Genomic DNA, 277,865 nt, shown 5'->3' on the forward strand with positions numbered 1-277,865 from the left:
ATCTGATACGCAAAACAGTATTTTGTAAGATATAAAGCTTCTTTTAAATGTTTTATTTACATTCCCAAATAAACTCACCCTGAACAGCAGTAATAAATGTGGTGTAAGCAGCAGTTTCAGAGGAACAGATATCAAGGATTACAATTAAATAGTCTTGCATAGGAAGCAAGTTGGTGTGAAGTATTTTTATCACTTGTGCACTGGGATGGGTTTTTTTTTCACAAAGCCCTGGGGCTGCTTAGTCTTGAGAAGAGAAGGCTGAGAAGGGATCTGATCAATGTCTATAAATATCTGAGGGGTGGGGGTCAGATAGAGGGGGCCAATCTCTTTTTGGTGGTGTGCAGTAACAGGACAAAGAGCAATGGATACTAACTGCAACACAGAAGGTTTCACCTCAACATAAGGAGAAACTCCTTTATGGTGTGGGTGACAGAGCACTGGAACAGGCTGGCCAGAGAGACTGTGGAGTCTCCTTCTCTGGAGACTTTCAAAACCCCCTCTGGATGCATTCCTGTGGGGACTACCCTAGAGGGTCCTGCTTTTGGCAGGGAGGTTGGACTTAATGGTGTCTGGAGGTACCTTCCAACCTGTGATTTTTCATCATAGGATAACAGAGATATTAACAGCTGAAGGTTCAAATCAGATAATGCAAATAATGGGGATAGGGGAGAAAAAAAATCTGTCTTATCATATGTAAAAGTTAAAACACTCAAAACTATTATCTACTACTGGATTTGAAAGTGGAGAATGAAACCAATTAGTTTCAAAAGTGCAGGGATCTTACAGACGCAGGTGCTGCTGAGGGGACTACCTCCCATTCCTCTCAGCTGACCAGCTTGGCTTAATTGCTTGCTGTGAAATAAAGCTCAGAACTAGCAAGAGTAAACAATTCACTGACTCTAAGAGCAGCAGCATTTCATTCTTATCTTTAACTCTCTGTTCTAACCATTCTAACTATGTGCCTCCTAAGATCTTTTGCACGTCAAATACACCAACAAATTTAGAGTGTATGCTTCCATACATCAGAGCAATTGGGTTGTTTTTGATCAGCTCTGTTGCTATGTACATTCACAGTCTGAGTACACAGCAATGTGATGCAGAAGGCATTTCTGAAATGCATAAACATTTACTAACACTCTCCTGCCTGCTTGTTTCTTAGACAAGCATTAAACACATTAAGATCACGCAAGCCACCTCTGCCATTGTCTTTGCTATCTCAGCTGAATAAATTGATACAGTAACATTAATTTTGTTAAATGCATATTTATGCTTTAATTCCTACTTTAATACTGCCAGTTTCTGGTGTAGGTATGTGACAGCAGTATTGCAGAGAACCAGGAATTCCTTACACATTTTGAGCTGCTTGTGGATCTAGAATAACCTTTTGTTGTTGTTTCCTCAGGCTGCATTGCCAGGGCAGGATAAATCAGAATGTTCTGCATTTCAGCACTGTAAACTTTGAATATCATTTCCATGTGGACCTGGCTCTAGATTTGGCCTCTGTGGCTTCCTGACACTTGATTGCATCTGCTTCACATATGAATATGGCAAATGCCTTGCTCATATGGATATATGCACTTGAGTATATGTTTTGCACAGAGGGAGGATCAGAAAAGGTATCAGCAATATGAACATTAGAAAATAAATAGTCTCAGCACTAAGTGTCATCATACAGGGAAAAGCTGCTGCTAGCCAGCAACTTACCTACATCTACCTGGGATGGACTTGGCTGCTCAGTCTATCACTGCATTTGTCACTACAGTGTATCTGCATTAAACATTGCCTTAGTACATTGATTTAGGAAACTCATTTGTTCCTTACAACACGAAAGACAGCCCTTCCAGTGTGCTTTTTTTATTCCTTATTAAATCACTCTTAAAGCTAGCATTGCCCAGTGCTATGTCTGCATCCATAAAATGCAGAACAACAAAACAGAGCCAAACTCTTGCTCCAGGCCCTGCCTTCTCTGAGAGATTGCCAGTCAACAGCATGAGAAGAACTCAGTCGGGTGTTTATTTATATGGCTACTTTCATTTCAGAGCTGGTATTCAGAGAGCTGCACCAGTCTGACCTCTGTTAATGAGGAAAGCTTCTTTATGTTAGAACCAGCCTGCCCTAAGCACTGCTGAGATCTGCTCATTTAATGCACCTGTGGAAGCAGCATCCCTGGAGAGTGGCAAAGCCACAAAATAATTATCTACCTCACCTGTTTTCCTTAGCAACTATTTATTGCTTTAATTTCTCTAACTGATTTCTCTGGGCATGTAATACTCAGAAAGAAATGATTGTGGCTCCAGATAAGTAGGGCTGGAAAAGTAAATAAATTGTTATAAATTGTTCAAAAACCAGAGGTATAAATAGAAAGCAGCTGAGCTTTTAATGACATCTGGGAGTGTTACAAAAGCCACTGAATTTGTAGGCAATAATTTTTAAGAGATGTCAGCTATTTATCACTAAAACTGGGGGGGAGGGGGAGAGAATGAGGTGCAATGATCTTATAGTGCCATATATATATATGCACAAACACGCTTTACATTAAACCTTCCCAAATTAAATTGCTTTGTTATAAAGAAGCTGGTTCATTATTTCACAACAGAATCCTGATCTGTTCAGAAAGCATTCCCCAGTGAAGCCAGTACAAATCTTGCTTAATGAAAGAGGGCAAGAAAAGAAATGATCTGAGGACAGTGGCTCTGTACACTTGTCAGGTATCACACTGTGTCTTAACGCGACCACTCCTGTCAGCAATGGCTCTAGCCACAGAAACTTGTGGATACAAGTCTAAGCATTCCTCTTCTCCATGTGGCTGAGGTGTCCCCAGTGAAAGAATGATGATCCACTGGGGAAACACATCACTTTAAAACATCAAAACACTTCTGAAAATCACTAGCTGCAAGCTGCTACTTGCAGAACTTTGAGCCTACAAGAAAGCTGGGGAAGGACTTTTTCAAAGGGCTTTTGCACCCCTTGCAATTAGCTACTGACTAAAGGGGATATCATGCAGAGCAAAACAATGCAGATTAAACTGTCATTTCTTAGTGCAGCCCTTGTGGCTGCTGCTTCCCAAAATGTTGAATGCTGACTGTTCCAAATACCAGAGCATGAGATTTATTTGGATTATAAATAGATGTTGCCCTGTGCTTCAGTCTATCAGAAGCACTAAGTTGTGTAAACAGAAAACCAGTGAGGTTTGTTCCTATGCTTAAAGGTTGCTTGAAAGCTCCTACCCTCTCTCTGCTGACAGCCTCTTTCACCTGTTGGAGTTCAGTGCATCATCAACACTTTCACAGCCTGCAGAGAGGCTTCAGAGGAAGCTGTTAAAATGTCTCCTCTCACATGCCCTCTCTTCTGCTCTCTGGGATGCTTTCCAGATGGCCTTGCTACTCTGTTAGTTTTTAGCCACCCCAGTTTATTGAACATGTCTTGGGTTTTGGCATGGTCCTGACTTCTATTATAATGGATTTCTCTCTGGAGAAATCTGTTTGCTACTGGCTCCACTGACTTTTATTTGTTCTAAAAACCCACCAAAAAAACACAACAAACCAACAAACAAAATATAATCTTCTTGAGTTTTTAAAATAAGCAAGGGGGTTATGCAAACTACACTCTACAACACCACACTGGTCTCTTCCATCTCTTGCTATTATGTTTCCTAGAGTACAAACATTAAGCTGGTAAATCTGACCTGTTTCTCCTTTACCCCCTTCCCAGTGTCCTTTGAAATGCTTCTACTTGATGTGCTGCTTAAGGCACATCCCAATATGGGGGCTATGCTACTGCATGATCTTCTTCCCCAGTTAAGAACAGCAGCAGGTGCAGCATTTGGTCCCTTTCATTATGCTGGAAATAGCTGCTGGGACCTTACTTCTAGTAAAAACTACAGAATCACAGAATCAACCAGGTTGGAGGAGACCTCCAAGATCATCCAGTCCAACCTAGCACCCAGCCCTGGCCAATCAACCAGACCACGGCACTAAGTGCATCATCCAGGCTTTGCTTCAACACCTCCCTGAACAGCAACTCCACCACCTCCCTGGGCAGCCCATTCCAATGTCAATCACTCTCTCTGGCAACAACTTCCTCCTAACATCCAGCCTAGACCTCCCCTGGCACAACTTGAGACTGTGTCCCCTTCTTCTGTTGCTGGTTGCCTGGGAGAAGAGAACTGACCTTTCAGGAACTGCATTTACACCCCATAAATAAACTGGGGTAACCAAAAGTTCAGATTCTCCACCCCTTTTCCCAGAAATCTGATTATATTGAGTACTGTATCCAAAAATAATACAATCATTTTTTTTCTTGCTATTGTATGTTGGTTTTTTTTCTATTTTGATTTTAATAGAATTTCTTGGTATTGCTCCTCCAAAAAAAAAAAAAAAAAATCAGGCTATTTATGTAAATGCCTGAGTATGGATTGAGGATTTTAAGTTTAGGCTCAGGCAAAGGGAGAGGCCCAATGATCCCAGTGCAATGCTCCCCACACAGCACATATTAGCACACAGCACTATATTTAGCAAAATGTGCCCTACTGCTCCTAAGAGATGACCGAATCAACCTTGATAACAAAATTGGCCTGGCTCCTTTGGGACTGGTAACTTCCCACTGAGCAACAGAGAGCATGAAAATGTTTTCAGTATATGATTCCCTTTTGCATAGTGCTATGATAGATAAGATTGCATCTGTGTGTGTGTGTCAGCCTTTCCATTATGCATTTCAGGTCCCAGGGCATTAGTCATCCAGAGTAAGTGCTCATGTTAAGATGAAACAATGGTGGAATCACTGTGATAGTAAATATATATATAACTCAATCAGTTAAAGAACACATGGGTAGCTTAAAGGTGCTGATGGAATCACAAGCTCCTCCTCACATCCCTGCAGGAACAGAAGCTGCTCACTCGGAACAAACAGTCTCTACAGGTAAGAGAAGCTCTATCAGCACTGAATCTCCCTCTGGCCCTTTAATTCCCCAAAGCATCTCTGAATAAAGCTGCAGTCACATGGATGAAAATAACACCAGGAAATTTGCATAGGAACTCTTGGAAAAAATCTTAACTTGGGAGTAAGAACACTTGGGGCAGATCAGATACTTCAGCAGCACTAAATCTCCCTCTGTCCTTTCAATCCCCCAAAGCCATTTCTCAATTATCTATTTAGAAAGCTGCAGTTACATGGATGAAAATGACACCAGGAGATTTGCATAGAAACTGTTAGAGGAATCTTAACTGGGAAGAAAGAACACTTGGAGCAGATCAGATACTTCAGGACCTGACACGTTCCAGTGTTCTTAGTTAGAAAGGAAAACTGGAGAGTGAAAGGCAGCCAGCTACAAGTGTTCCATTATTTTGCTGCTCTTTCACAACTGGGCAAACAAACTGATGCCTCTTTTGGCCCTAAGAAGTCCTCTACAAGGTTTGTAACCCAAAGAAACTGGCAGTTGTTTCTGGATGCTTGGGGCAACTGAAAGGCTTTTGGATTAGCACATCTAAAACATCTCAGTTGAACATCTTCCTGTCCTATCCAAGGAAAACGTTCTGCTGCTGGCTCCTGATGGAACCACAGTGAAAATGCATCTCCAGGTGAACTTCACAGCCAGCCTCAAAGGAGAGAGTTACTCCTCAACACACCTCTAATGCTAAGGACACCATTTTATTAGCCTGACATACCACAAGACACTCTACTATGTCACACCTCCATCAGCAGCCAAATGCATGTTGCTCGCAGAAGAGGGCTCCTGTGCTGCAAGACACCTCTAAAGCAATACTGTGACCTGGTGCTTTTCATACTTAGTTTGTACCAATTCTGTTTAGAAAGCCACCATTTAGGTAACTCCAAGCCTCCTGTGGTCTTTTCTTTTGCAGCTCCTTCTGTGCGCTGATAACATGTAAAGCTTAAATACTACTGGATATTCCCTGATCAATCCCTTCCAGTTTATTTCCATGCCTGCCAAACAGCATTTGGCCTTTCCAGCAGCCAGTAAAGACCCAACCAGATAAGGCAGAGTCAACTTCACCATCAAAAACACCAATGCTGGTAACATAACAATAAAATACTGGGAAGGGAAAGGAAAGATAATTGCATGCACCACATAAATCAGACAGGGGAAAGAAAAGGTCCTTACCTTTCAGAAAGTTCAGACTGGTGGATTGGGAACTCAAAGAAAGAAACACATTAGCAAAGGACAAATTTATCCCTCCTTGGCAGTTTTGTCTGGGACACAGCAGGCTATATGCAGTGGGAGTGACTGTTCTGTCAGCAGAGTGAACTTTGTACGGAGACTGGTGTTCCCTGAGGAGCTAAACCCAGCACTGCCTGTCTGGGGTTCTCACCCTTCTCCTAAGTGCTTCCCTAGCCTCTGTGAGTCAGTTTGGCTTGTCACAACATTTGCAAACAGGAGTCCTGGCCAGTTAGGTTTTGAGAAAATAGATGAGAGTGTGCTTTAGCTTTGCATGTGCTATGGGGAAGCTGAGAGTCAGTTACTCTATTGGAAGCCTGTGGATACTGAGAGTAAATCTGGAGAAATATTGATACATGGCCAAAATACCTATCACAGGCTGTATGTGCTGCCCACCCAGCTGGAAGAACTGAACACAAAAAAGTACAGCATCATGGAATCATAGAACAGATTGGGTTGGAAGGGACCTTACAGATCATTTAGTTCCAACCCCCCTGCCATGAGCAGGGTCACCTTCCACTAGCCCAGGTTGCTCAAAGCCTCATCCAGCCTTGCTTTGAACACCTCCAAGGAGGGGACATCCACAGCCTCCCTGGGCAACCTATAAAGAATTTCTTTCTAACATCTTGTCTACATCTACCCTCCTCAAGCTTCAATCCATTCCTTCTCATCCCATCACTATGAGCCCTTGCAAATAGTCCCTTCCTGGCTCTCTTGTAGCCCCCTTTCAGGTACTAGGAGGCATTCTCTTCAGGTTGTTTCTGGAGGAGCCATTATTTTCACAATGGAATTGACAGAGCACTGAAAAAAAAAAAGAAGTGGCAAGGCTCAGGCAAGTTAGACTAGAGAAGGTGGTGTTATTATTAAAAGGAATTTCTTAAAAAACAGTCACACAAGCATGCACATGAAAAGATAGGTTGGTTCTGACTTACTCATCACCTAAATACCTTGTTTAGGGTCATGTCAGGTTGATCAGATTGGGTTTTGCCTTTGAAAGTCTGATTCACTCTAGCAACTATGAAGGTCAGCCTCCAAACTCTTTGATATCTAACAGAATTGGGAAAGAATGGGAGAGTAAGGCAGGACAGGTTAACGTGAAAGCTGCCAAAGAAAATTCATCCTGCTTTCTCACAGCTCAGAGCAGTGATAGCAGAGGTGAGCAGCAACAGAACAGTGCTAGGTTTCAGCCTGGCTGTGGGGGAGCAAAGTACAAATAAGATCATACACTTAGAGATCTCTCTGGTGGTTTATTTCCACTCCTGAAAGTGTCTGACCTTTTTTTCACGATGTCTCTTAAGAAGCCACTGCTGTCATGGTGTGAATTATTGGTCCCCAGGCTTTTACTGAGGAAATTTGTGTGTGTGTCTGTGTCAGGCTAATAGGATTTGTATATTCAAGCAGCCAAGAAAACGTAGCCCAGGGCACAATTCTAAAAGCAGGTAGTTCTGAGCTACCCAGCAATGGAGAAAGCAAAACATGGTTTGTACAGCTGAAGTCTCAGAAAGGATCCTGTAACCTCCAACTGCAGTTTAGTGATGATTTAGTGTTCATGTTTCATCTGATTATCATTTGTTAATCATTTCTCTTACAGCAGCTTGCACAGATCATTTTCACAGAATCACAGAAGGTCAGGAGCTGGAAGGGGCCTCAAAAGCTCATCCAGTCCAACCTCCCTGCCAGAGCAGCATCACCTAGACCACATCACACAGGAACACATTCAGGCAGATTTGAATATCAAGAGAGAGGGAAACTGCACAACTCCCCTGGGCAGCCTGTTCCAGTGTTCTGTCACCCTCACAGGGCAAACCTCTCTTGAACTGAGGGGTCCAGAACTGGACACAATATTCCAGATGCAGCCTCACCAGGGCAGAGTAGAGGGGAAGGAGAACCTCTCTCAACCTACTAAGAAAAGCCATTTTAATAGACCCCAGGATGCCATTGGCCGCCTTGGCCCCCAAAGCGCATTGCTCTTTTCAGCCTGCCACAGCTGACACACTGCTAAGCTGTCTTTGCCAACCCTAACAACTGGATAAATAGAAAAGATTAAGGTAATAAAAATCAGGAAGTGGAGTACTTACTGCCTATCTTGCAGAAAACATCCACCAGATTTTAAGGGTGGCATTTAGAGGAATCCAGCTTAGTGGAAGCCAGGGCAGCAATCCCATGTCCTCAGCTCCAAGAGGCCTTCTCAGCCTCTACAGCAAAATACAAACCTAAAAACCATAGCTATTTTTTTACTAACAGTAACTGAGGAAAAAAATAACATGAACCTGAAACAGAAAATAAACTTTTACATGAAATATATTTTGGGGAAAGGTACCACATGTGGAGGTGGTGGAGTCACCGTCCCTGGAGGTGGTCAAGAAAAGCCTGGATGAGACACTTAGTGCCATGGTCTAGTTGACTGGACAGGGCTGGGTGATAGGTTGGACTGGATGAGCTTGGAGGTCTCTTCCAACCTGTTTGATGGGGGTTGGTCTTTTCTCCCAGGCAACCAGCAACAGAACAAGGGGACACAGTCTCAAGTTGTGCCAGAGGAGATCTAGGCTGGATGCTAGGAGGAAGTTGTTGGCAGAGAGAGTGATTGACATTGGAATGGGCTGCCCAGGGAGGCGGTGGAGTCACCATCCCTCTAAGTGTTGAAGCAAAGCCTGGATGAGGCACTTAGTGCCATGGTCTGGTTGACTGGACAGAGCTGAGTGATAGGTTGGGCTAGTCTCCCCCAAGCTGGTTGATTCTATTCTATGCTGTTCTATGATTCTATGTATTGTCTCAACATTGCTCTGTGCAACCTGATCCAGACGAGGATGTCCCTGCTGACTGCAGAGGGGGTTGGACTAAATGACCTTTAGAGGTCCCTTCCAACCTAGACCTAGATTGTATGAACACAAATCAAAACTAAGCATAGTAATTAAGCACTGCAGTAATATAAGACGACCAAAAGAAAACTCAAACTCACACAGTTTGACTGTGTTGGCTTCACTTCATTCTATTTTTTAAGGATTCATCATTTTTCACATTAGGAAGGAGTAATAAATCATAGAATAAATTGTTTAGGTTAGAAAAGTCCTAAGATGATGTTTATTTTTTTTTCCACTCATAAAATACCTATAGGGTGGTTTAAGGTAGGAACCTCAGATACTTCACCTCTTGCTGTTAATTTTAGGCCTAGAGAAGATTCACAGCTCTTTCTTTCTGTATTTTCCTAGAGAAGGAGAGTGCAGGCAGCACAGGCACCCAGCTTGGACCTTCAGTCAGCTTATGATGTGGAGACGGGCTGTGGCAAACCACACACCTAGAATGAAGAACAGATGGGGCTTTCTCTGTTAGCTTTGTTGTGGGGCCCCAATAAATGGTGCTGAGCAGCTGATCACAGCTTTGGTTTCATCCTTCCACTGCTCCTATAGCAGAAAAATAATCCAGCCATGCTGGGCAGTGCCAAGCTGCTCTCCCATCTGCCTCTGATGCAGACTTCAGGGACATTTCTGGGGATCACTAGACCTGCCTGTACCACAATGATATTTGTCATTTGCTAGCCATTTAAATAACATTTCAGGGCTCTGGCTGTAAACTCAGATCACTTTGTAATACAAAGATTTTTTTCTTGGCTTGCACTTACCCCCTGTGCGCTCCCACCAGGGCTGCTGCTCTTCCTGAATCATAGAATCTTAGAACAGTTTACATTGGAAGGGATCTCAAAGATCATCCAGTTCCAATCCCCCAACATAGGCAGACACTTCCCACTAGAACAGGCTGCTCAAGGCTTCATCCAACCTGGCCTTGAACACCTCCAGGGAGGGAGCAGCCACAACTTCCCTGGGCAACCTGTGCCAGTGTCTCACCACCATCACAGGAAAGAATTTCTTCCTAACATCTAGTTTGAAACTCCCCTCTGCCAGTTTAAACCCATTACTCCTCATCCTGTCATTACAAAACCTTGTAAATAGTCACTCCCCAGCTCTCCTGTAGTCCCCTTCAGATACTGGAAGGCCACTGCAAGGTCTCCTCAAAGCCTTCTCATCTCCAGGCTGATTCCTGAGGTAGCCAACTCTAAGATGTGGTTGACTGCAAGAACAAGAGCAGCTCCAGGTTGCTTGCACACAGAAATGCACATTCACTGTCTAGCTCAGCACAGGACTTTTATAGTCTAGACTATATAAAGCAATTTTGCATCTTTAAGTGCTCTTCATAATTCCTGCAGGTGGAAAAGGTGTGGGATTTTGAAAGATTTTGATCTTCCCTCATACTGCCTTCCAGATGTCCACTACTTGGTCCACATCTTGGTAGCAGTAACCGTGGGTACACAGCAGCAGCCGAAGCCTTACAAGTGTCAGAGAGAGCAGACCAATTCCTTCACACACTCTGAAATATCATTCACCATCCTGTGAGTTTTCTCTTCTTTGCAGGCAACAATTTTCATCTCCAGGTAAGTCAGACCTTGCTTCCCAGACGTTCTTCAGGCCCTTGGCCAAACCTATCATGCAGAGAGACTACCACCCAAGGGTATTCTTTCCCACTCTCCTTTTTTAAGAGTTCTGAGCACAATGGCTCTTCCCCTCAGGCTTGCCTCAGGTTTAACAAGTGTAGTCTGCTTCTCCAGGGTAGCAGTGAAAAGCTTTAACCAAGCTTAATCCACAAGAGGCTTAAAATAGGCCTGTAGAGGGAAGCTACATTTTGGTGCCCATTTCTGTGGCTTAGAAAACCAAGAAGAGAAACAAAAGGATTGTGATGGAATTTATTTTGGTTAGAATCTGCTCTAGAATCAACATCAGACCTTCAGTGTCATAACCCCAAAGCAGCATCTTAACAGTGGGGCTACAAAGGCAGGAATTGTTGGGAAGATGAACCAAGAAATGTGTAGCTAGCACTAATTCCCCAGATGTGTTCTGCCCCAGTAACTGCAACAGCTACTAAGAGGCACTGGAGTAGAGGTGTTGGAAAACACCTTTAAGATCAAGTCCAATTGTTATCTAACTCTACCAAGGCTGGTGCTAAACCATGACCCTCAGCATCACATCCTTTAAGCACCTCCAGGGATAGAGATTGAACCACCTCCTTGGGAAGCCTCTTTCCAGCGTTTAAGAACCCATTCAGCGAAGTTTCTTCTAATATCCAACCTAAATCTCTCCATGTGCAACCTGAGGCCATTTCCTCTTGCACTATCACTTGCTGGTGTAGAGAAGAAACTGACACCCACCTTACTACAACCTGCTTTCAGATTATCATACCAGGTTGAAGACACTTCCAAAGGCAGTTCCATAAAGCAGGCATTTTCACTGGAAGTATTTCATATAGAAGCCTTTCTGCTGAATATATGATAGCAGCTAACAACTACTTGGTATCTCTGCCTAATCCTAAACTACAACCAAATCTTTCTTCTCCCAAGAAAACAATGCATCTCCAGTTGCATTTGTAGTTGTCAGTGCTCTAGCAAGCTGATAACCACCACCTCAGCCCCTGAAAGAGGACTTCAGAGTGGATCATGATCAAACCATTACCTCTACCAGCCATTTGTTGAGTGCCTTCATAGGCAGGGAGCTGTCACACAGTTCTGATGGTGAAAAAGAGCAGGTGAGCCCTTCTCAAACATGTTATTGCTGAGGGCACATAACATAGCTTAAGTTATGATAAAAATGGTTACCTGAGGCCATCCAAACGCAGTGGAAATGTCAGCTCTGCTCCTCCAATGTCCAGTCTCCCAGAAAGCAGGGCAACAAGATAAACACACCATCACTTGCTAACCACCTTTGCATGCTTTTAAATCATTTCAGGAAATATCATGCCTCGTTAAGCTGCAGCACAGAATAAAACACTGGGAAAAAAAATCTGTTACATGGAAGTGTTGAGTTCTAAGTTCCTGAAGCTACAGAGGACAGTACCAGCACCTCTGCATAGTAAAAGATACACAGGTGATGCAGCAGATTGAGAGAGGGGATTCTGCTACTTTCCCCGGTGAGACTTCACCTGTAGTACTCAGTCCAGCTCTGGAGCCCTCAACACAGGAAGGACATGGACCTGATGGGAGTGGGTCCAGAGGGCCACGAAAATGATCAGGGGGCTGGAACACTTTTCCTATGAGGACAGGCTGAGGAAGCTGGGGCTGTTCAGCCTGGAGAAAAAAGAAGGCTCTAGGCAGACCTTGGGGAGGCCTTGCAGCACCTGAAGAGGGCCCTACAAGAAGGCTGGAAAGGGACTGCTTGCAAAGGCCTGCAATGATAGGATGAATGGTCTGAAATTAGGGAAGAGCATATCCAGATTCTATGAACAGTAAAACTGTCACCTTTGGATAGTGATCACGAACAGAATTCCTGTATTTCCAGATGTATTACAGTCAACTTCCAGGACCTGAGAACAAAGATACAGCAAAAAGTCCTCAACATTCATTTCCACATTCCTAATCATATATTGTAAGATTAATTCACTCCACTAAAACCAAAGGTGAAATTCCTAAAATAAGGACAAGACATCACCTTTTCACAGGCATTCAGGGCATTTAACTCACCTTTGAAGTACTAACACAAAAGAAGTTCACCACTCAGAGATCTGTGTGCTGATCAACTCAGTGTACAAGCACCTTAATGCAGAACATCTGATACAGTCCAGGCCACCACAATTCAACGTTAAGAACTGCTTTATTGATGGCAGTTAACACATGACAATTAAATTATGATTCCAAGCATGATGCCAGCTGCTTATACCAAGTAAGCACCATAACCGCCACTTGGAACTGGATGAAGAGGTGAAAGTCACAGAGGCATCTTGGAATCAGTTCTGCTTCTTGGGCATTGAGATGTCAACCAGCTTGTAAAGAACATAGGCTACTCCTGAAGGAAGAGACAGAAAAGAGATGTTCAGAATGGTAAACAGCATTCCTTTCAAATCAGCTTTCCTTTCCCACTTTGGCCCAGAAGAAATACTAACGAGCAGCTGCAATGCAGACAAGATACATTTCCACAGTCAGGTCTCAGGTATTATTTTTTTGGCAATTCACAATTTAGAAGGAAAAAAGGCCTTAAAATATCTCTCAATAGACTGCATTAAAAAAAAACACCAACAAACAAATAGGAGAAAATAAAAAGGAGAGATGTTTGTGGAACCTACACAGATGATCATGAAGTAATGGCTACTCGTTCTTAAAGTAACCAAACAGTAAATTCCTTGTATCAGCATATTTAAGCTAGAGGCCATTACAAAACCATGTGATAAGCAATGCACAGGTTAAATACAGGCAGCATCATAAAGCCTAGATTTATTCTTGCAGGGTTTCCTCTGTGAAACCTCAGCACAAAAAGTATCACCTAGCATTAAACAGAGCCAGGCTAGTGAAGAAAGTGATGTATGTCTGGATGTGTTCCTGTGTGATCTGTGTTAGATTGTGTGGTCCTGCTCTGGCAGGGGGTTGGACTCAATCTCTTTGGGTCCCTTCCAACACCTGACATCCTGTCAGCCTGTGATCCTACATCCATGTGCTGTAACTACACTTCGCTCCTGTGCAGAATAAGGTTTCGTCCTGGTTTGAGTTAGCAGAGAATTGTTTCTGTTCAGGGATTTCACTTTTCAGCTCAGCCTCTTCTGAGGAACTGCACTTTCTGTAGTTAACAACATATTTTCACAGGGTCTGCTCCCAGTAGTGGTTAATTACAGTTAGCACCAAGGGCTGTATGCAAACTAAGGTCACTGCAAAAACTTGTGTTACATTGGAGGTACAGAGTGAAAGGCTGCACCTGCAGGGAGGAGCAAACAGTTCAGGAAGCCCTAAACTGATCAACTGAATCAGTACAAAGCTGAGGGATCATGAGGCTCAAGCTCTTCAACAGCTGCTGTCTGAGGAGAACTCTCTTCTTCAGGAGTTCCTGAATCAAGTTCCAGAACACAGCTCCTGAATCCAGTTCCCACCTGCCACTGTGGCAGCCTGGGACTTCTGCATGGCATGAGTGGTGATGATGACCAATTGCCATGAGGGGGTTTGGGTTCAATCCTGGGTTTGTACATATTTGTGTATATGTAATGAAAATAATACCAGAAAATAAAAGTAGTTTTCGTTTTCCAAACCTTAAGTCTCTCTCCTTTATTCCCTTCCTCTTCCCCTTTGGGAAAGAAGAGAAGTTTATAATAGAGAGTGAATTCAAGATCAGGTTGGATCAGACTCTGAGCAACCTGATGCAGTTAATGTCCCTGCTTACTGCAGGGGGATTGGACTAGATGACCTCTAAAGGTCCCTTCTAAACCAAACTGTTCTATGATTTATGCATGTGTTTGTTTTTTCAACATAAAGATCTGATTAAATGATCTCACTGGCTGACCATGGTGGGGTGTCGGGTTGGTAATCAGACTTGACGGTCTTAAAGGTCTCTTCCAGCCAAAATGATTCTATGAATTTTGTTGGGTTGATAGTTGGACTTGACCATTTTAAAGGTCACTTCCAGCCAAAATAATTCTATGAGTCTATGAGAGTCTGTCATTTGTTTAGTGGCTGGCCCAGCCCTAACCTTTGACAGCTTCTAAGCAGTTGAAGCTTTCTCTAACACCAGAGATAAATTCTGAATAACTCTTTAGCCCACAGCACTGTTAATCAGAGAGGGGGGGGGAAAGCCATTTGCAAGCCTGAACTTCAGAAGGCACAAATAAATAACATACATGTCCAAAAGTAATTTTCCACTCTCTAACACACACTTTGCACGTTCTAAACAACCACCTGAAGGAAACACAGAACTAATTTCCAGAAGAAACATCTGTTACATTGGAGACTGTACCCAAAATAAAGTCTTTTAGTATTAGCACAGTGGAATTTGTACCAAGGCATAAATGTTCCAGCATCAGCCTTACCAAACACCGACATGCCCATGGTCAGTCTGTACAGGAGAGCATCCTTCACGCCACCTTTAAGATGCACAGGGATGCCATTGTCCTCCTAATGGAAATGAGTGACAAAAAGAACCCTTTCAAACACAGTTACTGCAATATTGTGTTAGTATAACTACAATTTACTCAGAACAGAAATTGCTTCCCCAAATTATCTTCCTGACTCCCAATAGACACTGAACCTTATCTAGATTCCACTTTCTCTCATGCATTCACTCTGGTACCACTCATTAGGGGATTGCAGTAATTGATGTCCACATTCATTTCTAAAGCAGTGACTGGCAGATGCCTAAACACTTTTAACACCAATTTCCAGCTCCCTTGGACGCAGAGAGGATTATATTCCCTAGAAATTCCCAGCCATCTCCAGAATAATTAATCCCTGCTACAGAGAACAACAGTGTGGGGAGTCTCTACCATCACCTGGTGTCATAGACAAATTTGTTCTGCTCCACCTTGAAGTAAAACTCCTGGACACCAGTGAGTTCACACTGCTCTGGAATTCAAGCCAGCTTCAGTGCTGGCAACCCTCAGTCCAGCCCAGCTTAACTTGCTGCTCCACAAGGAATGAAAGGTGAAGAGATACACCCTCTGACCTCACCCATTCTGCTCCCCTTAGCCCATACTGAATGTAGTAGTCCACAGGCAGTATCCCAACAAGATTGTTTTTCATTTTCAGAAGAAAGGAAAGCAATGAGAAACAAAAACTATTAAGTTGAGGATTCCAACATATTTTTGCCCTTTCACATCACTGAAGCCCAGCCTAGTCTATCCTCAGTATGCACCTACTGCTCCAAGTTATGTTCACAACTAGGAGTATCCAGTGCTCTGGCACCTGGAGGACCACCAGTTTTCACTAGGTGGCCCTATCAGTCATGGAGAGAGTTATTCCAGGGATTATTTTTACAGACAGAATAATTTTCTAAGAGTGAATCCAACCCCTGAAGACTGTTTTCATAACTGAGAAGTACAGTAACACCATACCCTCATAGCTCATCTCTGAACTATGGCTACAGCTGTAAGACTGCAGGTTCAACTTCTCACTGTACTTCTCTCCTCTCACTTGCTGTCTGTCTCTGTTCTCAGGACATGCTCTCCCATCTCAGAGTACTCATAAGAAAATCAGACACAAATCATCTCACAGGGTAAAAAACCCAAAAAAAAACCTAGGGAGTCAGCAAGTCAAGTATGCATGTATGAATAGTCTTAATCTCTGTAGAACTAACATTATTGTACTAACAGTGCTCATTCAATACCTGGAAAAGCTTCTGCATCTCAGGAACTTTATTTTCAACCTGTCTGCGTGAAGCAGTGCTTATGGTCCTCTGGGAAAGCTGGTGAAGACTCTGAAACAAAAAAGATAAACAGTGCTGTAGAAACAGTGACACTTTCCAGCATATCCACACTGGGTAGAAACAGTTTCTTTTGAAAGTGAGATCCAAGGGGAAGAGAGAGGAAGAACAAACCAACAAAACTTCACCCACCCCACTGGTTTTGAATTCAGACAATCTTTCAACAGACTACACAAAGAGACTTCTTGACTGGTTGCCTAAAGGAAAAACTCAGTCATTTTCTAGTTACTTTCAGTAAGATGCAAGAGATTTAAAGAACTCTTATAATCCAGCATCCTTTTGGTGGAAATCTCAACCTTTGCCCCTTGCATCTAAGTTTTATGCACAATTTATTATAGAATAACTTGGGTTGGAAGGGACCTTAAAGTTTATTTAGTTCCAACCCCTCTGCTATGTGTAGGGACACCTTCCACAGGCATGGACACCTTTCACTTGACCACAACTTGTGTCTGTAGTGCTGGGGACAATAACATGTAAGACAAACACATCTGTGCAGGCAAGGATCTAATGTAATAGCTCCCAGCTAGCCACCAGCACAGGAGGTAACATTCACAAAGCTTAAGAAGAGACTTCACACACACACAGTATAAAGACACCTTACTGTGTTCTAAGCTAAAATCTGTTTCTGTAGTCAGATCATATAACCTGGTGCTTGTTAGCACATGCAAAAACACCAAAACCATTGACGTATAGTTCTTCTGATAGCTCAACGTCTACCTTGGTTAACGTGTCACCTCTCAAGAACCAGCTGCAGCTCCATGCTATCAGCAATCTCCGACAACATTGGTAACATTGCTCCTTCCACGCAAAATCACTCTCGCTAAAAACGCGGCCCCAGGGCAAACATCCGGATGCTGCTGACTGCAGGCAACGGCATACAAAACACACACACCGCCCACATAAACACCCTAGAAAGCGGTGATGAGCTAAACGTAGCTTAGAGCCACTGAACACCGATCCCTTCACTGAAGAGGCTGGAAGAGACCTCTGGGGAACACCGATTCCAACCCCCTGCTAAAGCAGATTCACCTAGAGCAGCTCATACAGGAATGTGTCAAGGAGGGTTTGAAAGTATCCAGAGAGGGAGACTCCACAACCTCTCTGGGCAGCCTGCTCCAGTGCACCAGCACCCTCACAGGGAAGAAGTTCCGAGTCCTCACGTTTGAAGTGAAACCTCCTGTGTTCTATCCTGCACCCGCTGCCCCTTGTCCGACCACTGGGCACCACTGACAAGAGAAGCTAAAGCTCAGCTTAAGGTGGAGAGAGCGGCCCAGGACTGCAATGCAACGCTTCCCTCCTTCCCAGCAGCTCCCTGCTTTAACGCTGCCGGCAGCGAGGTCACCGAGCGGCCGAGCCCCGCAGCCCGGGTGAGCACTCGGGAAGGCGCCACAGCCCCCGGCCAGGCTGCCACAACCCCAGGTGCCCGAGCCACTCCTGCAGCCCCGCAGCGGGCTGACACAGTAGCAGCCACGGCAGCGGCAAGCTGCTCTCCCCAGCTCAACCCGTTCCGGCCTGAGCGACCTCACCAGCAGGTTCCGCCACATCGCGGCTCTTGGTCCTGTCACCTCCGGCCGGCAGCAAGGGCAGGGGAAGCGGAAACGGAAGCAGCTCTCCCCGCCAACCGGAAGTAGCACTGAGGCAGCCAGGGTTGCGCCCAGAGCGCCGCCCCGCCAGCGGCTTGGGGCCTCCAAGCCTGCAGCTCCGCCCCGCCAGCGGCTTGGGGCCTCCAAGCCTGCAGCGCCGCCTAGCGAGGGGCTTGGGGCCTCCGAGCCTGCAGCGCCTCCGAGCCAGCGGCCTCGGGCCGCCTGACGGGGCCGAGGGCAGGGCCGGGAGATGGGCGTGGCGGGGCTGGGGGAGGCGCGGAGCGGTGCGGAGCGGTGCGGGAGCGCGTCCCAGGGGTCTGCGGGCTGACCCGGAGCAGGCTGCTCCCCTCCTGGCGCTCCCGCCCCAGTCTTTCCGCAGCACGACGGGCGGCGCCGACGGGTCCCGGCCCTGAGGCGGGGGAGGCAGCGGGAGGGCGCAGGTGAGCCGGCGCAGCGCAGCCTCTCCCCCCACGCTAGGCTCGGATCTTGCCGGAGCGTTTGCCCGATGGGATGTTTAGAGTGGTTTCTGGGACAGTGAACCGCAGATTACAGAGTGGTGGGGGTTGGAAGGGAGCCCTGAAGGTCACCCAGAGTAAAGCACAAAGGAACAGAGGCTGCTAGGTTTTGAAAGTCTCCGGCGACAGGAGCCCGCAACCTGTGCTCTGCCGCCCTCAGAGTGAACAATGTTTTCCTTACGTTTACGCGGAACCTCCTCTGTTGCAGTTCATGTCCATTGCCCCTTGTCACTGGACAGCACTGAGGACTCTGGCTCTGTCCTGCCACTCTTCAGCTGTTGAATAAGCATCACTGAGATGTGGCCTCAGTCTCCTGCAGGCTGAACAACCCCAGCTCTCTCAGTCTTGCCTAGTCAAGTCCATGTTCCAGTCCCCTCGTGGCTCTCTGCTGGACTCTCCAGCAGTTCCTTGTCCTTGAACTGGGGTGGCTAGAACCAGATGCAGTATCCCAAACCAGAACAGAAGGAGAACCTATTTCAACCTGGTGGCCACACTGTTCTTAATAATTAATCCCACAACACTGAGAGCGAGACAGCAAGTTAAGGGAAGAGGAATAATATCTCCAGCAAAAAGAAGTGTGGGGCAGCAGACCAAGGCACAGAGGAGAAGGTCCAAACCAGGAGGTATTTGTCTACACCACGTAGCACAAAGTGGGGGATTTTCTTAGTAGCTGCCTGCCACTTCCTTGCCTTCAAAGCACACTTCTGCAAATCTAGGAAACATCTCTCAGAGCTGCTGCATGCAGGCTTCTAAATTGCCTTTCATTAAAATGTTTCAAAACCTCCAAAGGGCTGGAAGCATAACCCGAAAGAGTACCCCAGGGGCTACTTCTGTTCACGTGGACTTTCCTGGACACCCTTTTTAGCCACCACTGGAGGCAGGATGCTGAGTGGCTCTTAGCTCCATGAGATAAATCTGGCATCCCTTGTCAAGCAACAGTTCAGAAAAGCAAACCTAGAACCTGCCCTCTGCCCGAAACCCTATTAGCAGCAGCAGAGATACCAAGTATTTTGCATGTGAAAAAAAGAAACCTAAACATCAGCTTCACATTCATAGAATGGTTTGGGTTGGAAGGGACCTTAAAGATCATCTAGTTCCAGGGACACCTTCCACTAGACCAGGATGCTCAATGCCTCATCCAACATAGCCTTGAACATCTCCAGGGAGGGGACCTCTATGACCTTCCTAGATACAACATATAATTACACATTCTATATGCCACAGTATACCATGACAGACTGAAACACTGCCAATTTGTATGAAATGCAAACCTATTTGATTTGAAAGATTTCCATTTACCCTTTGAAGAAGGGTAAACAGAATCCTTGTGTTTGTTCTGCAATGCAGATCTAGCCCCATAATTGCATCTTCTGCTGCTTCAACCTTACACTGAAATACAATACCACCAGGAACACTATTTTCTGGCTTTGCTGCAGTTGCAGTGCACTCAGGTTTTGGCACTGCACTGCTCTTGCAGCGGTGCCAGACCTCATGGTGGATAATGCGTGTCAAACACAGCAAATTGGTGCTCCATCTAGTATGGAAATAACAAAGGATTGCATTTCAAAAGCACAGCACTTCATCTGATGAGCTGCCCCAGCAGGAAACTGAAAACACAAAGGTGAAGAAGCATTTATAGGGATATGGCCATGGAAAAACATGTGTTTTAATAAAGGAGGAAGCTGGATGTATTATTTAACATAGTTTTCAAACACTCAAGCAGTGCTGTTACAGAGTAACACTTAAAATATATCACTGCTGCTGCAAGATAGATTTCATAGAATGGTTTGGGTTAAGAACCTTTAAGGTTTCATGTGAAGGGTAAGTGTCAGGAGGACAGAACCAGGCTCTTCTCAGTCATGTCCAGTGACAGGACAAAATGCAATGGGTGTAAGCAGAAGAGGTTCCAAGTGAACATAAGGAAAAAACGTTTCCACTGTGAGGGTGCTGGAGCCCTGAAGCAGGCTGCACAGAGAGGTTGTGAAGTCTCCTTTGAAGACATTCAAGCCCCACCTGGATGTGTTCCTATGTGACCTACTCTGGCAGGAAGTGATCCTGCTCTGGCAGGAAGGTTTGACTGGATGATCTCTAGAGGTCCCTTCCAAGTCCTAACAGTCTGTGATTCTGTGATCAAGTCCAACCATTCTCTACCAAGCCTGGTGCTAAGCCATGTCCCTCAGTACCACATCTCTACACCTTTGAAACACCTCCAGGGACAGGGATTCAATCACTTGCCTGGACAGCCTGTTGCAGTGTTTTGAGGACCCTTTCAGTGAAGAAGTTGCTTCTAATATCCCATCTAAATGGATAAATTTTAGCATCTGTTTATCACAGTAAAATTCTGCAAGGAACATGGCTTTGTGGAAGTTTAACACACTAACAAAATAACCCTTGCATGAAAGACCCTAACTGATAAAGTTTAAACCATTCATTCCTCTTGTAGTCTTTCATCCCATGAGCACATACAACAGTTCTATTCTGATTTTTAAACATTCAGTTATATTTACTGATAAAAAGGATCATAACCCCCTGAGAAATTATTACAGTGGGCTTTCTGCTGTGTGGACCATTTCCTGATAGGTCTAAATCTAAGCTTCCCTGCTCCTGTCTTTCCAAATACACCTTACAATAGAAAGATCACACTCAAAACTTGGCATACAAGTCACAACTTGCTGGCTCAGGGTGAGGGCATTTCATCAGAAGCAAACTCAGGCTGCTTTTTTTCCTAACTGGACAGAGTAACTTTTGCATGTGCTGCACTGAAGAACGATAAAACAGTTAAATAAAACTTACTGCTAAACAGCTTTGAGCCAGAACGTTGACTGCTGATCTCTATATAAATATTCATCACCAAAAGTGTTTTACCTCTCAAACCTCAAAGAGTTTGTAAGCCCTGCTAAAGAGATCACACAAACAGCACAGTTATCACTTGACTTAGCTGTGGAGGTGCAGACCCCTGGGTACAGGACAGCTGAAAATGACAATTTTCAGTTTTGCCAGTCCAGTGGTTTCATGGTTTTTTTTTTCCCTTACAAACAAAATAGTTCAGTTAAAAGCTGCATCATGCATGCAGGCAGCAGACACACTTAATTCTCTCTAATCATAACTCTTTTGTAAGTTACTCTGAGCTGCATAATGCACTAAAACAGCACAAAAAGAACTTGCTGACAGAAAGAACATGGATTTGTTCTGTGGTTTACAAGCACGTTGTGAAGCACACACTAACCTCAACCAGGAACTCCAGGCCTCAGTGGGACAGCCTGAAGACAACCACATCTTCATTTCTTCAAGGTTATCTCAGTGCAATCTTTCCTGTATTCCTAGCAGAATTAATGAGGTCACCAATTACATCCCCAGCTCTTCAACACCACTTTCAGCATCTCATCATTTTACTTGGCAAAACCTTCAGGCACAGACTCAAACTCATACATAACTGGTATTTAGTTTGTTTCAATTCCTTCTTTTATGTCATCTTGCATCCATAGATTTACAGAATGGTTTGCATTGAAGTGACCTCAAAAATCATCTAATTCCAACTCCCTGCCATGGACAGGGATACCTTCCTCTAGACCAGGTTGCTCAAGGCTTCATCCAACCTGGCCTTGTACACCTCCAGGGCAGGGACATCCACAGCCTCCCTGGGCAACCTGTGCCAGTGTCTCACCACCCTCTCAGGTAAGAATTTGTTCCCAAGGTCCAGTCTACATCTGCCCTCCTCAAGCTTCAATCCATTCCCTCTCACCCTACAAGATCTTACAAACAGTCCCTTCCCAGTTTTCTTGTAGGTCCCCTTCAGGTACTGGAAGGCTGCTAAAAGGTCTCCCTAGAGCCTCCTTTTTTCTCCAGGCTGAAAAGCCACAACTCCCTCAGTCTGTCCCCACAGCAGAGATGCTCCAGTCCCCTGATTATCTCCACAGCCCTCCTCTGGACCCACTCCAGCAGTTAAATGCCCTTAAGGTCTGGTGAGAAAAAAAAAATTAAATTACAGTAGGTGAAATTCTAACTTCATTAATTATTAACTTAAGCTTTCATTCCCCTTTATTTCTTTCCCAAAAGGAAATGAGCAAGATAATTTTCCAGCATCAGCCCTTCCTGCAGCAGTTGGTCTCACTCAGCTGATGGACAATGACATTTTATTTGCAAACGCAGGCAGAGTGTGTTTGGAACAGGAAGCTTACAAGAAGGTAGCTTCTCATTTGAAACTCAGGTCATACAAGGACCTGCTAATTCTTATCAGGTTGTTTTGTAATGGACTTTAGTCTTAACTGGAACTGTCAAGTAAGATTAGACTTTACATTTAGGCACAGAAGGAGAGATCAGAAAGCATTCAGTGAACTAGTGTATAGGGCACATGAAAATGCTTCTGCTGGTCTGAGGAAAATTTACCACTACTACAAAAAAAAAAGAACCTTTTTTGCAACTACTTTCTACCTCCATTTTCACACTGCTAAAAGCAGCCTCTTCAATAAAAAAAAAATCCCTGCTTAACCTCCTCTTCTTCAGGCTAAGTCCCAGCTCCCTCAGCCTCACCTGGTCCCCTCACCAGCTTTATGGCCCTTCCCTGTACCTGCTCTAGCAGCCCAATGTTCTTCTTACACTGCAGTACCCAACACTGAACTTTCCTAAGTATTTTAAGCTCCTCAGATAGACTGTCCAGAAGGCATACTGCCCAATGAATACTTACTGCTATAGGCTCTCAGAGAAGAAGCTGCTTTGTAGCAAAAGCCAGACAGAAATTCTCATCCTGAATGAAACACTGACAGCTGTGCTAAGTAGAAAAAAAGTAAGGTATTTTTAAGGCAAAAATCAAGCAATACTTTGAATTTTAAACACAGCCCCCCAAAAGCAGCATTTCTTACCTGAAAAAAGAACACCCAGGGCTCATGAATGGAGCAGAACATACTTGCATTTTAAGTCACAAACTTTAAACATCAAAATATTTTAATAACAAGCACTTGAGACATTCCCTTACTCACTGCCTTTTGGACTAGCAGATAGAAGGTAGATCAACCCTTTGTGTGAATTGGCTGCCTTGACTCCATACAAAGGTACATACCCTCACGGCCTATAGTTCCAGCAATGTGGATATAAGGCTGTAAATAAAATCTTCAAGTCTTTTTACTGTATAAAGCCCTGTGCTGCCACACTACACTATGTAAAGAAATTCTGTGGAGTTACAGAAAGCTGACACACTGCAAACATTGCCTCATTCTACAGTTCATAGAGACTAACACAGTTAAAGTGCTACCCTAAAAAGATTACTTCGATAATTCAGTGAAAACTGAACTTGATGTGCCAAACTGTTGTTTAAAAAGCTGGTTATAGGTTAAGCTATTGGCCCAGAAATAAATAACTCTTTGTAACAGATATGCAATCCTAGAAACAGAACTCACCTCACCTGTATTCATACTTAATGAGACTAAGCCTTTTCACCTAGATGAAAACACACGTTATGCCTCACAAACAAAATTCATTCTCTTATTAAATGGTTTGCAGAATTTATTAGGTGTTTTTCTTTTTTAGATAGTCAATACTTTATCAAGCTAGTTGCATATAAAGTGATCTCCACCATATACATTACAATTTCTGTGCATCATCTACAAAAAAAAAAAAGAAAAGAAAAGAAAAAGTCACCAAAAAGTAGTAATTTTTTTTACAGGTTACAGTTAGCTTTTAATTAACCTACAAATGAACCCTTCTGGAATTGAAGACTAACCTGCACATGGCCTCTAACTGCAGTCTTTCAATCAGGTTTCACAGCAAGCTCAACCTGCATTTCAGTGAAAAGAGGCTCCTGCCATCTCAGCTTAGGAATTTCTAGAGTTTACTATAACATCCCAAAAAACTGGATGTGGTGTTCACTCCAAAGCCTGTGACACCTCCTTTACAACAAAGCCTGTTCAGAACACATATGTCTCAAGAAAATTAAGAAACTCCTTCAATAAAAAGGAATTCACCCAAATCTATGAATGGAACAAAAAAAAAAACCCAACACCTTCTTGGGTTCTTCACAATGCTTGGAGCTGGTCATAAACAGCAAACCCAGCAAGCAGAATGTGTAAATTAGTATTGGATGTGACTTAAAGACAAAACCAGAACAATAAAAAAGCAGATTCTACCTGCAACAAACATTTCCCAAATTAGAACAATCCTTAAAAGGGACTCAGGCAGATAATTAACAAAACAGTTTTCTGGTGTCTCCATAGGATGCTCGTTTACTGGCCAGGCACATACAATGGAAATATACAAAGAATCCAGAGCGCTGAAATCCACACAGCACTTAAAGGATTTAACATCACAGAGGTGGGTAAGACACAGGGGAAAAAAAATATTTAACAACTTCTATAAATATATTAAACTTTCAGCAAGAAATGTAAGAGCCCATGCACACGAGACAGTGACCTGAAAACAAAACATTTAAGACTTGACTCTTCCTTCCGCCAGGTGCCTGAAAGCTAACCATTTACAGCATCTTCTAACAGTCTGTCTCCACAAAACCTCTACGTACTGAATCACACCGAGGTTACACAACACATGAACAAGCAGCAGATGCATCAAGGGAACGGGAGCTATATGCATCATGTGGCCTGCCCAGTTAAGAGGCAAAAATCAGAAGGAGCCTGTTTCTGAGTTGGGCAGAGATACAATCAGCGTAGCTAATTGTACACCCTTCATTGGCAGGAGTTAACCCACAGCATGAGAAAGGTGAGCTTTAGAGAAGAATTAGGTACCCAGTCTCAGAAGTGACAGGAGCAGAGATTTGTCTTTCAAAAGCTGGGTCCATTCTGGACTGGCCTTGATGCACATGCAGTACATTTATTTGCTTGCAGAGTGCAGGAGGGTTAATTGGGAATGTCTGCACTAGTGTTTCGGTTTCCGTATTTGTGATGGATGATCAGCAATACAACTCCTAAGAAGAAGCAGATGGACCCAACAGTGATGTAAGCAATTCCCAGAAAGGGATTTTTGCCTCCCATCCACGAGATGGTGCTTAGGATCATTCTCTTTCGTCCATCAAAACTGTGTACAGGATAATCTGGGAAAAAAAACATTAAGGAAAACAAGAAGGACAAGGGGCGATGGGTATAAAATACAGCACAGAAGTTCCACATCAACACAAGGAAGAAATTCTTTACTGGAAGGGTCACAGAGCACTGGAACAGGTTCCCCAGGGAGGTTTTGGAGTCTCCTTCTCTGGAGACTTTCAAGCTCAGTCTGGATGTGTTCCTGTGTGACCTGCACTAGATTATGGCCCTGCTCTGGCAGGGGGTTGGACTCAGTGATCTCCAGAGGTCCTTTCCAACCCCTAGCATCTTGTGAAATCTTGCTTTATGTGGTTCCATTAAAATTTTGGGGCATTTCACTCAGAATCCAAATATAAGCTGCTGCCTTTAAACACTGGAAGAACAAATATGAAACATTGAGCTTTCTTTTAGGCTAATTAGGCACTGTCAGCTAGTCCACGAGAAATGTCACATTAGATGTTAACCCCTTTTTAGAGAAGAGGAAATACATCATTTTGTGGGTTTTAGAAAGCAGCTTCAATAAGCTGAGAGAAACCTCAATTCTTGAATAGACTCTTAATGCAACTTTTTCTGCCTGATCATGCAGTTTTGTATCACAATCCTCAGTTTTGCAACAACAAAAAAACCCAGCAACAGCTACTTCATTAAATGCTTTCAAAGTGTAAAATTTGGTAATCATGCCAACCCTCCTCTTCTGGTCCCCTGCCCTCCTACCAATCCTTAGTCCAAAACACAATGATAGACCTCCCCTTGATGTGTAGCTGTCATTTTTCTGACCTCCAATTCACTCTGCCCTTGACTACAGACTGCCATTACACCTTGAAGTTATGAAATTCTAGGCTACCAACCACCTCTGTTCTTTCCTTTTCCCCTGTGATTCTCTCAGTTCCTTTACAGTACCCAAGCAATCTGATTTTCCTCTCTGTGTGAAGCCACCAATTCCATAAAGCCTTGCACAGAAGTTAAAGGTGGCAATATTGGTTTGTATTGGGCATTAGGAAGAAGTTTTTCATGGAGAGAGTGGTCAGGCACTGGAATGAACTGCCCAGGAATGTGGAGTCACCAAGCCTGGATGTGTTTAAGGGTCGTTTGGATGTGGTGCTTAGGGATATGGTTTAAGGTGAATCTTGTAGAGCAGAGTTAAAGGTTGGACTTGGTGATCCTGAGGTCTTTTCCAACCTCAGTTTCTGTGACTCTGTGATTCCACCTAATTCTCACTATCAGATTTCAACCACAGCTCAACACCATCTGAGAGGCTGCAGGAAAAAAAGGCTAGCTTTGAATTCGAGCTTGCACAAATCTCTCTCCATGTAATCCAGCTAAGGCCCCTAGCCCCTTGCAAAGGTTTTTCCAAGGATACTGTAGTCAATAACCAAAGAATAGTTTCCAGCCTGTAGAGTAGGCTCCAGGTTGTCCTTCCTTTCGATGAGGCGATAGAGCTTACGGAAGGTGGGCAGAGCAGCTGTGCGCATCCACACAATGAAGTCCTCGTTGATAAAGCCGTTGTTGTCAGGCTCCGAGTCCAGCATGTACACTGGCTTGGGCCAGTTCACAGGCTTTGTTGTACCTAGGATTGAACAGAAATAGTCACAGGCAAGTACTTCTAATGCAGAACTGAAGTTATAAACTGGCTCTTCAGAATTCATTCTAACGTTACAAAAAAGCCTATTAACTTCTCACCAGTATGAAGAGACAGGTTGGCTCAGTAGGATTCATAGAGTCCTGGAATGCACTGGGTTGGAAGAGACCTTTAAAGGTCATCTAGTCAAACCTTCTCTGCAGCAAGCAAGAACACCCCCAACTAGATTAGGTTGTTGAGAGCCCCATAAAGGCTGACCTGACCTGGAATGTCTCCAGGGATGGAGCCTCCACCATCTCTCTGGGCAACCTGTTCCAGTGTTCCACCATAGTAAAGAACTTCCTAATGTCCAATCTCAATTTACTTCAACTTAAAACCATTGCCCCTGGTCCACAGTTTCTCCTCAGATTTCCTGTAGGGCCCCTTCACATACTGGAAGGCTGATATAAGGTCTCTTCCCAGCTTTCAGTCTGGAGAAGAGAATTACTCCAACTCTCTCAGCCTGTCTTTGCAGGTGAGGTGTTCCAGCCCTCTGATTGTTTTGGTGGTCCTTCTCTGCAGCCTCTTCATCAGACCCACATCCCTCTTGCACTGGGGCCTCAGAGCTGGACACAGTACTCCAGGTGAGATCTCACCAGAGCAGAGTAGCAGATTCACCTCTCTCAGCCTGCTGGACATGCTTCTTTTGATGCAGCCCAAAACGCCTCTGGCCTTCCGGGCCACAAGTGCACATTGCTGGCTCACATCCAGCTTCTCATCCACCAGCATCCCCAAGTCCCTTCCCGTAGGGCTGCTCTCTACCACATCCTCCCCCAGCCTATATTGATAATGGGGATTGTGCAGGCCCAAGTGCAGAACTACTGCAAAACACCATTTAAGAACCTTTTGTTTTGCAGCTTTTAAATAGCAATGCACATCCCTTTACTCTCATGACAGCACTGTTCATTTCCTTAAACTAATTTTCCTCCCTTACACAGTTTTACAGCCAAAGTCTTGTCTCAAAACAATACCTAGTGTGATAGCTCCCCATCATCATGAAAGCAACTCTGCTCACTTGCTAGAGCTTGACTACCACTTCCTGGAGCAGGAGCAAATATAATTATGTACAATTGCAGAATCACAGATTTCAGATTATTCCACAGTAATGCTTTTGCTGGTTGTATTAGAAGCACAAGTCTACACTGTATTAGTGTAAGGTATCTGCTTTCCCACAGCTAGCCTCACTTTGGTAATGTGTAATTTGGCTGTGACTAAGCAAGAAACCCACATCAGGTTAAACCTGAAATTATTATATACCTTGCATAAACACACACACACCCCTTTGAGCCCTGAGGAAGATGATATTCAGACATTAGTAGTCAAAGAAAACTGTGGTTTACCAAACTGCATTTAAGCTAACAAAAGGGAGATATGAGTCACTTCTAGTCACAAAAAGGAATCAGTTTTTGGTGTTTATGGAGTGTGCATGCTCTAGCAGTAGGAACATTTAAATGGAAATTCCCTACAAAAGCTGCAGGATTTCAGGCTAAATCTAAGCATTGTAGCACTTGCATTGGGCTTGGCTAGGACAGAGTTAAGTTTCCTCACAGTAGCTTATGCCCTGCTATGTTTGGATCCTGTGATGAAAGCCATGCTGGTAACACACCCATGCTTACACTGCACCAAGGCCTTTCCTGCTTCTCTCATCACTCCACCAGTGCGTTGGCTGAGGGTGCACAACAGACTGGGAGGGGACACAGCCTGGACAGCTGACTCCAACTGACCAAAGAAAGGGACATTCCATTCTGTATCATTTCATGTTCAGCAACACAGCTGGGCAGGTAGGCAGGGGCCTGGGGACTTGGTTGGTGATGAGCAATTCAGCCTGGAGAAAAGAAGGCCATGGGGAGACCTTATAGCAGCCTTCCAGTACCTGAAGGGGGCCTACAAGGACTTTTTACAAGGGTTTGTAGCAATAGGACAAGAGAGAAGGGATTAAAACTGGAAGAAGGCAGATTTAGACCACATATTAGGAAGATATTCTCTACAGTGAGAGTGGTGAGACACTGGAACAGGCTGCCCAGGGAGACCATGGATGCCCCCTCCCTGGAGGTGTTCAAGGCCAGGTTGGATGAGACCTTCAGCAACCCAGACTAGTGGAAGATGTCCCTGCCCATGGCAGGGGGCGTTAGAATGAGATGACCTTCAAGGTACCTTCCAATCCAAACCACTCTATGAATCAATTAATTGTTTTCTTTTGCATCACTCATTTTACTTTGGTTTTATTTTCCTCTTTTTATTGTTTGGTTTGGGTTTTTTACTCATTTATAATTATTATTAAACTGTCTACCCTAATCCCTACATTTTCTCACTTTTACCCTTCCGATTCTCCCTCTCCCATCTCACTGTAAGTGGCTGTGTGGTACTTGTTTGCCATCTGGGATTAAACTATGATAGCAGTGCAAATATTGGGCTTTTCTCAGTATTCAAGGTGAAAAAAAAAGTCAGAAATCAAACACTGTAATGTGAAACTTTCAGCTTTCACTATTTAAAGACAACCTTTCTAGACAGCAGTAGTCCTTAGCTTGGATTTCTCCAGGGAACTACAATATTTCATTAGCATGTTCAGTAAAACATTGCCAGTGAGGTAAAAATCAATAGCAATTAAAACGTCTTTGAAGTGTTTTCTTATTCCTACAATTTCCCTTTCTTTTTTTTTTACCTTGGAAAAGTGCAGTTAAGTTATTTCCATCTCCTGTAGGATTCCTGAACTTCACATTTTTATCTGTCCACCAGGCAATGCCTTTTTTAATCAGGTTAATACGCACCCGCGTCTCATTCTCAATGCGGAATAACTGCAGGGTATCTAAAGGGAAAAACCATCAAATTAGGAAAGCAGCTGCAGAAGCTTTCATTAGGCAGATGATCCTGATAAGCAATAAAACAATCACCTCCAGGAGAAATAAAACAGATAAAATGGACAAGACATTTAATATCTGCTGCCACAATCACAAGCTGTTCTGTAAGAAGTGATCTATATTAGACAGGAGTGTATCACTCATCTATGATACTGAGGTTTCTACCCAACAGCAGTAACAGCTCCTCACAACATGTACTTCTCACAAGTACTTCTACCCTTTATATGCCACCAGATTAATTCCTACAGCAGTTCTGAATGAAAGCAACAGTAGTACAAGGTAATTATTTTATCCTTAATGAAAATGTGTTCATTCAAAACAAAAAAGGCCCATGATGCTTTTACTTAGTACAAGCTACAATACAACACAAACCAGACTAGATCCAAACACATCCAAGTGACAACTTCAAAGTGTTACCATACCATTAAACATGCTGTTGGCAATAGCTCCACAAGGAGCAATGGGTTTGTCCTCATTGGTGCGGTAAGGCTCACACTCCTTACTCGGATTCTAGTGGTCAGAAAGAGAAAAGGCAGATGAGTCTGTGCTAGTTTACACAACTCACCTGGTTTTAGCTACAGTGGCTCAATATCCACACCTTAAACATAACATAAAATAATCTTTTCACAAGTCAGGTTACTTAAAACACTTCCAACATTCAATACTAGGTAGCATGATTGATTTTTCTGTAACAAGCAGGAATAAAATCTAAACAGGACATAAATAAAGACAGAATCCACTGTGGTCATATTAAAAATAAGGCTGTTCTTGGAAGCTGTTAGAACTTTTATCGCTTCATGGAAAGTTTTCTATCATAAAGTGCTCAAATATTCTTTCATTAAAGGGTCTTTTTGAATCTGTGTTATGAAAATAAGACTAGAATAAAAAAAAAATCAAATGTAAGATAAAATGCAAAGAGATGCAAGCTCCAACAGCATGCAAAAAAAATCAAGCAGAAAAAGCCATCCTTTACCCAAACCCTGTGCCAGTGATCTGATGGAGCCTCCTGAAGCTCTCCCCTTTTTTTAAGTTTATAGCTAAAAAGAAATAATCATTCTTGTTGGAGCAAGAACGCAACCACATTTCCACTCTTCAAAAATAAGGCAAGAGGAGAGGTCTGGCCCTGAACTTCAGACACTGAACAGAACGCACAGTACTGATACCTTCCAATAGGGCTGATGTCCAATATTGAACCAGAGCCTACAGGAGTGGATGCATTTAGCTGCAATCACCAAACCATGCACTAGGGAACCAAATACTATCTTATAGTGAAAACAACAGCTCCAGACAGATCCTGCTGACTGAAGACAAACCAGTTTAAAGCCATTCAGATTTGAGAAGTGACAAAAGCACTCAACCACTGACCACTTAAGGCAATGACAGACATGACATTTTACAGCCCTGTGTAAACAAAATACTAATTCCTTAGGGTTGTCCTCCATTGTGCAAAAGTTCTAGCACCTCCTTACTGTTAACCAAAACACTCTGCTAGGGGGTGATTTATGCAGCAGCTGCTTTCTCACATCCAAGCATAAATACCTACAAGCAGTGAGCTGTTATCTCCGTTGAGCTGGCTGTCGTCTCGAGATTTCACGTAGCGCCGATGGTTTTGATAGAAGTTGGAAAGTCCATAATACATGAATACATTGCTCTGCAAAAAGCAGGATGGGGCAAGAGGGGTTTTCATTCACAAAAGGCTTAAATTTGAACCTGTTCATGTCTATGTTTACACCCCTAAAGTAGAAATTTTAACCCTTTCTTCACACCGAGCATATGAGAATACTATCCTAACTGAAGCTGGCATCCTGAAATCAAACAGCATGAACGTGCCACATACTACCAGAATGATATTCACCAGCACTAACCTCAAAACCTGAGCACAGAGCTTCATTATTTGCCTCCAGTTTGTGAGAACACACCTATCCTATCGCTATTTCCACTTTGTGTTGAATTAACTGTTGGGCCCCTCACTACAAGAAAGATGCTGAATTGCTGGAGTGTATACAGAGAATTGCAATGAAAGGTCTGGAGAACAGGTCTGGTGAGGAGCAGCTGAGGGATCTGGGATTGTTTAGTGTGGAAGAAGTAAGACTGAAGAAAGAATTCATTGCTTCTACAACTCCCTGACACAAGGCTGTAGTAAGGTGGGGGTCAATCTCTTCTGATAGGCAGTAGGATGGGAGGAAATAGCCTGAAACTGTGCCAGAGGAGGTTTAGATTGGATATTAGAAAGAGAGTGGTCAGGCATTGGAATAGGCTACCCAGGAAGGTGTTGGTGTCACTGTTCCTGGAGGTGTTCAAGAAACATATGGACACGGCTCTTTAGTACATGGTTTAATGGCCACAGTGGTGTTGGGTCAATGGTTAGATTTGATGACCTTTGAGGTCTTCTCCAACCAAAACAATTCCAAGAATCCCTAAGTCTGTGTAAACCATGCAGCAAGAGCTCACCTACTTGCCAGCTGTATGGCACACAGGGTTAATCTATATGTGTAAAACACAAGCACTTCATTTAATGCTGTGCATCTCCAGATGCAAGAAAAGCCATCTCATCCCTGCTCCTGGGAAGGCACACAAAAGGCAGATCCAAGTTGACAAAAAAACTAGAAATAATCCTTTAAAATATGAAGACAAATGCTTTAGTGACAGAGCTATTCCTATGGATTATGAAATGAAACATACAAACTGTTCTATTTCACTTTGCATAAGGAGCAGCATACCTCAAATGAATGTTCCAGTGTGAAATTGATGGTGCAAGTACAAGGTGAGGAGCTGTCCCAGGACACATTTAAACATTTGTTGCAGGGACTGGAAGGCTCTGTTCCTGTATAGTCAATCTAGAACAGGAGAGGAAAAAAAAAGACATTTACAATGAGTTAAAACTGATTTAATAAGCTACAGAGCTGACAAGGCACTGTTTGGCAAACTTATGCCTCAACTCCAAATGCCCATTCAAGCCTCTTTGATCATCTCAAGAAGTCTCTTCCAATTTAAATGATTTTGTGATTCTGAGGCTGAAATCAAGCATAGAGACAATCAAATACCACTGTCACGGGTCATTACTGCTAGGGGAAACCAAACCAAACCACAAACCAAACAAAACCCACACACCCCAAAATACAAACAGCAGATACTCCAGACAATAGGATGTTTCCAAACACACACATAGAGCATGACAAGCAGATCTGAGCTTCTGCAGACTTTCCAGAGAGTTTCAATTTTTACACCTAAATGATTCTAGATTAGGAAAAAACCTCCATCGGGAGGGTGGTGAGACACTGGCACAGGTTGCCCAGGAAGGATGATGCCCCCTCCCTAGAGGTGTTCATGGCCAGATTGGATAAGGCCTTGAACAACCTGGTCTAGTGGAAGGCATCCCTGCCCATGGTAGGGAGACTGGAACTAAGTGAACTTTAAGGTCCTTTCCAACCCAAACCATCCTATGAATCCATGTTTAATTAAGAAAAAAAAAGGTGTTTGCATTACCAAACTTGCTTTGCTGACCAATTCTATCCATCTCATGGATCCTGATGATCCTGGTGGTCCTTTCCAACCATAGCAATTCATAGTGATTAGATGTTGTGCTGAGGGATTTGGTTTGGTCAAGGACCTGTCAGTGTGAAACTTATGATTTGACTCAATGACCTTGAAGGCATTTTCCCATCTAAGAAATTCTGTGATCAGTCAGAAGACTTTTTTTTTTAAATAGTTAAAAAGTATAATAAAATCACTAAATGCTCCCAAACGGTTCTAAAATAGGAAGATGCTGCCACTGGTAAAACACCAGTAGATGGACAAGAAAGGTGATCAGTATTAATCTGTTTTTACCAGTGTAGCTCAAAAGAAACCAGTATTTGTAGTCTGCACACACAGGCTGCCTGGACAGTACGCATAACATATCCTTAGCAGCCTAAGATCAGCCTATGGTGCAAGCCAACTGAAGCTGCTTGACCACCTCTAGCTCCAGCATGCAAATGACAGAAAGCAATTAACCTGGGCTTCAAGTGGAGCAGCAGAAGCTTCCATTTGCCTATAAACTACTTATTTCTACATTTACTATCAACTTCCTGTTCAGAATTTAGACTCAGGTTGGTTTGACAGAAACCAACTTGTGGCAACAAGATGTTTGAGAGCAGAATTGCATAAACTACACCTCCTGTATTTGATGAAAGGCTGCTGCAAATGGTTTGCCCTGACTCATGCTTGCAGTGAATTGCACACATTACCAAGCATTAAGAGCCTGTATTGAGGTTAGCTAAAACAAACATACAGTTTTAAGGGTCAGGCAACAACCAAAGCCTATCTTCTCCTGGATCTTCTTCAAGGTCTCCCTGCCTGCCAGTTCTTCTGTGTCTGTTAATCTGCAACCCTTCCCTCAGCACTTTTATTAGCATCTACTCTGCTGCTAGATGAGATGCACACCCCGACGAGCCTAAACTGATACGAGTCAGCTTCAGAAGGTCTTAGCTGGCAGAGAGAGAGACAGGATCACACAATCTTGGCTTTCTTCACTGAACAAGGTATTGGGTTGGTGCTGATCTAGAAATAGCACTACTGCAGCAGTCCTGGACAGATCTGTTCAGCTACAGCAGGCAGAGACACGACAACCACTGCTCTCAGCAAACAACGCAGCTCATTTGTCAAGGCTAACTCAGTGGGATCATTTTCCTGCTGAAGTAAGCTTAAAAAAGCATTTGTTTTAGAAAGAACTTAAACCTCCATGCCCAGACCTACTTTGCTAGTGTGAGGACTGGTTATAAATCAAGGACAAACTCAGATAACACAAAGTTACAGATCTGCAGACTTTAGGTGGAAAAATATAATTAACTACATGTGTGGAGGACAAAATTGATGCACCATTGAAACAGAATCATGCTTTTGGCCACTTCTGTCTGCTCCAAGAGCTTTCCCGGAACAGAATCATGCTTTTGGCCACTTCTGTCTGCTCCAAGAGTTTTCCCAGACAGTAACTGTCAACACAAGTTGGGGTTTTCCTGCATCCACATTCACAGGTGACGTTCAACAGAGAGCTTAAAGGGACACATGAGAGCTTAAAGGGCCAGAGCTATCTGTCTTCATCTCTTGACAAATTAACAAAAAATATTACTCTGAGAACTGACTGACTTTGGGGTCCATGTCAGGAACTTGCCTGGCCCAGCATTCTATCTCCAAGAATCAGCCAGCAGCTGAGTATGACAAACTCACACAGAGTGAACCCTTCTCAAAAACTCCTCATCTAAGGGCACTGGATATATCCAAGTTACCTGGCACCAGTAGCTTTTCAGGCTGTTGATGCCCTTCTTAGGTGATTTACCTGTTTGCAGTACAGAAATAATATACGTACTGAAGTATTTATGATTTTGTAGTCTTTGTATACTGTCATTTATCCCATTCCACTTGTATGAAAGGCATCATAGATTTCTGGTCTTCTTTGCTATCCTTCTCTACAGGCATTGCCAAATTTGGTATAATTTCCGAGATAGGGTTACCAGAACTGCACACAACACTGATAAGGTATGTACCAGTAATCTGCTTCCTTGCAGCTCTTGGTTCCTTGTCATGCCTTTATCTGGCTTTTTAACTGTGATGATGCATTTCACAGCAGCAATCACAGCACAAAGATCTCTTCTTCCCACACAACACTTTGGCTACTCCTCAAACGTACCAATATGCTCTGTAATGTTTCTTATCCAATCTAAACAAATCGATCAGGAAATATACAAGCCTTTCACCCTTTACTACCAGGGTAAAAAGCCACGTTTATACAGCTGAGTCTCATCTCCCACTGGTTTCAGAACAGACCCAAGAGAAATCAGTGTTGATATACTTGCAAACAATACAAAAAATACTAGAGAAAAACACACCCAACAGCAAACCAACAAAAGCCACAACATAACCCTCCTCTAATTGTAGTACACTTAAGCTGTTGGAAATTCTCCATGTTTGAATTCCAGAGCTTCATAAAGGAAATCAATGGAAGAGCTGCATTTTACTGCTCAGTCCATGCACCTGTCTGAGAACAGCACAGTTCAGAGATATTGATGGCTGCAATATCTAGCTCCAGCAAAGGGTGATTTGAACTGTAGATCAATTTGTACTTCAGGTACATAAATTATACATCCTATTCAATTCCAATATACTAAGTTTACAGTTAGAGATGTGTGTGCATGTATATATATATATGCAAACAAACACACTTTACAAGTATGCCATTGCCTAGGAGGTAAGTGTAAATAATCACCTCTGCTTCCTCCCCCAGTTACCTTTCTGAAAGAGCTTAGTCACTGCACCTAGCTTCTAGATGTCTTGTCTCCCAGAGCTAAATTTACACCTTTGTGAATAACATTTGGAGGTTACTAACAAAAGCCTGCATATTAAATGGGGACCAGTAGGGTCTGGAGAACAAGCGTTACAAAGTATGGCTGAAGGGACTGGGGGCATTTAGGCTGAGGGGAGACCTTCTCACTCTCTCCAAATACCTGAAAGGAGATTGGAACGAGGCAAGTGTCCATCTCCTCTCCCTAGTAACTATGGCCTCAAGCTGCACCAGCGGGAGTCTAGAAGAAGCTTCTTCACTGAAAGGGTTCTCAAACACTGGAGCAAGCCCCTCAGTGAGGTGCCTGATCCTATCCCTGGAGATGTTTAGAAGATCCAGAGATGTGGTGCTGAGGGTCTTGTTTAGCACCAGACTTTGTAGAGTTAAATAATGGCTGGACTTGATCTTGAGAGCCTTTTCCAACCAAAAGGATTCCATGATTCTATAACTTAGCTAAAAATACAGCTGTCAGCGGTGTCACTGATGTTCACATCCAAAACACTGATCTTTATAATGCTTTGTCTGTGCTTTATTGCTGATTGAAACTTTTCCCCCCACTGAAACTTTTCTGCCCATAGAATGATAATCTCACATTCAGAATGTCTGTGTTATAATACTTGATAAAACAGGCATGAGGACCAGAGAACAGAACTCAAGTTCCTTCATCCTTATCTGTATACACCAATAGCCTGTTCATGCTCTCAAAAGTCACAAACTCTGTCTTTGCTGTCCTTCCAAAAGCCCTGATGATCTAACCTGAGATTGCTTCACAGGAGGTGGATGACCTGGGACTAAACTTGCACAGGAAAACAAAGGAAAAGACTGAAACATTTTCCAACCCTGATCATGTTTAAATTAGAAAGGGTAGAAGGCTTGCACTTGCCAACTGGTTTCCAAATGTAAGCAGCCACTGCTGCTTTAGATCTGCAGCCTGATTGCAGAGGGGAGCATCAGTCATGCTCACAGCTCACCTATGGATTTTCACAGTCTCTTAGATGGGAACATCTAAGGTTTTGGCTCCTACTAGACCTTATCTGGAGTACACAACCAAGCTGCTAAGCAACAGTAGCATATATAAAAATCTGGATACGGATCCAGCAGCACTATAGGGATAAGAAGTCATATTTTTGGACTCAAGAAACTTTGCTCCACTTCCTATCCCTATACACCACACCCAGATCCAGTCATAAGGGAAAAAGTCACGAGATGTTCATGCCATTACATTTAGCTTAAGATTTTGTATCACTTTTCTAGAGAAATGGCTACTTTAAATATATTTGCAAATAAAAAAGGTTAGCAAGGATTTTTTTTCTACTCCTCTCCACTGAGCATTGCTGAAAACATGTGATTGTATTTATCTTAAATATCATAGAATAATAGGATCAACCAGGTTGGAAGAGACCTCGAAGATCATCCAGTCCAACCTATCCCCCAGCCCTATCCAGTCAACTAGACCATGGCTCTGAGTGCCTCATCGAGTCTTTTCTTGAAGACCTCCAGGGACAGTGCCTCCACCACCTCCCTGGGCAGCCCATTCCAATGGCAAATATGATTATAACACAACAATGTAGAAGTCCACAATGCCTGGGATAACTTGGCAATGTTCTCTGAAGCACCTGATGTCAAGTTTTAGCTGTTCTGTATACCCTCAATCGACACAAGAAGCAACTGCTGTTCAAAATACACTTGCATACATTTGGACACTGTAAAATGCACTTCAGCTTTGTGGTCTTTCACTTCTGCTTTTCTCCTAGACTAGAATTTTAATACTTAACATAGGAGAAAAGTGAACATGGAGATGGTTTCACTGGAACACGTTTGCATTTTAACAAAACCATGAAAATATAAAACCATGAAAATATAAAACCATGAAAATATAAAACCATGAAAATATAAAACCATGCATAGTCTGCCCCAGGATTTCTTTAGTTAATTAAGCTTCACTGCCACATCGCCACTGCTATCCAAGCCACTGTCTTGAAACACATCTATATGAAAGTGACAGCTTAGCCTAACAGTTGGAATTATTCCATCCACAAAAAAGTTGTATTCTCCAATATAGCAACCCAACAAACAACTACACCTCTCCTCACCCCCCCAAATCAATCGTGGTCACATCAGCTCACTAAAACTAATCACAGCAGTCAGTTTGTTCTCCAAGGTTGCCTCTGAGCCCTTTGGTTTGCTTCCTTACAACACAAAATGATCATCTCATCAAAAAGACGGAACTGTGAGACACAGTTTAGTCTTCAGTTAATGCCCAGCAGCTTTGCATGGTGGTGTGGTTAACTATGACATGTAAACAACTCAGCCTTTGTTAAGTATAAATAAAAATACACACTCTTCAATCTGTTTCTAAGTTTATTCTCTCATGGAGCACCTAAAGTACAAAATCCTTTGTGCAAGCAAGAATTGCAGAGTTTTATCCCAAAACTATAATGATTTAGGAACACTTAATGATATATATTCTATAGCCACAAGCTATCCCACACCTTTTGTGTTAACTGGAAACAAAACTTGCATTGGGCAGTGCTGATTAAACACCAACATTAACTTCCCTGGAGGTTGACCGAGGAGCACTGGCAATGCTGACAGGATTGCTACAGAATCACAGAACGACAGCAGTTGGAGAGGACCTCTGGAGATCATCTAGTTCAACCCCCCCGGCCAGAGGATCACCTAGAGTAGGTTGCAGAAAGTATGTCCTGGCAGGTTTTGAATGATCCCAGAGATGGAGACTCCATCACCTCTCTGCACAGCCTGTTCCAGTGCTCCATCACCCTCAAAGTAAAGAAATTCCTCCTCGTGTTTAGACTGAGCTTCCTATGCTGAAGTTTGTGCTCATTACCTCTTGTCCTGCCGCTGGGCACCACTGACAAAAAAACTGGCTCCATCCTCCTGACACCACTAAGTATTTGTAAGCACTGCTAAGATCCCACTTCAGTCCTCTTCAGGCCAAAAAGCCAAGTCGCCCAGCCTTTTTTCCTAAGAAGGATGCTCTAAGCCCCTCCATCATCTTCACAGCCTTTTGCTATACCCTCCCAAGATACAACCTGTGCGGGGAAGGTCCTGTTAAGCCCCACGTTTACTGAGGGAAATCAGGTAGTTCGTTAAGGCGCACAAAGTCAACCGGAGCAGCCGGGGCGCAGTGTTCGCTGCTCACAGAAGCCACCTCTACTTCCCGCGGGTGCCCGCAGGAAGGGGCCGCGGCAGGTTTCACAGGGCGGAGCAGGCCGCCCACGGGCAGCCAGTCCCCGACACCGCCCGGCCTGGCGCACCTCGAGCGGTCTCGGGGGGCCTCCAAGCCACTGTCCCGCCCGGGCACCCGGCCAGGCCCGGGCACTCAACAGCCGCCACCGCCTACATCCCTCCCACCGCGCACCTCGTACTCGCGGATGTTGTTGGAGGTGACGTAGATGCCGATGCCGATAGGGATGAAGATGAGGCCAATGATGAAGAAGGCCGGCAGCACCGTGCCCGCCGTCAGGATGGGCTGCCAGGCCGGCAGCCGCTGCTGCTTGAACGCCGTGTTATCGGGCTTGCGGGTCTTCACGGCCCCGCCGCCTCCACCTCCGCCGCCCACCGCTCCGCCACCGGGCACCCCGACGCCGCCCGAGGGGTGCCCGTCCGCCTCCTCCTTCGCGCTGTAGTTTACAGCCATGGCGCTGGCCGGAACGCGCCGCCACCGGCGACACTAACCCCTCGGCGACACCAACTCTTCGGCGACACCACCCCCGAGCGTCACAGCCCCCCCCAGCCCCGCCGGGAACGTCACCGGAGACCGCTGCGCCTGCGCGCTCGGCGGCGGCGGCGGAAGGGAGGCGGCGGGCGCGCGGCTGATGACGTTTCCGCCCAAGCCGCGCCCCAGCGGTCCCGGTGGCGGCAGGCAGCGCAACGGCGCTACGCAGGCGCGGGAACGGCAGCCGGGAGGGGCGAGCTGCGCCTGCGCGCTCCGCCCGTGCCCCAGCGCCCCGGCGGCAGGAGCGCGCAGGCGCTGGGGCTTGGTGGGGGTCACAGGGTGGGTTTGAACTGGCTGAGGTGATTCAAACTGGGTGTTGGTTAGTGAGGGTGGTGAGACACTGGCACAGGTTGAGGGTGGTGAGACACTGGCACAGGTTGCCCAGGGAGGTGGTCAAGGCCAGGTTGGACGAAGCCTTGAGCGACCTGTTCTAGTGGGAGGTGTCCCTGCCTATGGCAGGAGGTTGGAACTGGCTGAGCTTTGAGGTCCTTTCCACCCTAAACCATTCTGTGATTCTATACCTGCCGTATCAGGCATTGTTTAAGCCGATGCAGCACTGAAGCTCCACCTGTCCTACTTCATGGGTGATTTTACACTGAAGGACTTTGTGAGGACTCTGCAGTCTATCATATATCAAATTCTCCAATCGTTTGTATTGGGAAAGGGCTTTAAAATCAAATGCAACCATTATCGAACTCTACCAAGCCTGATGCTAAACCGTGTCCCTCAGCATCAAATCTCTGCACTTCCTGAACTCTGCCAGGGATGGAACCACCTCCCTGGGGAGCCCATTCCAGTGTTTGAAATCGTAGAAATCATAGAATCTATCAGGTTGGAAGAGACCTCCAACATCATCCAGTCCAACCTAGCACCCAGCCCTAGCCAGTCATCTTGACCATGGCACTAAGTGCCTTGTCCAGGCTTTTCTTCAACACCTCCAGGGACGGTGACTCCACCACCTCCCTGGGCAGCCCATTCCTATGCCAATCACTCTCTCTGACAACAACTTCCTCCTAACATCCAAGCCTAGACATCCCCTGGCACAGCTTGAGGCTGTGTCCCCTTGTTCTATTGCTGGTTGCCTGGGAGAAGAGGCCAACCCCACCTGGCTACAGCCTCCCTTCAGGTAGTTGTAGACAACAATGACAACCCTTCCAGAGAAGAAGCTTCATCTAATATTGTCTAAGCCTCTCCTTGTGCAACTTGAAGCTGTTTGCTCTCATCACTAGGGAGAAGAGGCTGACCCCCAGCTCGCTATAAACTCCTTTCAGGTGGCTGTATAGAGTGAGAAGGTCTCCCCTCACCCTCCTTTTCTCCAAACAACCCCAGTTCCCTCAGCCACTGCTCACAAGACTCTCCAGACCCTTCACCAGCTTGCAGACAGAGCATGGCCAAAATCCAGCTTCAGATTTTAAGGAAAAAAACTAACATAAAAATACTCATTTAAATCATTTCAGACGCATGTGACACAGTCTTAAGACTCTTGAGCCGCCCCTGGAAGGGCTTTCCTACAATAAATGCCTTTTAGTGCTGAAGACTCAGACAAAGACCACTTGGGGGAGCAAATGTCTTGTGGAAATGCTGTGTCTGTGACGACTCAAAAGACCTCTCTTCGTGGCGTAGGAAATTTGGACACTGAATCTAAAATGTGGACATTGATTTGGTGCCTAAGTACTTAGAGGTCAAAATTTAAATGTACTCCTTGTGGCATCTGCACTAAAGCTATACCTCGTTCCTAATTTATCCTTTCCATCATCTTGTGGGCCCTGGCTTTTACTGTTGCTCCCTCTAGCTAAGCCTCTTGTCCCTCTTTATTACCTTTTGTTTTCAAGTACCACCGTCAGCTGCAGCAACTTTTAAACACCCAGGCTTGCAGAACCCCCACTGATGTGTGAGGGAAGAGAACTTACAGTGCTTGCAAACCCACCCATGACTCAGTAAGGAATTCCTCAGACAGAAGGACAACCTCTTTTTAAAAGGATTGAAATATCCTCTTTCATCACCTATAATTCTACTAAGACAGGTCCTTCAGTCCTCTTTGACAGTAAGAGATCTTTGTGAGAAAAGTTGATCTTTCACTGCTTTTCAGTTGCTTAAAGGCTTCTGATATCTGTAGCCCAAGGCAGCCCCTGTGTTTAGTCTGAAAGCCTGCCCTGATTCCTTCCAAATGGCAGTACTTGTAGAAATGAAACTTATCTTTAGTCTCTATTAATAGATTTCTTCCTAAGTGCCCCCAAAATACAGGCTTATTATGTGACTTCCCTACTGGCTTGGTTTAGATTCATATCCAGCTGAGGTAAAAAGTGGACCAGGTGCAGGAAAGCACTGAAGAGAAAATACACCTTCCAGAGCAGCCTTCATGCTCCTGACTGTTGTCCTGCAGGCATCGCTGAGAAAAACTTCAGCTGCTTGCCAGGTGCCAGATCAGAATTTATTCTTCCACCTGAACAAACCATCCTCAGCCATGAAGCAGTGTGTATCATTACAGAGCTTTCACTGCCAGTCTTGCCACTTGTTGCGGAGGGCAGAAATACGTGGCCGAGTCGAAAATTTATCAAAAATAGATATTTTTTATTTTTACAAAACCCGCCCCCACAACTATATATATAAAGATTAATTTCGTTTGATAAACAGGTTAAGTTGCATGAGAATTCTACGAGGATACCATTAATAATCTGACTATATATATTTGGAAGTCAGTTTTTGGAAAAGGCTTTAGCTATTAATTAATAGCGGTTTCTTACTAAATTAAGCTAAGCCAAATAACTCACTCAGGCTGGCTCGTGCAGTCGGTCTTCCTCCTCCAGCGGCTACAGGAGTCGTTAAGGGTCGTTAAGGGTCGTTAGGCAGACAAAGGTGTGTGCCTAACACCAAAGCAAGTCCTTAGTCTCTCTGCCGTCCAGGCACAGGAGAGTGAGCGAACTCGTCCAGGCACACGTAAAATCCAAAGCGGGAACCCCCAAAGGCGGGAAGACCCCCAATATTTATACCCTTCGCTAGACAAAGGGCAGAGTTACCACACTTTAGGCGCGAAAGCGCACGGCCAATCCCAGCCTGGCTCCAGCGCGGGAACTTACGGGGCAGTCGCCACCCCCTTCTCGGCTGCAGGGCAGGCGAGGGGGGGGGAAACCAGGCGGCTTTTCCCCTTTCCCCCCGAAGTCCGGGCAGGAGAGGAATTTAGGGGTACAGGACTCCAGGACATCCCACCCCGGTGGTAATGAGCATCTTTGTCTAGAACTTGAGTGAGAAGTGATCCCCCTTCAATTTAGGAACCTATTAATATATATATATGGCTTAGCCTTTTCCAACATTAACAATAGGTAATACATTAATTGCCCCAACAATATTTAACAATACTTAACAAGGTTTAACAATAGCCCAAACAGTATTAATAAAGCTACACAGTCAATTTGAAGATTGCTTTGTTCCTGGTAGAGCAACCAAGTTCATGGCAGAGCCTTAGATGCTCTGAGTCCATGGCTGGAGGTCACAGTCCGTGGGTCCAGATGCCATCATCTACTGGCCACCCCGGTGATATGACTCCGTCTCTCGTGTAGCTGGCTCTCCCCTTCCCAGGTGCTGGTCAGGTGGTCAGGAACTGGTCCTCTGCCTCGACCTTAACCTGTAAGGAGACAAAATCCGCCTCGGCCTATAAAGGCCAGGCTTAGCAATTAATAGTTGGGGACGATCCACCGTGTACTGATCCGGTGGCCTTTTCCATTTGCATCTAGGGCTTCCCAGGCATATAAGCCTCTGGGTTTACCCCATGCCATTGGCACTACCCCTATAGGTTGGCCTTTTGTACTGGGGCAGGTGGTCAGTGACCACGTGGCTCACCTAGGCAGCAGGTCTTTATTCTGGGGGCTTCTGTAGCTCTCCCCGTGACTGCTGACCATTAAAAGCTGCCGAGCCACTATTACACTAATTCAGTGTTTTGCCTCCCGTGTGGGAGACGAGAAAGGGTTAACCTTTCTGTCTGGGGACGAGCTGCAGTTCCCAGCGGGGGGGCTGCCGCTTCTGGGCGAGCCGCTACGGGAGCCACCGCTGGGCGAGCCGCTGGCCCTGGGTTTCTCACGGCTGCCTCTGGATTTTGCAGCCGATTTCTGAAGGCACCGCACTAGATCCTTCAGCTGCCAGTCTGACAGCTGCCTTAAAACAGTCTTTGGTACCCCTAAAGTCAGGGCTTGTCTATACCAGCTGTTCTTTTCTCTGGGTCTCCAGTCACTCTGTGGGTCTCTGCCCCTTCCCCTCGGGGAGAAGCCTGAAGGACCGGTCCCCCTGGGGGGGCAGTCCTGCACTGGCCGGACCTGCCTGCGCAGAGTCCTGGGATTTTCTGGGGGAGAAGCACGAGACTGTCTCTCCCCAGCCCCTTTTCCTTCAGGAGACCCAAACCCAAACTGCAGCCCGTGGGCATTCAAGTCAGTTAACAGTTCAGCCCAAGTCATTACGTGCTCTTTAGCACCATCGTTCTCTGCATTTTCTCCAAGCACACGTTCAATTTTCTCAACGTTCTTCATTAGTTGGATTTGCAGAGTTGCTGGCAAACCTTTCATAATAGGGTGCAGTCTCTCCGGGTCCACAGGGGCATAAAACGGGCAATCGTAATGTCCCTTATCATAGATAGCCTGGACACAGGCAAGTCTGCGGAGAGCAGTGATGAGCTCAGAGGAGCTGGTGACCTTTAGTTCCGTCGGCTCCCCCCGGTAGGCTGGACGGACACTGCTTGCCCAGTAGGCTATCCGAGCGGTGAGGCTGTGTGTCCCCTCGGGTTCACGTGTCAGGAACACATCGTCCCCCCAGTCTCCAGCAGCTTCCTGCGAGTCTAGAAGGACCCGGTCCCCACCGGCTCGGGACACTCGATACACATAGTCAGCGACTGAGTCCCCAGGATCTCTCGCATATTTGACTTGTAAGTCACTGAGCTGTGCATCTGTGAACTGCTTTTTGATCACGGAGGTCCCTGCAGCTCCTTTCCTGCCCTTCACGGACTCAATCCTAATCACAGGCAACACGTGCCTCTGCACCGCGGCGCCCTCCTCACCGGAGCTCTCTTCACCGCTAGCTACGGGAGAGTCCGGTCGGGACCTGCGCTTTCTGCGTGGCTTTGAGGCTTTCTGCCGCGCAGAGGCATGTGCAGGGGAATTCTCTGAGTCTCTTGCAGAGTCTTTTGTGCCTGGTTTCGGGGAACTCCTCTCCCCCGAAGAGCCCCTCGGGGCATTCTCTGCCTTTCTCCCCGATTCCCGCGAATCACTCCATTCAAATTCAGACACGGAGACCGAAGAGGTGGTGTCTGCAGGCGTTACAAGCCTTTCTTTCATCCGGGCAGTCAGTGCCGCGGTCAGGCTCTTTGTCTGCGCCATCATGCTTTCCCAGATACTTTGGCATTTAGCTTTTTCGGCTAATAAATCCTTTTCCAAGGCCTGAATTCTTTTTTCATAATTTTCAAATTCGGCCAGAGTCTGGGTCACGACTGACCCCAGAACAACAGAGAAATGCTCCGTTGGAGACTCAGAAATCACAGGGTCTGAGCGCTCAGCTAATTTCTCCAGGATTTTCTCCGGATTTTTACAATTTTTCTGAGCCCAAATTAAATCAAGCCCTGTGATTAGGCATCCCTTTTCTTGTAGAAATTCTATGATTGAACTACCCTGCTCGCACTGCGCCATAATGTTGCGGAGGGCAGAAATACGTGGCCGAGTCGAAAATTTATCAAAAATAGATATTTTTTATTTTTACAAAACCCGCCCCCACAACTATATATATAAAGATTAATTTCGTTTGATAAACAGGTTAAGTTGCATGAGAATTCTACGAGGATACCATTAATAATCTGACTATATATATTTGGAAGTCAGTTTTTGGAAAAGGCTTTAGCTATTAATTAATAGCGGTTTCTTACTAAATTAAGCTAAGCCAAATAACTCACTCAGGCTGGCTCGTGCAGTCGGTCTTCCTCCTCCAGCGGCTACAGGAGTCGTTAAGGGTCGTTAAGGGTCGTTAGGCAGACAAAGGTGTGTGCCTAACACCAAAGCAAGTCCTTAGTCTCTCTGCCGTCCAGGCACAGGAGAGTGAGCGAACTCGTCCAGGCACACGTAAAATCCAAAGCGGGAACCCCCAAAGGCGGGAAGACCCCCAATATTTATACCCTTCGCTAGACAAAGGGCAGAGTTACCACACTTTAGGCGCGAAAGCGCACGGCCAATCCCAGCCTGGCTCCAGCGCGGGAACTTACGGGGCAGTCGCCACCCCCTTCTCGGCTGCAGGGCAGGCGAGGGGGGGGGAAACCAGGCGGCTTTTCCCCTTTCCCCCCGAAGTCCGGGCAGGAGAGGAATTTAGGGGTACAGGACTCCAGGACACCACTCTCCTGCTCTCAAGTGCTGCAGTTCATCAAAAATAACTTCAAAATCTACATGATTTCAAATACACAACATGCCTCTGTTCATGCTTTCAACAAAGCTTTACTTGAGAAGCTGAAAAACTTCACCTACCTGTGAACCCAGAGATGTTTATACGTCTGGCTAGGACTCAGGAAGGGGACAACTTACATGTGTGCTCATACTGAACCAGCATTGTATCAAAATCTGGACAAGAAAAAAATAGAAATTTTTACTTTGATTTGGACTTTTTACATCAAATTCCATTTCAGAATACAATTTTACTTCTGACTCATCTGCAAAAGCTGGAGGTTAGTTCAGGTGCATCACAGCCACTTTCAAATAGCTGGCAATTTTGTTCCAGGTGAGCTCGATGTAGCTCTTAACGTGGATAGGTTTTGATTCCCAAGTTTGAAAAGAGAAGCTCTGGGTCATCACAGTTTTCATTCTGCTGTGCAGTATATTGTGACACACACTGAACTTTATCCACCTCAGCTCCATTACTCTCTGAAAGGTGAAATTCTTCTCAGCTCACTCTAAATATGCTCTATGGACACAGCTGTATTGCTGGCATGTGTTGTCTGCCCTAAGGAAAACCCCCAAATACACCTTCAAAACCCTGGTGTCCCAGCTTTCTTGCAGGCCACCTGGAAGGTCCCTGTAAGGTTTCCCTGGAGCCTTCTCTTCTCCAGGCTGATCAAGCCCAATTCCTTGAGCCTATCCTTAGAGGAAAGATGCTTCATCCCTCTGATCACCTTTATGGCCCTCCTCTGGATCTCCCCAACAGATCCATGTCCTTCTTTGTGTTGGAAGCTCCAACACAAGGTGAGGAACTTCCAAGACCATTCTGTCTCTATAAACAAATACATAGAATCATAGAATCAACCAGGTTGGAAGAGACCTCCAAGCTCATCCAGTCCAACCTAGCACCCAGCCCTGCCCAGTCAACTAAACCATGGCACTAAGTGCCTCATCCAGTCTTGTCTTGAGCACCTCCAGGGACGGTGACTCCACCACCTCCCTGGGCAGCCCATTCCAATGCCAATCACTCTCTCTGCCAACAACTTCCTCCTAACATCCAGCCTAGACCTCCCTTGTGGCACAATTGAGACTGTATCCCCTTGATCTATTTCTGGTTGCCTGGGAGAAGAGACCAACCCCCAACATACTTGAGTCACACTGACCCTCAGAAAGCTGAGATAAAATTCAAACACTAGATTACATTTGCATAGTTGTGAACATTTATTAGTTACAGTGTAATGGAAATCAACTCTTTCTTTTTTTGGTACAGGCAGAAGTAAAAACATATATAGAAAAAAAATCACAGCTTTAAAAACTGGCTTACATGGTTTAAAATGAGTAAAATTGGTTGCATTTCAAGGCATTGGACTTTTAATACTTAATTTTATGCCAAATCATCACACAGTGCAAGAATTATTCTGCGCTCATACAAATTCCATACAGCAGCCTTCTGAGTATTTAAGTCTCACAGAATCTTGTGGTGGCAGAAAAAAATGCTAATAGTAATGAGCTGATTTTTTTTCCCATTTAAAGACCAAACCACCAGTGATTTTTTTTCCTTCTCTTTCTTTACATACTCCTCTCTTACAAAAATATCAAACTGCAGATTTGACAGTGTATATTCTACAAAAGAAATGCGCCGTTGACAACAGCAGGAATTGCAACTTTGGGACAGTTACTTTACAAAGTGTCTTAGAAAAATAAATTATATGGCCAACATCAAACAAAATCAAGCACGTGCCCTGGACTTTGCAAAGAGAAGGGAAATGCAGCTGGCAGAAAGCCTGCTTCTCTCTCTCTCTGCCTGTGTCAAAGGATCAGCAAGGCCCTTCATTCTTAAAGCTCTACCAATAATTAAAACCACAACAACAGCAAAACCCCAGCTAAAATCTAATGGAGGCAATAAATGCTTCCACGAATAATCAGTAGCACGAGTGACCCTGGCGATGATGGTAGAGAGCTTCTAGAGCGATCCATCCGACTGGCACGGAGGGTAGTGCACACAGAGAGCAGGCAGTGGGGGCGGTGACTCATCTAGAGTTCATGCGTAACTGGTGAATGATGACACTCTCTACAAGAGAAGAGAGCAAAACAGGTCGGTTTGGGAAACTGCAAACACGGCACAAGTCACTCGATAACAACAATTGCAGTGGCAGGGCAAAGTGGTCTTCTTCTAGGAGGGTCTCTCAGACTTAGTCTCACATTGCTGGCTGACACAAGCTGGCTAATCATACATTCATGAGGGCTGGAAAAGACCTTTAAGATCCATGTGGATGTGTTCCTGTGTGACTTGTGCTAGATTCTATAGTCTTGCTCTGGCAAGGGGGTTGGACTCGACCTATGGAGGTTCCTTCCAACCCCTAACATCCTGTGATCGTGAACTCCAACCATAACCCAACTATCGTGACTGCTGAACTATCTCCTGAAGCGCCGTATCTACATGTTTCTTGAGCACCTGCAGGGATGGTGACTCCACCACCTTCCTGGGTGGCCTATTCCAATGCTTCACCACTCTTTCAGTAAAGAAATTTTCCTTAATGTCCAGTCTAAACCTCTCCTGGCACAGCCCATTTCTTCTCATCCCATCGCTAGCGACTAGCAAGTAGCTTCCACTTTGAAGTCAAGACTACCATTTGGCCATCCACAGGGAAGAAGTGTAACAGAGCTGAATGGATTAAACCACAAGGACACCAAGGTTCCAGTCCCACACCTGAGTTAGGCTGAAGACTTGAGAGTTGGCTTTCTTGTATCCTGTCTAAGCGAATCCATCATAACTCATAGAATCACAGCACCAGAACTCATTGGATGCACTGGGTTGGATCTGTTGGCAGTTCTGAAATGTGGATGAGGAAGAGGTCTAGAGTAGTTTCTCTTTTTTCAATTAAACCTGGCTTAGGAAACTATGCCAATTTTATTCAGCAAGTCTGCTCTGTTGTGCTGCTGGCTCCAATGGGCTAAGTTTCAGCCCTAGCATGCAAACCTTGGCATTGCTCTTGATTGGAACTTTGTCTTGCATGCAACACAGAAGATCCCTGCTCCTGACTGATCTCTGGGCTCTGCTGAAATACTTAGACCTTGTCTTCTGTTCTTCTGTCTATACACTGCTCTTACAGACAATTCTTAATACAGGGACATAGCTACCAATGACATTTTCCTCTGAAAAGGTGGATTTTATGCATGCCAAACACTGTAACTGCACCGATGTCAGCTAGAAATAGCAATAATTTGAGACTCATTTTCCTCATCATTTTTTATTCCTTCCTCTCTTCTAGTGTCTCATTTGCATGACACTAATCATAACGTTATTCTCTTTTATATTCTTATTAACTTCTGCCTCTTTCTGCTTCCTCACTGATGTTTGTAAGGTATTTGATCAAGTTACATGACGAGAAGACAAAAATATCCCAAGTGTTTTCCATCTGCTCTAATGCCAGAACTTTGCCACCAGATGGCAGGTCCCAGCGACGTTTTCATACGAGATGGCTCCGCAAAGTGGGACTAAGGCAACGTTTAAAGGAGGTAATGTGAAGGCAAATGAAGCAATAACATTTCCCCAACAGAAAGTAGTTCTTTTCCATGTGATTTCCCAGCAAAATGATTTCCCACAGGTCCTGCATAGCAGGTCAACCAAAACTGAGCAACATACATGGAAGAACCACAAAGCACAGCATGGTTTTACCTCACAATTAATGATGTTCTCTAACTTTAAGCAGGGTATAATGGGAAAAGCTGCATTTACTTACTATCAGATTAGTATCAGACTCCCATAAACCTCGTTGGGAGTCACACAAACTCTATGTGAAAGCATCCCCTCCCTCCCCCCCTTTAATATTCACTAATTCTTAAGCTAAAATTATAACAGGGCAGATTTTGTCTGAGTTCTGTTGGACCACTCTCTGGGGGAATATTATATCTAGGAGATGATCTAGGATTATAGATGAGAGTATTTCAAGGAGCTTTGAATTCACTTAAACAAAACGATTTACTTTTATGACAGGAAAAGAAAACAAAGTTTGTGCAGAGCTGCTAATTCTGCTTTCAGTCCCACTGCTGTAATTCAGACTTCTCCAGGGGACACATCCTTAGCAGCTGGCCTATGAAAAAAACACCAGTCTATAGAATGAAGCACAGCAACTGAGATTTTAACATGTGAAGTTTAATTTCTTCTTACAACATGTACAAAGAAATAACACCAGATGATACAAGAATGTCAGTGCCACAGACAGTGCAGGCCCAAGCCACAGAAGAGAATCAGAGGTGGGTGTTTCTGGGTTTTGAAGTCCTGAAGAACCCTTCATGTCTGAGTGACTCATACTTGCCTCTCAGAGCTGATAGCTCTGCATCTGAGAGTAGCTAACCCTGACTGCATCTTCCAAGAAACCAAGAGCTGTTTACTAGGTGTGCTGAAGATCTGCCATATGAGGACAGGCTGACAGAATCACAGAATCAAGCAGGTTGGAAGAGACCTCCAAGATCATCCAGGCCAGCCTATCACCCAGCCCTATCCAATCAACCAGACCATGGCACTAAGTGCCCCATCCAGTCTTTTCTTGAATACCTCTAGGGACAGTGACTCCACCACAGAACTGGGTAGGTTCAGCCTTGAGAAGAAAAGGCTTCGAGAAGACCTAATCACCATGGACCAGTACATAAAGGGTGGCTACCAGGAGGATGAAGACTCCCTTCTGACAAGCACTCACATGGAAAAGGCAAGAGGCACTGCTTTTATCATAGAATCATGAAATGGAAGTGATCTCCAAAGGTCATCCAGTCCAATCCCCTCTGCAGTAAGCAGCGGCTTCCTCAACTAGATCGGGTTGCTCAGAGCCCTGTCAAGCTGTTCCCGCTCTCTACCTTATTGCTATCCTAAGCCATGTGTTCCCACTGCTGGGTTGGAGTTATCATGACTGCTGACATGTCAGCCCAAACAAGACACCTCTTGAATCCTACTGAAAATACAAAGATTGGTTCTCAGCCAGCTCAGGTCCTGGTGAAGCACTGTAACTCTCGTTATTACTTTGAGTTGAGCACTTTTTGCTGCTGAAAGAGCTCAGCTTCATGTGTATATATGAGAGAAAAAGGTAAGAGAGAGGGAGCATCAGTTATTCCAGATGATCACCTGAGCAGGGGAAGCCTTAGTTTCTGCTTTGCAATCCAGTGCAGAGCACACAAGAAGCCCTGCAAATAAAGGCCCTAACATTTTCCTATGGGTTGGTGCCTCAGCATTTCCTAGGTGCCTAGGACAGTCTGAGGCCTGAACAATGCTTGTCCTTGCTGCTTTCCTCATATCACCCTCTCGAATCCATTTTTGATGCTGTATAAAGGTGAGCTCACACTGCATTCTTGTGCACAGTGGGGTACTGCTAAGGTCTTGCTCTTCTTCTCTGTTGCCCTTCTCATTAAACTGGAAGAACTTATTCTGGAGGCTCCTATTGCTATGTCAGGTTTGGTAGGAAATGGTTGATGTGCTCAGTGTTATTCACCAACAAAGGACAGCTGGAGGGATGGATGAACACAGACACTTCATCTTAGAAACTTTCTTTTCACAAAAGGCCAGGCTCAGAGGTAGGCTTTGGAACAGGGAACAGAATCCCAGGGGGCTCCCTCCTCCTAGTTCAGTATCTTGACCACTCAACTATGCTGATGTTTCTGTTCAGTGAATACAAAACCCCCCCATGCAGAACAACACAGCCTTTACAAGAGGGAGTAAGAATACCACCTTTTTCCCCCTCAGCTGTTTGCCAATGGCATTGGTGAACCTGGCCAGAACTGATGTGACTTTGAATCTCCTGAGATACTGATGAGAAGGGGGAACTGTCCTCCACTACCTTTTGTCAAAGGTTTCAGTCAAGAGTTTTTTTAAATCAGCAGCACTCCCCCTGCATTTGTGTGCTGCCTGATTTACTAGGGGGCATTCACGATTCCACAGTCACTTTAAGACAGCCACTGGTTTCCTATAGCTTCCCTCTTTCTTTTTCTGGCCTAAGAGCCTGGAACTAAGCTGTCTTCAAGACAGCCTTTATGCTTTTTTGCCAGATTCCTTTTAGCTCAGATCAGTTTCTCAGTTAAGTTCAAAGACTTGTCCAGCTCAAGGGCCAACCACATGGAAGTAAGTACTTTCTTGGCTGAAGTGACAAAGACAAGACTACAGCTTTTGGCTCCAGAGGGGGGTTACATCCTGACTTTGAATGACCATGAAATTGTGGCTTCACTTAGAGCCCTTAGAGGAAATACAAGAACACCTAAGTTGTGGATCTTAATTAAGAGGCAGCAGTGGTAGTGAAGTGATAACTGAAACACTGACTAAACAAGGGCAGTGGAAGAACTTCTGGAAGATCTTTGGAATGCCTCTAGGTGCTTAGGCACTATCTTCAGCCTTGTTTGTCTGATTTGCTTTCTAGAGCTGATCTACTGAATGAAGAATCTTACCTTAGTTACTAAACAGAACTGTCTTCAGACTCAGAGGGAATTCCAATGTAATAGAGACAGCTATGCTTCAACTTTTAAGACTTCTGAACTATAGGCTTTCTTTTTCCTTCATTTTACCTTTCTTCTACCTTCAAGAAACAAGAACCTCAGGTCAATTAGAACATATGTTAAAAATTAGGAGTGCAACTAAATACCTATTTTTAGCTAAAGGTTAAACCAGTTGCCAGATTCCAATTCTTTAGTTTTCTGCGATGGAGCAGAAGTTCCTTTCTGTTGTGCTACCTCTGGGAAAAACAGCAGAACCCTCAGTCAGACCTGTCTGGAATTTCTCCTGTCTGTCTCATGAAATCCTACTGACTCCACAAGAGTCAGTGCCTGCAGTTGTGGTCCAGCTTCTTGGTGTATCCTGGACTTCAGGTACTGTGAGGCTGGCTTGTCTCTTCAGGTGAATTCGTTTCTTGGATCTCAAGCAAAACATGTCTTTCAACCACAGGCACACAGACAACATTGCCTTGGGCAGAGCAACAGTTAGACTAAGAGACTAAGTTTCATTTAAACAAGAAACTGAAAAGGAAGGCTTAAGGCAGCTGTAGTTCATCAGTGTATCAAGCCACATTAGCTCAGGGCTCATGTTCACAATATTATTTAAATGACTGTTTTGATTTGAAGACTTGGCTTCAGTGCCAGTATTTAGAGTGAATATCCAGAAAAAAAAAGCTCTTAATTATGTGTTTTCTTCAAACATCTGCTGTGAAGTCTACACTACAGGAAGAACAAGAAGATCTCTGCAACGATGTATTGACAAGTCAAGGCTTCTAGTGATAAAACGAGTTGGGAGGATCTGATGTATTTCTGGCACGGTCACTCATGTTGCTTGCTAATTCCAAGTTTTATCTGGAATACTGGGAATTGAGTGTTATGAAGAAAAGCTACTGAAATGAATCTGATTTTCAGATGTTGCAGGATCCAAATCCTCAAAATTAACAGGTGCTACCTGCACAGAAACTGAAGCCTCCTTCTTTTTGACGTGACCACAGATACAATGTCCTTCAAGTGAATAATAAGGTGCCAGCTTTGTGCTGGGACAGTGGCCATCTCTGGATCTTAAACTGGAAAGCAATGCAAAGTGCAGATTGAAGACTAAACATTGCTTGGACTGAAGAGAATTTTGTTGACCTTCTGTGGCAGATTTTTCCATCAAATCTCCTTTCCCAGACAAACAGCCTTTTAGGGTTTCACCCACTGGTGCATTTTTCTGTTCTGTGAATTGTACTTATTATTTATTAGTGGTCTTCCTGCCTCGCCTTCTGAAAGCTGCTCCTCACCACTGGGTCCTTTACAGCTTGCTGTCGTGGTTGAGGTATTAAACAACCTTTAAAAACCTCATTTATCAGCTTTGTTTCTTCTGGTTATGAATTTCTTCTGTGGAAATTGATCACTTAATGGAACTCTCCTTCAATAATAAACTTTACTTCAATTAAATCAACAATCATAACAATCATTGACATCCACACCATCTCCATGCTAGAACAATTCCTTAAAGCATGCTTAAAAATGCAAACATATTAAATAAGGAAACCACAAAGAGGGAGGAAAAAATGCTGAATCACCATGGTCCTGTGAGGCAGTTTGTGTTTAAGGCAGAATAACTTCCACACCAAACCCTATCTCTTCCACTGTCTGTACCTGAGCTCTGCCTTTAGGTAGCAGTCTGTGCCACCAGCTGTTTCTGCTGACTTCCCCTTTAAGACACAAAGGATTCCTGGCAGCTAAGGTTTAAATAAAGCACAGGTTCATCCAACCAGGAAAACTGAAGACCTGCTGAGGTCAGTGGAGTGACTTGCTTCATAGCCTTTAGTGGTCTTTGGAGCAGGCACAAACAGACTGCACTGATTTTAGCCAGCTCAATGTTTCTGAAGTGTTTTCTAAAGACTAAACACCTCTTGGCTCACTTTGCCTTCATCTGACCTCTGAGCTGCCAGCTTCCCATTGCATGTAAACCAGGGACCTGGTTCTAAGTAGTGTCTACAACTATTAACCCCTTCTGGAAGAAATCAGCTGCTGCTTAGCACTGCTACTGCTGAATATTGGGTCACATTCTGTAACTGCCTTCAGCAAGTAGCTTACCCTGAGAAACACTGATTTGGATGGGAGATTCCTAGACAGAAGGCTGCTAACAGGGTGCCCATCCTTCCTCTCTTCCTTTCCCTCCCACACCCAAGGTACTAGCTTACATTAAAACAGGACCTCAAGTGCACTCACTTCCTTGGGCAACGTGGCATCTCAGTACTGTGATCACAGGCAGGAAGGGAAGTGCCCCATGCAGTATGGAAGGTGGAAGGTGATCCATTAAAGTGTAAGGCAATCTAGCAAACGTGACCAGACTTCCTTCCATCTATTAACACATTACCAAGGCTATGATTAAGAATTCCTGAACCTAGTGCAGTTCTCCCATTCTCACTTCCTAGGTTGGCAAAGCTTCCTGGCATGTGACTGCCTTTTGGATGGCTTGGGTTTTTTTTTTTGCTGCTGTTTTGTTTTCTTTTAAAACTTCATTAAGGAAACAGAAGGATGTTGTTACTTAAGTAGTCAGTGCACACACTTATTAGTTTGTTGTTAAGTGACAGCTGCAGGACTTCATTAGTACAGGCAAAAGTGAGCAACTACACAGACAGGGAGCGGGGAGGCTGACTTCCACGGTAGCAGTAAAACCTGCAGAACGTACCCCCTGAGCCACCACCATCAGCCCTGACCCCCGCCCAGGGAGGCAGAGCTGCTGGCTGAAGACTTCTTCAGTTCTATTTTCATAGACTGAGTCTCGGCACGAGGCTCGAATTTTGTCACATTTCCTGCTCCTGGGGCTGCCACTACTGCCTTTCCTGCTTTCATACCTTTTGACACAGGAATGCGGGTGGGCGTAGGTCTCGGGGATGACCCATCCTGTCCTGTCTGCAAAAGAGAAACAGAGAGATGTGACGTGAAGAGAAGACTTCTTCTCCTCCTTTGATACGTTCATCTTGCGCTTTTCCTTGGTTCTCCATTTACCTCTCCAGCAGCAATGTCTCAGCTCATGCTCATCAGCAAATTAATGCTTGTATTTGGAACCTGCCACTGCTAGAGTAGAGCTGAAGGTACGACTGTACCAAAGGTATGATGGTACCGAAGGGGAAATGCCACAGGGATGGAAATCCCTGCAGAGCTCCAATTCCACACCACAGGACAGCCTCAGAGACAACCAAATGCTGTCTCTGCTGTCAGACAGGTACAGTATTAGGATCTTGCACAGAGACTAGCACAGGCCCTCAGAAAAGCAGAGCCACATGAAGCCAGTGCTGAGCCCAGGGGAACTGGCATCATTTCAGAGCTGGGGCGAGATTTCTAGTGTTATAGATAACACTGAACCTTGCTACTCAAAGTACCCTGGGGCCATAGTTGGGGCCATTTATTTCTGCACTTGGAAGTGCAGGGGGCTGAGAGAGACAGGGCAAAGATTTGGATTTCCTTTTCCTGTGGATGATTCTCTCACTCTGAGCCCTAGCCACAGCTTGATGAACTCTGCTGAAGGTGAAGCAGGCAGCCCAGATTTCCAGGAGTACCTCAAGGCAGTGCAGACATGGTCATTTTGCTACCTCTGCCTGTCTGCTTCCTTGGGCACCAGCCTACCAAGCACACTTACCCTCATCTCTGAGGGCTTCAGAACAAAACAATCAAAATAAAACTGGCCTAAGTGATGGAGGATCCCAGCATGGGGGTGGAAGACCACAAATAGGTCCTGGTTTCTATCAGGAATCTGTAGCCTTTTGGGGCACCAGCCAGAGGCCAGAATGACTATTCTATAGCTCGGAAAATGGAAACAGTAAATAAATTTAGGCAAGAGCACTTGGACAGGACACAAAGATTCAGAAGGGCCAACTGGTATCTTCTTGTCTCCGTTAGCTGTAACATGTCCCGAGAAGAGCCATAAGGATGTTCAGAGGGCTGGAGCACATCTCCTACCAGGACAGACTGAGAGAGTTGAGGTTGTTTAGTTTGGTGAAAAGGAGACCTTATTGTGGCCTTCCAGTATCTGAAGGGAGCCTACAAGAAAGCTGGTGAGGGACTTTTGAGGGTATTAGGTAGTGATGGGACTGGGGATGAATGGATCCAAGCTTAAGGAAGGGAGACGTAGAGTAGATGCTAGGAAGAAGTTCTTCAGTGTGAGGGTGGTGAGACACTGGAACAGGTTACCCAGGAAGGTGATGGAAGCCACATCCCTGGATGTTTTATAAGGCCAGGCTGGATGGGACTCTGGACAACCTGATCTAGTGGAAAGTGTCCCTGCTCATGGCAGGGGGGTTGGAGCTAGGTGATCCTTGAGGTCCCTTCTGAGCCTGACAATTCTGTGTGATTCTGTGATAGCGTTGTACATACTCTGTAGGGCCAAAACTGGAAGCTGCCCCTTATGGACCATGACTTAAAGAAAATACTTCAAATCACTTCTGTCTCTCACTTTTCTCTCCACCAGTGCCATGATCACCACTGATGGGTTGCTTGTGGCCCCAAACTGCGACACATGAGAATTCTGAAAGGAAAATGTGGTTAATTTTCTGCAGTGTGCAACGCAGACACAAATGTGGCAAATGGTGACAATTTCAGTGGCTCAGATGAATTTCCTAAGTTGACTTTTTTTCTGTTCAGATAATGGATGAAGACTTGGATGTTCTTATAAGATCCTGGGCTAGCCCCATCTGCTAAATGGCTGAATTCTGCAACTTATGACATGTAAGCAAAAACACCCTAACCTGCTGGAAATGGATTGGAGAAGGGGAATCATGTCAACTGCAACACACATTTGCACACTTACTTAAAATCACTTTTCTCCACAAAGGAGCCTTTTTCCCCTTCCAAAGGTTTTCCAGACAGTAGCATCAGAGCCTTCTGCCTACATCTCCCAGTATTCAAAGGAAAACCATTCCCTAATCTTCTAAGAACAGTTCAAAACCCCATGTGTGTCCACACAAAACAAAAAGCAATCACAATTGGAAAAGCTGAATGCTGTCTGCCCGGCAGGAAGGAAGCCACTTTCAATAACTAAAAGCAACATTTACAATGGCAGTCTAAAGGCTAATATGGAACTCACATGTAGATGTCAAAACAAGTTAGGCACATACAATTCTGTAGGGCAAAACATGCAAATGCATTCCATCAGCCTTGGAAAATATGTCAACATCCCAGGGAACCCAAATGACAAACATCTTGTACTCCCTGAAAGAGCTCCACAGTGTGTAAACATGAGGCAATCAAACGAAGGAGCTGGAATCTCAGGCATTTCTTCAGCTTTATTCACATGTAAATTATTAACTAAGGATTTAGGCTCTTTCAAGTTACTCATTTCAAACCTAAAGCACTCAAAAGCACTTTGAAAAGGCCTCTAACTTGCTTTAAGTTTCTTAGCCGCTTTCCTTATGGCATACTAACGTGTGGATCACATGGGAACTAATGCCTGCTCCACAGGCAGCTGCGAAAGAGCTTGTGTTTGCCATCTGCAATGACACAAGTGGCCCTTCAGCAGGCAGTCCTCTCTGGCAGGCTACAGCAGCAGAGGACGCTCTCTGGGACACGTCGGTAGTGTCTGTGGCAGAGAACCCACACGACTGTCTGTCTCTTGGTCATTTCTTCCAAGACACAAGCTGGAAGCCAATTCCTTCCAGCCTTGTTTGTCAGTAGGTTGCTGTCTGCTGTCTGATACAGGAACGTGGCTCAAAACAGAAAGCAGCTCTTGGCTCCAACCAAAAACCAACTCTTGCACTGCCAGCACAGAGGCCCCACAGGACCTGGAGTGACACTGGCTGGCAGTACATGGTGCTGGGACAGCACAGGGGGTGAAATAAGGTTAGTAAATACATTACTGAGTGAGATAAACACAGGCTAAGCTGGTTAGGTCGATAATCAGTGTTCACTGTGGACACCAGCAGGTATATTAAGCCATGAGGCTGCAGCAAGGTTGGACAGTCCCAGTAAAGGGAGGAAAACAATCTGAAGGCACAGAACATTTAGCATGTTTTGGTGATTTATAACAGATCCTGGTTAGTCCATTTTACTGACACACAACAAGAGTGCTTTCATGCACACCCATGGCTTTGGGAATGTTTTAATAAGAAAGGTGCTTTTTCAGCACTTGCTCTCCTGATCAGCTCAGAGACTAGACTGCCCTGGACAGAAATGGTTCACTTCAGTGGCTGACAAGACACCTAGTGCAATTTGAGATGCCCTGGGCTACTCCAGCTATCTGCACAGGGTTGGTAGATAAGACAAAAGGACCCAAGGACACCTGCAACCTCTGATAAAGAAGTTGAAAGTTAGGTAGGCTGCTTGTCAGCATTTAAAATTACATTAAAGAAGGATGTTTAGGCAACTGAACCCTGACAGGGTAGGACTTGAGAGGTACTCAGTACAGTGTCACCTAACAAGCAATTCAGCTCACACAGAAGCTGGAGAAGTCTCAGCTCCAGTCTCCACAGAGCCAGCACAGAGCTCAGTGCCACCAATGGGACTGATGCCTAGGGACTAACTCAGTTACCCACAACTTGTGCTGAAGTACCTGTCAGAGAGGTACAGGTCCATCCTAAAACTGCCAGCCTCACACAACTGTCTCAGCTGCCCCAGGACATGCAGATAGCACCATGCACCTCTACACAGGCAAGTGAGCTCCCCTGGCTCTCTAGAAACTCTATCAGAAACTCAGAGCATACTCAGGACACTTACAAAGAGCAAAATGCAGATGCCAATCTCAAACTAAATGCTGCTCAACTGAGAGTAGCCTCAGAGCTGCTTTAAGGTGTGCGCAGTTAGCTCTGGCACCCCATGGTCTTTCAGCCCTGCCTTGCTGCCTCTGTCACAGGGCACTTTGCATGGTTGGTGCTGTGCCACTGTGCTGGCTCTGCTGCAGCCGGGATCCCCTCTGCTCCCTGCGTGTCACCCGATTCACTGTGTACCCTGGCACAAGGTACTGGATGCCAGGCTCGGCACTGGATGCCAGGCTTGTGGGAGGTGGGGTACACAGGCACCAAGTGACTATAGGGATGACATCCATAAAATCACAGGAGGTTAGGGGCTGGAAGTGATCTCCAAAGATGATCTAGTCCCACCGCCCTGCCAAAGCAGGATCACCTAGGGCAGGTCACACAGGAACACATCCAGACAGGTCTAGAAAGTCTCCAGAGAAGGACTCTGAGCAGCCTGTTCCAGTGCTCCAGCACCCTCAGAGTAAGGAAGTTTCTCCTTGTGTTGAGGTGGAGCTTCCTGTGTTCCAGATGGTGTCCCATACTGGCAGCTAACAAAGATCCAGATCCACCAGCAATCCTACAGCCAGTGAGAGGCCTAAATTAAAACCAGGATGGATACAGGCACCACCATTGTTTTTTTCCCCAGATAATACTTGGTTTTGTTCTCTGGAGTTTTCACTGTAACCCATTTAAACTGTCCTGGAAACAGGGACTTGGGCTAAGGTGCTAAGGCAAGACTAACAAGAAGCTGTAGTTTCAGGCTCACTTTGTCTCCTTCTGGTTGTGCTGTGGCCTATCTCTGCCATAAAAAAGTCTCTGCTAGGTTTCCTAAGGTAGTCCAAGTATTTTACTAGGAGTAGGTTTGACTTTAAATTAAGCTAAGAGGGTCCAAACCTCATTTTTCTCACTTCTGTGGTAATTACCCCAGTATCCAAGGCTATCACATCAAAGACAGTTACCAGTTTAGGGCTAGTTTGTCAAGTCTCCCCCTCTCTTTTTTTTTTCCAGTCAAAGTGGCAATGGTTCTGTTAAATGCTGAATTCAATCCAAGTGAATTCTTGGAAATCAAGATTCTACAGAGACCCCACTGGACTATGCCCATTGGGAGCTCTGGTGGGATGAGGTCAGCTGCTCAGCTGGCCAGCCCTGAGCTTGTACAGCAGGCTGAACATGAAATTCCTCCATAACATCTGGGTGCAGTGGGTTCCAGTGACAGTGGAGAGACAGTCACTGACTGCTCCTTCTTTTCATTCATCTTTTTGGTTATGTGCTTAAAAAAATCCCACATTCTCCTTCAGATGCCCGTGTCTTTATTTAGACCAGGGTCTCATTTTATCTAAATCAAAACTGTTGATTAAGACTCAGAAGAGGACTTGGATCAGGGGACTATAAATCTCTAGCTACTCTGGAGTGCATTTCAGGGCAAATAAACATATTAGCACCACTTAATCCGTGGGATTCGTGGGATTTAAAAGTTATGATGGTCCACCGTGAAACCAGTCTCTGGTTTTGGACTCTCATACACAGGGAGGCATTGCAGTTCAGGCTGAACCTTTGACAGCATCATGTGTGCACCTTGACATTAACTGTGCCTGCAGTCCTGAAAAGAAGTCTAAATTAAATCCCAGCTGGAAGCAGAACTAAAAGTTTTTTACATATGTAAATAGTAACTGCAAACTAGAGATTTCAGGAATGTTCATTTATTCCTTCCCTCAGAGATTTTCCATCTATTCCTTCAGAGATTTATCCATTCAGATTTTTTTATCCATTCCTTCAGAGATTTATCCGTTCAGAATTTTTTTTCTCTATTTCTTCAGATATTTATCCATTCAGATTTTTTTTATCTATTCCTTCAGAATTTTGATCTATTTGTGCTAGTTTGAGCCTAGCTGGGATATTTTAGTGAGAGGAATTAGATGCTAGGCTGTGAAAAGGAAACAATGGTGATGTCTGCTGCACTCATGGGCTTGCTGAGATGGATAAGAACAAGAACACAAACATAGATAACAGAGTTGCTCTCTCTGGCTGCCTCTCTTCTCTCCCTAACTTGCTGTTTGTGTAACTAATCCTTCTGCTTCCTAACGCCCCTGGCCGATTCTCCAAACTCACTTTGACTGTAAGGCAAAGTCTGGGGTAAGGTAGAGAGGTGGAAGAGAGTTGGAAGGGTGGTTGGGAGCACCTCCTGGGGACTCTGCTTTCTGGGAGGGCTGCTGTGTTTCTCTATTACTTTTTTAACTTGTCCATTTCTGTCTCTAGCTGTATAGATTGTAAATACCTGCTTGTGTATTATGCTAAGCTGTAAATATAAAGCTTCATTCTAATTCCCAGCTCAGCTGAGTCTAGTTTGGGTGATTTCCTAAGAGTGGGGGGGTGGGGAACACCCAAACCATCACACTGTTTCAGAATTATTTTCCCCTTGATAGCTTGGCCACCATGCATTAATACATTGTACAAAGCCATGAGAAGAGTTCAATAAGTAAAACCTGTGAGTTAAGGAAGGAGCTCTGTGTCAGTTTGGCTTTGAATGTTATGAACTCAGGTGCTCAATATTCTATCAGTGTTGGTTTTTTTTCCAGATGATCACAACTTGTATTTTCTGACTAGAGGTGCTGCAGTGTGTTTGTAAAGCAGTCATTTGCAAAGCAGATGCTGAATACACAGCTCTTCTCTTTTTTAAAGGAGTTAGGGAAGAAAAGGCACATTTGGGCTTGTTCAAAGCTCCCTGCTCATCTGACTAAGGGCCTTTAAAACAAAGAGAAGCAGAAGATAAAATAAATCTTATGGTTGAACTGTTTTCCTTAGGTTCCAAGTCAGGGGAAGATGAAGTGAAGAAAAAAGACACTTTTTTAGCCAACTGAAAACACAACAGAAAAGTTTTGTCTGCCACGGTTCAGTGCATCATCACAGCAGAGTCAGACAACTAGTAAAAAAAAGAATGAGGAGCTCTTGAAAAAGAAGTTTTCCAAAACTCCTGTGAGACAAAGAAGTTTTTTAATTAATTAATTCAAGACCTTAAAAAAAATGAACAGCTACTTCTGATACATAGGAAAACACTGCAAAGCATCTACAAAACACCATCTATGTGGGGAGAGAGCAACGCCAAAGAGACCCATATGATGAATGCAAGTTAAGTCAGAAAGGGCTTAAAATGAGACTGGCAGCCTCCTTCCAAAAGTGGAGAAGTGTAGCTTAAATCCAGTTTGACATTTCAGCTTGCAAAGGGGTGTGCTGGAGGGGTCTGCGGGCTCCTGCGCAGCCCAGACAAATGAACAGGGGATGACTATTCACTGTTTGTCAGGATACAAGAAAGAGGCTGTAACCGATGAAGGTAGCACATAAAAGGTATCAAACAAAAGAGCATTTTTCCCAGAGCCCACAACTGAATCTTGCTGCCCCACCAATGTTGTGGAAACAACAGTATAAAGGAGTTCAAAAAGCAATTAGAGGAATAAGTAGAAGAAAACTCCACCACGGTCTATTAAACACAAAGATGTGGCTACAGGCCCCAGTTCAGAATGAAACACCCACCTATTGCCAAAAAACTGGGAACAGACGCTGAGGGCAACATTGCTGTGTGTTTACTCACTTAAAATAATCTTCCTCTAAGCATCTGCTGCAGGCTCTGTCTGCCTAAATAAGCTTTTGGACTAATACAGTACTGTTCGGTTTCTATTTCGGTTATTTTTTGCTTTCCCAGGGTATTTCCAACCAAAGCAATGCAAAACCATGTCCAGCAATGACCCTGGTGGGAGGACTATTATAATGAAATATTGCCCAGCATGTTTAAAGACAGAGGTGAGGAACTGACCAGCAATGAACCTGGTGGAAGCACTGTTAAAAATGTTGCCCAGTATGTTTAAAGACAGAGGTGAGGAACTGATCAGCAATGAACCTGGTGGGAGGACTGTTAAAGACATTGCCCAGCATGTTTAAAGACAAGAGGTGAGGGACTGCACTAAGTGAAAAAGAAGCAGAGGTGACACCACAAAGCAAAGGCAGCAAAAAATGTTAGAGGAAGCAGCTGAGAATTTTAGGGGAAGAGCTTCATTATCCACAGAGGAAGAGCTTCATTATCCACTGGCTGAAAGAGGCTTGGAGCTGTAAGCAGTGCTTCTGTGTCTGCTTGTTTATTCCTTTGGAGTTCAGAATTACAGCAGGTATTAATTAAATTATAACTATAATGGGATTATATGAAAGAATCCTTGCATAACCAGGCTCTAAAGACTCACCAGCTGGGTCAAAAAGCATTATGAGTGTTTGCAGAAGCCAGAAATTGCACCCATCAAAATGAAAAGTACAGTTTCCTGCTCTGTCAACTCCATCATTTGTCCCTCTCTGGCTCTCATTTGCAGTTTTACAGGATTGCCATGATGAAAATAAGCTTTGGATGAACTCTGAAGAGACTTCCTTTCAAAGTTATTTCTTGGGTAGAAATGCCAAAAGTACACCAGCATCCAACACTGGTACAAAATTCTGATTGTACAGTTAACTTCATATCTAAAATTAATAGAGGAAAGTGTAGGATGTCCCCTCCCTGGAGGTGTTCAAGGACAAGTTAGATAGGGCTTTGAGCAACCTGGTCTAGTGGAAGGTATCCCTGCTCATGGAAGGGGGGTTGGAAGTAGATGATCACTGAGGTCTCTTCCAACCCAAATCATTCTATGAATCTATCAATCTAGAAGATAAGAGTTTTGTGTCAGTCCATCCATGTGCCCTGCAGGTGTCTCAAATCCAGACTGTGGTTGCCCTTCTCTTCACCATGAAGCTAACCTGAAAGAATCCTCCAGGAAGACTGGAGAGGAAGCCTTCATAAGGGTGTCTAGCAACAGGACAAGGAGGAATGCTTTAAGCTGAGTGAGAGTAGGTTTAGACCTAGCAGGAAGAAGTTCTTCAGTACAAGGGTAGTGAGACTCTGGAATAGGCTGCCCAGGGAGGTTGTAGATACCTCCCCTCTAAGGCCTTGAGCAGCTGAGTCTAGTTGAGAGGTGCCCCTGCCCATGGTGGGAAGGTTGGAGTAGATGATCTCTGAGGTCCCTTCCAACCTAAGCATTCTATGGTAACATCATGAGACCATGCCACTTACCACTGACTGTGTTCCTCGGGTGGAAGATGTGGTAGCAGGAGTTATAGTGATAGTACTCGTCACCTTGCTTGCTGCAGGGCGCGACGACAGGCTGTGCCGGGGGGACCGCAGGACAGTACCAGTCACAACTTCCTTCTCTGCTGCCACATTCACTGGTCTGACTGTTATCACAGGACTTGCACCCTCAGGGGCAGCACTGGGAGAGCGTTTAAACTGAGACCCTAAGTGGATGTGGATTTTGTTGTCTTCTGTGGTAATGATGTTGGCATTGGCGTTGTACTTGCGGATGGGCGTCGGGACGGTTTGCTTCTCCGGTGTTACTTTGAAGACAGCCCTTCCCATGGTCATATCTTGTGACTGTGGAGAGACAGAGATTTCTGCTGGGGCTGCAGATGTCGACACTGTCATGATCTGGATCGGCGATGCAGGCCTGTCTGCAAAGGGTCCTCTCCCTCCCTCTGGGGACTTTTCCCTGGAGAATGTTGTTATAGTGACCGGAGACATAGAACGATCTGGGCCCATGGGGCTCTCACTGCCTTTTCCTTTCTGTGGCATAACGTTTGGAGAGGGAATGATGGTTATTCGTGGCTTCTGAGTTCCCAAAGTAGGGATGACAGTGGTACTTGAAAAAAACTCCTCTGAGGTTGGGCTGGTTATCTCCAGAGTAGCTGTGCTGTTCTCATGGTCTGGCGTCACCCGAATATGAAGAGGTTGACCCTGCTTTGGTGAAAGGACAACCTCCCCAGGATGAGATGGACTGCTTTGGGTTCGGGCTCCTTTGTCAGCCGTTGCCTGAGCCCCAGTTTCCCTCTTTCTCATCCATGGTATCCAAGATTTCCTCATTGCAAGTTCATTTGCTGCTGGAGGATATCTCTCGAGCACTGAGGAACGCTCTGCGGGTTTCTTCAGACCTACCTGTCGCAGATTGCTCATGATGTGATTCTCCTCCTGGAAAGACTTCCTTATAAACACTGCTGGAGTTTCTTCTTCTGCTGCTTCACTGCTTACAGCATCTGTTTGCACGCCAGTGGATGTCACGGGAACGTCAACCATTCTTCGTCCATTCATGCTGGGCCTCAGAGCGCGGCTGTAACGCTTAGAAAGCTCCAGCTCCCTTGTTAAGTTCAGAACCTCCTGCCCCATGCTCTTGTTTTTATTTTCTTCTTCCATAAACCTTTGCTGAAGAACTGAATAATCAACTTGGAGCTGAGAAAGCTGGTCTTCTTTGTTCATCAGCTCATGGATTTTTTCCTTAAGAGCTTGAACTTCTGCTTTCAAATCTCTGCTTTTGGCCTCTTCCAGACGAAACCTGTGTCGCAGCTCTGCCTCCTGACTCACCACTTCACCTTTTTCTATTGCTTTTGTTTTGGCAATCTGGAGTTTCATCTCCTCCAGCTGCTGAGAGAGAAAGTTAGCTTTGTCCTGCTCAGTCCTAAATTTCTGCTCCAGCTGATCATACTCATCTTCTGTCTTCATCAAATCTCCTTCAACCACCTCCAACTGTTTGAGGCGTTTTTTCAGCCTTTCAATTTCAACAGTAAGTTCTTTAATCTTGTTGTCTTCGTGACAGCCATGCTCTGGGCCTTTCCTGCTTCGACCTCTCGTCATTTCTCTTTCAACTTCCTCCATACCATCTATTCTTTTCTTTAACAGGTCAACTCTGCAGCTTAGTTCAGAGGATTTTTCTTCCTCGCTTCTCAATTTCCCCATCAACTCATCCCTTTCTTTTGTCAAACTAGACACTTTTTCCTCCATTTCAGATTTCAGTTTCAAAAATTTCTTACTTTCTTCTATCAGCTTCTCTGTTACATCCATAACTTTCTCTTGCTCAACTTTAAAATTCTTGTTTAGACCCTCAACCTTTTTTTCCTCCTGTTTTATTTTTTCCATCATGTTTTTTCGTTCGTCAACCAACATGACGGTAAACGACTTCAGCTTTGTCAGGTCGTCCTTTAAGCTTATTTCAGCCTTTTCCAACTTGCTCTCTGATGCCTCAAGGTCTTTCACTCGAGTCTTCACCACTTCCAACTCATTTATCAAATCCTTGGTCAAATTCTTTTCTTTCTCCAGGTTTAAATGCAGCTGGGTACATTCAGACTTGCTTTTACTGAAAGCCTCTTCTAGCTTCTCCAGTTCTGACATTCTTTTCTGCAGTTTTTCCACTTCAAGTTTCAACTCTTTGCTGTGGTGCTCTTCCTCTTGCAGTTTATTTTTCAGCTCTTTGCACTGGGATTCAGTTTTTGTGATCTCTTCATCTTTCCCCTCCATTTCAAGGACACGCTTGCGGAGGTTTTCCACTTCAGCCATTAAGCTAGAGTTCCCACATTCCCCTTTTGCTATTTTATCTCTTAGTTCTTGAAGCTCCTCCTCAGCTTTTTGAAGATTTTTGTTAGTTTCTTCTAGCTCCTCTATTCTGCGAGTCAGCCCCACTAGTTTAAGCCTTAGCTGCCTGTTGTGTGACTCTTGGTTAGCCAGTTTAGCAGTCATCTCCTCATGTTCTTGAGAAAATGATGATGTCTTGCGTTCAAGCTCTGCCTCTAACTTCATCAGTTTTTGTCCATCCTCCTTTGTTTTTGCACTAACAATTTTAAGTTTTTCTTCTTCTTCCTTTAGTTTTTGGGTTAAGTCCTGAATTTTCTGGCTTTGTTGACCAAGTTGTTCAATATGCATTTGTCTTTCATCCACCAGCATGAGTGCAAATGATTTGAGCTTGACTAGTTCTTCTCTTAGTTTATTGAGTCTCTTTGTATGTTCCTTCTCCTTCCGGGCTTGATAGATCTTCTCCTGCTCAAGGAGTTTCTTCAACCTGAAACAAATCAGAAAAGATGCATCAAATAAATAAATATATTTATATGCACATTTACATACACATTTATGTGAACAGCTATATACACACATGTACATTTATACACACACATATATGTGCATTTATATACACACACATGTACATTTATATACACACACATGTACATTTATATACACACACATATATGTGCATTTATATACCCACACATATATGTGTGTTTCTCCATTTTTAAATCACCTTTATTTTATCACTTTTATTTGTGAATAATCTAGGTAGTCTTTCAAGAATTAACTACCTAGCACAGTTACCTTCCCAAACCTTCCCAAAGTATTTTAAATTACTAAAGTTTGGGATGAACTTTAACAAGGCCAAGTGCAGGGTTCTACACTTTGGCCACAACAATCCCAAGTTGCACTACAGGCTGGGGACAGAGTGGCTGAGAGCAGCCAGGCAGAGAGGGACCTGGAGGTAGAATCACAGTAGAATCACAGAATCACAAGACAGTAGCTGAACGTGAGCCAGCAGTCTGCCCAGGTGGCCAAGAGAGCCAATGGCATCCTGGCCTGGATCAGGAACAGTGTGGCCAGCTTGACAAGGGAGGTTATTCTGCCTCTGTACTCAGCACTGGTCAGGTCACATCTTGAGTCCTTTGTCCAGTTCTGGGGGTCCTCAATTCAAGAGAGATGTTGAGATACTGGAACATATCCAGAGAAGGGGGACGAAGCTGGTGAGGGGCCTGGAACACAAACCCTATGAGGAGAGGCTGAGGGAGCTGAGGGTGTGGAGCCTGGAGGAGAGGAGGCTCAGGGCAGACCTCATTGCTGTCTACAACTACCTGAAGGGAGGCTATAGCCAGGTGGGGTTGGGCTCTTCTGCCAGGCAACCAGCAACAGAACAAGGGGACACAGCCTCAAGTTGTGGCAGGGGAGGTCTAGGCTGGATGTTAGAAGGAAGTTGTTGGCAGAGAGAGTGATTGGCATTGGAATGGGCTGCCCAGGGAGGTGGTGGAGTCGCTGTCCCTGGAGGTGTTAAAAAAAAAAAGACTGAATGAGGCTTAGTGCCATGGTCTGGTTGACTGGATAGGGCTGGGTGCTAGGTTGGACTGGCTGATCTTGGAGGCCTCTTCCAACCTGCTTGATTCTATGACATGAAATCCTTTAGAACTCTGAAAAGCAGTGAAAGTTCATACATGTGTAGATTAAAAAAAAAATAAAACCCAGGGTTTATTTCCATTCTTTCTCTGTTGAGATGACGTTGGTAAAAGTATATAATATCCCAACAGGATATTATCTACTCACCAGTCCATTTATACCAAAGTTGTTTTACAAGGTGGATTCCTCCTTATGTCTTGCACACACACAAAAGCGTGGAAAACAAGATTTAAAAAAGAAGAAAACTAAGCCATTAGTTATAATAGGATTAATCCTGGTTATAAACAAAACAGCAGGACAGAAGATTGCATTAGCACACAACTGATAACCATCTGGGTATCACAGGCATAAGAAATTAGCAGCAAGATAAATTTGCCAGCACAGTGACAATTACATTAAAAAGCTTCTTCCAGGCACATTTTCATTTACAACAGAGGATTTGGTGGACTGCAAGGATCAGACTAAAGCCTGTGACTACTGCTAAGCTCAGCTGGAAAACACTCTTCTCTAAAGCTGTATTTTCAGACATTATATAAGGCTTGCACTTCACTAATTAGCTGTATCCTCAAAAAGATAAAAAGACCTGCAGTATTCAGCCTTACCCAGGCAACACTTCAATGCAGAAATTCTCAGTAATGCAAGCACTTTATATCTGTAATTTATATTCAGGATATGTTGACATCAGCACAGGAAGGTCCTGCATGTGATGGAAGAACAGAACTGGGAGCATTCATGGATTTGTAGAATGGTTTGAGTTGGAAGGAACTTTGAAGATCATCTAGTGCAAACACCCCTGCCACGGGCAGGGACACCTTACTGTATACCAGACTGTTCAAGGCTTCATCCAGACTGGCCTGGAATACCTCTAGGGATACAGGGATGAGGCATCCATGACATCCCTGGGCAACCTGTTCCAGTGTCTCACCATGCTCACTGTAAAGAATTTCTTCCTAATATGCAGTTTAAATCTACCCTCCTCACTTATTATTTTGTGTCTGAAGCTTTTCAACCTCTTTGTAACTGAGACATACAGTGAAGTGACAAGAGAAGAGCAATTTACCATCTGTCCACTAACTTGCATTAAATGGACATCCATATCTTAGCAAGGAGTGACTTCTGTCAGCATTTTAATCTTAAAGACTGGGCAGTAGATGGCAGAAGGTTAAGCACAGGTGGATATTCCTCTCTGCTGCCCCAGGAATGAAGTGGTGCAAAGAGCTCTGGGGAACAACAATGTACATAAAAGATGCCTCCTGGAGCCCTCACGTGAACTCTAAACTCATAACAACAGCCATAAAAACTTGGTTCTCCAGCAACTGTTAATGTTTCACTCCTTGCTCCCCAGGGACCATAATGAATAGGAACTGAAAAGAAAAGCTATGAGAAAGGAGAAGGAAGTGAGAAAGCAGAACACAGGATGCAGTAGGTAGGGAAAGAGAGGCTGAAGAATGCATTGGAAAACAAGAGTCAGATAGGATGTGGGAGTTAAGAGAATAGTAGGAACCAGCGGGAGAGAGAAAAACAAACAAACCTTACAGCCAACCTTGCTGGGTCACAGCTTAGTCTCCAAAAAAAAATCTCTTTGGTTTTGGCAGCTCTTTGGAAAGGGCTGAAAAGGCATGCTGGTGGATGCTTCATTACGGGTCAAGTCAGAATGTCAAAAGGTAAAGAAAGCCCTGCTGCCATTCACAAAGCACACGCTTTTCACACTGAAGGAGGAACTTTATTAGCATGCAATATATTCCCTGGCTGCTCTATCACACTGCTTCATGCAAAAGGTTTTGCCAAGAACTCTCCCTCGGCTGCCCCAGGCTAAATCTGAAAACAAATAGTATGCATCCTTGCATAAAATATTATTTGCTGTGGCAAAGCTGAATGCCATAACCTGCCAACTAAGTGACCCATCTCCCAGGTCACGAATATACGATGTTAGGAACAAGCTTTTTACCATGAGGGTAGTAGAGCACTGGAACAGGTTGCCCAGGGAGGTAGTTGAGGCCCCATGCCTGGAGATATTCAAGGTCAGGCTTGACAGGGCTCTGGGCAACCTATAGTTGAGGATGCCCCTGCTGACTGCAGAGAGGGTTGGACTAGGTGGCCTTTAGAGGTCCCTTCCAACCCAGACCATTCTCTTATTCACAGATCTTCAAAAAAGAGAATATTTCTAGCTTCCCTTGTCCCACAGGAAAATTTTAAGGTGGTCCCTATAAACCCAAAAGAAATCCCAGAAGATAGAATTTTGTTTTCTTTTTAACAATCTTGTCACTTGAAAGCCTCTCTAGAGATGCTCAGAAAACTCTTCATAAAGTCTGTGTGTGGTTTTTTTTTCACTCAGCAGTTGCAACAGGTGGTACACACCAGCCAGACTGCAAACCATAGTGCAAAACAACTCATCTGCCCCACAATTACCTAAAAGCCTACCAAGGAATACTGTTGAGAAAGCCATTAATATACATATATAATCCAGATTACCTGTTAAACTAAGACAAATGCCAAGGATAAGACTGAGCAACAGGAGAAGAAAGCACATTAACACTGTCACTGCCTTGCTGTGCCCAGCTGAAGAGCTAGCAGTGAAGAATAACTGACCTGGCCCCTTTGGGAAAAGCAAAAATAAAGGCCTGTACCTGTGTCAATATTTGGAAGTGAATTTGCTAACATGTTTGTGCTGAAGGAGGCATGAAACACAGAGCAGCCTTTTAACCTGCTTCAGCTTTCTCATGGTGAAACTGACTGCCTGAGATGTGACCAGTGAACTTTCACAAGAGATACTTGAGAGCACTTCTGGTTTTCATGTCCTGGGAAAGTGCTTCTAAAATCAAGTTCTGTGTAGGATGGCTGGCAAAGTAGCTGCTAAAGCTGTGCAGATGTCCAAGCAATAATCAAAAGCTACACCTTCTGAGTGTTTGAACACTAAAAGCTGGGTTGAAGCTTGCTTCCACTTTTCCGTCCTTGTACAACTCTCATGCCTCAGTAGTTAAAACTGGAATTTCAGGACTGCAAGGTGATGTTTTTCCCTCCTGACCCTAACAACTGATTTATTATCAGGTTTCTCATCTGATTGCTGCTGCTAATGCTTGCTGAGTAATGCAGACCTGCATGGGCCCTGATGCAATACTAAAAGCACCTCAGAGTCAGACCACGTGTCTTCAATGTGTTCCCTAGAGCAGTTTTACTCTGGATGGCCAAGAAGTTGAAAGCACCTGCATCCAAGGTCAAAATAAGCAAAAACACCCAAAACCAAACAAACCCAAACCTTTAACAATGAGATACGAGGCTAGATACAACCAAAACACTGAAAAGCCAACAATTTGGCACTTCAAGTCCACTCTCTGCATCTTCTGTCTTGGTTTGTGCATTTTTTAGAGATAGGGAAAAATATTTGGACAGAACTGGATAATCTGCATTCATCAGTAAGAGTCTCATGGGCTCAGCACCTGGACCACAGCAGGGAAGCAGGTAGACCAGCTCCAGGTCCCTGTGGATTTGGGGACTGTACCCAGTGCTCCTCTGTGGACAGCACTACTGAGATCTGTGCAGCACCTCTGTTCCCCAAGGGGTACCACACATATCAGGTCAAAACATGCAGCCTGAATCATTCCCCTAATATATGGTCTTCTGCTGCCAGGAGAGTCCAGGTGGTCTCTCTCTCTCCTTGTACTTGTCCTCCTTGAACAACAGGTGCCCTGCCGCTGTCCAGTGTTCAAGACAATCACCTTCCCCTCTGGCAATACACTGGGTAAATAAAATAGCAAACTGCCACCTGCCTCAGTTACACACCCCAGGACTGTGCCATTCCCTGATTTTCTGCCACAATGGAGAGGGTCCAGAGCTCCACCAAAATAATCAGAGGGCTGAAGCACTTCTGCAAAGACAGGCTGAGTGAGTTGGGGTTGGGTATGGCCTGGAGAAGAGAAGGCTCCATAGAAACCTCATAGCAGCCTTCCAGTACCTGAAGGGGAGCTACAAGAAAGCTGGGGAGGGAGTGCTTACAAGGGCTTGTAGCAATGGGACAAGAGGCAGTGATTTTAAACTGGGGAAGAGTAGATTTAGGATGCACACTAGGAACAAGTTCTTTACTCTGAGGATGGTAGAACATTGGAACAGTTTGCTCAGGGAGGTGGTGGAGGCCCCATCCCTGGAGACATTCAAAGTGAGGCTTGATGAGGCTTTGAGCAACCTGATTGAGTTGAGGATGTCCCTGATTGCTGCAGGAAGAGTTGGATGAGATGGCCTTTAAAGGTCCCTTTCAGCCCAATGCTGGACACTGGATTACAAAAGCTGCTGATGTAACTTCTTATGGTCCATGGTGCACCAGGGAGCTGCAACTCCTGCATCCCTCCCCAGCCTGCAGCATGAGCTGTCCACAGCCACACCAGGCAGCACCAGGGCAGCAGGAGGGAAGTCTGTGGGCAGTCATGCCAGGGAGTTAGGAGTGTCAAGACTTTCAAAAACCAGTCTCAGCTTGCAAAACCAGCAGACACCAGAATAGAGGAAGAGCAACTATGGATGTACTTTGAACCATTTGCATGAATGGTGTGCTGGAAGCAGTCAGCAAGGAGGAAGGTGGGAGCAGATGGGCAGCAACTAGGCCCTCCATGTCCTCCTTCCTTTGGGTTTGGCACTGAAATGTTTCCTTGCACAAGGTGTTTCTGTTTCCCCTTCCTCCAAGCTTTGAACTGAACACCAGAAGTGTAACAGGAAGCTGATGGCTGCTGAACCCTGTACCTCTGGAAGTGCGGCTTCATTTTATTATGGTTATATTCTTGTCCAGTTCTGCATGCCTTGCTCAGGCTGGGGCTAATTACTCCTTCAGGGTTTGTTGGCAATTTTGCCTTAAAGCATGGCCAGTACCATGTTTTCCCCATGCAGCTATGTGCCAGCTGCCAGAAAGCCCAGTTATTGTGTTTTTAAGGGCTATAGGACAGTTTGTGCAACAGCACAGTTCAGGTGTCCAACACAGGAAAGCTCTGCTGCAAACCAGTCCCTGAGTCTGCCCTGAAGGACAGGTGACAGAGGCTATGGATGGCTCTACCTCCTCCTCCCAGTCAGGAATGCAGAGTGGTTGAAGTGCTCCTTGCTGGAGTCTGCTGGTTACCCATCAGGGTGGTTTAACCTTCCCTTCAAGGCTGATAAATTCATTGAGTCAGTAAAGCTACAGACTTCTCTGAACCACACACATTGCCTTTGCTTGCTTGTTTCTGCATCTGCCAAGTTCAGTCACTGAGATGCAAAGGAGGAACCCCACAGTACCATTTTCACAGCATCTCTTTCAGACCAGAGCGAGACTTCAGCATGAGTTATAACTTGCAACTGGAGAACAATGGGTTTGTGTTGTTGAAAGAAACTGCAATGATTTCCTACCAGGAGACCACCAATGGGCATTACAAATAAAATAAATCCCACCTGAAGTCCAGTAAGTGGGAAAAAGCAGCAGCAAGACCTTAGCTAAAATCAAGCATTGGCTCATGCTTACATTTGCAAGGGAAATTACAGCTAGTGGCCAGCAGATGTTTTCATGCCTTCTGAAAGACCACACACTTCCTGACTACATTTGGAATACAATGCATGTAGCCAAGTGGGAACTGTAAAAACCCTGCTTAGCACTGATACCTGCTATGAGAAGCCATTCTCCAAAGTGGCTTACAATATGTTATCTGAAACTTCCTTGTATTTTCTTATCAAGGAACAGGTGCTCGGTGGTGTCCAAAACTTCACCTCTCTCCTTAAAAAACAAACAAACAAAAAACCCACCAAGAAAAAATTCACCTCAGAATGTTTTCAACAGAAGGTGCAAAAGTGAAAAGCCACAAAACATTTACTGACAATGATACCAGTACTTGCATTGCCCTTTCCATCTGTAATTCCATCAAAGTGAGAAAATACCACAACTGTTCATGCATGCAACCTTTTCCATCTCTTGCATAGAACCTACATTAGGAAATTCTGATAAGGCAGAAGATGACCCAGAAGGACAAGAGCTTCCCTTGTGGTTTGCATACTTGTGAACATTTTGGCACTACAGCTGCAGTGACCTGGTTTAGCTCCCTGCTTTGCAAACAGACTGTGCCAAGCTTCTCAAGGTGTCTCCTAGTGCTTAGAGAAACACTCAAAGGGACTTAATGTGGAGGACAATCTGGAGAGAGATGGAGAGCTATCCCCTCTGCTATCAAAGACAGAGGCAGCAGAAAGGGCAGCAGGCAGCAGGAAGAGGATAGGAGGAAGGGAAGCAGTTAAGGTCACTTGAGGATCTGAGCTTGGACACAGCCTGGAGACCCACAAAGCTCCTCATTGCTGCTCTAGCACAAAGCCATCTGAGACATGCTTCTCCTCCATAGTGCCTTATTTTGACATTTAAGTTCTGAAAAGTTTGCTGCAATGGGATGTGATACTTTTTAATGATTTTGTGGGCCACCAGTGAGTGGGAGTTAAGAGAAGTGTGGTAATAAGGACTTAGACGTGCTAAGGACAAGCTGACTGATGGTCAATGAAGGCTGCTTCCTCTGAGTAGCCGACAGTGTTTCTGCCATTCACATAGCAATCCCCGGGAAGCACTGGGAAAGCAAATGCCTTCACAGGCTTGTTCTTCCACTGAAACTCTGAAAAGTTTGCTACTGCATATGCAGAGTTAAGAAAGACCAGACAGCTTCCTAGCGGTGGTAGCTAGAAAGCTGTTGCCCATTAAGTGATGTGAGAGGCTGCTCTCTGGAGTCCTGAGACAATGAAAACCAGCAAGAGGTGGTTTAACTTAATAAAGGAGTTCCCTCTTCATTTCATCTTTTTTTTTTTCCTTTCCTGTTTAATGTACAACAGCTGATTTTGAAGATTATTTCTACAGCCACTGGAAAATCCTGCACATGTCAGGATTGTCTCTGAACGCTTCTATGTTTGGTTGAGGTACTCACAGGCTGAATTTCACCGATTCAGAGCACTTAAAATTTGCTAAAATCAAGTAGAGCCAAAAGATGGTAAAGCTCTCTAGGAAGCAAACCAATCAGGCCTAATGCTGAGGTTGGGCAATTGCAAATTAGGTGAAGTTTTAAAATCATCAGCTTTGGTTCTTCCCTCAGATCCATCTCAACTGAAAGAGGAAAGATGAAAATGAGGTCAAAACCCATGGCAAGTAAAAGAATAAACCACATCTGTGTGACTTTCTCCTTTCTATCCATTAAACTGTAAAGGCAAGGCACAAACATGTCAAGGACCCTAACACACAACTGTCCACGTTCAGTTTATCACAGAGACAACTCTGAAAACAAATAAATCCTTTAAGTAAAATCAATCAGTTCTAGTAACTCTAAAGACATTTTTTGTGGCTACCTACTATACAAAGCTAAAGTACAAAAACCCACTGAGAATTAACTCTTTAGAAGAGATTGTATCAAATTAGATCAAAAGCAATATAATACTCTCACAACTTCAAAACTACACAAGAGTTCCTAAAGCATACTGAAAGAAAATGTCTTTACTTAGGAGGAGACATTGCTTGCCTTCCAAAACAACTTTTTCCTCCTCATTTTGCTTCTAATTTTGTCAAAACACAAATCCAGTTTGCTGAGAAAGTTTCAACACAAATGAGCTGTCTTATGGCAACTGAACAGTGACTAGAGGCAGTGCTTTGGAGGAAGCACACTCGATAGATTGTCACACCAACTTTATCATAGAGTTGTTTCACTTGGAAAAGACTTCATCAAGTCCAACAGTCAACCTGACACCACTATGCCCACTAAACCAGGTCCCAGAATCTACACCTTGCTTGAACACCTCCAGAGATGATGACTCCATCACTTCCCTGGGCAGCCTATTCCAACGCCTGAGCACTCTTTCGGTAAAGAAACGCTTCCCAAGATGTAATCTAAACCTCCTCGGCACCATTTCGAGCCTCAAGAAAAACACCAAATACCTTTAAAACCAAGATCCGACCATACCCAGGCTCAGATTACGGAGCAGTGTTAGAACGGGACCGGCGCTCTTCTCCAGCCCCCCAGGAAGATGTCCATGTGTCCATGTTAATCTCGCAGTTCAGACGAGGGGAAGGCGATGCGCACGAAGCGTACCAACAGCACCCGTGAGAAAAGGCAGCAGCAGCGCCGAGCTGAGGGACGGAATGTGCCAAACCTGTCTCCAGCTATCCTTCCCTGACCCCTCCGGGCGCTGTCCGGCCGGGGAAGTCCCGCAGCAGAAGGCTACCAGGTGCAGCTTCTCCCAGGGCTCCGACCGAACACGGACCTCAGCCCGGGCCCGGCGGGTCCCTGCGCGCAGCTGCGCTGCGGCCAGCCCGCCCGCAGCCGGAGCCGCAGCAGTGGGGCTGCCCTGGGCATCGCAGAGCCCGCTCCAGCCTCCCGCCGGCCTCGCCGCGTATGCCCAGTAGGCTCGGTTAACCGGCAGTGCGCATGTACCACAACAAGTAGCACAGCTGGAACAAAATCTCATTATCTTACCTTATAATTAGCCTTTTTCAAAGTGGAAAGCTACCCAATATGCAAGGAACACGGCGGACTCCGCAGCACGGCTCAGCCCGGCCCGGCCCCGCCGCCGGGGGAAGGCGCCCTCGGGCCGCTGCCAGGTGACGGCTGCGTCCCGCCGACGGGGCCGGGCCGGGACCTGGGGGACCGGGCGGGGACAGCGGCCAGGGCCGCGGCATTGTGCGCGGCCGCCCGGGGCAAGGGGAGGGGGTGGAGCCGCCGCGGCGGGGCAGGAGGGGTGGGAAGGGCAGGAGGGGTGGGAAGGGCAGGAGGGGTGGGAAGGGCAGGAGGGGTGGGAAGGGCTGGAGGGAGCCGGTGGCTCTCCCAAGTCAGCGTTTTCCGTAGCATCACTTTCCCGGAGTTCATGATTGACACCCTCTCCCCACCCTCCCCGGGCTCACGGTTTATAGGTTAGCGATTAAAAAAGCGTCATTTGATCGCAGAAAGTCCCTGGGAACAGTTTGCGCTTAACTGAAGTAGGATGCGCAAAAGCGATGCTTCCGAATTCATGCCGCTGCCTGATGAAAATGTTCATCTGGATGTTCTTTCGCTGTGCCGGCGTTTGAAGCGACAGTGCTGCTGGTGGTGAGCACTCGCTGCTCTTAAAAGCAGTTGGCAAAGGCGTGAAGAAGATTTAGTTTTGAAAATGAATGTGCAGTAGCAAGGCTGAGTCTGCATGAGGTTTGAAACGCACCATTCTACCAGCATTAAAGAAGTCCTAAATCAGCTCTTTTGTTCCCAAACAACAGAAAAGAATTTAGGATTTCCTTCTGTTTGCCTAATGATTTCCTAAATTGCTCAGTCACCTTTTCGGTCGTTACAAGGGGATTAGAAGCTACTCTTGCCTTTCTGCTTCCCCTTCTTCACCGTTTCTTTCCTCTTCCTTTTCCTCTCCACCTTCCTGTTCAGAAGCGTGCAATCTCCTCAGCCGCTAAAGGCATGTCACGTCAAATATCATTATCTACAAAAATGGTCCTGTAGGTGTTTACATTTTGGGGAAACTCTGCTTCTGTGTTCTTTCATTATTTTTCCTAAGGACCCTCTACTCATTTGGCATGCAGGCTGGACCTTTGTCATCTGAAAAGCAGGTGCAGAATGATTGATTTTAGGCTCTGTTCAATGCCCTGCTTAGCACACACTCCTCGGAGAGCAGAACTACTCGTTTCTGGCTAGGAGGTGGAAGCACAAAGAGAGCAGGGGTTTGATTGGGACACCTGCTGCAGGGTACCCAGGATGTGGTTTTCAGAGCGCTAGAGAGTGGGTGCTGCCTCTGCTTGGATCGCAGCCCCGTTTGTCTCCAACACAGGAGCCATGCTCCAGGCTTCTGCACAACAAAGCCCAGACCTCTAACAAACTCCCCAAAACGGGAATCAGTCTTGGGAATGAAAACCCTTCACAATCCATGTAAATGTGCTGCACATGGTGTGACTAGCACCGCGTGGGGAATCCGTCCCACAGACACAACAGAGATAGAGTCACATTTTCCTGAGGAAACATGCACCAGCCTTAATCATTCTTTCCCTTTTTATAGTCTCCTGCCTCATTTAATGAATGCTTTACAGGAGATGAAGTTGGGTTTCTACAGAGAAATCATTGCCTGCTCTGTGCAGAGCTGATGCATTTCAATGTTTCTGTTTTTCCTTTGCCAGAGGAAAGGTTCCTGTGTGAAACTGAGTGACCTGGGGTTCCTCAGCCTGGAAAAGAGAAGACTGAAAAGATATCTTTACAAATATCTGAAGGGTGGGCATCAAGAAGGAGGGGGCAGGCTTTTTTCAGTGGTGTCCTGTGAGGGGATGAGGCACAATGAAGGGAACACAGGAATTTCCACTTCAACATGAGCAAAAAGTGTATTGTGAGGGTGCCAGAGCCCTGGAACAGGCTGCCCAGAGAGGTTGTAGAACCTCCTTCTCTAGAGACTTTCAAGACTGGCCCGGATGTGTTCCTGTGTGACCTGACCTAGGTGATCCTGCTTTGGCAGCGAGGTTGAACTTGATGAGTTCCAGAGGTCACTTCCAACCTCTACCATTCTGTGATTCTATGATTATGCAATCACAAATGACCATATGGATCAAGCAGACAGATGTTGTGCTTAGTCTTCTTATTGGGTCCTTGGCAATCTTAATTAACTTGTCTGGTAGAGCTACACAGTCTTTAAAAAGAGGAAATTCCACTCGCAGTGGCAAGCACTAAAATAGATACCCGTCAAAATGTAATGATGTGGCATTACGCTGGCACTTCAGGAGACTGTCAGAAGCATTTAAAGCCATTAGTCTGCCTTCTGAGGTAACAAAATAATTGATAGCAATAGCAGGTTGTCAGCCTCCAGGCAGAGAGCACTTTGCAAGCATGTTTCTGAACTATCTGCTGACAGGCACGTTTGACTGTGATCAGCAGCTGAGCACAAGGCTGTGCCCCACTGCTGCTGCTGGCTCTGTAGGAGGGTATCTGGTCACATACCCCATCCCAGCTGATTTCAGGCTCCGAGTTTGTTGCACAGCTTGTCTCTGTCTCAGGCTCCTCCCTACCTCTGTGCTCTATTTCCAACCCACATCCCTCTCCAAATGGCAGCCCTCATGGATGTTGTCTCTTAGCTGCTCTGTTTGTGATGCTATGCTTGGACCAGGCTGGAGCTGCAAGTGACACAGCTTCCCTCATCTGTGTTTTCATAGTCTGCACAGCCATGTCTGTACCACCACCAGGCCTCATACTGAAACTGTGATATATCACCAGTCCATCTACTCCAGCTACACACCACTGTGGCAGTGTCAGAGTTGGGTAGAGGACATGACATAGCATGTCAAGGCTATTGGCAAAAGGGTCTTTAACCTTTAGAACTTTTCTTGTGCAGAGCAATCAAATGATATATTAAAATATAGAGGAACTCCAAATCTTGTTATTTCTTGAGTACCTTCCCTTCTAAGTCACATCAAAGGCTGGGAAAATCTAACTTTGAAAATCTAATATTTTTGTTTATGTCTTCATTGGGATGAAGAAGTCCAAGAAATGTGTTCCTGAGGAGAGCTACAAATGCAACATTTTGAGATCAGATAAGAAAAATGCCAAGAAATAAAAGTAGAGGACCTCTGCAAGTCAGCAATTGTACTGTGCACCTGGCACAGTTGTCTGCTTTAGAGGAGACTAACTGGGAAGCAGAAGATGGAATTGCTCTAACTACTTAATGATGTGCTTTCCTTGATAAGTTGCTATCTTTAGAAAGAATTCCCTAAACTCTGCTCAGCAATGGATTCCTCTTGTGGATCTTGGAGACTTGTAACAAATGACTGTCTGGTTATAAAATTCTCTGTAAACAGAGTTCTGTAACCTTTCCAGCAGAACGCCCTGCTCTCTGTAGGCTCTTTGTCTTCAGTGCAGAAACATACAAAACACTAGGAATAAAGGCAGCACTTGCAGCTCTCTCAGAGTTCTTTCACACCTTTACCAAAGCCCAAACATTTTTGTTTGTGCAAAAACAGAGCTTTTCCTAAGGCTGGACAAGGTTCTGGGCAACCTGATCTAGTAGAGGATGTCCCTGCTTACTGCAGAGGGGGTTGGACTAGATGACCTTTGGGGCTCCCTTCCAATCCAGACCATTCTATGATTCTGAATTGGGGTTTATTTCCATAGAATCATAGAATCAAACAGGTTAGAAGAGAGCTCCAAGCTCATCCAGCCCAACCTAGCACCCAGCCCTAGCCAACCAACCAGATCATGGCACTAAGTGCCTCATCCAGGCTTTGCTTCAACACCTCCAGGGACGGCAACTCCACCACCTCCCTGGGCAGCCCATTCCAATGCCAATCATTCTCTGTGCTGCGATGCTTGCCCGACTTTTTGTTGTTGTTGATGAAACATTCAAGGAACTGACAATCTTCCATAATCATTTAGAAGGAATCTTCCATCATTATTAGGAAGAAATTCTTTACAGTAAAGATGGTGGGACATTGGAACTGGTTGCCCAGGGTTATCATGGATGCTTCCTTCCTGGAGGTGTTCAAGGCTGGACTGGATGAGGCCTTGAGCAATCTGGTCTGGTGAAAGGTTTCCCTGACCATGGCAATGAGACTTGGAACCAGATGATCTTCAAGATTCTTTCCAACCCAAACCATTCTGTGAATCTATGATTTTTTTTCCTTAACATCTTCCTTCTTTGAGTAAAACATACTCATCAGATCTGTCCTCCACTTTCTGTTGCATAGCAGATATTAATGAATTTTGTGGCAACTGAAAGAATGTGGATATTGAGGGAGGAAAGAAGCTGATTTTAATTTGCTGATGAAGGTGAATGAGGTGATCCACTGGGCCTTTTTGGAGATGAATAAATAATGAAGATAAACAGGGGGAATTCTTGAAACATGTTTTTGTAGGAAAAGCTTGAGGGAAAAAACCAACCCAAATCCAACATGTTTCACGTTGGACTGGGTGCTGTTCTATCTCAGGCAAAACATTTTATATGGCCTACGTCATGCACACTAAAACCCCTCACTTGGTGAGCTGTGCTGACAACTGGCTTTGTTCACCTTTGTTCTTATTTAAAACAGGTTGTTCCCTGCAGCTGTCAAAGACACTGTGCACGCACACGCACGCACGCACGTTTGCACGCAGGCTCTTTTATTGCTCCTCAGATCTTTCTCAAGAAGTCATGCTGCCCAGGTTGGAAATTCTTTTTGCAGTATGAAAATTGCCCTGTTAGGATATGCTGCCTTTTATGAAAGAATGATTCCAAAGTTTAACAAAAGAATTTCTGGCTTTGTTTTTCTTCTCTTTTTGTAATTCCTCCCTCCCCCCCTCCCCGCCATCTCTCCTGGGTTTCTGCTTTCTGAACACTTGTGTGTGTCCTTTTGATATCTGAGAAAGCTTAGTATCTGCAGTACTGCTGGGACCCTCCAAGTAAAAGTGTTTACAGTTGAAGCAGGACCTGTCTGTGTCAAGAATCCTGTTTTATAGGCTGATTTGGTCATTATTTCTATACACTTATTCAACAAGAATAATGTAGAGTCTTGCACCCAGGGAGGAACAATGCCGTGCACTAGTACAGATTAGGAGTTGAGCTGATGGAAAGCAGCTCCGTGGAGAAAGACCTTGGAGTCCTGGTGGACAGGAAGTTATCCATGGGACAGCAATGTACCCTTGTGGCCAAGAAGGCAAATGGTTTCCTGGGGTGCGTTAAGAAGACTGTGGTCAGGGGTTCTGCTCCTCTACTCTGTCCTGGTGAGACTACGTCTGGAGTATTGTGTCCAGTTCTAGGTCACTCAGTTCAAGAGTGGACAGGGATATACTATAGAAAGGAGGCTAGAAGGATGATGAAGGGACTGGAACATCATCTGTCTGATGAGGAGAGGCTGAGAGAGACCTGGGGCTATTTAGTCAGGAGAAGACTGAGAGAGAGTTTGATCAATGTTTCCAGAAATCTGAAGGCTGGGTGTCAAGAGGGGGCCATTATCTTTTTGCTGGTGCTCTTTGATAAGATGAAGGGCAAAGGACACAAGCTGGAATACAGGAAGTTCCATCCCAACATGAGGAAAAACTTTACTGTGAGGGTGCTGGAGCACTGGAACAGCCTCCCCAGAGAGGGACCCATCTTGACACATTCCTGTGTGGCCTGCCCTAGGTGATCCTGCTTTGGCAGTGGGGATGGACTTGATGATCTCAAGGTCCCATCCAACCCCTACTGTTCTATGATTCTGTGATTATTTTGTGAATGAGCACCAACAGCATCTTAGGAGTTGGCTCCTTCACATACCTCTGCTTCATCAGAGCACCTCACTAAGCCATCTTTACCTGCACTGGTCTCCATCTTTGTTCTTCTAAAGTACTTCTGATGTTCTAGGTGTTCTAGGTGCATGACAGGGAAGAGTGGGCTTGAGGCTTTGAGAGCAGGGAGAGCCATGGCAGTTCTCAGCCTACCAGCAGAGACTTCAATTTTCTGGCAGTGCCTTGGCCTCTTTTGCTCAAGCTGTTTGTGGACCATGAATTAAGGCTGGCTGATTTTCACCCATGTGTTGCTTTTGTTCTGCTGGCATCTGGCTCTCTGTTGTTGCCCTTTCTGCTGTGCTCCCACTCACCTGACTACTCCAGGTGTTGATTTATAGAGCAGAAATGCTCCATCTGGAGGGAAGCACTGTATTTTTAAGCATGACAATAAGTAACTCATAAAACCAGTGCTGGATATTCCCTTAATGGAAACTGAAAATCAAGGCAGAATTACCCTTTCTCCTGAAGTGTGTCATCTGTTGGTGCAAACAAGCTGTGCTAAGTCCTGCTGCCTGTGCTATACTGCATCACACAGCATCAGCAATATGATGCCTTCTGCTTAATTTTTGCTGTATTTCTCTTTATGTCTTCTGCTTCCATCTCAGTCTCTCTTCTGTCCTCATCTCTTCATCATGCTTCTTCCTTCCACCATCCATCTCTGAGACTCTACAGTACTCTGTTTTCATCAGCAGTTAGTTCCTATCACCACTCCCTCTGTTCTCATTCATCTCTTAATCCAGACTCACATCCCATATTATTTGTCTTGTGGCTGCCACCCCTGGTCCTAAACCTGCCTCTTTGCTATTCCTCATCCTTTACCTTTCATTTCCTTCTCAGTTCATTTCTTTCCTTGTTGCTCTGTTTCTTTAGAGTCAAGTGTTTTGTTTGGAAATGGACATTAAGATCATTAAGTCCAACCATAATCTAACTCTGCCACAGCTGGTGGTAAACCATGCCCTCAGCACCACATCTGTGTGTATTTTAAGCACTTTGAGGGATGAGAATTCAGCCACCTCTCTGGGGAGCCTGTTCCAGTGTTTAAGAACCCTTTCAGTGAAGAAATGTCTTCTAATATCCATCCTAAACCCTCCCTGGTGCAGTTTGCAGCCATTTCTTCTCATCCTATTCCTTGTTACTGGGAAGAAGAGGGACACTCACCTCACTACAACCTCCTTTGAGGAAGTTGTAGAGAGCAAGAAGGTCTCCCCTCAGTCAATTGTAGAGAGCAAGAAGGTCTTCTCTCAGTTTTCTTTTCTCTAGACTAAACACCCCCACTTCTCTCAGCTGCTCTTCACAAGACCTGTTTTCCAGACCCTTCATCCTCATTGGCTTTCTCTAGACCCATTCTAGCACCTCATTGTCTTTCATGTAGTGATGTCCCCAAAACCAAACCCAGTACTCAAGGTGTGATCTCACCAGTGCTGAATCCAGGGAGACAATCATTTCCCCTGCCAGGATGTTGTGGGCTTTTCTTTTGTGCTTCTTCTCACTGATTCCTCCTCAACACAAGATGATCCAGCAGGACTGAAAGGCTCCTGTGTCCTACTTCTAAAACTAAAGGTTTTCCACCTCACTGCTTCCTAGTGGATGCACCATGGAAATAATGTATTTAATAGAGTGAATAAAACAATTGGTCAAGGACAATGAGAGAAAACAGACTCCAAAGAATCGCTGCTTTGTTTCAGCATCAAACAATCCAAGTGAGGGTGACTGGAATTACCATGGCAGGATCTAAGACATGGGAAAATGTTCAAAAAAGGAATAATGATTTGAAAAAAAAAAAAAAGAATTTGAAAGTTTCAAATCTGGATTTAGGAAGTAGCATCCTTCATGTAATTGCATGCACTGTGCTTGTCAAGCATGGAAAAGCTCACAACAGCAAGGCAGTTTGAGAGCAAGAGTCAATGCTTGTGAGTTGTGCTGTGTCTCTTGTCCAGGGAGCTGCATACCTGGTTTTATTTCTCTCCTCAGTCTGAAATAATTCCAGTCTGCACTTTCCAAGGTGATGTGCTGACCACAAGTGTGCCCAGCATTTGGATGGTTAAAGGACAATAAAAGCTCATGTACCGAAACAGAGTGCATGAAAGAAGACACTAGGCCAGCTTCCTATGGTAGCTGTGAATTAGAAAGTGATTTCCTGCCTCTGCTTGCTTCAGAATTTCTTTCTACCATGTCTGTGTCACCTTCCAAATAACTGCAGGACGTATTCATCCTAGTTTTGTTGTTTTCTAATCAAGTGTTTGGTTGTCAGCTCTTCACTTCCACTGAGCATCCTCACTTATGAGTAACTATCACTTGTTTAAAATGTTATAGTGACATAAGTGCAAATGATGCCTCACACAAAAAGAGAGGCAAAATCATAGAATCATAGAATCAACCAGGTTGGAAGAGACCTCCAAGACCATCCAGTCCAACCTAGCACCCTGCCCTGTCCAATCAACTAAACCATGGCAATAAGTGCCTCATCCAGGCTTTGCTTCAACACCTCTAGGGACAGTGACTCCACCACCTCCCTGGGCAGCCCATTCCAATGCCAATCACTCTCTTTATGAAGAACTTCCTCCTAACATCCAGCCTGGACCTCCCCTGGCACAATTTGAGACTGTATCCCCTTGTTCTCTTGCTGGTTGCCTGTTAAAATCAGTTTGGGAAAGTTTACAAACCTGCTTGGTAGAATCAACAAGCAATACTGACCACAAAGAATTCAAAATACAAAGGCATTGTTTGGCTGTAGAAATTATGTTTAAATAATAAAGTAATAAATGACAGAATGCCAGGTCCAACCTTTCTAGGTGACAGTGTAGTTGAAATGAGCTGGTCCAGCATCCTGCGTGTTAATGATGGGCATAAAGCAGCAGGGCTTGCCACCCAAGCCAAGGTGGACCAAGAGCACTTCATCTGTTGAGTAAGGGCATGAGCCAGTCAAACCAGGACATCATTTCTCCCTGTTCTCCATAGTTCTTATGAGTAGTGGCTGAGGGAGCTGGGATTGTTTAGTCTAGAAAAGAGGAGGCTGAGGGGAGAGCTCATTGCTCTCTATGACTCCCTGAAAAGAGCTTGGAGTGAGGTGGGAGTCTGTCTCTTCTCCTTAGTATCAGGTGATAGAATGAGAGGAAATGGCTTGAAACAGTGCCAGGGGAGGTTCAGGTTGGGTATTAGGAAAAAAATTCTTTCCTGCAAGAGTGGTCAGGCACTGGAACAGGCTGCCCAGGGAGGTGATGGAGTCACCACCCCTTGAAAGTGTTCAAAAAACATGTAGACAGAACACTTCAGGACGTGGTTTAATGGCCATGATGCTCTTAGGTTGAGGGTTGGACTTGATGATCTTAAAGGTCTTAAAGGAAAAATTTCTTTCCTGCAAGAGTGGTCAGGCACTGGAACAGGCTGCCCAGGGAGGTGTTGGAGTCACCACCCCTGAAGGTGTTCAAAAAACATGTGGACAGAGCACTTCAGGACATGGTTTAATGGCCATGATGCTCTTAGGTTGAGGGTTGGACTTGATGATCTTAAAGGTCTCTCCCATCCAAATCAATTCTATGGTTCTATGATTCTCCATAGTAGGCCAAGCAGTGTCCACAAAGCATGAGCTGTGCAACACAACTGCAAGCAGCAACGCCCTATCCCTCCACACCACCCACCTGCCTTTCACCAGTCAGGACACTGCTTTGCTCCTACCATTTTTGGCAAGCAGGGCTGTCTCCAGCCAGTAATTTGCAAAATGAAAAAATGTTGAAAGCTGTGCATCATTTGAGAAGCAGTGAAGTCATCTAGGGGAAGCCTGACATTTAAATGACGAAAGAGAATACCTCTGTCCCTTTCCACTGCCTTGGAAAATAAACATTTTAAATGGAACCCTACAGGAGCTTTCAGCTAGTGATATATAGACTTGTCACCAGGAGATACTTTTTCACCCATGACATAATTGCCATCATCAGAAAAGCATTGCTGTCACTCTGCTATAATTTAGCCTCATTTTCTGCTCATTTCTTTATCTTTGCGCATTAGGGCATTACATATTCAGCTACGTTACTATTAATCATTCCCTAACATTAGCAATGGGGTAACTTATGAGTACCCACACAGTTTCTAAGCTGTGAGTAACTGATTTTATTCAGTTCCAGAGCTGAACAACAAAAAAAAAAAAAAAATCAATAATTTTTGAAGAAGAAAAAAATAAAATAGTAAAAGCTTTACTTAAAAGCTTTATGGTTCTTTCCAGTGGAAAAAGAAAAGAAGTTTCATGTGGCTTTCAGTCAAATCTTTGCTCATCTTGAATAAATTATTTCATTTCCATCTTTGTCATTTTAAGAAAACTAACAGCTAGAGAGGATCATATCTTGGCACCATTCATCAAACTAACAAGTGAAAAATCATAGAATCATAAAATAGTAGGGATTGGAAGGGACCTCTGGAGATCATTAAGTCCAATTCCTCTGCCAAAGTAGTATCACCTAGGGCAGGTCACACAGGAGAAGTTTTTCCTCGTGTTGAGGTGGAACTCTTGAGCTCCAGTTTCTATCTGTTGCTTTGAAGAAGATGGAGAGATCTGTCCCGGTGAATTTCTGTGTCTGGAGGAATTTGAATACCGAGGTATTGACCTCCAAAGGTCATTTAGTCCAAACCCCATGCAGTCAGCAGAAACATCCTCAACTAGGTCAGGCTGCTCATCCAATCTAAATCTACTCTTCTCTAGTTTGAAGCCCTTGCCCCTCATCCCTACAGGCCTTTGTAAACAGTCTCTCTCCAGCCTTCTTGCAGGCCACCCTCAGGTGCTGGAAGGCCACTATTAGGTCTCCCCAGAGCCTTCTCTTCTCCAGGCTGAACAACTCCAGCTCCCTCAGTCTGTCCCTGTAGCAGAGGTGCTCCAGCCCCCTGATAATTTTTGTGTCTCTCCTCTGGACCCTCTCCATCACATAGAATCCTTAAAAAGAAATGGAAACTGGAAAGATGCAGACATAAACCTCATTACTGGTATCCTCCACTGCTGGAGGAGATGCTGCAGGAACTTACCACCCTTTTTTGTACAGAAGATGCAAAAAAGCATTACAACAGCTTGGGGTTAGGAAAGCTTCTATACAGGCTCACTGAGTCAGAATAACCTCACCAAGTCAGATGATATCTTGAAGTTCTCCAGTCAGCTTAGTGGAAGTTATCTGACTGTGTAGGACATTGATCAGAATAGTAAGTCAAATACTTGGCTAATCAATATGTACAGCAATGTGCCCTTGTGGCCAAGAGGGAAAATGGTATCCTGGGGTGTATCAAGAAAAAAGTGTGTTCAGCAGGTCTAGGGATGTTCTTCTCCCAATCTCCTCTGCCCTGGTGAGACCACAGCTGGAATACTGTGTCCAATTTTAGGCTCCCTACTTCAAGAGAGCCAGGGATTTGCTGGAGAGAGTCCAATGGAGAGCCACAAGGCTGATTTGAACGTCTCCTCTATGAAGAGAGACTGAAAAACCTGGGGCTGTTTAGTCTTGAGAAGACTGAGGGGGATCTGATCAATGCCTACAAATGTCTGAGAGGTGGGTGTCAAGGGCAATCTCTTTTTGGTGATGTGCAGTAACAGGACAAAGAACAATGGATACAGACTTGAACATAGAAGGTCTCATCTCAATGTGAGGAGAAACTTCTTTACAGTGAGGGTAACAGGGCACTGGAGCAGGCTGCCCAGAGAGGTTGTGGAGTCTCCTCTGGAGGCTTTCAAACCCCACCTGGATGCATTCCTGTGCAGACCACCCTAGAGGATCCTGCTTTGGCAGGAGGGTTGGACTCAGTGATCTCTGGAGGTCCCTTCCAACCTCTGCCATTCTGTGATTCTTTGATCTCTGCACAGGTAAACCTCTATTGCAATGTAAAGCCAAGATGTTGAAGCTTGGGTGCCTGCTAGCATTTATTTATCCCTGTAAAGAAGTGCCATCTAATTTTTATAGAAATTCTCTGAAACCTGGCACTTCAACTGAAACCTGATGCTGATAGTTTTGAACATGGAAGTAATTTTCCCTACATGACCCTGATGCATTTCTTGTTTTCTTTGCCTCAAAAATATGACAACTTAAAAAGATTGCCTTGGTAGAGCTGTGAACTTCTATTTATTTCAGTACTGTAATAACTCTGAAACATGCCAAAGGCCCTTTAAATGTTAAAATTGTTACCTATTGCACCCTGGATAGAGTTTGGGTTCGTGAGTAGATTCTGAATGAAGTAATTTTTTCCCCCCTGTCTGACCCTGGAAGCATTTGAATTGATGATTGTAGCGAGCAAACCTGCTAGGAATAATGAACTACATATAGTTTTGTAGAATAATTCTCTCTCAAGGGCTGTGAAGCTGATGCCTACTTAGGAATAACATTGGAAGAATAGCTGGAACAACACATGATGCCATTTTATATAATCCTGGAAGTGACTGAAAGACTGGACAGTTTTGAGGACTATCCAAGTGTGAAGAGATGGATTTGGATCAAGTCCCAGCTCATGGCAAGCCTTGTATTGTGCAAGACTTGCAATACTTTCATATTGTTTCTCCACAGCCCGATGAGTCTGTTTGTTCTCTCCTTTTTAAATTACCTCTGGAGCCATTTTGTTGGAACCTGAGAGCAGATTCATTAGTTAAACTTTGAGCAGTCACTGCCTTGCAGTCAGCTAGAGCTGTAAAACAGGACCTGCAGAATGGATGGCCTTCAGATTGACTTAACTGTGCAGAAATGGTGTTTGGCATTGCCAAGGGGGTTAATTTATTTCTTTTAATAGACTACCACAGAATTTGTGATCTGTGATCCTGTGAATATATTACCTTGCCAGAACACAGCCAGCCTCTCCAAACTATACAAATAGCAGGTCAGCCTAAAAGAAAAAGATGAAAAGCTGGACTGGTGCTCTTGTCTTCTACAAAGTGTAGAGATAGACTCGCTGCAGAGTAGACAGAGGATGACTCAGTGCTCTACTACAGTCAGCAATGTGTGGTAAAATGAGTAACTACTTTGGGCAGTGGTGAATTCCCACAGTCCCCTCGGGCTGACTTTCCCTTTTTGGGGTCACAGTTTGGAAATCAGGACACAGAAACAATAGTTGCATGAGAATGAAAATGAAATAGTCAGAGTACAAATATGGCTAAGAAATATTGCAGAATAAAAATCAATAATAATAATAATAATTTTTAAAACCCAGTAAAATAACTTAATTTTCAGACTTTTAGACTTCAAAGGAGTCACCAACATATTGCACAGTCACAGGGCAAAATCTGTGCTGTGTGACTGCATCATACACTTCATCCCAATATCTCTGTATGGGTTTATTCCTACCACAGAATTTGGCCTTATGCTGGTAAATCACAGAGATTTTTTAGCCCTGAATGCTTCTGTGCTAGTTTGAAGCAGGCTAGAATGTTCTGGTGAGAAGAACTAGATTACAGGCTGTGGGAAGAAAGCAGTGGTGATGTCTACTTCACTCACAGGCTTGCTGAGATGTATAGGAACAAGAAACAAAACCATTAGATAATCACTCTCGCTCCGGCTGCTGGCTGAACTGCATCTCTCTAACCTCACCCTCCATTTGGGCTAAGCCACTTTGCTTCTTAACCTCTTGGCCAAACCTCCATTCTTCCTTGGGACTGGGGTAAGGTTGAGAGGGGTAGGGGGAAGGTGAAGGGGTGGTTGAGAGCCCCTCCTGGGGACTCAGGTTCCTGGGAGGGCTGCTGTGTTTCTGCATTACCTTTTACCTTGTCTATTTCTGTATATATAACTGTATAGACTGTAAACATTTGCTTGTGTATTGTGCCAGCTGTACATATAAGCTTCATTCGTATTTCCAGAGCCAGCTGAGTCTAGTCTGGGTGATTTCTAAAGTGGGGGTGCGGGGAACACCCAAACCATCACAGCTTCATATTTGTTTGTTCTCTAAACTAGTTCCCTGATGGCTGCTCTGCCTTGTTGTCTTCCTGCCAGCCTCTTTACATCCTCTGTAAAAATCAAGTCGAAAATGCAAAGAGGAAAGGTAGCACACAGAGAATCTAATCTCCAAGCTGCGTCACCTTCCAGCCTTTACACTTGCCTGAGTGGATGAAACGGAGTGGACCAAAAAGTCAGACACTTGCCAGTGAAAGGCTTGGTGCTGCCGTCTCGTGGGAAAGGGGAGAAGGAGAGCTTTGGTAGTAAAAGCAGGAATACAAAAGAGGAGGGGGAAAAAGGGGGTGGAGGTGGAGGTATTTTTAAGCACCTACTAACATCAGCGCTCCCATTTTTGTTTCAGGACGGCTGTGTGCTTTATTGCTCACAGATCAGTTTCCTTTGCAGGTGATGTGGGCCCAGAATTACATCACCAGCAGCGCAGCCAAGAGCATCTCGGTGCCAGGATGACCGAAGCCGAGAGGAATGTATTATCACAGACCTCGGAGAGACTTGCCAGTGCATTCCTTGCTGGGGGTGCTGCAATGGGGGAGGCAGAGAGGAGGCAGTTTTACGCAAAAGCTGGAGGAAGGCATCGCGGAGGAAAGAGCCGGGGTCACAGTCCTGCCGTCTCCTCTGAGCAGATCTAATTATGGCCATGCACTTCAAAAAGAGAGTTTAACTAAAACCAGATTTAGCAGGGCACTGCTTAGGAAGGACAGACTGAATCCTTCGCCTTGCCTTTGAGGGAAACACGAAGTGCTTCAGCGCACTGAGAAGCGGTAAAGAAAACTGCAGCGAGGAAAGCAAGAGTCAGTTTAAAACCCTCTTCACTTCGAGGAAGTCTCACAATAAAATGTGACTAAACATAGTAGCGATGCTTTCTGAGAGTGCTTCCCTCAGACACCGGCTACGTATTTACTGCACGTTGTGTGGTGGGGTAAAAGAGTGTCTGCAGCCTGAGGGATGGCGCTGGAGGTGATCAAATGATTCACAAAGCAGTTGCACAGCTCTCCCTTGATGAGCTCCAACAAAGCCTTTCTGCTATTCGACACACCATAGCCTACGCATGTGAAAGAAACTCCCTCCTCCCCCCGCTCTCCCAGTTTTGAAGCCTTTCAGGCTGTTTCTGCCATCCATCCTGCAGGACTGTCTCAGTGGTCCTCACCACAAGCCTGTTTCTGAACCATTAAAATCAATGGGAGCTTTCCAGTGCCTTTTATAGCAGCAGAATGGGCTGTCGACAAACAGGATTAGAGTACAAGACAAATTGTTCAGAGATTAGCACCTCTAAAAATGTCAGGATTTTCAACCTCATCTCCTAGGTCAACAGAGAGGTCGAAGCAGTGCCAAGGTTACACAGAGTTCTCCCCTCTTCCACCAGAAGAAAAAGCCCAGTTGGTCAAATTTAAAAGTTTATAGTTCATCCTAAAGATCCACACCCCTGCTCCCTAAAGGAGAAGGCAAAGAGTTGGAACTAGGCAGGAGAGAGACCAAGTAAGTATCACTTCATATTACACCTGTTTTAAAAAAGAGCTTTCTGAGGTAGGGAAGTGCCAATGGCTGCTTTAGCTGCAGTTTGTTCAGCTGATGCCCAAGAACATGCTGCCAGCTCACCCCCTAAACTATGGCTGAGGATCTGAAGGACGCTTGTGCTGGGAGCAGCACTTTTATCATTGCAGCTGCTGCTGAGTGGTCTCCTGCTGTTTAGGAGTCTGCTGCAAGCACCATTGTCACTGCAGCTCCAGTCTGACCTTCTCATTCTCCACCTGTCAGACCAGAGACTGGTGCCACCAAAGATTTCTGAGCTCTTCTCCTTATCCCTTGACATCATCAGGATGCTTTACAGAACTACAGAACATTAGGGGTTGGAAAGGACAAAAAAAGAGGTCCAACCTCCCTGCCAGAGCAGGATCACCTAGAGTAAGTCACATGGGAATGCTTTCAGGCAGGTTTTGAATGTCTCCAGGGAAAGAGACTCCACAACCTCTGGGCAGCCTGCTCCAGTGATTTGTTACCCTTACAGTGAAAAAGTTTTTCCTTATGCTTACATGGAACCTTCACCAGCTCACAGTCATTGCTCCTTGTCCTGTCATTGAACATCACTGAGCAGAGCCTGCCTCTGTCCTGACTCTGTTCTGGCACTGCCCTTCACATCTTTATATACATTAATGAGGCCACCTCTCAGTCTCCTCTTCTCCAAGCTAAAGAGCCCCAGCTCCCTCAGCCTTCCCTCATAAGGGAGATGGTCCCCTCCCTTCAGCATCTTTGTGGCTCTGTGCTGGACTCTTTTCAAGCAGTTCCCTGAGGTCCTTCCTGAACCAAAGGGCCCAGAACTGGACACAGTATTCCAGATGTGGCCTCACCAGGGCAGAGCAGATGGCTGCTTTTGCACTCCTGGTGACAGGAGATGCTTGAGGATAGCCTGATGTTGCAGGAACAGCAGGTGATGTGGGCAAGCGTGAGAAGGGCAAACTTTGGACAAATGAAAAAAACCTTTCAAAACACTCCTTCCTTTAGATAGTATCATACCACATCTGTAGAAGCACCTTCCACTGAGGATCAGACTTCTTTCATCTCTGTCTGGCAAACTGCTGTCATTACTCTTTTCCTGTAACAGGCCAACCCTTTCCACAACCTTTCTTCAGCTTAGCTATGCCTGGTGTCACAGAGCCAACACCAACACTCAGGCCCTCCAGCTTTCTCCATTTACACCTCTTAGCTGTCTGCATTTTGAATATCCCTGTGTGCAGTTTCCTCTCTTTTATACTTTTCATGCACAGTTCTTCTTGACAAATCATGTTTTCCTGTTAGCTTCCTTTCTGTGCAAGGCCAAGCTGATAATTAGTCCCTCGTAAAGGGCTGTCGGCTTTCCTATCACATTGCTGTGGGTGGATTAGAGATAACATATGAGAGAGGAAGATTAGAGATAATCTGTGTAAGAGAAATATAGAGGTAATGTATGTATAGAGAAAGTGTGTGTAAAAGAATATTCCCAAGCAAGCACATTAAGGGCATTCTAGAAATCCATCAGAACCAAGGCATATTTCTGCTCTTAAAGATTGTCCCTTTTTATCTTGTTTACATTTTCACAGGGTAGCAAAAGCAGGTGTGGCCTCTGGAAGTTGCTGTGGACAACAATGCTTAAGAAAGATTGATGAAAGACACTAAGGAAACGAATGACTTAGATTACTTAAATGCAGGACAGAAATGATTACTCATTGTACCAGACTGCTGGGAGATGCCAGTCCCACAGGACTGTTCTTCCTCTGGTTCACCTCGTCTCATTAACATTATAACTGCAAGTACATCGGAGTGGCAGCCAGGCAAAGTTCACCTCCATGTTCCTTTTCTTTCTCATGGAGACTGCAAGTCTGTTCAGCTCTCTATAAAGTAACCCTTTGGCCCCAAAGCACCACAATAAAATAAATTATATATATATATATGTCTGTATATGTACTTATAAAACAAGAGTGTCCATGCAGGCATAGAAGTGCCTTTGGGCAGGTCTGTTCTTTGTCCCAGTATGCAGATTGAGCAAGTATGGAAGTTCTCACCTATTGCAACTTCAGATTTCCAATACAAGCTCTTTTTTTTTAACAAAAGTCTACTGCTGATTGCCACTGTGAGGCTTTTCCTTTCTATCTCCCTCTTTCTCCATGAATGTAGCCCTCAAACAGTACTACTTGCAGATTTTAACACCTACAGAGCTGTAAGGGTGACCTCAGGCTCAGGTATACTCAGCAAACAATGATGAGGAGTTGAGCTCACTTAAGATTGTACACTAATGAATGGTTTCCAGCCCATCCTGATTTTACTAATCTGCTCAGCAAGTGATCAGGGAGGAGGACCTTGAAGACTTGCATGCATGTTTTTCTGTGTTTAGCTACATGCCATATTCTCCCAGCTTGGGTAATACTAAACTTGAAATGATTTTTCTCATTAGCACTTTAGACAAATAAAGTGGATTAAACAGCAAACATCAGGTTTCTTGTGTCACTCAGTGTGAATCAAAAGGATTTCAGCACCAAAATTCTTCCCCCTGCAGCCAGCAGTACAGAGGCACTGGTGAGTAAAGTTGGTGGATTTAGCTGTTCTTAAAAACCTACTTACAACAGAAAGGCAAACTCAAATTCTGCTTTTTCAATTGCTGTTTCCCCAAAAATTGTAGAATGTAGAAAAACTGAAATGTAAAGGACATAGAAGAGAAGGAAGAGTATGAAAAATGCACACAGAGGTGGGACTTGTGCCCAGGTGGCCAAGAGAGCCAATGGCATCCTGGCCTGTGTCAGAAACTGTGTGGCCAGTAGGACAAGGGAGGTTATTGTTCCCTTGTACTCAACACTGGTCAGGCCACACCTTGAGTGCTCTGTCCAGTTCTGGGCTCCTCAATTCAAGAGAGATGTTGAGGTGCTGGAAGGTGTTTGGAGAAGGGCAGCAAGGCTGGGGAGGGGCCTGGAGCACAGCCCTGTGAGGAGAGGCTGAGGGAGCTGGGGGGGTGCAGCCTGCAGAAGAGGAGGCTCAGGGCAGACCTCATTGCTGTCTACAACTACCTGAAGGGAGGCTGTAGCCAGGTGGGGTTGGGCTCTTCTCCCAGACAACCAGCAACAGAACAAGGGGACACAGTCTGCAGTTGTGGCAGGGGAGGTCTAGGCTGGATGTTAGGAGGAAGTTGTTGTCAGAGAGAGTGATTGGCATTGGAATGGGCTGCCCAGGGAGGTGGTGGAGTCACTGTCCCTGAAGGTTTTGAAGCAAAGCCTGGATGAGGCATTCAGTGCCATGGTCTAGATTGGATAGGGCTGGGTGCTAGGTTGGACTGGGTGAGCTTGGAAGTCGTTTCCAACCTGGTTGCTTCTGTGATGATTCCATGATGATTCTATGATGATTCTATAGCTCAGCAGTAATAAGAAACAGAAAGTTTTTTGTTAATTAGTTGAATGAAGACAGTTCAAACCAGGTCATAATCTTAGGCTATTTAGCGGCCTTCAGAAGTTGAGCTGGAATAGTAAGAAGGTAACAACTGTCAAATTAAAGTGAGTATAAAATGTGGTGTTTTGGTACCACTTTTCTTTTGTAGAATTTTAGTTGCTTGCATGTCCACACATATTCAGCATGGAGAAAAAAAAGCATCTATGAGAATCAGATGTGAAATTTCTCCTCACTTGGAAATGCAACACATTTTTTTTTATCATTATTCTTTTCTGCTTAGAGAATCAAATTGCTAAGATGCAGAAGCATCTTTGTTCTTTAGAGTTTGCCAGTCAACCCAGGAAATTAGAGAGACAGAAAGCTAGAAGCTATTAAATCAGGAAATATGGTCGCTGTAGCTCATGTGCCACTGACTCAAAGCTGGCATTGAGCTGAGCTCAGGAAATGCACTAAATGATTTAGCCCTTGGCTTCTTGTAAATGTCTGCCACCAGACTGTGGTTTCCTCAAAAGCATTTCTTCTTTGAACATGCCTTAAGCATTTTTCTCAGAGCTGCCTTTTTTTTTTTTCCCTCCAAACCAAACACCCACATCGTGGATTGGTTTCAAGCAGTTTGGTATGAGCATGAAATTTTCATCTTGAGAAACTAAGGCTGAGTGCTCGTTCTTCATCCAGGGTAGGTGCTCTTTCTTTTCTTAGAGACTTAGAGGATGAATTAGTCCCACAAAGAGGACAAGCACTTGAAGAAAATCAATTTTAAAAAAAGAAGGCTGGAGCCTGTGAGATAAACACTGTAGATAGCACATTGCAGGTTGGGAATGTTTTATAAAACATGAACATATTTTCTTCCAGGGGAACACAGATCTTGCCTGAGGCTTGCAACCTCAACACTATGAAAAATAAAGCAGATGGTTTTGGCAACTTTACAAGCCTGAATGTACAGGGGATGGCTAAGTCTCTACCTCTTATGTGTCAGTTATCCTAATCATAGCATCATAGGATTCTTTCAGTTGGAAAAGACCTGTAAGATCATTGAGTCCACCACCATATCCATTAAACCATGGTTCACAGAATCATAAACCACGAAGGGTTTGATGGGACCTCGAAAGATCATCTAGTCCAACTCTCATGCCAGAGCAGGATCATCTGGAGTAGGTCACACAGGTTCTCCTACCTTGTCATCCTGCTGGGACAAACAGTGCCCTGTCCTTCACAAAATGTGGCTCTTAGCTAAGCAAGCCAGCCCCAAACATAGCCAGCATAAGGAACATCTGATTGAAAGCTACCAAGAGGCGAACCCAACCCGGGCCTGAGTAATTCCAAATTCCTTTTTTAATTCAAGCACACACTCCAGGAACATTCAGTGGTATTCTTCCAGCCCCAGACCTGTGCAGCAAATTACTTACTAATAGCATGAATTAATTGACACTGACAAGTACTTTATAGATGAATCTAGTGCCATTCACACATGGAAAATACCAGACCAGATCACTGCAGGACCGATAAGCACTGGGACGCTCGGCTTACTCTTTGCACCGTTTCAGGTACTCACCTCTCCCGCTCCTGTTCCAAGAGGTTGGTAAAGTCATCACTCTTGTTCATGTAATCCGTGTGTTTATGCTTCTCATTTTCCAGCTCATAAACCGTGCGGCGATGGCACTTCTCTGCCAGCAGGAGCTGTTCCAGCATGCGCCGATACGTCTCCTTCTGCTTTTCCTCAAGTCTGTCCAGCTGGATTATAGGAAGAGAGAACAGAGCGGTTTAAAGCTCTCCTTGCTTCCTTCGTCTGATTTATTAACCAACAAGAGTGTGTTTGGACTGTTTGAGTCCCGTAATTTTATGTCTTGGGCTCTACATAAAGCAGTGACTAGAAAGGAGAGCGACTGTCCTGTGAAAGCAGCAGTTTATTTGGAGGGTGTGTTTGCAGCAAACGTTTGCAAAGGGCAGAGTTACACAAAGGACACAACTTTGAGTTTTAGCAGAAGAAATTGGATTATTACAGTGCAGAGTTTCCCCTGTGGTGAAATACTGTGCATGTTTCCCTCATTTCACCTGGGAAAAGCTGTAGCAAATGCCAGGGCAGCTTTACATGCCCTCAGAGCCTAGCAGCCTGAGTACACACAGCCATATGGGGACTAGACACATGGGAAGCACAAGATGGAAGCTCAAGGCTGGGATTTGAGTTAGGCATCTTCAACATGGACAGCTGAGATAAAAAATCTAAACTATTCAGATACAGCATGGATCATTTTTACATTATCAAATACAGTTCATTTTATGCCTTAGGGTTTTCCTCTGAGCTTGTTTTTTAACAGAAATTTCTCTTTATCAGCAACATTTTCAGTTTTGCTTTTTAATTAATTTCATAAGCCAATTATTGTTCAGACAAATGTTAAGGTCTGAAAAGTTACCAGGTCACTGCAAAGCCACTCCAGCTATTCATGTTGTTCCTTTCACTGTTTTTTTAGGAGCAGATGGCAAACTCCATCCTCCTCCTTGTTGAAGTATCCTGCAGCCCTGGCACTTCTCTGTTTGCCTGCCTCTGGCATAGCAGCTGGCAGAGCCTGCTGTGCCCAGTCCTCCAGCGTTTACCTTGCAGGAATCACCTCTTCCTTGGCTGCATAAGGCATTGCTGTTTCACAGGATGCCTCAGCAAACCAAGGGAAACGAGAGCAGGAGGACTGTGATGATTTGCTCTCCAGAAGTTGACCAGGGCAGTGAAAGTAAAACAGCCATTGCAGTTTGTAAAGGAGCTGTGTTTGGTTCAGCCTTTGAAAGTAGGTCTTTTGCACTTTGGAAATGTTATCACTGTCTATTTTAGCTCTAACATGGCCCTTGTGGACCAAGTATGACAACAGTTTTACACTGAGGTCCCCATCAAATTATCAGCTTCTTTAGGTAAAAGCCCTGCTAAGCTCTTTTAATCCTGTTTGACAGGATTCCTTGTATGCTCCCTCATACTAAAGTTTACTTTCCTTGTTTACTACCATCCCCAACATTTCAGGATGCTTCAGTGACAATGTACATTATAAAGATATCCTATGTTAGACACAATTCTTGGTGTAAAACTTAGATGTTCTAATAGGAGAAACTATGAAGATTTGGACAGACATGCCCTGGACTGCTATGAAACTGTAAACATGAGCATTGGCTGCTTATTTTGGCATTCAAAATTGCCTCAGACATTCTTAGGTCTGTCCTACAATCATTTATTGCTTAGATTTTAAAGCAAGGGATCAAGTCCTACAGGTGTCCTTTAGTGGCTGAACTGACCCTGCAGCTCTAGAACTTAAGTGGCATAAAATGATTGTGGATCTATGATCCCATCAACACGGTCAAAGTCAATCTCTGAAGGTCATCTCCTAACTGCCTACATGAGAGGAGTCTAGCACACCAAGAAAACCAAAGAGGGTTTATCAGTGCTGTGAGCTGTAAAAGTTGGAGCCTATAATTGAAAGGAATTTCAAAAGCAGACATGGAACACCCAAAGATTTTGTTCTTGCTTAACAGCACCAACTCCAAGTAGACTAAAAGCTGCACTTGAGTGAGCAAGAATATTCCATTTTTCTTTAAGTTCTTGTGATTTGTACAAATGCATGTGGAGTTTCACTTCTGGCCTGGATTCCTTCTGCACAGACAAAAGTTGTAAATGAAGAAATTATTACCTCTGAAATTGGTTTCTCATAGACATCTTCCCCTATAGACTTCTCCTGGGCAAGGATGGCATCCCTGTGTAGCACTCGGAGCACGTTCTCTGGAGTTGCAGACCCATAATGAGCTTCTAAAACTTCAGGTTTGGTTTTCTCTGTCTTCAGCATGTGAATCACATCCTCCCTTGCCTGCAACAATGCAAACCATTCCCATAAGCCAACTTAGTGACCAACAGGCAAACCAAGGAGAACAGGGGCATTCCACGTGTGCAGGAAAACAAACTGCTGGGCTGCCAATGCCAATAGCAAACACTTTGGGAGATAGCAGAGTAAACATGGATCATGCAATTATTCTGTTCCTGTATGTCATTACCTTTGCATGCTGTGAATGTTTAGCTGAGTTGGAACTCTAGCCAGGGAACATCATTACTCTTCCTATGCTTCATCTTATTTACTATCTATGCTGTTCCCTGACTGAGGTAAGGAGGTGAGCAGAACCAGTGGATTAAATTAATACTTTTCAAACAGCCCTGAGCCATGAGGATGCTCAGAGGGCTGGAGCATCTCTCCTATGAGGACAGACTGAAAGAGTTGGGACTGTTCAGTCTGGAGAAGAGGATGCTCCAAGGTGACCTTATTGTAGCCTTCCAGTATCTGAAGGGGGCTACAAAAAAGCTGAGGAGGGACTTTTTAGGTTATCATGGAGTGACAGGACTAGGGGGAATGGAGCAAAGCTGGAGATGGGTAGGTTCAGGCTGGAGGTGAGAAGGAAGACCCTGTCCCTGGAGGTGTTTAAGGCCAGGCTGACTGAGGCTGTGGGCAGCCCAATCTAGGGTAGGGTGTCCCTGCCCACGGCAGGGGGATTTGAACTAGATGATCCTTGTGGTCCCTTCCAACTCTGACTGATTCTATGATTTTAAGTGTTTCCCAGTTATTCCCTACCCAACCTAGTGATTAAACATTCTCTTCAACTAAGTTTTAAGATTTAAAATAGTTTTCTAACTCCTTGTTTGTTTAAACCAAACTCAAGAAACATTACAGACCCTAGCTCAATGGCATTACTGGGGACAGACCCAAAGAGGCTGAGCAAACCCTCCTGGAAGCAGAGGAGAGCTGCTGACACAGGAGCAGGGATGTACCAAGGAGCAGTGATGCTCTTGTGGTCAAGAGCCCTGAGCAGGAGTCCCCAATTTCAGGCAGCTTAAGCAGGCATCTGTGTACAATGAGAGTGGTCTGCAAAGCCACCTGACTATAAATAAGAAGCATTTTAGGGCTATGCTGTGGACAAACACTTAATCCTGAGCCTGTTTCTAATGCTACTTGCCAACATCTGTTAAGCCATCTGTAAAATGGGGGCAGGGCTCCTGCTTGTCCCTCAAGGGAAGTTCATAAGGCTGTGATCCCGTGAAGGGCTGTAAAAAGTAGAAGCAGTTGGTGAGCATGGGGAAGCTAATGGATTTCCTTGGAGAGCATCTCTCCCACAAAGTCAAAGAGATGGAGAGCAGAAGAATATGTGCACTGATTTTTAACTCCCCTGCCCTTCCCACACTCAACTCATGTGAGCTTGGGATGCAAATTAAGGGCCAAGGAAAGGTTTTAAGAAAAAGTCCCTTCCAATCCTGCTGCTGTGTAAGCAGTGACTGTTTAGGATGTAAGAACTGCCCAAAGCTTCATGCTTTTCCACAGTGTTCATAATGGCATTCTGTATTATCCCTACAGCAAGTCTTAAATCTTTACCCACCATCACAGAGGCATCACAGCTCTACAAAACCACCTGCTTTGAAAAATGAGTAAATGATTAACCTCAGGAAATGGCCAAGATCCTTTTCCATTTCCTTGATAAAACAGAATAAGGTGGAAATAAGAGAAACAATGAACTGCCACTCAGCTGAGAGCTAGCCCAAGTTGTTGCAGAGGCTTGAGTAAAAGTTTTGCACATATCTGCAAGATACAAAATAAAGGCTGGGATGGCATCTGATTGTAGAAGGACTGGGTTTGAGCCCACCAAGAGCCAGAGGGAGCTGAGGAAGTGGAATAGGTGATGCTGAATGGAGGAACCTTTACCCCAAGCAGGAAAGAAGATGCTCAAGCTCAGCTCAAAGCTTTGAAGGAAACCCCTCTTCACTGATTCATCTTCACAGGGAAGTGGTGACACACTTAACTCTGAAGCCCCCTTGCTGCAGCCCAAAGACAGTCTGGGTGGCACCATCCCCAGGGCACAGGCAGCTCCCCTCTCACGTACCCCTTCTTGGTCACCCCTTGGGTTGCAAACACTTGAGGTCTGTATTGCAGTAGGGTGGCAAGGTGTCTTCTGCCTTTTGGGGCTTGCTCATTGCTCCTATCATTATCTTTTCAAGGTTATCAGATAAGTCACTAAGTTATCTTTTCAACAGAATTATAATAACAATTTGGGAAAAGCAAACTAATAACCAGACACTTGGGTTGCTAGGAGGTGTTGGGCTGAAAAAGGCCTTTGGGCTAATAATAAACTGGTGAAAATTTTGCTTTTCTTTGCTCAGCAACTAGCCCCAGCAGGGGAAGAATCTGAAGTGCAGCTAGTTTAAGCTAGGAGAGACCCAGGCAATCCTAACCTCCCATTAGCCTCAGGATTTACAAACTCACATTAGTTTCTCTGAAACTCCTCAGGATGATATAGCAGGAAGGAGCTGAAAGAGCAGGTCTGTGAAATTTGTGATTCCATGCTTCCTCCCAAAGGCTGATTTCCACTGATATAACTGGAAGACCATTTTCAGAAAGCAAGTCAGAATAACCCTGTGGAGGAACACTTGGGCTACTCAACACATGTGCTTAGAGACACATAAGAGGGGCTCAAGGTGGGGGGTCCTTGTGGAGAAGAAGGAACCATACTGGCGAGTTGTTTCTACTGGTGGACCTCTGCTGTTGGTGCCTCTCTTGTCTCAAAGCATAAATCAGATAAACACAAGGGAGAGATCTCAAATTGGAAGTAAACTTGTGTATAAATCCCAGAGGAAAGCAGCTGGCTGTTTTGGTAGAAGGAACATAGTGTTTGGCACAGGAAAGCCCTCTCTCAAGTCCCTTCTTTTTGTTTTGTTGGTGCTCTGATGAGAGTTATTCAGGCATGGGAAGACCACATATTGCAAAAGCTTGTAACACAATGGAACTTATTTGCCTAAGTCCAGAAGACTGCAATTAGTCAAGGAGCTCTTTGAAGTCAAGATACAGAATTTAGAAAATGCATAAAATTAATTTTCAGTGTTGTTTTGGTTTGTTTTTTTCATAACTGAAATTGTCCTGCAGAAAACAGAATCACAGAAACACTCAGATTGGAAAAGCCCCTCAGGATCACCAAGTCCAACCTACAACCCTACTCTACAAGGTTTGCCCTGAAACCATAGCCCCAAGCATCACACCCAAATGACCTTTAAACACATCCAGGCTTGGTGACTCAACCGTCCCCCTGGGCAGCTCATTCCAATGCCTGACTACTCTTTCTGTGAAAAAAATGTTTCCTAATGTCCAGTCTAAACCTACCTAGTAGCAGCTTGAGGCCACTCCCTCTTGTTCTGGCACTAATGACCTGTGAGAAGAGACCAACTCCAAGATAAATTTCTATCTACATTGTTCATAGTGTGGGTTCTTGAAAATAAGCAGACCGCTCTGTTAATGAAGTGACCCCAAGTACCTGATTCTCTAGACAGTAGGAGCAGTGAAAAGAGATTAATGAAGAGACTACTTTTAACTCTTGGTAATACTCTCAAAGAAAGAAACACAGGACAGATATGTTGAGAGGTGTTTTTTCACTCTCATTTTCTCCAGGAGCAAAGCCTACTTAGAGAACCACTGTCTATCAAATTCTTAAAACCACAGAATGGCTCAGGTTGGAAAAGACCTTGAAAGATCATCTGGTCCAAACTTTGACCATAAGGGAAGCCTAAATGAGATCTAGCACCACGTCATCTTGAAAACTTCCACTGATGAGGGCTCTACTGTACATACAGGGTCATTGTTCTAGTGAGATGTTCTCACTGTGAGAAATGTTCTTCTTATGTCAAGATGAAACCTCACCCAGTGCATCCTGTAACTATTGCCCCTCCTCTGCTCCATGTGGATTCTTTTGAAGAGAGAGCCTCTCTCTCTCTTTGTAGCTGCCCTTTACAAACTGGAATACTGTGATGAAGTTCTCCCTAAGCCTTCTGTTCCCCAGGAAGAAAACATCTAATTCCTTCTGTCTTTTCTCATAGGACAAGTTCTCCAGCCCTTTGATAATTTTCATGGCCATCCTTCTCCAGCTTGTTTGTGACTTCATTGAATTGTGGGGATCAGAACTGGACACTGGACTTGGTTATCTCTTCTTTTTTTCCCTGCTGATAGAGGAGCTGCAAAGTTAAACTGTATCTAAGCCATGGTTTATGCTTACTGGAGCTAAGCCTTGGCTTTTGCTTACTGGAGGTGCCAAAATGTAAAGACTGATAAAGTCAGACCTTGAATGTATCCAAGGAAGGGCAGAAGTGCTGGGGAGCACTGCTGCCTCACATGACTTTGCCTGCTCTCTTTTACCTCTTCTCTACTACTGCCTGCATTTCTACCTGGGATATATGACATAATGCTTCCCTCTGCTCAGGACTGTATCTTGCCACCCATCTGGAAGGCTGACTCGAGGCCACTCTTTGCAGGGCTTCCCTGAAATGCTCACGTTTTGGCAGAATAAAAGAGAAGAGCTTTCTTTTGCTCACTAGCTTGAGCAGAGCATGGGTCTGGGCTCCAAACCTCGCTTTACTACGTGACTAGTAGAATATTTAAATGATATAGAAAGGATGTAAAGAAGTCCCTGCATAAAACTGAAACCATTAAGAAAACAATAGCATGGCTCTGCTGCTTGTAAAAGGGGACTGGCAGCCTAGCAACCAAATTCGTGGTCAATGGAAAGACTTACACAAGCTCAGTGTTCGGACGTGCTTCCTCCTCATGCCCTGCCCTGCCAATTTACTGCAGCCCTCTCTCCCCATTCCCACAGTCTTTGGCCTCTCCCGTGAGACTGCTAACAAAACTCAGCACCCACTAAATGGGGAATTTTTGCCATAGGCCATTTGTCACCTGGGAAATGGGACTGAGCTGATCAAACTTGTTTCATGTAAGGCATCTAGTAAATAGGAAAAGAAATCCAGTTGTATTCAAGATACGCTGAATGGAGTCAGAGTAATCACTGTCAGCTGAGAGTAAAACCAAGTTCAAGGTCCTTTGCCAGTGCATCTCCTAAGCTCTCCTGAATTTTAAGAGTAAGTAGCCTTCCTGCAAATTTAGGGTGCACCTCTCTCATAATCAGCTAATCAGCAAATCTTTCCTTCAGAGCTCCATGTTTGGAGCCATCTGAAATACTCCAGAGAAACTTAAATATGCCCATAACATGATGGCAGCTCTTTCAATTGATAGAAAGGAGTGTTGAAAATTTGGGAGCACGAGCAGTATTTACAGGGAATACACTTAGGTAATATTTGGGGGGTCTGATGTTTGATTGTTTCTTTTCTAGCTGTCGTGACACTTTGCTATGCCTGAACAAGTGAAAGCATTAATAGAGGTGTAGTGTTTATGGAATCTTATTTTTCTTGCCAGTGATTAATGGCAAGAAATGACTATGAAACCACAGGCAGGAACCTTTACTTCTGCTCGTGGTGGTGGTGGTGTTACTGGCATTGCACACAGTCCAGATTATTTATAGTGCAACAGCTGCTCTGTACTGCCTGGGAAGCTAGATATGGTCACAGGTTCTCCATGTAATATTGTGGACTTACCAGTGGCTGATTTCCTAAATCTCACAAGACTTTATGACCATTTCACCTGCAGCTAACAAACATCACACTGGAGGCAGCCTTCCAAGGGAGATCAGGAGGGTGTTCTCACACTGCTTTTTGCACTACCCAGAGCAAGCTCAGGCCATGTCACTACCACAGAATCATATATTCTCTGCTAGTTTCGAGCCACAAGCTGCCCAAGGCAAAAGGACAGAAAAGGTATTTTACCCTTTAAAATCATAGAATCAACCAGGTTGGAAGAGACCTCTAAGCTCATCCAGTCCAACCTAGCACCCAGCCCTGTCCAGTCAATTAGACCATGGCACTAAAGTGTGGAATGAACTAAAAACTGCTGTGCACTGGCCTGGAAGTTTAAATGGAAATTACATCTACAAATACATATGAAAGGTATTGAGGTAAAAGGAATACATATACAAATTAGGCCCAGTTCTTTGCCAGGCCAAAACCTTCTGGAGCCTTCCAAAACACCTCCCTCCCCAGCTCAGCCTCATCAGGCTCAGTGGCATATCTGCCAGCCAAGGCCAGCTAAGGGCCTCTCCCCTTCAAAGAGAGCTAAGGATGAGCAAGTCCTGAGCAGAGAGAAGAGAGAAAGAGCAAGCACTGGCTGTGCATTCCCTTTAACAGAGAACTATGGGGAAACAGAACAGAGTAACAGACTACAATATCCTGCGACAAGCCTCTGGAGGACTTTGCTTTATGGTTATACCAATTAACTCTTAATTGCCCTGACATACCATAAAGTTGTTTGGGTTGGAAGAGACCTCTAAGATCATGGAGTCCAACCATCAACCCACCACTATGGCCATTAAACCATGTCCCATAGTGCCACATCCATGCATTTCTTGAATACCTCCAGGGATGGTGACTCCATCACCTCTCTGAGCAACCTATTCCAATACCTGCAATAGGTATTCCAGGGCAGAACCAGTCTTATTGCTGAACATTCCCATTAGAGATGTCAGGAAGTGAAGGTCAGTTGTTTGCTGATTTTACTTTAATGAAGTAATCATCTTCAGGCAGCTGTACTGAAAACTCTGCATTTGCAAAACATTCATAATACTAAACCCTGTTTAAACTCAGTAGTTTGGAATCTTCTGACCTTGGGAGGAAATTCAAATAATTAAAGTTACCTCCAAGACCTGAAAGAGGCCTACAAGGAAGCTGAGAAGGGTCTCCTCACAAGGACTCGTAGTGATAGGACTTAGGATAATGGCTTTAAGCTGGAAGAGGGTAGATTTACACTGGATATTAGAGAAAAATCCTTTACATTGATGGTGGTGAGATACTAGGACAGGTTGCCCAAGGAGGTCATGGATGTCTCCTCCTTGTGGAAGTGTTCAAGACCAGGCTGGAACCTGGCCTTTCCAGTCTAGTGGAAGGTGGAACCAGATGATCTTTAAGCTCATTTCCAAGCCAATCCATTCTATGATTCTGTGAATGTGCACTTTCTTCAGTTGGTCTCATAATACTGTGAATATGAACAAAGTAATTAAAGTTAGCCCTGCCTACTGGAATGGAAGTTTTGTTAAAAGCCTGATTCCTCAGACTGTCCCTGCATAGTGCTACAAGGGCTGGGCAGCAATTTGTCTTCTTCCAAGTCAGATGTACTTAGCCTACAAATGCTTTGAAGCTGGGAAGTGAGATATTTCACTGCATACTGCACCATACAAAACTCCTTTTTGCTAAGAATTCAATAAATACTTTTCTATGCCACAGGTCTGAAGTAACCTTGCTTATATCACTTAGTGATTCTAGCTGAATCACACAGAACATTAGGGGTTGGAAGAGACCTGAAAGATAATCAAGTCCAATCCCCCTGCCAGGGCAGGATCACCTAGAGTAGGTCACACAGGAACATGTGCAGGTGGGTTTTGTGTGTCTCCAGAGAAGGAGAATGCTGGCTAATGCCAAGTACACATAGTTTTTCTTACAAGAAATACTCTAGGTATGGCAATACTTTTTTTTGTTTGTTTGCTTGCTTTCTTCTTGTCTTTGATCTTAGCTTAATTTCCTAAAACTTGAAACTGTGGAGTTCAGTTGCACAAATTTAACATTTCTGGACTCAAGTCCATCTGTGTGATTTACTTTGGAAATAAGAGCTAACTTCAGGGATGCAAAGTGACCATTGGTGTTTCTGTACAAAAGCACAGTGAGTTCTGTGACATCTGAAGATGCAAGTGAGCTCATGACTCTGGGGATATGAGAGTTGTCCTGTCTTCTCCACAGCATGCAGAATTTTCTGTCCTTGAATGAAGGCTTTGGACCTATATGCTGCATTTCATTTTGTTGTGCATTATCTTATAGTGGTGCCACAGAAAGTCCTTCTAAAATCAATACTGGAGGAGAGGCAGATGACAGACCAGCTCACCCACTGCACAAACTCTCTGAAGTGGCTCCAGAAGAATTACATCAGAGGCTAATATGGCCTGTTATGCTTTAAAAAGTCCATGTTGAAGACTGCAGAGCTGAGGAGAAGCAGCACTGAGTGATGTATTACTTCTTACAGCAAGCTCCGAAACAGATCAAATGAGCACTAGAAGACATCTGTCTGTTATTTCCTGCCCACACTGCTTTGTTCTGCTTTACTGCCAGAGAGCTCCATGGATGATGTCACTCTTTTTTTTCTGAAGAAAACAGGCCACCAGAGCCTTTCACTGACATAATTAATTATCTGTAGACTGGGCCACAGCCAGAAAATTCCCATGGCAAGGCCCTGAGAAGGATTAACTCCACACTGCTAGATGTTTTCAGAATTATTGGGCTCTGGGCTGTCCTCTTGTGCCTTTTCACACGTAAAGAGTGCTTTGCTTGATATTATCCAACCATGGGGCAGTTACTGCAGCATATGGAACTGCAGTGTCATAATCCAGCCAGCACAGAGGGACAGATGCCAGGGGTCGCTGGCACTGCATGCTCAGGAATCTGTGTGCTGGGATATGCTCTGCATGCTTCAGCAGTGCATCACAATGGCTAAACCCAGTGGGCTGGGTTTGCCATACCCACACATACAGTGTCAACCAACGTTGAGTTACATGTCAAGGGAACTTTCAGGTTGCATATTAGGAGCAGTTTCTTCACAGAAAGGGTTATCAAGCATCAAAGCAGACCTCCCAGGGAGATAGTGGAGATACTCAAAAGATGCTTGGATGTGATGTTTAGGGATATGGTTTAGTAGTAGTAGCTTATCAGTAGTGGTGGGATTGTGAGCTCTAGGTGAACAGCTGGACTGGATGATCTCAACAGTCTCTTCCAACCTCAACAGTTCTATGATTCTGTACCATTTTGCACATGACCTGAAGCCTGACAACAAGCAGAAGCAACATACTGTTCTGTCCATGGACTTCTTTCTTGTGCTTGACACAAAGTTAACCTCACCATGCTCCACTTTCTATTCCATAAAGGAAAAAAAACTTTCCAGGAATGTTGTAAGATATAATTCAGAAGTATAAACATGATCTAGGTACTAACACAATGAATACTGAAAAGAATGTGGCACTCTGGCACCAATATTTTCGTTCTCCTATTCATTTCCCTCCCCATTCGTTATATCCTCTTATTTCCTCTGTGTTTATGTACTTCTATGTAATTACCTAATTTCATGGAATCATAGAATTGCTCAGGCTGGAAGAGACCTTTGAGATCACCAAGTCCAGCTGCTCAAAATTTGCTGCAATCCATTGAAAACTAAAAAGTATTTTCATTAGACAAGGAACTCTGACTGTCTAAATTGCTCTTTGAATGTGCCTCACTGATTAATAGAGAACTAAAGCACCTGAAATTATTACCTTCTGCCCTGAACTTCCAGGGACCACTCAAAGCTGCTGGTGCAAGTACCTCCTCTCCAAGAGGAACAACATGCCCAGGTATTTTTTTCTCCTGGGCAGATCTAGCAGTCTTCTAGCAGGAATGAGCACAGGTGGAGCAGGATGGAGTGAGAGACAAGCTGGTGCCAGCAAGGCTGTAGCTGCCAGGCTGATGAAGCTCCAAGGAAACCTCGCTGACTCCTCTGCGGAGACGCCAGCACAACTCAGAGCAGGACAGCAGTAGAAGTGTGTATACATGTGTAATAAACTGTGTACACAACTTTCTCTTGTCCAAGCATTTTGTTGGCTTCGACAAGCTGGTTTTTAGTGCCCTGTGCTACCCAGGAATACATTCAAGTTACTGATGACTGATGAATGGGCAAGAACAGTAGGACTGCATTACAGCAAGCACTTGGCAGTGTAGCCAATTACTGGAGCAGAGGAACTGTCAGAGGAGAGAAGTTGTGCAAACTCTTAGAGAGGAGTAACAGAGAGGGCAGGCAAGGAAAGACAGCACAAGCTCCTGGTAATGCTCATCATGCCCTCACAGCCTCCTGCTGGTTCTGAAATCTCCCTGCTCTTCCTCAGTGTCTCTCTTTCTGCTTGCCGTCCCCAAATCCCACTTGCACATCATCTACCCTCTCCATCTTTCCATTGCAGTCTCAGGAGTGACTCTAAAGCCCTGCAAAATGTTGGTTTGCCTGAGCTGCTGAGACTGCTTGAGCCAACACTGGAGAAATGGGTACTCTTTATGAAGCTGACTGCAGCAACACTTCTGTTTCTGACTGGTTTAAACTTGAAGGTGACAAATGGTGGGTGCCAGTTTCTTCTCCAGAGTAAAAACTAATAAAACAAGAGGAAGCAGCCTCGAGTTGCACCAGGAGAGGTTTAGGTTAGGTATAAGGAGAAATATTTTGACTGAAAAGGTTCTCAAAGACTGGAATAGGCTCCCCAAGGAGGTGGTTGAATCCCTATCCTTGGAAGTGTTTAAGAGGGGGAGAGATGTGGTACTGAGGGACATAGTTTAGCACCAAACTAATGGTTGGACTTGAAGATCATAAAGGTCTTTTCCAGATGAACTCTATGAATTGCTTGGAAGTTACCACGCAGCTGTTCACAGGTCAATCAGTTCCATTCATTTTACTGGCATGGAAGAATTGATGCTAATTTTTTTTTTTTCAATAAACCCCAACCATTTTCAGTATAAGAAAAACTTCATTAGCAAAATCCCAATCATTCCTGTCTAAGGAAACAACTTCCCCTCACAGTGTCTCAGCAGTGCATCATTTTGGGTGCTCCATGTGCACAGTCCTCAGAAATAAGTCACTGAGCTCATTTTATTTTAGACATCCTGCAAAATTCTACACTGAAGCCAGCAATTTTGTCAAGATGTTGTAAGACACAGGATGTTAAGTAGGGCCAGAGATTTTCTGTGTGGAAATGTTACATTTCTCCCATTTTAGTCAACCAATAGGTGGAGCCTTTAACCCTAGGAAAAAAAAAAGGACTTTTTCAGCCCATGTTCTCACAATTATTATATAAAGAGTTATATTTGCTTTTATTAAAGTTCATTTTGGATGGAGAATAATCTGGTTTGCTCTCAAGAGCTTATCTGATCCTGAGCTGGAGAACAGGAGACACAAACTTAATAAATACACAACTGGCTCAGCAAAGTTAATAAAAACAGACTCAGCTACAACTGCAATGTTAAATTAACAACTGGTGACTCAGAGGACTGGACAGCATTATGACACACAAGGCATATGCTCACTGCAAGCTCTCCCAAGAATCCCAGATATTTTAAAGCCAGAGACTCCATGCATTTAGCATTTATTGCAGAAGTGCTGGCCATGTCCTATCCCTTCTCTCAACAAAGTGAGAAAAGATACATGCTTTCTCATTCTCCACGGAATCACAGAATGTTATGGGCTGGAAGGGAGAAAAGGAAAGCAAAGGAAAGGGAAGGAGAAGGGGAAGGGGGAGGGAAGGCAAGGGAAGGCAAGGGAAGGCAAGGCAAAGCAAGAGAGGAGAGGAGAGGAGAGGAGAGGAGAGGAGAGGAGAGGAGAGGAGAGGAGAGGAGAGGAGAGGAGAGGAGAGGAGAGGAGAGGAGAGGAGAGGAGAGGAGAGGAGAGGAGAGGAGAGGAGAGGAGAGGAGAGGAGAGGAGAGGAGAGGAGAGGAGAGGAGAGGAGAGGAGAGGAGAGGAGAGGAGAGGAGAGGAGAGGAGAGGAGAGGAGAGGAGAGGAGAGGAGAGGAGAGGAGAGGAGAGGAGAGGAGAGGAGAGGAGAGGAGAGGAAAGGAAAGGAAAGGAAAGGAAAGGAAAGGAAAGGAAAGGAAAGGAAAGGAAAGGAAAGGAAAGGAAAGGAAAGGAAAGGAAAGGAAAGGAAAGGAAAGGAAAGGAAAGGAAAGGAAAGGAAAGGAAAGGAAAGGAAAGGAAAGGGAAAAAGAAAAAGGAAAACATACACACAAAAATAAAATCAAAACATAACAAAACGAACAACAAAAATCAAACCAACCAACCAAAACCCCAAGCTGCTCATACTGTTTCCTCCCCTCTAGATGAGATGCTCAATGGATCAAAGAGATTTGCCAATTATATCTCTGTGTTCTAGCCCTCCAAGCCTGAATAACATAATAGATGTAGCTCTGTTAAGTACAGCCCAGGCATTAACAAAGATGTTAAAATGTCTTTGTGAAAGAGGTTTGCAGCCTACAGCTGTCCAGTAACAGTGACATTTAAATGAGGATAATCACACTGAAAACCACATAATTCCCAAGCAATTTCATTACTGAGGAGATGGCTATCATCTCCATGGTCGATAGCACCTCTGCCCTTAATTTCAGAGGGAGCAGAAGATTGCCTGTATGCAACCATATTTCAGTATAGTATCCTTTATTATTATTTTCCTTCCTCTTTCATAAAGCAGCAGGGTTCTGCTTTAAAATTCAGGATTCTGGGACTTGCTAGACAAGCCCTGCTTGCCTCTCCTGCATTTTGCACAGTAATGACTGCAAGCTACAGAAAAAAAATGTACCATTCTGAACAAAATTAATCTTTGGTTGTAAATTATTCAGTGAAAACAGAAGAGAGCATTTAGTGGCCTGAAGTCTATCCTAACTTAAGTTTGGTCTGGGTTTTTTTTTTTTTTTTTGGTTCTGCAAAAGCCTGCTTCCCCATAAAAACACAAATAAACAAGGGGTTGATCAGAGGGGAGAGAATTAATTTGTTAACTCGTTGTACTTAAATCCTTATGCCAGACATTTTAAAGGGGTCTTTGTTTTAGGTTCCATTGTCTTGCCTTTTGTATGTCCCCTTTCCCTGTCTCTAGCTTGGCTCTATCACTGTTGTAGTCCCCCTTTCCTTAAGCTCTTTCTCTTCTATTGCCCAACCTCTTTCCTCTCATTCCATTCTCCTTAAGTCACCTCTCTCCCCTCACTTTAACCCTGTCTTATCTTTTTCCCTTTAATTCTGCACATTCCAAGGCTTTTCCCTCTGGGACTTTGAGTAGATATGCTCAGAAAATCCTAAACTCTTTCAATCCAATTAACAAAGCTTCACAGTTACAAACACTTTTATAAAGCTATTCTATGTGCACTTTTCTCTGGCTTTACCTATTCTTTCCACACTGGCTCCTCTTCAGCTTCTCAGCCTGTGAAATACTACTAAAGACCCTTTGAAAACTCATTCTCTCTGAGTACTCTCTCCTCCAGTACTAAAGCATCTTACCTCAACTTTCTCTTCTATTTTCTTCACTATTCTATTTGCTTCTCAGCCTGTGAGATACTGCTAATGACCCTTTGAAAACTCATTCTCTCTGAGTACTCTTTCCTCCAGTACCAAAGCATCTTGCCTCAACTTTCTCTTCTATTTCCTTCACCATTACTTCAGCTTCTCAGCCTGTGAGATACTGCTAATAACTCATCCTCTTAACTCTGCTGTGTACTCTTTCCTCCAATACCAAAGGATCTTGCCCCAACTTTCCCTTCTGACTTCACTATCACCCAAAAGAAACACATCTGATTTCCACCCACCTGCCTACCCCATATTCCTCACTTGATCTTTCAAGCAGTTCATTGTTTAATAATATTAATGCAAGAGTATCAAGAAAGGCACTGAATTCAATAAATATAGTAGTTTGTATGGTGCTCTGAATCAAGCAGTAGCTAGGGAGCTGTCACAATATTGTTCCAACATCTTAGGAAAGTCAAGTTCAAAACAAAAGCAGATCAAGGCACTACATGGAAGTTTACACATTGCAGCAGGAGGGAAAAGAGACAGGGAAACATCACAACTACAGCTATAGAGTCAAACTTTCTGCCTTACATCAGTCAGACTGACAAGTGATGGGAAGGTCAAGTAAAGTCATTTCAGCTGAGAAAGGGGAATATTAAGTTCAGTGTACAAAGCAGCACTGATCTTTCTCCTGCTTCACCATGTGCAGTTCCAGGCACGAGCATTAAGAAAGATGGAAGATGTGGAAATCTGCTTTGCTGGGGTGAACAAGAAGGATGTGGCTGGCACAGCAAAACAAAGGCTCAGAGGATGTGAGGCTGCTGTCTACAAACACATCAGGCATTAAACAGCAGGGAGAGAGGCAGGCTTTTCAAAAGATTATTGGAGTATAACACAACTCCATAAAGGTTGCATAATTACAATTGCACTAGAGATTAAAAGAAATAAATTTGCTAAACATTAAAGCTTTTTTAGTTTTGGAACTATTTTTCTGGAACTATTGATGCTGGTTTCTTCTCACAGGTAACTGGAGACAGACCAAAGGGGAATGGCCTCAAGCTGAGACTGGGGAGGTTTAGATTGGACGTCAGGAAAAAGTTTTTCATGGAGAGAGTGGTCAGGCACTGGAATGAGCTGCCCAGGGAGGTGGTGGAGTCATCAACCCTGGATGAGTTTAAGGGTCGTTTGGATGTTGTGTTTGGGGATATGGCTTAAGGTGAATCTTGTTGAGTAGGGTTATAGTTTGGACTTGGTGATCCTGAGAGGGTTTTCCAACCTGAATGTTTCTGTGATTCTATTTTCCATTAGGAATAACCAAGGCAATCAATCCACCTAGCCTTAAACACAGCCTGATAAATCAGTGACAGAGGTTAAAAATGAAGGGCTCGCCTAAAGAAGTTGCTGCTAGTGCTTGATTTACAGGAGATCTTCTAGGGTTTTATGTCCTGGATTCTCAGGGAAATGGATCAGTGAATGCATCTGCAGTATGAGGATGAGGAAGTGGCAAAAAGATAGATTAGGAGAAAAAGTCATAGATAGAGAAAGAAAAAAGGGCTGGAAAGCTGAAGAAAGCAGGAGAGATCATTGGAAAGAGAAAAGGATGATTACACAATAGAATGTATTACTAAAACATGCAGCTATACAAAAAGGAAGTAGAAAAATGGAAACAATGAACAATTTTCCTTTCTCCCTTTACATTTACAAAGCTTGGTTTTCTGACAGGAAGAGAGATGGTAACATACACAAAATCACTCAGAAAGTTTTAGAATGCAATAGCTAGTAGGTCACCTATACCCTTGAGGGTACCTGCTGTTTGAGTTGTTAAGAATGAAGCTTCCCCCGTGGCAGGATGTGCATACAGTCACTGGTATCTAAGTGTTTTGCAAGGGCCTCACCAGAGAGAACACAACACACAGCCCTCACCCACCTCTGCAAACTCTTCCTTCATGCACCCAGGGTAGAAAGAAAGTCTTGCAGTTCACCTGAAGCTGAGCTCCTCCCAACTCTGTTGGATAAGAAAGCTCCTTCCTGCTGTGACTACCATTTTTCAGCTGTCAGCAAGCAGTCCCCATATCTGTCCTACAACAACCCCTCCTGCAACCAGCCCCTATACCTGTCCTACAACAACCCCTCCTGCAACCAGCTCCCATACCTGTCCTACAGCAACCCCTCCCGCAGCTGGTGGAGCCAGCAGTGCAATCTGCAGTTTGGTACAAATGCTATTAACCTACTAACCCCAGGCTACCAGTCTTAATCCTGAAACGATGTTTTCACTAACAACCTTATCAGAGAGACCAAATCAAGCTGGACACAATGAGAAGTGCTGGCTTTGAGCCAGAACCAGAGATGCAAAGAGAGCACACCTTCTCGCTGGGTGTGCTGGCTGCTGCTCCCCAGGCAAGTGCAGACATCCTTCCTCCGGAGCTATCACTCTGACACCTTGTATGAGCACTCAGATTAACCATTAAATGCACTTTTCAATAAATACAGACTAAAAGAGTAAAGGAAAGAGCTTCTTTGACTTTCTGTGCTGCAGAAACATGGTAAAACATGGATCTAATACAGGCTGCAAGAGGAAAAGCTGCTTCTACTTGAATTAATATGACACACAGGACATCATCTCCCAAGCTCACACTGTCATCTGGCATTAGGCACAGAACTGAAGTAATTATTTGCCTTGAAAAACCCAACGATCTGTAGTGGGATGCTGGCTTCATAAATGATGGTTTATCACTGGGGACTTGAGCATCTCTCCTATGAAGAGAGACTGAGAGCCCTGGGGCTGTTTAGTCTGGAGAAGACTGAGAGGGGATCTCATCAATGTCTGTAAATATCTGAGGAGTGGGTGTCAAGTGGAGGGGCCAAATCTCTTGTCAGTGGTGCACAGCAGTAAGCCAAGGAGCAATGGATACGAACTGGAACATAGAAGGTATCACCTCAATATGAGGAGAAACTTCTTTACAGTGAGGGTGCCAGAGCCCTGGAGCAGGCTGCCCAGAGAGTTTGTGGAGTCTCCTTCTCTGGAGACTTTCAAACCCATCCTGGATGCATTCCTGTGAGGACTGTCCTAGGGGATCCTGCTTTTGACAGGGCGGTTGGACTTAATGATCTCTGGAGGTCCCTTCCAGCCTCTAACATGCTGTGATTCTGTGATTGTGGGATTGTTCTCCAAGCACACAATAGAAAAGTGAAGGGTAAAGCTGTGTGGATACTGTTCTTCATTTCCTCCCAGGCCTCTAATCAGGAAATAGGAAAATCAGTGCTGTTACTGCTGAGGATTGATGGCTGCTGCTCAGAAAGTGTGCAGGGAGTCTAATGCTGCCAGGCCAAATACAGAGGCTGCTAGACAGAAGCCTGTGAAGCACTGATAGCATTATAGCAGTGTAAAGATGCTGCCTGTGTTGCTTTCTAATTAATAATACTCACATGTTGTTTTGTCTGAAGTCACTGTAACTGCCAGGGAAATTCATAGTGTGCCTTCATGGTCCAATTTATTTTACTGGTGGTTGAAAAGTTGTTTGTTTTTCCAAATCAGTTTTGTAGTATTTATGATTTTTTTCAGGTGTAGGAAGAAATCCTTCATGGATTTTTTGCCTCTGTACATCCAATATGTGTTTAAAGACCATGTAATCACTGGGTTTTCATATGACCAGTGAGGTCTTATGAGAGAAAAGCCACTTTACTGTGCCATAAAGCCTTTAAAATCAATTCTTGACATCAGTTAATTTGTTTCCACACTCTTCTTCAGAGAGTTTGCTCCTAGGAGGTCTCCTGCCATGTATGCTGGGACACCTTTTCATCACCACAGCTTCTGTATACTTTCTCCCTCCCTTTTGTTTTCTTACCAAACAAGGGCTAGGCTGTGGTGACCTCAGCCATTTACAGAAACCTTTCCTTCTCTATATTCAGTAAGAGCAGAGGGCCCAGCCAGGAAATGTGACGACAGGCAAAGCTGAGTCCAACTTGGCCCTAGAAGTTACATCACAGGCAAGCTACCTGAGGTCAGGTTTTGGTGTTTTTTAGAAGGAAGGCATAAACATGACTGCTATGGCAGGTCTCCACAGTTTACTTGGAATGCTCACCTTCAAAGTGAAGTCCAAATAAGGACTTAAAACTGCTACCAGCAGTGACATGGCACGGGTCTACATTTGCTGTATTGTTAGATGTGAACTAAGCACATGAAGAACATGGATATATTACCAGTTTACCCTGCTAACAGCATGGTTGGCATGGCCAGATTACTTTCCATGGCTGAGCTCACTCTTTTGGACTTAGAAGGCAGTGTCATCCTGTTCTGTGTTCAGTAGTGCAAACACAGGATCCACTCAGCTTATGGCTGCTGGGTAAACAGACATGATATTTCACCTTGTTTTCTTCAGGAAACACTGGGCCAGGTACAGCCTGCTGTTCTCCTCAAGTGAAGATCTTTTTACATGTGCCTGTATGATGTTTGCTTTGCCAGTGTTGACCTGGCTTCACAAATAAGCCCACAGGCTGGTTTGTCAGTCCAAAAAACCACCAGCCAGCCACCAGAGATGTCCGAACGGAGATGGAAATGAAAAGCCACAAAATGACTCAGTGCATTAGGTCACCGTGACAGCCAGGAGGCAATACCAGAGTATTTACTTTGGCTGGAGTCTTCCTTGGCTCATCTTTACGTGTAGTGTCAAAGCCAGACTCTCATCTCAAGCCAAAGTGCTGTAGCTTGCCCACTGCAGTAATGGTTCAACACAGGTAAAAACTGAGGGGTTTGAAATTAAATTAAATACTCCTGTGCATCAAAAAAGAATCATGAGTCTCTTCCCTGCCTGGCAACAAGGAGCAGAAGACCAGACACATTCTGCAGCCACCAGTGTGTTTTTTCTCACAGTCCTTCTGTGATGCCAGTAAGCATTAGCAATGCCTCACATCTTTGTGGTGTCTGTATGTAGGAATATCCCTAAAAGCATTATCCAGGACAAAGTGTGAGTATTTTCAGCCCATATTACAGCAGAGGTGGGTGGGTGCTATCCCCAGCATCCCCAGAGGGATAAGGAGAACACAGGCAGTCCTTTAAAGGTTGTGTATCTGCCCCACAGAGTAAGACATGATGGTGAAGAGCCTGGAACACAAACCCTATGAGGAGAGGCTGAGGGAGCTGGGGTTGTTTAGCCTGGAGAAGAGGAGGCTCAGGGCAAACCTCATTGCTGTCTACAACTACCTGAAGGGAGGCTATAGCCAGGTGGGGTTGGTCTCTTCTGCCAGGCAGCCAGCAATAGAACAAGGGGACACAGTCTCAAGTTGTGCCAGGGGAAATATAGGCTGGAATGTTAGGAGGAAGTTATTGGCAGAGAGAGTGATTGGCGTTGGAATGGGCTGCCCAGGGAGATGGTTGAGTTGCCGTCCCTGGAGGTATTGAAGAAAAGCCTGGATGAGGCACTTAGTGCCATGGTCTGGTTGACTGGATAGGGCTGGGGAATAGGTTGGCCTGGATGATCTTCGAGGTCCCTTCCAACCTGGTTGATTCTATGATTTTCATGTATTGAACAGAATTACTCAGAGGTAAGAAGAAAGGCCACATCTATTGCCACCCATGAAATATTAGTGTCTTTCCTTGACTCTCCTTTCCAAATCACAACTTCAAAGTAAATCTTTCTGAACAACCTAAGTGTGGTACACTTCTAATGAGGTTTGTCTCTGTTCACCACTGAAGCTGCATGCTAGCTCCATCTTTTAGGACGCAACATATACAAGGGTTGCTTGAAGTATAATGAAGCACTGTCAATATGGATACTGTTCTTTGATGATAAAAGTTGGGGGTTTTATCCTTTGCAAAATTACACTCCAGAGACTTTCTTCCTTTCTTTCCTCAGTTTTTCATTGCAAAATGACTATTCTCTGGTTTAGTGACAAGAACTGATTCCTTTGTGGTTGTTTTCTGCCTCTTTTTTTAAGTGTTCAAGAACTCCAGATCCTCCTTTCTTGGTCAGTTGTGACAGGTGTTTGTAATTTCCCTTGCTTAGGTAACTTCAGATAGAGATTTATTTATTCTTTTATTATTCTTGTATTATAGTCTTGTTCTATTTATTATTTTCAATGTTTAACTGTAGAAGACTTTCATTGTTATTTGTAATCAAAGCAGTACTCAAAACTCTATTAAACACCAACTACCACTGCTGTCTCCTTATGGTCTTTAAGACCTTAAATTTGCATGTCACTGGAGCCCTATGCGTCTTGGACAACCTAAACATAAATAGATACATAGAAAATATACTAAAATAGGTGTTTAATTTACCTGCAGTTCTCCTTCCATTATGCTGAGGAGTTTTATCAAGTCCTCTTTAGAAAGCTCTATGGACTTCTTGTTCTTTCGTTCAGTAGGTCCAGGTGATTTTGAGTGCCGCTTGACAGTCGCTGAAACCATGACCTCATCTTCCTTCTGATGAGGTTTGTTCTTTTTCTTGGCATCCTCCTGAAGCTTTTCTTTCTCTGCATGGCTGATGACAGGCTTGGAACTGGAAAAGTGCCCATTAGATGAGCTTTCTCCACCTTGGTTTCGGGATCTCATCCCTCCCTAGAAAGAAACAAACATAAATATGCATTTATGAACAAATTTGCTTATGAAAAGCCACAGTGGAAATATTGCCCCTTGGAAGGACAACAACCTTCTGAAAACTGAATTAGGTCATACTCAAGAAGGCTTAGCCATTTCAACAACTCTGTGTGTCCTCCTCTTAGGAGGAAAGGCTGACAGGCTTTTTCAGTCTAGAGAGGAGATGATGGTGAGGGGATCTAATCGATGCCCATGAATGTCTGAGGGCTTGGCATCAGGAAGGAAGGGACAGGGACAGCCTCTGCTCATTTGCACTCTGTGACAGGACAAGAGGCAATGGATGTAAACTACAGCACAGGAAGTTTCACCTCAACACAAGGGGGAACTTCTTTACTGTAAGCGTCACAGAGCACTGGAACAGGCTCCCCAGAGAGTTTGTGGAGTCTCCTTCTCTGGACACTTTCAAGACCCATCTGGATGTATTCCTGCATGACCTATGCTAGATTCTATGGTCCTGCTCTGGAAGGGGGTTGAACCCAAAGATCTCCAGAGGTCACTTCCAACTGCTAGCATCCTGTGATCCTGTGCGTGGTGGACAGTAAATCCAAGGCATTCATTATAAATTTAACAGAGTCCTAAAGCAAGGGGAACCTTTTGTTTTGTTCCCAGCATGCCAAGGTGCTGCTGATATGTGTTAGGATGTATGGACTTAGAAATACTATAGGCAAATGATGAACAGTTTCCAGTGTTCCCTTTTCTTCAGTCAGCATTAACTGATCACTACAAAAACGATGTAGGTTGTCAAGTGGCTCCCATTTTAACACTTAGAGACAGGAGTCCAGTTCAAGTTTAGAAAAGCATATCCCTTGAGCATAAATTCTCTATGAGAGTGGAATGGCAGTGTATGTGAAAGGTCACTCTATAGTTTCCCTGAGTGCAGCAATGGTTTTATTCCACAGAACCAAATAAAATGGGGGATGCAGGCAAATAAAGTGGTATAGTACATCTTAAGCCAACTATTCTATGAGATTATGAGACATAAAGTGCCATAAAGGAAAGCTGAAATTAAATTTGACAGAAGACCACGGTGAACATGAAGCTACTAAGAGGTAAGCAGGCAAGATCACTGCAGTCCTTCCAGAATATTCAGTGCTTCTCCAAAACTTCAGATCATGGTTTTTGAATGCTCACATCTCTGCTCTCTGAAGCACCTACACTGTGCTGTCAGACTCTGTCTATCCTGGAAAATTAAACAGTGGCAGCAAATGTTCCTGAGCTCTGGCACTTGACCTACTGTATTGCTAAACTTTTAACACACTCCTTGGCACACTTCAGGTCCAAGCAATGTACTGCTTTGCCAACCTTTCCTGGGCACAATTCAAGAACTGAGCCAAGCCAGGTCCAGATGCCAGCCACTCTGCTCTGAAAGAGAATAGAGTTCAGCTATAGGCACATGGCTGAATTGTGCTCTTTGACCCCATGGGAAGAAAAAAGGCTCTGAACGTCTCTAGTTTACAAGTAACTTTGATTTGGCTTCACAAGCAACTCAGCTGTGAAAATGACCCTTCTCGAGTAGTATCCTCATCAAAAGCAGTCTTCTCTGATTCTCTCTGCAGAGCGCTGTTCAACAATATCAAATTAAACCACTTGTCCTTATCTTCAAATCTTTGCTTCTCTTTCTTACCCATCAGCCATTTTCAAGTTGTCATCCACACAAACACATCCAATTAAAATTAGCTTAATCTGTCTGTTTGATGTCTTGTCCTAGGAATGTCTCTTCTCTTCCTTCCCTCCTTGACCCCGCAAATTGGCCAGGGAGGTTGCTAGCCCTTAAAATCCCATTTACCCTGTAAGGTCTCATCCTGTGTCTGAAGGCAGGATGTGTTCATCAGCATGCATTTCATGACTTATCATTATTAATCATGTACATAGGATACTCAGACTCATTTATATATGGATCTATATCATTCTCCTGTCCCATTCCTATGTTATGATGAGGCTGGTCTTTGTAATGATTTTCAGTGTTTAATTGTAGAAGGCTTTGGCTGTTATTTGTAACCAAGATATTTGTCATATACAATACAAAGGCAGCAGGGCATTTAGAATTGCTGTAAATATGTAAGTTGATCTCCTAAAAGTTGGATTTTCTTCATCCTGCTTGAAATTAGAGACAGGGAAAAACATCAGGACTTTATGTTGCCTTACCACAATTTACTTTTGTATGTGGTCCTTTTTTCTGGTACCTTAATTTTGTACATCCACTTTTAGACCTAAGAATACTAGAGAGCAAGACCTGCACAGCAAAGTATCTTGCTTTAACTCAACTACAGTTTGAACAAACAGAGAGGTGATGAAGAAGGATCTGTTATGTCTGAAACATATCCAGATATTTTATGAGTGGATCTAAAGAATAATATTCCACTGCTTTCAAATCTCTCCTCTTACTTAATTTAGACTGGATTTAGTCTGCAGCTTGTCCAGTAGTCAGACAGATGCTTCCCAACATCACACACTTCTCTGATAAGGCATTCAGGGCAGCACTAGTGATGGGGCAAACCCTAACACGCAGTGACTAACCAGCTTGGCTCATGTCATGCTGGGCTTGCTACTGCTTGCTACTTCCTTGACTCAGGCCAGTGTTATAAATCTCTTGCTCACACCAGCCTTGCACTGTGGTAATTTCACACTCAGCAGGAGCATTGTCTTTTTATTATCATTGGTTACTTGTGTCTTAACTTCATTAATTCAGTGGAATTCATCCAGCAGCATAAATGGGGAGAGGATTGGCCACAATATTTTTGAGTGAGTTTGACAATGAGATTCCTTGAATTGTAGGTCTGCTCCTATCCAAACAATATGTGATACAGGTATACAATGGCCTTTAGGGCCTTTAGCTTCCTGAATGCTTATGCAGTGTGTTTTTCATCAAACAGTTTGGATTAAAGACATGAATTACACTTTCTAAAAACAGATCTCCATTATAAGCGTGAACAATACCTGAGAACCTCAGGAAATCTTTTAGGTCTCAGGTTTATAATGGAAAAATAAACATTGTACTATGCTTCCTCTCAGATAGGGCTTTGCAATTTGTTTAACTTTAAAGGGTTTGAAACTTTCCAACCATGCTTCCTCTCAGGAGAGAGCACTTGGGATTCAATCTGTCTCTATTTTCTAAGTGTTTCCTTCTGAGTCCCTGTGGATTGCAGCCTCCAGCCACTTTCATCTCCAAACCAAACCTATTTTTCATGGCTTGCAGTCAATGGTTTCATGGCTGTAGAACATCTTACATGTTTTAAGAATAAATATTGCAAGTCTGTCTTACATATGTTTTCCAGTGGAAAACAGATTATTGCATTACAGCCTATTCTGCTTAGCAACATGCTGTGCTAGTGATTTCTCTGCAGAAAGATGACTCAACTCTTAGACCTGAAAGTACACAATTAATTTTATATTCGACTCATGGCTAGTTGAGAAACATCCTCCACATCAAACATTGCATAATTGACCAGATGGACCTAGCTGGATATGGTAGACTTCACCCAAAGTGGTGTGTTACCCTGTCACATCATAACTCAAGACAGCCACTTTAATTCATCTGTCCCTATGGGAGCTGAGATAACATTCATGAAGCCATGTAAAGATTGAGTAGTTGACTGAAGGTTTAGAAGCCTGGTAACAGAAATAAAGAACACGTATTTAAAGTGCTTTTACTTGATGTAAATCAATATAGGTCCACAAAGGACAGCTGCAAATTAATCTTGTTAAAAATTCAGGACTGCAGCAGCAGAGCAGCTGAATTGGTTCATAGATCCATGGAATCACAGGATCACAGACACACTGAAAGTTAGGGGTTGGAAGGGACCTCAAAAGATTCATTGAGTCCCATCCACCCCTCTCAAAGCAGGATCCCCTAGGGAAGGCCACACTGGAACACATGAAGGAAGGTTTTGAAAATCTCCAGAGAAGGAGCTCCCACCACCTCTCTGGGCTCTGTCACCCTTACCATGAAGAAGTGTCAAATTGTGTTGAGATGGAACCTCCTGTATTCCAGCTTGCAGCCATTGTTCACTGTCCTATCACTGGGCACCAGCCAAAAGAGCCTAACACCTTCATTTTGACACCCACCCCTCAGATATTTGTAGACATTGATAAGATCCTGAGTAGAATGGTTTGGGTTGGAAGGGACTTTGAAAGTCATCTACTTCCAACCCCCCTACTATGGGCAAGGACACCAGGTTAGTGCCATGGTCTAGTTGACTGGACAGGGCTGGGTGGTAGGTTGGACTGGATGATCTTGGAGGTCACTTCCAACCTGGTTGACTCTATGATTCTATGACTCTAAGGCCTCCTTCAATCTGGTTTTGAACACCTCTAGGGAAGGGGCATCCATGACCTCCCTGGGCAGCCTGTTCCAGTGTTTCAGCACCCACAATGTAAAGAATTTCTTCCTAATTTCCAATTTAAATCTCACCTCCTCAAGCTTCAACCCATTCCCTCTCATCCTATCACTACAAGCCTTTGTAAAAAAGCCCATTCCCAGCTTTCTTGTAGGCCCCCTTCGGGTACTTCAATTACAGTTGTCACTAAAGGAAGTCAAATATGGCCTTTTCAAAAGCTGCATGATGTGTTTTGCAGCAAGGTTTCCATCACACTGTGTGGCAAACAGGCTGTCACTCTCAGGGACATTGCCCCTAACAGCCTCTCCTTGTGTAGAAGCCTGCCCAGGTCAGTATAGCTCTAACACCTACTCAGTCTTCAGTTACGACATTGATACATTTCCAACACATTACCCAAGTGCAAAGGTGCTGTATGCTGAAGCCAGAGATGCAGGTGAACTCAAGCTTAAATGGTGACAGAAAGGGTCAAGGCTTTCATATTCACACAGTAACTTCCAAGCAGTTTAAGGGCCAAAATCAATGGCACCATCCAGCTGTTGTGCAGTGCTCTAGGAACACAAAGCAGCTGTAAGGATGACTGAGCTTTAATTAGAGCAGCGTGAAGCAGCCAGAACATACCAGAGATCTTGGCTGAAATGCTGCCTGCTGGAAAGGAGTGCTTAGTGTTATCACTCTGGACACCCATCTGTATTTCTGCTGGCATCAGGATAAAGAAGAAAAGTTTCTGACCAGTTGCATGCAAGTATTTCAGTATGCAAATACAAAAACCTCCAAACTTTGCCTATGTGTTGGGTCACTGGGGTTCCAGAAGTGATTCTGGGGACAATGCCAGTCATGTCCTCCTGCTGTCTGCCCTGATCATGTTGCTCTATCTTACAGCATTCCTGATCTGCTGCAGGGATTGTGTTCCCTGGAGAGATAGCTGGTATGATATATAATGACTTCAGCATTTCACATTTATATCTACTGGTCTTTTTCCCACCCCTCATCCTATTGCATATGAGGAGACTGAGGGGTGACCTCATTCATGTTTATAAAGATGTAAAGGGTGAGTGCCAAGAGGCTGGAGCCAGGCTCTGCTCAGTGATACTCAATGACAGAATAGGGGCACTGGCTAGAAGCTGAGGCATAGAAAGTTCCATGTAAACACAAGAAGGATTTTTTTCAGTCTGAGTGTGACAGAACACTGGAACAGGTTGTTCAGGGGGGTAGTGGAGTGTCTCTCTCTAAAGATACTCAAAACCTGCCTGGACATGTTCCTGTGTGATCTGGTCTAGGTGATCCTGCTCTGGCAGCAGGGGTGGACTGGATGAGCCTTTGGAGGTCCCTTCCAGCCCCTCACATTCTGTGATTCTGTGATATTAAAGTAGAAATCTTTTCTAACAGTCTCCAGTCCAACAAGAAGTCTTCACATTCTCAGTCACCTTGATTTCTACAGTTATTGGCTACCTGCTTCAATATGTGCTCACAGCATTAGTACTTGGCACAGGAACATTTCAGCCTCTCCCCCTGTCCCCCTGCTTTGTTAAGCTTTAAGCACAAAGGACAAACACTGTGGTTATTGACTTGACTCCATCTTGTTCTGGGCATAGGTCCCTTGGTTTTCACAAGTTAGCAATCCACATAAGGTTTTGTGAAACAACCTTTCTATTAGTTTCTCTGACATCAGGAGGAAATCTGGGAGGAATTTGCTGAGTAGGATGTCAGAAGAGGACAGGCTGCATGCTGTTCCAAACCTTTCCCCCATCAGCAGCAATTTATTCTCCCTATAGCTCTTGCAGTGACAGGTTAGATTAAGCTGCGTGGCCAGTGCTGTTAGAATCAGATAACACCAAAGGGTCTTTGAACTTAATGCCTGGTCCCTCTTGCTAATTAGACATGCTGATTTTGGCTCTGTAGTGCTTTCCCTTATAATTAATAATAACAATAATGATGTTATAGTACACACACAGCCCCTCCCAAAAAAGAGAAGAAATTATTTACATTCATGATAGAGTTGTTGCCTTTGGCTACAAACTTGTAGTCTGGAGTCAAGTTGCAGATCCAACTGATTGAGATATCACATGGAAGTTCTGGGTTTCCGAGAGGCCAGCTGTGTACTGCAGGGTTGCTGCAACTGCATTATTAGTGGGCCAGCACTGGAATTGTCTCTCAGCTGTGGCTTTGGGAATTGTATGACAGTGTGGTAGTTTGAAAGCTTATTGTAAAACTCCAGTAAGAGAAATCAGGACTTGGCTGAAAGTTCAGTGCAGAATGTAAATAAATTAGAGCAGTGGTTGTAAAAGAATCATAGAATCAATCAGGTTGGAAGAGACCTCCAAGATCATCCTCCTTGCTCTCTACAACTACCTGAAAGAAGGTTGGAGTGAGGTGGAAGTCGAGGTCTTCTCCCTAGTATCTGGTGATAGACCACAAGGAAATGGCCTGAAATGGTGCTGGATGTTACAAAGATTTTCCTGAAAGAGTGGTCAAGCACTGGAACAGGCTGCCCAGGGAGGTGGTAGAGTCACCATCCCTGGAGGTATTCAAGAAATGTGTAGCCATGGCACTTTGGGACACAATTTAGTGGTCTTTGGTTATGGCTTGGACTTGATGATGCTAAAGGTCTCTTCTAACTGAAACAATTCTGTGATTCTATGATTGTGCAGAGGCATGTTCTGAGCAATGCTCCCCAGTTGGACTTGGATGCTACATCAAACAAATATGTGTCAGACTCTGGACTGTGCAACAGCCAAACAACACCGTGCCAAGGGACATGAGATCTCATGCTTGGGTTTGGTTTTGCAGATGATTCCAGTGCTTGTCACAGTCATGCTGGTCAAAGGAGAGTGTTAAATCAAATGACTAACACAATGAAGAACGGAACAAATATCTACCCTTGGTAATTGTGGAGTTTCCTGAACTTCTAAACATTGACACACAAAGCACGGGTCTATTGTGCTCCTCTAATCCTCCTCCAGTCTCTTGTCCTCAAGAGCAGACAAGAAAAGGACTTTGTTCCTTTTGACAGGAAGCAATTTTGTGTTACCTGTGTGTTTTTGTGAGAGCATGTGTTAGCTGCTTGTCCTTGTTGTTGGAGTATTGGCCTGAAGGTAGGGATACAGGACAATTCTGCACTCAGTAAACAGCTTGAACAAGTAAATCACAGGGCTGCAATTCCTACTAAGCCTAGGAGAGAACTTGTGGCTTGTCTACATATACAACACCACCACTGCCTTCATCCTTTCACCTGGTCTGCTGGAAAAGGAGGAGCAACACCAAAGCAAACATGTTGAGCTGTGTGTGCCATAGAAGAAATGTTCATATCACCCTGTTGACCCTGCCTTCATAGCAGGATTTGCACCACCACTGGGAGTGCTGCTCTGTGGAGGTCCCTTTCTTTCTGTAAGCTTTTTGCCAGATGCAGCAGATTGGGCTGGTCTCTGGACTGTGCGTGATGCCTGAGCTGAAGTGAGGGGACAAAGCTATGGCATTGCTCAGAGGAATGCATGCAGTGAGGGTTCTGAAACACTGCAACAGGCTCCCCAGGAAGGTGGTTAAAACTCCATCCCCACAGGTGTTTAAAAGACACAGAGATGTGGTGCTGAAGGACATGATTTAGCACCAGCCTTGGTAAGGTTAGAGAGTGGTTGGACTTGAGGATCTTAAAGGTCTTCTGCAACTGAAATGATTCTGTAATTTTATGACTGTTTCAGATGCAGGACATAAGTAATTTTCTTCTCTCAAGTCACTACTGCCTCATCATTCTCTAATCTATTTTGGTGAACAGAACTTTTTAAGCTGCTTGCAAACACTGTGGAATGGTACTGAAGTTCTAGCAGACACACTTGTTGCAGGAGTAAAGATCTAACAGACACACTTATTGCAGTAACAAAGTTCTAGCAAATGCACTTGTTGCACTAGTAAAGTTCTAACAGGCACACTTGTTGCAGTCATAAAGTTCTAGCAAACATAGACTCATAGAATCAATCAGGTTCAAAGAGACCTCCAAGATCAGCCAGTCCAACCTAGCACCCAGCCCTGGCCAATCAACCAGACCATGGCACTAAGTGCCCCAGCCAGGCTTTTTTCGAAAACCTCCAGGGATGGCGACTCCACCACCCCCCTGGGCAGCCCATTCCAATGCCAATCACTCTCTCTGCCAACAACTTCTTCCTCACATCCAGCCTAGACCTCCCTTGGCACAACTTGAGACTGTGTCCCCTTGTTCTGTTGCTGGCTGCCTGGCAGAAGAGCCCAACCCCACCTGGCTACAGCCTCCCTTCAGGTAGCTGTAGACAGCAATGGGGTCCCTCCTGAGTCTACTCTTCTCCAGGCTAAAACCCCCCAGCTCCCTCAGCCTCTCCTCACAGGGCTGTGTTCCAGGCCTCTCACCAGCTTTGTCACCCTTCTCTGGACACATTCCAGTATCTCAACATCTCTCTCAAATTGAGGAGCCCAGAACTGGACACAGCACTCAAGGTGTGGCCTGACCAGTGTTGAGTACAGGGGCAGAATAACCTCCCTTGTCCCCCTGGCCACACTGTTCCTGATCCAGGCCAGGATGCCACTGTCTCTCTTGGCCACCTGGGCACACTGCTGGCTCATCTTCAGCCTACTATCTACCAGTACCTCCAGGTCCCTTTCTTCCTGGCTGCTCTTCATCCTGTAATGCTACTTGGGCTGTTGTGGCCAAAGTGTAGAACCCTGCACTTGGCCTTGTTAAATCTCACACTTGTTGCAGCAGCGAAGTTATGGCAAACACACTCATAATACAGCAGAAGAATCAGCAAAGTCTTTTTGTTTTATCACAGAATTGTCTTATAGCTTCTAAAACTGATTCTTGTAACAATGGAGCATGGTAGCATGCAGATTCATCAAGGATTGCATCAACATAGAATCACAGAATTGGTCAGGATTGGAAGGGACCACAAGTATCATGTAGTTCCAACCCCCCTGCCATGGGCAGGGACACCCTACCCTAGATCAATCTACAAGTACCTAAAAGGATTTTGTAGTGAAGTGGTGCTGGTCTCTTCTTCCTAGTATCAAGTTATGCAACAAGAGGAAATTACCTCAAGCTGTGTCAGAGGATATTTAGATCAAACATCAGTACAAATTTCTTTACTGAAAGAGTGGCCAGGCACTGGAACAGGCTTCTCAGGGAGGTGGTGGAGTCACCATCCCCGAAGAAGTTGAAAAAAAGTGTAGGCATGGCATTTCAGGGCATGGTTTAATCCTCATGGTAGTGCTGGGTTGACAGTTGGATTTGATGAATGTAGGGGTCTTCTCCAACTGAAACAATGTGAACAGTTGGAAACCAACCAATCAACCAACCAAACAAACAACACCCCCCCAAAACAACTGAGGGGAATAAGCATAAATGTATTGTCGAGAAGGAAATAAAGAGGTTTGTGAGCATTCCACCTCCAGGTGCCGTTCTGAAGATGCACAGTCTGTGTGAAAGCAGAAAAGGAGTTCACAAAACAGAAAGAGGAAAGGCACTCATCACTGAGGCAGATTTATACCCCTTTAACACCCTTTTCTTAATTCCAAGATCAACTCTTGTCTGGCTAAATTATGGCACAGATTTACAAAGAACAGACTCCATGCTGGTATCATTCCATTAACTTTGTCATTTTCAGGAACACTTGTGGGTTTAGCTGGAATACCTTTACTTGAGTAATGTGTGCTGACCAGCTAAGGAGTAACATAGACTTCTTTCACAAGGATTCATGTTTCCCAGGCTTCATCTGGAAAAAAACATCTTGAATGCATGAGGCATGAGGAATGATAAGCTATTAGATCATTATTCAGTCAAAAAAAGAAACTTTTGTGTATCATTCCATCCATGTTTTGATTACTGTGCTTCCCAGCTGCCAGAAAGTACAAACAGGAGTCAGAGAGAAGAGACAGCTCAAGTAGCTGACACCACAAGACAAACCTGGCACTAGGTCTGATGAGAAGTTAGGTATTTATTCTCCAGAGTGCCTACAAGGCTGAAAAGGGCTGGTGAGGAGCAAGATAGGTGCCAACAGTGCTATCTGCCTGTGGTGCAGCCTTTTTAGCATGTTTCAAGTGAGCTGGGAGAAATGAGAGTAGGTTGGTTCCTCTTCTCAGTCTCACTGGACTGTCCTGTGTGCAGGACTACTCCTGAGTTGAAGGAAAAGCACAGATCTTTGGAGGAAAGAAATGCCCTTCATTATCCAGCTGATGAAGCCTCCCTTGAGACACACGCACCTTCTGAGGGCTGGATGAGCACTGTGCCCTGGAATGATCTTCACATACTGCTTTCATAGCCCTTTTGAGTTACATGATTTCAACTGGAAATCAAGCTGTGACCTTCCCATGAAGATAAAAGCCAGCAATGACACTGTCAGTTTCGGTCCAAAGCCACTAAACATTTGTTTTATCATCTGACACCCAGAATGCGCCTGGAAAATGGTGAGAGAGGTGATGCAGATTAGCTGGCCTACCAGAGATGTTTTCACTCCTGCAGATGGGTAATCTTTGGTGTTAGATAAGCACCAGTCATTTCTTTTTCTTGACAGCACAGCTGTCAACCTGTGAGCTGATAACCTGGGAGATCAAATATACTTATGAACCGTGCTGCATCTCTTGTTAGTGCATCTAAAGACATCTGCTGCCAGAACAATGCATTTTCTACTTCCAAGACAGCAGGAAACTGAAAGCAGCAGCAGAGAGGAGTGGGCTGATAATCATCACAGCTTTTGCTGAGTCCCTTGTCCTTGTTTTTACAACAACCAACCAAGATACCTAAAACTGATATATCACTGAGGGAACACAGCAATGGCAAGTCAAGTCATTCTGTGATCCTTGCATTCCTACTTCAACCTAGGAATGAACCACGGGGCAAACAGGGAATGCAGTTAGGAAATGAGGAAAATAACTCTTAGTAGCTCTCTACAAAATCTGTTTCAACTTTTCACTTCAAATTGTTTCTTTTATTTCAAAATTAATTTGGATTTTAACAAGCATGAGACAAAAACAAAATCTAAATGTCCCAAGAGCAAACTTTAAGCTTTGGGTCAAGGAAAGTATTTTTCTTCTCTTTTGCTGACCAGATGTAGATTGTGAACTCCAAATTCTTTTTAGTAGCCATGATTAGAAGAGGTCTGATTTTGCTGAAACAAGTAAACAGCCAACAGCTACATTTTACATTTGGCTAATTCACTCTTCTTTGCCTTTATCAAAATGAACCAAAAATAATCATGGTGTAGATACTCTTACAGAATTCACAGCAAAAGGAAAGAGAATTCTACAGAGGACCTGCATCTTCTATAAGTACTCTCTCCAAGAGACAACAGTCTAAAAACACATCTGTAGCATCTCAGATTTCAGCTGTCAACCAAAGTGGGCAGCGAGTTCCAGATCTCTCTCAGTGACTGCTTTGTAGGGAGTTTCAGTTGTTGAGAGACACAAAGTACCAGCCCGCATGTGAATGCCTGCTCCTTTGGGCAAGAGGTGAATTCAACCCAGCTCTCTCAGACTGGGCTGCCCTCCACCTCCCAGAAGTTTTTCCTCCTGTGAAGTTTAACTGGTTTCAAAACAAAGAACTAAAAATACTCTCTGATACTAAAGCTGCCCTTGAGTTCCACTATCAGTTTTGGTAGGTTTACAACATTTTTTTTTCCCCATTGGAAAAAAAAGAAAAGGAATTCTCTGGCTACATGTACACTGGAGACTACCCATGTCCAGGACTGCTCTCTGACTGCGAGGCCAGCTGTCCTGGAAAATCTTTACAATCCTTCAGGCTCTTAAGCCCTCTTAGCATCCCTAACATGCTGGCTACATCCACACTGCCCACTGGGAATTGCTCCTAGCCTGTGCTGACTCCCAAAACATGCTCTCGGATGGTTCAGAAGGGTGGTAAGTGAGCAGCCTGGCCAAAAGTGTGCTGGGGACCACTCCAATGCTTTAATAAGAGTACACACAGATGTTCACCTTGCAGCATCTGTGCTCATGCCCTGGCAGCATTTAATTTATAGCCTTTACTTTCCACAGCCTGCTCCTTTACAAACAAAGGAAGTGGAAAACTAATCAGCCATGCAAAGGGAAAGTGCAACTCACCATAAATACACAGTCTGCAGAGAGAAAATAAGCAGAGGGTGGTGGGAAAACACAAAAGAATCTTTTTTTTTTTTTTCAACTAAGTTAGGTCAAGATCTCACAGAAGTACATTACTTGTTCTAGAGGTGTATTTTAAAGTTGCTGCTGAAGGGTGATCTTGAGGTAGAGCAGTGCAGCAAGGGTCAGGAAGAGAGAGGGCAGCTGAAGCAGAGGGAGAGGTTGTGCAACCTCACTTTGCACTAGGTTTCTGATGGCTTTTGCTGGGTTCAGTGGCACAAACTTTGAGCTCTTCTGCTTCTTGTCACTGATAAGAGGACTAGTGCTTTGAGGCTCCAGAGTGGCCCTTGCATTATTTAAAGCCCTGGCCTTCACTTGTCATTACTATTTGTAGAGAGGTAAAAGGAAAGGAGAGTCTTACTTCATTCCTGGCAGTGCCAGCCCAGTGACCGTCATTATTTCCCAGCAATCCTGTGTGCTTTCCACTGACTTCAGAGCTTATGGCAAAGGAAGGAAAGAACTAAATGTCAGCCTAACTGATCTAAAAAAATGCCAATGTCTCATGCTGACAGGGAGCAGCACCAAAAAAAACCTGCAGATGCTTCACCTGGGCACTGAAAATGAAATTATCCACTTTAATAGCTTTCATTTATAGAAACTATCTCTTGGTTTCAAAATCCCTAGACAGTTTCTTTACTTGAAAAGAATAAAGTTAAAGATTTATCCCACATCTACAGGTTGAGCTGGACTTCTTTCTTTGTGTGTGTTTAGGAGCAGCCTATCAACGTTAATCTGCTCAAGTCCTCTCCTGGCATTTTTAATTTAGAGTAAAAAGTCATGCCAAGCTAAAAATATAGCATAGTTACTTTGAGTAGAGAAGGAAGAAGCAAATAAACCTCTCTCCATAGGCTTGGTGTCACATTAACATGACCCAAATTGCCTGCTGCCAGATTTGTTTCTTTAATGTCTATGGCTTCTTAAAATCCAGTTTCAACAGGAGGCAAATCTAAGTGAATTGTGCTTGTCTTGTTCCAGCTAGCCACACACACTACCTTACTGAACTTCTTTAAAAAGGGTTGAATTTTCTTTTCTTTCTTTTTTTCCCCCCTATTTTACCACTAGGATAGAGTAAAATATTCTTAGCTGTTTTTCCTAGAAAGCAATTTCAGTTCGAGGCCATGGAAAGACATTTTTTAAAGGTCCTACAAATGAAGTGTGTGTTTTAACAAGCCTATGTGAAGGTAAAGTCATCTGCAATGGAACAAGAAAGCAGGTGAAGATGTCAGGTAGTGATAGGACTGGGGGGAAATGAAACAAAAGTAGAAGTGGGTAGATTCAGATTGGATGTTAGGAAGAAGCTCTTCACCATGAGGGTTGTGAGACACTGGGACAGATTGCCCAGGGAGGTGGTGGAAGCCTCATGCTTGAGTTTTAAGGTCAGGCTGGATGTGGCTCTGAGCAACCTGATCTAGCATGAGATGTCTCTGCCCGTGGCAGGGGGATTTGAACTAGATGATCCTTGAGGTCCCTTCCAGCCCTGACAATCATCTATGATTCTAAATTCTCACTGTCCAACTTTAAGTATCTCTGTCATGTGACTGATCTAGGAGATTAGTTTTCATCCATAATCTGCAGTGTTTCTGAAATTGAGATGGAGCTTTCTGAGGCTTCTTTAAGAATTCAGACCTGCCTTCATCCTGAGTCATGCAGCTCCACTGACCACTGCTGAAGCCCACCGAGGCTCCTGTCTATCAGGCAAAGCATCCCTTGTTTTGATTTTTACGGACAAAGGATCTGGGCAGCAGGAGATGTTGCTTCATCTTGCCTGTGAGAGGACAAGGTTGGAGGACATCACACCATCCTGCCCCTGGGTGTGCTGGGAGGTCTCAATTCTGCCACTCTGAGCCACTGCTGACCTGTCTAAAGAGGCTATGCCCCTAATTTGGACACATCAGTAAGCTGACTGATGAACTGAGGTTGGATCCATAAATGCATAAGCACAAAGGCCAGTTTTGCTGTCGGATGGGGAGGCAAGAGCAGATATTTGACACCTCGTTATCAGCATCTGACACAGTGCCACACTTGGTGGCAAATGTTAGCACATGACAGAGGCTGTGGGACTGTGTCCACCCCTCAGTCCCTGCTATAACCAACCCTGCCAACTTCGCGTTAATGAAGTTGCAAACTCAAGTAGCTTGTGCTGTTGGGATGGATTTTCTGCAAGGCACCAGCACGCAGACAGCAGCTGCAGGGGCACTTCTGGCCGAGAGGAGCAGAGAACCCAATGTTTCCAAAAACTACTGTCAAAAACTCACCCTTACTGAGCTACCTGACTGGAAAACGACCTGATCTGACTCCAGCCACACCTCCTCGTCTTGAGCTGTCTTTGTTTGGCATTAAAAGTGGGAGAGAGATTTGCCATTATCACCCAAAGCAAAGAATTTAAGAAACACCAATAAACAATGTGTCTATGTTAGCTTTCTTTTAGTCAAAGCAAGTAAAACTAGAAGTTCCTTTTAAAATAATTAAATGAGCTAACAATGTATCTTTGTTAGTTTTCTTTTAGTCACAAGAAGTGAAACTAGAAACTCATTGTTAAGTAACTAAATAAGCTAACTATGTGTCTATGTTAGCTTTCCTTTAGTCACAACAAGTGAAATTAGAAACATCTTTAAATAACTAAGGTCAATCTGAGAGAAAAAATAATAATTTTCAAGTTCCTATTTTCTATGGGGAGATGAATGACAAAAAATCAACCTGAGTATTTGTGTTGCTGAGGAGAATTGATGAGGGCCTTTAAATACCATAGCATTGCTGAGTCCTTCAATACAAATTTAAAAGGCTGATTTGAATTTTCACAACCATGCCAAAAAAAGGTTTGGTCATCATCCAGAAAAGTGGGAGAAGACATATACAGATGGTATAAGATTAGGAAGTCAGGCAAGAAATAAGAGAAATTACTCCTTCTCTTTACTTAAGGAAAAATTGTCTGACCCAGCAGTTATGTAATGTCTCAGCACTACTTATTTGTTGACTTAAATGTTTTTCAGCTGCCTTCAAGTTTAGGTGACTGAGAAATCACTTTGGGCTGCTTCTCCTGTTCATGTGTGGTGGACCTTGGCAAGGACTTGCTGTGGTCCCTGTTGGCAGCTCTGTCATGTCCTGGCTTTCTGCAGGGAGCGAGCCAGACCCTGCACTGCCCAGACAGCTGGTTTCTTAAGTGTAAATGCTAGTTAAAAGTCTCATCTTTCCTCCTCTCTTGAATTGCTCTAAATGGTCTTGTTATTGCTTTTTGGCTTCTCACTTGTGGTTTGGGAAATGGAAGATGAGCCAGAATCCTTCCTGTGTGGATGCATATTCACCTTTTATCACACTAAGGTTCTGTTTAGCAATCTTAAGAAACAAGATGTAGCAGAAAATAGATGAAAAAAATAAAAGCCTGCAGGGAAGAATGCCTGGCAGGACATGTCAATGTGACAGCAAGGCTCAGCAAGGCTCAGACTTCCAGGCAACAGAAAGCACCTGGCCGTACTCCACAGAAAGCAGCAAACACCAAAGACACAGCTGGCCTTGGACTCTTGAAATAAGCATATGTGTCAAAGACAAAGGATTATAATGAGGGACAAGGAAAGCCTAGAAAATAAAGATATTGTCAAAATTTAGCATTTAGCAGCTCTTGTCAGACCCCACCTGGAGTACTGTGTGCAGTTCTGGAGCCCCCAACACAGGAAGGACATGGAACTGTTCGAGTGAGTCCAGAGGAGGGCCACAAAGATGGCCAGGAACATCTGCACAGGAATGCATCCAGGTGGGTTTTGAAAGTCTCCAGAGAAGAAGACTCCACAACCCCCCTGGGCAGCCTGTTCCAGGAGGGCTCTGTCACCCACACTGTATAGCAGTTTCTCCTCATGTTGAGGAGAAACTGGAACTTCTATGTTCCAATTTGTATCCATTGCTCCTTGTCTTATTGCTTTGGACCACTGAAAAGAGATTGGCCCCAGCCACTTGACACCCACTCCTCAACTATTTATAGGCATTGGTGAGGTCTCCTCTCAGTCTTCTCTTGCTTGCTCAAGCCTCAGAGGCGCTTTTCCAAATGCTATAAAGGTAAGGGATTAAACAGAGGGTTTGATGAAGCAATGGAACAGTTGTTGGGCTTCACAACACATGCTTGTTTTCAAACAAATAAAAACCCAACTGTGTGTGTTGTTTCTTTTTTAAATGTGGTTTAAAAATTGCACAACTAGAAGCACACTATCAGCAGCCTGTACTCACATTATCTTTGCATCAGAGGAATGAAAGTTTTGTTTGGGTAACAATGTTAAGCAAAACAGCAATGGATTTAAGAAAGCAAATACTTATTTATGCCAAGCTAGTGGAAATTATCATTAAGAATGGCAATTTAAGGAGGATTCTATGATGTATTGCAGGTTTCAGGCAACTGAAAATAGAAAAGCTACACGAGCCATCAAAATTGCACAATCTACAACTTTCAGTTCCAGGAAGATTGTGTTTGCAATCCTTGACTACAAATGGAGCTGCTTTCTGACTGTTGAGATAGACCTTTTGGGGTCCTAATTAATATAGACAATCCTGAGCTTTCCAAATGAGTCAGAAATATGATTTGACAGTGGGCTTAAGGGTTTTTTGTAAGATCAGTTATTGATTGCCTTCCAGTCTTTGAACTGGGTTCACCATTTCAAAAGATGTTCCAGCACTGTGAGGTATTTTAAATCTGGAAATAAAGGTTACTGTATAAGCAATGGGATATTGGCAATAGGGCTTTTGAGAGATAGGCAAAATCCCCAGGCAAATACTGTGAGACACCCAGTATGGTCATGAAAGTAGTGATGCTTGCTGGACAGTTCCTTGTTATGCTAACTCAACAACTCAGGATGCTTGTTTTTAACTCATCACATTAAAAAAAAATCAGGGAAAGTAATGCACATGCAGGATGTCCTCTTAATCCTCAACAGTCTTGGAGGGTTTTGACAGCTCTGCAGTTCAGATGAGCCTTTGAAGGACAAGAGATGCTATTTTTATGGATTCACAGAGTGGTTTAGGTTGGAAAGGACCTTGAAGGTCATCTAGTTCCAACTGCTCTGCCATGGGCAGGGACACCTTCTGCTACACCAGATTGCTCAAAGCCTCATCCAGCCTGGCATTGGACTCCTCCAGGGAGAGAACATCCACAACCTCCCTGGGCACCCTGTTCCAGTGTCTCACCACCCTCACTGGAAAGAATTTCCTTCTAATCTCCAATCTAAATCTGCCCTCCTCAAGCTTCAGTACATTCCCTCTCATCCTGGAGCTGACATCTGCAGAAGTTCAAATGCTGCTTTCAAGACATGCTTTTGCAACAGCAGCTCCTGAATGTTATTATCTGAGCTCCACCTGGCAGCTCCTTCATGGCAGCCAGACAGCCTTTGGTGTGGAGTAATACCTGTATTAAGGGATGCTTCCAGAGCAGAGGCTTCGTCAGAATCTAAGTCCAGAGTGGTGAAGAGGGGGTTGAGGATGGAGGCGTTCCTGTCCCATTGCTCTGCTGCTCCCACCTGAGGCTGATTGGGGTCCCTGCTGCTCCCTAGAGAAAAGATAAGGGCTGCACCACAGGACAAAGCCAGAAGCAGCATGTTCTGCTTGCTCTGCCTGCCAGCCAGCAGGCCAGCTAGAAAACACAGAATTCCAGACTTCAAATGGCTTGAAAATACTGATGTGTTTTAATTTAGAGACTGCCATGGACTTCATCCACGTATCTCCAGAGCCATCACAGAGCACAGCCACCTAAAGAACTGTGAATACATTAGCTGACATTATTTACCAACCCAGGTAGTAAAAAGTCACACTCCTGCTGCCTCCTGAGAGCTAGCACCACTTTAAAAAGTGCTTTCATTTACAATAACACCAAGTAATCACCTCTATCCTTCCCAAACCCCAAACAGCTGTAAGGAGGGGAGGTAATGAGCTGGTAGGCAATGCAGTGGGTTCCTCACTGAGTAGACTACTTCTGCAGAATACATGGAATGTTCAGACAGTTCTGCTCAGAAGGTTGTTGTCTCTCATTTTACCAACATCATTACCACTCCTTGATGTGTTTTGTGGATGGCCAGTGTGTTTGAGAATGAGAAAGGAGGGAAAAAATAAAGGGCATATTTCTTTGACTTAGTATTTCTGTGTTATATGTGACTGCTACTTACCACAGAAAGTGATTACAATTATATATATATATATAGAATCATAGAATCAGCCAGCCTGGAAGGGACCTCCAAGATCATCCAGTCCAACCTAGCACCCAGTGCTAGAATTACAGTTCCAGCTTATTTATTGTCAAGGCCCTGAGGGTCCAGGACCCCATGCCAGCCCTGCTGGAGTCATCAGCCCCTGCCCCAGCATCAATGCAGCAGTCAGTTTCCAGCTCCCCACAGCCCTGCCATGTCCAGCTATGGGTGCCACCAAGCTGGGTCTGCTCATGGCCCTTCCCGAATCTCTCTCTCTATATATATATATAGTACCTTGTTTCCCTTCCCTATACCTTTTTGTAACTCCCCTTACCTTAAATACCTTTCATCTATTGTTAAAGATGTTTTTTATTAACTTGCAAATGGAAGCAAGGCTATTCTTTGGGTGTTTCACCCCTTTTCACTCTATATATCTAATTCCTTTCTTTCCAAAAGGAGGAGAGGGGAAGGCATCCTATTATTGTATGGTTCTGTTAGGCTTTGGGCTCTGGGAAGCTAAATCAGACTAATACATTAGTGTAGCAAAATAACCCAGCAATGCCTCTCCTCCTCACTAGCAGAGGCATCCTAGACTCATGGCCCCAAGCACTTGGGTGGCAGGCTCAGCATGACTGGGAAAAGGCTTCTGTATGAAGCTCCTCTTGAAACATGATTAAAACATCAACTCAGCAAGGATTAGGAAAAGGACAGCCAAAAAGATTGCTGTCATAGAATCATAGAATCAACCAGGTTGGAAGAGACCTCCAAGATCATCCACTCCAGCCTAGCACCCAGCCCTAGCCAGTCAACCAGACCATGGCACTAAGTGCCTCATCCAGGCTTGTCTTGAACACCTCCAGGGATGGTGACTCCACCACCTCCCTGGGCAGCCCATTCCAATGCCAATCACTCTCTCTGCCAACAACTTCCTCCTAACATCCAGCCTAGACCTCCCCTGGCACAACTTGAGGCTGTGTCCCCTTGTTCTGTTGCTGGTTGCCTGGCAGCAGAGCCCAACCCCACCTGGCTACTGTCCCAGACTTACCAGCTGTGACTCAGGAGCATCCTGGAGGTTTCCAAGCAGCTATGTCTCAGGGTTTGTGTGGGGCAGGTGGCTCCCAGCTGGCGCCCATTTGGGCACCCATTGGTTTCTGTCCCGGTTTGGAGCCATGAGCTACCCAGGACTGGAGCACAGAAATGATATTTACTCCTTCCGGGCGGTAAAAATGGAAGTCCTGCACACTGACTGGGAGTTCAAAGGGAGACTCTCGTTGCAGGTGCACAGATGCAAAAGGCAATGGGGTAGAATGAGTACATTCACAAGCTAGGCCAAGCCTATTGGACTGAAACCTTCTAGACTCTTCCACGCCTTCCGCTCTCGGCAGGCCTGAGAGTAGGCCAGAACCGCCCTCCCCAGAGGGCCTACCAGGCCTCAGCAGGCCGCATGACGCAGCTGCAAATCCCCTGCCAGCAGCAGCCATCTCCCACACACACCCCCTGAGATAAGCAGGGACCTCTGCTCTGCGTTCCCAGAGACAGGAGTGAGGGGAGGAGAGGCAGGGAGGAGAATCACAGAATCATAGAATCAGCAGGTTGGAAGAGACCTCCAGGATCATCCAGGCCAACCTAGCACCCAGCCCTATCCAGTCAACCAGACCATGGCACTAAGTGCCTCATCCAGTCTTTTCTGGTGCCACATCCAGCTGGCGGCCAGTCACTAGTGGTGTCCCTCAGGGATCAGTGCTGGGCCCCATCCTCTTTAACATCTTCATAGATGATCTGGATGAGGGCATCGAGTCAGTCATCAGCAAGTTTGCAGATGACACTAAGCTGGGGGCAGATGTGACTGAGCTGGAGGGCAGAAGGGCTCTGCAGCGGGACCTTGACCGCCTGCACAGATGGGCAGAGGCCAATGGGATGGGGTTCAATAGCTCAAAGTGCAGGGTGCTGCACTTTGGCCACAACAACCCCATGCAGAGATACAGGCTGGGGTCGGAGTGGCTGGAGAGCAGCCAGACAGAGAGGGATCTGGGGGTACTGATTGATACCCGCCTGAACATGAGCCAGCAGTGTGCCCAGGTGGCCAAGAGAGCCAGTGGCATCCTGGCCTGCATCAGCAATGGTGTGGTCAGCAGGAGCAGGGAGGTCATTCTGCCCCTGTACTCTGCACTGGTCAGACCACACCTCGAGTACTGCGTTCAGTTCTGGGCCCCCCAGTTTAGGAAGGACACTGAGATGCTTGAGCGTGTCCAGAGAAGGGCGACGAGGCTGGGGAGAGGCCTCGAGCACAAGCCCTACGAGGAGAGGCTTAGGGAGCTGGGGTTGTTTAGCCTGGAGAAGAGGAGGCTCAGGGGTGACCTTATTGCTGTCTACAACTACCTGAAGGGTGGTTGTGGCCAGGAGGAGGTTGCTCTCTTCTCTCAGGTGGCCAGCTCCAGAACAAGAGGACACAGCCTCAGGCTGCGCCAGGGGAAATTTCGGCTCGAGGTGAGGAGAAAGTTCTTCACTGAGAGAGTCATTAGGCACTGGAATGGGCTGCCTGGGGAGGTGGTGGAGTCGTCGTCCCTGGGGCAGTTCAAGGCAAGGTTGGATGTGGCACTTGGTGCCATGGTCTAGCCTTGGGCACTGTGGTAAAGGGTTGGACTAGATGATCTGTGAGGTCTCTTCCAACCTTGGTGATACTGTGATACTGTGATACCTCCAGGGACAGCAACTCCACCACCTCCCTGGGCAGCCCATTCCAATGCCAATCACTCTCTCTGACAACAACTTCCTCCTAACATCCAGCCTAGACCTCCCCTGGCACAACTTCAGACTGTGTCCCCTTGTTCTATTGCTGGCTGCCTGGCAGCAGAGCCCAACCCCACCTGGCTACAGCCTCCCTGCAGGCAGCTGCAGACAGCAATGAGCTCTGCCCTGAGCCTCCTCTGCTGCAGGCTGCACATCCCCAGCTCCCTCAGCCTCTCCTCACAGGGCTGTGTTCCAGGCCCCTCACCAGCTTTGTTGCCCTTCTCTGGACACCTTCCAGCACCTCAACATCTCTCTTGAACTGAGTGGCCCAGAAGAAGCGAGCGACAGCAGCCAGCCACTGCCCTATAAGCCATGACACCGGGGAGCAGAATACAGCAACAATGTCACAATATCCTGGGACCACCAGCTCCATCCACTGGGATTTTCTGTCTCTTTTTAGAGGGCTTTGTCTCTGTGGTCTTCCTAAGGGAACCTGGGTCCCCAAATCAGCACACTATGGCACAAGAGACCAGAGAATACTGCATTTGACCCAATATCCTTTCCTCCATGGTCCTGGCAGGTGGTGGGACCAGTTGTCCCCATATAAAATCATAGACTCATAGAATGGTTTAGGTTAGAAGGAACCTCAAATCTCAGCCAGTTCCAACCCCTTGCCATAGGCAGGGACACCTCCCACGAGAACATGTCACTCAAGGACTCATCCAGCCCAGTGCTCTGGGACCATTACAGTAAAGAAGTTGCCCTTGTGTTGAGGTAGAACCTCCTGTGCTGCAGCTTCCATCCATTGCTGCTTGTCCTATCCCAGGGAGCAGTGAGCAGAGCCTGTCCCCCCCCTCCTGCCCCCCAGCCCTCAGATAGTTATAAACATTTATTAAATCCCCTCTCAGTCTTCTCCAGATTAAGCAGCCCAAGGTCCCTCAGCCTCTCCTCATCAGGAGGTGCTCCAGTCCCCTAATCATACTCTGGTTGACCCTCTCCAGCAGATCCCTGTCCCTCTTAAACTGGGGAGCCCAAAACGGAATGCAGTACTCAAGATGAGGTCTCACCAGGGCAGAGGAGAACCTCCCTTGATCTGCTGGACACACTCTTCCTAGATACACCCCAAGATCCCATTGCCTTCTTGGCCACAAGAGCACACTGCTGTGCCATAGTTAAATATATCAGCACTTTAGTTAAGATGCCCTAAACCTTCTGTACTGCCAATTTCAATCAGCAACTTAGAAAAAAAATCCCATTCATTTTAATAAAGATCCTCCTAGAAGATTTCAAAGCCTTTACTCAACCTCCTAAATATTTGGCACAGCTCATTCTTGCAAGCCTGAGATGATTACTCTGTTTGCTATGGCTTCTTTTATTATGCTATTATACAAGACTGTGGTACCATGTCATTTGTAGTGCATTACCTCAGACTTGTTCAGGTACAAAGATGGACTTCTAGGATGATGAAGGGAATAGAGAACCTATCATATGAGAAGGCAAAATGAAGGGCTTGGCTGGTTTAGCTTAGCAAAATAAAAGCTCTTAAGGGATCTAGTTTCTGTCTATAAATAAATATAACACAGAGGCAAACTTGAGGGAGGCAGGAGAGTCACTTGAAGTAAATGACAATGTTGGCAAGGGAACCCATTGGCACAGATTGGCCAGAATGTAATCTGTGCTGGAAACTAGAAACAGTTTCTCACTTGGAGCAATGAGATTTAGGAAGAATCTCCCAGTTGGAATAACAGCAGCAAAAATCTGAACTACATTCACAGTGGAACGTGCTAGGTTTGTGAGGGAGATTATAAAATGGGATTCCTGCAGTAGTAGGAGAGTACATTTGATGATCCATTAGATCCTTTCCAGTCCTGTATCCTACATAAAACTGTAGTACATCACACAGAACCTGTCCTTCAACCATGTGTGCTTCAGAACAAGATATGCCAGCATATGCTCCCCAAATGGAGAGCCACAAAAATAATCAGGGGGTTGGAGTGCCTCTGCTACAGAGACAGGCAAAGGGAGTTGGGGTTGTTCAGCTTGGAAAAAAGGAGGCTCCAGGGAGACCTAATAGCAGCCTTCCAGTATCTGAAGAGGGCTACAAGAAGGATGCAGAAGGACTGTTTCCAAAGGCCTGCAGTGACAGGACAAGCAACAATGGTTTCAAACTAGAGAAGAGCAGATTTAGATTAGATGTTAGGAAGAAGCTCTTTACTATAAGGATGGTGGAGCACTGGAACAATTTACCCAGGCAGATGGTTGGGGCCTCATGCCTGGAGATATTCAAAGTGAGGCTTGGCAGGGCTGTGGGCAACCTGATCTAGTCGAGGATGCCCCTGCCTGCAGCAGGGTGGATTTGGACTCGATGACCCTCAGATGTCCCTTCCAACTCAGACCATTCTATGATTCTACATGGTTGGAGCTATTTAAAACCAAAAGAAACCAAATCGACCCCTCCCCAGCCAAACAGTTCAGTTTAAGCATATTGGTTCAAAGTAAACCTTAAATAATTTTCTCTCCCACAATGACAATAAATTCAATAGAACCCAAATGCATTACAAGATAAACATCTTTCACATTCAGTTGTCCATCACTGAAATTCCTGGGATTATTGGTAATTAGTTCTACTTGTCCTCTAGCACTGTTGAAGGTTTCTTTAGAATTTGGTGCAGGATTTTATCCATGACTTTAAAACCTTTGCAGATGAAGTTCAACTGTTATTTATGGCATTTTGCTCCGAGCTATAAATTAATTAAGGACAAGTACATTTTTGTGCTAATGCATTTTATGTTGGAGGGTATCCAAAAAGATATAGCCAAAGGAATAGAATTGGGATTGTTTCTCATTTACTTTGGTCATAGCATGGGTTGTACACGTGAGGGGAAAGACATTTTGTTCAAAATGAAGCCATCTGGTTTTGGAGATACTTTATGAAACTTCATGCTTTAAAAGAGTATGCTAAGTTTGAAGTAAGACTCCTGAACTTCTGCAAATCAGAAAACTTCTTGGGTTAAAAAAAAAAATAGTTGGGGTAAAAAACTACTTTCACCAAAAGAAGCAAAATAGTTAGATGAAAAATAATCATTGACAAGAAGTATTTATTTCTGAATGCACTCACATGCAGATACACACAAAGTCCTCCAAGGGAGGCCAAATGATGGCCACGGTGGCAGCACACACATTTACCAATTCTAAACAGGAAAGTGATAGTCCCTATTTGGAATGGTGATAGAAAAACCAGTACACTACCTTCATACAGGCTCACAGGTTCACAGATTGCACTGGGTTGGAAGGGACCCTCAAAGGTCATCTTGGGCAACTCCCATGCAGCCAGCAGGGACACCTCCAAATAGATCAGGCTGCCCAGGGTCACATCGAGTCTGATCTTGAGTATCTCCAGACATAGGGCCTCAACCACAGCCCTGGACAACCTGTTCCAGTATTTCAGCACTCTGGTTGTAAAAAATTCCTCCTGGTGTCCAACTTAAATCTCCCCTGCTTCAGTTTCAAACCATTGCCTCCTGTCTTACCACTACAAGTCCTTCCCCAGCCTTCCTTTAGGTTCCCTTCAGATATTGGAATGCAGCTATAAGATCTTTCCAGAGTCTTCACTTCTCCAAGATGAAAAATCCTAATTCTTTCAGCCTGTCTTCATAGAAGAAGTGCTTCAGCCCTCTGATCGTCCTAGTGGCCCTCCTCTGGACCTGCTGCAGCAGATCCACATCCCTGTTGTGTTTGGGGCCCCAAAGCTAGACCCACTATTCTGCATGAGGTCCCATTAGAGCAGAGCAGAATGGCAGAATCACCTCTCTGTGAGGTGTGCTAGCACAATGAAAGCAAACCTTACTATAAATACCCCCAAAACTTTAGCATAAGATTATATTTTATGGTAATTAGTAATAACTTAATCTGGTTCACTCTACTCCCACCTAAGGTGGCTTCATAAACCTAATGTCAGCTTTGTTGGGTTTGTCATGAGCAGTTCATTTTGTTAGCCCGTGAAGTTAAAAATCTGTCCCCAGTTTCTTGTGAACAAAGCTAAGTTCAGCTCTTCAGATTCAGCATCAGACAGTCACAAAGAAAGGACCCAGCAGAATGAAAAACATCTCCCCATTGTCATCTGTTAGTGGGTAACTTAGGATCTGAATTATTGATTTCTGACATCTTTTCCTACCTCACATTAAAAAAAAAGGCATCTGGAGGCATTGTAAGCTTCTGGCTTTAACTAGACGTGGTGAAAATCAAGCAGCCATTTACATTTGTGTTTGGCTACAAGGCTTTGCATAAGTTTTTTCATTTATTAGCTTTCACCACATGCACACTCACTCCTGCATCGAAGGAGCATCCACCCATCTTCTCATTCAGCATCCCTCCTTTAGGCTTCTTTTTATTCTCTCAACTAAGCAATCACAGCTCCACTTTTGACTCACAATGCCAGTGATTGTCATCGTAGCTTCTCTTTCTATCCCCTTTGTCTACCTTTTAAGGATTCAGTCAGAGGACATCCACATTTTTTGAGTTCCTGATTTACCTCAGCGGTTCACATGATGTATATACATCAAAACAGTCTCATTTCCTCCTTAAACTGCCACTTCTCTCTCAAGCAAAAGTAGTCCTTGATTTGAGCAGAAACTCTACGTGCTCTGAACTCTTTCAGGAACAAACAGGTCACGAATGAAGACCTATGAATTTTCAGAAGGCTGATCATAGAATCAAGCAGGTTGGAAGAGACCTCCAAGGTCATCCAGCCCAACCTAGCACCCAGCCCTATCCAGCCAACCAGACCATGGCACCAAGTGCCTCATTCAGGCTTTTCTTGAAGACCTCAAGGGACGGTGCCTCCACCACCTCCCTGGGCAGCCCATTCCAATGCCAATCTCTCTCTGTCAACAACTTCCTCCTAACATCCAGCCTAGACCTCCCCTGGCACAGCTTGAGCACTGGAGCCCTCAAAACCAGACTTCTTCATCCCACTGCAGTGTTGACATGAAAAACATATTGTTATCTCAGTGAGGATGCTTTTACTGAATTGTTTTAAAGGTAAATATTATGCTTCCTGCATTGTCCAAATGCAAAAAACCTTCTATTTTTAGAAGGCATACTCTAATTCCTACCCTGCAACAACACTAACTGTATCCTCAGCTAAAGTACACAAAAATCATCATCTCCCAGCAGGTGCTCTGGAGCTGGCTTACGTTAAACTTAAACCACAAAAAATCTGTTGTCATTGCTGTGCAGTTCAAGTGAGAAAGCTGTTCTTGCAAAACAGCATTTAATGGGCCTGAAAATAAAACAGAGCAGCAGGGAACTGCAAAATGTTATCTCAAAGGCACTTGCCTCACCCTTAAACCACATCCAAAATCAACTCTTCCCATGGACAGAAAGAAGGGCAGAGCCTGCTGCTTGTCACTGGGCATGGTGAAAGAGTTGCTCAGATGTCACAGTCCTCTTTCCAGTAGTGATTTTAAGCTTTCAGTAATTCCATAAGCACCTAAAATTAAGGGTGAACATCTTGAACAGTAAGGATCTAAATATGATGTATATTTTGAGGTTTCTCTTTATTGACACAAAAGTTGTTCCTCAGTAAGTTTTCAGCTGAATTAGGGTTGGAGTTGCAAAGTTTTTAAACAATCGATATGAAGTTTACAGAAACATCCATCCAGGTTGGAAGAGCCCCTCAGGATCACCAAATCCAACCTATAACCCTACTCTACAAGATTCACTTTAAACCATATCCCTAAGCACCACAGAATCACAGGATTAACCAGGTTGGAAAAGACCTCATCGAGTCCAGCCCATCACCTAACCCTTCTAATTAACTAACCCATGGCACTAAGTGCCTCATCCAGCCTCCTTTTAAACATCTCCAGGGATGGTAACTCCACCACCTCCCCAGGCAGCCCATTCCAATGCCAGTCACTCTTGCTGGGAAGAACTTCTTTGTAACATCCAGTCTAAACCTGCCCTGGTGCTGTTTGAGACTGTATCCTCTTGTTCTGTCACTGGGTGCTGGGGTGAAGAGATCAATCCCTGCCTGGCTATAGCCTCCTTTCAGGTAGTTGTAGATAGCAATATTGTCTTCCCTGAGCCTCCTCTTCTTCAAGCTGAACAACCCCAGCTCCCTCAGCCACTCGTCGTAGGGCTGTGCTCCAGCTCCCTCACCAGCCTTGAAGTGAGGTGGCTGGAGCACACACCACCATGTCCAAATGACCCTTAAACACTTCTAGGGTTGGTGACTCACCACCTCCCTGGGCAGCCCATTCCAATGCCAATCACTCTCTCTGCCAACAACTTCCTCCTAACATCCAGCCTAGACCTCCCCTGTGGCACAACTGGAGACTGTGTCCCCTTGTTCTGTTGCTGGTTGCCTGGGAGAAGAGACCAATCCCACCTGGCTACAAGTTCACAAAGCTATCACAACTGAAATTCCACATAAGCATAGTTTCAAACTGTTCTCCTCTTTCTCTTAGCTATTTGGTTTCAGGATCCCTTTCTCATGGATGAATTGGCAAAATATGCATCACTCAAGGCTCCGTGAAGAATGTAGCCTCTGCTCTGCTTTATGTCGGATGATTTCATCAGCTCTCAGAGGAGGGTTTGAACAGGGATGTTGGCACATAAAAGCCCTTTTGGTTTGCTTTAAAGTTGTGATGCTTTCATTTCTATTTTTAACAAGAATCATAGAATCAACCAGGTTGGAAGAGACCTCCAAGGTCATCCAGTCCAACCTATCCCCCAGCCCTAGCCAGTCAACTAGACCATGGCACCAAGTGCCTCAGCCAGGCTTGTGGCCCTTCTCTGGACTCCTTCCAGCACATCCATAGCCCTCTTGTAATAGGGGCTCCAGAACTGGACCAAATAAGTTCTTTGCAACAAGAGTGGTGAAATACTGGAACAGGTTTCCAACAGATGTGGATGAGGCCCCATCCCTGGAGATATTCAGGATCAGACTTGATGCAGCCATGGGCAGCCTGATCTAGTTGGATGTGTCCCTGCTGACTGCAGGGAAGTTGGCCGAGATGACCTTTGATGGTCCCTTCCAACCCAATGGAAGCTGTGAACGCTGGGTGAAATACATATTTCAGTGGCTCTTAAGCCTGGCATAGCTTACACAGGGATGGCAAAAGTCAGTTCACTGCCACAGAGCAGTTCTCTGGCTGAACTCCAGCAGATGACTCTGGAACGCAGAGACAGTAAAGCTTTTCAGCAAAATGCTTATGGCATTGTTTTCACATGAGCAAACATTTTTTTTCTCTCCTCTCATTCCTGGAAACACTCAAAGCATTCTAGCTGAAAGTTCCAAAACCAATTCAGACTCAGTCAGACATCCAGCCTAAAAAACTGAAGTTTGGCAAATCTGTAAACAACTGAGCTTCATGCAAGGCTGGATTTTGTAATGAAAAGTGGCAGGCAAGCTTAGATAGGGGTCTTGTTATCAGCCTGCTCTGTGGTATCTCCTCTCTACATTGCAGCTTAGGACAGCTGGCAAAGAGAGCTTTTTACATAGCACAGAATATCTGCTCAGATTTATACTTGCCATTCTCATCTTGCCAATTCCCAGCTGATTAGCTGTGTTTTGTTAGCATGATGACAAACTAAGACTAACAGAAAGCCTTCAAATGCCTCTGTTATCAGAGTTTTCAGATTCTTTTCTAGATCAGAAAAATCTCTGTAAGCTTCCCAAAAGTATCTAAGTGGAGCATATCGATTTGTCTCGGTTTTCTCATGACTTTGAGGAATGACACACAAAGAAAAGGGCAACAAAGTTGGTGAGGGGTCTAGAGAATAAGCCTTGTGAGGAGCAGCTGAGGGAACTGGGATTGTTTAGTCTGGAGAAGAGGAGGCTGAGGGAAAACCTCCTCACTCTCCACAGCTCCCTGAAAGAAGGTTGTAACGAGGGGGTGGTGGGGATGGTCTTTTCTTCCTAGTATCGGGTGATAGAATGAAACGGCCTCAGATTGGGCCAGAGGAGGTTTAGATTGGATATCACTTGGTGCCATGGTCTAGCCTTGAGCTCTGTGGTAAAGGGTTGGACTTGATGATCTATGAGGTCTCTTCCAACCTTGGTGATACTGTGATCAGGAAAAGTTCTTTACTGAAAGAGTGGTCAGACATTGGAACAAGGTGCTCAGGGAGGTGGTGGAGTCATCACTCCTTGAGGTGTTCAAGAAATGTGTGGATATGGCACTTCAGGAGATAGTTTAATGGCCATGGTGATCTTAGGTTGAAGGTTGGGCTCAACGATCTTAGAAGTCTCTTCCAGAAACTCAACCCTGCAATTTTAGGAACATTTAAGGAAAGCTACTGAAAGCAGTTGGCTTAAATCACCTACTTCTGTTTCTAGAATCACACCTATGAAACTCAAACTGCACCTATGCTGCTGAGATTATCAACAAACCCATTCCCTCCCTTGAGAAAGAAACATTTTTAAAGATGCTAAAAATAAAAGCTGGAGATTTTATTAAACAAATGCCTGTGCTTGTGTGTGTAACTGGAGCATCAGAAGCAGTCTCTGCTCTGGCTTTTCACTACCTTATTCTCAGTGCATTTCTTGGTTTCTTAGAGAGCACAGGAAATAAGGAGAGGGTCATGAGCTGACATACACAGCACGTTCTCAAAGATGCTCAAAGAAGTTTTTACCATGCTTTCAGCCAAACTTGCTGAAGTTGTTTCCTTTATTTGATCTGCAAATTACCTATTTTGGTAACACTCTGAAAATACACCAAAATAACTGCACATCAGCAATTTGTGTTTTTCTGCCTGCAGTGCTCTATGACAGCATTTTAAAGATGAACCTGACACTCTACCAGGCTCTTTGTGATGTCCTTGGAAATTTTAGCCTATTGACTGTTGATGGAGATTTAATGTAGGCTGTTTTGATAAAGAAAGTGGTTTGATTGTAAGGGTTATGCAGATGAAATGCTGCTTCTCAGAGTTAGAATCCAGATGACTCTGCTGAACTGCATGACATAATAGCAGGGATTTTAGCATTCTTGAGAAGCCAGCGGAAGGAGATTTGTACCCAAAAAGAAAGACAAACAAAATTAAAATACAACAGTACCTGAGCAAATATTCCTTGAGCTGCCAAATGTTACATGATCTGCTGTGGAATCATAGAATGGTTTGGGTTTGAAGTGATCTCCAAAGGTTATCTAAGCCAGCCCCCTGCAGTAAGCAGGGACATCCTCCACCAGATGAGGCTGCCCAGCACCTTGTCAAGCCTGAACTTGAATATCTCTAAGGATGGAAAGATCTTATTTCCTCCCTGAGACTCCATGAGAGTCCCACCATGAGAGTGATGAGACCCTGGAATGGATTGCCCAGGGAGGTGGTTGAGGCCCCATCCCTGGAGGGTTTTAAGGCTAGGCTGGCTGAGGCTGTGGGCAGCCTGCTCTAGGGTAGGGTGTCCCTGCCCATGGCAGGGGGGTTGGAACTAGATGATCCTTGCGGTCCCTTCCAACCCTGACTGATTCTATGATCTTCACTGGACTCAAAGAAATCCTAGGTTTGCTGCTTTCTTCATAACATAGAGACATCATATTATTTATCTGTAGTGGTAGATATGTTTTTCTGTGATGACTTAGTGCTTGCTTAATATTCTCTCTATGAAGAGAAATGGGAATCTGAGATTAATGCCATTAATTAAACCCATTCTTGTAGCTTACAGAAGGGCTGGGACACCTGCATGCTATCTCTAATTGCTCAAGGAATTGCTTTTCTCAGCCCCTGGTGCTAGAGCTATGTAACACTATAAACAGAGAGATGTATCCTGGTGCCAAGTCTTTGGCCCCTGGGAATTTCCACCACAGGGGGCATGGAAGCAGAACAGTCTGATTAGAGCCTGCAGCTGAAATTAGTTTCTTCTAGCAGACAATTTGTCCAACCTAAAAGCATGGGTTTGAGTACTCAGAAGCAGATTTGGGTCAAATTCAGTATGAAGTTTCAGAGAAACAAAAACTGAAAGGTATGAACTGAAGGAAAAAAAATCCTTTCTGCCATTTCCTATCCTGTTTCCCCCCATTAACAGAACAGGAAGTCAAGAAAGACTATCAGGCTGAAGCAGAAAAAAAGAGGTTTCTCTGCCCTCTTTTTCCACATTTCCCAATTCCCTGTCCAAGCCCAGGAGTAGTTTAAGTTCTTACAGGATGAAACAGTTGTTCACATTGTTTGCATTATTCAGAACGGATATTTGAATAAAAAATGAGTGAATGTGGGGTGTCAGGGAGGAAACAAGAACAACTCTATCATTTTGCCTTTAGTTTTGGGTTTTCATAGAATCATAGAATCAACCAGGTTGGAAGAGACCTCCAAGATCATCCAGTCCAACCTATCGCCCAGCCCTATCCAGTCAACCAGACCATGGCACCAAGTGCCTCATTCAGGCTTTGCTTCAACACCTCAAGGGATGGTGCCTCTACCACCTCCCTGGGCAGCCCATTCCAGTGCCAATCACTCTCTCTGCCAACAACTTCCTCCTAACATCCAGCCTAAACCTCCCCTGTCACAACTTGAGACTGTGTCCCCTTGTTCTGTTTCTGGTTGCCTGGGAGAAGAGACCAACCCCACCTGGCTACAATGTCCCTTCAGGTAGTTGTAGACAGCAATGAGATCACCCCTGAGCCTCCTCTTCTCCAGGCTAACCACTAGCTCATGTTCTGGTGAATATCTAAGCCTTTCACTCAAAGGAGGCTTTTTTTGTTTCCTGTGAGGAGTGAAGCAGTCATCTCAGAATGCCTTGCACTTGAAGTATTTTCCTGGGAGGTAGAAGAATGTGCTTTAATCCCTGTATTGTGGCAACAAAATATTCAAACCTTTCCCTTTCTGGGTTGCTTTGGGACTTCCTTCTCATGGTCTCAAACTCCCACTTCCTGTTCTTTAAATTTTGCTGTAAGAGTCCCATAATAAAACCAGTAAAATATTTAATTCAAACAAAACCTAATGTACCTCACTGCAAATCCTGGGAAAAAAACCACGTAGCAAAGCATTTATTTGGGTTTGGTTTGTACAGATTCCACCATCAAGACAAAAAGGGCAGATAAATGTACAGTCTTCCAATACCTGAAGGGACCCTACAGGAAGGCTGGAGAGGGACTTTTCATAAGGGTGTCTAGTGACAGGACAAGGAGGAATGGTTTTAATTATAGAATCATAGAATTGTCAGGGTTGGAAGGGACCTCAAGGACCATCTAGCTCCAACTTCCCTGCCATGAGCAAGGACACCTTGCACTAGATCAGGTTGCTCAGAGCCACATCCAGCCTGGCCTTAGGAACTTCTAGGGATGGTGCTTCCACCACCTCCCTGGGCAACCTGTTCCAGGGTCTCACCACTCTCATGGTGAAGAACTTCTTCCTAACATCCCATCTGAATCTACCCACTCCTAGTTTTGCTCCATTCCCCCCAGTCCTATCACTACTCAATATCCTAAAAAAACAAACCCTGACTGATTCTATGTTGCTATGATGTTATGCAGTCCTATACACAGTGTTATTTTTATTCCCAGATGCAGATGCCTCTGTTCTTGGAGCATGGGAGAGGAGATGAAGAGACAGGAGAGGTGCTGTTGCCGTGTCATCAGTGACTGTGGGATGGCTGATGCACTCCCCCACTCTCAGCCCTCTTTCTGCTGCTCCATTACAGTGACCAGTATGAGTAACAGCATAATTCCAGAGCTGCACTGGGATGCAGGTAAAGCCAGAAGGAAGGCAACATTTTCAGCCTAAGTAAGGGAGCTTTGAGATAGGGTTGATGTTGGGGTAAACTGAAATGTTATCTGTCAGCTGTAGCTGTCAGCAAAAATATTAAAGAAAGAGCAGCTGCATCATGCCACAAGCAGGGGAGTGGAGCAGTCAAAGCTCCAAAATAGATTTCAGAGTCAGACAGAGTTTTCTTTTAATGAACCCCAGTAATAGTTACAGATTGTTTATTTTCAACTTTGCTGTGAGCCAGCTGATAACACTACTGCTTTTAAAATGCTGTAAACAAATACTTGAGATGCACGTAAAGAAGGGCTATTTAGAACAGGACTTACTGAAAGGTATGTTACTACTCCTAGAAAAATGGAATTATTTTCAGCTTCTGTAGCTTTGAGTTTGCCTTCTCCATTTTGGTAAGTGCTGATATTACAGAATCATAGAACGTTGTGGGTTTGAAGGGACCTTGAGAGATCATTGAGCCCAACCCCCCTGCCAAGGCAGAATTACCTAGGGCAGGCTGCACAGGAAGGCATCCAGGTGGGTCTTGAGAGTCTCCAGAGAAGGAGACTCCACAACCTCTGTGGGCATCCTGCTCCGTCACTGTCACCATAAAGGAGTATCTCCTGATGTTGAGGAGAAACCTCCTGTGTTCTAGTCTATACCTGTTGTTCCTTGTCCTATCTGCAGGCACCACTCAAAAGAGCCTGTCACCATTTCTTTACACTCACTCCTAAGATATTCATAGACATGGATAAAATCCCCTCTCATCCCTCTCTTCTCAAGACTATAAAATACACCTTGAGTGCTGTGTCCAGTTCTGGGCTCCTCAATTCAAGAGAGATGATGAGGTGCTGGAATGTGTGCAGAGAAGGGCAACAAAGCTGGTGAGGGGCCTGGAACACAACTCTGTGAGGAGAAGCTGGGGGAGCTGGGGGTGTGCAGCCTGCAGAAGAAGAGGCTCAGGGCAGACCTCATTGCTGTCTGCCACTACCTGAAGGGAGGCTGCAGTCAGGTGAGGTTGGTCTCTTCTGCAAGGCACCCAGTGACAGAAGAAGGGGACAGAGTCTCAAGCTGTGCCAGGGGAGGTCTAGGCTGGATATTAGGAGGAGGTTGTTGCCAGAGAGAGTGAATGGCATTGGAATGGGCTGCCCAGGGAGGTGGTGGAGGCACCGTCCCTGGAGGTGTTGAAGCAAAGCCTGGATGAGGCACTTAGTGCCATGGTCTGGTTGATTGTCTAGGGCTGGGTGCTAGGCTGGACTGGATGAACTTAGAGGTCTCTTCCAACCTGGTTGATTCTATGGTTCTATGATTCTATTCTATGAAAATCACTATGACCATGAAAATGAAAACTGATATGACAATGAAAAATCATTATTGAAATGAAAATTATTGGCTTATCATAGCTCCTTTAGCATTTTTCCTTTCTCTTGTTTTAGAACATTTAATTAAGTATCTAAGCTATCCTCTAAATATTTATTGAAGAGCAACATCTTAGAATCTTTTTGAGTTGCCACTGAAGAAAGCATTAAGCAGCACTCCCTCGTGGATCTTGAATTCCAAGATAAGTGTAATAAATCTTGTGGCAGGGTGTTATTGTTTACTGCTTGGAAAAACTTATGCAAGAGCAGAACACTGTTCTGATGTTTGAGCTGCTGCTAATGAACTACAACCAGGCAGGGTACATTGCCATGAGTCAGGAAATCTGGATGTTCCTGGACAGAGGCCAAGGCAGCTTAGACAAATCAGAGATGTGATGTATATGTATCCTCTGAAGGAGATACACTTAGTTATTTTCAGACATCTCAAGCTGCCTGATTCAAGAAGCAATGGAATGACCACCCTGAAACAAATGTGTTAGCTGCCTGTTTCTCAGAGTTCCTTCTTTGCACATCAGGAAAGCAAGAGTGAAGTAGGCTGTCCAGGGGAGCTTAGAGATTAGATACTAGGCTCAGTCTTGAGACAGTAGGTCCAGATCCCTGAGAGTTTAACTTTGTACTTTCACTACAAAAAGAAACACACACACCCTTCCCCCCTCCTCCCCCGCCCCCCCCCCCCCCCCCCCCCCCCCCCCCCCCAAAGAAGAAAAAAGAACCCTGATAAGCTACAACTCACTGTGAGATTTTAAAGAGACCACTGGAACTCAGAGTTTGCTAAGGAATGTTTGTACTGTTGTACAGTTGGGAAGAAGCTTCACTCTCCAGAGCACTGAATAGTTTGTCAGAATGCTGCTGTGTTTCAGTACAGCACCACAGGATGTATGGAACACTCCAGCATTTTTTGAACCTTCAAAATGTTTTTAAAGTGGGCCCATGTTTTCCTAAACCCCCCTGACAGAACACTGGAACAGGCTGCCCAGGGAGGTTGTGGAGTCTCCTTCTCTGGAGATACTTAAGATCTGTCTGGATGCGTTCTTGTGTGACCTGGTCTAGGTGATGCTGCTCTGGCAGGGGGGTTGGACTGGACGAGCTTTCAAGGCCCTTGCCAGCCCCTGCCACTCTGTGATTCTGTGATCCTGTTCTCCCAAAGCTAGCTGGGATCATGTAAAAGGATGCCACTGCTTTCTTCTCCCTTTTATTCCCCTTTCTTAACATAGCCATACCAGGAAACTTTCACCATTCATTCTCCTCTACCCTTTTTTGGTAAGGATTTTCCTTATGATCCCACAGCCCTTACCTGCATCATGCCTCAGGGAAGGAATACAGCTTTCACTGCCTCTCCCAGCACAGAAGCAGTTTTCCCTCCACACAGCTTTGCTGGCTCACCCAGGTAGATGGATGGCTGCTTGGACTTCCACATTTCACACCTTCTACTAAGGGCAAGTTCTCATAATAAAGACCTGACCACACTATCATAAAATCCAAGGAAAGGTAATTTCTTATCTCATTCTTTTATGCCCTGAAAAGGCTCTTGAGTAAACTGAGAATCACAGAATCAGTCAGGGTTGGAAGAGACCACAAGAATCATCTTGTTCCAACCCTCCTGCCATTGTCAGGGACCCCTACCCTAGATCAGGCTGCCCACAGCTTCAGCCAGTCTGGCCTTAAACACCTCCAGGGATGGGGCCTCAACCCCCTCCCTGGGCAACCCATTCCAGGCTCTCACCACTCTCATGCTGAAGAGCTTCCTCCTCACTCTGACTCTCCCCACCTCCAGCTTTGCTCCATTCCCCCTAGCCCTGTCACTACCTGAAATAACCTCCAGAGCTCCTATTTTGATCTGGATTACCTTTGTGCCTGCCTTGACAGCTGCTGCTGCCATCACACCATGGCAGGGCATTGTGTGACAGACCTGTGTTGCCTTTGATGATGTTTTGGCAGCAGTGGCTGCAAACCTTGGTCTGCCTATTCTGTGGCATGGCATATACATGAGTGTGGGACTCTACTCTGCCCTTGGACTCACTTTTTCTCCTATCTACTACTGCTGCCAACTGCACACATTCAAAATCTTGAGGTAATCTTCCAAAGCTGTGTTTCAGGAGATTCTGAGGCAACACATTGTCTTATCAGGTCACAGACTAGAGCTTATAGACTTCAACTCTTTCAAAGCCATGAGGACTGTTTTCTAGCTTTCTGTTTTCAATTAAGGCTGAGAGTCCTGGAATGTCAACCTAATCCCTAGGCTAAGTCCTTCCTTAAAAAAAAAATCTCTGTTGCCATGAGAGTCACCTGAGGTGCCACCATCACTTTAACAAAGCAGAAGGACTCAACACCTTGGCTACCTGCTAAGTCTACAGGACATTTCTGTTCTCCAGGAGTTCTCTCTTCCCCCCATTCAGTACATGTAGTCTGTGTGGCCTCCTCATGCCTCACAATCGCTCTGTGGCTATCCCACCACCAGTTAATCTGGGCAGTCACCACCTGCTCACCCCTTCCATTAAAGGTGCTTTTCCTCCAAATTGCTTGGTTTCCCCAGCAGCTTCCTTCTTGCACCAGGCAGCTTGTCCTGAGAATTCCCATGAAGGGCCACAAAGATGCTCAGAGGGCTGCAGCAGCTCTGCTCTGAGAACAGGCTACGAGAGTTGGAGCTCTTCAGTCAGGAGAACAGAAGGCTTTGAGGAGACCTTATAGAAGCATTCCAGTATCTGAAGGGGACCTACAGGAAGACTATTGAAAAGGTTTTGTAATGACAGGACAAGCAGTAATGGGTTTAAACTGGCAGATTTAAACTAGATGTTAGGAAAGAGTTCTTTACAGTGAGGTTGATTAGACACTGGCACAGGTTGCCCAGGGAGGTTGTGGTTGCTCCCTCCCTGGAGGTGTTCAAGGCCAGGTTGGATGAGGCCTTGAGCAACCTCTTCCAGTGGGAGGTGTCCCTGCCTATGGCAGAGGGTTGGAACTGGATGATCTTTGAGGTCACTTCCAACCTAAACCATTCAATGATTCTGTGATTCCCCAAATAACATAAGCTGACAGCACCACATTTATCCTATGATTTCTTTTCTGGTTCAACCAAACCTGAGAGAGAATGGGCTTGGTTTTCCTAAAGCATCTTAATAGTGACACTAGTTGGTTTTCTATTTTGATATGGTTTTGTTCTTGCAGCTTCCTGGCCACATCTCTGATCCTCCTATTTCCTTACTCTGCTGTGCTTCACCAGCTTGGCTGATTTCTTGCTACCCCAGGACACAGCTGTGTTTCCCTCTGGGGAGCTCCACTAAAAATACATACTCTTGTCATTCAGACTAATTCAACTTCTGTTCCTATTGCTCCCGGCAGAATCTGGTTTCCAGGGAGGGCTATTTAAATCTCCTTATTCAAAGCTGTTGACCTGATGCTCAATAGTGCAACATCTCAGAGTGTCCAAGTCACTACTATATTTATTCTTGTAACATCCCAGGTGTTATTACAAGTGTAGAATAAATAACTTGATGAGGAGCATACAAAGAGTCCCTGATGCAAAAGCCACCCATTTAAACAGCCTTCCTCCCCCCTGGTGTCATACTTAGCACCTCACATAGTAAGGTAACATGCTTTGCTAGAGATGAAGAGCAACATCCAAACATGGCATGAATGTTTTGGAGAGAGAAGTAATGCAGCAAATTGTTTCTGATTAATAAGCAATCAGATGTTCTGCGACTCTTACAGCCTGCTCCCTGCAGTGTTAGTCTTTGTTTACACAGCTCCTGCTGGAGGTATCTAAATTAACCCTCCCTCATTTTGAGATGCTCACTGCTGCCTTGGAGGGAGTTTTGCAGTGGCAGCAGTAGCCTGTAGAATTGTTCCTGCTCTATTTACTCCTTCAAAAGCTTGTTAGGAACTGTTGTGCTATGTTCAGGGTATTTGCTGGACTGCTTTAAGTGGAGTTTTCAGCTCGTTTCTGATCTTTCCCAGTTTCCTTCATGCGATCTAAGCTAAGGAGAAGTTCATTACATTATCTATAGCTAACATCACCTATTTTTCTAGCACTTAATTATTTCTGAGAGGCCTGCACTGATCTAGATTGGATGTGTGGTTATGATACCAAACAAGAGCTAGAAACTAGTATCACTGCAGTGCCATTTTCTTGGAGTCAGGCAGCTGTGTCAGTGCTACGGAGTGTGCCCTGAACAGGTCCTCAAGCTCCTTTCTGCAGCAAGAGCTGAGTTTGCTCTAGACAAGTACAACAGGATTTGAGACCTCTACACTCTGCTGGCTGTGGGAATGCCCCAGCATTTCCCCACTCATCTCTACTGATAATGGCAAAATTTTGGTTACAGTGTAAAGCTTTAGGAACATTGCTTACTGATTCATCTAACAAAAAGAATACTTTTGTTCAGTGGTTATTACTGATAAGTACAAGAAATCCTATACAGAAGGACTGGATGCCACATACCTTTAAGTGCCACAAAGCCACTGCTTTGTCCTTGCTTCATGCTACATTAATCACCATCAGGAACCTTTAGATGTTTCCACAACCAAGACCTTTTCTAAACCAAAAGAGCCTAAGCTAGTCTTCATCTGGAAGTCCTGGTTTCCACACGTGCATAATGCTCTGTTCCTGATTAGGAAACAATTGGAAGAAGATGTTCAGGGAGAAAAGTGAACTCAGCAGTGGAAGCAGGCTCCAAGCTTTCCTTCCTCAAAAGCAGCATTTCTGTTTCCCTTCCTTATTTGCTCATTACTTACAAGCTCAGTGATGGCCTTTGAGCTACCTGGAAAGATGAAGATAGAATATACTGAGCCTTATTTTTCCCCCACAATTCTTTTGCAGACAGGTGGCAACTTAATGGCATCCTAATGCTAAAGGTTTGGCTTTCAAATAGACTGTGGCAAGGAGGAGGAAGGTGTGCATTCTAAAGGCTGGAGTAAGCTAGGAGAGAAAACTACACTCAACAAATCTGATTCTTTTGCTTATTTTAGGCTATCACACACCAAACATAACAAAATAGAGTGACAAAATCCTACAGATCATGCTTCAGCCTGATCTAGGTGAACCTGCTTTGGCAGAGGAGTTTGACTATATGATCTCCACTGCAAGAATTGAGGCTGTTCAGCCTGAAGAAGGCTCCAGCGAGACCTTATAGTGGCATTCTAGTACCTGAAGGAAGAGTACAAGAAAGCTGAGGAGGAAGTTAGTGATAGAACAAAAGGGAACAGACTGAAGCTTGAGGAGGGCAGATTTAGACTGGACATCAGGAAGAAATTCTTTACAATAACAGTGGTGAGACACTGGAACAGATTGCCCAGGGAGGTTATGATTGTTTCCTCCCTGAAGATGTTAAAATCCAGGCTGCATGAGGCTTTGAGCAACCTGGTCTAGTGGAAGATGTCCCTGCCCACACAGGGGGATTTGACTTAGGTGGATCTTTAAGGTCCCTTCCAGCCCTAACCATTCTATGAAATCTATGAATTTCCAGAGGTTGCTTTCCAAACCCTACCATTCTGATTCTTTTGCAATTTTTAAGTGCCAAAAGCCTGTGATTTTTACTGCTGCCAGCCATCTCTCCAGCCATCCCTTCTTCAGCGTATGGATTTCAGTGCACTGATTATCATTGCTAGCAAAATATTCCTCAACCAGCCATGTTCAAAACTTTGAGATCCAAATCAGATGTGAGAGCTCACAATACTTAGAAATGGAAAACACTCAAGACAATTGAAAAGAATCAAAGCCCTGAGAAACCTGAGCAGACTCTGGAGTTAGTCTTGCTTTGAGTGAGACTGAATAAGTTCTGTCAGCTCCTCCCTCTACCCAAATTCTGGTTCTTCTAACTCTGTAAGTGGCACCTGTCATTCAGAGGACATGCTACTGCGACCCTGCCTTTCACTATTTGCATAGTGATGCCTCTTGTGCTTTTGCAGAATCACAGAAATATCCAGGTTGAAAAAGTCCCTCAGGATCACCAAGTCCAACCTAGAACCCTACTCTACAAGATTCACCTTAAACCATAGCCCTAAGAACCATGTCCTAGTGACTCTTAAACACATCCAGGGTTGGTGACTCCACCACTTCCCTGGGCAGCTCATTCCAGTCCCTGAACACTCTCTCCATGGAAAACTTTTCCCTAATGTCCAATCTAAACCTCCTAAGCCTCAGCTTGAGGTCATTCCCCCTTCTTCTGTCTCCAATTACCTGTGAGAAGAGACCAGCGGCAGCCTCTCCACAATATCCCTTCATGTAGTTGTAGACAGCAATGAGGTCTCCCCTCAGCCTCCTCTTTGGACTCTCGCTTCTGGCTCATACCACTGCAGGCAGCAGTGGTTCCCACAGCCAGCTGCCTCATAACACATGGCTCCTCTGTTGCCATGTGCATCCCTCTGTGCAGACGTGACATCTTGTTCTGCGCTGTGTTTGACATGCTTGAGGACATCTAGCATGGCATTGTTCCCTCCCTTCTGTCTCCTGGCCAGAGTCAAAGGTCAGGATGTTTATTTTTCCCTGAGGAATTTTATCAGACTGAGGAACTGAAATTCTTATCTACTGGAATATAATTCATAATTCCTTTTTATCAATAGGAGACTTTGTAGAGGGATAAAAGAAGGAAATACACAGCACTCTAGAAGAAATACTGTAACCTTTCACTTAAAGTTTAGATCCAAGAGACTTTGTGAGTACAGATGGTGGGACAAGTGAGATTTGGGGGATAAGCAGGAATGCCAGATAGAGGAATTGAATAACTTCAGCATGAGAGAGAAATGACTACTTAATTATTTTGTTATTTATTTCAGTCAGCCCAGCACTGAAACAGTCCTGGTTAACCACATGTGCTTTGCCACCCTTGCATTTTTGCCCTTGCTTATGCCTTTCAAAGAGATCTTTTAACAGTTAAAATGTTCTTTGGGTCGCTTAACCGCAGAGGGTGAGATTTTGTGATGACCCTATCTATTATACTCACAACTTTGAGCTTGAGGAGAACTTGTACGTGTTTTCCTTTGGTGTGTGTTTGTTGTCACAGTAACTGCAGTTTTCCCAATAAATGGAAATTGCATCGTTTCCTCGGCGCTCAGGTTATTGCACTGAAATAGCACCATGAACTCACCACCACTTCTCCCTTCCTGTTGTCAAGCCAGCTCTCATATAGCTGCAGGAACAGGCACTAAAACAGGTTAGCTCAGATATGTGTGCCCCTTAGAAAGCTGAAACAAGTCAGCCTAGCCCCACTACATCCTATGACTCATGCCTGTGTGGGAAAGACCTTATTTTCACAGAGATCTCTTAGATAAACAAGGCGAGTTGGCAGCAGTTCGATTACACTGATGTTAGCAGCCTCCTGCTTTCTGTCTCCTTCATTTGCTTTATACTTGCTGAAAAATGCAAGCAGGCTGATAAACTCTAAGGAATATTCTTGTACCAAGGACATGTGAGTTTTCATTTTCAATTACTTTCTTAATGTTTCTTTTTAAACAGAAGGAGCCTTAAAACTGCTCTCTAAAGGAAAAAAATTCCATTTTCCTTATTACAATAGAATTAATTTTCCTCAGTTTTCCTCTTAAAGTTCCACAGGGCTCTTGTTCTATGCACAGCCATAGCACATTAGTTAGCTAGATACCTCTTCCCCCCCCCAAACCTAGAAGCCTCTAAATACTGTGAACTTCAGATCGTAAATGGATTTAGCTTCCAAAATACGACTTTGACATATGCACTGGAACAACTTTTTGAACAGCATCAATCACAAAACGTTGCACACTTTGACACCACTTCCCCAAAAAGGCAAAGAAAAGAAAGCCATTTTTGCTGTGTAAGGGAGCTCTTAAAGTAAATAAATCAAACTGAAAAAGTTTATTGGAAAGTCACTGAGGTCTTTGCTCTGGTTCCGAGACCCTGCCAGCATGTGTCTGAATGAGTCTGGCCACTTCACAGATTGTAATTGCCATTTTATCAGCTCTGAAATGAAATTCATTTGGACAACATACAGCAACCTCTTTGAATTACACCCCCCCCTTTGCTTGTGTCAGCTAACAGCAACTAGATGGGTTGCCCATTTAAGGGAAAAAGTACAAGCTCCAGCCTATTTCCCTCTGCTTGGGATGTGTTTGTCCCACTCCTTCAGCACTGCATTCTGCAATGCCAGAAAACATTTCCCTTCCTACCAAGGGCACACACACATGTGCACACATTTTCTGATTGTCAGCACTCATATTGCTGGAAAATTAAGGAACTGGATGTTGGAATTCTTAATTTTCTTCTCAGTTGTAAAACACCACAGGCAGCAAGTTTCTATCAGCTATGGGGGGAAATAAAAGCAGTGCCATTTTGATGCATCGGAACACTACTTGCTAAAGAGTCCAGGATAAATCCTGTCTTTTAGCAGCAAATGATTGCAGAATAAAATGCAATTGTGCTTTTAGAATATTTAAAGTTGGACAAGATGATCTCCAAGAGTCCCTTCCAATCACAGAATGTTAGAGGTTGAAGGAGAACTTCAGAGATCATTGAGTCCAACCTCCCTGCCAAAAGCAGCATCGCTTAGGGTAGTCCACACAGGAATGCATCTGGGCAGGTTTTGAAAGCCTCCAGAGAAGGAAACTGCACAACCTCTCTGGCCAGTCTGTTCCAGTGTTCTGTCACCCTCACTGTAAAGAAGTTTCTCCTCATCTTGAGGTGAAACCTTCTATCTTCCAGTTTGTACCCACTGTTCCTTGTCTTATTACTGTGCACCACCAAAAAGAGATTTACCCCATCCTCTTGACACCCACCCCTCAGGTATTTATAGACACTGATCAGATCCCTATTCAGACTTCTCTTCTCAAGACTAAACAGCCCCAGGGTTCTCAATGCATTTTAGGATTCTATACATGCTTTTAATTGTAGGAATTGCATCTTTCTCTGCATTTGCAAAGTCTGTAAACTTGGAGGAGACCACAATCTATGTAATCTTGCATACCTCTGGAGCTAGGATTTGCATGGTTTACTTGTGGAAATGATGTACAGATACAATCCATCTTAAACTGAATATATATGTGTGTGTATGTATATATAAGGGGGTTGTAGCCAGGTGGGGTTGGGCTCTTCTCCCAAGCAACCAGCAACAGAACAAGGGGACACAGTCTCAAAGTTGTGCCAGGAGAGGTCTAGGCTGGATGTTAGGAGGAAGTTGTTGCCAGAGAGAGTGATTGACATTGGAATGGGCTGCCCAGGGAGGTGGTGGAGTCATCTGGATGTGTTCAAGAAAAGCCTGGATGAGGCACTCGGTGCCATGGTCTGGTTGATTGGATAGGGCTGGGTTAGACTGGATGATCTTGGAGGTCTCTCCCAACCTGGTTGATTCTATGACTCTATGATTGAATATATATATAAATGAAATTAATCTTTGTTTGAATTGAGACTTTGTGTTTGCATTTATGTCAGTATTTCTTTCTTATGACAGTGAGAATAAGAAGCAATACTCAAAGTTCAGAAGCTGGAGGAGTAGGTGAAGAGATCCAAAAGAAAAGGAGAAAAAAAAATCAAGTGTCCAGTATCAAGGCACAACTTGCACAAGCACATGAGGTGTGACACAATCTTCATCATGATTAATCACTCCCAGTCTCTCTCCTGAACGGGAAATAGCTGTTCAGTTTGAAAAAGAAGAGGCTGAGGAGAGACCTCATGATTCTCTATAACTACCTGAAAGGACATTGTAGAGATTGGTGCTGGTCTCTTCTCGCAGGTAAATAGTGACAGGAGGGAATGGCTTCAGGCTGCGATTGGGTAGGTTTAGACTGGACATTAGGAAACATTTTTTCCCAGCAAAAGTGGTCAGGCATTGGAATGAGCTGCCCAAGGAAGTGGTGGAGTCACCAATCCTGGATGTGTTTAAAAGTGGTTTGGATGTGGTGCTTGGGGATATGGGTTAGGGTGAGCCTTGTAGAGTAGGATTGTTGGTTAGACTTGGTGATCCTGAGAGGCTTTTCTAACTGCAATGTTTCTGTGATTCCTGTAAGATTTCTGTGACAAGTGCTCCTGTTCTTTGGAGACCAATACCTCAAGGAATAAATACAGCAATGTGTTCAAAATGCCCTCTTTTTCTAGTATCACTTGGTGAAAATTCTTGCTATTAAATGAGAAAAAAAATGAATGGTTGAGAAATATTAATTTTTAATCATAGAACCATAGAATCAATTTGTTTCCTTCGTTATCTGAAATCCTCCAGTATCAAGGAAATCCTGTATTCCTCAAATAATTCCCAGAATTCTGTATAAAACCAGGAAACAACTTTGAGTAGAAAACATCAAGAGGAAAAAAAAGGCTGAAAAATGAAAAACACCAGAACAAGGTGAAAAAGCTGAAAACTACAGGTGTTTGTACTTCTCATAAAGGAACAAAGTTTTCTATAGGATAGATTATCAAACTGGATGTTAGGAAAGGGTTCTTTACAGTGAGGGTGGTGAGACACTGGAACTGGCTGTCCAGGGAGGTTGTGGATGCTCCCTCTCTGGAGGTGTTCAAGGCTACGTTAGATAAGGTCTTGAGCAACCTATTCTAGTGAGAGGTCCTCCTGCCTATGGCAGGGGGTTGGAACTGGATGATCCTTGAGGTCCCTTCCAACCTAAACCATCCTATGATTCTATGAGTCTATCAGTATTTTACCACACACACTGTTTTATCTTTGTAGATTTCAGTTCTTGCCTTAGGCTTAATATGCTAAATATTTTTGGTGAAATAGGAATTATGAATAGATGAAGTTTCTTTTGTCTCATTGTTTCACCTGGCTTATTCACAAATATTGTATCTCAGGTTCTGCAAATGGCATTTTGGACATGAAGACAGACAAAACCCTTGCCCTCAGATTCAGTTTACAGATTAAAATAGCCTGGCAAACTGCAACAACAGAACTTGAGGAAAGAAGGGAAGAAACAGGAAATTGGAGAGAAAGTAAAATGTCTCTTAGGGGAAAAAGTAGAGAGGAATATGAATAATTCATTTTTAAAATGCTCTTGAGTGGGCTCAGATTTTATCTGTTAATTATTTAACTCTGAGACTTGGTCTTAGTAAACTCAAAAGGAATCTCACTCTGAATTCAGTGGTATAAACTTTGGCCTCTGATTCAGCACAGCTCTGAGATTAATTTATGCTTGGAGGCACATCAGCTGAGTTAGATGAGCTTACCAAAAGCCTTAGATTAAGGAATCTGTGCCAAAAGATCCTGTGCCAGGAGGAAATTCCCTGATACACCTGTGTCAGTTCAAAGGGTTTTGCATGGAAATGGCTACACTGGTGAACTGGTGAGCCAGAGGAACACAATGGGGCATGCTAGTAAAAGAAAAGATTCCTTTTGTGCTAAACCCACATGATACTTCCAGGAAGTACAATTATATCTTTAGTTGTTCTCTGGTGAACAGAGCTTTGTTAGCAGACAAGTTTAGTATTTTCATTACAGATTTGCAGATTGCATTGGGTTGGAAGGGACTCTCAAAGGTCATTCTGGCCAACCTCCATGCAGTCAGCAGGGACACCTCCAACTACATCAGGCTGCCCAGGGCCACATCAAGTCTGATGTTGTGTATCTCCTGTGACAGGACATCAACCACATCCTTGGGCAACCTGTTACAGTATTTCACCACTCTCATTATAAAGAACTTCCTCCTTATATCTGTCCTAATTCTATGCTGCTCTAGTTTCAAACCACTGCCCTTCATCCTATCTCTACAAGTCCTTCTAAACAGTCCTTCCCCAGCCTTCCTGTAGGTCCCCTTCAGATATTGGATCCATGGATGCTGCAGTGACAGAAACTACAGAAATCCCATATTCCATCAGGTCAATTCCAAGCTTACTAAAACCAGTAGCATAAAGGATGCACTAGGTAACCCCTGAGTCAAAGGTTAATAGACTACCAGATAGGAGCAGGAGTAGAATGGGAAAATCAGGGCAGATGTAGGCAGGAACACAACAATGCTGAGCTTTGATGATGAATTTCAAGACTTTGAATTTGGTGCTAAAAAGAACCAGATGCTCTGCAAAGAGATTGAAAGACTGAGGTGATGACAAAACACTCAGTTAAGATGATGACTTTAGCTGTGGCTAGATTGCCTAAAAGAGGCCATAAATTCTAATATTACCGTAATTAAGGTGAAAGAATGAGCCACAGGCAGAGTCTGGAATTAGATTCAGCTTGGGAAGAATATAGAGTCTTTAGCACCATGAAAGGCACCATTTATTCCACAGTGATGGAAATACAAATCAAATCAAAACAGTATCTAATGGGAAAAAATAAATGTGTGCACTACGTCTTCTTGTCTGCTGAAAAAAATCTCCACAATGGAGCGGACAGCCAAAGCCTAAATCACTTTTTGATTTGATGTAAAATTGAGCTTGGTTTCACTGCAGCCATTAGTAGGGTTGGCTATTTGTCAAATATGAAGCCATCTGTTGAATAGCCACATTACATATTCCACAGATTTGATTGGAAAATCCCAGAGCCTCTTTCTGGACACCTGTTGAGAAAAGTAATTTTAGCCTCCTCCTCCATGTTGAAGTGGAAAGGAAGACAGATGTATGTAAAACCACAACTCTGTGTATCAGAGTTGGAAGTTGCTATCTCATTGTGCAAAAGTCATTTTGTTTGATAGTTATCAGGCTAATAATTTTCCCTTCTGCTTTTAAAAACTTTGCTACAAGTAAATTGTGCAAGAGCAGTAAAACCGTAAAACCATATATTATGCTAACTAGGAACTAAAACCAATAAGCAGTCAATAATTAGTGGAGCATTTCCCCACAATTTTGTCACCTCTCTATATTTAGAAGCTCACATTTGCCATTTCTCCACAGTTTATTAGTTGCCAATTAGCTCAGTGCAAAGAAGAAACAGTAATTTTCACTCTAATGCCAAGACTACGAGAAGGGTACAAATCACATCAGGGCAGTTTTAGTTCTCACTCTACAGCTGCCTTACAAAGAAAAATAACTCTCTCAGGATATGTCTAAATTACAAAAGTAATACCAAAGTTTCCTTTTGAGATTTAGATTTGGGATTGCACCGTGCTGGAGTAACTCCACAGCAATGATTATCACATTGAATCGTGGCCACCAAAAAGTATTTGTGTTTAGTGTCCCTTGCTATGAAACAAAGTGTGGCCTGAGTGACTTGGGGCTTTAAGACTTTTCTTCCACCCTATTACTTCATTTATCTTATTGCTACATTCTCAGACACCAAGTCAAAGTGGCTGCAGAGTATCTTAATTTCCTCCAATCTGTAAGCATGTCACTGCTAAGATGTGGTATTGATGTCATTTAGATAGTATGCTGAGGCGCAACTACAGCTCTTTAGCTAAAAGCAAGAGTTTCTCATCGTCCTGGGGCAATCCCAGAGTCCACAGACTAAGTGTCATCCACCACAGGCAGTCAGCACAGACTCAGGCGGTCCGTTCCTTCTTTAGGACAAATATTTTTCATCTGAGACAGTTGTAGATAAATCTGTGAGCAGGGGTTAAGCGCATTCTTTAAATCTTTGCCTCCATAACTGAATTCCCATTGCGGATGGATTCCCAATCAGCCTGACTTTGACAGCTTCATGCAGGATAAATTTCTTTGGTTTGGAAAAAAAAAAAAAGCATTTACAAGATGGGGTGGAGGGGATTCATTCTCTCATTGACCAAACCCAGCTTTTGTCAGTCGAGACAAAGCAACTCATACCAAGCAATCCCTCCTTTAAAATACAGGACCATTATGGTCACCATAGGCTATGCATTGCCAACAAACAAGCTTCCATTCTGCTGCCAGGGTGAAATATCTGAGAACAGTTCTCTCATTTCTTTTGCTAAAGGAAACAAACACTTTTAAGAGCAGTGACAGCAGCTCAAGCACACTTGGGTACAATAAATATCAAGTCAGTGTTTAGGAGGGTTTCCTTATACAGCTAATCATTGCACCAGAGATTAATATTCATTCTGTGTAAACGAGTACAAGAGGAAGAACCAGGAGCAGTTGTCACAGGGACAGCGCAGAAGGTTCCAGGTGTGCCTGTGTGCTAAAAGTTAGTCAGAAAACAAGAAGTATAAATGTGCAGGGTTACAAAGGACTCAGCCAATTCAGTAAGTGAACAGCTATTTCCTCTTACTTATCACACAAGGCTGTCGCTGTTCTCAATAGCTGCTAGACTACCGCTGGTAAGAGATGTTATGTATTCTATTCTGAAACGCTGGTTTGTCTTCTGTCAGCATGTAAGCAGATACAAGCAAGTTACATCTCCAAATGTACACACAGTTTTTCTTACTGCTGCAAGCTGCTGGATTATGCTGATTCTAGGAACTGCAAAAGTGATTCGAGCAACACTGTTCTGTAGTGAAAATGTGTGGGGGGGGGGGAAGTAAATAATATAACCAACAACTCCTAGCCCTGCTTTCACCTATCTACTGACATTTCCAAATCATGCAGAGGGCTGTTCATAGAAAGGACAGCCAATAGTCACTAGAAAGTAAATTTTAACAAGAAAAAAAAATTAAAAAGAATGCCCTGGAGTGGTTAGTTCAATCTTACCTGGCAGCAACACGGACCTGGGAATATATCCTTTACACTGCGAGATCACAGTAGCTCGTCCCACAGCACTACCACAGCAGTAGACTGATCCAACCCAGGAGAACACAAGGAGAGAAACTTTTCCCACTTTTCTGGGTCCACCAGCAGCTGAAGTGAAGGAGGAAATGGGGCAGAGAGTAGAAGATGAGAGCTGCTTCTTGCAGAAATCCCAGGCAGGAGAAGTAGGAGGTATGCTCAGTCTGTGTCTCACCCAGACTTTTGTTTAAAAGTTTTTTCAACTGTTGCTAGGTGGTGTTAGGCTTTGGCAGTTTAGTTCTCAGATTGTATTTCCCCTCTTCTGGTCTCTTCACACAGTGTTACAGCAATGACTTTGTTGAGCTCAGCTCGCTTGTGCTATATTTAACCAGTGTTCTCAGCAAGTCAAGCCTGTCAACAGCTGAGAAGTTTGGAGCAGGCTCTGCCGAGTTCCTCAGCTGCTGAATTATCAGTGGATGTAGCACCACACAGCCCAGCTACTACATTCACTGAAAGATGGTGGGGAAACTGTCAAATCCTTTTAAGGGCTTCCAGTGACTTCACGGGAGTAATTACTATTTAAAGCACTGAGTCCAAGATGTGTATTTAGGCATATATTGCAGACTGCTAGAGAAAGAATACTTGTGTTCACAGCAGATGAGTTCAATTATTTACACAGTGAGGATAAGTAGGAAGTTTATCATTTGAAAGGTATGCACTTCACTTCAGGAAAAATTACACCTGGGGAGAACTTCTTTTTCTTTTGCAGCATAATTTTTCACAGAGTTTAAATGCATTGAGAAGACACAGAGAAATTAATGAAAGGCTTAGGGTGGAAGGTTTTCAGGGGGATATTGATTCCAAAGGCAAGCTTTTTCTCCCAGACCAAGAGCTTCCTACAGTAATTCCTATTCTCTCTCTCACTCTCACTGAAGAAGAAAAGGAAAGCCACACAAATCCCAGATTGTTTGATATGAATATTAGGAACACATTACTCCAGGGCTGTGTACATTCTGATGTATCCATACTTACTTCTGGATCTAATTACTGGTCCTAATCCTAAGGCACAAGTCTCTTAATCAACAGACTAGAAGAAACAGCAGCTTTCAGTCCACAAACCACCTCCAAATATGTTGCAGATCTCAAACTAGAGAGTGAAGTTCTATCACCTCGTGGCAAAGCAGCCCCTGTAAACATCCCTGGCAAAGAAAATTCCATACCACTACAACTTTGTTCTCAGTTGACCTATACTTCAGAGTGAATGGGCTTCCTTTGGGAAGTGTTTCCCTAGCAATGATCTGTGATATTTAGGGAAGAAGAAAGGAAAAGAAAGAAGGAAGGAAAGAAAAAAGTAGAAAGACACAAAAAAAGATTTCTTCCTAATATTTCTCCCTGAAGAACATTTCAGGACAAAAGAAGATGTAAGAAAATTAAAACAAAATCCTTCAGTGATGCTGGGTGGCTGTGCAAATAGTAGGATGGGTAGTGAAAAGGTAGCAAAAACTGTAAGGAGCCCTTATGAGAAGCAGGTGGAGGATTAGCTGTAGCCTGGTGCTCTAACCCCTCTTCACAGGATGTCAGGGGTTGGAAGAGACCCAAGGAGATCATCGAGTCCAACCCCCCTGCCACAGCAGGACCATACAATCTAGCTCAGGTCACACAGGAACACATCCAGACAGGCCTTGAAAGCCTCCAGAGAAGGAGACTCCACAACCTCTCTGGGGAGCCTGTTCCAGTGCTCTGTGACCTTCACAGTAAAAGAGGTTCCCCTTGTGTTGAGGTGGAACCTCCTGTGCTGCAGCTACATCCATTGCTCCTTGTCCTGTGCCAGGGAACAAGTGAACAGAGCCTGTCCCCCCTCTCCTGACCCCCAGCCCTCAGATGTTTATGAACATTTATTAAATCCCCTCTCGGGGGGGGACTTTTGAGAGGCTTCTTCAGACTAAACAGCCCCAGGTCCCTCAGCCTCTCCTCATCAGGCAGTGCTCCAGTCCCCTAATCATCCTCATAGCCCTCTGCTGGACCTTCTGAAGCAGATCCCTGTCCCTCTTAAACTGGGCATTCCAAAACTGAACACAGCAATGACTTTGTGCTTGATCTGTGCTACTTCCTAAACAAGGCAGGAAAATGAAAAATACATCCCAAAGAACTTATAAGAAGGAAGCTAAGTAAATATTAGGTGTCATGGCAAGTAACTGATACTTAGACCTTGATGACACATTTATAAACACTTCTATCATTTTGGTTTGGAGGCCAAATACTGATCACACATTTTATTTTGCCCATTTCAATATTTGACTCTTTGAGCATAGCTGGGCTGTATAAAAACAGAAACACTCCTTTTTTACAGAAGATGGTTATAGAGACAGATAATATATTGGCACAGAGCTTGGTGCTGCATGCTTACACTTCAAACTGAAATGAACTGCATACATCCACGTTCTAAAAAGAACATCTATTTTCATTCCCTTGTATAAAACTGAAGTATTCCAATCAGATGAGTAACGTTTGGACTGTCCTGGCACAAAGTGCAATATTAATAGTACATTACCCGTTCAAGTATAAGAAATCAGGCAAAGAAAACAATTAACTTGGCTCATAAATCTCAGGAAAACCCAAATGATCCTCAGCATTTCTCTCCCATTAGTTAGTGGCACATTGGCTGTGTGGAAAACAATGCAGCTTCTTAGGAGGCAAACTCTGCTGCCAGCCCTGGTGGGTGGGTTTCGATAGTGACTTGCTGATGCAAGCCTGCTCATTCTTGTACACTTGCAAACTTACTCCCCAGCTGTGCACCACACATATTAATCCTGTAATACAGTATGAGTTTCAGCAAAAAAATACAGGGAAAATGGAACATTTTGCAAGGAAATCACAGGAAATAGAAAAACTTCCAGCACAGGAAAGTGTGTGATTAATCTGCATTCCTGGGAGTGGATAGAATAGAATCATAGAATTGTTTTGTTTGGAGAAACCTCCAAGATCATTGAGTTCAACAGTCAGCCTAAGAGCACTATGGCCATTAAACCATGTCCCAAAGTGCCATGTCCACACATTTCTTGAACACCTCCAGGGATAGTGACTCCAGCAACTCTCTGGGCAGCCTGTCCCAATGCAAAGTGTAAAACTTCCTGCAGTATGATGTTGTGGAGAGGTTGGTACTTGTCCCTTCTCACAGGTAATTAGGGATAGAACAAGAGGAAACAGTCTCAAGCTTTGACTAGGTAGGTTTAGACTGGACATTATGGAAAGAATTGTCAGAATTTGGAATGGGCTGCCCAGGGAGGTAGTGGAGACACCAAGCCTGGATGTGTTTAAAGGTGATTTGGATGTGGTGCTTGGGGCTATGGTTTAAGAGCGAACCTTGCAGAGCAGAGATATGAGTTGGACTTGGTGATCCTGAGGGTCTCTTCCAAGCTGAAGGTTGTGATTCTGTAAGTACTTCTGTGATTCTGTAAGTATTTCCCTTACTGAAGGAGGGAAATAGTAATTATCAAGAGATAGGTTGTAGATGCTGGGGAACAAGAGAAAAAACAGAACCACAGAAGAGGCTTTTTAGTTTGGCATCCTAAATTAGGTCCTAATCTCAGTACACAGCATCGTCCTAAATCCTAGTGACATCCTACAACTAAGTACAATTACAATTTCTGATGATTTTTCTGATCTCTTAATTAAACAAGCAGGATACAAGAGCCTGAAGTAGGTAACCCAAAGAAAATTTTTCATGAAAGCCAAAGCTTTCAGAATTAATTCAACCAAAACACCAAAGGCCAGAGCAATGTAAAGCAAAGGGGACAAAACATGGCTTTAAAGAGGGTATAAGGGCAGCAGCAGAGCCTGCTGCCATTTTTGGAGATCAAGTCAGTCACAAATACAGAAGAGGAATTGTGATTGTTCACACAAGCATATTTCTCTATATTTTACTAGAAAATAGATGGAAAAAAAAATGACCTGAGCTGCTCTAGAGAAATTTCAGGCTAGAGGCAGAAATCACTGGCAGAAAATCCTCTTCTTTTTTTTTGCACAGAAAAGATCAAAACAGATGTTGTCTTCTGACCTTACTGGTCCCTCTTGCCCTTACTATGTGTGTCTGTAAATATGCTTTTTCTGGAACACATACAATAGTATTACTATTTAATCTTCTCTCAGCTATCCATCACTGTAGTGTATGAGTACATCTCATTCTCTGAAGTCTCCTCTCTTTGTCCTTTTCAAGTATTTTACATCACTGTTAACTGGGCCAATGTGCTAGAAACAATCCTATCTAAACAGGCTTAGGGTTTCTTAACTATATGTTCTGAAGAGATCTAGTATGTGAAACGACCTCAAGATGTACCAGGGGAGGTTTAGGTTGGATATGAGAAGAAAATTTTTCACTGAAGAAGTTCTCAAATCCTGGAACAGGCTGCCCAGGCAGGTGGCTGAATCCTCATCCCTGGAGGTGTTTAAAAGATGCAGAGATGGGGTGCTGAGGGATATGGCTTAGCACCAGACTTGGTAGAGTTAGATAATGGTTGGAGTCAATGATCTTAAAAGTCTTTCCCAGCCAAAACTCTTCTATGAGTCTATGAATTTGTGTGAGCAACCACTGCCAGTTCTTAAGTCTCTCCTTGCATTGAAATAAGAGTCAGCAGTATTTTCATTTCCAAAAATTCAGTTGCTTGAAGGGTAGTGCACCTTGCTTTCATAGCACCTATTGCTCAGCTCCATAAAAGATACCTTATTTTAGATTCTGCTGCTGCTTTTAGCTTTATTTTGGCTTTACAGTATAACTAGTGCTGCCTCACAGTATGCTGAAAGGGAGAGTCTTTGATCATGCATTGATGAATCTAATCTTGGCTGCATGCTCTCAAATCTGTGTCTTGAGAGGCCTAGGTAGAATTGTTTGTTTGTTTTCTTTCACTGCCCATTGTCACCTAATAAAAGCCAGTATACATAGAAAAAAAATCATAGAATGGTCTGGATTGGAAGAGACCTCCAAAGGTCATCTAGTCCAACCCCTCTGCAGTAAGCAGGGGCGCCCTCAACTAGGTCAGGTTGCTCAGAGCCATTCTGACCTATTGCAACATCATCATCACCATCATCATCTCAGGCAGAAGCAAGTGATTTAGTATGTCAAAGCCAGTAATAAAGGCAGGAACTTAGAAAGTGCTGACTTGGAGTTTAACTACATCACTATGTTTATTTGTCCAAGATGAAGCAGCCTGCTGATTGCAAGACACAAGTAATTACTGTGAGTTCTCCCCAAACAGAGAGATCTGTAGAAAACTCATCAGATTACTTTGATTTTATTGTTACTTCAGAGATTAGGTCTGCTATGTCTTTAGCTCAAGCACCTGGATTTTTAAAGCCAAAGATAAAAACATATTTCTGCTATTTAGCTCATAAATTTAGTTCTGTTATTTTATAATCTTGCCAAACTAATGAAACTAACAAACAAAAAAAAAAGTGATCTTCCACAGTCTAAATATTTACCCAGATACAGAAATTCTTTTCCTAAGAAGGCCATGTAGAATTTAAAAGTTAATTGCATAATTAACATTTGTATTTCTTTTTTTCCTTACACTATTTACTCCTTTTTTTGACACCTGCAAAACATATGCCTTTAATATTAGTTTTGCTAATGGCTACAACTACCTGAAGGGAGGCTGTAGCCAGGTGGGGGTTGGTTTCTTCTCCCAGGCAACCAGCAATAGAACAAGGGGACACAGTCTCAAGCTGTGCCAGGGGAGGTCTAAGCAGGATGTTAGGAGGAAGTTGTTGCCAGAGAGAGTGACTGGCATTGGAATGGGCTGTCCAGGGAGGTGGTGGAGTCGTTGTCCCTGGAGGTGTTGAAGCAAAGCCTGGATGAGGCACTTAGTGTCATGGTCTGATCGATTGGCTAGGGCTGTGTGATAGGTTAGGCTGGATGAGCTTGGAGGTCTCTTCCAAATTGAATGATTCTATGAGATATATATATATATATATACATATATAAACATAAATCAGTGCCTTAAGACCCTCACCACAGTCACAAACCTCCAGGAACACTTAATGGAGTTTTACAGTCTTTCCTCTAATAGTTTTCCATGCTTTTACCAGCAAGACACCACCAGGGAGTCTTGCATTTTGTTTCTTTTTACACTGTCTTAATCTATATTCTGTCTTCAAAAAAACATTTTTAGCTTTGTTCTGTTATTTGAATGAGAGAACATGGAAAAGACAAGGGGTACAGAGTACAAGTTCCAGCTGGACTCCAGTAGAGAACAATCAGATATTGGAATCATCTCCCCAGGGAAGCACTGGATGCTCCTACATTGGACATTAAGACTCAGCTTGACAGGGTGCTGGGCCAGCTCATTTCAACTACACTACCACCTAGAAAGCTTGGACCAGATGATCCATAGGGGCCCTTCCAGCCTGGCGTTCTGTGATTCCATGTGATTCATATTAAAGCTATTTCAAATGTCATATTTCTTCACAGAGCCCATAAAAATATTGGCATTTCAGAAATCCTCTCCAAATGAAGTGAGGTCCAGTTCAAAGATGACTTCAGACAATTTTTCCCTGTGAGGATGACAGAACACTGGAATAGGCTGCTCAGATTGTGGAGTCTCCCTCTCTGGAGATACTCAAACCCTGCCTGGACATGTTCCTGTGTGATCTGGTCTAGGTGATCCTGCTCTGGCGGGGGGGTTGGACTGGATGAGCTTTCCAGACCCTGACATTCCGTGATTCTGTGAATCAGATACATAGTCACATCAAGAGCATGAGATGACCCACCAAACTTACAGAGGAGTTAAAAATGACAACATAGTGATAGCTTCAGAGAAACTTTAGCTTAGTACTTTTTGAGTACAAAGCACCAGAACCTGGCTTTCACTCACACCTGGGTCAAATGGAGACAGTATGAAGCACGAATCTGGAACAAAGTGCCAGCTCAGGCCTCTGGAAATGGACTAAATTATCATATTTGTTTCACTGCCACACCCCAGGAGTGGCATGCAACTTGTGTAAAGACTATGATAAAAATGAGCTGAATACAATTAATTGCTTTTAAGGCCAGAATAAGCTATTTCATAATCTAACGTTGCCTCCTACACAAGAAAGGCTATGGAATGTTCTCCATGCAAAAGAGCAAGTTGCAGTGCATTACAACACTTCCTTTAGAAAGATTCTATAAATCAAATTGGATAATTAGCTTCAGTAATGTTTAATGCAGCTCAAAAGATAATTATTATCCTTGCTGCTTCAAGCAGACTGAAGCTTTGCAATGTATCAGGCAATCTCCAAGGCCCCTTTCAACCTAAGCCACTCTATGCTTTCCAATTTCCTGTTGTCTGGCTTTGGTCACCTCATGGGCTAGGATCAGATGGCTTTCAACTCCTCTCAATCTATTAATCTCTAAAGATGCTCCTGTGGAAGTTGAAAAACCCTGCAGAGAACACCTAAGCCTACAGGAGCTGGCTGTGTTTTTTCCTGGGTTTTGTGGCACCTTTGGAAACAGTGCACAGATATCCCTGGATATTCATAGAGTGAAAACCATTGTACACCACTTTACACTAAGTAATTAAACATAATTATCATTAGAACCATGAAAATAATTGAAAATCAGTTCTGAGCCTTTTCTTTTAGAGTGAAATTCTTACTGTCCTTTAGCAGATGGCTTTGTATTACGCAGGAACCCGCCCAGATTCACTACAGTGGTTGGCAGAGAGAGTGATTGGCATTGGAATGGGCTGCCCAGGGAGGTGGTGGAGTCACCATCCCTGGAGGTGTTGAAGAAAAGACTGGATGAGACACTTGGTGCCATGGTCTAGTTGACTGGATAGGGCTGGGTGCTAGGTTGGACTGGATGAGCTTGGAGGTCTCTTCCGACCTGGTTGATTCTATGATTCTATGAAAAGTAGTCAAGGAAATAAGCAAGCATCCTTCTTGTTTAATCTTTTATCCCTCAGGTAAATAAGGATAAATAGAAATAAATATAGAACACAATTTGGAGGCTTCAATATTTCCTTGAAAGGACACCTAGAAGATGTTTAATAAAGAGTTCCATGATGAGATGATGCCCTGGATGAAAATACTCCTCTATTTTCCCCAGATTTGGAAGGGAGTCCAAAAGAATTGCTACAGATTTTTGTAGTGTGGCTGAAACATCAACTTCCTATTTTGTGTTAGTCTTCATCTTACTTTTACAAAGATCTATCCAAAGGGGAAAAAAGCACTTGGAAAGGAACATGAAGAGATCAGCTACAAGTAGGTAATTATCAGTGGTACCTGCAAAGAATAGTAGAAACGTTTGCTCTAAGTGAATCAAACACAAACTTCATGCACACTTTCCGTGGAAGAAGACCAAGCAAAACATTCTTCTCCTTGTAGCTAAGCTTAATTATGTTCAACCTACTTAGTACTGCAGTCTTTTCAGCAAACCTAACAAGCTGTGAAGCAGAAAACTGTGCCTTAATTGCAGCCAGTAGATCAACATCTACTTCATGCCAGGGGAGGCTCCAGTCCATTTTTAAGATGGATTCAGTTCTTTCTGCTGTCTTACAGAATCATAGAATCAAACATGTTGGAAGAGACCTCCAAGATCATCCAGTCCAACCTAGCACCCAGCCCTGTCCAATCAAGTAGACCATGGCACTAAGTGCCTCATCCAGGCTTTTCTTGAACACCTCCAGGGACAGCGATTTTTTAACACCTCCAGGGACATTGACTTCACCGTCTCCTTGGGCAGCCCATTCCAATGCAAATTACTTTCTCTGGGAAGACCTTCCTCCTAACATCCAGCCTACACCTCCCCTGCCACAACTTGAGACTGTGTCCCCTTGTTCTGTTGCTGGTGGCCTGGGAGAAGAGACCAATCCCCACCTAACTCCAGCCTCCTTTCAGGTAGTTGTAGACAGCTTGCAGGAAAAGTGGAATTATCAAACAGATACAATTAAATTATTGGAATTGTGCAACTCCACAGACCTTGGTAAAGTCCCTGTGTTGTATATGTGCCCTTTACCAGATCCCCCCCTCCATACTAATGTATTATCTTAAAAGATGTGCAGAAGTTGGAGGTGAAACAGGGCATTCCTCACTGGCATAACAAGAAGTAATAAAGCATTTTCTGCAGACAAAAGAGATCATCCCAATCTACTATTAAAGCCTAAGGACTAGATCACCCCGAAAAGCACCTCTGTCCGTGCAAACAGTCGGCTGCCCATGAGGGTACGCTCTGGTTAGACATCTCCAAGAGGACAGTGCCACCTATCTATACATTAGGGTTCATTCACGGCAGACGGCGAGAGAGGATAGGGAGAGGGAGCTGCATTCCCTGTATCCAGTCTTGCACCATCTGTTGCAACATCTCTCTTCCCTTTTATGTAAATAGGTCTGACACCCCAACCTCAGGTTTCTTCAGTGAACAAGCAAGTACAAGAGAAGGCCAGAGAAGATTTTTTTAAGGTTTTCAAGAATTCTCCAATATTATTAACATTCACAAATTAAAATTTTGGAAATACTACAAAATTACTTCATTACAACAAATACTGCCCTGAAGTTTTTAAGGCCAGGCTGGATGTGGCTCTGAGCCTAGTGTGAGGTGACCCTACCCATGGCAGGGAACTGGAACTAGATGACCCTTGAGGTCCCTTCCAGGCCTGACAATTCTATGATTCTATAGCAAATCCTATTTCTAAAGAGCAATTTCAGAAACCAAGAGAATACATTTTTGTCTACCTTACTGTTTGACTAAAATAAAAATAGATTAATTGAAGCACATAAAAGGGAAAAGAGGAGCACTGAAAATGCTGTTCTGAAAGCTCACTAACGAACAAATCCACCCAAATTCCTCTGATTTGACTTCACCACAATCCTGAAATGAATTCCTTTGGAATGTAAACAGGTTTGTCTTCCTTTCAGCTCCCAACAAAATTAAAGTAGCCTTCACCTGACCTTTGCAAAAAAAGGGGAATCACAAAGATACACATTCCCCTGGACTGTCTACAGCCTCTAAAGCTTCTCATTCTTTCTGTGGTACACTTCATGGCAAAACAGTAATGCACTGTTTGTTAAAAAACCAGCACGGCAGTTCCCCAATTCACTTTTGTAACCTGTCTAGCTCCATCAGCTTAATAAAGTCATAGAATCATAGAATCAACCAGGTTGGAAGAGACCTCCAAGTTCATCCAGTCCAACCTAGCACCCAGCCCTAGCCAATCAACCAGACCATGGCACTAAGTGCCTCATCCAGGCTCTTCTTCAACACCTCCAGCCACAGAGACTCCACCAGCTCCCTGGGCAGCTCATTTCAATGCCAATCACTCTCTCTGGCAAGTACTTCCTCCTAACATCCAGCCTATACTGGTCTTGAATATCTCTTTGGGTCCCTTTCAACCCCTAACATCATGTGATCCTGTGAACATGAGATGCTGAGGCTAAACTAAATGTCCCTAATGTCTGACATTAGATGATGAGATTCTCAGCCTTACCACCTTACCTGTTGCTCTGAGATCCCAAGTATCTGTTTGTAACCCTGAAAACAGCCTGTTTCCTTTGCAAACCCAAAGTTTTCATTTAGGCAGCTGTTTTCAACAGCTGGTTTTCTGTTCTACGTTTTGATTACATGAAGCTGCCCTGTTTTCCACTTTTTCTTCATCTCTTCCCTCGAGCCAGAAAATTATGCCACAGGGAGTGAAGACTACTGAGACCTACTCCTTTAGACACCCTACTAAGGGTCAATAGATACATGTACCTTGGGAATAAATGTACTTAGCTAAGTGAATCATGTTTTTCTCCAAGACACAACTGAATTTTTCTACTTGAACTTCAGCCTGATGTAAGCTATCTCTGTGATCTTGCTTATATCAGCTGTAGCCAGTATAAACAAGGACAGGCACAGCACAAAATACCCAAACCTCTTGAAAGCATCATGGCTATCTCAGGAACGTTTAATGTGTCTAAGCCAAACCTTATTTACATCAGATCTTTATAAAGAACACTGCATCATACTCGGTGTGTCTTAAAACAGAAAACAAACCAAAACTAAAGCAAACAGAAACACACACAGACGCTAAACAAAGCCAAACCAAAACAACAGCAAAAGCCCCCAAACCTCCCAGATCAACCAACCAAAAAGGACAGAAAATAATTAAGCTGCCTTGGATAGACTTGCTTGGTAGCAGAGAGAGTTACCATCCTAAATGCACTGTACAGTAGATTTAACACTACTGTAGTAGATGTTACACTGCTCTGGTATCCAATGCAGAGTGAATGGATGTAAGTGGTGAAAAGAACAGATTAGTTGATCATAGCTGTATTTGAATAAGACTTTACTAGATTAATCTTAATAAAACTCAAAACACCACCTATTTTTATATCTTCTGCTCACACACCCTAATGGCAAATACTAAAAGCATTCAGGAGGCACAGTTTCTTCCTGTAGGATCCACTAAGCTGGACGCAAGCTTTGGCAGCTTCTTGGATCTGGAAGACAGAAGCACCCCAAACTGAGATTTTCCATCACCAACAGCCCTGAAGGTTCTCCACTCTAGATGGAGATCCCAGATTCTTGTCAAGCAGAGTTTTGTCTCTAGTGAACAAGTCCTATGAGGAACAGCTGATGAAACTGGGATTGTTTAGTCTGGAGAAGAGGATGCTGAGGGGAGACATCATTGCTCTCTACAATTGCCTGAAAGCAGGTTGCAGTGAAGTGGGTGTTGGTCTCTTCTTCCTAGTGTCAGGTGACAGAAAAAGAGGAAATGACCTGAAGTGGCATTAGGGGAGGTTTAGGTTCAGGCCACACCTTGAGTGCTGTGTCCAGTTCTGGGCTCCTCAATTCAAAACAGATGTTGAGGTACTGGAACATGTCCACAGAAGGACAACATAGCTGGTGAGAGGCCTGGAGCACAGCCCTGTGAGGAGAGGCTAAGGGAGCTGGGGTTGTTTAGCCTGGAGAAGAGAAGGCTCAGGGGTGACCTCATTGCTGTCTACAGCTACCTGAAAGGAGGTTGTAGCCAGGTGAGGTTGGTCTCTTCTGCCAGGCAACTGTCAACAGAACAAGGGGACACAGTCTCAAGCTGTAGGAGGAAGTTGTTGGCAGAGAAAGTGATCGGCATTGGAATGGGCTGCCCAGGGAGGTGGTGGAGTTACTGTCCCTGGAGGTGCTCAAAAAAAGACTGGATGAGGCACTTACTACCATGGTCTAGTTGATTGGATAGGACTGGGTTATAGGTAGGAGTGGATGACCTTGGAGGTCTCTTCCAACCTGGTTGATTCTATGATTCCATGAGACTAGGAAAAATGTCTTTACTGAAAGATTGGTCAGGCATTGGAACAGGCTACCCAGGGAAGTGTTGGAGTCACCACTCCTGGAGGTGTTAAAGAAATGTATGGACATGGCATGTCAGGACATGGTTTAGTGGCCATGGTGGTGTTAGGTTGACCTTTGGACTCAATGTGCTTAGAGGTCTTGCAGGTAATGTAATACAGCTCAGAAATAAGAGAGTTTCTAGGGATTTAAACTAAAATCATGTATAATCAAAACTTACAGGTAAGTAAAATGTCAGGTTTTATCCAATTCTTCAGAAACTTAATGACTACACTTGCCCTCATTTATAGAGGTGAATCAACAAGAGCTATATGCCTGCAGGGAAGTGGTTGGAACTGGGGCCATTGCTAAAAAGACAAACTTTTGGGCTACAGGCATTGTCTGCAGAACTGAGGCATTTGAAAACTAGGTTCTCATGGATATTTTATCTCATTATCTCATCATAGCAAATGTTAAACTGAATAGGCTTTGTTAGTGAAGTCCCAGGGGCTGCAGAACTCTTGGTAGAAATATACTGAGGCTGCAAATTTTGGATCTGAGACTGGATGATTTCAAGCACACTTAAAGTTCATGAATAATTGATTCCAGGAGCTAGCCCCATTCTAAACATGGGGAACATTTACAAAATCCCTAACTGGAAATAAGCGTTGAACATCATCAGGGTTTGGAGTTATTAATCTGCAGGGTTGTAACTGAGACCCTTCCATAGCTGAAAGTCAAGAGTGGCTACAAATGCAGGAACTGCAGAAGAAACCTCACATTGTGTGGGTGCACTGCACTCACAATGCCTTTGTCATCTGCCTCCATTTTTAATGTTACTAAACTTTCCAGAGATCATTTTAAGTTAATGCCATACTGCCAGTCTGAGTTAACGAGCTAGCAATTAGAATAGTAGAATCAAGCAGGTTGGAAGAGACCTCCAAGATCATCCAGTCCAACCTAGCACCCAGCCCTATCCAGTCAACCAGACCATGGCACTAAGTGCCCCAGCCAGGCTCTTCTTGAACACCTCCAGGGACAGCAACTCCACCACCTCCCTGGGCAGCCCATTCCAATGCCAATCACTCTCTCTGCCAACAACTTCCTCCTAACATCCAGCCTAGACCTCCCCTGCCACAACTGCAGACTGTGTCCCCTTCTTCTGTTGATGCTTGCCTGGCAGAAGAGCCCAACCCCACCTGGCTACAGCCTCCCTTCAGGTAGTTGCAGACAGCAATGAGCTCTGCCCTGAGCCTCCTCTGCTGCAGGCTGCACACCCCCAGCTCCCTCAGCCTCTCCTCATAGGGTTTGTGTTCCAGGCCTCTCGCCAGCTTTGTCGCCCTCCTGTGGACACAATCCAGCATCTCAACACCTCTCTTGACTTGAGAAGCCCAGAACTGGACACAGTAATCAAGGTGTGGCTGCCCGGTGTTGCATGCTGTCACAAAACCAATATCCAAATATCATCCCTTACATCCTGCCCTTACACTGATACCATTAAAAGTTACTTGAAAGCGGAAGGATTAATTGTGGCGCAGTTTTTATGTTGTCTGTGTGGGTCATTTTCATTCTGTGCCTTCTCGCAGCCTCTAAATGACTACACCATGCCCTCTAGTGGTACAGGGCTTCAGTTCTCTAATCTACTGCGGTCAGGTTAAAGTCTGACACCTAGGAAAGAAGGCTGAGAGGAGACTTTGCTGCTCCCTACAGCTACCTGAAAGGAGGTTGTGGTGAGGCTGGTGTTGACCTCTTCTCCCATATAACTAATGGCAGGACAAGAGGAAACGGCCTCAATCTGCTTCAAGGCAGGTTTAGGTTGGATATTGGGAAAAATTTCTTTGCTGAAAGAGCAGTCAAGCATTGGAGCAGGCTGCCCAGGGAGGTGGTGGTGTCACCATTCCTGGGAGTGTTCAAGAAACAAGTTGATCACAGAATCATAGAAGACATCTGGTTGGAAGAAACCACCAAGGTCACCCAGTCCATCCCTCAACCCAGCACCAAAGAGCCAACACTAAACCATGTCCCCAAGCTCCAGGTCCACATGCTGCTTAAATGCCTCCAGGGATCAACCCAGCACCAGAGAGCCAACACTAAACCATGTCCCCAAGCTCCAGGTCCACATGCTGTTTAAATGCTTCCAGGGATGGTGACTCCACCATTGCCCTGGGCAGACCATTTCAATGTTTGATATTTCCTAGCACCCAGCCTCAACTTCCTCTGGTGCAGCTTGAAACCATTTCCTCTAGTCCTGTCACTTGCTACTAAGGAGAAGAGGCTGGCCCCTTCCTGGCACTTTAGGACATAGTCTAGTGGTCATGGAGGTGTTGGGTAGAAGTTTGGACTTGATGATCTTGGAGTCCTTTTCCAGCCTTGATGATTCTATCATTAGGATGTCTATTTGATTGAAAATATCACAGTTGTGACTCTGGTGTTTAGAATAAGATGATGCTCTACACTGAAAGATTTCAAAGCTTATTATTACCCATTTAGATTCCAAAGGGTATTTATATCAGGCACAATAAGTAACCAGTTTTTTTGAGTCTCAGGGCAAATACTCAGCACTCATTCTCATGACTGATGCAGATACATTTCACCTATTAGTAGAAGACAACACAAAGTGCATAGCTAAACCAATAATACTGTGGTTATATAAATATAAATCTTTACATTTAACACATATGCTCCACCTACAGAAGTGACACTTTGGAGCTGGTGCAGAATGAGCTGTGTGGTACATTGCTCACTGTTCTCTGTAAAGCAAGATCAACCACAGGGGCTCTTATTCTACTGCATCCTTTATAAAGTTCCTTTGGAAATAAGCCCTTTCCTACAGCTTTTCAATATCTCCATTTTAACAGCCTCATTAACACAAGACTGAGTTTCTGGCTTCACCATCCCTGGCTACACCTCTGTCAGTAAATACCGTGGCCACATGGCTCTGCTTTACCTGCTTCCAGACTGTAGCCCTGTTTAGGTTGGAAGGGATCTCAAAGATCATCCAGTTCCAATCCCTCACCATTGGCAGGGACACCTCCCACTAGAACAGGTCACTTAAGGCCTCATCCAACCTGGCCTTGAACACCTCCAGGGAGGGAGCAGCCACAACCTCCCTGGGCAACCTGTGCCAGTGTCTCATCAACCTCATTGTAAGGAACTTCTTCCTAATATCCAGTTTAAACCCCCCCTCTGCCATTTTAAACCTATGACTCTTCATCCGGTCATTCCAATGCTTGATGAATATTCCCTTCCCAGCCCTCCTGTAGCTCCCTTCAGATACTGGAAGGCCACTTCAAGGTCTCCTGGAAGCCTTCTCTTCTCCTGGCTGCAGAGCCCCAACTCTCATAGCCTGTCCTCAGAGCAGAGGTGCTACAACCCCCTGATCATTTTTGTGGTCCTTTTCTGAACCTTCTCCATCAGGTCCATGTCCTTCCCATACAGAGGACTCCAGACCTGGATGCAGTGCTCAAGATGAGGTCTCACCAGAGCAAAGTCAAGTTCTGCATATATGAGTTACAGCCACTTCTCATTGCCTGCTGTCAGGTCTTTTAATCTTTAGATTAAGATTGTCCACCCACTTTTAAGTGGGTGGACAAAGTGAACCATACTCAGAAACTCTTCTCCCTTTTCCACTCACACCCTGTGGTGGAAAAAAAGAGACGAGAACGGGAGCAGTTTTGACACGTTGCTACATGATGTTTCCTGAACAGCCCTTTTCAGACTGAGCTTTTGTTTTAAGGCAGGGCATTTCCAGTCATTTTCAAGATCAAGTAACATGTAAAGCAAACATGACCCTTTTCAGTCTGCTAATGACTTTTTAAAACTACTTTAGCTCCCATTCAGTTTTGTGCCCTCTGCCTCCTTGTAGAAAAGTTTAACCTTCCATGAGATTAGTAAAACAGTGGAAAAATACCTTCCTAAGAAATAGAAGCTAAAGACTTTTTCATAACTGTAATAAGCTTGCTAAATACCTTACTGTCATACACCTTTCAGATATTTATATGTATATATTCATACATATGTATATATATTCATACATAAATATATACACACAAACATATGTATGTATTGCCAAAAACATGTAAGTCAAACAACATAACCTTTTAAACCAGTGTGAATGACATTAAGTCTTCTTTCATATTGTGTTTGATAAGGGCTCAATATTTGAAATGAAATTCAGCAGCAGAATCCATTTCTACACTCAGCTGAGATTAAAAACCAATCAATTTCCCATCACCTTTATTCTAGAATTGCTATAAATCTGAATTCTAAAAAACAAACCAAAAAAGTCCTTACCATTGCTTTTGTCACTGTTTTCCAAAAGTTTCTGGGCATTCTACTTTGTTACTGAATTCAGAATCCAAAAGATCAGACATGTATCTCTGTATCAAGTGCACAGAGAGTAAAGAGTCCATTCAGATCCAGAAAGACTTCTTAGAGGACTCAGCTGAAATGTGCAAACAGAGGCTGCTGAATGTTTGCCATCTGGTCTCTATCACTGGTTAGATCCTACAAAATGTCTTAAAGGGTCCTTTTGATTCTGTTTAAGTGTGGGATGTGCTGTCCACAACAACATTATGCATATTTTTCCCTTACATAATGTCCTAGATACAATGAATAAGGTCAGCACACACTAGATTTACCAGTAGGAGTAATGGCAGCATGGAATAAATATTTGGCATAATAAATACATTTCTGTTTCTCTCGTTAACTATTGCCATGGGACACTTAAAAAATCCACAAGAAGCATATCCACAGTGATTATAGAGATTGAAATAGGGCTGGTTCGCTGTAGAAATAGGCATAGACAAGCTGACATCTTGTTCTGTTAAAAATAGAGTATAAATTTCAACAAGGCTTTTTAATGCCTTTCTTTTGATCTCAGAACAATCACCACACTGTACTCCATCCTCAATGTCTCTCTTGCAGTGAGGGCCCAGAGCTGCACACAGTGCTCGAGGTGAGGCCTCCCCAGTGCAGAGTACAGAGCAGAATGACATCCCCAGTGCTTCTGGCCACACCATTCCTGATACAAGCCAAGATGCCACTGGCCTTCCTGGCCACCTGGGCACATTGCTGGCCCATGCCCAGCTGGTTGTCACTCAGCACTGCCATACAGTTCTCTAGCCACTCATCCCCCAGCTCGCAGCTCTGCATGGGCTTACTGTGGCCAAAGTATAGGAGCCTGCACTTGGCCTTATTAAACAGTCCCCTAAACCAAGCATTTCTTCTGTGACTGAAGTATTTAACTAAGACCTTAATCATTCAATATCGTTGAGAAAACAAATCAAACTGTGGGCAGTAAGGGATTCCAAGACTGCTCACTCAAGATTTCTTGCAGACTGCTACTGCAGACGCTGGGGGGGGGAAAGCTCAACTGCAACAGTACTCATCTGCCCCCTTGTGACAGGCTAAGAAAAACTGTCAGATCAGTAAAATTCTGGAGCCTTCCCACGAAATGTTATCCTAACACTGCGGTTCCTCGTGTCACAGAGCCCAGTGATGTGACAGGCTGCTTTGTAAGGCTTGTAAATGCTTCATTAAGGGTGAAATGTTCATGCAGACTTTCATAGTTAGTATCATCCATTTTGAAGATTCAGATTCAAGACAGAGGGGTTTTGTCATTTGGGCACAATCTGGTCATGACTAGCTTGGTAAAAATCATAGAATCAACCAGGCTGGAAGAGACCTCCAAGATCATCCAGTTCAACCTAGCACCCAGCCCTGTCCAGTCAACCAGACCATGGCACTAAGTGCCTCATCCAGGCTTTGCTTCAACACCTCCAGGCACGGTGCCTCCACCACCTCCCTGGGCAGCCCATTCCAATGCAAATCACTCTCTCTGCCAACAACTTCCTCCTAACATCCAGCCTATACTTTCCCCAGCACAACTTGAGACTGTGTCCCCTTGTTCTATTGCTGGTTGCCTGGGAGAAGAGGCCACCCCCCACCTGGCTACAATGTCCCTTCAGGTAGTGGTAGACAGCAATGAGCTCTGCCCTGAGCCTCCTCTGCTGCAGGCTGCACACCCCCAGCTCCCTCAGCCTCTCCTCATAGGGTTTGTGTTCCAGGCCCCTCACCAGCTTTGTCGCCCTCCTGTGGACACAATCCAGCATCTCAACATCTCTCTTGAATTGAGGGGCCCAGAACTGGAAGAAATGAAGTATCTTTGGCTGCAATCATTCTGACTACAAGTGCTGTTCTAAAAGTCTGCTTGGAAGAGGTGAAAAAGCAATTTTCGAGGGCACTTGCTCATTTATTATTGCACCTATATAGTTCAGAAAGCCAAGACTGCCTAACTATCAACATTTACAGGAGCTGTTCTTCAGCTCACTAATTAGAGCACTCCCTCAAAAACATGAAAAGAGTAATTCTTCAGTTTCAAATTTATAAGGGAATGAAAAAAAAAACAACTAAAGAAAATAATCCTTTAATTTACTTAGTAAATGACTTGTGGAAGAACAGCCTTCCACTTTACTCTGAAGCATGGACAAGTAGTCTAGAAATTCTTATGCTTGCTTAAAACATTGTAATTATATTAATCAAATGCATAGGTCAGCACTGTTAAACATTGCCATAACAACATAATTCCGTGAGATGAAAAAGATGTGAAGACATTTTCATTCCAGAGATGACAGGAATGAGAAGTTTTGACTAAAATTGATTAAAGTCGCTGCTTTCATAAGCATAATGACATCTGTGTGAGGCAGGATAAGAAAGAATTTGCTCCAAGTTCTCTGTTCCCAGGAGATAACACAACAGGTAGGGGGAAATGTCATATAGCTGTTTCCACAGTATGTGATGAAGCAAAGAAAAAGGGAGAATAATGCTGTGGTTGAAATGATTACAGATGCAGACTACATGAGGTGAAGCTGTCATTTGAATTTCCAGGAGAGAAAGGCCATCTTACTGGAGAATTTCAGTATGGTTACACCTCAAAGACTATACATTATATCCTTTGCATAGCATAGGACAGCCTCTAATCTTAATTACTCTGATTTCAAGTTTTAAAATAGCTCTTCTTAGTTACTTGTTACTCATAGAATCACAGAACGCAAGGTTGGAAGGGATCTCCAGAGATCATTGAGTCCAACCACCCTGCCAAAAGCAAGATCCCATAGGGTAGTCTGCACAGGAATGCATCCAGAAGGGTTTTGAAAGTCTCCAGAGGACTCCACAACCTCTCTGGACAGCCTGTTCCAGGGCTCTGTCACCCTCATTGCAAAGAAGTTTCTCCTCATGTTGAGGTGAAACCTTCTATGTTCAAGTTTGTATCCATTGCTCCTTGTCTTATTGCTGTGCACCACCAAAAAGAGGTTGAACCCAACCAATTGACACCCACCCCTCAGATGTTTATAGACACTACTCAGATCCCTTCTCAATCTTCTCTTCTCCAGGGCTCTCAGTCTCTCTTCATAGGGGAGATGCAGTAGTCCAACATCAAACTGTAAAAACAAATGTTGGCTTTTCCTACCTAGAAGACCAGATATTCTTTTCTCTAGAATTGTCTACTCAACCAGATCATACAGAAGAAAGAAGACACATATTTATCAATCCCAAGGCATCATTAGATCTTTTCTATTTCACTTGTGTGCAATGATCTCCTCTGCTACTCACTCTTAATTCTAAGCAGGCTAAAAGCAGTCTGTGCAGCTGCAAGAAAGCAGATGAAGTGTTACAACTTTTCAGAGGGCTGGAGCACTTCTGCTATGAGGACAGCCTGAAAGAGTTGGGGCTGTGCAGGCTGGAGAAGAGGAGGCTCCCAGGTGACCTTCTTGTGGCCTTCCAGTAGCTAAAGGGTCCTACAAAAATGATGGGGAGGGACTTTTTCGGCTCTCAGGGAGTGACAGGACTGGGGGAATGGAGCAAAGCTGGAGGTGGGTAGGTTCTGACTGGATGTAAGGAGGAAGTTCTTGAGCATGAGAGTGGTGAAAGGCTGGAATGGGTTGCCCAGGGAGGTGGTTGAGGCCCCATGGCTGGAGGTGTTTGAGGCCAGGCTGGATAGGCCTCTGGGCAGCCTGCTCTAGGGTAGGCTGTCCCTGCCCATGGCAGGAGGGTTGGAACTAGCTGATCCTTGTGGTCCCTCCCAACCCTACTGATTCTATGACTGTTCTGCAGCTCTGTCTGCATGGTTAGTTTAGACAGGCCCCAGATCACCCTGCCTATGTTCTGTGCTGGTCAGGAGATGTGCAAGCACAGTAAACATTGACCATTCTGCAGCTAACAAGGCTGCTACACAGCATACTTGATTAGCCAGGGCCAAGCACTGAGTGAGCTGGCTCAGAACACTTGCAGTGTGAGACTGCATGAGCTCTCAGAAAGCCTGTGTCAACTTACAGCACAACATGCAGGCACAGTTCTGAGCATAAGCCAGGGTCCAGAAGCACTAGGGAAGACAATCTGCCTCCAAAAAAATCAGTGAGGAATGACATACAAAAGTAAATTAATCTTGCAACACTTGGAGAAGGCATAAAAATAGAAATATAACTTCATCTAGCACTTTCTTCTTTAAGACTATGGTTGCATGTGTAATTCTGGGAACTCAGACTTCTAGCTTTTATTTTCTGAGGCCTCTCAAGATACAATTCACCTAATCAAACAAGGACTCCTACACAACAGAAATCTACATCTGAGCTAGACCCTTTGTAGGTACTCTTTATAGTTAATGGAAAGCAACAGGAGATTTGAGGGAGCAATTCATCTCATTCTAAAGCAGATACCTAAAAATATCTCCAATGAGTCATATCTTACAAGTGTCTATTTCTCTCCTTTAAGCATAGAAGAATGCCAGACCTCTGGCTCAGATGTAGACTACAGTTCTGCACCCATCTAAATACAAGAAAGACCAATCCCATTGTCTGTGCCTATGCTCCTTTAAGTGAGGAGAACCATATTGCTTAATTAGCTAGGAGAATGTTAAGGCATTAGAAGCTGTGAGTAGTTCAAAGATTGACTTCTCATGAGCCAGCTAGCTCTAACAGAGTTTAATATTTATATAATAGCATTAATAAAAGAATTCCTACCTCTCAGGGTAGGTATTTTGAGCTTGTATATATGTGAGATGCTTTGTTCTTAATAATACCTGGCTTCACCTGCATGTTTTTAGAACTACCACTCAGCACTACCTGTACTATGCAGCTGTTTCCTAAAACATACAGTACAGCCAAGTGCTAATTTTCCCATTTCATATTTAATTGCCCAAGTAAATTGTCCAATTCTCCAAAACATTCACCAGCTGGTCCTGCTGATGGACTTAAAAGGCTTGATCTGGATCTCCTAGTTCTCTTTCATGTATCACCATGCTCAGTATCTCTCCCTGCTGAGCTGGAGCTCTGCTATTTTCAGTACTTCAGATTCCTTGCTTCCATAATTGCAATAGTTGCTGTATTCAACAGCTTTTGCCTGAAACCTCAATAAATTGCCTTTATCAACTATTTTCAAGACTTTGTATTAATGATCAATTTAAAATTGAACAAGAGTAAAACTGGGTTTTCCTCTCCCCATCTAAGTGCTGGTTCTTAACTTTCTTAACAGCTCATCAAAGCAAGAGAGAATGGGTTGCCCAGAGAGACGGTTGAGGCCCCATCCCTGGAGGTGTTTAAGACCAGGCTGGATGAGGCTCTGTGCAGCCTGATCTAGGGTAGGGTGTCCCTGCCCATGGCAGGGGGTTCTGAACTAGCTGATCCTTGTGGTCCCTTCCAACCCTGACTGATTCTCTGATTCTATTCTAAATGGAGTCCAGTTGCAGCAGAAGAGGTTTAGGTTGGCTATTAGAAGTAACTTCCTCACTGAAAGGGTTGTTAAAGCCTGGAACAGGCTTCCCAGGGAGCTGGATGAGTCACCATTCCTAGTGGTTTCTAAAAGGTGCAGAGACGTGCTGCTAGGAGACATGATTTAACACCAGCCTTACGGAGGCAGAAAATGGCTGGACTTGAGCTCATCACTGAACTGGTTCTATGATCCTATCGTGTTTACATTCACTGGATTTGTAAATTGCTTCTTGGTGTTAACACGGTGCCTGCAGGTATAGAAGCTGTAGCTGTAAGCCCAGGTTTCACTGCATAGATGAGAACACATTTTTACACTCTGCCTAAGCTGCTTCCTCCCATTTTTGCGACCAGCCCAAACAAGAAGGCAGCCAGAGAAGAGAGGGATGGCTCTGCTACCAGCATTGACCACGTGAAGTGAGGCCACACCTTGCAGGTGTTGGAGCCCTGTGCCTCTGGGCAAACAGCCATGGGCCCCACGGTAGGTGCTGCAGCAGGTGGCAGTTGTGGTGAGGACAGCTGGGTGGGTCTGGGCAGCTGGCACAGAGCCTGCTCTGCCAGCTTTGCCCATGTGGCCTCAGCCTTCAACTGCAGGCAGGCTCTTGAAGAGGGAGTTGGTGGTCAGGAGCTGCCTGATGCTTTGCTGTCCTGTTTCAAAATCCACTTTCTCCAAGTGGTTGCTACCAGCCTGTGAGTAACCACGTGTGAAGCATGAAATCATAAGTACAATCCAAAATAACAAACAAGCCTAAAAGCCAACAAGAAAACAACACTTTTGCCTGTGGACCCTCAAAGCTAATGAAGTTCTTGTCCTGGGGTACAGTCTGTTCAAGCATGCACTGTTCCTCACACCGAGGCCAGCATTCCTAGTAAGAAGTTGAAATTATTCCTGTCTTAGAAGAGAAAACAAAATGCTGTTGTCTGTGAACTTTGTAATGCAGGTTAAAGGTATATTGACACACTATGTTTTGAACTGATTCTAAGACAGCAAAATGGTAAGGAGGACAAATATTCTTCTTACTGCATTTGCTGAAGAGAATTTGCAAGGCTCTACTTCCCTGAGTATAAGAGGATTTGGATAATTGAAAGTTCCCCTGTTCACAGCATCAGAAACCATTTCAGCTTGCATTTCATAAGCCTTGACTTCTGAAAGTGTATTTATTTAAAACACCTTCTCCAAATTAAGTGATTATCATCTAGTTTGCCAGAATTGTGTATGTGTCATTTTGCCACTTCCAGCTCCAAACATATGTTTCAAGGGTGCCTGTGTTCTTAACTTTGTCATTTTGATCTAGATCTAATAAAAATGTAGAGTCTGGCTACCTTTGGACTGCAGTGTCCAGAAGTAGGAATCAAAACTCTTCAGCTAGGTGCTCAAGTACCTTACCCAATGCTTGTAAAGATATATTCCTAGGTTTTATGATTCCATCCTATGATTCTCTGAGACAGTCCTGTACCAAAAATGACACAGCTGAAGAACATCAAGTGTTGAAGTTAATGTGTAGTGTAGTTAACTCCTGCTGGTCCAAATAAACACACATAAAGTTAAGCTCTTCCAACAGTCTGTGTATACAAAGCAAGTATTTTAAGATAGAGTTTCCTTTTGCAGCAGAACAATCAGTGAACTGCTCTGTATCTACTCAAAAGAGGTGGCTTGTGTTGTCCTATCTAATCCAGAACAAACTTGTATTGTCAAGTGAATGTGAAGTCATGGGTTTAGATGTCAATGTAATCTGGAGAGGATCTGGACCATAAGACACATCAAATACTTGGAAATTTCTGGAAATCTCAGTCTTTTTCTCTTCAGTTGGATTTCTCCTACTTTAGGCAACAAATTGGGCTAGGAAGGAGTCGTGACTGGTTTCTACAGATCTACATCAGTAAAGTAAGACAGGTAAAGGCAAATAACATCTCAGGAAGGCTGAATCATCCTCTGGAGAGGCTCTTCTACTTCCTTAAATTGAAGATAAATTACAAGGTACATATAACTTTGGCCACTTTAAAGTGCTTACAGTTAAATGGGATGATTTCAGGCCCTCAAGTCTGCCTCTTTTGAGTTCCCATATTGTTTTAAGTAGCTGCTTATTCTGGAAAGTAATCATTTAAAACTGAAAAGTCTTTTTGTGTATTTAAAAAGAAATACTAACAATTTCCTTCCCATAACTGTTTCACCTTTATATTCCACACATACACAAGGAAACAGATAATTGGGAAAATGAAAACATGCCCAAAATTCACTTTGCAGGCAGGATTTCTGTTAATGATGCTTTAACATCATGTTGAAGCTTACATGAAAATTTCTCCTAACATTTATAAAGACACAGCACCTCCACAAGCCACCCTGATCTAATTTCCTTTGCAGATAGATATACATTTTTGTAAGTCCTTGTGTAGTTAACTCATCTATTAAACTGATGTTCTATTTATGGAATAATACAGCACATTCTCTAGCAATATGTGGTCATGTAAAAAAAGAGCCTATCACACAGACACAGGAGGAGACAGAGTAAGGTTGCTATGGGAACCTTAGCTCTAAATGGTCTGGCTTTTGTTGGCTTAAAATCTCAAACATTGTGTTGCATTAATTATGTTTTTGTTGAGGTCCTTTGCACTGAGTATGAAATTTGTTGGATTGCTGCTTCAGATTCACATGCATGTGTGCAACATTTAATCAAAATTATATGTGTTAGCTAATACAAGAAGATAAAAACGTTTTATTGCCAAATTGAAATGTGGCACTGAGGAAAATATACTCAAGAAAGAGGGAAAATATTTTTCTTTTTTATTCATCTAGCTAAATTTCACCTATCACTACCCTCAGGTGTTGAATATGAATCATGGAGTATAACAAACTAATATCAGAAGCACCAGTGGGAGGGAGTCACAATAAGATGCAGGAATGGGCTGGCAATTACGGGAGAAGAGGGCTGGAGAAATCTGTTGGAAGCATGGGAGGGATTTTGAAGTAGGAGGGATTTTGGAGTAGGCAGAAAGAAGCTGGAAAGAGAAACTGAATGAAAGAGACAGAGGTTTTGAGAAGTGAAAGACATGAAGTTGAAGGATTGCATTCAGCGCAGGAGCCATGGGAGAAGTGAGACAAGTGGATAAAGAGACTCTGAACACAAGATTGAGTCTGCCTGGGGAGGATAAAAAGGTAGCAGACAGGTTGGTATTAAATAAACTGATGAGGATAGTAATAGAATCCCAAATATCCCCAAATCATGAAAAGCATTGTTAATCAGATCCTACAAACCACAAAGAAACTGTGACATCGTGTGGAAGCAACACAGTTTTGTGCAATAAGAAAGGAAACAATTCTACTGCACTGAATTTCTTCCCAATACATTTCCAGTCTCATTTGATGATTTTCCTCTTGGGAATCTACTTAAGGGTAATGAATAGGACTGACTTGAGTTTTCTTTAAATCATATTATCTGTTCTTTAAAAGTTTCTATTTCATTTGCTGTATTTTCCATAGAATGGTCACAATCTCTATTCATCTTTATGGGTGAGCCTGGAATTCTTATGATGAAAATTGATCTAACACTAAAACTTTTCTATGCTGGAAAACAATGTATTTAGCTTCTATATTACAAGGCAGACATTAACAATAGGTCAGCTCCACTTTAAACGTCCTCATATTGTGGCTGTAATTTAGACAGTCTGCTAAGATTTCATACTGGTTTAGCAACCATAAATCCTCAAAGTACATCTATCTCCAAACTGACAGAAAACTGATTAGGTTTTGTGTCTTGGTTTTCTCTAGAAACAGGAAAACAGTTCTCATGATTTAGGTGCCTTTTCTAGAAAATGACAGAATTTGATATATTTAAGTAAGCAAATTGAATCACAAGTTACATGGTTTTCTCAAAAAGAAAGAGATGAATGTCTTCATAATATTAAAAGGAACAGTATCTCTCTTCCGAGCACTAAATAGTCTGGGTAACACACTTACATATGCTCACAATATGCTTACAAACTGCTGCGGACCTTATGCTGCTAGAAAAGACAAATAACTACCAAAGCAACTGTCATGAATTTTTAACAGAAGAAAAAAATGAAACATGAAAACCAGTCTAATCCACTCCTGTAACAATCTGCAGGCCAATCATATACAGGTTATGCTTATAGCAGCTAATATCTCCTTAGCTTCTGACAATCAACACCAACGCTAGGGACATTTTTTGTGTGACAGAAATGTGCTACTGTAAGGGCTTCAACAACTGCTGACAGGACTTGGAGTGGTAGCAGCTATTCCCTGACCCCATTTGCCTACTAGTCTTTTGGCTCCCTACTTCTAACAGCTGTATGTGACTACTTGAAGAAGAAAGTGACCTGACAGTACCCATTAGCAATAACACACCACAGTATCACGGTATCACAGTATCACCAAGGTTGGAAGAGACCTCACAGATCATCAAGTCCAACCCTTTACCACAGTGCCCAAGGCTAGACCATGGCACCAAGTGCCACATCCAACCTTGCCTTGAACTGCCCCAGGGACGACGACTCCACCACCTCCCCAGGCAGCCCATTCCAGTGCCCAATGACTCTGTCAGTGAAGAACTTTCTCCTCACCTCGAGCCGAAATCTCCCCTGGCGCAGCCTGAGGCTGTGTCCTCTCGTTCTGGAGCTGGCCACCTGAGAGAAGAGAGCAACCTCCCCCTGGCCACAACCACCCTTCAGGTAGTTGTAGACTCGGTTTTATTCTTATCATTAGCTGCCTGTATGATTTCATTCTGGAATGTATCAAAGACGTAGATAATGACTGACACTGCCATTTATCAAAGAGCATGAAGACTTGGAGAATCTTTAAAGCTAAACCAAATGCTTGTAAGAGGCCACTTTATAAGCTGAGGCAGCTTGTTAACTCACAAACCACTAGGAGTTAGAACATCCCCTCCCACTGATGTCCTCATGCAGTGTACCTGTGAGCACATGGGACAAATCTCATTTCTTCAGCCTCCTCTCTCAGGGCTCGTTGTTTACACCAATCTAAGTGGTCCATAGATTCCATCAGGGCCAACTTTCTATGCTATGAATATTCCTTACCTCTTATTTCAGAATTACACAGGGGCTAGTGCTAGTTTGGTTATCCATACAATTCAGCAGAAAACTTCATCTCCCCCTGACCCTTCCAAGCACATATTCCACCATTTGACAATTACTACATACACAGAGTATAACTTTTTCACATGAAAGGTTAGGATATGCCTCCATTAAAGCTCATAAATAACAACTTCAAACATCATATCCTTCTAACAGAGGAAATAATATCTCAGAATGACATCCCTCATCTTGTGGATAAGAGGAAAATGACTGAGAAGGGCAAAGAGCTTTGGATTTCTACACTGACAAGAAGGTTGTCTTGCACATCTCTAGGACTACTATGCTGATCTGAGAACTGCTGTCACGCTGTGATGTCACACTACACTCTTGTCCATCTTCACTGGAATGGTTGGCATGCAGGGAGAGAATGTGAGTGACATCAGCCACTGTCCTGCAGGACTTCTTAAAACTGAACCAGGAAACAGGCTGCAGAAATGTACACTCAGTGTCTCACTGTCAGTCTGAGAAAAGCTCTTGACCCTACAGAGGTTTGTCCTAGCTATAATTCTACTGCTGTTTTCAGTGCCAAACCACAAGCACCTAGCAGGTGGCTAGGTTAAGGACAGGATTAGACTTCACAGTGACCTGGATAAACTAAACCAAAAAGTTACCTAAAACTAGCAAGATGACATGCAGTGAGGACAAGCAGAAAGTGATACACTCCAGAAAGAGAAATCAAATGAACTAATCCAAACTGAGCTATAGCTGGCTAGGGAGCAGCAATACAGAAAAGGACCTGGGATTTATAATGGATAACAAATTGACCATGATCAGTGGTTTTGTTGAAAAATACTTTGGGAAATATCAAAGGGAACTGCAGTATGTCAGAAGCAGTCATTGTGCTTTATACAGCCTAAAAGAGGCCTACATTAGTACTGCATTCTGTTTTGAATGCCCCAGTTTAAAATACAGACAAGTTAAAAGAGACTCCAGAGATATTAAAAACAATAAATGAAAGAAGACTGGAGCAACTGGAGAAGATTGAGAAACACAACAGCAAATTCCCAGCATAGTAAAGTTACTCAAAAGAGCACTGAACTCTGAGGTTGAAAAAGACACTTGTAGAGCTTATTTAGGTTTATGTGGGACACCCCCCCACAACCACCACCTCTGTAATACAATGTGGAGACTGAAGATCAGTCTTAGCTTGGACTTTTAAAGGTATATGTCAATGGCATTTGAAGTCTTTACAACTTAAGTCTATGCAGAAGGACAAATGACATGACCACTTTACCTCTTAAAAATCCTGTATTGGAGAACCTCTCCTACAAAGACAAACTGAGGGAGTTGGAGAAAAGAAAGCTTTGGGGAGACCTTATAGCAACCTTGCAGTACCTGAAGGTTTGACTACATACTGTTCTCTTGCATTCCTCGAGAGCTTCAAAATGAAGGAAAAAAAGAAACACTGCAGTGGGCTGTAATTTGGGGGGGCAGCACTTCTCCCTAAAAAAAAAAAAAGGGCAGAAATTAAATTCTCAATCAAAAAGTGCAAATTCAACCATGCTGCTACAGTTGATAACTTCCTCTCCTGCCACTTCAACTTTAAAAGGTATTTTAATCTCTGTTGCACCTCAGTTCACAAAAACTAAGATGATGAATGTACAGTTGATGCCTTGACTCGATCATTGAACGTGTGAAACATTTACTCAACTCATAACTCATAATCCTTTGGTTTGAAAAGGTTGTGAAGAATTGGGTAGTCCTGAACCAGTCTGGTTCCAACTGTGAAAATGTTTCTGGATTAATGCTATAATCTTGGCTGCAATCTGTCTAGATGATACCCTTCTGAGAGGTGATAGAGCATTGTTTTAAAATGAGAGCCTGAATTTTCTTCCTGATTTTTATTATTTGTTTTCAGTGAGATTTCTATCAGAGATATGAGATTTCTATCAGAGAATGTGTACAATTATTATGCACCCATTTATTTCCCTAACGGTTTCCCATTGTTTTTATTACTAATAAACCAGGAATATTTGGTGAATCCTGTTTCAGAAAGACTTTTTTTTCCCCTATGGAGATTTTGAAGATCGAGGTATGTAGCTTTGCCAACTGCTGCTTCGCCTTTTGGAATTCTTTCTAATTGCTCATTAGCTCTGGTGGTGTGACACAGCGTTCAGCAAACAGTCTGATGTCTCTTGAGCCTTCTTCCAGGCCAGCTCTGCAGGCTTCTCTGCTTCTTTTTACCTCCAAGTTCTCCGACTCGATAGTGTTTTTCAAAACACCATCATATTAATTACCAACACAGAAACTCTGGGAATCAACAACCCCATGCAGAGATACAGGCTGGGGTCGGAGTGGCTGAGAGCAGCCAGACAGAGAGGGATCTGGGGGTGCTGATTGATACCCGCCTGAACATGAGCCAGCAGTGTGCCCAGGTGGCCAAGAGAGCCAGTGGCATCCTGGCCTGCATCAGCAATGGTGTGGTCAGCAGGAGCAGGGAGGTCATTCTGCCCCTGTACTCTGCACTGCTTAGACCACACCTTGAGTACTGTGTTTAGTTCTGGGCCCCCCAGTTTAGGAGGGACATTGAGATGCTTGAGCGTGTCCAGAGAAGGGCGACGAGGCTGGGGAGAGGCCTTGAGCACAGCCCTACGAGGAGAGGCTGAGGGAGCTGGGGTTGTTTAGCCTGGAGAAGAGGAGGCTCAGGGGTGACCTTATTGCTGTCTACAGCTACCTGAGGGGTGGTTGTGGCCAGGAGGAGGTTGCTCTCTTCTCCCAGGTGGCCAGCACCAGAACGAGAGGACACAGCCTCAGCCTGCGCCAGGGGAAATTTAGGCTGGAGGTGAGGAGAAAGTTCTTCACTGAGAGAGTCATTGGACACTGGAATGGGCTGCCCGGGGAGGTGGTGGAGTTGCCGTCCCTGGGGCAGTTCAAGGCAAGGTTGGACGTGGCACTTGGTGCCATGGTCTGGCCTTGAGCTCTGTGGTAAAGGGTTGGACTTGATGATCTGTGAGGTCTCTTCCAACCTTGGTGATACTGTGATACTGTAACACATTTAGAGGACTTAAACCAAACTGCTTTCCTCTCTTTTTTTCATATGCATTAGGTACTTAACTTACCTAATTTAGGGTTTCAGTCTACAAAGTCTTAAGCAGTTTTGGAAGCTCATTTGTCAGGAATTAGTCCCTTTAGAAACTAGGAACACTTCTGAGGCCTAAAGATTTCTCAATTCTGCAGCTGGATGTTGGGAGGGAGTTCTTCCCAGAGAGAGTGATTGGCATTGGAATGGGCTGCCTAGGGAGGTGGTGGAGGCACCGTCCCTGGAGGTGTTCAAGAAAACACTGGTGAGGCACTTAGTGCCATGGTCTAGTTGAGTGGACAGGGCTGGGTGCTAGGTTGGACTGGATGATCTTGGAGGTCTCTTCCAACCTGGTTGATTCTATGATTCTATTTTCTAAACAACTCCAGATGAAGGAACCTGTCCCTAACTCACTGTCATCATCTACCTTCCATTTTTAAAAGGATGTGTGGTCTTAGCACTTAAGTTTTTACATGGAGGCTTTTTAACATGTGGCATCTCACAGGCTTAAAAAAAAGCTTTTTTAATTTAAAGAAGCCCAATATCCTTGAGGCCATGAGTTGCCATTCCTGTACAGTTCGCTTAGGGAGGCTATACGTTGTGCAGAATCTGAGGTTTGGGTTTAAATACGCCTTGATAGGGTCACAGAGGACCTCACGATAGATAAGAATTCCGAAGACCTCTGTGGCCTTCTGCCCAAACGTGAGCGAGGTGGGAGCCGAGCGGGCCTCAGACCTGCGCAATGGACTCCCGCACTCTTCAAAGTTCATTCATTTAACGCAGGCCGAATCCACCTCCTCACCTCCCAAAAGCCGCTGCCTCCGAGCTGCTCGGAGGGAGTCCGAGGCATCACCGGGCGCAGCCCCGCTGCGGCCATTTTATGGTCTAGGGGCCGGGGCAGCGGGCGGCCTGCGCTGCGGGTGCGGGGCGGGCGCGCCGAGGGCGCTCGGCAGGGTAGCGCTGGGGAGGCCCTGCCGCGCGGTTCACGGAAGAGAGGGGCGGCAGCGCAGCGCGCACCGTCCCCTCCGCCCCGCCGTGCGCTCGGAGGCGCCTCCGCCGGGCTCTCGGCCAGGCCCACCTCACCCGCCGAGCGCCATCGGCGGTTGCTGGGCCCGGCCCGGCTGGCAACCGCTCGAGAGGCTGCCGGTGGCGGCCACGGTGAGGGAGGAGCGGGCGCGCCGCCGCCGTTTCCTCCTGCGTGGGGGCCGGAAGGCAACGCGGCCCCGGCAGCGAGAGAGGGCCGGGCCTCGGCGGCGCCGCCGCCGCTGCGGGTCACCCAGCCTTCCGCAGTGGGGGTGGGCGGCGGAGCGCAGAGGCCGGGGGAAGGGCCAGGCCCCGCCGTGTCTCTGGGCGATGGAGTGAGGGAGCGAGGCTCGGCAGCGGGAAGATGGCCGGTGGCGGCGGCGGAGGCGGCTGCAGAGACAGCTTGTTTCTGGAAGGTGCGTGCATGGCTGAGAGGGGGGCGATGCGGCCCGGCGGCCGCCTTCTGGCAGCCAGTAAGGGGCACGGTGCAGACTGGGGAATGGGGGAGGCGGGTGTGCGTTTGCATCTTGGGGGGTGGGGAGGGAATGGGTCCCCTCTGGGGACGACGACAATGAGAGGTGGTTTCGTGGTGGGTGGAAGGGTGGGTGCCATAAAGGCTAGCTTGATTTAGTGAAGAAAGACCTGCTTTGGAGGGAGGGGTTCGTGAGGACGATTTGATTTTTCTTTCTCTTAGTGTTCGGAGGCTTTGGAAGTGCAGTGTTTTCTTTGTAGGGGCAGAGCGTTGGGAGCAGCCCGGGCTTGCTGCAGCAGGGCCGGGTGTGCAGCGGCAGGAGTCCTCTCTCGGAGAGGTGGTGGGCTGGGGGCGGCCGGGCAAGGTTAGCGCTAGGTGAGGAGGTGGAAGCGAGGATTGCCGTGCTGCCTCCTCGCTTGCATTTCCCTGCCTGTAGACTGCTCCCAGGCCCCGGCCTAGCCCGTACCCGTGCCCCTTACCATAAAACGAGTCTCCGCTGCTCCTAAAAATGTTACTTTAAAGGTTTGGAACTGACGTTAATTTGGAGACGGGCATCGTTTTTACGTTTGCGATACGAAGATGATGATGATGAATCTAGCAGCTGCAACTGAAAGAAACCTTTATAAAGCTTTAAGCAATCTTTTTTATGTCTACGGGTTTCGTGTGTTGTTTGGTGTTTTGTCTTTTTTCCTGTCACTGTGAAGCTCTTAACTGTAATGCAAAAAATCTCCTGAAATTCGAGTATCTTTAACTGTTTAGCCTTTACGGTTTTACTGATTGGAAAAAGAAAGTCTGCTATTTTAGTGTTGCAGAATAGCTGTAAGCACATATCCCGGTGACATAGGCTGGTAGTCTGCTGAAGTACCATGATGATAATGAAGGAAACATATATTAATGAAGTTATTGCTCATAAGTTGAGTTTTTCAAGTCGGGGTAAGTTCCTTACTGGAGGTTTTGTAGTAGGTATGTTGTATGGAACATGCTCCTTGCAGATTTGCTGCAGGATGTTTATTTCTTTTAGTACTAGATATTCTGAGATAGAAATATTGTGTGATCAGAATATGGCTTTTTATTTTTCTTTAATTAGTTTGACATTTTGGCGTTCAGAAACTCTTTCTGGTTAATAACAGCAGCAACTTTCCCTCCCTTCTACCTTTAAAGTCTTTGGTAGCGAAATTCAGGAGTACCTTTTCTTTATTTCACCTGAACTCTCTCCACAAAATATAGTGAGGTTTGTGCAGACAACTGGAAATGTCAGGGTGATGACTAGTTGCTGTCTTCTGTGTGCACCTTGGCTACTTGCTGGTTAGATATGTAGCTAATAGAAATTTCATGTGCAACACCCCCTTGTTTTTTACTCGTGAGATCTCTTTCCAACAACAGGACCAGTATGACACTGGATAGCATCCCTTTTTGAAGCTTCAGTATTCCACCACTGGTGAACTGAGATATCAGCTGGGTTTGTGTTTCCTCATTATTTGGGGATGTGTTAACTTTAGGGTTGATGATGATAGTAACCCTCTGTGTATGAAGAAAACATAATGTGGATGATGGTGACAAAGGTTTTGTGAGGGAGGCCCAAGTCTGAATGGGATGATGGTACTATATAGAAGGTCTAGTAAGAGATGATAGACTTTATACTCATTTGAAGCAGAAGGCTCTCGGACATTATTTGAGAGGTTCTTACTAGAGATGTTTGCTTGGTAGGGGAAAAATAAAGGATGAGGGCATAGACTTGCTGACAGTCTGCAATCTGGAAATGTATGGCAGCATGTTAGATCAACCTAATGGGTTGGAACTATTATCCATAGGCTAGACAAGTGTGAGAGAGCCGGAATTGTGAAACGGATGTAATGTTGACAAAAATTGGGGTGGAAGTGTGTAAAATAGGAAATATGACAGATTCTAGTGCAAGATGATGAGCCTAACATAACCAGTCAAAATGTGTATATTTCACAAATTCTGTTGTAGTCTGCGTAAGCAAAACAACTGAAAATAATTTACTTGATGTTTTTGGAAGTGTTACATTAAAGGCTGGTAGAGAGGAGAGGGGAGGACTGCCCCCCTCCTGTCTCTCCTGTCCGTTCCTGCCAGTAATGCACAAACCAAATGAATTATGTGCCAAATGGATGTCAGCAGTGTCACTGATTGAACTCAGTCTAATGGAAATGGTGTAAATATGTATCTGTATGTGTGTATGTTACATGTATGTACACAGAAACTTCTGGGGCTGTCATGCTTATGTTGACTACCAGTCGGATTTAAGGTAAACATCCAGTTAAAATCAAGTTAGTTTAGGGTTTTGGGTTTGATTCTACATGTCCAGTAAAATCTTGCTCTCCTATCACTTAGTGTAACAGATGTTACTGTGAAGAAATACGGCTGCCCTTCTGCTGTTAAAGTGCCTTTTAATATTTTTTATTATTTTATTCTCCAATAAAACCAAAGTGGTCTTTCTAGAAGGGCATTTCTTGAATGAATTATCTGTTGTCTTTCTGGTAATGTCATTCTTGAACACAGTGATTTCTCCTAGTATATGGTTTCTGTCCAGTTTTGCATATATAATGTGCTATTGTTTGTTATGCCGTAGTGCATAGACTCTTTTAGGGAAAATGTGGATGAGATTCCTAAAACTATAATGTTTGAATCTTTTTAAAGCTACATTTGTTACCATTCTGGAGCAGTATTAATAATTGTTATACATCATAGATGTTGATATGTGTACCTTGAGTACTGTGTCCAGTTCTGGGCTCCTCAATTCATACAGATGTTAAGATAATGGAATGTGTCCAGAAAAGGGGGATGAAGCTGGTGGAGGGCCTGGAACACAGCCCTATGAGGAGAGGCTGAGGAAGCCTATGTGTAGCCTGGAGAAGAGGAGGCTCAGGGGCAACCTCATTGCTGTCTACAACTACCTGAAGGGAGGCTGTAGCCAGGTGGGGTTGGTCTGTTCTGCCAGGCAACCAGCAATAGGACTGAGGATGCACAGTCTCAGGTTGTGCTGGAGGAGATCTAGGCTGGATGCTAGGAGGAAGTTCTTGCCAGAGAGAGGGATTTGCCACTGGAACGGACTGCCCAGGAACGTGGTGGAGTCACCGTCCCTGGAGGTGTTGAATCAAGGCCTGGATGAGGCACTTAGTGCCATGGTCTGGTTGATTGGCCAGGGCTGGGTCCTAGGTTGGACTGGATGAGCTTGGAGGTCTCTTCTAACCTGCTTGATTCTCAGATTCTATGATATGCATGAGCTGCATGTTTACTTTTCTTGAAATGCCAGCACTGTTGGAATCCAGAATTGTAGTCAGCACCTTATTTTTGTTACTTAAGCTAGTTTGCAAGTGAAATTAGTAAAACTTTCCCCTCGTTTTCTTAATTTACTTTCCTACAGTAAAATTCAAAGTTATGGGCAGAATATGTTGACATTGACACTTAAAGCAGTCCCATTGCATCAGAATTATTTCCTGATTTGGAGGACTAGAACGGCAGCAATGTGAGATTTCCATATGGAAGAATTCCTGTGTTTTTAAATTGACAGTCACACTTAAAATACCAAGCAACAGTAGCAGGTTGGTTTTGATTTAGAAGAGAGGGATATGGTATATAAAATAGAGAGTATGGCTGATCATTACTAGAGAAAAATCATTGCATTTCTTATTGTATTCTGCCTCCTTGGATATTGTGTACTTGGAAAGAAATTGTAATTTAACTTTTCCAGCCTTAAAGTTCCCTTATGTTTGTGCAGTAGGTAACTTGACAGTATTCCTAAATACATATATTTTTCATGAGAATCGAGAAACTTTTTACTCCTTCCTTGTTTTCTTTTTTTCACTCTGCTGGTGGTTACTATAGTGATACTTTGACCCAATATTGAAGTTTCTTTTTGAGGCCTTCCTATTTGAGGAGGGTTGCTAGTCCCTACCTTCAGAGCTGCAATCACAGCAGAGATTTGCTCAATTTTCTTTCTACTTTCTTGGATCCAGATTTCCTAATAACAATAGAGAGCACTTTATAGACTACCATTACCAGCAGCAGCAGAAACTTGACAATTGTTGATTCTGGAAGACTACTTTTTTTTTTTCATTCAGCTCACATGTCTTTAGATTGTGAATTTTACATAGTGTCTTCACACAGTGAATTATCTACACTAAAGCAAGTGTTGTAGACTTGGGATTTTCCTAAAGGTAGCTGAGATTCTGGAGTGGTACAGGAACACATCATTTGTATATTGGTGTTTAGACAGAGTTGCCATTTGAAGTGGTGGCCAGCCTTTCTTGCTTTTTTTAAGTCATGTTGAGAAGTCTCTGACTGGAGTAATACAAATTAGTAGAGCAGAGTGGAGTTTATATTCAGATAGAACACTTGAAATTTTTCTACCTTCTATGACACTTCATTTTTCTCTTAATGATGAAGTTTAATTCTTGTAATTGTCTCTGAAACAGTGTCAAATATTTTGTTTATCACCTCATGGAAATTTGGGTTAGCTTGAGAATGAGGGGAAAGGATGCTTCAGGTATCATTCACTTTATTGCGTGTCATTGCCATAATCCAAACTACTGCTTTATGCTTCTGAGTTTTTGTGTTGTTTGCATCAGTCTGATCAATTCCCAGACATGTTCTGTTCCTTTCTTCTGCTTTTGTTGAGAGTTTATCAGAAAGTGCTTCACATCTCCCAGTCCTATGACCTGTTCAGAGCTTCTTTCCAACACTGTGTGTCCTCTGAGACCTTTCCTTAGCTGTCCTTCTTAGTGGCCTTAAGAATAATAAACTTCCTTATTGACTTCACTGACAGATTATTTTCTAGGAATGTAACCCGTTTATTTAGAACTATTTCTCAGCAAAGTCAAACTGAAAGGATCACCTTACTGTCTTCCTTTTTTTTTTCTGTATGTGCCATTCTAACTTGGGTGATGGGTGCCATAAAATACTAAGAAAGACAAGCTGCTGCTTAAAGCATGTAGAAAGGTACTAAAAATAAATAGAATTTATCTAGTAATGCTCTATAACTCACACTGTAATATGCTTGGGAGCACATTCTAAAACACTAGGCTGTTCCCAAGTCGTCCTGCACATCATCACCTTTTACATCTCGAGATGCAGGCTTCTCAGAGCCTAGGCCTCTCCTCAGCTTTCTGAATAGGGAAGCATCTGTGTGCAATTTTCTGGTTATCATTATGGGGGCATTTGTTATTTAGTTTTTCCTGAGCAGCTGCTGCTATAATAAATTTGCACAAAGATGGAGCATAGAAGCTTCAGGTGTAAGATTATCTTGTGTGAGATACTTCACTCATTATTTTCTGGCACTTGGTAGGAAAGCCCTACTCTTCAGGAAAAAGTACAGGCATTCTACTGAGGGTTAGTGGCAAAATGATAATAATAACTGAGACTGTTTCTAAAAGATATTTTTATGCTATGTGAGTGTAAATACAAAAGTAATAGTAATAACACAAGTAATAATATTGATATGTGGCTTGAGAGTGAGCATAAACCAACATTTTGCTTACACAGATACTTCAGTGATCTAATTTATATATTTTAGCCTTTTGTTTCTTGTTTTATGTACAAGAATAAAACATAATGGATTATTTATTGTAATGGTTTCAGCAACAACAATGGGGTTTATTACTGCTGTTTCTGGAAGGTTATGCATGGATTTCAGTGCAGTGTCAGACTTCACCTTTTCTACAGAGTTTGAGCTGTATCTTATAATGGACATAACTGAGATTTGCTAAGGGTTTTTTTGTTGCAGCAGATTCTATAATGTGATACCAATCACCAAACTGACTGCTTTGAAGTCTGTCTTAATGAGAGTTTTTTGGAGTCATCCTTCAGCTTTTTGTCTCCTCCCTTCCTGCTAAGAACTGTTAAACCCTTTTGTTTGTAGAGTACACATCTCATAGGTAAATAGCTAGAAATTTTGTGAAACGTGCCCACAGAGAAGTAAAAATTAATATCCTTGAAGGAAAGGTTTCAGTGTCAGCTCAGCATGGTCAGCTGCTAAGGTGTTAGTTCATGCACCAAGTGACCGGCAAGGGGCAGGACAGCTGGAGGACTGGGCTCAGAGGACAGTGGATGCCTTCATCAGTGTGTGTGCATTGTAAAAAGGAGTGGAAGAGTGTTCAGGGTTACTTAAGATACTGCAAAAGGCTCAGAAAACAAGATAAATAAGAATGGAGGCTGTTACTGTCAAAGATGCTGTAGAAATATAGACAAATTCTTTTGGGAGGAAGGGGAAAACCTTCTCTTAACTTGGTTGTTTTAAAAGGTACTTCCATTGAAGTAATTCAGATGTGGAGAATTCCTTCAGGGCCATGTTTTAGAACCTGTTTGATTTTAATTTGGAGGGTTTCTTTAAGGTAGGGAGATACTCTTATGTGGGTAGAAATCTCTCTGATGAACTGTCCTTGATCACTGTGTGCTTAAAATTAAGAAAATAAAACCAGTAGCAAAGACAGGACTATTCTCTTTCACTCTGTAGAATGAAGCCTGGTGGTAATTCTGTCTTACAGATTTAGTTTTTAAAAGCCTGTGTTTCATAAATTCCTGCACCTGTATTCAGCAGTCTAGCATGGATAATATTTTCAGGTGAAGCTGTAGTGAAATCAAAGGTGGTGTCTTGGGTTGGTCCAGTCAGTTGTTAATGAATGTCCTGTTGGAGGCATTTCCATCATGTGTGCGCAGCAGCAAACACAAAAAGATTGCCAAGCAATCTTCATTTCCCTCATCCTTCATAAAAATGGTTTTAATTCTGCTGCTGGAGGCCACAAAACTGCATTTCCTTTAGGAAATGTGGCAAAGATAACAAGTTCTTAAATAACAGGTTAAAATCAAGTGCTGCAGTTTTAATCATTAAATCAGTGCCTAATTCAGTGACATCTTTAGGTTGGAAGCTGTTTTTGAGAACTTAAAAGCATGTTGTAAGTAGATCTTAGTAGTTCATTAGCATGTGGACATATTTGTGAGATGTCTTTTGAGCACTCTGAATAGAATGTTGTAAAAGTACTGAAAACTTCAGTTTCTTCTGTGGTGTAGTCTCCCTGCACAGAACTGGGGGTTGTGCCAAATGAAATTCGGTCTCTGAATTAAAGTCGAGTATAAATCAGGATACAGAATGGCTAATGGCTGTTTGGGTACTGTAGCTAACAGGATAAAGTGCAACACTTTGCAGAAGTTTTTTGGGGTTTATTTGTGATGTAATGTCTGCTGTGAGTTGAAGAAGCAGCATTTTGGCAAGGCCATTGTTTGGGGAACTACATTCTAAATAACCTGTGGAAGGAATTATGTTCTGACAAGAAGCTCAATGTGAACTGCCATTGTGTGTGCTTGCAGCCCAGAGGGCCAACCGTGTCCGGGACTGCATCAAGAGAAGTGTGGCCAACAGGTCGAGGGAGGCAGTTCTCCCCCTCTGTTCCACTCTGGTGAGATCCCACCTGGAGTACTGCATCCAGTTCTGGAGCCCTTACTATGAGAAAGACTGGGATGTGCTGGAATGTGTCCAGAGAAGGGCCATGAGGATGATCAGAGGGCTGGCTGGGAGCACCTCTGTTACGAAAATGGACTGAGATAGTTGAGACTGTTCTGCAGACTTAAGGCTCCAAGGAGACTGTTGTGGCCTTCCAGTATCTGAAGGAGACCTACAAATAAGCTGGTAAGGGACATTTTAGGGTGTCAGGTAGCAACAGGACGAAGGGGAATGGAGCAAAACTAGAAATGGGCCCGTTCAGATTGGATGTTAGGAAGATGTCTTCACCATGAGGATGGTGAGACACTGAAACAGGTTGCCCAGGTCAGTGGTGGAAGCTCCATCCCTGGAAATTTTTAAGACCAGACTGGATGTGGTTCTGAGCAACCTGATCTAGTGTGAGGTGTCCCTGCCCATGGCAGGAGGATTTGAGCTAGATGATCCTCTAAGTCCTTTCCAGCCCTGACCATTGTATGAATATACGAGAACAGTTGGTTATGAAAAGGTTTGTAGTGAATTCATGAGTAGTGCAATGTGCAGTGTGGATGTCAAATTTGAAAATAATGCTTTCAAAACTGTCCACAGAATAGTGAAATGATGAAGGTGCAATGCTCTTGTCTTGTACAGGGCACTGATAAATTGGGCGTATGAATTCTCTAAAGCAGTGAGCTGTGACGTTGCTGCTTTTATCTTATCATGCTGTGACTCCATTTTGGATGCAAAGCTGCCTGCCAGCCTCTCGCTGGTTCTCATTGCAAAGCTTAGAGTTATTAACTGGTTTGGGCACAGGGACTGAAAGCACATTATTCACCGATTAGAGGAACTTGTGTGTTGCAGCTGTACTGCTCTTAGGGCTCGCTGCTGCAGGTGGAGGAGAGAGAGAGCTCTGCATCTTTTCCCTCTTTGCCCCCCTCCCCACGAAATTCCAGCCTTGCGGTCGATCTCCTACTGTCCATCACCCCAAGATTCACTACTTTATTGCCAAAGAAATTGAACTTGCTGTGTATCATCTTGCCAGGCTGGCACTTTGCCAAGCCTCTGCTGAATTTGCCACTGAAGGGTAAGTGGGAGAGACAGAACAGTAGCTTGGACTGAGGAGAGCAGACAGATTGCATGTGAGAGTAGTAGGACGTTGCCCCTTTCATCTCTCTCTGGTGAGATGTTAAATCAGGTTAAGGTGTAATACATAACTTAAACTTTAGAATTTACCTTTGTGAAGCAGCAGTTTGATTCTGCCCAGGGAAATTAATATTTTATGCAACAGGTTAACTTCCTGTGCAGAGCACGTTTATGGTGAAGGCTAGAGACTGGAGGAAGTGAATGAACAGGTTGTGGTTATCCTTCCCAGATTGATCAGCAGGCCTTAAAAAAGTTGTTAACGGGCAAATGCTGCATGAGGCAAGGGAAAAGGATCATAGAAGCATAGGAAGAGGATCACAGAGTTATAGAACTGACTTCATGTCCCAGTAATTCCTGTGAAAGAATAATCTGGAGTTAAAGAATTTGAATTTTGGATATCTTTCTCTTGCTGAAGCTTAAATGATTACAAGTAAAGAAGTGACGATTCAGAAAGTAGTGAGAGGGCTTCCTAGGTTTTTGTTTGTTTGCTTTCAGATCATATAAACTGTAGCAAAGTCTGCCTATTTGTTTGGGTTTTTTTCATGTTGGGGTTTGCTGGTTGGTTTTTGTCTTGTTTGTTTGGTTGGATCTTTTTGGTGTTAATAAGACTTGCCATGATGATGTTTTAGGAATGATAAATACTAATGTTTTGCTGGTATAGTAAACCATAGTACTGTAGGACATGATTCATATTATGTAATCTTAGACATTTATGTCCATAAGAAACAGCTGCAAAAATAGTTGTTTTCATGAGACTATTCCTATCCAGTGCCATAGAGTTTTTTTGCTTGTACTCAGATTCGTTCTACTGATGTATTTTTGTTAACGTTATAGGTTATAATGTTGTATTTATTTGGTGTGTCCAACTTTTATGGCTCATTTAGCAAAATTTAAATATCTTTCTGATGACAGAATTTAATACCACAGTCTAACAGAAAGATTATTCAAGAGCCCATTAGATGAGAATTTGAACTATGCAGTAGATGTTAGGTTTCATATTTACAGTTGCCTTTGCAGCTTCTGATGCTCTTTTCTTTTAAAACCACTTCTGGAGTCCACTATGACTTTATTTTTACCAAAGCTTACTGTTTTAAAAATCCTTTACAACTGGGAATAAACTTTCCAAAGTGAACTTATGAAATATTTTGGCCCAGGTTATTTTGTCTGCATATACCTGGCACTGTGGGGCAGTAAACCTTAAGCTGAGATTGCTAGCTCTGCCATAAGGCAAATATGTTACAGCTGAATCCTCACCTGGTAAATACCACAAACAGAGCAAACCAACCAAAAAAAAAAACTCCAAACCAAAACAACAGCCTCTGCAACCAACAAAACACATCTGTTACTAATGTAATAAAGGAGTTCTTTGCCATTTAGCAAAGCAGGTGGAAAAGGTGCTGCTCCTTACTTGAGAGAAAGATGTACTCTGCCCTGTGAAAGAGCTGATGGATCAAGGTAACCATGAGTTTCATGTTTGGGTGAAAGTGGCTGAAATTCATCTCCAGGATGGGCACTTCAGAAGTTAGTTGTTTTGCTTCAGCTTTTGAGTGATATGTCTAGAAAAGTAGGTTCATGGAGGGGAGCAGTTAGTTAATTTGTATTAAAAACTAGTTGCTTGATAGCACTTCTCATCTTCACTGCTGCTCCAAGTAATTACAACACGTTTGATTTTTCAACTATGTTAAAGTGAATGTTAAAGTACTGTGGTTTAGTTATCAGTTGTTAGTGTTTCTTAAACTCTTTGTTAGTCTAATGAGGTTTAATACAATACAAAGATGTGTGTGTTTTAATGCACAAATGTAGTTTCCAATGCACTGGTGATTTCTAATTGCAAAGGAAGGGCAAGTCTACAGCATATATAGTGTGAGCAGGATATTTGTGTGTATTTCTCTGATTCCCTTTTTTTAGTAGACACACATGATTTAGTTAATTCTTAACTGTATGTGCATTCACAGGGTCCCTTAGCAGTCCAATTTAGAACACTGCCAGGCCTACCTATCTGCTCCATGCTGCTCAGAGTGGCAGTCCTGCTGCCCCTCTCAAGAGACACACAGCTCTGATTTGAGTCAACACCAGTACTCCTTTGGCTTCGTGGCAAGTTGGGTGAAGGAACTAAATTTGGCAGAAAACTAATCCTGGGGGTGGAGCTGGTGGTAGAGCTACTCTGTATTACTTTTCAGCCATATCAGCAATCTGCTCCAGCTAACTGGCCACTCATGGGTATGAAAGCTTGCCAGAGTCACTAAGAGTAGGGGAAAACCCTAGGTCTTTGGGCTTTACAGAAAGGCAAATATGCATTTTTCTCTCATCTTAAGAATTTAATGCAGTCTTTCATCCTTTGTGATTGTTCTTAGATGTGCCTTCTTCATCTTACCAAATTATTGAGGTTTTTTGGGTCTTTGAGATTTTCTCTGTGTGTACTTTTTTTGCTGTCCATTTCAGGTAAATTCTGAATGTCAAAGAAATACCTTCATTAAAAAAAAATCTATTTTATTTCTCTGCTTTAATTGCATTCTATAGTTTCTTGTTCTATCCTGAATTTTCAAGTTATTTCCCCCTAAAAGTCATGGAACCTTTCTGGAATTTAATTTCTATGTCTTCTTGTAGAAGAGATAGATATTATCTGACATTGTCTTTGAATGTTTGCAGTGTTAAGCAATATTTTGTTTCATTCCTTTTGGTATGTGGATATAGTGCTTTATTTCAAGCTGATGTTCCAATTGGTGCAGCAAACCTGGAAACCTTCTTAGAGAGTTGCTTGCTTAATTTCCAAGTAGTTAGGCTAGGTTATTAATCTTACTCTGTATGTAACTGCCTTTCAGCACTTTCTAAAAATAGATTGCTGTGTGTTTAGTGCTGCTGTATTCTCAGTTGCACAAGCTTAGCTTTTTTTTGTTGTTGTGAAGATGGATTCCATGGCGCGTAACTAAGTCTGAAATCAGAAGCGTTCAAATCAGGAGCATAATACCCTGCAAAGTTTCCTGTTGTGTTTTGCTTACTCTGTAAAACCCTCCCAGTGTTGTGGATTTCAGATCATGTGTGATTAACATCACATGCTGATTTGCCACAGAAATCTGGATTTTTTGTTCATATGTCATCTTCCTTGGAATGGCTCATTAGCTTTATATGCTTTTACACCAAAAAAATTGGCAGTTCAGAAATTCTTTTGCCTATAATAATTTTATCCCCAGTTTTTCCTACAAAATAGGAAAATATTCTCCTACATTTTATTTTTCTTATAAAAACACTGACATTTTCTCCTTATTATATGAATTCTTACTTTATTTCCAACCCACCAACAGAGTTCTTACGCAAGTTGAGACTGGTGTATATCATAATACTCATGTTGAGAAAAAGACTTTAGTTCTTTTTTTCCTTTACTGTTGGATCCTGCATTTAATATTACTTGCATGCTTTTACTTGGGTAAAAAAAATGAATTGGTGGCAGACTCATTCAGAAAGATGATGGAGCCTTGTGACAGAGGACACACAAAACCACAAACCCTGAAGAACCTGATACTTTTTTTTTTTTTGTGACTCTGTGTTTCACTGTCAGGTTCTGCTCTGTTGAGAAATATATAAGGGATACATAAGCCAATTGTACATCAGAAGTCCACATGATGAGGCAGGATGTATCTGATGGTGTTGAGGAAGCTTGCCATTATCACTGTTAGGTCTGTTCATTATCTTGAACCAAAGATACTACACACCAAATACTATGTTTCAAAGCTCTGTCCTCCTTTTATCCTCCCTTTTTACTCCTCGCTAATACTTAGAAAATGTTCAACAGGGTTTGGCAAATGATCAAACTTGGGCAGTTCTGTGTTCTCAAGTCAATCATTTTGCACCATACTCGACACTGTGAGCAACCCAATCTGTGTCCAAGTACTGAAGATCACCAACAGTTGTGCAGATGATTTTCCATTTTTGAACAACAGACCTCTTGGAAATGCTTTTTGTTTACAAACTTTTCCCCTGGGAGTGGGTGCTCTGTATTCATCATTTGTTGTCTGTTGACATCACATTGATTTGTTATCTGTCTGAGAAGTTAGATTCCCTTCAGGTGTGGAGGAAAGTCCATCCTTTGTATCTGTTACATTGGTATCATAGAATTCTGCTACTGAGCTCTGTGCTTCTTTTATTATCTCATTTTTGTTGTTCTATGTTTTATTGCCTCTTATTGAAAGTGGGTTTGACAGGTTTTTTGTATCCGTATCTGCCTTAGGAAAAAGAAAGTCAAAGCATCTTTTAAGCAATAGATTTCTTTACCTGTAGATGTAAATTAGACAATGGTTCCATGCAGATTTCTTTGGTATCTTAGTGCCTACAATAGTCTCAATTCTTAGATGCTGTCGCAGCTGTGCTGAGAGTGAAGCTGAGCAGAGGAGGAAGCTGATACAGTTGAAAACCAACGTTCACCCTCTTCTGCTGCCCAAGATGTTTTTGCCTGTATTGGTTTCCTTCCTCAGATTTGCTCTCAGTGAAGGAGCAGCTGTGCAGATGTATGCAGGGTGCAGGACAGGTGTGAGAAGCCCCAGCTTGTGTGAAGTCTGAGGGGTACATAAGCCTGTTTGTGTAGTGCCGCTTCAGAACGTGAAAATGTAACCTCACTGTGATGACACAGTTGATGTACTGGAGCTGATGGTATCAAAGCTGAAAGATAAAAATTTCTTTGCCTGAAGAAGCCTGTCTGAAAGAATAATGAAGCAAATGGGAAAATAATGAAAAAAAAAATCTCTGTCATATTTTTATGAGTACTTGGATCTATGTAATGACTCCAAATGAACAGCAGATTAGAAAGCTTAGAAACATTCTTTTTAATTTACTTAAATATGAGTCTGAATGAAAGTAATGATTCTGAGCACATTTAAATTAATTTGCATTTTTTGTGTGAATGCTGCAGTGTCTGATAAGTTGGTTGCAGTTGTGATGGTCTAAGTGTTTGTAAGATGATGCTTGGATTATTTTTTTACCAGGGCAACAGGGCAATGAGAATGTTAACTTCAGGTCCTCTTGGAAAAACAGTTTGGTCCTGAACCAAACCTTTCTTTGATTTAGGATGGTTCTTGAACACAGAAAGAGAGGTGATCTCAGCAGACAAAAGACTTGTAAAAGCTTCTGTGTGTTGTAATAGAAACCTTGAAGTCTCTGCTTTGTATTCTGGGGGTGGTGGTTCAGTTCTTCAGGCAATCCAGTGGCACACCTGTGAAAGTTGGTTTCCTGGAAAAGTTGATCATCTTGTGAATGGGTTAGCCTTGACTTAGCACCAGATGCCCACCAATGCTTGTCTATCACTCCCTTCCTCAACTGAACAGCAAGTTTTTCTCTTTCTTGAGTCTGTCATTCAGAGGCATTGCCACTGTCACTGATGTGTTAGTCTTGGCCAGCAGTGGGTCCCTTGGATTGGCTGGTATTTGCTCTACCAGACATAGGGGAAGCTTCTAGCCAAACCTCTAGCCTTGCATCTACAAAGGCCTTGGTCTTCAAACCCAACACTCACACACATATCTAAACCAGTGCAGAAATAAGGGTGTTTTTTTAGTCAGCTGGTACTGTAGGTTCATGTGGAATTCATTTATCTTTAGAGCAAAAGGTACAAGGCCTGCAGGGAAAAAAAACCAAAACTATGATATCTTCTGTAGGACACTTGAAATATGTCACTTCTCACTTCAATGTATTAGGCAGAATTTTGTTTTGCAAATGCACAGCTTTGCCCTTATTTCGGAGATTCACTGTGAACTTTTTTCCACCCATTTTAAGAACTGCCTAATGATATGAGTGATTGAAAACTCCTGGTGAAGAGGTTTACACTTGGAGGTGTTGTTTCTGCTTTCTGCCGTTCTCCCTGCAAACATGCTTTCTTTTGTAATCCAAATTAATTGGTTTTACACAAAAAGACTGTCTGGGGATTTCTAAAAGGTTGACTTCAGGATGTGGTTAGCAAAGCCATAATAAAAACTAAACTACCAATTAGTTTTCCTGGAAATTTTTGGACTTAATTGTTACCAATAATGTGTAACTGGTCAGAGGTTTACAAAATCTACTGAAATATTTCAAATGCGCCTGTTGAAGAGGTCTGTTTAAATTCCATTTAGTTTCTTATGCTCAAAATTGCTTCTCTCTCCTGATGTAACAGCACCAGAGGGAGCTTGTAGGGAGAAGAAAAATGATTTGTCATTGCTAACAAAGTCTGCTCCAGGATGCTGCCTTTCTGGGGCAGAGGCAGAGCAATTGACTTCTCTTGGCTCAGTATTTTAGGACTCGTTCTGCTTATTTGAGTATTTCCACCTTTACAGTGTCCATGTGCTTGCTGATTGAAATGACCTTGATAGTATACACAGTAGGAATTACAACATAGAGGTTTCAAGTTTAAGTCTTGCTACAAAGTAATTAGAAACTTAGCCTGTGCCATGCATGACTTGTTGTCTCTATTTAAAAATAAAATGAATCCTGCATAAAATTGGACCCCAAGTGACTATTCAGATGAAGCAACTCAGGTGAACAATCTGGCTGATGTGATGATATACTTACCGATTTTGTTAGGACCAAGAATCACACAGAATGTTGAATGTTAGGGATTGGAAGGGGCTTCAAAAGATCATCCATTCAAACCTGCTGCCAGATCACGATCACCTAGGGCAGGTCACACAGGACCACATCCAGGCAGGTTTTGAATGTTCCAGAGAAGGAGACTCCACAACCTTTCTGGGCAACCTGTGCTACACTACTTCACAGTGACAAAGCTTTTGCTTCTTTTTTGTGTTCACATGGAACCTCCTGTGCTTCCAGCTTGCACCTATTGCCCCTTATCCTATCAGTAGACATCACTGAGAAGTGTCCTCCTGACACCCTTTACATATTTCTAAGCAGTAATGAGGTCACCCATTCTCCAAACTAAAGAGACCCAGTGAAAATTGATCCAGAGCTGGGATTATTTTAGGACTGTTCTTCCATGGGCAGCTGAGTTGCTCTGCAGTGATAGACAAACCATCCAGTACAGAAATGCTTAATTCAAAAAAAGGGCTAAATCCTAAGAAACTTTTGGAAAAGGAATTAGAAGATGCAGCTGGAATGTAAAATATTTGCAGACAGCTTGGGAGTTATTTAAAGACACCACACTGGAGGCTTGCAGCACATGTGTGCTGCTAGACTTCAGAAGGCCCCCCAAGCTTTGGCATGGCTAAATAGCAGGGTAAGGTGAAATGTCTGAAATAAAACATCATCCTCTTAAATCTAAACTTTTGTCTAGGTGACAAAAATAGAGGCTGAAAAAAAAACTGGTGGATTTAACCTATAATTATAATGAGGCAGAAAGAAGGTTTTTTTGATGAATTAACTCCCAACAGGCATAAAAACTATTTTTTTCAAGTGATGCTTCAAGCTCAGCAGAGATATTTCTGGAATATCTGTAGGGTCAGTAGACAACAGAGTTCTAAAAGGCAGCTTTGGAGAATTTAAGTCCATAGCTGAAAAAGGGACACTGACAGCACTTACCGAGGTCTTCATGCCAGTGTTTGTGAAGAGGCAGTGTGCTAGAGTATCTGACTCAAAATGAAACATCAGTGGAAGAAATTGTAGTACATAAAGCAAACTGAGGAAGGCAGCAGGATCAAATGGCATTCATACAAGTCTTGTAAGAGGAACTCTGCTACTAAGGAGCTATTGACTGTAGCAGGTTACTTGTTGGTTCGCATCATCTTTCTGATACAGGCAAAAAAGGTAGCTAGTATGAGACCAGCTCTTTAGAAAGGCAGTGGAAGTATTAGAGGAACTTTACCCTCAGTGATCTTTTGTGACCATACAAGCCAAATTTGTTGAAATAATAATGAAGACCAAAATTAACTTCATCATTCCCTCTGTGAAGTCCTTTGCAAAGGCTTTTGGAGAAGCTAAGTTGCCTCTGGGTAGAATGGAAACTTTTGAACAACTGGCAACAGATGGAAAGAGAGGGCAGAAATGGTTTGTTTTATTAATAGGAGAAACCAACTGAATTCCACAGTTGGTGCACAGATCTAAGCAATGTGATAAAGTGTAGATGCTGCAAAGTTCACTTGAGTTGGTAGAATGGCTGGCTGATTAAAGAAAACTGCAGGTGGCTCAGGTCGTGGGGGTTAAAATCATGTCTAGAAGTCAGTCTAGATAAGTACTGAGTAATCTTAAGTGAAAGAGGAGTAGGAACTAGAGTATTTATAGACAGTGATTGGCTTTGAACTGGTTCTTACCAATCATCTGGTACATAAAGATCAATACAGTTCTCCACAGCAGTGGAAACAGAAAATCTGGTGTTAAGACTTGATTCTGTTTTCTTCTCGTACGATGTACCTAGTAATGTGGTACTCACATAGAATTTCATGAATCAAAAAGGGTACAGTAGACTAGAAGAGGTTCAGAGATGAGCACTGAGAGTGATTTATGTGAGGGAAAATTAAGATGACTCAGGTTTTTGATTCCTTTTTCTGCCTGAGAAAAGGATGTCCATGAAAGAACACCACGGGTCTTTGCAACTTTGAGTGAACAGGGAAGGATTAGTTGCTGTAATGAAGCTGAAGTGCTATCTGCTGCTAGATGCTGTTGTTCCGTATGAAGTAGGGGAGGAGAAGACAGCCAGCAAAGGCTGTTAAATGCAAAAAATACACACCCATGGCACAGGAAATAGTCGATTCAAATAGCTGGAAGCAGACGTTAAATCTGAATAAACATATCTGTGTGCACTGTCATAAACTAGTAGATACTTTTATGTATGTTTAGACTTCTGTTGTTGGCTGTGATTTTGTTTATTCATTTGTTTTCTGTCCAAACATTGAGATTGCATTTGTTATTTCTAAATGGATTTCCCACTATGCAAAGAAAAACATAGTAACAAAAAGCGTAGCTAAATTACATCAGAATCAAAACTACTGCAGAGTTTGTCACACAGAATTGGTGTGGGAAAGGTTTTGGACCTGCTGCAAGCAATGTTTTGCTTTAATGTATGCTGTCTCTGTGCTCTGCACTTCCTTCACTTATATCCCCATACCATTAGTATATGAAAATGTCCAGACTGTTGGATATTACAGGAGGAACATCTGAAATTTGTTGTAGCATGACTGTTCTCAGAAAGGTCAAGTTTTCATTTGCTTGGTGGTAACACTGAAATTAAACTTTACATCAGGAATTAATTTGGGTCAGTGGCAGATGTTGAATTTTAAAAAGTATTGAAGTGGTACTTGGGGCAACTCAGAACTGTTGCTTTTGTGTGGAAAAATTGCATATGTGCTTGGATATTAAACAAATAATAAATGTGAGGACCCTTTCTACATGTAAATTATAGTTCATATCAGAGAAGGATCCCTTAAATTTACATCTGTCAGTGAAACAGTTGAAATCCTTGTAAAAGTACTTCATGTCATCATTTTTAATAGCTTACTAACTCAATGCATTAGTAATCAAGATGTTGACAGATCCTCATTTGTATTTATTTAGGCTAAGCAGTCACCATTGATTAGCTTAGTTAAATGATAGTTAAGCATCAACAAAATAAATACTTGGAAAAAAATATATGCATCTGATTTGCTCCTTTGATTTGTTTGGATTAAAGACTTATCTTAACTTGTTCTCATTGCAGCTTTGGATAGATCACAGTCCAGGAGAGATGGAGGCTTTAAAAATAATTGGAGCTTTGATCACACAGAGGAAAGTGAAGGAGATGCAGAGAAAGAGTAAGGATGTTTTTATCTAGACTATTACAAGTAAAAATGCCTGTTTATAAATAAATGCGGTTTTGGATAATTTATTGTTAAACAATATATAATACATTTTAAATGTTTTAAAATAGTATTGCCATATAAAGTTGCATTATAATGTAAATTTATTTGTGAACATGGGACTTACAGCATGGGGTACAGTACCTTTCAGAAGTGATTGACTTTGTCTTTGGAGCTACTGTGGAAGTCCGAGGAACATACCAGAAATATGTCAGCATGTAGAGTAAGGAAATGGAAAGGGAGGGTATCCAAGCAGCTTCACCTTCTCCTTTGGTGGGGCTGCTACTTAGGGCTTCACACTTCTGCTTAAGGTACTTAAGTAGCTGTAGGTCTACCTCATCAGATTTTTCTCACTGTGCTTAACTCATAGAGTTAGGACTTTGTTGTTGTTGTTTCCTAACCATTTATTCTTAATATGTTGGATTTTGACTAAAACTTAAACCCTGCCTGTGTGATTTGAATACATTCAATTGTCCTTGTGACATTCATTGTTACTAATATGTTTTATTGAGATTAATGTATTTACTTGCAAAAAGACTAATGAAATATTAACAAGTTAAATGCATATTAGGTTTATTTGGTGTCCTTAGATATTTGGAGAATAGGACCTTTAAGTTTCAAAACTATGCTATGGTTCTCTGCTAAGGAGAAAATGAATCCTGTGGTTAAGTTCAAAAATAATTCCTGTATTAATTTCTGTCTTGTAATATTCTGCTGAATGTGTTGAAGGGGAGATAAAGAAGTAAACACTTAACCACTTAGGCTGCAGCAGCAGCAGGCTATGCTGTAATATTACAGAAACTTACAGGAAATTTCATGTTTTAGTAACTGAAAAAGGGCTTCAGGAGTTCATTGAAGCGTGAGGTAAACATGCAGAGCTTTTGTCCAAACAGAACTGTAGCAGAAATTAAAATCACTCTCTAAAAGGTTGTCAAATTAAAGGTATTCTAGTTTTATAAAATTAAGCTTGGGGGTTTTAATTAGCATCCCATTCTGCTGCACAATAAGATGTTTAAAGTGCAGCAGCACTAGGTACAGTAAGGATTTGCATTTTGTTTATCTTCAGAAATAAAAGTAACTCAGCATTTGTAAGCATAGCAACTTTTTATCTTCTAGTAATTTACTGCTGTTTTCCATCTGACACCAGCTGGTGCTGACCTGAACAATGAGATACGTATAGTGGAGAAATATTAAAGGAAAAAAAAGGGAAAAAGTAATTATGGAACATATGTTTTTTATAATCATATCCGATTTTAAGATGATATTTGAGTGATTTTTTCATTCTTTGCAAGTATTCTGTATGATAAACACTTTTCCCATAGCCAGTGTTGAAATGTTATTGCCTACTCACATGAGTAATTCATATTTGTAGATGTGAATTACACAGAATTTTACCTGGAAGTAGAGATAAAAGAGTAGTTGAAAATTGATTTAAACTGGAGGTCCTGTCTCTTCTTGCTTACCCATTCTCTAATACCATTTCAGGCAGTTTCTTTCGTTCCTTTCAAGCAGCTGCATGTTTTGAACTGCCCACATAGTTACTTTTGGTAGCACCTGGGTTGTTTTTCACTTCTTAATAGGATTGTAAGCTTTGAGTGTTTCCAAGTAATCTGTGTATTTTACTTTTCTGATTCATTTTACTTTGTATAACGAAACACTGATGAAAGAGAATCTTCAGAAAGCAATTACATTTCTTCTTTCTAAATTCCCTTTATCTTTAGCAGAACATTTCAAATGTTAGCAATCTTAGTTTGTAGCATTGTTCTGGTATAAAGGTGGAACATTGTGCCTCTGATATTTTGAGTGTGCTATGCCATAAGTAAGTACTCTAGCAGTTTTGATAAGATGTCATTGCCTGTGATATGCTGATATTTGCTAGCAGTGCTTGCAGCCTCCTGCATTTCTCTGTCAGAAAGCTGTGAATCCAAAGCAAGCATCATCTGGTTGCATCTCCTGCTTGTTGAGGCATCAGCGTTTTAGTGTCTGACCTTACCACTGCTTTTTGCCCTCTTAATGGCAGACACACCACAGGTTTGTTTTGAACTGGCCCAGTAACAGTATTCTAGCACTTTATATTAAAGGATTGGCTGTATTGTTGTGTTACTTCATGAGACCTGTGATAATGTTGTTGGTCAGTACTAGGTGTTTGCTTGGATCGAACAAATATATGGCTGATGATCTCCTACTAAAGCAGTTTTTAGAACAGGTAGATTATTTTGAAATAAATGTCATTTAACTTTTTGGGGGATTAGATGTCATAATCATAGGATTGTTTTGGTTGGAAAAGGTCTCCAAGGTCTCTGGAGTCTGACCATCAACTTAAGATCACCGTGGCCATTGAACTATAGAACCATAGAATGGTCTGGGTCGGAAGGGACCTCCAAAAGTCATCTAATCCAACAATGGATGTTTGGATGAGGAGCTTAGGGATATGATCTAAAAATTGTGTACAGGGAAATATTGGGTTAGGGTTGGACTTGATGATCTTAAGGTCTTCTCCAACCAGGTGATTCTGTGAGAGGAGCCTTTATGTAGGACAACAGTAGAAACACAAACAGCTGGTCAGTTGAACACACTGAAACCTATGTGGCTACACATCACAGAGTAAGTGATGGCAATGATGTGTTTCTTAGGCAGCAGAAGCCATGAAAGGTTGGAGGACTTAGGGAGACATGGCCAAAGTTGTATGTTAATTACATTGATTTCTGAAATTAACATAAGATGCTTTGCAGGTGATTCTTGAAGCATCTCAGGTAATTTATATTTAGTTCTTTTTAATACCAGGGTAAATACTTTTGAAGTTCACCTTAATATGCTGCAAAGTGGTTTTGTAAACATTATGGACTCAGTCTTCTCTTGGCTGTCCTACTATTTTTTTTAATAGTCTAGACTTGAGCCTCATGTTGAGCTGCCTTCTACTGAGAATTGTTCAGTAATAGAATCATAGAATCAACCAGGTTGGAAGAGACCTCCAAGGTCATGCAGTCCAACCTATCCCCCAGTCCTATCCAGTCAACCAGACCATGGCACTAAGTGCCTCATCCAGTCTCCTCTTGAACACCTCCAGGGATGGTGACTCCACCACCTCCCTGGGCAGCCCATGGCATTATCAAAAGACTGAATACAAATAACTGGGTGTAATTTATTTTCCTAACCAGCCTAGGTTTCCTTTCCTAACCAACATTTTCTTTCAGAAGTCTTTTTTCCCCTTTTATTTAGAGGGATAAACTGCTTGTTCCCTTGTGATTCTGACTGCAAAAGCAATGATACTGTTTACATTTTCATTTTTACTCAGCTTTTTGTCCCAGTACTTCTTTTATTCCTTTCTCAAACCCCCTCCATATTTCTATAGATGATGTTGCTTTTAGCTTCTTTCATGTGACCCTGTCAGTAAGACACTAACCTTTAAATTCTTAAAGAACTTTTTGTTCAGAGCCTCAGTTCTTAATTTGTAGCAGTTTTAGTTCAGGTTATTTTTAACAGGGTGGCATTGTGCATGAGTTGAATAATATCACTGCTGCAGTTGAGCCTCTGGTATCAGGGTTTTTTTTAACGTGCTGCCTGCCACCATGTAATTTAAAGTAACAAATGTACCAAGTGTGCAGCCAGGGGTGGTCATTCTCCTGGTTTTGTATGTGACAGTTTTCAGAAATTCTAATTCCATTTGAAACGTGACTGGATCAGTTGGTAATGGATAGACCTGTGATTGCAGCTCATTGGAGTGATCAGATGGCAGAGGATTTCAGTTTGGGCTGCTTGTAGATAGTAATAAAAACATGGTCTATTAACCCGAGGTATATTGGACACTTCTTCATGTTTTAAAACATTGAATAAATGATAAGTGATGAGAGATGACTAAAGAGTTCTGGGTTTTGTTCTTAATGTCTAAGTTTGAATGCAGAATTATGAGTTCCCCTTTGGAAAGAGCTCTGCTTATCTAAATTACTTATTTTTTTAATGAATACCTTAATTTGTTATAATACATCACCTGAACTATTAGAATTTTTTGTTCTAGTGTGAAGATTTTTGTTGCCTGACTAAAAGTGACAAAGTGTGGAGGGATGCTTTCCTCCCGGTAAGACCACTGAGGCTTCATTTCAGCAGTGTTGAAATGTCATTGTCTGGTATGTGGGAGTGTGCTGTAGTGTTGTGGGTTTTTTTCTTGTCTGTATAAATCGCATCTTTTAATCAGGCAACTGTAAGCATGTGATACGTGAGCAAACAGACATTGCTCAGTTGCTATGTGTTCTACTCTGAAAGGAAAAAAAGCCTTTCTGGTACTGATGCATATACTTGACATGCCCTAAAATCTGAAAATGTTGGTTCTTGAGAAACATCCAATTCCCAAGTATTTTTTCTAGTCCTGCTATCTTAGTTGCATCAAGTTATTCTTGTTCAGTTTGATTTAAGGAGTGATTTCAGTGTTTTGTTAATTTCCAGTGTACCTTTCTCTTTCACCCCTCCAAACACCGTTGTTCAAATGGTAGCAAGTATTGTGGCAACTTGAAGCCCTCGGAGTAGAGCCTCTCTAAACGGGCACTTTCAAAATAGTCCTGAGTCTGTGTGTGCTGAAGCTGAAGAAGGAACACACGTCTAGAGGTGAAATTATCTTCTTGTTCCAAAAATGGCTTCTCCAGCCAATGTGTGAAGTCCAATGCACGCAAAGAGAAAAGGCACCAAGCTTATTACAGTCCTGTGATGTAAAGGAGCTAACGCACCGATGCATAAGCTGAGTGTTACATGCAAACTAGTAAGGAAGTAATGCACTGATTTCCTCACTCTTAACTTTACATATGAAGGTAGAAGTTTGCCATTCCCTTATCTCGATGCTCTTATCTTTTGGGACCACCTGGTGCTTACCCGAGTGTGACACAGCCTCCCACTCCTATGTTGTGAAATCTGGAATCTTTGTTAACAATACCTTGGAGTATTCACGTTGTAATTACCAAAGAAGGATACAGCTTTAGCTGTCCATTTGTTATCTCTTCCTCTCACAAGGCTCTGCCTCCTTTTAAGCTTGATGTCCCATTACTACCCCTTAAGGCTTTAGTTTGTGAAGAATCTCGTAGCCTTCTAACAATCTGGCTAGGCTAACACGGTAAGTGAATACCAGGAGCTGTGGGCACTGTAGGTTGCTGTTCAAGTCTGTGCTGCAGTGGTTTTTATTCCTCAGAATCTGGAACTTTTCTGATGCCGTTGAACTCTTTGTCTTCTGAGGAAAGGCTGAGAAAGCTTAGTAAGCCTTCCTTGGTGGAACAATCCACCTTGAAAGAGAGTTTAAAAAAAATGTTGTAGTTTAGATGTTATTATCCATGGATAGTCAATGCAGAAGTACGACTTTATGGTAGTGATAAGATGGGGGGCTATCAGTGGTGTGGAGCACTAGAGCAGTGTGGAGTTTGTTTGAACATTAGGAAGAAGTTCTTTACTGTGAGAGTGTTGAGACACTGGGATAGGTTGCCCAGAGAAATTGTGGACACTCTGATAGTGTTTAATATCAGATTGGATGAAGCTCTGAAGCAGCCTGGTCTAGTAGGTAGTGTCAGAGCTCATGGCAGGAGATTGGAACTGCATGATCTTTAAGGTCCCTTCCATTTCAAGCTGTTCTGTGATTCTTCAGTCTTTGTGACACTTTACATTGGAAATGAACAGTGATCCACTGCACTGTTTGTTCTAGCACTAAGCATCTAGAATTGTTGTGGTCTGTAAACAGAAAGAAAATACAGCAGTGCCATTGGCTAAGTGTTTGTATGTACATCTCCTATCAAAACCAGCTGCAGCACATTCTTATCTCTTCAAGTTCCAGAGTGTGTACTTCTCGAAAGCTGAAGGGATAAATTGTAACATCAAGGTGTCTCTTGGCATGGACTAAGTGCTTAGGTCCCATCCCTAGAGACATTTGAGGTCAGTCTTGATGGGGCTCTGAGCAACCTGATCTAGTTGGAGATGTCCCTTCTTGCAGCAGAGGAGTTGGGATAGATGATCTCTAGGGGTCTTGCAGTGCACTGAAAAACAGTTTCTACCTTCACCTCCCTCATTGTTTCTCTTCTCAAGATATATCCTGGGAACTGCTGCTATTCTTAAGTAATTTCTCCCTGAATGATCTTAATTAACACCCCCCCCAAAGCCATGCAATTACAAGTTTGCTAAAAGTTGTATAATTTTGATGCAGCAAGGAGGAGAAACATTATCAGGACTGATAAGAGGGGATTATCTGTAGGTGACTTCTCCTGGAAGCAAGAATGCTTTAGCTTAATCTAGTTTTTATCAGTATCAAATGTCTGGTTGAGGTTTTAATTTGAATACTTAAGATTATTTGGAGATAATTGCCTTCTACTGAAAAAAAAGTAGTGTTTGGGTGGGTTTCTTTCTTTGTACCTTCTTCCCCATTACAATGGTTGAAGATTACAGATACAAGTACTAAAGAAACACATGTTTAGGACTAGCTGAACCAAACTGAACATGCTGGTTTTAGGAAGGCATATTTTGGCAGTAGTTGCTGTGGGATAAAGTCTAATCATACTTAAGTAGTTCTCCCAAAGCACTGTGAAGCTTGTGGTTTTAAAAGACATGAATATCGATATGCATGGACAAAGTAAGAGTGTATTTCACAAGTTAATTTACTATTCTACTCAATTTCTGCATAAGATTGTAGTGTGTCTTACATCTTGTCAGTAATACCATAGTAAAGGTTCAGTAGTATGCTGTTTTGAAGTAGTAACCTCCTTTTATTTTGCCTTTCATGAAATAATTTTGCCTTTCATGAAATAATTTTGCCTTTCATGAAATAATTTGATGTACACTTTAGGTTCACATAATACATCCAAATCACTATATTATCCTTTTTATGTTTCTGTTGCTTTAAGGATATGTATATATGGTACATTTTAAATTTAAAGAGGCAAGGGAAAAAGCCCTGAGTATCTTCAAAATGTTTTGCTGATGCTCTGCTGCATTACAATCTGTCTGTTTTTCTCTCTCACACCTGTCTAGTGAGGCAAACCTGCTCAGCATAGATGACAGTGATGGCCCTTTCAGTCCTAGTGAAGAAAGAAAGGTGAGTTCTGTGTGTCTTGTGGAGAAAGTGTATCTTTAAAGCTTGCTGTGTTCTTAAACACTTAGGGTGTTAGAAAATGAAAGTTTGCATCAAGCTGCCTTTCTGTCTACCCTCGATATTCTTGAGCCTCTTCTACATCTTGGTTTGTAGAGTCCAACAGAGAGCCATGAGGGCAATTAAGAGACTTAACATCTCTCCGAGGAAGAGAAACAGATATCTGGGGCTGTTTAGTCTTGAGAGGGCTGAGAGGGAATCTTACTAATGGCTGTAAATATCTAAGTGTTAGGAGTCAAGATGAAGATCCAGGCTCATTTCCATGGTGCCCAGTAATAGGACAAGTAAGAATAAATATAAGCTGGAACACACAAAGTTCCACTTCAACATGAGGAGAGGCTTCTTTGCTGTGAGGGTGACAGAGCCCTGGAACAGGCTGCCCAGAGAGATTGTGGTGTCTCATTCTCTGGAGACTTTCAACACCCACCTGGATGCTTCCTGTGTGGCCTGCCCTGGCTGATTCTGCTTTGGCAGGAGAATTGGACTGAATCTCCAAAGGTTCCTTCCAACCCCTACCATTCGATGATTCTGTGAATGACTAGTTTTAGTATTAGACAATTGTCATTAATAGGATGATATTTTTAAATTAAAATTAATAATTGTTGTATCCCATGACTGTTTACTGTCAGATCCCAAACTTTGTGTGCATTCATATTACAGACTCTTAGAAAGGTCTGGGTTGAAACTGACCTCTGAAGGTCCAACCCCCTCTGCAGTCAGCAGAGGCATCCTCAACTAGATCAGGTTGCCCACAGCCCTGTCGAGCTTCACTTTGCTATCTCCAGGGATGGGATCCCAACTACCTCCCTGGACAACCTGTTCCAGTGTTCCACCAGCCTCATAGTAAAGAACTTGTTCCTAACATCCAGTACAAATCTGCTCTTCTCTAGCTTGAAACCATTGCCTTCATCTTTCACCACAGGCAGTCCCTCTGTATCCTTCTCAGAGGCCCTCTTCAGGTACTGTAAGGCTGCTATTAGGTCTGTATGTGCATGTATATATAAAAGGAGAAGATTGATAGGCAAAACTTAGGCTTTTTGTGGAGTTTTTTTCTGTCTACTAAAATAGCTTACAGCTGCCAGATGCTTCGTAGTACTTTGAAATATCCATGTTTTGTTTAGTAAAAGTTCCCTGATGAGTAACAGCGTAAATAGAGTGTATTTTCCATGAAATTTGGTACCAGAGCAGTCTGACTATGAAGCCAAATTAAGAGTTATATGCATCATTTGTAATAAACTTTTCCTTTTTGCCTTTTGTACAAGTACTTTAACATTTGTGAATTCTGCTGTTCCAGTCACTTCGTTGTCGGCCTGGAGCTGTCGGCACCAGTGGTGAGTCCATAAAATCCTACACGAGGCGAGGCAAAACTGGCAGCTTGAGACTTTTTAAAGGCAATGCAATCGGCCTCAACATGATGGGGAATAGCAAGAAACTGAGGTATTCCATTTCTATTTACTTAACCTACTTGATCATTGATGTAGGTCAAGCTAATTGAACAGAACTTGCAGTACATTTGCATTATTTGCTGTGCATTTAAAGAATCAGGGATAGAAAACTCGATTGTTAAGGTCTTCCAAAATGTGAAATACCATGTTAAAAAAATAACAGAATGTTAAAAGAGAGTTAGAGCATTCACTGGCATACTGGTCAGTATCCTATCAGTGTTGTTTATGTGTGTTTTTGTTTCCCCTGTCCATTGCTAGGAGGTGGAACGTTATTTCTAACATCCCCGTGAGGAATGTCTTTTTTCCATGACTGTGAGCTGCCCAGGAAGGTCAGGCATGCCCACTACCTTGAGATGTTCAAGACCAGGGTTAAAGAGGCCTTGAGCAATTCAGTCTAGTGGTGGGTGTCCCTGCCCATGCCAGAGTGGTTGGAACTAGGTGATCTTCAAGGTCCCTTCCAACCAAAACCATTGTCTGAATCTCAGAATTGCCAAGATTAACGCAGGGTGCATTTTCTCCTTTCCTTATTGAAAGACATAATTTGATTGAGGAGTCACAGATTGATGAGTCACTCCTACATGATAGCTTGAGATTGCCACTTGCATTTAGAGCTGACAGGAGCAGTGTTTAAGTATTCAGTGCTTTACTTGCTTGTTAATACTGTCCCTAGCTTGGAACAGACTGATTTCTTTAGTGTATAATAAAAAGTCATACATTCATTTAGCTGTCTCGGAGTGTTTCATCTGAAGTGCAGTCTAGAAGTAGCTACATGCCAAATATAAATGGAGAAATATCCACCTCCTTATTAAGCTGTCATTAATGAAGGAATTTAGTTGAGAATAATGGATGTGTGTAGGTTGGTGTGACTGCTGCCAACACCTGATATTGGATAGAAACTCATACTATCAATGGTACTTAACTATGTTTTGGATTGTGGTCACTAAGCTAGCATGGCAGTGGGATTGTGCTGTCAGCAATTACCTTGTTGTTATACCTTAGATAATACCTTCATCACAGAATCCCCACATTCCTTAAAAAGTTGTGATCTATCCCAACAGGTCCTGTCATGAGCACTGGTGTTTGCTTTGGCATGTGTCACAAAGTAGCTACCCTTTCAGTATTAGGACTCTTCAACTAGAGAAACTTTTGAAGATTGATAGTAGGGAGTTAAGCTGCTGGTTTAAGCATGAGAAGATCAGATACTTGAGACTCTGAAGCTATTCATGGTGATTTTTATCACTAAGTTGAAGGTTTTTCGACCCTGTCTGCTGAATAGGGATTAAAAGCACTTCAGATCAGTGGGACTTGACTCGAATTAGTAATACTGTAATACAATATGACTTAACATTCAGGAAGTGATTGATAATAAGAAAGGATATTCAAGGACAGTGAGAAGAGTGTTTCCCTGTACATCTCCACTTGCATGTACAAAAATGTAAGCCAGTGAAATAGTTACCAACTGTTATCTGAGTGAGCAAATCAGGTATCAAGCTCTAGCTTAACCCTGACAGTTTTATTGTTTTATTTATATGTTCCTGAGATCATACTGAAATTCCATTTATCTTTGCTAGATTTCAGTAAGTTGTATCAAAATACCTCACATTATGAAGTCTGGTTTAGATTTTTTTGTGTGTGGTGTTTGCCTGGTTTTTGTTGGGGATGGTGGGCACTTCTTAGTCAAAACAAGTTACTTGATGAACAGCAAAATGAATGTAGGCTGTAGCTGAGTCGTATGTCCCTGAAATTTCATGCTTCCATCACTCTAGATCCATCCTTTCACCCAGTGCAAGATTCCTCTGTGCTTTGTTTTTTGTACCTATGGTGTTAAGAATTTCCTAGGATCAGCTGACAGAATGTGTTAGTGTAACCTTGTTTCCATCAGAGCTTAGACTTCAAATCATTCTGTGTCTTCTCAGATCATGTCAAGGAGACACATATCATTAATGTGTTTTAAGTTCTTTTCCAAGGAGCTGCTTTTAGTGTTGTATGCTCCTTTCCTTGAAACTGCTGAAACTCAGAAGCCCAGGTTTCAGCTCACATGTGTCCATTTTGTGATTTGCTAGAACTCCATGATTAAATGTTCTGGTAATTCTGTCTTCAGAGGGCTTGTTCTATTCAAAGAACAGAATTACAGAGCAGGCTGTATTTTACAACTGTCCTACTTGGAAGCATATCTGATGCCATATGAACCTTTTAGGTGTGCCATCTAGAACAGTCTGCTTTGACTCGAATCTAGGCTCCCAGCAAGCTGCAGTATTCTATTCCAGCACCTACTGGAGTTTTTCCACTACTTGAGTGTGAGGCAGAAAGTGGAAGCACTATTCAACAATTCCTTGTGCTACAAGGACCCAAGATTTAGGGTTTCACCATAATGACAGTCTGGCAAAGCTCAGATTCAACAGTTAAAATTATAAAACATGAGATTGGGTGTGTTTGCAGACTGCCTTGTTTGTTTAAACTCCTTAAGTCTTGAGTATTTGAAAGAGCCTTCCTGCACTCTATGCTTTCTAGTGTCTCATTCAAACATAGTAAACTGAAAGTCAGAGAGGATTTCACAGGATCACAGGATATTAGGGGCTGGAAGGGACCCAAGGAGATCGAGTCCAACTCCCCTGCCAGAGTAGGACAATACTAACACAGATCACAGAGGAGCACATCCAGACAGGCCTTGAAAGTCTCCAGAGAAGGAGACTCCACAACCTCTCTGGGAAGCCTATTCCAGTGCTCTGTGACCCTTACAGTAAAGAAATTTCCCCTTGTATTGAGGCAGAACCTCTTTTGCTGCAACTTACGCCCATTGTTCCTTGTCCTATCCCAGGGAGCAAGTGAGAAGAGCAAGTGATTTGAGACACCCTAAAGTATTTAGGGCAAGTAGCTGTCAGCTTTTTATTTCTCAGTGACAACATTAAACAGAAGGTTGGCTGTAAATCAGTCTGGATGATGACTGACCAGCTGGAGTTGCACAGTCTTGGTTCGGAAGCATGTGGGATGAGTGTGTTTACCTTTCAAGAGATCTGTGATTGAATGTTAGATTAGTTTTGAGGAGTTGAACTGTTCAGAACATTTGTGACATTTCTAGACTTTGTGTTCTAGAAAAGAGACTTCTACCACTTAATTGGCATTTGGTAGGGCTTGTTATGTTCATGGTTGCTATAATCAGTCTGGGGGCAAAAAAAAACCTTGGAAAGCTTCTAATACTGATTTAGGATACTCAGTGTAAGGGTTCATAGTGCTGAAATGAAAGACATTTAAAAAGGAAGCTGGAGTTTGCCCACTTTTCACCTTTTGAGGGAATGTAAAAGAATTAGGAATTTGTTGTCAAGTCTTTGGGGAATTTTGATGGTTTATTTTTTTTCATTGTTCATAGCAGCACAGATGGCAGGAGGAATTAGTATTTTTTTTTTACAATATGCCTGAGAAATATTTTTAATCAATTTCATTTTGGTTTAGTGCAGTTAATTTCCCCAAGCAATTTAACAGGGATTTGTGTAGTTTTTTTTCCCCCCATAATTTGAAACATTTTTTATTCTCAACATGCTGTCTGGTAAAAGGTGCATGTTTTGTTAACATTGCAAATGTAGTTTTATGTTGTCTGTCACAGAAGTGTGCAGAATAATTATTAGAGTATAATGATCTTCAAAGGAGTAATATATTAAACTTCTGGTGGTTGGTGCCTCATCCCTTGAGGTATTCAAGGTGTGGCTTGGCAGGGCTCTGGACAGCCTGATCTAGTTGAGGATGCCCCTGCTGACTGCAGTGAGGGTTGGCCTGGATAACCTTTGGAGGCCCCTTCCAACCCAAACTAATCTATGATTCTATAATCCTGTTCTCAACTTCTGGGAGAGAAGTCAGGGGTAAAAAAATCTCACCAGTAGAGAGATTAAAGCATCAAAAAAGCAGCAAGTGGACAAATGGTTGTAATGCATTAAAAAAAAAGCTGCATTTTGCAGTGATGGGGTTGAATGAAGGAAAGCTGCTTCACAGTGTTTTGAATGGTGACAAAATGAAAAAATAATGTGTATATATATATATAAATCCTCTATATTCCAGGGTAAAAGTAAAATGTCATCTACTTTGTTTGAGACTGAATGTCTTTATGCCTGTCAGAGCATCCTAACAAGCTGTATGATTGAGTCAGAAACACATTATTGATTGTTGGCCCTGTGTGGCTGTTACTGTCAAAGCAGGACAACACAACTTTTAGCTAAGAATATGTAAAAACCCACTGGAGTCTTGCCCTAAACCATTCTTCTGTCTGTTTGTAGTGAAAACACTCAGAATATGTCTTGTCCTGTAACTGTGGTTCACGGGAGGCGTTTTCACCATGCACACGCGCAGACAGCAGTAGTAAAAACAGCAGCCCAAAGGTAAGCCTCTCTTTGCTACTCCAGATGTCCCAACTGAAAACAGTTTTGTATTTAATGGGCTTACTTATGCTATGAAGTGTTTTCAGGAAAAAGAAGTCATTCCATGGTACATTCTCAATCATGAGCTTTGATCTTAATTAGTAAAGTTCTACAGAAGTTGCCATTTAGGGCTTATGGTTGTATAATCTCAGAGGTGACTAATTTTGAAGCACACTGTGCTTTAAATGTGAACATTTAATAATGTGAAAACATTCAGAAAATATTTAGAGATGAGCATAGCATGCAATAGAAATTCACACAATTGACATGATCACCAAATACTAACTCACAGAAACTCCAGCTTGGAATAGAATCCACGGAAAGATAAACTTCTACATCTGTTGATCCTATGTAGTCTGTAAACACAGCATACAACATAAACAGAGACATTGCACAGAAGCAAAGTTTTGTACTTATATCAATAATTATTAGAATGGACAGCTGGAAACTGGAGACTCTTACTCAGCTACGTTGAGTTTTGAAAGCTTGGAACTACATCACACCTCTATAAAATTGCAGGGCTGATGTTAATTTCTTTTTAACAGACCTTTCACTGCCAGTGTGTGTCACAAACTTAAGCTAAGCATTGCTTTAAGGAATTTCCTTACAAAATGAGTCCATTCAGAGCTCTTGACTTCATTTATTTCTACCAGCCCATGAGTGCTTTATCCTGTCAGCATTTTGTAGCCTCTTTCTTCTGTCCCTGTTCTCTGTTTTTTAGTGCAGGTTTTTCTAGTGTGGTGGGAACATCCATAGACATCATCCTCTTTTTCATCCCACTTCCCTCACTTTCATTTGCTACCTTCAGAGGAACAAAGCCCATATAGTAATGTTAATGGATGATGTGATCCAAACATGTGTTAGGGTAGTTTATCATTGAAGAAAGAGACTAAATAATGGGTTTTGCAACGCTGTCCCTCAGGACCTACACCATTGTTACCTCTTTCCATTTCAAACTCTAGTACTGTCTGTAGATGGAAAGTAGCATGGGCACATCCTTCTCCTTTAGTAATAGAGGATGCAGTAGTCGACATCTCCCTTCTTTTTACATCCTGTCATTGCAAAACAGGGATGACTAAGAAGGATTGGCAGATCTTTTCTCACAGATTAAACTAAAAAATGAGGTTTATATTATCAGTGTTATTTAGGCTGAACCACTTGTGCTCTTTTCTTCTTACATGCAGCCCTATTTGAAGTATTTTTGGTTAGTGTTCCATTGAGGAAAGCGTAGAACATCTTTTAAGTGTTTGTGCCCTTAACTTCCACTTCTCTTCTGTAGTTCTAATGGATAAAATCTTGATCTGCAGTGCTAATTACAATGACTTGTAAAAAATTGTGTGAGAGTTCTGTTTCTTGGATCTCTGGATGTTGACCTTAATTATATTAGTGTACTTGGTTAAGCTTTGTTGTAAGAATGTTCTTTGAAACAGGCAGTGAACATGCATTCATCTTACCTAGGTAAGTGCTGCAGGCTTCTTCAGCATGCAAGGGACTCTTCTCCAGAGACTCCTAATCTTGAGAGGATGTTAGACTTAGCTACTTGCCTTTCTCACCTATGTGACTTGCTCCTTTATTAGGCTACAGTTTAATGTGGGAAAAAAACAACCCAGCAGTGACTTCTTAGGTCTGATATGCAGAAAGAAAACTAATGCATAATACAGGCAGGCTAAATATTGCATGAAGTAATTGGATAGTAGTCATCTTGAATGCTTCTAAATAGCTTTTCTTTAGGGTTGTTGGTGTAGTTCATTGACATTAACAGCAGACAATTAACTCCTATGCTAAGAATATTTTAGGAGTTTCAAAGACAGGATGCAGTCATAGCAATTCCAAGCTGTGTTTTGCTGCTGGAGGATGCCAGCATGATCTCATTGACTGAGGGAGAGCTTTGCAGAGGAACCATGAAAAGGATTTTTCATTCCAGTGTCTTTTGCCAGGTGACTCAACTGAGTAATTTTAAAAAGCTTCTGAATCTGAGTTGGAGGATTGGAAATTAATAGAAGGGGGCCTCTTGTCATATACTTTTACTTAAAAAAGAAGGGGGATGTCAAGGTTTCTTGATATGGAAAATGTAGGTTTATGAATGAGAAGACAGTGTTGTTAGGAAAAAGATAGCTAAAATGTGACTAGAAAACTGTTAATAATACAAAAATTCCAGTGCATCTAAAGTGGGTAAATTTTTTTGGTCATATATTTTTAGTTTGGGACTTATTGTAATGCCTTTTATTTTATTTTATTTTTTTGCTGACATTAGATAACAGTTGAGTTGGAAAGTAAATTCTGACAATGTCTTGTCAGAAAGAAATATATGCATAGCATGTGAATGACAAACCAAGAGTAAAATTCCACCTATATATCATGACAAAAGCTGGTAGCACAGAAATTGAGTTCTAATGTCTTGTGTTTTTCCCCTAGATTGAGATACAGGCAGCACAAAATGATGTTGTTTTACATTGTTTGCCTTTGGAAATGGTTTTATGGCACAGGGAGCAGTAACAACATGGGCAGAATAGTTGCAAATAACCTAACATTGTTCTTAAGTCTCTAGTGGATTATTAAAGGGCTAACAACAAAAAAACAATCACTAAATCACTTCTGTTGAGTCTCTGGAACTGGCATTCCAGATTCTGTTATTTATACCACGTTGTTTGGGTGAGGATGATGTGACATGGTGCCAGCTGATTATGAAACTCGGTTGTAATCTCTATCAGATTGAACTGGAAGCTTGTGATGTGAGCTTATTTTCTTCTCCAACCTTTTTCCACCTGTATTTAAATCTAAATTCTAGCTGAGTATTTGTTTCACTCCTATTTAAAATGGGAGCTTCCAGGAGAGTCAAGTTTAGCATTTAAAAATAATATTTTGATTATTTTTTTCCCCCCAGTGAAATCTGAGGGTGAAATTAAAATTTCTTCACTTCTGCTACTACAGATTTTCAGCTACAACTTAGACTAGCATGGGCATTGCTAAATATTTTGCTTTTTGCTATTTAATGGGCACACAGTTCTACTTCCTGTGATTTGAGTGATTGCTCTCTAAGACTTAGCTTTGGGGTACCCTGTGTATGGCAGGTCTAACTGGTGTTATGCATAAGCTATATGAAGCAATTTGTAAGGTCTCTGCTCATTATAGTTCCTGATCTGTCCAGAATTCTCCTTCCTTAATATTGCTGAGATATGCATTTAAAAGAATTTTTACTTTCATTATGTTAATATGAGGTTTGGTGGACTTGGTAGTGTTAGGTTTACAGTTGGACTCAAACCATCTTGAAGGGCTTTTCCAACCCAAATGATTCCATGACACCTCGAATGAGGCATCTGATGTAACAAGTGTACAGCTTCTGGCATCCTAGAAAGTTTTTCTTGCCTTTAAGTTTCTTTTAGATGAAAATTTACACATCTTAACATTGTAACTGTCTGCTTCTTGATCCAGATTACATATTAACTGTGCAAAGGATACAGAGATACTGATTATGGCTCCATGTGGGCATGTTTTGAACCTGCTTCTCATGTGACGAGCACAAAACCCAGTGTTCATTGTTTTCAGTTACCCCCCCCACTCCAGTCTAAATTGCAGTGGTCACATTCAGTTTTGAATTCCTCTTACTGTTTTCCCACAGCACTATGGAAAATGGATACGTTTTCATTCTGCATTCTCTAGGGTTATCAGGATCACCTTCTTACTTGGTTTACTTTTGATCTTGCCATTGCTCTGGGTAACAGAGCTAGAGAGTTTGCTCTAGTCTTGTGAATGTGAGCAAGAATGAGTTTGTGTTCCTCTGTAATATCATTACTCCCTTTAGATGCTAGAATTGGAAAGAGTTTGAATTTGTTTTAGAACAATGTTAGTGTAATACTACAGAAGCTCATTAGGCTTTTGATATTTGGGAGAAACATCCTCCTAGATTAAAAGCTTCCAGCATTCCATATTGCAGATTTTGAAGAGGAGGGGTAAAGATACTGTTTCAAGTTGATTTCATGCTGTGCTTACATCTATTTTTATATGAGTCATGGTGTATAAAAGACCTGTGTTGTGAGCACCAGCTACACACTGGTGTTGCAAGAGACAATCCTGAAACTAATGACCTTAATTCTTAGGTATTTTTGGAGATTCTTTCTAGCCAAATATTGAAGAGGAGGGAGGCTGCTTGCTTGTGCTTATTTTTCTCCATCTAGTAGCCAATTGCATGTGATCACTTAAATACTTTTAAGTGTTGCTTTCTACATTTCCTTTTATCTCTGTTTAAAACCTTAAATATTTTCTGACTAATTGCAGAAACAGGTTGTCATGTAAGTTTGTTTTGTCATCTTTTGCATGGCAGAGAAGGATTGGAAATGAAGCTTAACCTTAATTGATCTGTTAGGTTTCTATCATGTTCAGGCACTACATTGCAGTGAATTGAGCGAGATGACCAGGCTGAGTTGAGAATGAATCAGATTTTACTCACTGAAAAAGGGACAAGAGAGATGAGTGTGTAAACCACTGACCCTTACTGTTTGTAAAGCAACATTTTTTTGTGTGTGCCTTTATGATTACTATTATAAAAATGCTGTGAAAAACGATAATGCTCATTTGAAAACGAGTCCAGTGAATGCAAGAGGCAGTGGAACTGTGACAGTTTGTATGTAATAACTTTTGACTGTAGTGATGTGCAACACATGTGAGGCTTTGCATCTTATGGTATCTTTTCTTTTTTCATATTTTAAGCAATCTGGACCGAAAGGAAAGGTAAGTTGATGAAATGAGCATGGCAATGAGCATTAAGAAAATTGACTCAGTGATTTCTTTATCAGCTCTGTCTAAACAATATTCAATCCTGTCAACTATATCTGCTGATGTATCAGGGGGGTTGATGAGTTTTGTTCTGGTTTTGTGGTTCACTTCTACCAAAGGAAAAGGACCTTTACATCCATCTCTAAATAACGTTAATGTGAACCTTGAGTACATTTCCACTGCTGAGTTATCTATTTATATAGCCAGTGAGAAAATAGATAAATTCCAGAGAAAGTGAGTTTTTCAGAATTCCCTACTAATTCTTCTTGTAGAGCAGCAGACTGTGTAATGAATATGTTCTGCAGCATGTCTTGGTAGGGTGTTTAACAGCTTTCATTCTGTCATCTCAGCTTGGTTCTAATAGCATTAAAGGTTGTTCCTGCATCACTGTGTACATTCTGTTCACCAAGTGTGTGTTAAAGCAATTAACACAAAATGTGTAGCAAACCCAGGCAACACTGGTTTTACATTGCTCATTTCAGGCTCGTTTCTCAGTCACTTTGCATCTGGTTTGCTGCTGTTAATATTTTGTTACCATTATGAAATTCTATACACGTTGTTTTTCTTACCATACAGAGCTTAATTTTTTGTTACTGGAAATATTTTGTTGCCAGCAAAGAATTTATTGAGTTTTCAGAAATATCCTGTCTGTGTAGATTATTTTTGGCACTATATTTTTGTTATCATATTGAATTATTTATGGGTCTTTTTTTATTGTTGAACAGTATATATGATGTTTAATCAATCATGAAAACACCAACATCTAGTATAGATCTCTTCTTCCTCAATTCATCATTTTTCTAGATTTAATTCAAATTCAGTAGGGTAAAAATGGTTTTATTCCCTTTGTTACTTCTTAAAATATCAAACAGCTACCTACCAGCTAGCTTTTGCCCTCTAAGATGGGATTTGATCATCCTCTCACTGCTTGGGCTTTCAGTTCTTGTGTGTCTGCCCTGTTTTATTTTGTGCTACACTTATGTTATTAGTTAACCATTCAGCTATTAGTAGTTTTAATCTGGCACTGGAAAAGATACAAGACTAGGGCAGGGTTGCATGCTGGTGATCTTAATTTTCCTGTGGGGACACCTGCTGCTTCTTAATCCAGTATTACTGGGTATGTTCTTTTTTCCTTCCCTGCTTTTTGTTGCTTTCCTAGCAGGGAAAGATGATTTAGGTAGGAGCTGCTTAATTTAGTTTTAATAATTAACATCCTGGTAAGTGCAGCTGCAACTCCTGACTTTGTGGGCCAAATGGGGCTACTGACCTGCATATTAAAAACCCAGCTCCTTGTGTTGTTGCTTGTCTCTTTCAGCCTTTGTCTTTTGCCAGCTTTTCCTGCAAGATACACCGAAGTTAAATCTCCCCTCAGCAGCTTAGTGCTTCTTATCTTACCATGCTTTCCTCTATTTTTGTGTAATGATGTTGGAAGCAACAGAGCCTTGCCTGGTGGTGGTGCCTCCAAGTAGTGTGAACAGAGACAGAGCGAGGAAAACCTGAATGAGGCAGCCTCTCAATGAGCCAGGCTGTGCTTTTGACACATCTCCTCAGCCAAGAGCTGCTGCAGACTTGCATACATGTGGTATTTTTTATATGCTTCATACCAGATCCTACAGTTCTTAGATCCAGATGTTTATTTCTTCCTGGCATAGATGGAAATTGCTGTTCCTGTCCCATCCATATGTCTGTTCTCTCTCTCTGTTGTGTCCCCTTCCATCAGGTATCCCCCTCTTTTTTTCCCTTTAAAGAAATTTTACTCTGACAACTTCACTTTGTGCTGAAGGGTGTCCCAGATGTCTACCAGGACGCAGAGTAGATGCTGAGATCCAGTTCCACCAGCAAAGGAGTATGGCAATAATCTTGAATGTGTGCTGGAAATACTAAATCAGTGACACCATTGTGTCAGGACAAGGCATGCTCAGTCAAGAATGCTGTGCCATTTATAAAGCCTTTAAGATGTGTGAAAAGTTCAGGACTCTTCACAGTCCAGATTGCCTTGCTATTTTTGTCATCTTTCTTGCAGGAAGAGCTTGATTTTTCTTAATTAATGTTTTGATGTTTGATGTTGTGCAATGCCTTGAGGTTGCTTTTATCAAATGCTGATCTACTTTGCTCATAATTAAAGATACTAAAATCAAGAGTGCTTCCAACAAATGAGATCTATAAAATGGTTTGATTTCTTAGCATGGAGCCTTATTCTTTAAGCAACATCTGAAGCTCATAAACACTTTTGGGAAAGCTAACAGGTAAAAAAATAGATTTTTAATATTTACTAGGGAGGTAAGAATAGCAATCAATATTTGTTGAGGTTTTTTCTCTTGGACACAGTATATTATGCAGATAGTTTTTCATCTTTATCTGTTTAGCTGCTTCATCTCTCCTTATGAGATGGCAGACTATTAGCTGAAGTTAAGATCTAACAGCAAGAAGACACTTGAGGTGCTGTATGGTTTTTAGTCTCTTATAAGATCACTTTTCCCCCCACATAGTCCTTTTTTAAGCCAGGTGTCATGTTCAGTTGAGAAAAAAGTCACTACAGTTTCCATTCTTTCTGCACTCATGCACTGAAGCTGCTCAGTGCATTAAGTACGTTGCTGGAGAAGGTACCAATCTATCTGTAGGTGTTCAGATGGCAACAGAGCTTGTGCTGAGGGGGAAGCCTTGCTTCTGTCCTCTGTAGAAACTTGATGGTGGTGAGTTCTGCCTCTGTGGCTGGGTTTTTCAGAAAAGGAAATTAGTAGGAGGCTCTCCCAAGTTGTTGCCCTGTTGTGGGAAGGCTGTCACTGTCTGCCAGAAAGCATTTTTTTTTTCAGATGAAATCTGCCACTCGGTAGTCCTTAAAATGGTCTTCACTTATGTTGCTAACTCCAAGCAACTTCAAACCTGATCTTGAATTGCTCACCAAGCTAAATTATTTTGGGGGAGTCTCAGCTGAGCTGTTTAGGCTTGGTTATTACTAATTCTTTGTGAGCACATGAGTAAAAGTCTTCTGAGAGAAGAAAATGCTGCTCTTCTGCTAGCCCTTGTGCAAGTTGCTGGCCTTTAGTAAGTATCAGAATGAGTCTATGCTGATAACACAAAATTCAGATGGGTAAATGAAACTACTGTATTCCAATTTATGGTCAGAAAAAATTATTTGGCAATATACAGAAAGGAGATTTATCACCTTAGAAAGGTAAATATCTTAAAAAATGTAATATTAACCCATCATTTTTTTGTCTTTTTAGAATAAAAAGCCACAGCTTATATTTGTCAAACTAATTTTTGAACAGAATTGTAGCATTCTAAATCTACCACATTGTTTTCATTGCTTTTGATGAAATGTCAAATAGTTTCAGTATTGTTTCTCTGAAATATAAAACATCTCCTTGCCATTTAAACCATTTTTCTTAGTTCAAAGCAAGACTTACACTTATGAAATACTACTGGAAGGTATTCACAAGGTGGCAGAGAACAGCTCATGCATCCTTACAGCATAATTTGTTTTTCACTTGTGTAATGATGTTAGAGGGTTTTTTGTGCCCTTTAGAATGTCACTATCATTCGTTTTGATGGAGCTCATAATGCCATTGATTAGCTTGAGCTCTGCATTGTATTTCCACCGATTCTGCCTTGAAAGTAATCCCTTGTGATTTGATTTCTGTTTTTGCAAGGGTGTTCCAAAAAAGTCATAATTTATGAGCAAATATTCATGTTGAGGTTCTGATTTTGGCTGTTTCTATGCATATAGGCATTTAAAATAGAATTTTGGGGGGGGGGCAGAATTATTTCAGGAACACATTTAACAAAACCAGTAACAAGTTAATTACTTTGTTGTCTGTGATGTGCTTCTGGGCACTCAGGTAAAGTCCTGTGACTTGTTTCTCAGTCCTTCATTCTGCCTGAGTTTTCCTTCACACTGCAGCCCCTCAACACTGTAAAATGTGTTTGCATTTAGGTAAGAAGTATCTCAAAAGGCATTGTAGTTTGATCTTGTTCCAAGCTGTTAATTAATGATAACATATGGGAAAACCTTGAGAAATCCTGCTTAGAAATGCAGGAAATTCAAAGGTTTTATTACTGGATGCATTATGAAGGGTTGTGGCTTCAGCCACAGCAAATTTTTAGTCAAGTGGATCCTCCAAATGTAGCTGGTATTTTGATATGGTATTGCCCACAGCTGTATTTTTGACCCCTCCCTTGCTGTTGAGTAATGTCCTTGTAATCACAGGTAGCAGTATGGGATGTGTGTGACCATTTGCAGCCCAGTGTACTGGTTTAGCCAATAAAACCAGTTTCTGCTGAAGCTGTTGGCAGGGTCTCGTGTGTTTCAGGTGTGGGCCATCTCCTGTTGCAGCAGGAACAGTGGCCTGCAGCTGCAGAGCAGGATAAGAACAGAGAGAGAGAACTGCCACAGTGACTGAGCTGCAGCAAGCTTTAGGTAGCACAGTTTGGGGCAGTAGCACAATTTGACACTTGTTAACTGAAAATAACTTTCTGAAGACTCAAAAGGATCTTAGTACAGTGCTTTATATTGCATTAACAGGCACAAAAAATGTGATATGTCTGTTACACAGATCAGACCAACAAAAGTTTCAGTATCCACTGATTATTATTATATTATCATATTTTAAAATGATTACCTGTTAAAACCAGATATATAGGAACTCTGTCTTCTCCTGTGCTGGTTTTTTGGGGTTTGACCACTACACTTCTTGATGTCAGATCTCTTTCCTGTGTTTTGCATGTTCTCTTCTTATTGAAGTTGTGGAATTTGTGTGATCTACTTCAGTATTAAAGTAATTATATCTACTTTTGAATTTTAAACATATCACTTTTGTACTTTGAGAATGAGGAGCAGTTTCAGGCTTCAGCCTTGGGTCTGAAAGTGAGAGGCTTCTGAACTACTGATTACTATCTAAGGGGATTTAGATCAGAAGCAATTCGAAGAGCTTTACTGTAGCTGTTCCTGGCATTTTGGTGATACTTTTTAGATGACATGTAACAGAAGCTATTTGCTTGTAGCTTTCAGATACATTTCAATTCCTGTATAACTGGCTAAATTAAAATGGTGTCTGTCCAAAGAGCAACTGTCTATTTAATTCATTTTCCAGAAAAGAATATCCCCCTCAGCTTCAGAAGGTAGATGCAGACCACATCAGGTTACCACGGTCTCATGGAGTGGGTGAGTTATGTTCAGTGTTCTCATTTCTTTTCAGCAGAATCTTTGGGTTTTTTAAATACTTGCCTTGGGTGGGTGTGTTACTCAACTTTGTCTAACCCTAATTATATCTACTTATATTCTTCAATTGTATTATTCTAGATTTATGAAAATATTAGTGTGAAGGGAGGAATTTTGCCTCTTCTGACAGATTACTGCAACTTATTCCATCATGTTATAATGAATCTTTAGCTATTTTAAAAGAACTGCATTGTTTTAAAAGAACCAAAACTGAGAAAAATTAGAATCCTGAAATTGTTGGAGATGGAACTGATCTATGGAGATTCACAGATTGCACTGGATTGGAAGGGACCCTCAAAGGTCATCTCGGCCAACACACCTGCAGTAAACAGGCTGCCCTGGGCCATATCAAGTCTGATCTTGAATATCTCCAGGGATGAGACCTCAACCACATCCCTGGGCAACCTGTTCCAGTATTTTACTGTTCTCATTGTAGAGAATATTCTCCTAACGTCCAATGTAAATGTACTCTGCTCTGCTTTCAAGACGTTGTCCCTCATTCTGTCACTACAAGCTCATCTAAACAGTCCCTTTCCAGTCTTCCTGTAGGTCCCCTACATATATTGAAATGCAGCTATAAGGTCTCCCCAGAGCCTTCTCTCCTCTGAGCTGAACAGCCTCAGGTATCTTAGCCTATCCTCATGGCAGAGGTGTTTCGATCACCTTGACAGCCTTCCTCTGAACTTGCTCCAACAGTTCTCTGTTCTTATGATGGGGACCTCAGAACTGGATGCAGTATTCAAGCTGGGGTCTCACCAGAGGCACAGTAAAGGGGCAGAATCCTCTCTCTTGACCTGCTGGCCACACTCCTCTTGATGCAGCCCAGGACATTATTTGCCTTCTGGGCTGCCAGAGCACATTGCTGGCTTATGTTGAGCTTCTCATCAAGCAATACCTCCAAGTCTCTTTCTTCAGGGTTACTCTCAACCCCCTGCCCCCAGCCTGTATTTGTGCATGGGGTTGGCCCAACCCAGATGCATTTTGCTGAACTTGCTGCATCTGATAGTGGCCCACTTCTCAAGCCTGTCAAGATCAATCTGGATGTCATCCCTTTCCTCCAGTGAGTGCCACACTACACAGCTTGGTGTCATCAGCATGGTAGCTGAGGGTGCACTCAATTCCACTGTCCATGTCACAGACAAAAGACAGGGCATAATAGCTTGCTGTACTGCTGGGTTTTGTGTTGAAGGAAGAAATCCTAATCACACAGAATGTTTTTAATTATCCTAAAAGGATTCACCAGCAGTCCTTTAGTGAAAATTGCCCCCAGCATAATCCAGCAGATCTTCTCCTCCTTTCAGCAATGAATGCTGCATTCTAGTTGTAGTAAAATTAGTTTAGGTTTTCAAGTCCAAATCCTCCTCCAAAAGTACTGAGTTATAACTTGTCCCTGAGAGACACTGAAATAGTATTGGTTAAAAAAATAGTATTGATATTTCACTGAATATATCTGGCTGGAAGAGACCTCAAAGATCATCCAGTCTAACCTTCAACCCAATACTGAAGGATCAACTTTTCAAAGTAATTTTGGCTGCTTTTTTCTTTTTCATATAACAAATCATGAAACACTCGAAGCAGTGTTGTTTGTTGCTGTTCAAAAAGGTGTGTATGGGAAGAAATGACTTGATCACAATTCTGGCAGCATATGAGTGGATGTTTCTTGTTAATGTGTTTGCCTTTTTTTTCCCTCCTAGACAGTATAATGGAAAACACAGAAGAGTCAGAATCAGAATCCGAATCTGAAATTAAGAGAAAGGTGCAACAGAAACGTCACTCCAATTCCTATCAGACTGACTTGACTTCTGCTACAAAAAAGTGCTTAACACAGCTGAAGGTGAGTTAGATGTTTAAAACCATGGAAGCTGCTGGGCAAAAGTGGATGCATCAATTTGAATATCTGTTTTTAATGTATTGACCCTCGTCCTGTCTTGGACTTCACTGAGCAGAGCGTGGCAGGTGGAGGTTGATCTCTTCTCCCAGGCAACCAGCAACAGAACAAGGGGACACAGTCTCAAGTTGTGCCAGGGGAGGTCTAGGCTGGATGTTAGGAGGAAGTTGTTGTCATTGAGAGTGATTGGCATTGGAATGGGCTGCCCAGGGAGGTGGTGGAGTCACTGTCCCTGGAGGTGTTGAAGAAAAGCCTGGATGAGGCATTTAGCGCCATGGTCTAGTTGACTGGATAGGGCTGGGTACTAGATTGGACTGGATGATCTTGGAGGTCTCTTCCAACCTGATTGATTCTATGATTCTGTGATTATTTGCACTCAGCCTGTATGACTGTATAAACATGAATGAGATCACCCCTCAGTCTTCTGCAAGCTGAAGAGCCCCAGCTCCATCAGGCTCTCTTCATGAGAGTCATAGCACTGTAGAGTGGCTTGAGTTGGAAGGGACCTCAGAGATCATCTACTCCAATCTCCCTGCCGTGGACAGGGACACCACTGAACTAGAACTGGCTGGTAGAGGCCTCATCCAGCCTGGCCTTGGTTGAATGAGGAGGCATCCACAACCTCTCTGGGCAGCGTATTCCAGAGTCCCACCGCCCTCTTGCTGAAGAACTTCTCCCTAAGTTCCAGTTGAAGAAGCAAGGTGTACTTCCCATATTCCTCCCTATCCCAAAGCCATGGTACTAACTTCTTGAAGTACTTCCTCCATAGTACCCATGTGAAAGTGAGGGCTGGAACTGCATGTAGAAGCATCAGCAGGTCGATATCCTTGAACAGATTGCATATAGCTGAGCACATTGCTAAAACAAACTGTTCCTTCTCTTGCCGATAACAAAGCAGCAGACTCAATTATGTTGTTCCAGGGGCATGATTTCATTTCCAAAGCCATCAGACAGATTGCCCTTGTAAATACTACTTAATAATTACATCTGGTGCATTTTCCCATGTGTATCTCAGAAATCTGTAAAGTCAAGAACACCAGCCAGATGGGAATGGAAAACAGTAACTTCTACCACAGGCACTCAGCTCTTGTCTGAGAAAAAATGCCAAGCTGTAAGCTTAAAAAGGCCAAAAACCTTTTATATTTTTCACAAGGTGTATTGTGAGAGTTCAAAAAAGTGTGTGCTTGCAGCCCAGGAGGCCAGTTGCATCCTGGGCAGCATCCAAAGGTGGGTTGCCAGCAGGTCCAGAGAGGTCATTCTGCCACTTAACTGCGGAGGTGAGACCTCGCCTGGAGTACTGTATCCAGGTCTGGAGCCTTCAATATGGTGAGTACATGGACCTGATGGAGTGGATCCAGAGGAGAACTAAGAAAATGATCAGGGTGTTGGAGCATGTCTGCTACAACCACAGATTGAGAGGCTGGGGTTGTGCAGCCTGCAGGAGGAAGATCCATGGAGACCTAATAATGACCTTCCAGTACCTGAAGGAGGCTTAGAAGAGGGATGAAGAGAGACTGCTTACAAAGGCCTGTAGTGACAGGCAGTGGCTTCAAACTAGAGAAGAATAGTTTTGGATTGGATGTTAGGAACAAGTTCTTTACTATGTGGGTGGTGGAACACTGGAACAGGTTGCCCAAGGAGGTGGTTGAGGCCCCTTCCCTGGAGGTAATCTAGGTGTGGCTCAACGGGGCTCTGGGCAACGTGATCTTGGTAGGGATGTGCCTGATGCAGTCAGGACTAGATGGTCTTAAAAGATCCCTTCCAACCCAGATCATTCTATGATCCAATACTAAGACAGAAGTTCCTGACTATCCACTTGACCAGAAGACACCTCCAGAACTGAAATTTCATGGCTATTACTGCCTCTGGAGCACTGAGCTCAAATGTTATAGCTCACTCTGCTATGAACTACTTAAACTAGTGAATATCTGCATCCTACCAAAAAACTTTTGGAACCTATTTCCAAAACATAGCTATGAAAAATAGCACACCTCTCCCTTCCAGCCTTGCACACTTTTCCAATGAAGAGGGCTTCCTCAGGTCTGGCATTGACCTTTTTTTTTTTAATGCAAATGTAAACATAAAAGTTCTACGAGGAGACTAAACAAAGTTACACTTGCTGCAATGAAACAGATGCAAAAGTCCCAGTGTATAAAATGTATCAGACCTCTTTAACTCCTGAGTGGTGGCATAAGTCAGCAAGTGACACGACAACCAGGTTGTGCCTCAGTGCCCAGTTAGAGGATGTGTCTTTTACAAAGATCACAGAATCACAAAACATTCAGGTTAGAAAAGACCCTCAGGATCACCAAGTCCAAACAACAACCCTACTCTAGGTTTAGGGTTCACCCCTAAATCATATCCCCAAGCAGCACATTCAAACAACCTTGAAATCATCCAGTGTTGGTGACTCCACCACCTTCCTGGGCAGCCCATTCTGATGCCTGACCACTCTTGCCATGAAAAATTTTCTCCTAGTTTGGGGATCTCCTTTACTTGAAGTTCTGTTTTCTTTTCTGAGGTACTGGGCTCTAGATCAATGTGTTTCCTTCTCCCCTTCTCCCCAGTTTTGGTTTGATTTGCAGTTTGTTCTTTCTTTGTTTTTATTTTTTAGGAGGGATTTTTCTGCATGCCTAATAGAGTGTTTGCAATCTTCATTCTGAGGAGAAACTAAATGCAAGATTTGGAAGTGTTTGTACCTGTGCAGTTAATGATTTTGTGTCTGTGTTTCCCTTCCTCTCTAGCTTTTGGAACAAATAGATTATTCTCCTGACTGCCCAAACTGCGGACGGGCAAATGAAAACCAGACCAAATGCCGACATTGTGAAAGTCTTTCACTGAAGGATTTACAGAGAGTCTCCAGACAAACTATGACATTAAGTGAATCTATGGGACCTTTATCACGTTCTTCAATACATCAGAATTCCACAGGGCTAAAATCTTCAGGTACAGGGTTCAACACAAAGAAGTTTCATAGTTCTGCTGTCGGGAAAGGCCCGACGGATATTCTGCTAAGCAATGAAGTTGTGGGACATTCTATGTTGAGACCAAATGGAAAAGTTGGTCTTATAACTGGGACAAAAAGTCCTAAAATGACAGGAAACTTAAGACAGAGGAGTACAAGACCATCTGAACTAAACGATCCAAGTAAGTACCTTTTAATGACTGTAGCCATAAACTGGAACCTCAGAAGTGTTGTATAATGAAGGAATTGTCCTTGCAGATTCACATTACTGATTTTACATGAGATATTTGGACAGATATATTTTTGGGGAAGAGGGACAGACCTTTTTTATAGCTGCCCTTTTTACACTGACAAAAGTAAGCAGTGGGGAAACCAAACATTATTGAATTAGTTTTTATTTCAAAGACTCACATTTTGCAATTTGTAACCAAAACATTTGTAGCAAGATTCTATTGTTTAATCCTCCAATGGAGACAGTCTTTGATTTTTGGTTTTTTCCTCCTTTTTTCCTTCTCAGCTATGCATTTATTTAAGTATCATAATTTGTGAAATGTTGATTTTTGTGCTTTCTCTGACTGAACTGAATTTATAAGCAGGATGAAACTGTAATTTGACACGTTATGTTTCTAGCTCCCTGCTCTAGTTTATTAGACCACAATGTCTTACTGATTTGAACAATTGCAGTCATAATTTCTCTTGTCAGTTGTTCTGAAATTGTGCTTTTGACTTTTTTGACTGAACCAAGAAATGTATGGCTTCACTTCTGTGTCTAGAGGTGAAGGATACCTGTTTCTTGTATAGTCAGTTGGGAGATATTAAAGGCGAGGGAGAGAGAGCACCTGTGAGCAGATTCCAAATAAGCTTTAATAAAGACATAATATGATAAATGTGGACTTTTTTTTGACACTGCAGGACAATTAGCTGTTGTTTGAAAATAAATTTCTGTTCCAGAAAAATGTAGTGGTTGAGAATTTATTCTTTTCTATTTAGTTGTTTTGTCTAGTGATGATGATGAGGAGGACAGTGGCAGCACTAGGAGAATGGAAAGCATTTCACCTCGTCCTGCAGATTCAGCCCGCTCCTCCCCAGCTCCTTCTACAGGAAAGGTGGAAGCAGCATTAAAGGAAAACAGTTGTGGAATAGAAAGAATAGGTAGTATAACAACAGATACAGAAGTTGCAGTCACACTACCAAGAAAAGCAAGAATGAAGGACCAGGTACTTTTTAATGCTTTATTTAAAGAAAACAAAACTCAAATAATAAATGGAAAATGTAAAGGCTTGTTTGTGTTGTCAGAAATTGACTATATTTGATTACTTCTCTTACTCAGCAGCTCATTGAGTAGTATCTCTGCTTACTTAGTACTGGAAACGTGATAAAATATGTTCATTATGTTTTTACAAGTGTTTGTAATGATTTAAATTATACTTTTAACATAGATGCTTCTGTGTTGAGTGTATAGTCTTTGAGACTGGGTATCTCTGTGAAACTCAAGGGCCTGCTTGGTTTGCAGAAGGATGTCAGTACTAGCTGTTGACTGGTGAAACTTTGGATATCTGAAGTTAAACCTGAAAAGAGAAACTGGAAACTGTAATGACCCTTTAAAATACTTTGGCAACTCTCCAAATTGAAAGCATTTAATTATTTGGTTTTGGTTTTGAGTACCAGTGCAAGAAGTGGACAAAGACAAATAAATGCATCCTGAGCACGGTCCTTAAATGCTGTCAAAAGGGACAGCGTTCACAGGGTATTAAGATCTTAACCATCTCAATAGTGACCCACTAAGAAAAACTTCACTGTGGCAACTGATGTTGAATTAATAAAGCTGATTAAAAGCTACTCTTGAGTCACTTGCCCATATTCACTGTTGGGAGTTTGGTTCAGCAAGAGTGACTAGATATCCACCTGCAGTCTCAAATCTTTGGTGTCTTCTGAAGTTAGAGCAATAAAGTAATGATGCCAAAGCCTCATGCTATGTTGAGATTGAGAAACTAACCTTCTAGTGCTGTGATTGATGAACTTACAGGTGTTTATAAAGTGGTTGTATATTTAGATGCCACTACCAATATAAAGTTGCAAACCTCTAACCTACAACAAAGCTGGGGTGGGGCTAAAAGCTTGGGCAATGAATAGTTTTGAATTTCAGTGATTCTGGCATTCTTTTTTAGGTGAATTGGAAGTGTTACTTTGTGAATGCACTCTCCCACATATTTTCCTCTGCATATTTATTCACTAGTCTTTAAGAACCAATTACAACACTGAAAATTAACTGCATATTTTAAACAAAAGTTTTTTTAAAAGCTTGCTTTATTTTTTGTTGTTTTTTTTTTTTTTTTAAGTGAAATTTAACCCAAACTTAGCATTGATTCAAGGAAGGTGTCACAGTGCTGTTGCTAAATGGGTAGAGCAAGATTTGTTCATTTGTTTGATGCTTTTGTTGGGTTTTTTTCCTCTCAGAATATTCATTAATCCTTTATTGAGGAAGCTAGTTGAATATAGCACCACATGTTTTACTGTTGGTCCATGAGTTTTGAGCTTTTAATGATCTCTAGCTAGCCCATTAGACAAAAAGGAGATCTCTTCAACAAGAATCCTGGGAAAACATCTTAATTGCAGGGATTTAGGGTCTCTGCCTTCTCCACTGTATTGAAATGAAACATCCAAAAGTGCATTTTGAATTATGACCAAGATAGGCTAATGATAATGGACTTCAAAGTGATTGGTGAGATTAAGTGTTAATAGAAATATTAAATCCCTTAAAATGTTTTTTCCCTGTGAGAGTTTGTATTTTGTAACTCTGAAAAGACTGTGTATTAAGGGACAGCTTTATGAAGCACTATAAATAGCAAACAAAAGGGTAGGCTACAGAAAATCCTTCAACCAAGTAGAACACTATGAGCAATTAAAACCCCCAATTAATCTGAGTGCTATCAGGCAGCTTGCTTTTAGTTTTAATAGGTGGTTGTGAGATTGTCCTTTGGTAAATAGGAGACTTCATTGAGATTAAGCCTTCTGTCAGCATCTAGAGACTTTCTTGCAAACTCCATGTGGCCTCCTTTCAGTATTTAGTGTTCTGACCTTGGACTTTATTCTTAAAACATCTTAATCATTCTTTGTAGTTGCTTTAAAGAATTTTGGTTAGGCTTGTTTTATATCTCTTGAAGATTCTCCTCCTGATAGCGTAGTGATGTGGCAATTACTTAAGTGTTTTCAGTCACCAAAGGCTTGGACTGATAAAATCTGAAATGAAAAATAAACTCACCAAGATTGTGGTGCTTTTACAGCTTTAGTATTTGATACAAATGAACAATTGAAATACACTAAAAATCACCTTGCTTTGCCATGCTGCACTGAGTTTCACAGAGACAAAAAGCAGATAAGTTTTGGTGATTTGGAAATGTTAAGATGGCTACACTTACATCAGCTTGTGTTTTCTTCCAGTTTTTTGGTGGTTTTTTTTTGTTTTTTTTTTTTTCTTGAATCTAGCAAAATTAACATCTTCAAATGTTCCCAAAAGCCCTGTAGGGAATTTCTATGTGTTGTGTTTAGTCGAGGTGAACGCTATAGAAAGTGATCCTATTAACTAACAGAAAACCAGGCAGAAATGTAGTTGTTAAAATCTAACAAGCTTATTTTAGCAGTAAATCTCAGTGAGACTTTATTTTTTCAGTTTGGAAACGTTGTGTCTAACACTCCAATAAAGCGTCGTAAGGTTCTCTGTCAAGAGATTGTAGCTGAGGCTGTACCTCTCAGTTACCAAACCCCCTGTGAAAGCGTCATCCTCAACTGCCGCAGCATACGGATAGGAACCCTGCGAAGGATGGTAGTGGAACCTGTGATTGTAAGTAAACCTAGTGCTTGACAAGTCTTATTTTTTTGATTATGCCTCTTGCTTACTTTCATACTCAATATTTTTGCACCTGTCTGTGGGCAGTAAGTTTGCCTCTAATTTCAGAGGCTGAGTTTCCCAAAGAGTCTCCAAGTGCTGTCACACGTTAATACTTACAATGTAGTTCCGGTGTTCAATACAATCGTCCTGCCTGCCAAACAAACTCCTCTTTACATTTATGCTACAGCATAAATACTCTCCAAAACCTGCATATTGATAGGTGAGAGGAAGAAGGAGGAATGCAGATGAAGAATTTTGTTTCTATAGAACAAATATTGTTGAGATTTGTTGTTAACTCTTTAAGTTACATGTAGACAAGGAGAGGCTGAATGTTAGTTGCATGGAGTAAGCCACAAAATGCTGCTTCTGATGGGGCTAACCACCCAAATAGCAAAGAGGTGTTAATTGTCCTTCTCACTTGCCTGCAAATGCCTCTTGTTAGAGTTACTTAAGTGCTGATAGATGACGTTCTTATTTGTAGATTTTTGTTTGGTTATTGTGTTCCCTATAATTTATGGTGTACTTGAGAGTTATTTTAAGCCTCTTTGGAAGCAGAGTACTCAGAAAGATGTTAAGTTTCAGCAGTCAATATGATGAAGAGACACTGGCTAGTAAAGAATATTCTTGCTCCTTTGAGTTATGCTTAAAATAGACACTTTATTAAAGATTTTGTTACTTAAGGTCTTAATTGAAATATGTTTACTGACACTAAAGAGGCATTTAGTCAGTTTTAGTTTAAGACAACGTGAAATCTTACTGTTGTGTTCCCTTCCACAGTTTTGCCTGGATTATATCAAAATACGCCTAGAAAGCCAAGAGGGTGAGTACATCTTCCATGCATTTTGAATGAAGCAACTTTGCCAAAGGACTTAACAAGGGAATCATAATGGAATGTCAATTCTGGGTTTTGTTTGGATGTAATATGTTATACCTCTTAGTCAAGAGGTAAAATAATTCAGAGTATAAATTTGATCTGAATCTCCTGGTTAATAAAAAAACAAAATGATTTTGCATTATCTTAGAGGTCTTTTTCAACCTCAGTGATTCTATGATCTCTGCATGTTACTTAGAGAAAGATAATTCCCAGCAGGAATTATCAGTTTGTGGTGTGCATGCAGCAAGATTGTTAGTTCTCTCCCTTCATTGTAGTTGAAGAGCTGTAGATATTCTGGTAGTGGTTGACAAAGGTTGTCTTGAAGATGATTAACAAAGGAAAGGACAAGAGCAGCCTCCTGTAAAACATTTTACTGATTTAACACTTTATCAGTCCATCTTTTTCAGATGCCTAAGAGCAGGTCATGCAGATGTCTTAGACCTCTTCCCTTCCTATAGCTCAGATGTGAAATGTTTTCTTCTCTAGCTTGCAGGTTTTCTACTTCATGTTACTGAAGTAAATACAATGACATAGTTTAGGAAGGGGCAAGCTCACAACTGTTGCTCTGTTTCCTTTGTTCTCTTTGAAAGATTGGATCAGATGATCCTTAAGATCCCTTCCAACTTGGCATTCACAGAATCACAGAATGGGTTGGGTTGGAAGGGACTTCACAGGTCATCTGATTCCAGTCCTCCTGCCATGGGCAGGGACACCTTGCCTTGAACACCTCCAGGGAGGAGACATCTATAACCTCCCTGGGCAGCCTGTTACAATGTCTCACCATCCACACTGTAAATATTTCCTTCTTAACATCCAGTCTAAATCTATCCTCTTCAAGCTTCATTCCATTCTTTCTCATGCTGTCATAGCAAGCCCTTGTGAAAAGTAATTTCCCAGCTTTTTTGTAGGCCCCTTCAGGCATTCTGTGATTCCTTTATGGGCTTTTGCTTTGGCTTGTAAAGAAGCCCTGTCTCCTTTTGTTAATGTTAATTTTCCATGGAGATGCAGCCCTGGCAGATTCTGCCTTTCCTTCATATGTGCAAGGGAACTATTTCTGTTTTATGATCTGCAAAAAGGTGCCTCACAACATGTAAAGATGAGCGTAGCCTTTGCTGTCTCAAGTGTTTAAATTCCTGTTGCAGCTAAAAGATAGATAGAAGCTGCCAATCTTCATGCATTCCATGTATTTTAGATAATCCAAACCACTAAAAAGCTAGTTCAAAGCTGTAGAAAATGCCTGTCAGATTTTAGTCAAAACAGCTGCGTGGTAAAATCATTTCCATGGGACTTGATCCCCCAGTAGCATAGAAATGGAAACCGTTAAATGCTGTGTTTGCTGGAACATTTAGCACTTTCCAGTTTTTGAGTTTGCATCTGGAGGGAGATTAATCTATTCCCAGTGAGCTCCATTTCTGCAGTGCTCTGTGTCTGTTTGCCCAGTCTGCAAGCAGCTGGCTTCTCGTTCTGGCAAGCATAGGGATGTGATTTCAGTTGCCAACCAGAGGGGAGGATGTGGAGGGTGGCTGCTGGACGCTGACTGCTGGGTACCAAGAGAGAGAGGTCAGGGTGGAGGAAATATTCCTCCAGTGATACTGAGAACCACGAATACTACTAAGTTAGAAAATTATCATACAATGATAGGGGTTGGAAAAGCATCTCAAGTCCAACCCCTCTTGCCACTTGAGCTAGAAATATGGGGGTGGGGAAGTGAGTTCAACTTACAATTTTGCAAGCTAATACTGGCATGGTTTTAATTCACAAAGCTATTTAGCCTTGCAGCAAACTTGATTGCCTGCATGTTCACACTGTTGGCTACACAGTTTCACAGCCAAAGGCATAACTGTACCCTCACTAGTACTAACTTCTGCACATGAAAAACTCATCCACCAAAACCACGCTCAAGCTAAACTCTAATTTTTGCATAAGTAAAAGCAACATCACAAGGGTTTAACTTATCAAAGAATCACAGGGATTGGAAAGGCCCTCTAGAGATCGAGTCCAATACCCCTGCCAAAGCAGGATCACCTAGGGCAGGCCACACAGGAATGCATCCAGGTGGATTTTGAAAGCCTTCCAGAGAAGGAGATGCTACAGCCTCTCTGGGCAGCCTCTTCCACTGCTCCATCACCTTCACAGTAAAGTTTTTTTCCCTCATGTTAAGGTGGAGCTTCCTTTGTTCCAGTCTGTGTCCATTGCCCCTTGTCTTGTCACTGGGCACATGAAAAAGAGACTGTCACCACCTTCTTGACACCCACCTTGCAGACAGTAATATCTCACAAACTTATTGCATTGAATTGCATTTGTTAGAAGGACTTTCTGCTGTCCAGTCTTTGTTTTGTCCCCTATTTAAGCAGACAGTTTTTGAGAGGGAGGCTGCTGCTAACTGAAGCCTGAAGTGACTACCAGTAAGCATTTTTCTCATCTAGGAATATTTAGTGGCATTGAAATTTTAAGTCTCTTCACCAAGTTTGAAGAAATTTGACTTGATATGTTTTCCCTCCCATTTTACTAATGAATTTAAATCTGTAAAACACTCAAGACTGGATCAGGAGCAGCAGATGCAATGTTAAAAACTGACCACGTTGCTGCCATTTTTGTTTCACAGTAGATTGAGAGCAGGACTTTATTTCCCTTGGGCAGACAGGTCATTTCTCTGCATGTGTTTATTCTCATCTTCATTTTCAGGTTATTTTTCATAAGGGAACTTGTTAATCTAGAGACAAAGTTTTGCAAATGCTCTGTGAAATGTCACAGCAGTAGTTGCAAATGTAAATCACTGGAAATAGATTTGGGTTGGTTTTGATGTTTATGGAGATTTTTCATTTGTTGGTTTGGGTTTTTTGTTTGAGTTTTTGTTGGTTGGTTGGTTTGGGGAGGGTTTGGGGGAATTTGTTTGTTGGGTTGATTTGCTTGTTTTTCTTGTGCATTAAAAGTTGGATTAAAGTTAGTGAGAAGAAAACAGTTAATTTCTGATTACCTCCTGACAGGTGATGGGGGAGTTGAATTCATCTTTAAAGAAATTAATGGGCATCACTTCCTAGATGTGTGCTAATTTCAAACTTTCCTAAACTGTAAAGGAAGTTAATGAGGACATACTGATTTCTTGTTAAAATCAAGAAGGGTTGTGGAAAGGAAGCCTACATAATACTGTCCTTGTTTCCTCCTAGACTCAGAAAGTGATGTTCGGGAGATCAACCTGAAAACTTCAGAGCTTACCAAATGTGAATGGTGTAGTGTCAGGAAGTTGCCAGTAGTTTTCCTACAAACAATACCATCAACCTGTAGTAGCCTGAGAGAACAACTGAAAATGAGTAAAGATAACGTCTGGTACGAATGTAAAGGAGACAGTAAGTAAAACAATTTTCATCTGCTATTCACTTCTAAATGGGGTTTGAATGGTTTGGATCATGACTGAGTGCACTGAAGACCAAACCTGCCATTGCTGGCTGTGTAGTGTTTTTGCAGACATGATCAGGCCTTGAGCAACCTGTTCCAGTGGGAGGTGCCTATGGCAGGGAATTGGAATTGGGTGATCCTTGAGGTCCCTTCCAACCTAAACCATTCTGTGATCACCAACCGATGCTGATGAGGAGAAGAATTCAGAACAGCTTAGCAAAGCTGTAGTCTGCTGTTTGTCCAGACCACACATGTAGTCAGTGTAGCTCCTTTCACTTACATTTGTGCTGAATGAAAGCCAGTTGACTTGTTCAGCTTTTGTGTCCAAGTCTACACTTATATGACAGCTTTGGATACACTTCTGCTTTCTGTGCCCTTCTGCCCACAGGCCTTCAGTAGAAACTCTAGTGTGGCCTTTTTCCCATATGATTGTGGTGCTGTTGTGATGTAGACAAATGCCTGCTTAGAAAAGAAGTGAATTGTCTTCATGTGTCATAAAATTTAAATGAATTTCAGCACAGCTTACTTTGAGATTCCAGCATCTTGATATGCACACTGTATTTTAAATGAGCAGAGAATCCTTTTTCCCTTAAACAGACTTTTCTGTAGGTTAAATGTTGTAGAGGCATGATGCATTCAGATGGAGAAAGAATGCTTTCAACAGTCTCAGAACTGTGTTCTTCCAGTGTGTAACATTCTTATAATATCCACCTCCTGTAAGGAGTGTTTGTGGTACTAATTGGGGAGTGTGTGAGGGAGCTAGAGGCAATCTTGGGAGCAGGTGTTAGATCCCAGGTGAGCGCAGGTGTTTACAAGTGAAAAAAGGAAAAGCCTCCTGAGCTGTCTGGGTAAGAAATCCTCTTTCTGTGTCTCTCAGCCTATCTCTCCCTAGCTTTTCCCTCTGAGGCTGTGGAGCTGAGCTAGTTTTACACCCAACTGCTTTACTGTGCTTGATGCCTCTGAGTACTTTGTGTTAACAAAGTTGCCTTTTGCTGTGTGAGCAGTGAAATTACTTTAAGCCTGAATCTCCATGGCTGTGTAAACAGTAGTTTGTAGGTGCCCAGTTCTCACATAGGAGCACCCCAAATCCAGTTATCTGTGTGTGGTGAATTGGGAAATGTGCTGTTGAGGAACTACTTTTTCACAACAGTCAGCATGACAAGTTAAGAATAACCAAAATGAAATGTCTGTATGTGTGTGAAACTCTTCTTCCAGAAGAACAGGTCCCTGCAGCTCAGAGTCAGTCAGTTACATGAGCCTGGGATTGGTAGCCTGAATCTTGTTCCCCTGCTTCTTTATTTTTCAGATGATGTGAGTTGGTGTTATTTGTGCCATAACTGATTGATCCAACTCATGCTCTCCAACCTGGTGAAACTAAGCCACTGTATCAAAAGAAATACAGGATTTATTAGGGCTAGAACAGCAATCATGAGAGGTTGCCTGACAATGCTTGGTTCACAGAGTGTTTGCCAGGGACACAGAGATTTTTTGTTTGTGTCACAGGACTTAAAGTAGTTCTTTGTTCTTCTGGATGGTGAGATGCCTTTACCTGTATCAGTAAATGAAGATTTTGATTACTGTGGCATTTGAAATTCCTTTCCTCCTTCAGATACATTTTTTTTTTTAGAAAAGAAAACTGATTGTGAATGGATCTGAGATCCTTGAGAAATTCCTGTTCCTATGGTAACAGAAATCTGATAGGAGAAAAAAATTGTTTCTTTTGTGGCATTGCCATCACAGGTTTCTGTACTTACATGCCCAACAACCCTTGCCTAGAATCAGTAAGAGTGGTTAGAACTTTGTGCTGTTAATACATGAGACACAGTTTATATCCACTTCAAAAGAAAAAATCACCATGCTTATTTTGTGTTAAAATCTCAAACCAGTTGTCTCAGAAATGTGTTTCCCCTCCCCTTAATAGCCTGTTCAGTTTAGTTTCTAAGCAGTGGTATGCATTCTGCATCCTACTTGATGGCTACCCCGAGTTAAAGTGGAATTTGTTTTTCAACCCCTCATTGTTTCTGAGAATTTCTCTTGTCTGAAAGCTGACATGTAGATGTCACTGCTGCAAATATCCCTGTCAAAGTGATTCTTGCAGATTGTTTTAACTGATAGACTGAAGAGCCCTAGGCTTACTTGCTGTGGTGACTTCAGTATGTACCATTTACAAAGGGCAGTGATGTTTTATAGGAGAGCCTTCTAGGATCAGGACAGATGGTGAATCTACCTGATGAGTATGGGTCTTATATTCTGCTGCTTGTTTAATTCAGTGTCTGCTATCTTGAGGCTCTTTTTTACTTCCCCTTTTTCTATCACATCACTTTGAAAGAAGGAGAAAACCAGACTGAAATCTTCTGTAATGAAATCCTGTGTAGATTTTGAAGGAGTTAGGCAGATGGAAACCCTTTTCATAATAAACATGGAGACCACAAAAGGCCATCTACATTCTTGATGCAGATTTAAATTTCTAAGGAATTTCCACAGATGAGTGTATCTTTGTTGATTCTTGTGGGTCCTGCTCTAGACTTGTTTGTGTTTACCTCAGAGAAATGAGAGCATTGTCTCTATCCCCATGTAGAGAGGAAATTACATTGGACACATCATTTCTGGCGTTGTGTTGAAGCAACAGGGTAGGCACCTTCCCTGTGGGGCCAGGCTGGAAGAGCTGGGGCTGGAGGAGAGGAGGCTCCAGGCAGACCTTATAGTGACCTTCCAGAAGAGGGGGCCTTTAAGAAATCTAGGAAAGGACTTTTTGCAAGGGCTTGTAGTGATAGAATGACAGGGAAAGAACTGAAGCTTGAGGGTAGATTTAGACTGGAGATTAGAAAGAAATTCTTTACAGTGAGGGTGGTGAAGCACTGGAATAGGTTGCCCAGAAAGGTCATGGATGCGTCTTTCCTGGAGATGTTAAAGGCCACCAGGTTAGAGGAGGCCTTGAGCAACCTGGTGTAGTGAAAGGTGTCCCTACCCATGACAGGAGAGGTGGAACTTTCCTTGAAGGTCCCTTACAATCCAAACCATCCTGTGAATCTATGAACTGTAAGAAAAAGTATTGATTGTAGTCAATAAGCAGAGGAGCTGTCATTTCAAAATGCATTTTGGCTTTGCATTCAGTGTCTTGAAAAAACTTAGAAGGTGTAATAATTAATAGTTCTGGAGGCAGGAATTGAATGCAGCCTTCTGCAAGTACCTTCAGTCTACCTGCAGACATCTGCTACTGCTTGTGTGCATCGTCAGCAGCATGTACAGGTGTTGGCTTGTGGTTCTGAAATCTTTGTGCTGGTGTCATTTCATTTCTAACTGAAGCATTTCCTCTGCTCTGTTGTAGGTCAAGAAGAACAGTACATCATTTTGATTTTTGAAACTGGTCTTGATCCTGCTGCAAACTCAATATTTGAAAAGATAATTGCAGACATTGGTATAAGAAATAACATTTCTGACTTCTTTGTGAAAATCCCCTTTGAAGAAGCCAACGGCAGACTTGTTGCTTTTACTAAGTGCATGGAAGACAATTCCAAAGGAAGTCCATCACACAGAGAAAACAAAATTAAAAATGTAATTGCATTTTTTGTTTGGAACAGAATTAAAGAAAAGCAAAACAGAAAAAAAGCTGAGGAGGGACTTTTTAGGTTATCGGGGAGTGACAGGACTAGGAGGAATGGAGCAAAGCTGGAGGTGGGGAGATTCAGACTGGAGGTGAGGAGGAAGCTCTTCACCATGAGAGTGCTGAGAGCCTGGAATATGTTGCCCAGGGAGGTGGTTGGGTCCCCATCCCTGGAGGTGTTTAAGGCCAGGCTGGATGAGGGCCGTGAGCAGCCTGATGTAGGGTAGGGTGTCCCTGCCTATGACAGGAGGGTTGGAACTAGATGATCCTTGTGGTCCCTTCCAACCCTCACTGAGTCTGTGATTCTATGAATGATGTTATTTGGGGTTACAAATATACTGAAGACAGTGTGCTAGTCACTAGTCCAAAGAGGAATTCAACTCTCATAGGAGGGTTTCAGACTGGTTCATGATGGATTATAAGACAGGCAAGTAGTTTGTGCAGTCACACACGTGTTTCATTTGATTGTAAGCTTGTACAGTGGTCCACAAGTAAAGATATGAAGGGACAAGAAATTTGTGCTATTAATTCAACAACATAATTGTTTCCAAATGAATCTACTGCTAAATTGATATAATATTTCAATCCAGAAGTTAAGTTGCAGTGTTGTAGTAAAATGAATTGATGCTTTCCTTTAAACAAAACTGCCTCTTAATATATGGGAATATTTTGTGGCTCTGTAGGAAGTGAGTACAGACCTAAGTGTAATAAATGAATTAGGAAAGGTGCAAAAAACCAACTTGAATTCCTTGTCAATGGGTATTACACTTCATGAAGCTCTATTACCTCTTTTGGCATATTTGGGCACAGTCTGCTTATTAATATTGACTTTGTTCTTGTAAGGTTGCTCCTGAGTCCAAAGTGCAGCAGCGAAGTAAACAGCTGCCGTATTTCGACGATGATGAAGAAATTGGAGAACCACATACAGTGTTTATTGGGCCTATAGAAAAGTAAGATGTTAATCTTTTCCCTCTAATCATTGTCTGAGGGTCTTTTTGGGGGTGTAGCTCACCAAAAGCTGGTGGTGTGCTCAGGCAGCCCAGAAGGCAAACTATAGCTGGCTGCGTTGAGAAGAATGTGGTTGGCAGGTCCAGTGAAGTGATTCTGCCCCCTTTACTCTGCTCCGGTGAGACCCTGCCTTGAATGCTGTGTCCAGCTCTGCTGTCCCCATCGTGAGAAGGACATTGGAGCGAGACCAGAGGAGGGCCACAAAGATGACCCAAGGCCTAGATATCAACTCTGCTGTGGTGATAGACAGAGAGAGCTGTTCAGCCTGGAGAAGGCTCCTAGGGTGACTTTACAGCTGCCTTCCAATACATCAAGGAAGGCTACAGGAGGGCTGGAGAGGGACTTTTCATTAAAGTGTCTGGCAGCAGAACAAGAAGGAATGTTTTGAAGCTGAGGGAGAGTAGGTTTAGACTGGATGTTAGGAAGAAGTCCTTCAATACAAGTGTGGTGAGACACTGCAACAGGGAGGTTGTGGATGCCTTCTCCCTGGAGGTGTTCAAGGCCAGGTTGGATGAGGCCTTGAGCAACTAGGTGTAGTTGGGTGGTGTCTCTGCCCATGGTGGGAAGGTTGGAGTAGATGATCTCTGAAGTCCCTTCCAACCTAAGCCATTCTGTGATGTCTGGAATGCCACATGAATTATGGACTGTATTTTTCTTTTCAGGTTGATAGTTTATCCACCTCCTCCAGCAAAAGGTGGTATTTCTGTGACCAACGAAGACCTCCATTGTCTAAATGAAGGAGAATTTTTAAATGATGTTATTATTGATTTTTATTTAAAGTAAGTTTGATATCACATCAGTCTTTAGGTATCTTATACTTTGAAAAGTCCCAACGTTAAAAATGCACAGGTCAGTTGGTAACATTTGGTTTCCAACTATGTATAGCTCCAATTTTAAAAGGTGTTTAGTGTTTTTGGAAGAAATTTTAGTTCCTGTCCTGCTTGACAGTGACTTTGCTCTTCCTTTGTTCTTTGCATGTTCTTAGCAGCTGAAGAGAAATTGTTACAGCAAAGGGAAAAAAGAGTATTTTTAAGTTCAGGGTTTTTTTATCCCTGAGTATTTTTGTTCTCTGGAATGTAATTTGTTGTGATTAATGTAATAGATAAATCAATTTTTTTTGGTGTTACTGATGCTACAAATGTTAGAAATGGATGAAATTGTTCTGAGCTGCTCTGTTTATGTTGCACATAAGGTGCTTGTGTCTAATTTTCAGTCTCACTAAATGTAGAGATGAAAAGAAAATTAGTGCATCACTCTGGCAATGGTTGAAGAATCAGTGGCTCAGTTACAAACCAGGGGCCTTTTCCTGGGTAGGTTGCATGTAGCAAACTCATCAAATGTTTATTTTTCTGCCACGATCTAAAAATAAATGCAGGAGCAGGAGAACAGCTTCTTGATTGAGCAGGGTGCTTCATACCTTGAAATATTGGCACAGATACTGCATAGTGAGTTGCTCTGTTTTAGTCAGTTCTAATATTCTTACAGCTGTTTTCTGAGAGACTGCCACAGTTTGGAGGGGAAGTAGCGCAGCTGGCAATCAATCCTTTTTACTCTGGTGATGAATCTTTTACCTCTGTGAATTTCTCAAACTCCTCTATGAAATTCTCATCCTTTTTTTAACTAATCAGGTATTTGGTACTTGAAAAACTGAAAAAAGAAGATGCTGACAGAATACATGTGTTCAGTTCATTCTTCTACAAACGCCTTAATCAAAGAGAAAGAAGAAATATTCATGAAACTTCAAACCTTTCGTAAGTCTTTTGCTAAATCAGTTGTATTAAGAGCTGAGTACACTGAAGACTGCAGGAATGGATGCTTTAGAGAGATAAAACTCCTTGCAGACACTACTATGATACCAAGAGAACTCTAGGAAGCATCCAGACATACCCTTTGTCCCTAATATCAAGTCTTAGCACCAGAGGAAATGGCCTCAAGTTGCACCAGAGGAGGTTTAGGTTGGATATTGGGAAAAAGTTCTTTACTGAAAGACTGGTCAGGCACTGGAGCAGGCTGCCCAGCAAGGTGGTGGAGTCACCATCCCTAGAGGCGCTCAAGAAATATTTGGGTGTGGTACTCTGGGATGTGATTTAATGGCCATAGTGGCTTTGGGTTAATGCTTGGACTCTGTGATCTCAGAGGTCTTTTTCAACTAAAACAATTGTGTAATTCTATAAGGTGAACACAACCTCAAGTTGTGCCGAGGGAGGTCTAGGTTGGATGTTAGGAGGAAGTTGTTGACAGAGAGAGTGATTGGCATTGGAATGGGCTGCCCAGGGAGGTGGTGGAGTCACCATCCCTGGAGGTGTTCAAGCAAATACTGGCTGGGGCACTTAGTGCCATGGTCTGGTTGGCTGGATAGGGCTGGGGGATGGGTTGGACTAGATGAGCTTGGAGGTCTCTTCCAATCTGTTTGATTCTATGATTCATACCTGCAGAAGTAGTTTTTCAGTTCACTGAGAACCTCAAGAAAGTGCTTGAAAGAGTCCAGCAGTGAGCCACAAAAATAATTAGGGGAGTGGAGCATCTTCCTTATAAGAAAATACTGAGGGAGCTGGGGGGCTTTAGCTTGAGGAGGAGGAGACTGAGAGGTGGCCTCATTCAAGTTTACAAATGTGTAAAGGGTGAGTGCCAAGAGGCTGGAGCCAGGCTCTGCTGGGTGATGCCCAGTGAGAGGACAAGGGGCAATGAGTGGAAGCTGAGGCATAGGAAGTTCCATGGAAACCTGAGGAAATCTTTTTTTCCCTGTGAGGGTGCCAGGACACTGGTACAGGCTGCCCAGGAGAGTTATGGAGTCTCCCTCTCTGGAGATACTCAAAACCTGCCTGGATGCATTCTTATGTGATCTGCTCTAGGTGATCCTGCTCTGGCAGGGGGGCTGGACTGGACGATCTTTTGAGGTCCTTTCCAGCCCCTAGCATTCTGTGGTTCTGTGAATGAGCCACGCTGCCAATGCTGTGTTGGTCTCTTGCAGCATCCAGCAAAGACGGCACGGGCGAGTGAAAACCTGGACGCGGCACGTTGACATCTTTGAGAAGGATTTCATTTTTGTTCCCCTGAACGAAGCGTAAGTCCATGTTCCTTCTTGCTGCAGCTACCTGGTGAGGCTTCAGCTTCACAATTCTAAAACTGAAAGTTACTTTCCAATGAGAATTCAAGTTTAAAAACTAAGAGTATAAACTTATTTTTTTCCCCAGATGCTAAACCCCAAAATATTAATGTAAGACCTCTAAGTGCACTGTGGTAGTAGTAGTATGGCACAATGCAAAGAGTGAGCAGGAATTAATTTTCTGAGTGCATTTTCAAGGTCTTCAAGAAAGGTGTGGAGCAAAGTCACTGTCACACAGGACAGGAGAGGAACCAAAATTCACAGTGACTTTTCTCCATGTGACTTCAGGACATGGTTTAGTGTCCGTGGTTGGACCTGATGATCTTAGAGATCTTTTCCAACCTAAACGATTCTGTGTTTTGCCTGGTTCCCTGGACTTTGTTCTTCTAAGACATTGCCATGAACTTTTAATTACTTTTTGTAGTCCTTAGTACCACTGAGGAGACCTTTTCAAAATAGATGAGGTCATCCTTTAGTTACAATAAACCAGTATCAGAGAAAATGCAGTTTAAAATCTGCTGCCCTGTGTTGGGAGCTTTATTCTTTTTTCTTTATACCCTCTTATTTTGTGGTTCTTTTGAGGGGGGTCAGGAAGCAGACCTAGCATTCTAGTGGTGGTTAAAGGCTTTTAATGATGCTTGATTTCCTTAAGGTCAGACCAAGCTGTCACACAGTTCACAGGAAGAACCTAAGCCAAAATACTTAGGCAAGTTAAACTACTATATTTAAAAATACTTCATAAGAGCATAAATAAATTAATGGACAGGTAGCAAAGGGAATTATTCCTTACTTGATCAACTGATTTTTAATTCAAAGGGTAGGTTGGATTGGAGTTGATTTGTATTGTTTTGGAAGATAATTTTTTTGGTTGTTTTTTGTTTATTGGTTGGTTTGAGGGGGGGTTGGTGTTTTTTTCATGTTTGGGGTTATTTTTGTGTGTGTATGAGGTTGTTTTTTGTTGGGTGTTTTGTTTTGAAAACTTCCTACAGCCATAAAACACAAACTCTAAAGTCTCCTATTCATGCAGTGATAAAGAAAATGTTTAAAAAGAAGTGAGCTTTAATTCAAAGAAGAGAAAGAATAAAGTATGAGCAAATTGAAGTAATTATTTAGACAACACCTGTGTTTGTGTTTAACTCCATCATATTAATGAATTTGTTGGTGAGTACTTGGATGGAGTGATCTTAACTTTCAAGAAGAGTGTGAAGGCTTGAGTAAAAGCTGCTCAGAAGAGCAAATAACTTTTACAATCTATAATTGAAAACTTTGAGGGATGAAATTGCTGGGCTGCATCAAGAAAAGTGTGTCCAGCAGGTCTAGGAAGGTTTTTCTCCCCCTCTGCTCTGCCCTGGTGAGACCACACCTGGAGTATTGTGTCCAGTTTTGGGCTCCCCAATTCCAGAGAGACAGGGACCTGCTGGAGAGAGTCCAACAGAGAGCCACAAGGATGAGTGGGGGACTTGAGCAACACATCTATGAAGAGAGACTGAGAGCCTTGGGGCTGTTTAGTCTGTAGAAGAGAGGAATGAGAGGAGATCTGAGTATTATGTACAAATATCTGAGGGCTGAGTGTCAAGTGGCTGGGACCAATTTCTTTTTGCTGATCAGCACAATAAGACAAGGAGCAACAGGTACAGACTGGGACATAGAAGGTTTCACCTCAGCATAAGGAGAAACTTCTTTAGAATGAGGGTGACAGAGCACTGAAGCAGGCTGCCCAAGAGGTTGTGGAGGCTGTCTGGTGACAATGAAAACCCAACTGGATGCATTCCAGTGTAGACTGCCCTGAGTGATCCTGCTTTTGGCAGAGGGGTTGGACTTGATCTCTGGATGTCCCTCCTAACCTCTAACATTGTGTGATTAATTTTTTTGTTGTGTACACACACATTCAGGGGTTTGTTTATTTTTCCCCAACTTAACTGTGTGCATTAATGCAATTCCTACTTTTTAATGGTGTTTTTTTTTTTCCCTTTACAGTGCACACTGGTTTTTGGCTGTCATTTGTTTTCCTGGTTTAGAAAAACCCAGATATGAACCAAATCCCCACTATCATGAAAATGCTACAACACAGATGAAATCTTCCTCTTCAGATGGAGAGAGCAGCACACCATCTCCTTTGCCAAATGAGCTAGATGCACAGAACTCGCCCTCCAAATCCTCCACAAAGAAGACATTGACCAAAAAGTATAATACAGCTTTAACTGACCCAAACACTGAACCAGAGGACAGTGAGTCTTCATATTGTAGAAGAAGTCCTTGCAGGGTAAAAAGTACTTTCAAAAAACTGAATCAAATAGACAGTGATGTGGAAGAACCTAGCACTGTGGAATCAGCGTACCATAAACTTGACCATAGGACTCCGGATGAAAACGGGATACAGGGTGAATTCACTACTGCTAGCCAGTCCATGGGTATGTAATTGTCCACATCTCCACATTTCAGTGAACTGTTTGGAGATATCACAGCTGTCACTGCTTTTGCTGTGGTGTTCACTTCATACTTTGAAAGTCAGTGTGTGACTGAGGTTTGAGTGCTTACAGTATAACTAATTTAGAGCAGTGGCATACAAAATCTTTTTTGGTGGCTATTAATGTAAGTGTCATGGGTTGGAGATCTAACACTGCCTTCCTTAAAGCAGATTAATTTTTCAGTTGTGTGACCTTTTTTCACACAAAATCATTTTGTAGATCATGCTTTGCATCACTTATGGCTGTAATTGTTAATGAAAGGATATTAGTTGACCGATAAGGAAAGGATATTAGTTGACCGTGGACCTTCATAAAGTATCTGGATGGGGGAAGTTGAATTAACATTGTGTGAGCAGCTTTAATTCCAGCATCTTCTAGCATTTGAGGTTTTCCTTCAACATCATTAAGTTCTTTTCATGTCTTGACAGAATGTAAAAAGAGTAAGAAGAAAATAGCTGAAAAAATGAAAAAGTAATTCTCTGCCATGACTTCCATGTTACATTTAGAGAGGCTTTCTCCACACATCCCTGCTGATGTCAGTAATTTGGAACAGGTCTTGTACCAAAGCAAACAAAGGAGTTGACACATTTTAAAGGCAGTTGAAGAAGTTAGTAAAATGTTCTCTCTGCTTTCTGCAAGGTTTGATCCCTTTGGGGCATAGAGAACAAAACATGGCCATGCAGAAACTTTTGCTTTAGTCTCTGATAGTATTCCTGTTGACTTTAATTTACACAGTGACTTATAGCTTAGCTGAAAAGGTGATCAAGTGCTTAATATACATAATGCAGGCCATTGCAGCTTTAATATCTTGGTGGTTATAAACACTCTCCTTTCTGATCAAAATTTATTCATTTGTGATAATAACATCACTTGTCCTAGAAAGTCTTGGGGGGGACTGGGGGTGTGTGTGTACATTTATTTTTGTTTGAACTGATTCTTCATTTTGTGTCATTGTTACTGTTTATCATATTGCTGCTGTGTGATATGGTCTTGTGTCTAAGATTCTGCAGCTGTTACTTGTCAGCCATTAGTTGGAATCTGCACTATGGCATATCTTTTGCTAGTTACATTTTCTACTGGCTGCATTGTATTGGTGGCTGATAACAAAAAATACCTCAGACTCTAATGCTTAAACACTGTAGAAGATGCACCTTTAATTCAGTTTGATCTTGATAGCAAATAGATGTTTTAGGCAGCTAAATTTAGGTGTGCAGTGCATCTAAACATTGATTTCAGATGGATATAGACCTTGAGTTTTGTGCCCAGCTTTCAGTTGTTGCTTCAGAAGGATGTGAGTTCTAACTTCTGACTCTGTCCTGGATATCCTAGGATATTTCCAAAAGACAAAAGGCACTTTGACAGTATAGTCAGTGAAACCAATGAAACCTCACCTCAAAGCAGATATCGAGTACAATACCTGTTCACTTGAGTAGCTCTCTGCTCTGATTAATGGTGTCCACTTAACATAGAATCACAGCACAGTTTAGGTTGGAAGGGACCTCAAAGATCATCTAGTTCCAACCCTCTGTCATGACTTGGAATTTCATGTTGAAATATGCTACTATCTATGATTGATACAGATGGATTGCACAAAATCAGGCTAAACTATAGCGAAGATTCAGCTGATGGCAGTAAACTAAATGAAGATGACCTCATAGATTTTTCTGAAGACCAAGATAACCAGGTAAAGAATTTACCCTTTTTGTTTGGGAAATACTTAACTGTGTTATGTTGCATTTTGAATGGGCAGCATGAAAGCTGTACACACACACTGTGAATGTGCTTTGTTTAGAGCTAGCTGTCTTCTTCACAAGTGTCAAATCCAAAGCACTTGGTTACCTGCAAAACTTTGCAGATTAGCTGATGGGAGAGGATGTACATTCATTCATGAAACTCTTTAACAGGAAAGTGCTGCACTGATCTTGCATTTATTTCTGTGAGTCTTTTTTAGTGACAATATGCTGCACAGTGATTTTAATGGAAACTCTGCAAGTCATCATAGAATGGTTTAGGTTGGAAGGGACCTCAAAGATCATTTAATTCAACACTCTCATCTAATTCAAACCCCTCACCATAGGCAGGGACACCTCCACTAGAACAGGTTGCTGAAGGCCTCATCCAGCCTGGCCCCAAACACCTCCAGGGAGGAAGCATCCACAACCTCCCTGGGAAACCTGTTCCAGTGTTTCAGCACCCTCACTGGAAAGAACTTCTTCCTAACATCTAGTCTAAATCTCCCCTCTGCCAGTTTAAACCTGTTACCCCTCATCCTGTCATTACAAGACCTTGTAAATAGTCCCTCTTCAGCCCTCCTGTAGGTCTCCTTTGTATAGTGGAAGGCTACTACAAGGTCTTCTCAAAGCCTTCTCTTCCCCAACGTCTTTCATCTCCCTTAGCCCCATGTTTATCTACCAGACCCAAGAAAAGTCACTCTTCTTTCAGCTGCATTTCCTGAGCATACACAGACACATTTATAAGTAGATGCTGCTGTGTCTTTTGTTCCATTGGTGCTTCTCCTACTGAAATGTAAACAACATGGATTTATATGAAAGAAATGTTGAGATTTGAAAGATGTTTAGAGCTGTGTAGAGGCTGATGAGGTAACTATACTAACTCACTGCTGAGCACAAGGGCATCATTCCATAGCCTTATTGCTTGTACAGTGTAAGCTCAATGTGAGTAAGCTGGAGTTACACGGTTACTTTTCCTAACTGGCCTTCCTGTTCACATTTCAGGTGTATGACTCCAAACTAAAGAAATGGAGGCTATCAAATGTACACTCTAGGAAGTACTCATTTTTCACCTTTGAGTTCAGAACAGAGAATTATTTTCCAAAATCTGCAGCTCTTTGTAGTGGCTTCCAAATAGTATGTATATATGTGCACACACACAAAAGCTCCAGCTGATGTTGAAACCTAGCTGTGCCTTCCATACAGGCTCAGCCCACCTCTCCTGTCATGACACTTGCCCGAACATTCCGTAATTCTTCTCTGATGGAAGTGTCTTTCTATCTGTTTTGTGGAAGTTAAGAGTTGCCAGAAGATGGAGGATGAGTAGTAGAGTTTTTCTGATTGAACATACATGTCATGAAGGAAGGAGGCACAGGACTGTGTTCCTTGAGAGGAAGAAAGGTTGCTGAGTTCCTTGATTGCACTTAACAGAACTTAACTGATTATCTTCTAGAATGCATAATGCAAGTACAGAAATGGTGGACCCTGACAGGCTTGAGTGCACCTTCACCTCTGCCAAAAATGCAACTGAAACAAGTGCATTGGGAACTAGGCAGTAGTTGCTAATTTGGCATCATCTGCATGGCCTAGCATGAGGACTTTGGTCACAGAATGCTGAGTGGTAGTGTGCATGAATCTCACCCAAAAAAAAAGTCACAAGTGGTGCTGACAAATGGGGGTTCCCATTTTGGGAAAACCTCTTCCCTAAAATGCAGTGGTCTGTGGCAATAGTAGTGAACTCAGTAGAAAGGTAAAAAATCTCACCTGGATCACTGGGTTTCTTTTAGACAGGAGCTTAGTGGTTTTGTTCAGAAGGCTTCCATGTCCTTCATAGCCACTGGTCTGAAATGAGATGCTAAACAGAGATTCCCAGGTTTGTGACATGTCTGTTTCTGCCACCCTTAAACTTAGATCATGCCAGTTGAATTTCCATGCCATTCTGAAGGCAAAATCAAATGTTACTTCTGACTTTGTTGCAGATTTGGCCTCATTTCATCTAGAAGATAATAGACATGAAATCACCTGAGGAGGTTTCTAGTAATCATTAGCAAAGGAAAGCATTGATAATATAAGCAGAGAATGGAGGTGCATCTCTTTTAAGCCAGCCATGCTTTGAAGATGTCAGTTGCAGCTTCTTATATAGCTTGAGCAGTCGTTTAACAAACAGCAGCCTTCACTCCCTGTCGTTCCAGCACAGGTTTGAGAAAGTGACTAGAAATTGATGCTGCAAACATAACAAGCTGTGAATGGTTTCAGTTTAAAGCTACCACTTCTTTATTAAATGTATGTTATTGATCTTGAATGAAAATGGTAAGGAGAGGGGGGAAATAAAAATCTTCTGTGTGTGTTTGAAAACCAATATTAGGTTTTAAACCACCTGTAAACATCTTGTTTCTGTAGGATGACAGTAGTGATGATGGTGGCCTTGTAGATGACAACTGCAGTTCAGAAATGGGACAATGGCACCTGAAGCCTACTGTCTGCAAACAGTAAGTATCCAAAGAGCTGAAATGGAGATTTCATAGACGTTTATGGCATTGAAAAGACAGTTTTTATACAACATGGTCCTGCATCAGTCTCAAACATTTTCCATCAACATGTTATTGGTGTTTGAGAGAGAATGTTATATCCTGTAGTATTGTTATCTGCAGTGAGGAGAACATTGAATGAAACTGAGTTAAATAATAGCTTTTTGGCTTTTTGTTCAGCCTGTGTGCTGCTACAGGCAATTGAAGGTTGTTCTGTGGTATCTTGCACTTAGGTTCCTACAAAAAGGTGCAGGAGCATCTTTAAATATCTCCTATACTTCAAAATAATTTTAAAGCCCTCTTTAAATGAAAATAATTACATTTCCTGTCTTGTTAAGCTTTTCACCACTCCAATGAGTACAGAAAATGCAAATGAGTTAAGCTGCCTCCGTTTCTTACCTGATTGTGTGATTGTAGCCTCTTCTCTTTATTGTCTCTTCCTGTTCTTAGTAGTAGTCTGTCTTTTTTCTCTCTACATTCCTTTTATCTTACAAAAATGTCCCACAGTACTAAGTTTAGTTACATCTTGTGTGTGTTTACTTTTTTACCTGTTCTAGATTTTGAACCACTTACATTTTATGGTTTATTTTAATGTCTGAAAGCCAGAAATTATTTGTGACTAATCCTTGTCTGCAATTGCCTGCGGTTTTGATGCAACAGAAACGCACAATTGCAAATGCAGAAGTGTTGTTACAAGTGTTGCTCTCTTAGCAATTCTCTTTGTGTTTGCTTACAATTGTTGACCCATTTTTGTTTTCCCTTCTTTGGGAATATGCTGCTTAGTAGAAAAGCAAAAAGCTTTCAGCATGCATTCTCGTGGTGCAGGATAAAATTACATGTGTATACACGATATGGGATCTGTATGAATTGTTCTTAATGCATTTTCTTGAAGGTGTGTGTAAAAATCCATCTGGGTTGTGAGTTTTGAGCATGTTTATGACCTTCTGATTATAGCTTGGCTAAATGTGTTCCCTCCTGATGATGGGTTATTCTGCACATAAAACTTTCCACCAGACATTCTTTTAATCCAGACCTGAAGTTTCATGTGATCTTTGACACTGACATATCACAAGTCATTAAAGGGCACTTAAATTCTTTACTATTAGCATATTTTAACATTACTTCTGTGTGAAGAAGCAATTACCTTGAAATGGCTTTCACTTCTTTCCTCCCTAAAGTACCAGGTTGTATGTTTTGAAGGAGCATTGCCTGTATAAATAATAACTGTCTTCTCAAAAATGGAAACAGGTCCAATTAAAGGCAAACTTTATTCAAGTGATTTATATGCTTAATGCCCAAAACAATTGTGTACATGTAAAATGATTTATAAATGCAAACACACATAAATGCATGCAGTTATTTTGTCTGAGTTTACTAGGAGTAAAGTAATTTGCAGCCTGTGTATCCCTCAAATCACATACTGCATCTAATGCTGAGATTCTGAACTCTGGTATGAGTCAGCTTTGGTCTATACATCCAGATGCTGCGCAGAAAGCAGATGATAATGGTTATTGTGTTCATAGCTGCTTCTAGGTCAGGTGATAGCAGGTGATAAGCATCCTTAGTGTTCAAAAGCTGTTCAAGCAGACTTGGTTCTCTAGAAGATGGCAGGGATGCCATCCAGAGGAACCCAGACAGGCTGGAGAGATGGGCCCACAGCCTTCTCTTCCCCAAACTGAACAGACTCAACAGTCTGAGCCTGTCCTTATAGGAGAGGTGCTCCAGCCCTTAGATGATTTTTGTGTGGTACTCCTCTGGACCCACTCCAGCAGGTTAATGTCCTTCTTGTGCTGGTGTTTCCAGAGTTGGATGCATTACTCGGGTGAGGTCTCACCAGAGTGGAGTAGAGGGGGCAGAATCAACCTTCCTCAGCCTGCTGGCAGCGCTTCTTTTGTTGCAGCCCAGGATGTGATTGGCTTTCTGGGCTGTGAGTGCACATTGTTGGCTCATGTCCAGCTTTTCATCCATCAGTACTCCAAGTCCTCCCCTACAGGGCTGCTTTCTATCACATTCTCCCCCAGCTTGTTATTGATAAGGACTGTCCCAACTCATGTGCAAGAACTTGCACTAGGCCTTGCTGAACCTCATGAGGTTCACCTCAGCCCATGTCTTGAGCTTGTCCAAGTTTCTCTGGTTGACATCTCGGCCTTCTGGCTTGACAGCTGCACCATTCAGGTTGGCCTTACCTGCTAACTCGCTGAGGATGCTCTTATGTCATTGATGGAGATACTAAACAGCACCGGTCCCAGTATGAACTCCTGAGGATGACCACTTGTCACAGATTTCCATCTGGATACCAAGCCACTGACCACTGCCTTTGGGATGGAATCATCCAACCACTTCATTGTGCACTGGACAGTCCACCCATGAAATCCATCTCTCCAACACAGAGAGGAGGATGTTGTGGGGAAACTTTGCACAAGTCCAGACAGATAGCATTCATTTCCCTTCCCTTTTCCACTCTAACAAGAAAGCCACTAGGTTGATCAGGCAGGACCGAGGGTATTTAAGCACCTAGGTTTTGCTTTCAGCCCAACAGTGCTGTATTTTCCAAGTGTATTCTGAAGTTTTCTCTATTCCCCTATCCCAGTTAGGGGACTACAGCAGCACTGACAAAACTTCAGAGTATTGATCAAGTTTTGGTCAAGGTCACCCCACAAATGATCTATAGCTAACCAGCTGTGTAGCAACATCTTAACTGCTGTCAAATATCATGTACTTAAAAGCTGTCTTCTCTCTTAGGCCCTGCATTTTGCTGATGGACTCACTAAGAGGCCCTTCCCGGTCAAATGTTGTGAAAACACTAAGGGAGTAAGTTTCCTGTCTGAGTTTGGGGGTTGGTTTTGTTTCCTCAAAGTTCTGCAGGAGAACAGGAGCCTGAATTTAAATGGTCTTTTGCTGTAGATATCTGGAGGTGGAATGGGAAGTCAGGAAAGGCAACAAAAGAAGCTTTTCCAAAGATGTCATGAAAGGTTCCAACCCCAAAGTGCCACAGCAAAACAACTTCAGTGACTGCGGAGTGTACATACTGCAGTACGTGGAGAGCTTTTTTGAGGTAGGTACACCTCTCTTTGTCTATCTAATTTTTGGGGTTTCCTGCAGCAAATCTGAGCTATTACAATTATTGCAGCCGTTCTAGAGTAGCTCTTATATCTCTCTACATTAGATTCTCCATTATAAACTAATTTACACATTCACATAATTGTTATTTTTGGAAAGTAGAATGATTGTCATTATTGTTTGCATGTACTTAACCAGAAATCAGAAGCCATGGAATTTTCTGAGAGAGAATGTTAAGAAAATGCAGTTAAAGGTTTATGTTACATGCCCCCCCCCAAATTATTTAGTAAAAAACTTAGTTCAAATTTGAATTCAGCATCTAAAGATCTGCAAAAAGCTTGTTCTTTTCTCCCTAAGGAACGTGGCTGAATAATTCACTGGTGCAATACAGAGAGGTTTTTTTGTAGCTTACATTAAAACTTGGGAGTGGAATCATTACAGCTAAAGGCCAGATTCTGATTCTATTGAAGACATCAGTTAAAGTCTCAGTTTACTTGCCTTGGTCTTCCAAGTTACAGGTCTTTTTCACATGTGGAGGCATTAGCACTTTCAGATCTGTGCTGGGAGGAGGAGCTATGGTCACGTTAGGCGCCGCTGTGGGAACACTTTAACTGTGTTGACAGTTCATAATAGTTTAGAGCACTGTTCCTAATCTCTCTTGTAATAACTACTCTGGAGTGAGGTGGTGGTTTCTTCTTTGTTCCATCACCCTTCCCTCACTCATGCTTCATATGAAAGGCTATATCAGAGTGTATTTGTGCAAATTAAAAGCCAAAAGTTCCTGCTTTTACCTCCTTTTCTCTCCACAAGAGCTTAGAATCATCCTTGAGTGCTTCCTGCTCTGTACACAGGCATGTGAGGAGCAATCAATCTCAGCCCCTTCCTTGTTTCAAAGTGATGGCAGAATGATGTCAGACAGGATGCTTTCTCCTGCCTGGTCTTGCAGTGTGCAGCAGCTTTGCCTGCCAGGGAACAGGGATGCCATGTGGATGTGTCAGATAGCGAATCACAGAGTGTTCTGCAAGGAGAACCTGCCCAGGGTGCACGGAGCTTGACTGTCTCACAGTTATAAAACTTAATGATTTCAGCTGCTAATAGATGCAAAAAATTGCACAAAGTCTCGTTGTTTTCAGCAGCTCGACAAACTGAGTGGGTCGTACGTGTGGAGGGATGCTTAGTGTGATGTTTGTGGACTGTCCAGGCACATCTTTTTCAATACCTGGTGCTAAAAGCCATGGTGTAGTTTTTACAGGGAGACTGGTTAGCCAGGGTGGGCAGCGCGGTAATGAGCGTGCCCGCCAGTCCTCCCTTCGCACCGTGCCTCTTCAGCGCTGCCCTTCGGCTCTGGAGGAGCAGGTCTGAGCTCCCCTGGTTTCCCCGGGGCGGGCTGCGGGGCAGAGCCGAGCTGCGGTGGCCGCCTGGGGCCCGCCTGCCGCTGCCCACCAGAGGGCGCCATGGGGCCGCCCGCGGCCGTGCCCGTAGCTGGCGGTGCGGGCTGGACCTCGGCCTTCGGAGGGGCCCGGGGGCTGAAAGGGCCTCTCCGGCAGCTGGGGCTTCAGGGTAATGGGTGATGCTGCGCGGGCTCTGCTGAGCGAGCTGCCGGGAAGGAAGCTCCGAGGCAGCAGAACGCCTGCACAAGAGGCTTCTGACCCCGTCCCTGCTTTCCTTACCCAGCTCTGGTTAAGGTTGATTTAATTGGAAATGTCTTCCTAATATTAGTAACCACACTAATGAGTTTATATTAATGTTCTTATTCCTTTGCCTGGCCTGTTTTCTGATGCATACTATGGGTGAGCCCATGCTTTTTCATAGTGTGATAGGGACTGGAAGCGAAGATCATCAAGTCCAACCCCCTTGCTAGAGCAGGATCACCCTGAGTAAATCACCCAGGAACACACCCAGGCAGGTTGTCTGCATCTTGGTGTTTTATCTGAAGTCTGCTTACTGCTGCTGTTAAGTAGCTTCACTGGCAGAGTCAGTTCAACATAGGAGTTTTTAATGCCGTGTTCTCTGTGTTCTGTTTAGATGTGGAGTAATGTTGCTAGAGCAACACTGACATGTTCTTGTGCAGAATGTGGCTAGTTTCTTCCCCCAGGTAGTTGGTTCAGTGGATAAACGTAACGTTGCTTAGCCTAGAGAAGAGGAGGCTCAGGAGTGACCTCGTTGCTGTCTACAACTACCTGAAGGGACATTGTAGCCAGGTAGGGGGTGGTCTCTTTTCCCAGACAACCAGCAACAGAACAAGGGGACACAGTCTCAAGTTGTGCCAGGGGAGGTCTAGGCTGGATGTTAGGAGGAAGTTGTTGGCAGAGAGAGTGATTGGCATTGGAATGGGCTGCCCAGGGAGGTGGTGGAGACACTGTCCCTGGAGGTCTTCAAGAACAGGCTGGATGAGGCACTTGGTGCCATGGTCTAGTTGACTGTATAGGGCTGGGGGATAGGTTGGACTGGATGATCTTAGAGGTCTCTTCCAACCTCAAATAACCCTGTTAATTTTGGAAAGCAGAATACTCAAAGGCAGGAATTTCTCTGAGGAAACACCGTTCCACAGACTGGTGTTTGGTTAGGGTGACAGTGTTGTACAGTGTCACAAGTGTGGTGTGGATAATGTCTCATAGTAATCACTCTCTTAATTCTTTGCATGAGTTGACCTCTAGAGAGAAAACAGAATGTAAGTGTAAAAAGGCCTGGTGGTAGCTTTGCACAAGCCCTGGTTTTGAATGAAATACGAAACTCATTTTCCTAGTTGGTTGTGGTCCTGGAGGTATTTATAAAGCCTGGAGTATTTAGCAACAGACTCCTTTTCAGCTCTAGATTTTAATGCTCGTCATCCTTTTTTCTCTCTGAAAAGAAAAAGAACTATACCATACAAGATCTTTCTCTCTCTTTTTTTCTTGTTAAGAAATGTGAGCATTTAAACACAGTTCTGCTTCCAAATGCTTGTTCTAAAAGATGTAGCAGAGTAGATCGTTTGGGTGCTTTTGTAACCAGAACTGTGGTCCAGATGAGTATTACTCTGTAACCTACTGAAGCTTAGTTTATTTTTACCTTAATTGTACATGCATAAAACATAGGAACTGTAGAAATTTTGTTTCATGATGTTGGAATGAGGTGGGGAAGAGTGTAAATTTTCCCACTGTGGCTGTCTCCACTCTTTCACTGTAACATCCCAATGACCTTTCTTTGCAGAATCCCATTCTGAGTTTTGAGCTCCCAATGAACTTAACAGACTGGTTCCCACGCCCAAGAATGAAAACCAAAAGAGAAGAAATAAGGAAAATAATCCTGAAGCTGCAGGAACAGCAGAACAAGGACAAGAAGGGACAGAAGGACCCAAGTTCAATGGATAGATCTTTGCAGGAAAAAACAGATCAACTTACCAGCAGCGGCTCAGACTGAACGTTGTATCTGTTGCATGTTAGCTCCACAATCAAACCAGAAACATACATTTCTTTGTCTGCCCAAACGAAAGATTTGGCATACTCTCTGCTCAAAGTTACTTGGGAATGTTTAATGCCTGTATAAATGTGTGTCATAAAATGATTTAATTCCCACAAAGATGTGTATTAAGTAAGCAAGTCTGTACATATGTTAATGAGGCCAACTTTTTTCAGCATTTGTAATTACTTCTTTTCCACTTGTTAGGGAGCTCTTTTTTGTTATGTATTTCTGTTAATAGACCTTAAATAGCAACTTCTAAACCTAAAGCAAATAAAGACAAATATTTATAGGATGAAATGGTTAACTTTTTCTTTTCCAGTAAAGGTGTACTGTTACAGGCTTAAGTATCACATAGGGAATGATTTGGTAGTGAGAGGATTCATCTTTTGACCCTGTTTAGTTGCCCTTTACAGGATTGTTCTGCTTGCGCTACAAACAATAATATGGGTGTCTCGATGTACCATGGCCTCAGAGGGTGGTTCCCATCCTCCCAGTATCTAAGTGTAGGCAGTGTAATAGTTAATAGGACTGCTTCAGATTTGGGGTTTTTTAAAAGATAACTCATTGCAATGAAAAATTCCACCCTTGCTTTAGTGGGAGGGGGCTAGGGAAAAGGGGGGAGAATGCTCTTTGAACAGGGATGACTATTCAAACAGTATTATAGAAGTGGTTTCAATGAAGTGATCTTGAGTGATACTATTAAATCATATTTTGTGGATCCCAATTGTTGTACAGGTGTATTTTGAGACTTTTTTCTTCATTCTAAAATTGTATTTTGGTAAGTGTACTTGGAACAGCAGATTGCCCACATGACATTTTCTATGTTACGATTCTGAATGTTACATTCATATGTGCTTTAAGTAATGAACAGTTAAAAGAAAAACAAAAAAAAGGTGTATGATTACTATTTTTTGTAATATCCACTCAAAAAAAAAAACCAAACAAGAAAACCCAAACAAAATACTAGTGTTCATTGCTTGCTTGCTTGTTTGTTCTTGGCTTGAGGTAGCATCGGACTCATGTTGGGATTTGTTTGGGTCTTTGCAGCGTGTTTTGATTTTACAGCAAACTCTCGAGTGTCATCGTTGCTTAAACTGCAAACCTAGCCTCTTAGCCCTGTTACAGGAAGGCTTTCGTGTTCAGTGAGAAAGCAAGAGGTGGTTTGTGCAAGCATGTGTGCATTTACAGGCTTCTACAAACAGCTCTTTGAAGGGAACCAGAAACTCTCTCTTCCCAGGAAGGAATCTGTCGGGGAAAGAGAGGGAGCTTCTATCTCTGTGTACATGGTAGCTGATCTTTCTGTGGGGAATGTCAGTTGTTATTCCCTTCTCCCACAGAGAATTCATCACCTGAGTCCCCCGAGTTTAGTTTCTATGCACAAGATCAGTTCTAACCCAGTATTCAGGTTCTCAGTGAGTTTCCATTCTCACTGACCCTTGAAAACACAGCTGCTAGCAAGGTCGCTGCCAGGACGCTTCTGCACAGATGACCATCTCTGAAACTCTCTGTTGAAGGTTCACTCCCCCAGGCTGAGTGACTGCACACACAGCCACACAACCACAGGCTGCTAATCCTCTGCACAGGATAAAGTGAGATTGAGGGGAGCTGTTCATTCCCTCCTCTCTTTGTTCTTAGGGAGACCCTAGGGCCCATGGAGAATACGTAAGCACCACGTACATCCATTGTGTTAGAGAGAACTCCTACACAGCTTTCTTTGTGAAAGGCTGTAGGAGCAGTCTTCTGGACTACAAATTAAATCCATAACGTGCACACCTCCCAGTTGCTTCCACCATCAAACGTAGCTGGTGTTCTTGCCCTGCTGGGGGGAATCTCTGATTAAATACTGTCAGATTGTTTCTCTGCAGGGTCCTCCATATCTGGCTTTAGCACAACTAAATGCATATAAATCAGGGATGGCTTGGAGGGAAGGAAGGAGTAGAATTTATTGGAAGTACAGAGAAGAAACAATTGCAAATAGAATGTATTCCTTCCCAGCCTGGGCTCACCCAATTATATGCTCTACTTGTATGGAATGTATCCAAATTTGATCAATATATTAATAGTTTTCCTTTTTTTTCCCCCCTAACATTTGTGGTGTGGGTTCATAATCTGATGCTGTTAGAACTATTTGGTTTTCTTGCTAGGATTGGTTTGGTGCTTCGTCTTTTTCCTTCCTCTTTCCTTCCTCCCCCTTTTTCAAAGCTGTGAAGAAAGTGTTTTGGTTTGTTATCATTTGATGTTTGAAGGTCTCATGATCTTCAGTCATATCCAGCAAGCTAACATACATGTTAAATAGAGGAAACTTATATTTTTTTTAAATAAAATTTTATGTTAATAGAAAAAAAAAAGGCAAACCAAACCCACAGAATGAAGAATTGAGTTATTTAAAACCTTGCTACCCCGGTGTAAAAAGCTCCATAGCACGTGTGCCTCTAGTTTGTTCCCAACAGCAGTGGTCAGCTACCTTACAGAGTTCAAGGAATGGTCTAGGTTGGAAGGGACCTCAGAGATCTGAGGGCTGGAGCACCTCTCCTATGAGCACAGGCTGAGAGAGTTGGGGTCGTGTAGTCTGGAGAAGAGAAGGCTCCAAGGAGACCTTATTGTGGTCTTCCAGTATCGGAAGGGGGCCCACAAGAAAGCTGGGGAGGTTGTCAGGTAGTGATAGGACTGGGGGGGATGGATCCTAGCTAGAGGAGGGGAGATTTAGATGAGGCATTAGGAAGTAGTTCGTCACCGTAAGGGTAGTGAGACACTGAACAGGTTGCAGAGGGAGGTGGTGGA

The 277,865-nt window shown here is 43.1% G+C and overlaps 4 protein-coding genes and 1 long non-coding RNA gene across 14 annotated transcripts; 2 read left to right on the forward strand and 3 right to left on the reverse strand.

Moving 5' to 3' along the window:
• Positions 1-12,785: 12,785 nt before the first annotated feature.
• On the reverse strand, positions 12,786-18,022 carry LOC135186504 (cytochrome c oxidase subunit 7A2, mitochondrial). Its single transcript, XM_064164220.1, has 4 exons — positions 17,913-18,022; positions 16,291-16,380; positions 14,999-15,083; positions 12,786-12,996 (listed from the first exon to the last, which is right to left on the reverse strand). The coding sequence occupies exons 1-4, from the start codon at positions 17,928-17,930 to the stop codon at positions 12,938-12,940; spliced, it is 252 nt and encodes an 83-aa protein (XP_064020290.1). The 5' UTR covers positions 17,931-18,022; the 3' UTR covers positions 12,786-12,937.
• A 5,935-nt stretch (positions 18,023-23,957) lies between these two features.
• Positions 23,958-40,055, reverse strand: TMEM30A (transmembrane protein 30A). The gene is made up of 7 exons (XM_064164229.1): positions 39,684-40,055; positions 32,706-32,822; positions 31,529-31,636; positions 30,408-30,495; positions 29,790-29,933; positions 26,870-27,076; positions 23,958-25,520 (listed from the first exon to the last, which is right to left on the reverse strand). The coding sequence occupies exons 1-7, from the start codon at positions 39,960-39,962 to the stop codon at positions 25,327-25,329; spliced, it is 1,137 nt and encodes a 378-aa protein (XP_064020299.1). The 5' UTR covers positions 39,963-40,055; the 3' UTR covers positions 23,958-25,326.
• Positions 40,056-47,637: 7,582 nt separating this feature from the next.
• Positions 47,638-168,690, reverse strand: FILIP1 (filamin A interacting protein 1). Of its 7 annotated transcripts, XM_064164223.1 has the most exons (9): positions 168,428-168,690; positions 168,178-168,324; positions 137,109-137,249; positions 118,944-119,222; positions 99,359-99,532; positions 97,246-97,424; positions 64,712-67,517; positions 55,590-55,813; positions 47,638-48,506 (listed from the first exon to the last, which is right to left on the reverse strand). In XM_064164223.1, the coding sequence occupies exons 4-8, from the start codon at positions 119,214-119,216 to the stop codon at positions 55,607-55,609; spliced, it is 3,639 nt and encodes a 1,212-aa protein (XP_064020293.1). In that variant the 5' UTR covers positions 119,217-119,222; positions 137,109-137,249; positions 168,178-168,324; positions 168,428-168,690; the 3' UTR covers positions 47,638-48,506; positions 55,590-55,606. The 7 variants fall into 7 exon arrangements, with proteins under 7 accessions (XP_064020293.1, XP_064020291.1, XP_064020294.1 ...); XM_064164221.1 differs by having other exon boundaries at positions 168,195-168,690; XM_064164224.1 differs by having other exon boundaries at positions 55,756-55,813; positions 168,178-168,690.
• Positions 77,146-78,118, forward strand: LOC135186507 (uncharacterized). Its single transcript, XR_010306985.1, has 2 exons — positions 77,146-77,234; positions 77,577-78,118. It is a non-coding gene; the product is annotated as an uncharacterized LOC135186507 (long non-coding RNA).
• A 30,961-nt stretch (positions 168,691-199,651) lies between the features above and the next one.
• On the forward strand, positions 199,652-277,443 carry SENP6 (SUMO specific peptidase 6). Of its 4 annotated transcripts, none has more exons than XM_064164230.1 (24): positions 199,652-199,797; positions 218,033-218,126; positions 225,165-225,228; positions 226,577-226,719; positions 230,993-231,094; positions 235,841-235,861; positions 241,000-241,070; positions 242,822-242,961; positions 245,760-246,162; positions 246,971-247,197; positions 249,651-249,821; positions 250,647-250,689; positions 253,911-254,090; positions 257,468-257,694; positions 258,587-258,693; positions 259,414-259,530; positions 260,380-260,502; positions 261,723-261,815; positions 263,835-264,268; positions 265,906-266,009; positions 268,456-268,544; positions 271,326-271,394; positions 271,488-271,638; positions 274,833-277,443. In XM_064164230.1, exons 1-24 carry the CDS (start codon positions 199,746-199,748, stop codon positions 275,040-275,042), a joined length of 3,435 nt encoding a protein of 1,144 aa, XP_064020300.1. In that variant the 5' UTR covers positions 199,652-199,745; the 3' UTR covers positions 275,043-277,443. The 4 variants fall into 4 exon arrangements, with proteins under 4 accessions (XP_064020300.1, XP_064020301.1, XP_064020303.1 ...); XM_064164232.1 differs by lacking the exon at positions 199,652-199,797 and adding an exon at positions 209,859-209,883; XM_064164231.1 differs by lacking the exon at positions 235,841-235,861.
• Positions 277,444-277,865: the final 422 nt, after the last annotated feature.

Source organism: Pogoniulus pusillus, chromosome 25, assembly GCF_015220805.1.
Source record: "Pogoniulus pusillus isolate bPogPus1 chromosome 25, bPogPus1.pri, whole genome shotgun sequence".
In the NCBI taxonomy this organism is placed as follows: domain Eukaryota; kingdom Metazoa; phylum Chordata; class Aves; order Piciformes; family Lybiidae; genus Pogoniulus; species Pogoniulus pusillus.

Coding starts and splice junctions, on each gene's coding strand:
- FILIP1 (XM_064164223.1), bottom strand. CDS start 119,216: ATGAGATCCCGAAACCAAGGTGGAGAAAGCTCATCTAATGGGCACTTT. Junction 67,518..97,245: donor TTGGAACAGGAGCGGGAGAG/GTGAGTACCTGA, acceptor GATTTGTTTCAG/GTTGAAGAAACTCCTTGAGC. Junction 55,814..64,711: donor CCCGAGGAACACAGTCAGTG/GTAAGTGGCATG, acceptor TCTCTTTTGCAG/ACAGGACAGGATGGGTCATC.
- LOC135186504 (XM_064164220.1), bottom strand. Junction 15,084..16,290: donor AGATGCAGAAGCTTTTCCAG/GTATTGAATGAG, acceptor CATTTCCATTAG/GAGGACAATGGCATCCCTGT. Junction 12,997..14,998: donor CATGGGCATGTCGGTGTTTG/GTAAGGCTGATG, acceptor CTCTTCCTTCAG/GAGTAGCCTATGTTCTTTAC.
- SENP6 (XM_064164230.1), top strand. CDS start 199,746: ATGGCCGGTGGCGGCGGCGGAGGCGGCTGCAGAGACAGCTTGTTTCTG. Junction 225,229..226,576: donor GTCCTAGTGAAGAAAGAAAG/GTGAGTTCTGTG, acceptor CTGCTGTTCCAG/TCACTTCGTTGTCGGCCTGG. Junction 250,690..253,910: donor ACGCCTAGAAAGCCAAGAGG/GTGAGTACATCT, acceptor GTTTCCTCCTAG/ACTCAGAAAGTGATGTTCGG.
- TMEM30A (XM_064164229.1), bottom strand. CDS start 39,962: ATGGCTGTAAACTACAGCGCGAAGGAGGAGGCGGACGGGCACCCCTCG. Junction 31,637..32,705: donor CACTGGAACATTCATTTGAG/GTATGCTGCTCC, acceptor TGCTTTTTGCAG/AGCAATGTATTCATGTATTA. Junction 29,934..30,407: donor TGCCAACAGCATGTTTAATG/GTATGGTAACAC, acceptor TTTTCCCTTTAG/ATACCCTGCAGTTATTCCGC.